The sequence below is a fragment of the Podarcis pityusensis genome (genome assembly GCF_964106645.2).
Source record: "Podarcis pityusensis genome assembly, chromosome: 7".
NCBI lineage: Eukaryota > Metazoa > Chordata > Lepidosauria > Squamata > Lacertidae > Podarcis > Podarcis pityusensis.
In genome coordinates, this window is record NC_138031.1 from 57,500,965 (window position 1) to 57,789,322 (window position 288,358).

General features: G+C 42.6%; 3 protein-coding genes across 10 annotated transcripts in view; all 3 read left to right on the forward strand.

The window, feature by feature from the left end:
* Positions 1–44,620, forward strand: part of ATP9B (ATPase phospholipid transporting 9B (putative)) — a 115,236-nt gene extending 70,616 nt beyond the window's left edge. For 5 of the 6 annotated variants that reach the window (XM_081014128.1, XM_081014130.1, XM_081014131.1 and 2 more), the window contains 19 exons: positions 3,917–4,077; positions 9,793–9,935; positions 18,173–18,285; positions 23,154–23,402; positions 29,666–29,827; positions 30,068–30,160; positions 32,714–32,797; positions 33,947–34,117; positions 35,042–35,140; positions 36,208–36,297; positions 37,694–37,838; positions 38,146–38,210; positions 38,471–38,626; positions 38,746–38,810; positions 39,388–39,496; positions 40,309–40,366; positions 40,718–40,921; positions 41,443–41,475; positions 42,107–44,620. In XM_081014128.1, coding sequence (XP_080870254.1) covers positions 3,917–4,077; positions 9,793–9,935; positions 18,173–18,285; positions 23,154–23,402; positions 29,666–29,827; positions 30,068–30,160; positions 32,714–32,797; positions 33,947–34,117; positions 35,042–35,140; positions 36,208–36,297; positions 37,694–37,838; positions 38,146–38,210; positions 38,471–38,626; positions 38,746–38,810; positions 39,388–39,496; positions 40,309–40,366; positions 40,718–40,921; positions 41,443–41,475; positions 42,107–42,243 — 2,337 coding nt within the window. In that variant the 3' untranslated portion in view covers positions 42,244–44,620. The remainder of the gene's footprint in view (positions 1–3,916; positions 4,078–9,792; positions 9,936–18,172; positions 18,286–23,153; positions 23,403–29,665; positions 29,828–30,067; positions 30,161–32,713; positions 32,798–33,946; positions 34,118–35,041; positions 35,141–36,207; positions 36,298–37,693; positions 37,839–38,145; positions 38,211–38,470; positions 38,627–38,745; positions 38,811–39,387; positions 39,497–40,308; positions 40,367–40,717; positions 40,922–41,442; positions 41,476–42,106) is intronic. The other variant, XM_081014129.1, reaches the window with a different exon arrangement.
* Positions 44,621–71,619: 26,999 nt separating this feature from the next.
* Positions 71,620–211,849, forward strand: NFATC1 (nuclear factor of activated T cells 1). 3 transcript variants are annotated; one of them, XM_081014164.1, is made up of 10 exons: positions 71,620–72,210; positions 94,597–95,698; positions 104,939–105,098; positions 141,479–141,681; positions 147,929–148,101; positions 148,445–148,585; positions 162,721–162,776; positions 163,760–163,892; positions 173,422–174,102; positions 209,228–211,849. In XM_081014164.1, exons 1-10 carry the CDS (start codon positions 72,192–72,194, stop codon positions 209,275–209,277), a joined length of 2,718 nt encoding a protein of 905 aa, XP_080870290.1. In that variant the 5' UTR covers positions 71,620–72,191; the 3' UTR covers positions 209,278–211,849. The 3 variants fall into 3 exon arrangements, with proteins under 3 accessions (XP_080870290.1, XP_080870289.1, XP_080870291.1); XM_081014163.1 differs by lacking the exon at positions 71,620–72,210 and adding an exon at positions 84,309–84,702; XM_081014165.1 differs by lacking the exon at positions 71,620–72,210 and adding an exon at positions 84,312–84,702 and having other exon boundaries at positions 173,422–173,801.
* Positions 211,850–279,227: 67,378 nt separating this feature from the next.
* The window catches only part of CTDP1 (CTD phosphatase subunit 1), a 57,475-nt gene continuing 48,344 nt past the window's right edge, over positions 279,228–288,358 (forward strand). Inside the window, exons 1-3 of the mRNA XM_081014535.1 lie at positions 279,228–279,977; positions 285,655–285,738; positions 286,016–286,034. Of these exons, the coding sequence (XP_080870661.1) occupies positions 279,658–279,977; positions 285,655–285,738; positions 286,016–286,034 (423 nt within the window). The 5' untranslated portion in view covers positions 279,228–279,657. The remainder of the gene's footprint in view (positions 279,978–285,654; positions 285,739–286,015; positions 286,035–288,358) is intronic.

Genomic DNA, 288,358 nt, shown 5'->3' on the forward strand with positions numbered 1-288,358 from the left:
TTTTTATTTTACTTTTAAACAGTTATTAGGAATATTAATAAAATTTTCTTTATAATGCTGTTTTATTGCAGTATACTTTCATTTTAAATGCTTTGCATGTTCCTCTTTATTGCACACAAAAACAAGTAATTATTTTATTTTGTGCTGTTTTTCAGTGACATATCACAATAGCACTACATTTCAGAGATTAGAACCCTTAGTCATTCAGTGATTTGAAAATTAAACAAATAAGACAACTGATATTTTCTTGTTTAAGCAGGACAATGCCATACTTACCCTTTATTGTTGGTATAAACCATTATTTGGCTGAGAACGATTAGCTATTTAAAACTTGCTACATAAATTAAAGAGAAGCTAAATGGATATGTGATTGTTGCCATTAGTAGCATTTTAGATTATACAGGCAATTATTGCGTTCATTATCCCGGAACAGCCCCTTTGCAAAACTATTGTGGTTGTCTTCAACATTATGTACAAATTTTCCCTGGGAGATTAAAATTTCTAGAGGCATATACGACTTTGTCATCACAGTTGTTTGAAACAAAACAAAATATTTTGATAAGGAAAATTGTTCTATAGGCATTGAAATTTGTAATAACTATTAAGAATACTCAGAATAAAATTTAAATCTATTTACGAATGAAGTCTTTTATGTTATTTATGGTAATTTTAAGTAGGATAACAGGTTTTTAGTCATAGAAAGATGAATTCCTTCTCTTTAGAAAGACAACACAAGACATGGAGATAAACAGCTTACAAGTTTTACATTTATTTTTCCCTTTTAACATGTATTAGAGCACAGGTTTTTTTGTGTGTACATAAAAATGATAAGGTAACGCGATAGACATATGACCATGGGAGAAAAGTTACCATGCATAGCCAACCACTTTAGCCGAAAAGACAAATTTGCTGGAGCAGTTGAAAAAGTGTTTACCTCTCAAACTTTTTGCAGTTTGTTTTAAAAGTTGTTTAAGCCTATTGAATAGACCCTAAGCTAGCATCCAAATCTGTCTTCATCAATTAGGAAAGTTTTTATCCTTTTGGTTATCTACATATGTGTATCCAGTGGGCTATGTATAATGTTTGGGCCCATAAATGCCATTTCTCAAAGGAAACTTTGTATTCATTTCTGTCAGGTTTTGTCTTGGCTTTTACAGTCTTTCAGTGCTATGATGCAGCAAGAAAAGTGTGAGGTACTGGTTATGCATATTGCAAGACAGTGATTCTTTATTTTATTACAAAAAAAAGACCAACTCTAGAAGGCCAGATTAAATCATTCCTTTCACTTTTTAATGGGATTTGGATGAATAGAGTAAAATATGCACTTTGCATTCATTGATAGCATCTTTAGGTTGAGGTAATTGAGTCTTTTTTCCCTGACTGAATGAATAATGACTTCATCTGATCCTCAGCGAGGCCTGAAACTTAGACTGCCTTTGTCAATGCAAAAAGATCTGGGCTTTGAAACATGCTCTACTTCCCTGGCTTAATTTTTCTTCATTTTAATCCAGAAACCTATTTTTCTCAATAATTCAAGCATAAACTATGTAGTAGTTGAAGCAGCGGAAATTGCAAGATATTTGTCCTCGTTGTGCTGCTTTTTAAATGCAGCTGATAAATCAGCCACTGTGGTCTTCAGCTGCCTAGTTCTCAAGGGAAGGAACAGCCCACAGACAAGCAAGAATGTTGGAATTTTCCAAAAGTATTTTAAATATAATTCTTAAACAAATTGTTTTTCCTCTTGAAGTATTGTACCGTGTTTGTCTCTCTGACGGGAGCTAAAGAGTTTTCTTATCAGGAATATTTCCCTCAGAGATAATTAGCCAGCTGTCGCCATAGTGTCATCTAGAAGAGCCAATCAAAGTATTACACTGGTCTGAAGGGCTCCTTGTACCAATATGAACCTTTGATTTTGAAATGGAGGTATTTGAAATATAAATGGTAAAGGACTGTGGAGCAATTTTTAATTACTGTAGCCTTTTTTCTTTTCATTTTTATCTTTGAATTCAGTAAGGTTTAAATTCAAATGCTTTCTAAAGCAAAGATTTAAACTAATACCGGTGTGTAGGGGGGAATTTTACCTTCATTTAGTGCTCATTTTCTTTTATTGAGTTCTATGGCCTTGGCCATATCTGAAAACAACATCAAAAAACAACTTTTTTGCCTTTTAGATTTACATCTGTCACACTTTGATGCATGCCTTTGTGATGAATAGGGGTAGCTGAAGCAAAGGCTGAGAGCTTCAGTGTGACAGTGAGTAGGGAACTATCTCCTATGATAGTTTCAGACTGCTTTCAGGGGAACAACAGCCGTAGAAGAGGAGGCCTGCCCTGTTACAAATTAAATCCAGAAACTGAGAGCCTTCCATGCTGTCTAGGTTCACCTTAGTTCTTAGGCTCTGAGTAAATATTTGTTTAAGAGATTTCTTACCTGTACTTCACCATAAGGTCCCAGGGCTGGTTGCTTGCAACCATATAATTATACAACATAACAATCTAATAAAACAGTTTTAAAACAACAATGTAACAATGCCCAAAATATATGGGTAGAAACTGCTTTATCAGAAGGCTAAAACCATAGTTGTGTAATTGTGAAAATTAAAAAATGCAGCTAAAACACAGAATTCAATTTCCTATGATTTTTTTCATTGTTCATTTAAAAAATATTAAAATACTAATAGGAATAAACATAGGGTTGCCATACGTCCAGAATTTCCCAGACATACCCTGAATACTGTAGTTGGAAGCAGTGTCCTGGCAAAATGTCTGAGAAAAATCAGGATGTATGGCAACCCATGTTGGCAGTGTTGTTTTGCCGATTACCCTTAAAAATAGTTTTAAAATGTCATTATTTTGTGTTAGCCAAAATGTTTGAAAGTGTACAAGCAAAGTTTGAAATCTCAGAAGAATTAGCGTTGAGGGAGATGGAATAAGATATCCAGTATTCAGGAACAATGCTTCAGTGCTCTGCATTTTTCTCTGTCTCCCCCCTCCTAGTACCAATAGAACCAGAATAGCAAAATCTATGTATTAAATTATGTAAGGAGCACCTCATGCAAACATGCATAATTAGAATAAATAAAGGCAATTTGGTCTTTCTGATTACAAAATTTGAATTAGTTGCCACAAAATGTTATCTTCCTAATATCATGCAGTACATACAGCACTAGCTAAAAGCAGTTGGTTTTCTTCATGAGTTGCAAATTGAAAGACTTGTCACACGGTTGGCACTTTTTCATGGTTTACAGAAGTCTTCCCTGACCTGGTACTTTCCAGATTCTTCAGCCACCGCCCTCCATGCGGGTTGATGGCCAAACCAGCTCCAGATGTCATGTGTTCTTTTCCTAGTATACTTCCATAAAAATGAACATCTGCAGGGAAGGTGCCTCAGGTTTCCTCAGGATCTGGGATCCTAACTGTCCAAGTTCTAGTTGTAGGTGGAACCTCCATGTATACAATGATGCACAAATGGCCCATCCTTACAGATATTTGTGCTGTGAACACAGACGTTAGGAGAAGTGCATGTGATGTTGCAGACAGGGGCCATCCAGCATGGTCCCAATCCTTGCACCTTCAATGACATATTCAGGAGCAAACAATGCCCAAAGAGGGCTATGGTTACACAGGATTTACTGTGGGGAGTGTAACATCTATGCCACTCTTGGGAAAACATTTCTGAAGTACCCTCAGAAGTGATAGGGTATAGGCTTCGAAGCTTGAAAATAGTATTGACTGAGTAATTGTTCTGAAACCGACTTTTCTCACCTTCACAGTCACTCACATCGAGATTGGCTCAGAAATCTCAGATTTCAAAAGGAGTGGCTGTTTTTTCTATTTTTTTATACTGTATATAAGTATAACATTGTAGAAGTATTTGTACAGCCTAATAATTTCTGAATTTATGTTGATTCCTTTAGGTTGGCCTGCTGGATCTTGAACTGAATCAACTGACCAAAGCACTGTTCTTGGCTTTAGTTGCACTTTCCATTGTTATGGTAACCTTGCAAGGATTTGTGGGACCATGGTATCGCAACCTTTTTCGATTTCTTCTTCTTTTTTCCTACATAATCCCTATCAGGTACGTATAAGAACAAGAGAGAAACACAGATGTCTAATTTCACTAATTGTAGCTTTAAAAAAACAAAAAAACCTGTACCCTCAGTTCTCATTGTGTAGGAAATTGATCTTATCAGGAAGCTGTAGTAGAAGGTACCAGCAAATCTGCAGATACTGAAGAGATCACTGTACCAAAAAACCATTCTGTTGTACTTGTTTGTATAATGTTAAATCTAGCTGAAATATTCCATGTAATAATCACATTACTTGCATTAATGCTTTTTAAAGGGTGTAATATTTGTGTATCAGAAAATACATTGTATATTTTAAAGGCTTGCTTGATTTTATTCAGGCATTCATAGTTTATCCCATTCTTCTAGTTAAAGCATTGTGCATGAAAACATTTTTTACCCTGCTATTTAGATATCTTTAGTGTTAGGTTATTGGCCCCCTCTATATTTTAAAGTTAAATATGTTGTGGGTTATGCTGGAGATCACAAGTAAATAAGATGTCTTCTGAATAGTTCAATTTATTAACTATTTAGTTATGCAAAACAAAGGAATGAACAGACATTACTGTGATCTTGTAATTTGCAAAACCAGCTTTCATTTAAAACATTTTACCTTGGTGGAATATTTCTCCGTAGAAAAAATCACTCTGGACTACTCAAAGGTAACTTTTGCTACTGGTTGATATTATTCCTTTTAGCTCTAATTGTAGACCTGGTGTGACAGGAGTGACCAGCACATTAAAAAAAATCAACACAGATTCTTGCTGTATATAACAAAGTTGCAGATAGCCAAACTGGACAGTGATCTAAGTGATGAGTCATTTTCCTCTGTCCACAGGAGTTGCAGAAACCTAGAATAAAACAGGTTTAAGACATGCATGGACCACGATCTGATTAGAATTCTTCTACCTCTGTAGCTGTTTGACAAAAGTGTTAGCAGACCCCTTGGCTTCATTGGGTCAATTCTTTAGCCAAGGTATTCCTCGCTGACGCCAACCCCATTTTCTTAGTCTTACACTATCTGATGAAAAAATTGGTCCAAGAGCTAAATGTACCCTGAAGGGCACAAATAACTGAATGCATATAAAAGTAATCTAAAGGGGGTCTAATTTGGGTGAATGAGCATATTGGATTATTACCCAGTACCTCTTTTCTGTGCCATGGTTTAGCACTGGAATTTATAAAGAAAATGCCTTTGAAATAGTGTGTCTTTCAGCGTGTATCTTTCCCTTAAACTGCTTAATAACTAGGCTTCACACAAGTGGGATTAAAAATCAGGAGCAACAAAGTAGTAGTTGTGATTTACACAAAGCTTTAACTTCCACCAGATCTCATTTTAGAAGTTCATTACTTTTAAAGTTCCAAGACTTTTTCTGGTGTGACCGGTGAAGATGGGAGGAGCAGCAGTGCTGCAAACTGGATGACTAAAGGCAGTAGCTACTCTTCAGACGTGTAACTTTGGATCTAGTTGTTCCTACTCAGAATATACCCACTGAAATTAATGGCCATAGGTCTATTAATTTCATTGGGTCTACTCTGAGTAGATCTTAGTAGGAAACTGCTGATTCACAGGAACAAGCATGGCTTGGTTAGGTTTTAGGGCTTTTTTTTTTTTTTTAAAGAAACCCAAACATATGTTTTCTTCAATAACTATTGTTCTGGAATAGGAATTTCATTTGTAAAAATAATTCACACTGGACCTATTTCGGGAAAGTAAGGCATGATATGAAATAAGGTCTGGTACCATAATGATGGCTAGAGCTTTATTTTTGTCTTAGTAAAACTTGTCTTAGTAAATTGGCTTGCTACTTTTTGCTACCTTTGGTTAATCATTACAAATAAATCTGTATATTTGTGCCTGTAATTTTGTGTGTCTAGAGATGTAGGAAGCTCTATGCTAATCATTTTAATACATCAATTCTTGGTCTGACTTCCTGTCCCTTAAAAAAAAAGTTTTATAAGCGTTAGGAGTATCCAGATAAAGAAAACAAGTTTGTGTTTGTTAAACTATCAAGTGTCTCTCTAAAGTTAAATCACATATTCTGTTATCACAAATTCAGAAATGGAGGTCATATACACGAGCAGTATTTGAAATTCTTGATTTGGCACTTCAGGGATATAGAAGAACCACAATTCACAGATCAAGAGCAGACTGCCAGACCATGGGTATCCTCCCTGCTCTACCTGAGTCTGGCATTATGCATTTGAAATGATGGGTTTTCAGTGACAATTTTCATTTTAACTCAGCTGACAATGCTCTGACCACACTTTTCAGACTGTAATTATGATGCACAGTTTCCTTTAGATTACATCTTACTAGGTAACATAGTATTGGCATTACTTTTGAGTTGCCAGTTTCTGCATCATGAAAATGTTTGCCACAAGGCTTTGTCTCTATTAGAATCTAGAAAATGCTGCTTTGGGGAGGTATTTAAGTCTTCCCAAAGATTTAATAGTTATTGCAATGCTGTTGTGATGCTTAACCACATGGTCATAATAATCACGTGAAGTTGGCAATTGCAGGTATGGAATCAAGCATCTATGAGTGTTTCATGCACCATACATCAAGTTTTGGGCATCAGTAAGCAGAATGAAATAAAGCAAACAAAGTTGGAAAGAAATAGTTTTATTTGCTTCCCTTTTAGTTCTTTTGCTACTACAGGTCAAATATTTCTATCACAGCTCCCCTAAGGAATTTTATTTGGGCTAAAGGCAGCTGGAAGTTATTGTGCATGACACTACAAAACTATTCTAAGTAAATCATCGGGTGAAAGGATACTATTAGCCCATCAGGAGATCAGCATTCTGCAAAGCTGGCAAGGTAGTGACTAACAGAATAACAGAACATTATCTTAGGGCCTTTCCAGAGGACTTTTTTAGCACAGTAATTGCACAGTTAGTTGTTGCGCGGAATCCTGACACTCTTTCTCAATGTTGCGCTTTTACAGTTATATTTGCCCAGTGCTCAGAGTGTGATATTTTGTGGCTGGGGAAATGCTGCTTCCCCTATGCAGGTAACATGTTCTCTTCAATTGTATGGGCTCTATAGAACGCCATTGCATAAATAGAGACAAGTGGCGGGGGATTTCAAAGCAAATGGTTAGAGTACACACAATTCTGCAGCTTGTTTCTGATATCAGAAAACTTGCTTCCTGCTACATCTAAGCAGTGCCAATACAGAACCAAGAATTCCAAACCTGCTCATATATATTGTGCCTAATTGACCCAATTTCAATTATTAGCTGTTGCCAGAACTATCATTAGGGACAAATTACATAACACTTCCACCCACTCCCTGATCTATATTTTTAAGGGATCTGTTTTATATTTATGTTGGTTCTTTAGAGTGAGGTGCTCCCCTGTTCTTTTAAGGAAAATGCCATCAAGATTGCCCACTCAGGAATGGGTTGCCATTTAGTGAACCCTTATTTATGTTGGTCTTTAAAAGCTGTGTACTCAGAGTTTCCAGTGTGTAAACACACATTCATTCTGTTTTTTGTTTGTTTGTTTTTAAAGCAAGCAGTGAACATTAACACAGCTTGATGCCATGATAATGCTAGCACCAAGAGGAAAAAATGTTTTTATAGACCACGAAGGGTCCCTAATGGGCACGAGTGTTGGATATCTATAAAAGCTTCTCTCATTTTATCTAAGGCTTACTGTAGGGAAGATTGGTGGGAGATGAAAATATGCATTCAGTTTTAGCTATATCCCAAAGGGTGCATGGGCCTTATATAGTGGTGGTTATATAGTTGCCCTTTTTCTGTACAGTATATGCATCTGGCATGTTAGCTTCCAATCATTCTCATCTTTTCAGCAATGAACATTCATTGCTATTCTGCTACTACTTGTCATTCATGTCAGTAGGCAGAACTTGACAGGAAGTGCTTTGGGTTTTTAATGCCTTCCCTCAGTCACTCTTCCTACCCTTTTCATCCCTGGGGAGAGCATTCCACAAGTGGGGAGCCACCACAGAAAAGGCCCGTTCACATGTTGCCTCCCTCCAGAACTCTTGTGGAGCTGGCACACGAACAAGGGCCTCAAATGATGATTGCAGGGTCTGAGTCAGTCCATATGGGAAGAGCCTGTCCTTGAGGTATTGTGGTCCTGAGCTATTTAAGGCTTTATAAGTCTAAGCCAACACTGTGAATTGGGCCCAGAAATTAACTGGCAGCCAGTGCAGTCAGGCCAGAATTGGTGTTATTTGCTCAAACCATCTTATCCTAGTGAGGAACTGGGTGCTGAATTCTGTTTAATGTCTTAATTTGTATATTAAGGTACTTTTATAGCTCTGTTTAGAGTAGGTAGTGTCTTGATAACATAAATGTTTTAAGTTTTTTGTATCAATCCAGTATATTTTCTTTTAATTGTTGAATGATTCTGTGTACATTGCGGCAGCCTTTGGCTATGTGCAATAAAACTGACTGACTGACTGACTGACTGGGTGCTGAATTCTGCACTAACTGAAGTTTCTGAACTGTCTTCAGAGACAGCCCCACCTATAACAAGTTGGAGTAATCTAATCTAGAAGTTACCAGAGGATAGACAACAGTAATTATGCTATACCTGTCCATTTTAATATATATGTTCTGCTTCTATTTAATTTAATAAACACTAGGTTCAAAGGAGAGCATTGCTTTAAGAAGATACTTGTTAATAACTTACATTTGCTACAGTATCGTGCAAGGAAAAGGCTATTTAATATGATGCCATCAGCGTGCATAGTGTTTTGCAAATCTAAAGCACCAATGTAAAATTCAGTGCAAAGGAAAGAACAGCACGAGGTGTGAATACAAATGCAAGAGTTAGAAGGGAAGAATATATGGTTTCCAATTATACAAACTAAGGTATAGTTATAGTAGATAAGGGTTTGTGACAAAAGCGTCATAGAAAACAGAGGTTTTTAGACAGTATTTGAAGGAAGTAAGGTGGTTGCATGCAAGTGTTTTAAGACACAATACCAGGCAAGAAAAGGTAGAGTTGTTTCAGGGAGCAGGAAACCTTCAGCAGGCTGAGGTTTGTGGGACTGGATGAATGAAACCACAAGAAGGGACATGAGAGGATATAAGAGGGAGTGGTAAGGGCCACAAGGCAGTGGAAGACACTGAAGGGTAAGGAGTTTGTGGTGGATCCACATGTGCACACAAAGCCAACATAGGTTTTTAAGGAGGGATGTTGTGTGGGCAGAGTGACAAGAGGCTAATTGTTTTGATGAAGTGCGCACTTGCAGCATTGTGATTGTGTGTGCAAACATGCTAAAAACTGAAAATGTGTTTATTGTGATCTCTCTCGCTCGCTCTCTATATATATAAATGCTCAGGATTTTCATCTGCCACAATGCCTTTATGAACCAGGACCTTACTACATCTTAACAAGAAAATATATCAGTGCAGTGGTCTAAGATTGAAATGTCAAGCACAAACACTAAATTGAATAATCTACTGATAAAAGGAAAGATTAGATGTGCCTAAATCCTGATTTCTGTGAGAGTCAGGAAGAAAATTTTCCTGGGTTGCATCCACAGTTAATTGAGTGATTAAAGCATAACTAGCGCTTCAAACTATTTTTAATACAATTTGAACACGCTTGCCTCTTAATATAAAGCTCCAGCTCATAGGACCATCAATTCCTTATTTAGATAAACTCAGCTATTGGTTTAACGTTTTGTTTACTGTCGTAAAGAGTGAAGTTGTTAAACACAAGAGGGACATATGTGTATTTTTCAGTTTACGTGTGAACCTAGATATGGGCAAAGCAGCCTATGGATGGATGATTATGAAAGATGACAATATACCTGGAACAGTTGTCCGAACAAGCACCATACCTGAAGAACTAGGTCGTCTGGTGTATCTACTGACTGATAAAACAGGTACAACTTTTAACTGTATTCTATGAATGAATGTTATTTATAGAATTAGTGCTGTTGATATATTTCCTGATTTGGGTGCCCCAGTCTAAACGTTGTAAGATCGGTTACCGTGATAGAACACCTGTTACTTTAAGTTAAGCTAATGTTTTAACTATGTGTTTATGACCAAAGTCCAATAAAAGAGAAAAACATCCCTTGCCTCTCTGTGGATACAGAAGGGCAATATGTAGAAAAAAGAGATACCATTTTTATACTAGAAATGCTCACAATAATTATTTGTTTGCCCTATGAGATAGATTTACTGTTCCATTTTACAGGGGATGACTGAAAATGAAAATGACTTGCCCAGAATTTCAAACAAAATCTCCCATGTTGTTGGTCATTTCTGTTTTGTATTTAAACTGATATGAATAAAGGGGGGGGGACACTCATCCCTTGGTGTGGCCATGGTTTAAGTCCTTTGCAAATATGTACTTCTGCATTTCCACAGTAGTTTAAAAGATACTTGGCTTGTGCAATAATGTGTACTGTTTCACCATTAAAATGTGGATGTTCAACTTAAAACAAATTATTGTGATTTTTTTAAAAAAGACCACCCAGGTTAATGATATTTTGATGGGGTTGTCCCACTTAACCCCATCCCAAAAGTGGGGTTCCCTGTATCGAAAATGAGAAGAGAATAATGAAAATAGCTTGCAAAACACAGTGGCTCTAGCTTCTCTTGAAATGATTAAGTATTATTTGTAGAGTCTAAGGAGCATTACATTACTAACATAATTGCAAGGTAGTCCTTTGTATGATTGTAAATTGGGTTTGTGCTTCATCAATAAGCTTTTTGACAAGAAGCGTCCATCACAGTGGCTCTCTCATTTGCCACAGCAGAATAGAAAATGAAGTATCCCAATAATTGCATTATAGTTTCCTTATTGTGGGACAAGAAAGCAATGTGGTATAATTAGGTTTGATTGGAGTGCATGTTTCCGGTAAGATCTGAAATTAATGATGTTGCTATAGTGACACATCTGCGGCCACCAGTGCGTGAAACATAAAGTAATTCATTCGACAAGAGAAGACATCTGTTAACTGCAAGGATGCAGAGCATATTGACACTGACCAGAAATACTAGACGTTATGTGATAAATGAACAAATGATGCTGAAACAGGAGGACAGATAATTTGTACTTAATCTGCTGGGAGAACTTTAATCTTCTCACTGGTTGCATTTGACACTACCATTGTTTAAAGAACAATGCTGCAGAGAACTCATAAATTTTAAAACTTAACTCAGGGTGCAGCCTATTAAAGCAATACATTAATTCCTTTGTTAGGGAGTTTTTATCTTCATGTAGAACAAAGCCATTACTAAAAACACCCACTAAAACAACAGGTTCTTTAGGACTCACATTTTAATTATAGCATCCATTACCCAAAATGCCAGGCTGTTTGGACTTGAATCACATATATGTTTGACAGAAAGGCGTCATCCATTACTTGGGGTGGGGGACTCTTTGCAGTGTGTTTTCCAAGGGCAGCTGAGCATGACATTTTAGTCTCTCGAGGGCACAAGAAGTTCCTAACAACAAAAAGAAAGAAAAAGATATTTGGCAATATGTATTGAATGTTTTTGACATCTAGAGTCTGATACTGCAACTTCCCTGCCCTTCCTGACAGCAACCACAGTATTCAATTATAACAAACACAAACCATCTTCCAAGCACAGTTATTTACTAATGCATACGCTCGCATTTGAGTGCTGTAATTAACATTTTAGCGGCTGTGTGGACCAAATGAGATACTTAGCACATGTAATAGTTGAACAGATGCAGAGAGTAATGGAATTCATAATCTTCTGGGGAAGCCCTGTATTAGGGACTAATGTGTTAACAGTGGAGGTTTGTGTTTAAAATTAATCTGGAGTTAACATATGTTAAGCTTTGCATGAAGAAAACCAGGGGTACCACTTTATGAGATTAATGCAGACCACAGGCTTATTATCCTGGGCATCCACAATAAGAGCAAGAATCCATTGGAAATGCTCATGTCACTTCCACTTCTACATGTTTTGGGAATGCTTTATAATATCCAGTCGTCCCATAACTATTAGAAACTGGAGAGCCTCCATATGTACATATATTCTCTCTGAGAGAATTTGTTCCTTATGAATCCTCCTATGTAACTCACTATTCTTTCATCACAGGAGTGATGAATGGAGACAGCTAGAACAGGAATACTCTTCCTATGAGAAAAGCACTTCTCAGTAATATCTAGATAAGTCTCTCTTTTGAGTGAAAGGCATAGCAATGTTCTTACAGATATGTTCTTAACAATATAGTTATGCCAGACTGTCATGTACCCTCTCACACCTACTTCGGGGAAGGAAAGGGTGATAATGAGCAGAGTGAACACACATCTGTGTTTTTTGTATATATGATGCCATAGTGGCACTAATTCAGATGTAAAAAATTGAGTAGGAGGACATATACACACATGATGTTTTGCTTTTTGCAGTCACAGGTTTGCTACAATGAAAGCAGTTGACTAGAAAAGACTTAAGGATAGAACGGATGTCAACTCCATCACTAGATGTCAGGGACTGTCTGGACACTGAGGAGTGGTGGCTGGATACTAATGACTGGGCACCAGGAGAAGGGGGGTTGGAGACTGACTTGGAAGAAGGGATCACTTGCAGATAGCTGAGATTCAGCTTTTGCAAGAGCTGTAAATGAGCAAGATCTATGACATACGAAAAGTAGAAGGACACAAGAGGCTTGGCATACAGTTGAATACAGGAAAGCTGATAAGTGGATTTCATTGCAACATGTTGTGCACCATCACAGTTAGGTTTAGAGGATTCTGCAGTGCCACCAAGCCAACCCCAAGGCCAAATATATATTCTTCAGGTTCTCAAGAACCCTCATAGTCTGAAAAGTAGGGAAAAAACCCTTCTTATTTAGATAGACAGTGATTTGTGCCTTCCTGTGAGGTACCCATACTAGATCCAAAAAAATAACAAACACAGATTGTAGGCAGGGAAATGGGGATGAGAAAGGCAATGAAAGGATAATGGCTAAAGCTAGAGAAGCGAGCTCCAGCAGCAGTTGATGGTATTAGAGCATCTTGAAGACGCAGAGCAGCTTTCTGGATATGTCCCAAAAAGCTGATCTGTCTGAGGATATGAGTGAAGGGGCTTATCAGTGACCTGAATTTGTGACGGGGTTTTCACTGGTGTCCAGGAATGAGCAAGGTAATATTAAATAAAATACAGAAGTTATGAGTAGTTGTCAGGGTTCACATCAATTAAATTTCCTACAACAGAGTTGTAGCAGATTCAAACAGACATCTTAACCAATCATATTGTGTACCCCTGAGCTTGTATTTCCCAGGAAATAACATAAGAGGGTGCTAACTTTTAATTAGAGTGCAGTATGCTTACTGAAGGAAAGCTATCACTTGCAAGGAATAATTAATGGCTGGATTAGTGGCATTTTCTGCATTAGATGTGGCACTGGGTTTGTGTGGTTAATTAGCTTTGCATGTACGTATCTCATTATGCATATTGTTAGTAACTTTGGGGGCATTGTTGTCAGCACAATGTTCCCCACCTTTGATTTAGATAATTAGTAAAAGTTCTTTATACTTATACCACCTACCATCTTGGTCTCCTGAAAGAACTACCTTGTTCCTATGGACTGGATAAGGAGCTACATCATTGCTGTTGCTGTAGGGCTGTCAAACATTAAGACCCAAGGGGCTTTTAAAGAGGCTCTGAGTCTCTGCAATGCTTGATCCAAACTGCTGGGCAATACTCAGATTTGGGGACCTGCTGCTCCTGCTTCTTTGCTTTTTTTAGGGCAAGCAATGGCATCTTGAAAGAAGTTTTAGATGGTAGGGAAGTGGAAACTGGAATTTTTAGAAGCAATTAATGAAAGAGTTGTGAAGTAAGTGTGGCTGGTGTTGTCTGTGGGCTATTTTTATAAGTTAGCCACTGATCTGTTACTGGCTCACCATTAAAATTGGGAAGTTTGTGTGTGACCCCTGTGCAGGGTTGAGGTTGAGAGATTTTGGTTCTCCAACCTTTTTGAGTTTGATGCCTGAGTGCTAGATGTTCTTGAAAATATCACACCAATTAAGCAACTGTTTACACAATATGAAAGGTTATGTTCTCTTGCAACTCCTAGCAAAGTTGCTTATAATTACCTAAGCAGTATTTGCTTGTTTCATTGTGGCTTTATTAGAATTTTGGTATTAGGCCAAACTAGCATCTAGTAATATTTAATCAGAGATCTCTGCATCTGCTTTAAGAAAACTTCCCTGGTATTCTGTTGTGAACTGCATCTGTTGTCACCCATGGAATGATGCCTGCAGGATTTTATCTTTAGAAATTAATTTCTTATTTGCCTGCTTTCTTCTGTGTTTAATGATACACTCATAGACAAAACTCGTTGCTTCATTAAAGAGCATTTAAAAAATCGCTATAACAATCCCACACAAACTTTTTGTTTAAGATACTTTCCTTATGTGTTAAATGAGTGTCTCTTGATCATTTGATGGCTGCTGTGCCTGCTTCCTGTCTTTGAAACCTCTGTTCAAACTAGCAAACCTCACCAATTAAAGGTTCTGCAATTTACCATTTACGATAAGCTATATGAGATTAACATTTTAGTATAACTGCTGTAAACCTAGGGTTCTATCCAATGTGTGCAAGAGAAACAGACTTATGCTTGTGCAATGGGACTTAATCTTCCTTACTCCCCCATTGCAGCATTACTTGCACTCTCAATCTCTGCTTCAGGGGATAGAGAAACCCCCCATAGTAGATTCTGGCAATGCACAGGGGGCTGCAGGGAGGAGAGGAGGAAACGAAGCCTTGTGCGAGGAGTAGTTTGCTTGTGCACCATTGGATTCTGTCCCTACTTTCAAGGGTATAAATGAAAATTAAATTGTAATTCTTTGTTCTGCTTCATGGTCTCCGTGCAGGCACACATGTGTTATCTTCCTATATAGATTGGGAATCAGGATCCTGCAAGCTAGTACTTGCAAACTGTCAGCTCTAGTGGGGTAACCCACCCGCATTGAGCATAGTTTTAACTATGGAAAGGCAGCATACAAATAAAATGATTATGCTTCAAGCAACAGAATTTTGAACCAGTGCTGACTGCCCTCAATAGTTTGGTTATCCTACCTACAGTTGCACCCTCCACCATATATAGGCCTGTACAAAGAAGAAAACTATGTTGCTTATACGTAACCAGTTACATCTGTGCAGTTACACAGTTCCATCCTCCGTCCCAGCTTCAGACATTCCATTTAGTTGCTTCTACATCAAACTAGAGAAAAAACAGAAATGAACAGCACTTGCTTTGCTTTTTGAATCATACATATTGAGGAGGACATTTCCCCACTCAAAGGCTTTGGATCACTGTTAGCATTTGCTTTTCGTGCACCGTATTGCAGTCATGAGCCATGACTACTGATTCAATAAATCTACTTTGATTTTAAAGATTAAAAAATGATGCAAAAATTGGCACCTTCTGAACTTCACCTCATCTCTAATATTAAGTAAACCTGCTAATAATTTACTATGCTTGCTTCATGGCACGACTGGAGCACTAGTTTTAAACTTGTAAAGTTTTCTACGTCCTGGGTATTGCATACCTCTTAAAATACCTCTTTGTTTACCTATATATATTAAATCAGGGGAGGAAAGCTTGCTTTGTCTATTTCCAGGTTTTACAGTGATGAAATGAACTCCATGAGCGTATCTTCTAGTGTTAAATTCTGCTGGCACATTAGGATGGTTTGTAAACACACTGCATATGCTTATAGTCATTAATTTCAGTGAGACTAAGTGCACATAATTGGATGCAGCATCACGGCACATAGTGATTGATGCTTCACTGAAGGAAACTGCAGAAATTCCATTGATTATTATGGTTCTGGACTGAACTCTAAATATGCACTTTAATTTATTATAAATACATCCGTGTGTGAAATGGAATAAAGTTACTTCTCCAAAGACACGTTACAAACTGATTTGGTGTGATAATTGTATGATCAAGAGTAAGTCATGAATATTGTACAAATCAGGGGAAGGGGGAAGTTGAATCTGTGCCATGTGCAGTTGGAAAGAAAGATCTAAATCAGACAACCATGAACATACCTCAAGAGCACAAATAGAGGTGTCCCCTTTTGGGTGCAAAAGCTGCATGTTAACTGTCTAAACAATATCCAATCTCAGAACAGTAATTATAGTGTTTCCAATGCTTTAGCATTCTTCTTTCCTATGACGCTGTGTTTAGCTGACATACTGAGAGAGAGCATGAGATCAAAGCTTAGACGTAAATTTACAGAAAAGAATATTTTCTGTTTTCCAAAGGGGTATTGAGCTGTATGTTATGTTAGTCACCGTTTCCCATACTTGTATTAAAATAATTTTCCTGAAATGGCCCTTATTATTCCATATCTTTATGGAAGCATTATGATAGAATGCTTAAAAACAGAAGAGAGGGAAGAGGTTAATTAATAATACATCCTGGGGAATTGTTAAATGACAAAAGTAACTTCAGTTTCGCCATGGCTCAAAGAGTGGGATCATTCACCCTGTACTGAGGCTTAAATAACATGGTATGCAAACTTCCTTGACTGAATTAGCACATGAACCTGTCCAGTGATGACTTCTGGCCTCTGCTTCATCATCGCACCCTGCATCACCCAACCTTCAATTAAAGCTTTCTTGGAATCAAGCATGTCACCGTTGACAGCGGTGAACATAATGTCACTCGTTGACTGACACCCTGTAGTTTCTTGCAGATCGGAAGTGATCTCTAAAAGCATACTATTTATGTCGATTCTGAAATTCAAGGCTTAGTACCGATTACAGGCTAAATTTGTTGAAATGGGAAGTGGTGATAATTCCCAGTGACCTGTTTAAGACAACATGGTATCTGGATTTTATTTTTGCCACGTGGTATTTTCCACACATTTTCCCAAGTGGTTGTCAAAATGTTCTTTTTCTGCAGTTCTTGATTAATGTTGACATTATTGTAACTGTGAGTACTGTGCAATATGAGAAACATAAGCATGCTTAAATCTCATTGGAACACATTGAATGTATACTGGCGTGCCTTACTGTTCAAATAATTTCAGACACTCACTACTTTGGATAAAATATAAATTAAAACATTGTATACTTTTTTTCTATAGCACAGATAGTTAGTGAAACTATAGAAGTGTGAAATCTGTCACAAAGGTCCAGAAAATTATACACTCAAGTAATTTAGGATTGTCGTATTTTTTAACAGTTATATGTTGTGTTAACTAATGAAGACTGTAGCCACTCAGTTAGTGCCAGTATCTTAAAATTTTTGTATATGTTCATATTTTCACATCCAAATTGGCAGTGTTTTTCATCTGGCTCCTTTTGTATCAATAAATGTAATTTACTCTTAGATTATTTACTGATGTAATTTACTTTTAGATAATTTACGGATGCATTTTTATTTTTTTAAAGCTAGAGTTCAGCAGCTGCCCATGTTAAGATTCCTATAACACATAATGTAATCCCATTTCTAGCTTTTTGATATGTGTACAACACAAGCACTCTGCCCTCACCAGGCTGAAGGTGGGTCCTGGGTGCAGTTTCCATGTCCTTTTCCATCTATTCACATTCTTTTATTAATAAAGAAGGATGGGCTGGACAGAGATATCGAGACTGTGCCAAGAACCCCTATTCCCCACAACAGCTTGACAAGTGCTTATGCATAAAGGTGTGGAGGGGAAAAGTGGACTGTATTATGCCCTCTGGGGATAACTTAGTACTGTGAACACTTAAAATAAATGGAGCAATGTTTGTTTAAATAATAGTTCAAGTGAAAATATATATACATTCCCACTATCCAGTCTGAGTGCTTTAAAACAAAACACAAAACTATGTATTCAATAGTGTTGTCAGGTCTTACTAGAGAACCAGAGTTAATTTCTAGTCTTGATAGGGGTATCTGCTGTTCAGCTCAACTACCTTGAGAATACTGGAGCTTGACAATTATATTCTAATCCTGAGCCTAATTTCACAGCCGCCTTCATGTTCTATTTATTACTCCCAGGTAAGTGGGTATAGGATTGCAGTTTTACTGAGATACATTAAAAAAAACAGTAACATGGGAGGCTCTTTAGGATGGCAGAAAGTTCCCATAAAGAAACTGATTATTTGAGCTGGATATTTGATGTTTATATTACAGGTACACTTACCCAGAATGAGATGATATTTAAACGCCTCCATCTCGGCACTGTGTCATATGGAACAGATACAATGGATGAAATTCAGAATCATATTATCAATTCCTATTCCCAGGTATTTTGTGCTTGTCACTTTCCTTACTACAACTGTAAAACAATCTCAGAGCCAAATATAGGTTTTAGAAAAATGTCTACTATGAAAAAATCCCAATGCTCTTGATGTTCATTGTGTTAGTTTTACCAATTTGGTCAGAGCTGCAAGATCTTCCTTCATGCTTGCATTGCAAAAGAAGGGTCCTGAAACACAGCAGTAATAAGAACTGCAAAGTTCACTTCCCTCACCACAGCGTATCTCCTGTAATCTCAAACCAATCTACTCTAGTATAAGACCATCAGACTGCAGTAGCGGAGGGTGGGGTGGCAGCACTTACTGACGTCCTGCCACCAGTGTCACTGCAGATACTGGGAGTGAGAAGGCAGTGGGGAGGTTGGTGCAGTGCCAAGATACGGTATCTTATTTTGCTGAAAAGTCAGATTTTTCAAAAAGTTTTTTATTAAAAAAATGTCCCATTCTTTCATCCCAGTTTATATTTTTATAAACATCTCCAGGACTTCTGTTAAAGAATTTTTCAAGCACTCAACTAATAGTCTTCACCCAGAGTGATTATTTCATATACTTTCAGCACAGAATGCTCCAGTACTTTTAACCCCATTACACAGATGTAGGAAAACAATTGAGATGGGGGTTTGCTTGAGGCACTAAGTGAGTTCATGCCTAAGGAAAGATTTAAACTGGGAACTTCTCTGGCTCAAAGTTCTCTGTGCTATACAAACTAAGCAAGCGCCAACCATTTTAATGAAACCTACCATAGACTACTGATAAGTGGTACCATCTCCCTCCTGTGACATCTTTTTCATTTTACAAGGTTTTAACTTTCAGATAATTTAAAACATCAATGTTACTTTTTTATTGGGTTTCTGTATGTGGTCTTCTTCCCCCGTTTAAGTGCAGTGGGGCTTGCACGTTCTACAGAACAGATCCATATGAGAAGGCCAAAGTATGTTTGTTAATTTGGGATACATGTTTGTGGCATTATATTCTCTTTGTAAGAAAATGCTTCCAACCTCATGTAGGTCAAAAAATATCTAACATCCATCCACACAAGTTTAATTGAAACTGAGATTTAGCTGATAGTTGTTAGTGCATGCATACATTATGCTGCTGTTACAACCACCAGGCAGAAAGATCTGTTTTATTTACCTAATACATCCTCACTCTTTTTCTAATAATAATAATAATAATAATAATAATAATAATAATAATAATTTATTATTTGTACCCCGCCCATCTGGCTGGGTTTCCCCAGCCACTCTGGGCGGCTTCCAACAAAGATGAAAAATACACTAAAATGTCACATATTAAAAACTTCCCTGAACAGGGCTGCCTTCAGATGTCTTCTGAATGTCAGGTAGTTGTTTATCGCTTTGACATCTGATGGGAGGGCGTTCCACAGGGCGGGCGCCACTACCGAGAAGGCCCTCTGCCTGGTTCCCTGTAACTTGGCTTCTCGCAGTGAGGGAACCGCCAGAAGGCCCTCGGAGCTGGACCTCAGTGTCCGGGCAGAACGATGGGGGTGGAGACGCTCCTTCAGGTATACTGGACCGAGGCCGTTTAGGGCTTTAAAGGTCAGCACCAACACTTTGAATTGTGCTCGGAAACGTACTGGGAGCCAATGTAGGTCTTTCAAGACTGGTGTTATATGGTCTCGGCGGCCGCTCCCAGTCACCAGTCTAGCTGCCGCATTCTGGATTAGTTGTAGTTTCCGGGTCACCTTCAAAGGTAGCCCCACGTAGAGCGCATTGCAGTAGTCCAAGCGGGAGATAACCAGAGCATGCACCACTCTGGCGAGACAGTCTGCAGGCAGATAGGGTCTCAGCCTACAAACCAGATGGAGCTGGTAAACAGCTGCCCTGGATACAGATTTGACCTGTGCCTCCATGGACAGCTGTGTCCAAAATGACTCCCAGGCTGCGCACCTGGTCCTTCAGGGGCACAGTTACCCCATTCAGGACCAGGGAATCCTCCACACCTGCCCGCCTCCTGTCCCCCAAAAACAGTACTTCTGTTGTCAGGATTCAACCTCAATCTGTTAGCCGCCATCCATCCTCCAAGCGCCTCCAGACACTCACACAGGACCTTCACCACCTTCACTGGTTCTGATTTAAAAGAGAGGTAGAGCTGGGTATCATCCGCATACTCATGAACACCCAGCCCAAACCTCCTGATGATCTCTCCCAGTGGCTGCATGTAAATGTTGAAAAGCATGGGGGAGAGGACAGAACCCTGAGGCACCCCACAAGTGAGAGCCCAGGGGATGAACACTCATCCCCTACCACCACTTTCTGAACACGGCCCAGGAGGAAGGAGCGGAACCACTGTATGACAGTGCCCCCAGCTCCCAGCCCCTCAAGACGGTCCAGAAGGATGTTATGGTCGAAGCCTAAACTAACTTTGAAATGAAGGGTAGAGAACAAACTGGAGGATTTTAGCATATTTAAAATCAAAAGCTTTGCAATTAAAAAAACAACACATGATAGTTTATTTTGCTTGAGAAAGAATTATTTTATTAGTAAAATTTCTCTCCTGCCCCCCAGTTATAAATATCCTAATAAACAAATTTAATTCTGCCATATTTTATTAGTATGAAAAATGGAGAAATAGCCATCATTTGGGAAATAATGGTTTAATTGTTGTTGCTTCCAAAAGTATGTATGGCATATTCTTTTATTTAAGCAATGATTATTAAAGCAGCCAGTTATACAGTAGTTCTTGCGTGGCATTGATTTTTCCCCTTGTTTGTGTTCAGTTTTATTATTAAGATGACAATAGTCAAGTAGGTCCACTCTAATGCAACACACAAATCTATTATAACCTGATTATATTTCCCCACTGGAAGCATTTTGTGATAGAGGGCATAATCTTTAATGGAATTTGTGTGAAATTAAATTATACAAGCATCAATAAACATAACATAATTCAGAAGGAGTAAATCAGCTTAATTTATTTGTGGCTATAATGGCATCAGTGTTAGCAGAATGTAAATGCAAAGGTTTAAAGCAGTAGCTGAAAAGCAGTGCCAGATGATCAGAAAGTTAAACCCTTTATTAGACTACACTGTAATTTGATGGGCAGAATATTCACGGTTCAGTGGATCAGTACATGGAGTCAAAAAGAAATGCTTGCTTGCCAAACAGGGTTTCAGTGGTGTTACCCTATAGAGAACAAAAAGTTGGTTTGAAAATACAAGTGAGGTGAGAGGAATTGTTTAGTAATACTAGCTTAAAGTATCTCTTTCCAAGAAGTATTAACATTAGCATACATTATCTTGCCTTTTTACAGACACATTTGTGACTACTACAAGAGAAAGTTCTTCCTGTACTTCAGCACATTACTGTGGCATTGAAAAATAGTAAAATCTAGCAGTCAGTAAAATCTGTGTTCTCCATGTATATAACAGTGACCATCTGTGTTCTCAAGGTGCAGTCCATTTTGGAACTCTTCCTGTGTTAACTTTCCTGATGCATACTCTTAAAGTACATATTGAAAACAGCCTGAAGCCACAAGGTTTTATAACGTGTGGATAGCCAACTCCTGAGATACAGTGTGTCCTGGCCACCTTTGACAGCTTGGAAGGTGCAAATAAACATCTTCTGGCTTTCCCAGTACCCCTCTTGGCAACACATCAGGAAAAGTAACATGAAAAATTACCCTAAAGCAGTACATCCCTGCATAATGGAAGAGTCATGTGTAATTTTCTATTCTCCATTCCACACCTTAATAAGAAAGCATGTAACTTGAAGCTCTGTTCAATTCACAATATCCCTCAATATTTTGAGGAGCAATATTTTGCAAGTCACTTTGAAGAATTTGTCTGAAATATATTCATTTCCTACTGGAATTATAAGGCCTAGGGAAGCTTAATAAAGAGGATACCATAACAAACAGGTTTTAAAACTCAGTAAGGTACCAAGCGAAGACAATATACAGACACATAACTCAGTTAGGGGACCTCTGACCCATATACCTTATTAGGGCCTTCACAAGTCTCCAATAGGCCCATGAGATCATTTCCCACAAACCATGCCTGTTCTACACCTGATGTCATATGCAACATCAGGTGTGGGGCAGGTAAGGACATGGTGCCAAAGGAACAATCCAGAGTTTAAAGTGAGCTCCAATTGTTTGTTTGCAAGTGGGTCTCACTGAAAGCTCTGATCGGTGCTGACAGAGAGCAACACTGGGATTGGTAGCACTAGGGAGTCTACTACCAGGAAGTCCCTAGTGTAGCCAAAGAGGCACAGGGTTTGCAAGGGCCAACAGATCAGATGGCTGACACTTTCAAAGTGCTGGGCTTTGCCTGCTATGGTTTGATTTCAAACGGGCAAAGGAAAATGGGTCAGTTGATAACATGGTGACATTAGGCTATGGACAGCCCCATCCGCTTGTCAAAAGTGGCTTATAAGTGGGTAGGAAAGATAAGGATCCAGCCTATCAGCTGAATCCAGTTCTCCATCCCTGCCATAACCTGTCAGGTATTCTTGGCAAGAAACTACAGGTTCAACCCATACCTGTAATGCAGGGATGGGGAAGCCTTTCATTCCCTCAGGCTTCATTCTTTTGTGATCAACTTCCAGGGGCTGTTTTCCAGTGGCCGGTGTGTTCACAGGTGAAAGTGGGCAGAGCAATGGATGTGAGTTTTGCCTTTGTAGAGTAGACTACTTATAACAGAAGCCATAAGTTTACACACACACACACACACACACACACACACACACAGATAAATATAGATATATGGCCAGCTATCCTCATTCCACAAAGAGGCCTGGAAGGCCAAGCCTGAAGTTTCTCACCCCTGCTGCAATATATATATATATATGAGCTATATTTTTATTTGATCTGGTTATTCTGTGTATATTTTAAAGGTGCACTCCCAGGCAAGTGGAAATGGTACAAGCTCAACACCTTCCAGAAAGATGCAATCTTCTGCACCAAAAGTTCGCAAAACTGTCAGCAGTCGAATACATGAAGCAGTAAAAGCTATTGCGTTGTGTCACAATGTTACACCTGTATATGAATCCCGAGCAGGAGTGACTGGAGAAACAGAATATGCTGAGGTAGATCAGGACTTCAGTGATGAAAACAGAACTTACCAAGCTTCTAGCCCTGATGAGGTAAGGCTTCCATCATAATTTTTATATTTTCAACTAAGTTGTGATATTTATATTTGTCACTTTCTACAGAAAATGTACAGGGTGAGCTCCCGTTGTTCAACCCCAGCTCCTGCCCACCTAGCAGTTCAAAACCATGTCAAGTGCAAGTAGATAAATAGGTACCGGCGGGAAGGTGAACAGTGTTTCCATGCGCTGCTCTGGTTTCACCGGAAGCGGCTTAGTCATGCTGGCCACATGACCCAGAAGCTGTCTGCGGACAAACGCTGGCTCCCTTGGCCTATAAAGCAAGATGAGCGCGGAACCCCAGAGTCGTCCACGACTGGACCTAACACTCGGGTACCTTTGCCTTTACCTTTACAGGAAATGTAGTAAATAACAACTGGGTTCTCCTTGCTATACTGTATTTGCAATGCTTAGAATAGAGCATAACAACATTTACAACTGCAGAAGCATTGATATCATTCCAACAATTAATGGCACACAAAGTGCAGATACGTAGTTTGATATGTTTAGAATACAAGAGCCTCTGAAATACTGTGATTTTAAAGGAAAATTCATCTGCCAAATCAATGTTAGAAGGTATGGCAGTCTTTACAATATATCTTCATTTGGTTAAATCCATCTGAGGAAGGTCATGTTTGGATCCAGCCCATGGTTGGAAACAAACTCATTTATTTAGTGAGGGTGAGGGGCTAGCCTCTTTATGCAAGGACCCTGGTGAGAGGCCATTTAGGGCATAGGGACCTGCTTGTGTGCCCTGATGTAACAAGAAGGGAATAGTGACGACAACGCTGAAGACTGAATGAAAGGTAGTCACTGGATTGAGTGAGACAGTGCCAGGTTAGTCATTCACCATTATATTTTGGCTGGTTCACCACCTAGGTCAGGCACTATCCAGCATTTATTTGCTGTTTTGTATTGTTTTGCTAGCCGTTATAATTATTGTATTTTTATTGTACATTTCTTCGTATTACTGTTCTGTTTACCACTTTGGGGACCAAAAATCAGCATATACATAAACCACAATATAATTGACATATAATGATTTTTCTGAATGAGCATGGGTCTATGTAACTACAGTTAAATGAGCTGGGAACTCTGGTTATAAAATTCAGTAATGATGTTTAAATAATTAGTTCTGAATTCACAAAGAAAAACCGTTTGATTTTCCTTTTTTAAAAATGGCATGTTAGCTACATATATATTGAATTGTTTATCATCTTCTGAATTTATTAAATTTGAATTTAGGGGCAGGGGTAACAGGTAGAAAACGCTCTGTAGTGGGTACCTGAAAATGAGTGTGCTCTACTTTGAGTGCCTCCAGGTCTGAGGCCTTCTCATTGGCAGTACCAGCCCCATTGAACTTTCTGCCTAGGAGAGCATGGTAAATGCTGTCTGAGCCTTTTTTTTTAGAATAGCATTTGCTGGCCTCATGAAGTCTGAGATGGTCTGGTAGCTAGTATTTTAGTGGATTACTCTTTTATCACTGAAGTGCTGCTGTTATTTTAATTGTCTTATTATATTATATTATATTATATTATATTATATTATATTATATTATTTATTATATTATAATGTTTTCTTGGTTTTAAATTTGAAAGCCATTTTGTAGATACCTTTTGTAGGATACCTGGTATCGATGTCAAGCTTACTAGTTGGTACTTACCAGTTTAGCAAGAGACAGTTCACATGCCTTGATATGCATGATCACAACATATATCCATTATCTGCCATTTCCAATATCACATGAGCGGACTCCCCTTTCTTCTTCATTCCGCAGCCACCCCTGTGCCCCCATCTGCTCCAGAGGGTGCCCCAATCCTGTAAAACAGATTTTGTGGATATGAGAGAAAGGAGAAGAAGGGAGTCCTGTTGAGAAAGCTGAAGTCCATTTGCAAGAGGGCTGGTGCTGTTGGAGGCCACCCTTTAATTCTGGTGTAGTAGAAATTAGACAAAATGAGGGGAATAATCTTATGGTGGTATCTGGCTAGGTAAAATTCAGAATAGACCCATTGGAATTAATGGACTTAAGTTATACATGACCAGCTTTACATCTGTTCATTTTAGTGTATCTGTTCTGAATACAATCTAGTCAGGTACCATCCTCAGTGAATATCAGCTTTACTTTGTGATCATTACAATTACTTTATGTCTCTTGAAATTCTTGCAAAATTTGTTTTTTTGAAGATTTTTTTTAAAAGTGTTAGTCGTAAGCAAAAATAAAGTTGTGAAAATGTTCAGATAACCTAAAAATCTTTGTATCACAAAAAGAAAGCTAGAAGTGAAAAGACCAGAAGGTCTTTATCATAATTTTTTAAAGAGCTCTATTGATGCTATCCTTGCAAATCACTGGAGCCTAAGGAAAATAATGTAAATGGTTCATTATTTAGCTTATTGAACTTTCTTGCAGTTAGGTTGACAGATGATGCAATGTTTCCCAATCACACAACTACCATTTTAAAAGCATTTTTATTGAATATACTGCTGTGAATATTGCACCCTGGAGCTTTATTTAGGGAAATGGTTCAATTGATGTTTTCTTTTTAACCTCATTTGTTGACCTATCAAAACATATTTGGTTAATAAGCAACAGTATCATTTGACAGAATGGTTTTCTGCATTCAATGTTTTTAAACAATGCAGTGTTTTCTGATAATTTATAGCTGATTGCATTTCCATATGTGACAGCATATACTAGTATTCTTTGCAGCATGCACCATATAGTCTTAAGACAGCAGAAAATGTTCGCAGCCGACAATCAAGAAAAGATATGTAAATAGTTCAAGCATATATCATTCTTTTGCTAAAACATTAAAACTTCACAGAATATATTGAAAGCATTCCACAATAAATAAATGAATGAATAGTATGCACAATATTCATGGGCATTGAAATGTCTGATAACAATTTTTGAAGGAATTAAGGCCAATGGGAAGCTTCATTATAATGCATGTAGCTACTGTAGTTTCAGATAAGTAACTTATTCTGTATTCATAGCATGAGCTCTACTTATGCCAAGCTCATTGTTTCTTATGATAAGTGATCAATATTTCATTTTCTCTGAAAGAATGGAAAGTTTCATTTGTCTACTCCTTGTGCCCTCTACAGCATACCAAGGAAAGGGAACATATTGAGAATTCTACTGATGAAACCTAACTGCTGATGCTCTGTTATCATACATGTATGCCCAGTTAAATCATAGAAAGCTGGTGATAAACTAATGAAATGAACAGTCATAAAAGGATATGAACTTAGTAAATAGAGCAATAAGTTCAAAGGTCACAAGCCCAAATAATTCAGAGACTTACTATGAACAGGAGCCTTTGAAGACCTTTGCCCCTCTTTGGTCAGTGAAGATGAATTAGTCACAATTTTAATGATGGCTAATTCTAATGAACTAGCTACTTATTTGCTACACTTTTTCTGCACATATACCAAAACATCCAACATTTGAAATATTAAACATTATTTTAATATTTTGTGAAGACATAGTGAGGGAAGAGCAATGGAAGTAAAGTAGAATAAAAAGTAATACAAAGTTTAATAAAAATGTTCACAAAAATGATAAGATATTCATATGCAAATTAGAGTGGAAAAGCTTCATTTTACATTGTGAGGTGATTGTGAAATATTTTTCCCAGAAGGAATTTTACAGCGGCCACATTTCATATGAAATATTACTTCTTAAAATTGCTGAATTGCACAATTGTTAAAATTGCTGTTGTTACATTTCTAAATTAGAGGTGGGGCAGACTCAAGGCTTGTGGCATCTACGTGTTTGTGTGTGTGTGTATAATTTCAGAAATAGCAGATCTGTGCACAAGCTCAGCATAAGAATTAGTTTCTAATACAGAACTGAACTCACTTTTCAAATCCACTCCCTGTTTCTCCTCCAAACTTTTTTTTTTTAATCAGCAACCTTATTTGGGGACAGGAAAGGCTATTTGTTTTATATATTTGAAAGATTTATATTCTGCCTTTATTGTACATAATCTCAGGGCTGGTCACCTTGAAATAACAACAATATAAAAGCATACTATATAAAATCCATCAGTAAAACCATCTCAAAACCTGCATTGCTTAATCTGCTTCCTACGAGAATGCTAGGTGCCTTAATAGCTCAGCCCCCATCTCCACCAAAAAGCTGGAAGAAGAGATGGGGTTTCAGTCAGTGTAGATAACTGAACAGTGTTGGTACCAGTTGTGCCACAGGGAGCAGAGCATCCCACAGCTGGGGGGGAGGCACCACCAAACTAGAGCACCTTGGGCTTCACTCAGTTGTGGAATGACATGAAGGGCCTCAGTTGCCAACTCTCTTTTGAGTCACGAAAAAAGGGCAAGACACCCTTAAGAGGTGGTCTTTTTCCTTTCTTATGCAAGTTGTCTTCCTGTTCCATTTCCATTTGGAGCAAGGCCAAATGATTTGCGGTAGCACAGGAGACACTGTATTCCAGGTTGTTACGGCTCTCATCCTAATTGCACTCATGGACCCTTCCATGAGCCTGACTTCATTTTATCAAAAGAAACTTCTTCCTATAAATGAAGCAGAAGATTAGGATCCAAGCCTTTGAGTACTGTTGATAGGCTAACATATTTGACTGAACTACCAGATACTGATATTTTGGGATTCTCTAATAAATGCAAAAGCCTGGTGATTCTTCTCTATTGGCTCCTTGACCTTATCTGTTAGCACAGGTATAACTATCTAAAATGTAGCTGTGCTATAAACTGCCAACTCAACTTGCATGTGAAGCCAAGCATAAACTAAATAATAAACAGATGTGAGTCACCAAATATAGAACACTCAAGTCCTCGTTGCAAAGGGACACAAATGAGATGATAGGGTATTAACGGAAAGATGCAATTTACAGGTCAGAATGTAATAGTAACCTTTCACTGTGAAAATTGAAAATTAACCTTTGGAGTATTGGATCATTTGCAGCTAATATAGTGAGCTTGTTAGACAAACTTAAAACAGCTATTGTTGTGCATCTGAAAATGACATTTTAAAGTGTATTTATTTTGGACTCTTTATTATATTCTCATATAATAATCATTTCACCATATTTTAATTTACTGATGCTTACAATAATACACATGCAGCAGCAAATCGTTCAGACTGCCCCCCCCCACCACTATACTCAAATAAACTTTGCTCATTAATTACTAGGCACTGAGTTCTTTCTTTATTTCTTACTAGTAACATCTATTTCCTGATGCATGCCTAATGAAGGCAGGTCAGTTTAGCTAGCTCTTCTTTGGGTTCTTTATAGAACAGGACAGCTCAAATTTTCATACCAAGTGGGCCACAAAAAAACGTCAACATGGAATACTGTGCTTTCGGGGGGGGGGGAATCGAGCCTAAAATTTGATGCTCCCCAGCCCTCACATTGCCTTCCCAAAGCTGGGTAAGCAAGTCAGTGGGCTTTGAGGAGAAGGCCCACTGTCCTAGAGAAGGCCCACTGGGTCCTAGAGTCTTCCTACCTCTATCCTGAAGGTAACTAAGCTTCGGGAAGGAGGTGGGTGGACTGTAGGATCCTGGCAGAGCCCTCACACCTCCTTACCAAAACCCAGAGCCTCATTAACCTGGTTTTGTGAAGGCAGCGTGAGGGCGGCGGGTCAAATGTTGTCAAGGGCCACCAAAAAAGGCCTTGAGGGCTGCATGTGGCCTTTGGGTTGCGTGTTGAACCAGCCTGTTATAGAGCAACACTCAGTGTTTCAGATTCCTTCAATTTCCAGCATAAAAAGGTATACACACCACTGGTACCAAACTGTATGGGAAACAGTTATGAGCTTTTCATTGTTTGTAATGGATTTATGAATACCTGTAGAGTCATACCTTGCATCCCGAACGCCCTGGAACTCGGACGTTTTGACTTCTGAACACCGCAAAGCCGGAAGGGATTGTTCCATTTTGCAAACGTTCTTTTGGAATCTGAACATCCAGTGGAGCTTCCACGGCTTTTGGTTGGCTGCAGGAGCTTCCTGCAGCGAATGAGAATCCGTAATTTGGTTTTTGAACGTTTTGGAAGTAAAACAGACTTCTGGAACGGATTCTGTTCGACTTCCAAGGTACGACTGTATACTGCAATCCTTAAGGGATTTTGTTGGCCTGGTATTTCATACCTTTGCTTATATATGGTACAAAAAATATTTGGCTTTTTAAGTTTTTAGATTTCTACAATTAATCATAGACAATTGTTTGTGTGCAGTTTTATTTGCACTGGATACAATTGACAATCAAAACTTACTTCTCTTTATAGGTAGCTCTGGTACAATGGACAGAAAGTGTTGGTCTTACTTTGGTGAGCAGGGATTTAACTTCAATGCAGCTGAAAACCCCCAGTGGACAGATTCTGACATACTATATTCTGCAAATTTTCCCTTTTACATCTGAAAGCAAACGAATGGGAATCATAGTGAGAGTAAGTTTTGTCAGTCTTTTTCTTCATCTGTTTTGCAGGTCATATATTTATGAAAGCTTATTGTTTTGAAAATGTATGTAAGTTTTCAAATATAAAAGTTGGCTAACTATATGAATAATATTGATTTGTCCTCCTCAAATACTTTATGTCTTTGGTAATAACTTACCAAAGGCTATGGGTATTTGCCTGTGGTAGGAGTAGACTATGCTGTTTTCTAATATATAGTATCTTCCCCTGCAGGACGAATCTACAGGTGAAATTACGTTTTACATGAAAGGTGCAGATGTTGCAATGTCCTCCATTGTTCAGTATAATGACTGGCTAGAAGAGGAGGTAAGAAATGTTAAAAACAGTTGGTTCAATTTGAAGAGAAAAAGTAACTGTTTTACTTTGTCATAAGGAAATGTAGAACTGTGAAATTAAAGAACAGAAGCAAAATAGTAATGGCTTCCAGTCCAATAACATCTGTCTGCTTCAAAGATAGAAATAATGAACCAAAGAAATAATGGATTGGGAAATGCAATTAAGTGTATCACTAATAGGTTTTAAAGAGTTGCAGTGGTTTAGAAATTTTGTATAATGCAAAAAGAAGAAGAAAGTTAACTCTCAAATTAAACAACAGATGGATGTCTTTTTTAAGTATTCAGAATTCATTCCAGAACAAATAAACATATAAAATGAGGTTGAAAGAGCTTCTTTAGATGCACCCAACTTTTTTCTTTTATTTTCTTTTTAACTACCATACATTTTTACTGTAACATTATAAATAAATTTATTTTCACAAACTAAATACGTTGCACTGTGTTGCAGTACTAGACACCAGCAATTGTCTTAATTTGACCTTACATATAGACAATATGGTAATGTGATGATCACACAATGCATGTTCATAATGGTATTGGCAATATAAATCAATACCTGCTTGAGGCAGTTTGATTTAATCAGGGGCATGAATAAATTAAACTCCCTGAAGAGCTAATAAAGTGTCATAAAAATTACTTTTGGCGATAATGATGCACAATTAATTGTAAAATACTTGCTTAATTTATTTAGCATTATGAGGTCAAATCAATAATCATTTTGCACTAGACAGAGAGCATCAAGCATTTTAAAGAATCATTAATGTTGCTGTTTTGTATTATTTTTAATTCTTGTGTTTTAATTTAACAAAATAAACTTACTGCCAGTCATGTTTATGCTATGGTAATAGTAATTCTCCTATGACACATAGATACATTAGCCTGTAAAACTAACTTAAAAATCATTTTTAATATGTGTAGCTTGGGTGGGCAGGAATGAAACTTGTTGAAATAAAGCAATGGCTTAAAAATCATGTAGAGGCCCACATAAATGTTTGGTTGAATATTCACAATTAAGCTTCCTTATTTTCAACTTTATTTGCTATTTTTATGTAGAACTTCCAGGACACTTACTTGTTTTTACTATCAATTTATGTATTTAATATAGTACTATCCCACCTTTTATGGCAAGTCATCACATTTTTTCAATAAACATGTTTAAAACAAACCTATTAAACATGTTAAATCTTTTAAACATCAAAGTAAAACATCTATGAGGGGACAGCAGTAAAATCAATACAAGGCTTGGATAAATTTAAACGAAGTATTTGGGTGCAGCTTTAAAGGACTAAGACAGGAGGGCAAAGAATTGCTGGGAGAGGGAATTCCACCTCTGAAAAGGCCCTCACCCTGGTACATGCCAACCTGATAGACCTTAGAGTTGGGCCCTAGAAAGGGGCCTCTTAGGGCCCTGCAGATTTACATGGGTGAAAGCAATCTTTCAAATAATCTGTTACCAAATGGTTTGGGGATTTAAAGGCTAACCCCAGAGTCGGTCATGACTGGACCTAATGGTCGGGGTCCCTTTACCTTTACCTTTACCTTTACCTTCACTAGCACTTCAAATTGAAACCACCAATGAATGGGTAGCAAATGCAGATGATGAAAAATCAGTATATTATATGATCAAACCACCTAGGCCCAGCAGTCATTCTTATGACTGAATTTTGCAGTTGATGAAGCTTCTAGGTTGCCTTAAAAGGAAGCACTCACTATATAGAGTAGCCTAGACCGAATGTAACCAGTGTATGTTTTGCTGAAGCCTGGTCAGTTTTCTCCAGATAGGATTACAGTTAGCTAGTTGAAAGGTATGCCTAATCACAGAGATAACCTGCAGCTTGTAGATGCTTAGATGCCCAGATGCTTAGGAAACTGAAGTAATTTCAACCTGTTTTAGTATTTTAACTTTTATATGTTTTAAAGATAACACTGAGTCTAGAACTTTGTTCAGGCATCTGTCTGAACATGTAAAAGGTTAAACTGGCGATGGGAGCAGGGTGTACAAGCAAGCCCTGCCCCCAGGCACTTCAACTATAGAGTAATCCTGTTAAAAACTGGTTGCAAACCACATTGGTGGTCTTCTCAACCAATATACTTCTATATTATTTGGATTAAGTTTATTTGCTTGCCATCCCAGAACTGCCTCCAGCCACTTCTTTCAGGTTTCCACTGCCTCTCTTGAATAGTAGATGTAAGTGAGCATTAGAAATGTGAGAGGCTGGAAGCTTGAAGCACCACAAAGGCCAATAGCTCTGGGGTGGAAAAGCCCATCCTCCAGAACCACCTTCTGAACCCACCCTTTCAGAAAGGACTGGAGCTGGTGTAACTCTCCCTTGAATAGTTGGGAGAAACTTGCAAAATGATGTTGCACCATTTCCAGCCTTAGAGGTTTTTTCACATTGATTGTGCATTTGTCATATCAAAGCCTATTAATTTGAGTTTGGTGAATGGGCCCCTATCACTTGCAAAGACATTTCTGATTCATAATTCATGACTATGCTTTATTGTTTATTATATGCAATTTTAGTGTGGTAACATGGCAAGAGAAGGACTACGCACTCTGGTTGTTGCCAAAAAATCATTAACCGAAGAACAGTATCAGGATTTTGAGGTAAAAAACCCTCATACTATACTGATGTTTTTGTATTACTCTGGGTTTAACAACATACTTAATCCAAAATACTTCAGTGTTTCAAAATAATTTAGAATGGCTAATATAGACAAATGATGAGTGAGATCTACTCTAGCTTGTTTCATCATAGGCTCAGTCTTTGTGGGCTTTTAGGAGAAAACTCTGAGAAAGCTTGGACTTTTCTCAAGAAAGCTTGAAAAGACACTGAGCCCCATGAAGCTACCTCCCAGCCATCCATCGTCACAGCTCTTGCCCTCTTCTCAAACTTATCTCTGAGTGGAGGAGAAAATCTGGCAGCAAGGAAGGCTGTCAACAGTCAAAGCCTCATCTTTAAGTTTTCAGGCTTGTTGTCTCCTAAGCATTGAGCTATGAGATGTTGTTCCTCTAAGACAGTGGTTTTCAGCCAGTGTGCTGTGGCACCCTAGGGTGCCTTGAATGATGGTCTGGGGTGCTGTGAGAACACTGGCCTCTGTCCCTCTTTCCTTCCCTGCCTCCTCTAATGCCTTCTCGTGTCTCTGCCTCCCAAAGGCTTGCACAACTGTTGCAGCATCCCAGGCTACAAGCTTCCTAGGCGAATGGTGCCTCGGGGGCTGGTCAGGGGGTGCTTCCCAGGCCCATGTGGGGCATTGTGAGGAGGCACCTCTCTTTGGCGCAAGGGGGGCAGCTCAGAGACAAGGAGTGGCAGCTGCGGCTCCCCAGAGAACTCCCAAGGGAGGGTGTTTGAAAAAGGGTGAGTGACTGCCAGCTCTGCAGGCAAGGGGGTGACATAACTGGGCTCCTGAGCTCCACAGGGTTGCCACAAAAGAATGTAGTTGGTCAAGGGAGCCGTGGACTCAAAAAGGTTGAAAATCTCTGATTTAAGATATTAATTGAGCATAAGAATATCAGTGGTTGCTAAACGTGATGCCTATGTTATGCCTCCACTGTCTTGAAGCAGTATGCTTCTGTATATCAGTTGTTGTGAATCACAAGTGGGAGGAATGCTGTTGTGTTGAGGCTGGCCCATGTGAGAACAGAGTTCTGGACTAACCCAGCAGGAGTACTCTTACATCCTTACGGTAGTGTCCCAGTTGGCAACAAGTAAAAACCTTTTATGTATATAAAGTTGGATTTTTGTCTTGTAAATAGAATCGATACAACCAAGCAAAATTAAGTATACATGACAGAACCCTCAAGGTGGCCGCCGTTGTGGAGAGTTTAGAAAGAGAAATGGAATTACTGTGTCTCACTGGAGTTGAAGATCAGCTACAGGCTGATGTCAGGCCAACTCTGGAGATGCTTCGAAACGCTGGAATAAAGGTACTAGCTTTTGTTTTGTCAGATAGTTAACTTGTTTCTTTAAATTTGTTGTCTTTGCATGGTAGATTTATTTCCACGAATAGCAAATGATTCAGTCTGCTACTATGTGAGAGGGAGCGTTTGGATACTGGATAAGCTCCTGCAGATTAGGCCGCAGAACTAAAGAGAGAGAAAGGAGAAGCCCACCTCAGTTCTCTTATACCCATGTTGTCACTTCTCATGGAAGACTTATTTAACTATTACAGCAATAGATAACGATTCAACGAAGAATGTACACAAAAGTACACATAAATATATTCTTTACCCGCGACTGTCATAAAATGTTCCTCTGTGAAATATTCCATGAATGCAGCCACAGACACATCTGTTTGTATGACAATACTGACTTACTTCACATGACCTTCGTCCTATCAACCTAAACTACCCCTTCTTCCTACACAGAGCCTCAACCAGTAGCAGATGGGGCGAGGGCAGGAGTAGTGCTGGTCACCCAATCTCTTGGCTGGTGAATCACTGCTGCTTCTTGGGAAGGTGAGTGGGAGATAGAAGATGGCGGGGAGTTCAGCACTGTGTGAACATGCTGGCAGGAGTGTTGTATTAACTCTGCCAGTGCATTTGCACAGCCCCAACCTCCCCACAAACTTGTACCTCCCACTCTTAGTATAAAGCAGCAACTCTGCTGCTAAGAGGTCAGGTGAGCACTTCTGCCCCATCACACCATCCACTACTGGCCTCAACAGCTGGACCCTGCACCATATCCTTAGCAGAGGGGACCTATACATTTTTGTTTAATGATATATAATAAGAATTTGCTTTGATAGACAGCAATTGAACACAATTCTCATGACAGAGATACAGTTGCATTTTTTGGGAACGCAATAGACAAGTAATAGTCAACTAAACTGACTCTCAATTAATTCATAGATATGGATGTTAACAGGAGATAAATTGGAGACAGCTACTTGTATTGCAAAAAGCTCTCACCTAGTATCCAGAGCACAAGATATTCATATTTTCAGACCTGTAAGTATTGCTAACAGTACTTTGTTTCTTGTCACCCATAGCAATCTCTGCTACTGTTGTGGTGTTTGCTAAATACATGATATGTGTTCATTCATTTTGTTGTGTCATTCATTTTATGAGACAGACAGATAGTATGGTAAAAGAATGAATTCCAGTGGGAATGCTATACACTCTTAGCTGCCCCAGTTTTATTTGGTTTCATGACATCTGTTGAATTATACACATATACTCATGTTCTCATGCACCTACATGCCCACATCCAGTGCTCCTGCACAGGCCATGTCAATGGGAACCATACAGAAAAAAATCTTCTGTTTCAATTTGACCCCATGTCAGGATAGCTAAAGTGCAGTAAAGCTAGTTTAGTGTCTTTCCGACTACACTGAGAACATATTGACATCTTCTTCTGATAGTCAAGGCCAGAGATGGAGAAACTCCAGTCTGTGAGCTGATCTTGGTCTGCTGGCTTGTCCAGTTTGGCTCACACGGTCATTTCCCCCAGACTATGCCCATATTCTTGGAGTACCCCTTGCAAGTTTCCCCACCCTTACTTTAGTGCATGAGGCGAGGACTTCCTCTTTTGGAATTATAATTGCATGAAAATGTCCACTTTGGAAATGATCAGTATTTGCTATCCCTTCTGCTCCACATTCCTTATATCTTATCCCTTTGGAAATCCTGGGGTAGAATACAGTTTCTCATTCCAATAGTTTTTATCTTCTTCTTCTTCTTTGAGGTATTGCCCTGGTCCGATATAGCACTAAACCATGATTTAGCATTATGACAATGTGCCACAACTTGTGCAATCTCTGCTCCTCTCCCCACTCCCCAGCTTTCCATCATTCCAAAGGGGAGTTTTAGAAAATTTCACCTACTCAGCTTCCCTTCAGCATTGCAGATATTGCTGTATCTTGATTATTTACAGTGGGAAGCAAGAGATTTATAGAGATTTAAGGGTGGAAAAAACCAGAGTAATTCCACCATAGTATAAAGCAGATGATAGATAAATAGATAGATAGATATTACTGTCACACATTAAACTGTTGAATGCTTCCTTTTTAATTAAGGTTACAAGTCGTGGAGAAGCTCATTTGGAGCTAAATGCATTCAGAAGGAAACATGACTGTGCATTGGTAATATCTGGGGACTCTCTGGAGGTAAGGCCCTGGCTTTTGTCAGTGACTGTACTGTTAAGGTAATTTAAAAATTGATTAATTCTAAGTACTTTTACCACCAGACTGCCAAAAGAGGACCTGAATAGCACCTTTGGTCTGCAGTTTGTTTTACATCAAAAACACTTAATACTGTAAGATTAAACCAAGTTGAGGAACAGTTACCCAGAATATCTGTTATCTGATACCAGCCTTGGACTCATTGAAATAAATGGATCTACTTTGAGTATAACTTTGTTATCACCCTCCTTCTGCAAAAATACTTGTTTGTCATGTCACAATATCAAAGATGATAATAACTTTCTGTGAGTTAAATTCTCCAGTTTAAATTCCAAGGGGGGGAAAGAGCCTTTCCAAGAATTGCAGTTCCCTACCCTGGCCATTCAGCAATATAATTGTGTGCTTGGAAGCTACCAGTTACAATTTACAGAGACACTGGCACAAGAATCACTAAGGAGATTTTTACTGGAAAGGTTTAAGAATCGGCATTCTCATTTGTGTGTGTGGGGGGGGGTAGTTTTTAAACTTATTTTTTCAGTTTCTAAAAACACTTAAACAATCTCCATATATCCCACCCCCTATAAACATTCATTTCATACACAATGTAGCTTATATAGTCAAACATGAAGCAGATATGTAACAATAATTACACTCTGTTAAGTGTCTTGTACTCTATACGGCTTGTCCATGAGTGAGTTGTGGGTATTCTTGATTGCATCTTTTCAGGAACAAATTATTTCCACCCTCAGCTAGTCCCCTAGCAAATCTGTGTGCTCCTCCTTTTGAGTTCTGCAGAAGAGTCAATACGTGGGCAAGTCTCTTGTTCCTGCAATAGTGTCTGTTCCTCTTGGGAAGGATGAACTTGCCCCACGATCAGTTGTGAGGAGGTCAGGAATATCTGTCATGGACATGATCATCAGAAGCTGCCTTGTGCAAACAGTTGGTCTTTTTGCTCAGTCTTGTTGACAGTGACTGGTAGCAGCACTTCAAGTTTTCATGCAGAAGCCCTTTCCACCTCTATCTAGAAATAACATGAATTCAACCTTTGCATTCAAAGCATATACTGTATTAACATGCTCTTATAGATCCTATTTTGTGTTGTATCAAAATAAAGGTTACAAGATAAATAGTATGTTCTTACACCTTCATTCACACACAACAGTGATTTCCATTGATGAAGAAATAAGCTGCCTTTTAGACTTTACAATAACAGACATTTATCTACCATTTCTTTCTTGCTTGCCCATAGCCCATGGTACATGTACTTCTGGTGCATGGGAATAGCACTGAAAAGTGATCCAACTTTCAACTAACTCTCATGTTGTTTAAGCTAAAAATACTGCTGGAGTTCTGTTAAGTGGTAATATGTTGCTTTTTGTAGGTCTGCTTGAAATACTATGAGCATGAATTTGTGGAATTAGCTTGTCAGTGTCCAGCTGTAGTATGCTGCCGATGTTCACCCACCCAAAAGGCCCACATAGTAAAATTGTTGCAACACCACACAGGGAAACGTACTTGTGCAATAGGTAAGCGTCCACTCTGGTTTTATTCCCGTTGACAAACTAATGATATGTCTGTCCTCTCAAGTACAAGGACTAAGGAACTGTCCTGGATAATTTAATAGGCAAATGTTATATTTTCATTTATTTGTTTTCGTAAAAACCAAGGGAAAGGAGAATGTTAGCCGCTTTGAGACTCCTTCGGGTAGTGATAAAGCGGGATATCAAATCCAAACTCTCTAAATTAATTCCAAGTGAAATTAAATTCAACAAGCAAATTTTAAAGATTGTGGAACTGGTCTAAAATGTGACAGGTGATTGTACTTTTTTTCAGGTGATGGAGGAAATGATGTCAATATGATCCAGGCAGCAGACTGTGGAATTGGAATTGAAGGAAAGGTATATTTATTACAGAGTTTATTAAATGTATACTTTATAATGTGTTGGAATCCACTGGTTAAAATTGTAAATACATTTGGTATATGCATATCTTACTCATAGTAGTAAAAAATCATGCTGTGTATAAATCCCCATCACTTGAATTTTCAGATTTGGAGGTGCTCATTATTAAACCTGTTAATAGATGGTACTTTTTCCAAGGTGATGTTTACAGTGTTGATCGTTTTTTTTTAAATGTGTGATTCTTATTTTCAATTTAGGAGGGGAAACAAGCTTCTTTGGCTGCTGATTTTTCAATTACACAATTTAAACACATTGGCCGGCTGCTGATGGTACATGGTCGAAATAGTTACAAAAGATCAGCAGCACTTGGTCAATTTGTCATGCACAGAGGCCTTATTATTTCAACTATGCAGGTATTTAATTCTTTTTGCTTTCATTGTGAACTGTTTACCAACATTGTTCTAGCCATTTAAATAATTTCCCCAGATTATCTGTAGGAATCCCAATATAATATACTGTGTTCTTCCTCTAGGCTGTGTTTTCGTCAGTCTTCTATTTTGCATCTGTTCCTTTATACCAAGGTTTCCTCATGGTAGGGTAAGTAAGAGATTAAGTTCTACAAAAACTTTATTTCAGAGGTGTTTTGGTTTTTTGTTTACAGTGATCATCATTATGATAATGGCTATTAGTTATAATGAACAGTAACATTCATTATGTTACCACTTTTATGGCATGTAATATGTTACCATTATAGGTAGCCACTATAATCTTTTTCTTGTGGCCTCAAAAACAGTATTAATTCTAGACCGAAACCAATGAATTGAAGCATGTGCCACTAATGGCTACTTCACACAAGTCAAATTTAGTACACAAAAGTGAGTTCTGTGTAGAAAAGTACACAAATCCCTTGTTTAGTTTATCTCATGCTCGCTAATCCACATGCAGCAGGCCTCAATTTTCAGTGAGTTCCTGTGACCCTCCCTCTTAAGTATAAATGAGATAAAAGAGATACATAATCAGATTGTGTTATTTTGATTGGTGAAGATAAAAATGTCCAAAACCAGACTAACATACGCCATAGCTTGCATGGGCACCAAGATATTATTATGGAAGTGAAAGCAAGTTTATGTAAAGGATACATTTTTAAATATTTTTCAAATAATTTCTCCCTGAGGTATGCAACCATATACACGATGTTCCCAGTTTTCTCTTTAGTGCTGGATCAGGATGTGAAACCAGAAACGGCACTCCTTTATCCAGAACTTTATAAAGACCTTACTAAGGTAAGAGTTTTCAAAACGGGTCCATTTGGGTGACATTCTTTCTTTCCTTTTTTTCTTTTCCCCCCTTGGCCCTATGTTCACTTATTTCATAAAATTTGTACACCATTTGATTGTAAAAAAAAAAAATTAAAGCAGTTTACAAAAAGAGTTGTACTTCCAGAGCAAAATATTACAGTGATAAGTTGACATTATTTACATCTTGCCTTGAACACTGGGCAGTTTCTTCATATAAGACCAGCATCAGCACCCTCGAGCAGCTGCTGGGACCCAAGTAGTAGGTGTTTTGGTCCACCCACTCTATTGACTGCAGCTGGTTCTGGGAATCATCATTCAGGGGCATTGTGGGTAATTTAGATGGTTGGTGGATTCCCAGACCCTGCCACGTGAGAGAATTCTCCACCTGTGTGCAGTGCGAAGTCATGGCCCATGGGTACCATTTGGCATATTATAGTTGCATGTGTTGATTTTAATGGAGAAAGTGAAATTATGTGTTGTTTCAGTAAGGAAAAACAAACGTCCCTTTCAAAACAGCTGAGGTTGTTTTTCCCAAAAGTGATTATAATTATTGCAAAATTGAAGCACAGCACTATGTATTCAATAGGGAAATTGAATCTTTTTTGCAAAAGTTCAAATAAATCTTTTAAGTTTAGGTACCAAATGTAATTGCTGAAATGTAGCCCATATATTCTGTTTTTAAAAACAGGTCGTTGTAGTCCCAAAATATATAATTAAAAATACATCGTTTTTTGCTAATTGAATATATTTTGCCTTGCCCAAGTTGCTTACAAACTTCTTTTCATTGTTTCTTTTAGGGAAGATCTTTGTCATTTAAGACTTTCCTCATCTGGGTTTTAATCAGTATTTACCAAGGTAAGAGATCTGTCTTGGTTTTTTTCTTGAGTAAATATTTTTTTTTGGTCTTCTAACAGTTCCATTTCAGCTTTCACAATTAAATTTCCAAAACTTAACGTTTCATCCACAGGGCTTTTAAAAATTGCTTTATGTTTATCTTGAAATATGATATTCAAGTAGTGTCAGAACTATTAATTGCCGTTCAACATTGATCTTTTTCCCCCAAGCCTGTTTGAGCCCCTTTCCCATATTCTCCCTGCAGTCCCTGAATGCCTAGAATGAGGAGTGGAAGTGCGGTAACTAACCGTGCATGAAGAAGATGAGCTCTACAGTGAATCCATTATTAAAGTTCTTGTATATCTTTCTCAGGTGGCATTCTGATGTATGGAGCTCTTTTGCTTTTCGAATCTGAATTTGTCCATGTTGTTGCCATTTCTTTCACTGCACTAATCCTGACCGAGCTTTTGATGGTTGCACTTACCATACGAACATGGCATTGGTTAATGGTGGTGGCTGAAATCTTCAGCCTTTGCTGTTATGTGGCCTCGCTTGCATTTCTAAATGAATATTTTGGTGAGTAGCTATCACTTACATAATGGGTAGTATCTATTGTTCTGTTTTAAGATGTGCTATGTTTACACAGCTGTGAGCAGTATGACAGTAGTTTTTGTCTGAATTCAATTCAGCTGTATTAATTTGATCCAGATATGTGGACTGTCGCCATAGGTAATACCAGGCAACCTACATTATGTATAAAAATCTGACCTTTATCACAAGGGATCCTTGTGTTAGGATTCCTCTTCGCCACAGCATTCAAATTAAAAACGCTGTTGGAGGTATGGAGTTACTGACCTCTGTCTTCTGTTTATCTAACATAGCTCTTAAAAATAACATTCACTTTTAGAATATACTCCAGAATGTATTTTTAACTCTGAAATGGTACGGTCTGTAGGAGAGCAGCCTTCAGATACTACTAACCACTTTCGAACCTTTCAGCTCTCTCTTAACACATTCCTTTTTTAAATATTGCATCTTCTCTTATTTCCATGTTTTTCTATAAATCTGTCCTTTCTTCTTCTACCTTATCGGAGCAGGTATAGGCAGAGTGTCTTTTGGAGCTTTCTTAGGTAGGTATAATTGCTATTTTCTTAAAGGTAAAGTGCCCCACAGAGCACTAGGACAAATTTGCCAAACAGTAACAGGCATCCCTTTTTTTGCTAGCATTGAAAAAACAGTTTTCTTTTCATATTCCACTGCATGGTAATTACTTGCAATCTTAATGGATTTGTATTGAAAAAGACTGATCAGGTTCTTAATTGTTTAATTGAATATGTATTTAAATTTACATGTGCAAATATCAGTGAAAGTGTGTCAACAATCCTGAAATCCATAAAATTCAACTTCTAAAGTTCAAAATTTGCTTTTAATTTTGTTTAAATCATGCTGGATTTTTAAAAGGTGACATATTTGAACACCTTGCCTTTGTTCTTTGACATTTGTGCAAGAGCCTGGCATTTTCAAATCTGTCATAGTGGTGTTATTCAGTCCATTTTCAGGGGAGACTGATTTAATAAAGCAATTTTAAAAGAAACATATGACAGTGTATAGCTGTGGCCTAATATTAATCGGCTCCCACCACCTCATGGTCTTATAAAATAGCCTGTGACAAGAGTTCAGTGATATTTATTGATCTTGCACATTGGACATTCCCCCAATTTCCTGCTGTTATAACTTATTTTCCCTTTTTTATGTCTATAGATCTTGCCTTTATCACAACTGTGACCTTCCTGTGGAAAGTGTCAGCCATCACTGTAGTAAGCTGTCTTCCACTTTATATTCTGAAGTACTTAAAACGTAAATTTTCTCCTTCAAGTTATTCCAAACTTACCTCGTAAAAGTGACTGCACACCTGTGTTTTTTCCACCAATGTGACTATACCTAGAAATTGCTTCAAGCATTCACACTCTACTTCAGTCTGTAATAGAGAGAAGAAAAATAATAACCAGAAAAATGGAGCAAACAGCACAAAAAAGATGGGGAACCTCTTCAAGGTGTTACAGTGAGCTTATTAGCAGAACTGTTCAGAACAAACATATTTCCTTTTGTACACAGCTTTTTTAAACTTCTGAGTTAAGAGTGCTACTGAATTATTTAACTGCTACTGTAAAGGATTTATTCCTACTGCACTATTTTTCTGCACATGAAACTGAAAACATTTTTTCCTGTAAGCTCATATTTACTGATAGACACATTCTTTCATTGGAATATTCATTCATTCCCACGTAAAAAAAAGTGTAACAAGCCTAGAAACTGTAAATGCGATTGTCTGTATTTGCTGCTCTATGTAACCGATATATGCACTATATGAATTATGTACAGCTGTCTGCGTAGCACAGTATTTGTTTGGGATCTGTGGTCCTTTTTCCTCCCCTGTACTCTCCATTGCTAGCTGCATTAAGAAATCCGTGTCATAGACAGCAGCCTTTCAATTGCAGATGGAGGCCACATTGCACAAAACGTGATGGAAATAAATTCCTGTACATATTTACATTATACCTACCGATCTGTACAGATTGACCTAGACTTTACTGTTCAGTAAATGTTTTATAAACTCCTAGCTGCTTTGTATTTGTAAAGCTATACTCCAGAAGCGTAAGCGCATTACTGAACATTTCATATATAGAAATTAACCTTGGATGAAAGAAAATCCACCAACAATGGGTTCTGTGCAGCTTTCGTCGTTTTAGTGGGGATTTTGCTCAAGCCCCATGGAAAATGGTTATGTAGCACCCATGCTTAATGGATCATTCCCAAACAGTCTGTTCTGGGTGCAGGAGTTTCTGTGTCTATGCACAACTCCTCTTCCTGGAATGTTTCCCCCATTAATTTCAGTAGATGGAACTGATCCACATACATGGTTCCTCTTTGTACATGTGGATTGACTTTCCGTTTGAAATAATGAGGGTCTCTCCACAAACTTCATTTGAACATAGACTGTACATGGAACTCTTGAGTCAGGCAAGTACATGCACATTGTAATTGTTTTCTTAAGGTTACTCAGGTAAAAAGGATAAAATGGACAACATAATAATAGTAGAAAATCCATCATCTTCCAAAACTTAATCTTTGTATTTCCGAGTTAGTTACAACAAAGAAAAGAAAAGAACACACTCTAATCTGATGTAATCTTGATGGATAGTTGTCTGAATCTTACGTACTGTATTATTATGCAGGATATTTTTTCTCCACAGTGCTGTTTCGTTTTTCAAGAAATAGATGTACCAGGTTATTTAGCTTAGTCAAGTACCAGCTGAAAGAATAAATATAATTTACCCATGCTTCTTTACTAAAAATAATAGTTTATTTGTATGTTTTAAGCAATTAATAATTGTATTTTGTATCACATTGTTCTGTTAGACTATCTCACAACTCCTTTTATAGTTACTTAGAACCATCATCTTATGCCCTTCTTATTTTATAATGATGCTAATCTTGGACATCTCCACAGACAGACTGTTGCCAAGCTAGTTGAGCTACTATCCAACTCCATTTGTTTTGAAGATGTTTTAATAGCAACTGATCCTTGCTTCTTTTTTAATAAAAAAAAACACATTTTTTTCATTATAAAAGCAATAAAACCTCATTTCTACCAAATATTATTATTGCAAGTTTGTAAAATAAACATGTTTGGTAGTGTTTCTGTTATGCTTTGCTCATTAATTTTCTTTCTGTGAACTTATGGAACAATCAGTTAATCACAGTGCCCACTAGATGTCATCAGGTTGTTGCGGGGGGGGGCGTTATGTGCTGGCACACTGCTCTGCTCATGATATGTGAAATCTGCTAAGCTTTTATATGTGCTGTGTTTTAATTATTGTAACTGAAAACAAAGCTAAAATACGTCCAGTTCTTTTGGAATACTTATAAATAAACAATTACAAATGACCATCAGCTTATGAACAGAGTAGTCAGCAATATTATATCCAATGTCCATTTTCCATTGTAATTATTTATCCATATGTTTCAAGCAGGCAAAAACCTCACCGTGTTTAAATTCAGTACATGAACAAAAGGTGCTTGGTCATCTTTTGATATAAAATAACTTTTATTGTGGGCTAAATTAATAAGAAAGAAAAACAGACCTGGTTTAACAAATGCAAGTAGTTTTACCTGAGCATATCTGTGTACAAGAACGCAAATATACATAAGTGTATTGTGTATCTCATGTATATAAATATGTACATATGTATATTAAAAATTAACTGACTATTACATGGTTAGTGTGAGAGCACTGTGTGAAAAGAACACAATTAACCAATATTTGTCACTTTCATCTTATTATACCTAATGCAAACAGGAAAGAAAAGCATTACCATTTCACTTTTGCGGTACTTCTACTGTGAGATTTGTAGGTGGAAGTGCAGTGCAGAGTACCTGTTACATAACTTTTCCTTTTCCAGCACCTACTCCTATGTGAGGGCACAGAGAGTTAAAGTGTGGGGGCTCATTCTTCCTTTGTAACAGGAGAACATTCTGAAGCAAGTGTACATGGAGTGCAAATATCTAAAACTTGTTTGCCCAAAAGCAAACAATCAGCCTATGCTACAGGAAGATTGGGGAGAAGATGGAGCAATTTGACACCTTTCCCCTTTCTTGATGCTTGTGTCAAGGAGGAGCTATGGTTTTTTCTTGCAGGTTAACTCTAGGCATATTTCAACCTGTAAGTGCCTGAGTTGCATGCACACATGTCATTTGATACATGAAATTGCATGACATGTGCAAGTGTAATTCAGGATGCTGAGGCCATTATTATGACATGTAAAATCCTTGAATGCAGCAAGGTATGGTCATCAGAAACATGACTTTCCTGTTGAAATAGCACTAATTTATCACCACCCAATTGATGGATTGATTCATGTTTATTCATCACACAATTATGTCTAGAGAGCCCGTGGACAAATTCAGAACCACTATTTGCCATGAATAGGTGATCTTCAGACTTCATTAGCCATTCAAACCAAATACGTCTGTATCAAATGTGTGGAGAGTTATATCTTAGTTCTTTAAGTGTGTGAAACTAAAGACAAAGAAGAATTCAAGTCGCTCCTGATTTCCTTTTAGTCATATTAGCCAAAACCAACTATTACAGAGGTGGAAGGAACTTACCTAGATATAAGAGTCTGTCATAAGGAAGTGAATGAAATACCGGTACATGGATCCATTTCAAGGTTAAGTGGCCCAACTTTCACAGAAAACACAGTTTTCACATTGCTTAGACTGGAGATCCTCAGTAGTGACAACACACCTGCGATATATATCTTCTATCACAATTAATGACACAGGGAAAACCTGGTCCCTACTAAATCAGGCAGTCCAGAGATATACTGAAAATAACAGGGAGCGATTGTGCTGAATATTTCAAAAGGCAAAGTCTGATCAGGTCTGAACAGTACTGGAACTAGTCATGTGCCACTTCATTTTTGAGACAGCATTGAACCAGTTAACCAAGTGTGTGTTTCAAGGCTCTGACTCTTTCATTGGGAATGGTCTGTGTATCCTGTAATTCCACCGGAGCACAGAATGTAAAAATTCAGCTTCCTGAATATTTCCATTTCAGCAGAGAAAGAGTTTTACTGTGTGATGGAATGGCTTAATTTAGGGGGACTAGCTACTGTCCTGCTTACTACCAGAATTCCTATTATTGTTTCTGAGAGGCATTATGCTCCCCACCCATTTCCTAAAATTGTCGTTACTTGTGCTGAGGCTGGAAATTGTCTCGTGATTCTACCTGCAAGGCGCCTCTTTTCCTTTTCTCAAATGCCATAGTTGATGTTTCTCCATACAGATGCTGGTGTAAGAATAGCGAGAGAATCAGGCCCCAGCTCCCTGCAACGCTCTTTGTTTTAACAGCACATTTGTACATTTAGGCTGGTATTATTATTATTATAACTCAGTTGAAATGAAAATAATAAAAAAGCCCTTCAATATGCTAGCCCCCCTGCAGGGAAGAAAATCAGCAGTAGGGAACAGAGACAACACAGTCCCAGCATTATATGTAAACAAACAGGAGGTACAATATCTTTTAACGCTGTTGAAAAGCATAGGAATTTCTCTAGTAAACAAAACACAGTCAGAGCTATATGATTCCCAAGCAGTATTAACAACCCAACAGATGCCCTCAGCAGGGTTCACAGCTGTTATTGTGTGAGTAGGTCTTTGCTCAGCCAATTGCCAGTGAAAATCTTCCCTTTCAGATACGGAACTACAGTCAAAGGCCTATTTGCCACTCCATCAGCTGAAAGCCATAGATTTGATGAGTGCATTCTGCAGCAGAGTCAGCACAGTCAGATGCCTGGAACAGAACACATTCATGAACCGTTTTGCAATCACATGTCTCTCCCTTCTGCTGTTACTTTTATTCCAAATTAGGGTTCAGACTAATATTCAGCAGCCTTCATTTGCTTATCTAGGCACACAAGCAGCAGGTTCTGGGTTTATAATTTAAGGATCTTTCAAGATCTTTCAGGTGGTGGGGGGAGGGGATTCACAGTTTCCAAAGGTTTCAGGTGGTTCTTCATTTAACTTATTACCTAGGCGACCCTTCGTTCGAACAGCCCATATCAGGAATACATTCATCTCATTCACATATAATTCTAAACTATATGTTATTAAACCATGACTTAGCAGTACATGTGCACTCTAGATGTTCTTGACTACAATTCCCATCAGCCTCAGCCAACACAGCTGTATTGGGAGACATATAGGAGCTGATGAATCTTAGAGGACAGCTGGTAGAGTTTGCAGTTGCAGGGAAATCTGATTGTTGAGAAAATGTGTAAAAAATAAGAGATTTCCAGTATCTATGAGCTGGAATGGAACTCAGATCAGGGTGCCAAGACCCTCATAAAAAGCAAGCAAACAAACTAAAGCCCTTGTCAAGAAGATTCCATAATTGAGAGGCACAGGAGAAATGTGAGTATTCAAAGCAAAGAATAGTTTGGGCAGGTGTAAAAATGGCACTCCTGTTGTGGTAGTGTGCAGAGATTGCAGGATAAGGAGTGAGGGCACCTGAGGAGGAAAATGGACCCATGGGGAACTTCAGCAATAATTAAAGGAGCAAAGATGGATGGAAAGAGAGAACAGAAGAGTGGAGACTGGTGGGGGAAATCCATCAGACTGGGAAAGACGGCTCTAAGATAAAATGAAAGGAAGGGTGGGAGAGAAAACAAGACAACAGACAGAATGAGCTAGTTAGAAAGTAAATTATTTTGGAGACAATTAGATGTCAGTACAGTTACCAACTGTACAGGCAATAAATTCATTGATTTTAAGTAATGCTGCCCAAGATCTAGGATGCACTGTACAACATGTGATGGAAATTCAGAGGGGACAGTCGGGGACAGAGCACTGCTGGCAAGATGCCTTAGCAAGTTCAGGGTTTTTATTTTTTTGCAGTCAGCACCTCTTACTTAGGTTATAATTTCACAACCTCTGTTGAGCCCTTTTGGGTAGGGAAGCCTATACATCAAAATTAATGACTACAAATTACCCTTTGATTTGTTGTTTCCACTTAAACAGCTGGAGAGTGGGGACTTGATATTCAAATTTTGTAGGTGCCCATAGTTCCACCAGCACACAAGTTGGGCCTCCATTGCTCCACATACTTTGTTTCAACTCTGGGGTCCTGCTATGCTCCCTGTTATGAACTCATCATGAAAGCTGCCTCTCAGTTCTAAGAATATGTGGTTCTGTGGATGTAGCCAGTTCCATGATGGTAGCTAAAGTCCCTTTAGAAGATCATGGATGTGTGATGTTCTCCATAGCAATACTCCACATCACACTGCCATAACGGTACAGATTTAACCTTGATGTCATGCTGTGCTGCCACAGTCTTGATAAGTGGGGTGATTAATTCACCTAGGTCAGACTTCCCCAACCAGGTGCCCTCCAGGTGTTTTAGACTACCAGCAAGTGAACTAGCTGAAGATGATGGGAGTTGTAGACCATAATATATGTAAGGCAGCAAGTTGGGGAGGGCTGACTCATCGTAGACACACAAACCCTTAAGACATTTTGGCATCACAGTGGTAGTATATCCAATCCTAAGCACTTATTTGCCAAGGCAGGAATTCAAAATTGTATTCATGGGGTGCAATTTACACGGAGTGGATACAGGGTGCGATCTTGCAGAATTGTGATCCCTCCAAAGCAGTTTTATTGCCTGTCCTTCCATGAGAACTGTGTTACTGAGGAATTATTTGCACACTGCATCTAGTGAAGAAGTTGTCACTGGGAGAATATCCAGTGCAAAATGGCTATTATGCAGCGCTGGGATGAAGGGAATGTGCAGTCCCACAATCTCCTGCACCTAGAGAGAGAGGTGATGCCTTCATCTTAACTGCCAAAAAAATATTTGTGGTCATAAGTAATAATTGAATAAATCAGGGGTTGCTAGCATGGTGCCCACATGCCCACAGAGGCCTTCCTTGTTGCCCACAAGGTTTCTGCCTCCTCCTCCTCTTCCCCTTGGGCTTTTGGCTTGAAAGAAGCTTGCAAATGTAGCTGATAGAACAGAGTGCAGTCTGTGCTTGGGCTGTGTTGTGTGCAGAGCCAGATTTAGGGGAGCATGACCGGTTCGCCCACTCTGGGCACCAAGCCGAGGGGGGGGGGGCCACAAGGAGCGCTACAACAATGGAAGGCAAAAGGCAGGCCGCCACCCAATTTTAAATCCCACAGTCTACCACTGGTGTGTGCGGTGCCCACAGTGGTTTTTTCCCTGTGTACAAATGTGCACAAGCACCCACGAAGGTTGGTGATCCCATCCTGCAATGATCAGGCTGCATTGGCAGCCTTTATAAGTATTTTGGATGAAGGGGACTTGGGTGTAGACTTGGAGAATAGCAAGTCTGATGTCTTTCACAGTGAAGTTAATTCAAGTGCTGGGGTTTTTCAGGAGAGAGAGAGAAATCGAGCTGCAGTTGTCTAGAAGTGAGTCTTTTTGTCAAGGAGTTCGGAGAAGAGGCAAGCGGTCACAGGGCCCCCCTGTTCACCTGCCATCTGTCCAAAAGCAATTACTTCCAAATGGCATAAAGGCCTGGAAAGAAGCTATACCTCGTTGGTAGCAGACTATACAAGCCATGGTCACTGACCTACTACTCAGGAGCACATGCGTCCCTCTTCTTGACACACAGCTAACTCATTCTGCCATTAAGACACATGAGCACAATAAGCTGTAGAGTTCTTGGGGGAAAGAAATAAAGGAAGGATGGTTATTTATATATATATATATATATATATATATATATATATATATATATATATGTTATGTTGAAAAGCAGCTGGTTAGATATGAGAGACGGTTAGCGCAGTTGGATAGAGTGTGCTGCAAGGTTGCAGGTTCAGTCCCTCCATATGGGATAGCTGCAAATTCCTGCATTGCAGGAGATTATTATTATTATTTATTGAATTTATTATTACTTATACCCGGAGGTCTCAGGGTGGTCTCAGGTTGGACTAGATGATCCTCAGGGTCCCTTCCAAGTCTAAATTCTATGATTCTGTGTACAGGCCTGTTAGCAGAACAATGAGGCAAAGGCAAGGGATTGACAATGCACTTGGTATATTCACAGACATGGTGCTTCCTTCTACTCAGGAAAAAACACACATTCAGAAATCAGTAGAAGAGCATTTGGGTATTTGGCTGGTAATCAGACAAAGGACTTATGAAGGGTTTCCACTGATCTGTTCCCACCTCCATTTTCATAGTGTTTCCAGAAGGTGTACAAGCATGGACCCTCAAAGAGGACTGTTTCACAAAACTAAATATTTTCACAGAGATGGGATTTCATAATTGTGTGTTGCAGCCACCTCTGTTGTTCATCTGGTACATTTTGAATTGGCCTGGCCTCCAACAAGCACATTTTTAAGAATTTGGAGGTTGTGGTGGAGGTTTAGACCACTGATTTTCATAGCTGAGCGGGAATTTGAACTTGGGTTTCACCGGACATCTAAGCCCCATGCAGCAGCCTGCCCAACACTGAATGCTATGAATGGATGGTATTGCAAAATTGCCTCCTGGATAATCATAGAGATTCTGGTGAATAAGGAGGAGGTGGTGGTCCCTAAGATACCCATTACCTGTAACAAGGCAGCCATTTGAAAACCTTTCTCTCTCTGCTCCCCTCTTCCTTTTCATTTTCTAAGGAAGGCTTTGCTTCTTCGGCCTTCAGAAAATGGGAAGGGGGTGGGCAGAACTATCAACAGTAGCTGGACAGCTTTTGGTGTGGGAGACAAAAGTTATTTCAAAAACTACCCTCCTAGACACTCCTTACAGTCTCTTAAAGTAGCTTTTCAAAACATCTCACTGTTTTACATTTGCAAATGTATGGGGAGAATGTTCAAATGCAGCAGCTGAATAACGATTAGCTTCCCTGTTGATTAGGGACACGGGTGGTGCTGTGGGTTAAACCACAGAGCCTAGGGCTTGCCGATCAGAAGGTCAGCGGTTCGAATCCCCACGATGGGGTGAGCTCGGTCCCTGCTCCTGCCAACCTAGCAGTTTGAAAGCACATAAAAGTGCAAGTAGATAAATATGAATGATTTTAGAGTGTTGTGTTGTACTGTTTTATTGTTGTTAGCCGCCCTGAGCCCGGCTTCGGCTGGGGAGGGCGGGATATAAATAAATTTTATTATTATTATTATTATTATTATTATTATTATTATTATTATTAGGTACCGCTCCGGTGGGAAGGTAAACGGCGTTTCCGTGCGCTGCTCTGGTTTGCCAGAAGGGGCTTAGTCATGCTGGCCACATGACCCGAAAGCTGTACGCCGGCTCCCTCGGCCAATAAAGCAAGATGAGTGCTGCAACCCCAGAGTCTGTCACGACTGGACCTAATGGTCAGGGGTCCCTTTACCTTTACCTCCCTGTTGATTACAGACAGAGAAACAGCTTTTCTCATCCATGTTGGCTTTGACTCTCCCATTCTATTATTTAGCCTCTTCACTTATCCCAGTTAAACTATTTGGACTGAAAATCACACCCATCTGCGCCCACCCCACCCCTCCCCCATATTCCCACAGGGAAGGGGTAACCAGAGCTGGCCTATGGGGGTGGGGTGAGGCTATAGACCAGGGGCTTCACCACCAGCCCTGGTGGTGCTTTTCCCCTCATCTAAATTGCCTCCTGGAGCTGCTGTTTACCCTTCAGAGGAAAACCTGTGGATAACATTGGATTAGTTAGGTTTTGTTGTGTTTTTTGCAAAACCTTATTCTGGCCACTTCTTCTATGTCCACTAGATGGAGCTCTAACTCCCCAGATTAGCACAGCATGTTTCACACTTAACTGTGAAACAGGCAGATGCTGCAAAAAACAAAAAACTAAAACCAGGGACAGCAGGATTTGACATTTCTATAGGGAGCTAAAGAACCATCACAACGGGCGGGAAGAACAAGGCACCCCTGGGTGGCACGCATATCTTTATGGGGGAGCGGGAGACAGTTATGTTGCAAAAGGTTCTGTGACTCAAGAGCAAGCCACCTCTTCCTCTTTCCTTTCCTTTTCTGGGCTGTGAGTCATCTGGCTGCCTGTTCTGTTCTCGACAAGGCAGCCTGCTGATCTTGTGTGCGTCTTGACTCAAGACAAGTCTCAGCCTCAGGAGGATCAGCATCAGGGACTGCAGCTTTTTTGGAAAAAGAAGGAACAGCGAGCAATTTCCGTAAGAAAGAGAGTCACGGGCATCATGGGGTGAGAGTGACTGAGCTACAGCTGGCGGAGAGCAGCAGCAGCAGCTCAATTCCTCATCAAGGCCTGGACCCCAGAGGCACTTTGCCATTTTCATATTTAAAATGCAATCCAGTGGTCTCTAGCATCTCAGAGGCCGCAGAATAGATTGGCTTTATCCCACTGACATCAGAGGAGGAGATCCAGTGTTGGAACCTACTTTTCGGACTCCATTAGCTCCTCTGAAAGCCTGACCCAAACAACATTAGATCTTTGATGGCAGAATTGCCAAAAGGGGGACATGTGGGGGTGTCATATTGTGAAGTGGCTGTGATGCAAAGGATCCTAAGCCCTCCTGGTCGCCTGTCACACACCCCAAACTGGGGTTCGGGGTTTTCCTTTGAAAATTACATGGCAAAATAAAATAGAGGCTAAAGACCTGTTCCACCCATGTCGGTCCTTTCCCCCTGAACATTTTGTGACCGGCACCAATTGGGTGGAATGGTTCCCTGTTTGAGCGTTGCCTTTGAGCTGATGTGGGGAGACATATTAAAGTTCAGTTAAAGCCATGCCGGTCCATTTGCACATGCAAGGTATCACCTGATGTTGCAGTCTTCAAGTGATTAACATGCATTCCGGGTCAGGTTTTGGTGATACTCTTCATCTAGGTACCTTCTATCCCTGTTCGGCGTTTGCTATTTCTTTTTCTTTCTTTCTTTCTTTGTAAATAATTTTTATTCATTTTACATAAATTCCTCCAATTAATGACAAATCCAATCAAATCATTCCAAATTACAATTACAATAATAATAATACTACCAATTACCGTATATACTCCAATTATAAAAAAATTCAAAAGGGGACTCCCCATGTCCCAGATGTCTTGAGATTTTTGCCCTCATTACAGTCTCTGCGTTCTTTGCTATTGTTCAGTTCATAACTCTGATAGTTTGCTATTTCAATCATTTCAGCAGTTTCCTAAATTTGGGTGACTGGAAGTAGTACTGTTACTGTGGTCCGAAGAGTGCTCAGATCAGATTTCAATTATCAATGCACTCAGGACAGTCACCTCTATGGGATTATTACATATATATAAACTGGCAAACCCATAAATATACTTGAAACTAACAGAGCTGTTGCTCCTCTATCAGCGCCAGGCCTCACTGTTTTCCTGCAATACTTTATTATTTGTGGTAGAATGCAATCTCGTCACAGACTATTTTACTTTAGTGCTGTACTGAACACTTGTTCTGTATTTTCTCCCTAACCACCCACCATCCAATAATAACAAAAGAAAGCACATTTTAAAACGATCCAGCACATCAAAAAGAATTATCAAAAACATCAACCCAAAAGCAATCAAAAATAAATCCACATGTAAAAGATGCTTGAGAACAATTCCATATATGAAAACAATTTCACATGGAAAAACACATGGGAAATCCAGTACAGATACGGACTTGGACAAATATTTCCACTTAAAGGGCTTTTTGAAAGAGGAAGGTCTTCAACAGGCGCCCAAAAGTTCACGAGACATAAATTGGATTATGGAAACCAAACATATGGAGAATGAGGCATGAGATTCCTAAACAGGATGCCCTTTATGAAGATGCTCCCCATCTTATGTGATGCAGCTCCTAGCTTGCCACGCATTATCCTTGTGTAGACCTTCCCGTCTTTCTATCAGAATTTTTCTATCCTGTTTTCCTGTTTTATCAGTGGTATGCCAGGAGGGGGAGTGGTATACCAAGAAATGAATTACATTGAGCAGTTTGGAAAAACCTACCGGATACTGAAGATACTTTTTGAAGATACTTTTTGAAATCGCACATATACCCTCCAATACAGCCAATTCCCTTAGGTTGTGTTTTGATGCACATTTAGCTAAAAAGTAGCCTGGGAGAACACATTAGGACTTCTGAGTAAATGTGCTACTCTGTTAAATGTGGAATTTTGCTCACGTTATCTCAGTCACTTGTTCAAGCAGAAACAATCCCTGGCATCATAGCTGTATCAGCTTAACTCTTGTTACTTTTTCATATTTATTTTCCAAATTAGTTTCATCAGTGCTTTGTTCTTGTAAGCAGAGGCCCACACCAGAGTGTTCTCATGAAACCTACAAAGGGGAAACTGAGCTTAACCAAGACACCAAAGCCTGGCTTGGTGGTTTCTGTTGCCCTTTGTAGCAAATGGGCTACAATCTGAGACATAGGACTCGGCTGTACAGCTTCAAATAAAACATTTTTAAGTGTGTTTTAAGTGCAATATACAATGTGACACTAGATGGCCATGGTGAGCCTTATGGAAAATTAAATTCTTTAAAATGCGTTTTTAAAAAGCATTTTCAGAACCTTTTTGGGGGGCGGGGTATGTGTGTAGATTCTACCATAGTTATGGGGAGAGAGCAATGAGTGCCTCTTTGCATCAGGCAAAAGAGTCATCAGTGGTTGCAGGCAGATTTCAGCCAGTCCAACAAAATCCCCAAATGCACCCAACTTTATCCTCTCACATGTAAGGATGGTTCATCATCATCATCATCATCATCATCATCATCACCATCACTTTTAATTTGTATAAAGGTAAAGGGACCCCTGACCATTAGGTCCAGTCGTGGCCGACTCTGGGGTTGCGGCGCTCATCTCGCTTTATTGGCCGAGGGAGCCGGCGTACAGCTTCCAGGTCATGTGGCCAGCATGACTAAGCTGCTTCTGGTGAACCAGAGCAGCACACGGAAATGCCGTTTACCTTCCCACCGGAGCAGTACCTATTTATCTACTTGCACTTTGACGTGCTTTCGGACTGCTAGGTTGGCAGGAGCAGGGACCGAGCAACAGGAGCTCACCCCATTGAGGGGATTCGAACCGCCGACCTTCTGATTGGCAAGTCCTAGGCTCTGTGGTTTAACCCACAGTGCCACCCACGTCCCTTTAATTTGTATACCATCTTTCTATTTTACAATACCCAAGGTGGTTTTCAAACTCAAGAATAAAAAATGTACACCTTATAACCAATACAAAAATCCAATACAAAAATATGATAATAAAACACACCTTTAAAATAAGCAACTTATACCAAATAAAGTAATACTCATAGAATAGTAGGTTCACTCCTGTGGGGAAATCAAAGCACTAAGGGACACTATTGTAGTGGAGATAAAAACTGTTACCCGTTCCTGGCATAGGATTATTTCACCTTCACTGACAGGGATCCCAGGGAGAGTGCAGTGTGTTATCTCACACACCATAACACAAAAAGCCACCTGCAGTGAGGAAGAGCCACAGCTCACTGGCAGAGCACCTGCGTTGCATGTCAAAGGTCTCAGGTTCAATCCCAGGCATCTCCAGGTAGGGATGGAAGAGATTCCCTTTCTGAAATCCTGGAGAGCTGCTGACAGTAGACAATACTGGCTTAAGATGGGCCAACAGTCTGGTTGAACGGAAAGCTTGTTCCTGTGCAATGCATGGGCCTTCCCCTTCTCACAATGACCGCTTTTCTGTAGTCCTTAATGAAAAAGATACGTCTGCACTACGAAATGGATAGCTGATATACTAGGGCACTTGTTCCATAATCAAAGCCTGGTGGACAAGGTGGAAAATGAGGAAGTTGTTGGGGAAAATATGTGCACTGGAGTAGTTCAGCTGGGCAGAGAGTTTAGCTTTTTACTCTAATAATAATAATAAAATAAAAATTGGTGGATGAGTCTAGCCTAAATATTGGTTTGTAAGTTAAGGTGCACACTAACCAGTTTATGGTGTTCCCCCCCCCCCTGTACAAACCTAGCAGTGCAATCCTATCCACATCTTACTCGGAAGTAAGACCTATGGAGGTCAGTGGGGCTTGGTTTCAGAGAAGTGTGCATAAAAATTGCAGCCTAAATAAGGTGTTTCCATGTATGAGGATGGATGCCCCACTCATATAAATGGAGCTTGTTCAAGAAGTGGATTGTGACTCATAGTGTGTGTGATATATATATATATATATATGGATAGAGAAGTAAAATCTGTGTCATTTCAGCACATACCCCTGACTCTCTTGTTGATCCTTACTCATTGCAGTGACCCTTTCGGCCACAGCATCACACTGCCAAAATTTTAAGACTTTTGGAATGGCTGGTGGAACAGCCTTTCTGCCAGCTTCCCAACAATCATGGATTCCTTTTTCAGATCATCCTTCTATCACCAAGGCTATTTGATACCGGGTGCTTGCCAAGGCAACTCAGCTTCTGAGTGCAGAACTTATACTGCAGATCCACAAAGCATAGGCACAGGGGGCTTGCCTTGCAAACTTTATTCAGAATCCAACTTTATTTTTTAAAAATCTCACTTAAAAAAAGAAAATAAAATACTTGTTTTTACATAGGCAACATAGCCATCAGAACCCCTGGGTGTGAACAGCAACCTGGACTCTGCTTCTTACTCTTGACTCAGATAGGAGCAGCCAATCTGAGGAGGAGGCAGAGGTGTTGAAAACTGAGCCAGGGCCTTAGCGACATGAACTGAGCCAGAGTCTGCTGGATCAGGTGACCTTGATCAATGAAGATAGTCTCCTGTGCCTCTCTCAAGAACTTTCCCGCTTCACATCAGTAGCCCACATCCGCCCTGTTAGGTTATCAGTGCAGACAATGAGCCTGGTGGAAATTGCCCAGGAAGAAGGCACAGCTCCAAATATGAGTCCAGCTGCTTTAAGGCCTTCTGCTGCTCCTGGAGACACAAAAGTCTTCAGTCCAGTCATAGACCTTGTTAGAGCAAGTTGCTGCCATTTGTTAAGGTCCGAACAACAGCCAGAGGAAAGCATTGAGAGACAGGTAGTAACAAGGGTTGCATATTTAGGGGAACAGAACTGCAGATCACAGGAATTTTATTTAGAAACCAGGTAGTCATTCAGGAAACAGAAGTACCTTCCCTTGAGCATTTTGCAGGTGCCAGGTGTGCCCCTGTTGGAGTTCTTGCACGTTAAATGCTTTTTCTACATTTCTTTCATGTCCTTGATAGTCCTTACTTAGTCTCCACCTTCCCATGAATCTCTCTCTCTCTCTCATACAGACTCTGTCTCCCAAATTCCCTGTGCCTCAGAAGTATTTGATCCTGGACCTTGGAAAGATCAGCCTCTGGCAATGGTCCTCTGTAGTCACAGGCAGCAGAGGTGCAAATGAGATGAAGCGGTGACAATGTCCGTGGGCAGCAAACTGTCAAAACCGTAGTGGCAGGCAGTTTATGGGCAAGGGGACAGAGCTGAGCCCAAAGCTGAGGAGCAGCCCTGCAGAGGCAGAAGACCTGGGCAGGCAAAGGAGGCAGGCAGGCACCTTGGAGAAAGAGAGTCTCTCCCCGAGGTGATGAGTTGAGTTGCTCAGACGAAAGAACAGTAGCAGCTGTCTTGCCAGATTATTAATTTGGCCTGCTCACAGCAGAGCGTCAAAACAGTCTGGTTTTGCTCACAACTCCCAGATGTGATTTTGGGGGTGGGGGGTGGGGAGGAGAGAACTCCTTCCTGAAACCCCACCCCCACTTTCACTCCCTCTGCTACACTTCAGCAGCACAGTGAATCATGGTGCCTAGAAAAGGTCCTTCACTGAGCACATCTGCCATATCCCACCATGATTTTCCCCCCACCCCTCCCCCATTATCACAGCAGGAAATGGTGACTCCCTGCCAGGTCTCCCTGTTGTTCATAATACCTGACTTATCTTGCAGGGGTGCAGGTTGCCCTACCCCAGTACAGTTGAGACTCTTGCAAAGAAGCAAACTGACCGAAAACACCACTCTTCCGCTTTTCCCTTTCTGCAGTGTTAGTAGCATGGCTAAAGTAAAGCAAGTTGCAATTCACCTAATGTTCCAAACTGGACTGGAAAGAAGTCCTCTTTGCTGCTTCAGAAAGGGACCCTGGTATGGCTTTGCTAGTGGGGAGAGATTCCCTTTCCAGACATCTGGTACACAGTTACAAATACTCCTAATGATGGGGGGGGGTGATCAGAAAAGGAATGCATTATAGGTTGAAAAGCTAGCAGAGAGCAGATTCTGGCATTCCCTAGCTTATGCTCTTCCTTAAGACACGTCGGCTGCATTGGGAACTTCTACCATGCCTTTTGAGTTAGTACTGAATTGTTGCAGACTAACTCATATAGAATAATTGGTCATTATTAATTTAGCTTCTGGAGCTAATAGCAGCTTTCATGTGGGGGGGGGATTTTTGGGCAGGACCACCTTGTGAGGGAATGATGAAGTCTCCCTCCCTTCAGATGCTATGGTTGCAACCCTGATCATGGATCAACCACAGTCGCTAAAGCCACATTAAATGCATTTGCACAGTGAACACTAACACCTGTTTTAGTCTAAGCAATTCTGAATCCTTGTGTATTAACATATGGTGTGGTGTGCATGCAGAGACCAACTCCCCCCCCCCAAAGCCTTGTATATCTAGCAGTCATGAGCAGCAGGTCTCAGAGGTTTTATAAAAGGAAGAGGAAATTAGTTGGCTCTCCATGGTCATAGGCAGTGGTGACTGGCACCCATTGCGATTAATAGGGCAAAAAGTAGGTGGAGCCAGAGCTAATGGCAGGCAAAGTCAACTAATTCTGGCTTTGCCCTAATCTGCCTCCCTGCTAATTTCTACAAGCAGCAACGGTGAGACGAAGGAGGAATCTGACAGCCCATGCCACTCCTGGGAGGCTCACCCCTAAGAATCTCAGTTCACAGAGTCTGGCACCAAGGCAAGACTTTGTGAGCAGAAATCCAAGGCCCCACTCAGCAGAATGAGCAGGAAAACAAAGCAAGGCTGACTTTCCACATGTGGAAGGATGTGAATTAATACACATTGTCTGTTGTAAAGCCCCATCTACCCATCTTCATTATTTCTCCCACCAGCAGTGACCACCTGATCCCTGTTCAGATAGATAGATAGATAGATAGATAGATAGATAGATAGATAGAGGAATCAATATATATACTATTGATTTTGTACCATCAGAACTTTGTATTGCAGAATCAACAATAGCAAATCGATGATCACGGGTCTCTTGTGGTTCATTTTACAGGGCATGTGGGCAAAGCAATATTCATACACACAAAAATATTCACATAGGAAGGGACAGACTATCTCATCAGGTCCTTCCATAGGTCAGCCTGTGAATTAACAACAACAACAAGATTTATATACTGCCCTTTATCAAAAGACTGCAGGTCAGATCTTTTAAACCTACAGATGAGGAGTTGGTGAACATAAGGAAAGGGAACCACATAGTAGTAAATGCATCAGGCTGGGCATGGCCTTTGTAAATGTTTCCATCAAAGCCTATGTGCCAGGACTAGTCAGCAATCGAAAAGTCAGAGGATGTTTTCCAACCACTAGCTACAGTTATTCTGGCTGCAGCAAACAAGAGGAGGATAAGGTCCTTGCAACGTAATTTGGGATTAGTAAAGAGGAAGAGCAGAGCAGAGCTGAAAAATGAGCCTTTGGAACTGCTTGTTCAGTGATTTTTAGAGATATGGTTAAACACAAGATCCTAGAAGTGAGGCACATAGGGACCCCACATGAGAGTAGCGGCTGTAACTTCTCCAGCAATTAGGAGATAGGGAGGAGCTCATATAGCTTCATTTCTCCAGAGTTAAGATGTGCACCCTTGAATGCTGCTTCTCTCTAACTGCAACAGAGATCACTTTAAAGGGAGTAGAGGTCCACACTAAGTTCCATGCGGAGTCTGAAATGCGTTCCCCAAGATCAGTTTCCCAGACTGCTCAGAGCCTTTGGAAATTTCCAAATTTCATGTCTAATAAGATGGAATAGATATCAGAAGCTTCCCCTCTCCTAAATACAGTCAGCTGCATGCATTCCTCTTCAAAAAGCCGTCAGAGATCTATGAAATTTCACAGAGCTACCTATTTTTCTGGCACATTCACTTTGCCTGATCCCTTTCTTTGCTTCTTGGCCCCCCGCCTCTCTCTCCAAGGCTTTCGTCTTGCTTCTCCCTGGTATCACTTTCACTTTTCTCCCATTTCTTAACTTAGCTTCCAATTGATACACCAGCTTGCTTCAGAACTTCTTGCATCAGTTGTACTTCTTAAACTGTTTGATGACTGGGTCCAGTCATCTCTTTAAAAGAGAGAGAGAGAGAAAGAACCCATAGTCTTGTGGTGTTATTTTTCTCTAGTATATGCCAAAATACTGAGGAATTCATCCAGCCATCCAGGCAAGCAATAAGGCTCCAGTCCTAAGCATGATCACTTGAGAGTTGCTGCAGAAAGACTATGTTTAAGATGAAAGCACTAAATGGAAATACATCGTGATTTCTCTTTCAGAAATCTAAAATGTTGGACAAAGCTGCCCCATCCCACCAGTTCACTTTTACCCCTTCTGTGCCTTCCCTTTTATTTTTTCTTGTGCTGCTTCTATACATGATAACTTGGGCCTCTCAAGATTTTGACACTGATACCCACTTTTTAAAGGCATGCTTTGAGTTAGGGAAGATGGCGTGCTTTTTTTTTTTTTAAGTCACTATGTGGTGACTTTAAATGCCAACCAAAAGAAAAAATGGGAGAAAATGTCTTTGCTTTGAGGACTGGCATGAAGCATGACTTATGTATGATGCGCCAAACCAAAGCCAACTAGAACCATAGGGATTGGGGGGGGGATGTGTAACCCACCAAGCCAAAGCCACCTAGAACTGCGATGGAGCTGAGTCACAGAGCATGCACTTTGTTTGCATGAGGTCCCAGCTTCAATTCCTGGCATCATCTCCAGGTACGGCTGGGAAGGACTCCTCTGAAATCCTGGAGAACTGCTGCACCTCAGGGCAGACAATACTAAACTAGTTGGGTCAATGGACTGACCTGGTATACAGCTGCTTCCTATGCTCCTAACTATCTGTGTTTGTGACCCACCAAGACTTCCATAAACCCCCTGGTATTGCTGTCTACAACTAATCCAGAATGCGGCAGCTAGACTGGTGACTGGGAGTGGCTGCCAAGACCATATAACATTGGTCCTGAAAGACTTACATTGGCTCCCAGTATGTTTCCGAGAACAATTCAAAGTGTTGGTGCTGACCTTTAAAGCCCTAAACGGCCTCAGCCCAGTATACCTGAAGGAGCGTCTCCACCCCCATCATTCTGCCCGGACACTGAAGTCCAGCTCCAAGGGCCTTCTGGCGGTTCCCTCACTGCGAGATGTGAGGTTACAGGGAACCAAGCAGGGGACCTTCTCGGTGGTGGTGCCCGCCCTGTGGAATGCCCTCCCACCAGATGTCAAGGAAATAAACAACTATCTGACTTTTAGAAGACATCTGAAGGCAGCCCTGTTTAGGAAAGTTTTTAATGTTTGATGTTAAATTCTGTTTTAATCTGTTGGGAGCCGCCCAGAGTGGCTGGGGAAACCCAGCCAGATGGACAGGGCATAAATAATAAACTATATCATCGTCATCATCATCATCATTACTACTACTTTTGGACTACAGAAACAGCAGGGCTGCCAAGCTGCAGAACGTGGCTGGTGGGCAATGTTCGTCTTGGAGGGTCCCAAGGTTGTGTAATACTGCTGTAGTTCAAGGCCAGATATCAGGCCCTGCAGAGTAGTTAAGAAACAGTGATATGACTCATGGTGGCAGGGGAAGGCTAACCTCCCCACACATGGAGCTGACAATTTGGGAGGGGGATCCCTCCTGACTGAATGCTGAGACGGACCTGCTCTGTTTAAGGCTTATAAACTGAATTGCTGGCCCAGACACGCCAATGACATTATAATAGGATGGGGATGGTTGATAAATTTCAGGAATGCTCCAGACTGTGAAAGGATTTGGATACACTTGGGAAATAGGCCAGTGTGCTGGAATTCGCGATTACACAATGGAAAGGTTATGTATTAAAAGAAAACCGATAGCACGTTTAAATGGAAAGTTAATGAAACCTATAGACTGATGAGGGAATAAGAGTGAGCAACGATAAAAATAGTGAAGGGGTAACTGTGATAGAATAAGGAGCTATATATGCACTGGTATAAACAAAGGAGCTAATTCTCAAGCAGGGAGAAGGCTGAGGTCATGTGGAATCTATGCTAAGCTATCGTTCAAAATAAGAGCAAATTGGAAGAGAGAGAAATCTTTCACAGAGCAATGAGTCTAGCTGAAAGATTGGCAATATTTCCTGAGGTATTTTTCTGTGGATTACTAACCCTTGCCATTAAAATAATGAGAGTACCTTTTGGGGGACGATGACGATGAAAAGATATATTTTAAGATTAAACATAAATATTTTAAGATTAAACATAAATGTTGAGTTATTGTTATTTATGCTGCTTCTGGCACTTGCGGGTTGCTGGGCCTTGTTTATCAAGGTTGTCTCTGCAATTATGAGAACTATGGGGGCATTACTGGGTCTCTACAAAACTGGACCTTTAAATGGAAGGATCCAGCTGATCTGAGATCCTGCTCTTGGGCTAGTTGAGAAAATGATAGAAACATTGGCTGAGCAACCATGGGGAAGTGCTATTCCAGGTGGGAGATTCTTTAGCTACCCAGAGAGGAAGTTCTTGAAAGAAGAGGCACTGCTGCCTAGTCTGGGGCATTTTGTCCTGAAATTTTTAATGTCCTTGTTGCTCAAATGCAGATGCAGAAAATTCTAGTCTGTCTGGCATTACCCAGCATGGGAACCTCTAGCTTAGGGATGGATAAACTTTGGCCTGCCAGCTATTGTTGGACTGCAACTCCCATCAGCCTTGACCACCGGCCATGCTGGATGGGGCTGATTGGAATTGTAGTCCAGCAGCACCTGGAGGGCCACCAGAGGGACATCCCTAGTCTACTCTTCAAGTCACTGGGTCCTGCCAAGTGTGGCTGAATACACACCATATATTTAAAGCACATTTGAAGCACACACATTACACCCTAAGAATCCTGGGAACTGTGGTTTGTTAAGAGTGCTGCAACTGTAGCTCTCTGGGGGGTAAATTACAGTTCCTCAAAATATTTGGCGGAGGGTAAAATAAATGTTTGGTGTGTACACAGCCTGTGTTTGTATCCCATATTTCGGCACACCCCTCAGAGAGCTACAGTTCCAGCACTCTTAACAAACTACTTGTCTGACCTAACCATCCTTAGTTCCTGAGGTTTAGGTCCCCATTTGCCATCTCCTTAAATTTAATATAAAGCCCTTAGGGGAAGATAACATCCGTTTCTTGAATATACTCTCAGCCAGATTAGTGATACTGTGCTAAGGTTGGACAATGCTGCACCTCCATCCAACACCCTTTTCTCACTCTTATCCACCCTCAGGAAGGTTGATTGCCTCTTGTGCTTGGCCATAAAGTAAAGGTAACCAATAGGCTTGTAGAAACCAAGGAGAATCATACAGAAATATTAAATCGGTAGCAAAACTGGTGGTGGTGGAGTGGGGGGGGGGTTGGCACTTAATATGCTAATGAAAGTCCCAAAGCCAAAATAGATGAATTAGTTAGATGGCCTGGAACTTAAACATACACCCACTCACCCTCCCCAAAAAGAGGGTGTACAGTACAGTTTTGTACAGTACTGCATTTATTGTACTGTATTATTATGACAGCAGACACATCAGAAATGTGGAGAAACAGCAAATCAGCAGCACTTCTCAAACTATCTGATTTGGACCAGCAATTCCCCCTGCCCTAATGTGCCAGGGACTAGTACCGTATTTGGCTCCTGAAGCATCCCACCCAACCTGGACTGTGGTGGAGTTGTCATGGACCTGCAACTGATGGCTTCCAGACCAGCAGCAGCCCATGGAACACCACTTTGAGTAGCACTGCTCCAAAGGTCAGAGTAGGTCATACCACAAGTAAAGGTAAAGGGACCCCTGACCATTAGATCCAGTTGCAGACGACTCTGGGGTTGCGGTGCTCATCTCGCTTTATTGGCCGAGGGAGCCGGTGTACATGTGGCCAGCATGACTAAGCCGCTTCTGGAGAACCAGAGCAGCACACGGAAACACTTCCCGCCAGAGTGGTACCTACTTATCTACTTGACTTTGACATGCTTTTGAACTGCTAGGTTGGCAGGAGCAGGGACCGAGCGATGGGAACTCACCCCATGGCGGGAATTCAAACTGCCGACCTTCTGATTGGCAAGCCCTAGGCTCTGTGATTTAACCCACAACACCACCCGCATCCTCATACTGCATGCAGTGTTGCTCTATATACTGAATAAAGCATAGAGGGCAATTATTATTTTTTGGAATCCAGAGAATCACCCCAGACAGAATTTTCTGGGTAAAAATGCATTATTATCTAATAGGGACATATCTGCTCTCAGTCAAAATGTCTTTCTGTCTGATGCCAGAGGTAATCGGGGTAACTCAGAAAGTTCGTCACTGAGTTGGGTTCAAACTTGCCATTCAGCAAAGGGAAAAGACTCCTCCTTCTACTTGCAGAAGGGCTGGAATCCAGCACCCTCTTCCCTCTGCAATGACAGTTCTGTTTCCACACTGTTTCCTCCAAGCCTCCAGGTTTTCAGGAGGCATGGGGGAGAGGTCACACCCTCCCCTGCCCTGGGAGGGAATCTCTGCTCACAGCATCTCTGGAACCTACCCAGTATGAATGGTCTGATTTGAGGAAATATAAATGATTTGAGGAAATATAAATATACATGGGGGCTGCATATTTGCTCAGAAGAAAGTCTTACAGGTAGGTGCACACACGATTGCACTGTTAAATCATGACAGAAGCAATTATTGATTCAATTCTAAACAGTGCTCAGGATCTAGTACAAGATGTAAATAGTTTAAATGGTTCGGAAGCCATGATCACAAAGCTATAAAACTAAATTTATAAGTGACTAGGACACAGCCAACCTAAATTTGAAAAGGCAATTCCCACCCCACCCCGAAATAAGAGGATTATATAAAAAGAAGGGGGGAAAGGCTCAGTTAAGAGTGTCAAATCCCTTCAGGAAGCTTGGAGAGTACCGTGGTACCTCGGGTTAGTACTTAACTAGTTCCGGAGGTCCATTCTTAATCTGAAACTGTTCTTAACCTGAGGTATCACTTTAGCTAATGGGGCCTCCTGCTGCCACTGTGCTGCTGGAGCACGATTTCTGTTCTCATCCTGAAGCAAAGTTCTTAACCCAAGGTACTATTTCTGGGTTAGTGGAGTCTGTAACCTGAAGCGTATATAAACCGAGGTACCACTGTATTTAAAACACAACGAGTGAGACTCTGATAAATTGTGCACCTCATTCTTATATCACCTGAAAAAGGTGCAAGCCACCGTAATGCAAAAGAATATCTGCATGGTTAAACAGCAAGGTTTTAAAGGGACCCCAAAAAGCACAAATCTTACCCAAATGGTGGAAAACAGGGAGGAAGCATATTTATACACCATCAGAAGCACCAGATGGACAAAAGTTTAAAATAAATTTTGAACTTTTAGTGAAAATGTGTGCAAGTCATACTGCATTTAATAAAGTAGAGTGGAAAGCAGTTAATTCACTCCTATCCATAAAACGACACTGTTGGCTACTTTGTTCTCTCAACATACCCACTGCAATAACCTCCAGAATACTGGTACATTCTACTTCAAGCACCAAATTGGCAGGAGCTTGGTCTCCTGAATCACACATCCATGTCCTTCATTCAAAACTCTCCCCAGAATAGGCATCTCATTTCAACTTCAATAAGGTATTCATTATATTATATTATATTATATTATATTATATTATATTATATTATATATTATATTTATATTGTTATGTTATTATTTTCCTTTGTATGCTGCTTCCCTCACATAAATAATTATAATACTAAGCACTTCATATTTAAAGTTCAAAGTGCTAGATATAAACGATCTCTTTAATCTTCACAGCAACCCTGTGTAGTAAAACCATCATTTATATTTCTATTATATGCATTATTTCTTTTAGCATCCCTAGACTTCTTAAAAGAGGAAGGGAAATTGTAATAATGTGATTTCTGTATAGTGATTACGACATGATGATGGCATTATTATTGTTGTTGTTATTACCATACTGTAGATTGGGAGACCACTGGGTTGAAGGACTCTAAGTTTTTTTGCACATCTAGTGTGTGCTGTGGAAATATTTGAATCTGAAACTTCCCAGCACCTAGTCTGTACACTGTACTTTTAGGTGATGCCAGGCCTTTTGCAGACACCGGGTGGGATGAGTTCCCTTTTCGCCCCTTTGAATTCTACTGATTTTCCAGGGTTGTCGTGAAGCACAGGGAGGTGTTTTTGGGAAAAGCCACTGGGCACATAGAACCAAGTTCTCCACTTCCTTAGATGTGGGCCATAATACTGCCAACTCCTGACCTGCATTAAGGCTGTGGTCACTGTGTGACCTAACGCAGCTCTCCCCACAGCAAGGCAGTGATGAGAGACCTATATGCCATATATTTCCCTGCTGTGCTTACAGGAGGCACACACCTCCTCCCACTGACTTGCAGGGCCCGGTCCTGTTGCATGCTTCCCTGCACTCCATCCGGATGAAGGGTGGCGAAGAAATGTTTTAAATAAATAGGAAGGTAAAGGAGGGGTCCTCGATGAATGCAGAGCATTATTCCCACTCCAGCATCAGGGCTCCGCTGTCCCAACACAGGGAGGTCACCGAAAGTGCACCTGACACTCTTTTGAGGGTTGCCTTTGGCCTGAAGGGAGGTGGAAAACAGCCGTGGGGCCTGTGTCCTGGAAACGCCAAATTTAATTAAAGCCGATTGTATCCAAAACAATGATGTGTGGGATTCCTCGAGTTGATTCAGGCAGGTTATTTATTTCTTAACTGCTACATGCCTTCTGGTGCAAAACTTGGAACAGGCTTCTCTCTATTTGTGCGTTGTTCTTTCAGGGCACCTCTCCGCCAGAAGTTAGCTGGCATCTGGAAGGGGCGTAGGGGTGAAATTGCTACAGTCCAGCCACTGAAACAACAGGCCCGACTAAAAATAGGCTTGTTTTTCGGTACTAAAAGCTCTCTTGTAACTTTGTTAGTCATCACCAATCCCTAAAATAAAGTCAGGTTCGCAGCCTCTCCTGGTAGCGCTTGTAAACAAACTTCAGGAGAAGGGAGGAGACGGGAGCGAGAGGGAGAGAAATGGCGGGGCAAGGGAGAGAGAAGCAGAAGGCGGGAGGAGACAGCTTCCCTCAGCTTGGTGGCGGGAACGGCGGCGGCGGCGGCGGCGTGGGGAGCCAGCGCTGGGGGCCGCCTGGGCCCAGCGAGCAAGCGGGAACATCTGGCGGTGGGGCCAGCTGCGCGCCGCAGCCCAGGCGGCCAAGGTTAGCTGGCTGCAGTTGCCGCTGCCGCCGCCGCTGCTCCCGCCGCCCTCCTCCTCCCTCGAAAACTCCCTCGGACTTGGAGCCGAGCCACGGTGGTCCAGGCAACGGCATTAAACAGGAGGCAACAGACTGGGGATTCCGTCATTTCAGCGCCGGAGAAGCGGGAGGGAGAGAGAGCGAGCGAGCGAGAGCTCACTGGAAGCAGACAGGAAAGGAGGAGGCAGGCAGGGCGAGAGCAGCTTTCATCCTCACTCAGCAGCCTGTCGGAGCTCGAGCGGGGAGCCTCCACACTCACGCGCTCAAGCGAGCGCGCGCACACAAAATTCCCGCCCGCGCGCCAGCCCTTGCCTCAGAGCCAGCGCGGGGGCTGGTGTGTGGAGGGGGGCCCTCGAGGAAGAGGGAAGGAGGCGGAGAGAGGACTTGGGTGGCTTCTGACGGGACGCCCGCGCGCGCGTGGGGGGCTGGCGGGCCGGCGTTGGCGAGGGCTGCTGCGGGGAAGACGGCTTCCTTGCGCACGTGCGCGCGTGTGTGTTGTGGTGGCGGGGAGGAAACCGAGGGAGCTGCCTTCCATCGAATCACAGCTTTTGTCCCTCTTTTTTTTGGACTCGCGGCGGCTCTCCGCCGTTTCAGTTTGGCGGCGTGTATGTGTGTGTTGCTCCTCTCACAGCCCTACCTGGGGCGGCAGGGATGGAAGCCGTGCTCTTTGCGTGTCAGCCAGGCATGTGCTGCTGTGCTGCTGAACTACGGCCCCTCCCGCAAGGGATGGTTCCCCGCTCCCCAAAACGCACCCCTGTTTCCATTCAAAGTGACGACTATAGCAGCAGGAGGCGTCCAGCACCCATGCGGTGCGGGCACCGGGCTGATGATGAACAGCACGCGCGCTCAACTTTCCCTCAACGCATACTCTTCTCTGGGGTAAATTCCCACCCCGTCGCGTGTGCGCACGCGTGCGCCACTTTCCTACAGCTGGATTGCGCGCGAACATGGAAGCACCGCTCGGGGGTATTAGACCCGTGATGGCCCCTTCGCACGTGCAAGTCATCTCTTGGTGTTCCGATCGAATGCTCTCCTGCTGGAAACATTTATACCATGTGTGGGTGCTTCTTCTGGTCAGCTGTGGGGAGAAAAACAGAGAAATAAACTCCACAAGCTCCCCCCCAACTTCCACCAAATATAGACTCCCCCCAAAAGCCTTAAACAATTCATTAACTCCTCTGCCCCCACATGTATTTCCAGCTCGGTTTTTTAAAAGTACGATTCATTTTGGGTGGTGGGATGGGGGGAAACACCTCGGTAGGCTATGGATGTCTTTCCACGCCTGCACACGATGCCTTAAGAATGTGGTATGCCCAGGGGTGATCTACTATAAAAAGAATGAAGCTTAAACTACAGGGCCCCTAATCCTCAAATTGATTATTATTATTTTGTTGTTATTGTGTATATTTCAACAATCCCAAAGTCTGAGAGTCAGTAGCTCAGATGTTGTTAAGGTGTGGTGATCTGTCATGGAACAACCCCACTGAAGAAGACAACGGTGGTTACCCAGACCTCATTGCTGGCTGCGAAGGGCCCCCCAGCAAGCTTCAGGACCCCCAAAATGTAGGTCCTCCACTGGGTATATCCAGGTCCGCAGTGCAAAGACCAGGGTGCCAACTCTTGCTTCTGCGGTGGTTGCGAATACCCGGGCAAGTGTTGCGCTTCTGTAGGCGCACGTGTCGCTGCAGTGGTCTGTGTCAAGAGGAGATGGACGTTTCCTGTTTCGCCTCTGTATATTTGAAGTCCGGCACATCCCACTGTGCTCGGAACATCCGCACGTCTATTTGGAGATGTGTGAGCGTGCGTGCCCGTGTGCCAGAGCGCGTCGTGGTTGCGGGTCCGCAGGCGCTAAGCGTCAACAAACCTCATTTTTCTGTCTCTCTCTTTTTTCCCCCTTGTCCCTTCAACTCCAGCTCTGGAAATGTCCCCCTAAGATTTAGTGGCCAAGAGGGGCGGAATAAACGCGAGATCAGATACATGCAGGTTGAGCGAACTGAAGAACCCTAACCCTTCGCCCACCAGGCACGTCCTGTTTCCTCTATATCTGGAGAAATAGCGCCGGCGGTTTCACTATGAAGGGGAACTCCCCAAACTCCGAAAACGAGTGGAAACTAAAACTCAAGGGATTGCCATTGCGCTCCGTTGCTAGAGTCCATGCCTTGCGGCCAAAGGTCCTCTGCGCTCCAGGGAGAACCCCCGCCAGAAATTTTGGAAAGTCACCACTGCCAATCAATGTGAGCGACCCTGGACTGGATGGATCAGTGTTCGGACTCACTAAAAGGAGGCTTCGTGTGTTCCTCCCACCAACATCCCTCCTTGGTTTTTCTTGCTCATTTGTCCCCAAAATTCCCTCCTACCCAACGAAGGGCGGGGGCGACCCTTCGTGCATCTGCGGACGCCATTCCCAGTTCAAGACCGGGAAGCGCCAAGCACAAAGGGGGAGCAGAAAAGCTAGGAAATGCTCCTATTGTATCGGGTCGGATTCTGTCCAGTATGTAGTAGCAGATTCGTAGCAGCGGTATGATAATTAGACCGGCTGATGGAGCGACATATTGGGCACACATCACTTGGGTGTTAAAGGACTTGTACCTGTAGCCCACTCAAGAATTTGGGGTGGAGCTGCAAAATCAGGAGAAGAAGGGCCCGTTGCAACGCTTCCGGATAGGAAGAGAGGTCATAGAAACGTAGAGTTGGAAGGGACCGCGAGGGTCATCTAGTCCAACCCCCTGCAAAACAGGAATCTTTTGCCCAGCGTGAGTCTCGCACTCACGACCCTGAGAAAGTCTAACCTCTACCAATCTTACTGAGCGCTCCTAACCTGAGAAACGTGGCATATTGACTCGGGATCAACCCTACTGATTTCTGTGAAGGGTTTGTCAGCTTCCCACTCCCAGAGAAAGTCTCAAAAAAGAGCGTCGCGACGAGCCTCTTCCATCCCAACCCATCCACAGGCCGAGCAAGCCTGCCTCGGCGCGCCCTCCCCGCGCGCACGTGCTCGCCTTCCGAACTCAACTCTGCAAAGAACTCCTGCAGGAGCGAAAAAGCTGTGCGCGCGGGGAGGGCCGTGCGGCGCCCCTTCTTTCGGAGATCTCTCTCGCTACACTAGAATTTCACTGACGTTGTGAAGCACTTAGGAGCCTCGAGCTCGTTTGGTGAGGAAACCGCCCCAGAAGTTACGCTAAGCTATGTCTGAGGTCCGTGCCAAATGTAGCACGTTTTCAGCAGTTCCCGAACACAAATAACCGGCTTCTCCTTATTCACTGAGTCGGCAGAGCTTCCTTTCCCCCAGACAAATGGAGTGTTGTGAAGTAGATTTACTGGGTGGTGGTTGTTATTTTTATTCATGCGCCCGAGATTTTAACCGCCCAGATCTTCTTTTTGTCAACTCCAACCCACCCTCCCGTTTTTTAAATTTTGGCAAATCAAGAGCAGCAGTGATATAATGCAAAACGCTCGGCGGGAAAGGATTGAATTAACAGAAGGCTTGAACGATACCAAAGCCCCGCATACTGTTTGGGGCCTTCATAAAAAGTTATCGCAGCCTATACTTTCAAGTGCCACTGTGCATTTGTGTATTTTTGTGTGCGTGCGTGTACGTTTTGCTTTAAAGAGGGAGGAGCTGTAAACGCGCCACTTCACTCCTCCCGGGTTGATTTTGCAATTTCAAAACGGCGCTGCTGAAATATTTACGGAATAAGACCCATCTTAATAAATCTCAGTTATCGAAACTAACTCTTCGGAGTCTGTTAGTAATTTAGCAGAATGGGATTTTCCTTCCTGATGCTTGCCAGTTGATGCTCTTTTCCAAATTTCCACAGCGGGGGAAGCCTGAGATTCCCCCCCCCCCCTTCTTCAGCCTAATGATTTCAGCATGCGTGGTCCCTCTCCGCTCCTCTCTCCAGCCCCTCTTCCTCCCACCTTTATTGATCTGCGGCTCACATTTCTCAGACACCAGGTCCCCCGCGCACCCAACTTCGGGGATAGATAGAATCGGTTAGGTGGGTGCTCTGGGTCGCAGCCTCGACAGTGGCGAAGATCTGCCTGCTCAGCAGAATCCGCTGGAGGAGGAGCGGAGCGAGAGTGGGGTTCTCCTCTAGGACTTTTCTTCTCCAGCTTGCAGCGCTCTTCTCCGCTGGCTTGGCTGGCTGACTCCTTCGCCAGGCAGCTGAGAGGAGCTCGCAGGACCCGTGACATCACGGGGCTCTGGGCGGGGAGAGGGGCTGGGAGGGGGAAGGAGGGAGGGGGGTGTTTTCCAGCTTTAAAAAGGCAGCAGTCACGGAGCAGCCGTGCGTCAGAGAGAGACTTAGAGACTCTGCAAACTTTCCTGATCAAAATAAACCCCGGCCCTGAATAAGACACCAGGAGAAGGGAGAGAGAGCGCGTGTGAGTAACTTCCTAAGCGCTCTCTCTCGCTCCTCTTTGGGGCAGGATCCTTTGCGCCTGCCCTTGCCACCCTTCATTCCCTTCCCTTCTTTCCCCACGTCCCACTCAACGCTCATTTCAATGACATCTGCTTAGGATCCAGCTTTATTCTGTTTAAAAACAAAAAAACAACTCCCCCCCTCCCGTGCGCGCGTTTGGCTTTGCAAATTCCGTGGCGAGAGGGAAACACCAGCTTGGAGTCTCCATTTAATAGCTTTGGAGACGCGCGCTGTGCTACGTGGGCGTGAAGACACGCGCGCGAGAGAGGATCTACCTTCTTCCCTCTGCCTCCACCTCACTTTCTCTCTTTTTGTGCTGAGCGGATGCCAAGCGGCGATCCTCTGAACCAAATCCTCTTGGCGCCTCGAGATCCAGCCCAGTGGTGAAAGGGAAACTTTCGGTGTGCGTCCGTCCCGTCGCAGCAGCATGAAATCAGCAGAAGAAGGTAAAGTACCGCTAGTGGCTCTCTTTCCCGGAGCCGCTTTCTCCCGCTTTTGCCTCTCCCGATGCAGATTCTTCTCTGCCTTTTCTGACATTTTTGCTGCTGTTGCTTCTGTGGAGAGCCGCGCCAAGGGAAACCCGGGCAGGCGCCGGGCTGTGTTTGCGCGTGTGTGCGCGCGTGCGCGTGTCTCTGTGTGTGTGTACCGGCGGGAGGGCCTGGCTGGCGGCTGCGCTTGGGAGGAGGGAAGCGGTGTCCCCCTGGTGTTTCCCCAAAGCAGCCTTCAGGTTTTTTCCCCCTTCTTTTTTTCGTTTTGCCTGCTGCGACTTCTTGCCAATAGGTGTCTCCTCTCCCTCTCTGAACTTGGCCTTGGGCGCTGCGAGATCCTTGAACTCAAGGCGGAGAGGGAAAGGCTGGGTTCCCCCCCGCCCCCTCTTTTAATTTTTATTCTAAGGGGCATCGCCGGAGTCCCTTGGGGTGGGCTGGCTGACTAGCTGCCGGCTGCTGCGTGTGGGCAGGCGCCTTGCTTACGCGGGATGTGCAACAGAGCAATGCTTATGGGAGCCGGTGGAAAGGGATCGGCGGGGTGGAGCAGCCTCCTTCTGAAACCAAAGGAATCCCAGGACACAGTGGAGTTCTCAGAGTACGCGGCTGCCTCTGTGCATTGTGCGCGCCGATATTTTACAGAGTTAACAGTGTGCAGAACCAATCCAGCCCGTCAAATTACTTCTAACCACTAAATGCTAGCATTTAATAGCGCCGGCTGGGGTAGGAGGAAGCCGAGGTCTGACAGAGCACACGCCCTGCTCTAATTAAAAAACCGTTTTACCGTTCTCGATTTCTAAAGTCTAGGAATACTTTCAAACCTTAAGAAAAGACACTAGTCTCCTCCCCTTCCCCAACTTCTTTCAAAAATGGTCTGTTTGTTTCCTTGGTTCAGCTACCTCCATCTTTCTCCCCTCGCTGTTGCCTTGTTGTGGAGATTGAAGAAACTTTCATAAAATGGCCTTTGGATAAACTGCATTGCAGAAAAGCAAAGGTGACTCGCTGTTCTAGAGTAGTTCCATGGGCTTCCTTAAGATTCCAAAGCAACTGATTTCATGGGATGTTGCCTTATAGCAATTCAGAATGTTTGGTCCATCTAGCTTAGCACTGTCTACGTACATGGACTGGCAGAGACTCTCTCAGGTGTCAGGAAAGGCCTTTTGCCAACCCTACCTGGAGATGCCAGGTATGGAACATGAGACCTCCTGCACAGAAAGCATGTGGCAGACCACTGAACTGCAACACTTCCCAGAATGTAACAGTGTTCTATTTATTTCATATAATTTATATACTGCTTGCTCAAAGCTGTAAAAGAATAAAACAACAAAACCAGTTTTAAAACTGCCATTTAAAACATCCAAATAATTAAAACCAGGAGAAAGTGATAAAACAGATCAATACACATGTAAACTTTCTACGTGTCTGGGTAGGGTTGTCTAAACAGAAACATTTTTACCAAGCACCTAAGACAGTGAAGGCGCCTACCTTATGCCAGTTGGCAGCGATTTTTTGTAACCCCACCTACAAACCAGTTAAACTACTAGAGCAATTGGATTTAAACACAATCCTATGCATATTCACTCAGAATTCATGTTCTTGGACAATAGGGCTTCTACCCAAGTAAGTATGCAAAAGATTGCACCCTTCAGTTGCACTCCACTTTTTATAACATCTCTGTTAAAGGTCAAGGAGCTACGGGTAAGGCACTACATCCTAGACCTGAAAATTTGCTACCTTAGTGACCATCATAGGATTTACTTCAAATTAATGTGGAATGCACTTTTGAACAGGGGTGCTTACAATTGTAGTCTTACTTGCAAGTGATTCCTGATGCTCCCAAGGGAAATCAGCTCAACGGAAAGCTGCAAGTCAGAGCATGCTTACTCAAAAGTCATCCCAATTGATCTCACTGGGACTTATGCCTGAGTGAATGCATTTAGGATCAAGGTCCAATGAGGCTCATTCCATGGTTAGGATTAGGGGGAAATTAGTTTAAAGTGCTTCAGTTTCCAAATAGTTTGTTGAATGACAATTAAGGGAGCAATCCAATGCACAAGAAACGGACGTAAAGCAAGACAGTGTAAGTTCAACCGACGTAAAGTTACGCCAGCTCCTACTTCATTCAGCAGCTGAGTCGCTCCCAGGTTGTTGGGTCATGTGACTGAGCTGAACAGTCTTAGGTTCCCTCCTAAATCCCACCCCCACCACTCCCCCAGCCCCTGGCTGAGCCTGGACTGAGCTGGCATGAGCAAGTTAGTACAGTCATATCTTCTGCTGAGCCAGGGAATATCATCTGAGCGTGGCTGTCCGAACCAGAGATCCACTGCATCTGAAGCTGCTCTTCTTATAGGATTGCCCCCTTAAGTGTACTTTTGCAATAGCAGTCAACTACTGTACAGTAGCCAACTATTTTAAAAGGCAGGAAGAAGCAAATGCCACCTCTAAATTGCCTTAAATAATAGATCAAGACAATTCTTTCATACCACGAACATTCAAAAAAACCGATTATCACTTGATATACTAATATGTAAACTATGAACAACTTGAACAAAATATTGGCTGGGAGAGCAAGTAACTCCTGCCCCACATAACCAATCACAAGACATGGCACACACACACACTATTTGAAAGGCAATGACCATCAACTTTGGTGGGCCCTGCCCCCCTCAAATATTTTATGTGGAGGCAAAGGGCCCTCAGCCCCTAGGAGTTGGCTCCTGTGTATTACATAGATAGCTAATGATTCTGCATAGTACTATATTGTATAGAAATAGGTGTCACTGTTCCTTTTTAAAAATGAGATCTTCCCTTGAGCTGTAACTTATTTTTATAATGCCGCCTCTACTTCAACAGGACCTGCTCCTGTGAGAAGAGGAGCAAAGCCCTCAATCTGTTTAGGCAAGTGAAATGAACTTCTCAGCTTCTTGTATGGGACTTAGCACAGCTCTGAACATCTTTATAATATTTCAAGCTTTATTTTTTTCAAAGAAGGCTTCTGGCTTGAAATAACCATTGCTTTGATATGTGTAGTGTTGTATTGCACCCCCCCCCAAATGATGCCAAGACTTAAGTCTGTGGGGTCATTTACACCAGCCTTCTACAACATGGTACCTTCCAGATGTTTGGACTCCATCTCCCATCAACCCTGACCATTGGGCAGTGATGGTTGGGGCTGATGGAAGTTGGAGTCCAACAAGACCTAAAGGCTACCAGGCTGAGGAAGGCTGAAAACACAATCATGTTAACTGACATTCATTGTGATCTAAGTTACAGATGCTTGCTTGAGATGGCTGAGTAGCTCTCTTTATTAGCTGCATACGCTCTGTTGTACACCGCTGTTTGGTATATGATCATCTGCATTCTCCTTTGGAAGGCCTGTACAGTTTTGAACCATTAAAATGATTGGAGCCAACTCATCATGTTGACCCACCAAGAGCTCAATAAAACTTCACAGTTGTCACTGTATGCTTAGGACTGCAAAACTGGGGAGGGCGGGTGCTACTGCAAAGTATTCCTTAGGTCTGATAGTCTTGCTGGTGCTCAGCTTGGCCAATCATTAGTTGTACAGGCTTGTACACATATGAAGCCATAAAATCAAGGAACACATGACAACTGGCACATATATTTGCATGTTGGCTAACAGAGGTTTAAAGGCTGCCAGGAAAGAAGAAAGACAATAGCTTCTAGTGCGGTCAAAATGGCTGAACAGAAGATAGATAGAAAGACAAACATTCAAATATTATACAAACGAGTCTATTTTCATCACACGTTGAGCACATAATTTCTGCCTGTGATGTAGCTGTTAAAAGCAAAAGCTCCTTGCTGGAAGCAGAACTATGTAACCCCCTAGTTATTGGGTATGCAATAAGTTCGATCCATTGACCTTAGGTATTTCAAGACCCACTGAAGTATTTCAAGCAATATTTGCTGCGCAAACTTTGTAAAATGATGCTACAGTGGGCTGGGATGCCCTACTAGCAAACCACACTGGGCTGCAGCTTCCAGTTTCTTTGCTAGAGTTCTCCCGATTGCTTTGTGCACCAATTCCAGCAACACGTTGCTCTCTACTAGCCCTTTATCTCTTTTTAACACAACAAAACTCTAATCTAAGAATGAACCTAAGAGGTCTTTTAAAATCACTTTGGTTCTTGATGAAGTCGTTGGCTACGTTGTCATAACTACCTCTGCATTTTAATGCTGCAACAGTTTCGTTTGTTTCCTCACAATGAGACTCTCTAGCTTACGCAGGTATATTTGCATGCTCACTGGGTTGTTGTTGTTGGCTCAGTGCTTTTAGTGCTGCTCAGCAGATCTCTTCGATTCATCCTGCAAACAGCTGCACATCTAGCCTGAACCAAATATGAAATATGCATTTCACATTTCTGTTTGAGAGATGCTAACTATTATCACCAACTCACAAAAGAAGCAAAAGCTTTGCACCTTTCTCATTAACTTACGTCTCAACTTTGGACACACTGGTACGTCTCCTATGCAAGTGGAGACGAGTGCAGAATGAAATTGCAGCAACCTCATATTTATTGCCTGCTTTGCAGGTGGTGAATTGTGGAGGGCATTTAGGCAAAATTGTCCCAAGACTGAGGGTTGCTCAACCCACTGAGGCAGCTGTTTCTCTCTTATAAATTATTTTTGATTTTGATTTTTCTTTAAAAGATTCCATGATGGTTTGCAAAATCTGGTGGGTCCGGGGAATGATCAGTGCTTCACTGGAGAATGGGAAAGTACCACCTGCCTTGAAGGAGTCAGTGGTGCATCTCCTCCTTAAAAATACTTCCTTGGACATGTTGAATAATTATTGCCTAGTGCCTAATATCCCCTTTGGGGGGTAAGGTGCTCAAGAGGACTGTAGCAGCCAGTGGGTCCCACTGCTGGGAAACCTCCTGCCTGTTGTCCTGCCTGTTCATAACACCAGGAAGGACTGGGAAAGGCTGCTGTCTGAAATCCTGGAGGGTCAGGGTTGACAATACAAGCTGCAGCAACCAATGACTCAGTATAAGACTGTTTCTCAAGTTCCCTGGGTAGACGGCCATTATTAACGCTTTGTTCCTGATATTCATTTAGTGTTCTTAGGCATCTTTGGGTTCTAAGAGCTACATTACGCAACAGTTTTCCGAAAATCGCTTCTGATATTTCATTGTCTGTTTCTGCACTCACTTGTTTCCATAGATTAATGGGTTGAATCTTGTTCACTGGAAACACAAACTCATGTTCACACGCATACGATGCGAACACAAATTATTAATGTATTTTAACCTTAACTTTCAGATATGGGTGCACTATTTGGGGGTGAGGCTCCTTCAGTTAAATGGAACAGGGGTTCCTGTGCCAGTAGCAGTGCTGTTGCGCTCATTCACTTTTAAGTATTAAAAGCGAAGACTAGAAATCAAATTAACTAAAAACAGAATGAGCAAGGGGGAGAAACCATGAGACAAAGGCGCTTATTCTCCCACCCTTTATTTATTTATTTCGGTTCCTCTCCTGCCCCCTCAAATTCCTATTAAAAATTACCATGATGATTCTGCTCTTCCGGATGGTAGTTTAAAAACTGATGCCAAAGTCCTATTAAAAAAAAATGTCCTGGTGATTCAGCCTAGCAAACTTTGAACAAACAGCTGGGAGCCAAGAAGAAATCGAAAGGCAGGGAAAGCTGGTACATTTCACAACGTAGTTTGTCTTGCCAATCGGCAGTGCAGATGTGCCTCTTAAATCAACAACAACAGCCTCTTTCATTCAAAGCCAGGTCTCACTCACTCACAAACACACCCTTGCCTAGCTAGTTCCTTGTCAAGATGCCTGGGTAGCATCTTTGCTAAGAATGTTTGAAGCAACAGTGTAAAGGGGCCAGCAGTGACTGCCACCAGTTCAGTATCAGATTCTGCAAACTGCCCGGGGCAGGGGGGACCAGGAGCAGATGTTTGCCAGAGCAGTGTAAACCATAATAGAAAATGTGTAAGGCAATATAGTACTTTGTTATGGAAAGTAGGGGGAAGGGAGAGAGAAGCATAGTGGATCTCATGGAAAAAATTTGTTTTTTTTCCTGGCACTCTTTGATGGACTTTTCAGCCATCATCCTGGAAAATGGGATTCCCAGAGTCTATAGAGGAATACCATTTCCATAACTGCTTTTAAAAACTATTCCTTTGAAATATAGCCTTGAAGATCTGGGAGCTCCGTAGTGCTGGCTTCTGGGATGGTGAGGTCATTTGCATGTTGCAGACTTTAAAACTATCTTGGCTAAAGGGAAACGCTGTATTTTTCAAGCAGGCAATTAAAGCCTTGCTTATAAAAACCTCATTTTTAAAGATTTAATTACAAGCTAAACAATGCAAATAACAGCTTCTTGTTAAAGGGGTGGGGGAAGCAACTACTTTGCATTGTGGTCCTAAAGACACTTACTGTGTGGCACTCCCACTAAATTACTGGATCAGGGTTTACCAAACCTGGGTCTCAAGCTGTTTTTAGACTACAATTCCCATCAACCCTGACCACTGGTCCTGCTATGTAGAGATGATGGGCATTGTAGTCCAGCAGCAGCTGGAGACTTAAATTTGAGAATCCCTGTACTGGATTATTCTGGAATGATTTCAGAGTGAGTGTGAGTACTGTCTGTGGGTGCTAGGAGCTAAAATTATAGATTGGAAGGAGTATAGGTCTGGTGAGCAATAGGAATATTGGTTGGAGCATATGGTCTTCATGTCTGCCCTAGACTTTTGTTTATTGTTCTGGACATTATTCTGGGCTTTAATTAATGACAGCACATTTTATAAATGTGAAGCCCCAGTGTTTTGGAACATACATTTTATTTAGTACATTGTATGCATGTCTGTTGTTATTAAAATTCTTTTTTCTCATGTGATTTATATAACAATTGGCACTAGTGGGTGCTGCAGCTAAATAATATGTGGTAATAGTGATGACTGCTATGTTATTCATGCTCCCCTCACAGAAGATTGGTGATCCTTAGCAAGTGGGGTGCGGGAAACAGCTTGAAGGGAAACGTATGTTTAGTCTGATCCACAAATCACTTGAACTCAAGCTCTCAGATCTAAGCTACATTAGTGTAATGGAAGCCAAAGACTTGAGCTGAACCGCCTTGTGGATTGCAACCTAGCAGCCCATTCCTAAAACTTGACTACTGCAAGGTTAGGCAGTGCCAAAAAACACACAAAAAAACCACCCCACCCCAAATACACCATTACACAATGTAAGGACTAGAAAAATGTACTTAAGCTTAAAATAAGACCCAGCAAGTGAAGATTTGAAACCCAGGTTCAGCTGACCTTGGTTGCAACACAACTTGCTGCTATTTCGTAGCATATGAATGCAACGCATCTGCAGACAGTTCCCCTTCCTTTCACAGAGGGTCTTGTTGGTTGGAATCAAAAGCAGGCTGCTTGCAAGCTCTCGATCAGCTATTCTCACAATTGCCAGCCCACTCAGACAAGCAGCTGCCATTCATCCTCAAGGCTTCATCATGTGTCAGTCAGCCAAGAAGATACAAGTGCCTCCTAATCAGTGTGCTCTGGGAAACTGGAAACCTTTGTCGATTAGACTGTTGTCTGCCAGCGGAATGAAATACAAACCTTATCACTTGCCAGGTTCCCTGGTGACTGTATCAGACTTTTTAGCTGAACCCCCCCATTCCTTATGCCTTCCAAAAGGATGTGTTGTTTATGACATTAAGCCTAGTTAATTTGCTATTGCTTTTTTTTACTTTGTAGGAGTTTAGGCAGAAGAGGTGAAGAAAAGCAAAGAAACAATGTGAGAGATGCAAGTCTTTCCCCCAAAAAGTGTGTGCATTGTGGGGGCGCGGGGGGGGGGGAGTAAGTAACATTCAGAAATCATCAACTGGAACAACCCCACTTCCTTGGAACTACAAACCCTACTAAGGACCCATTCACAGCACTTTTTCTAAACAGGAAGTCGAGTCAGCCATAGTTTATTTATTTTTTAGTAAATTTGCTATGTTGAACTTGCCTCGTAAACATCTTAGAATGAAGAGAAGGAAAAATCCACGGGCACAAATCATTATTTTATCAGCTGCTTCCCAATTTTCGAACAGAAATGTTATTCTCCAAGGAAAGCTGTTCAAAATAAGTTATCAAAAATACAATCCTGTCCTGCTTGCTCCAGATGGAATTCCTTGCTTCAACAGCACCACTCAGATCTACTGTTCATAGAAAAGTTGTTTTTCTTCACATTTGTGGGTACTTGATGATGGATGGCATATGTGCAGCTGGTTAAACATGACAAAATTACTGCAAAGGCCAGCTTTGGCTGACTTCAGTGCATAAAAACTGGTCATGCAATTGACCTGGAAGCCAATGTGTCCACACCGAAAGAAAGCAAAATGTCTCTTGAGCACTTAATCATCCAGGTCTGGTGACTTAGCAAAAGATAGTTCAGAGCAAAGAACAGTGGTTGAGGAAGACAGAAAAATGCATTTGCAGGTGCCAACAGCGACAACAACAACAACTGGTGTTAAGGAACAGCCCTTATGTATTTCAGGTATCTTACATTTAAATTTTAATTCCCAAAAATGCTTCTGCAAGAGATCACCATGACAAAAAATTCATCACATGAGAGGAACACAGGACAAAAGCCCAGGTGCCTGCTTAGAAGCTGCACATAGGTATGCCAGAACTCTTGGATTCTCTCTATACCCATATTTAAGTGGCAGGCAGGCATCCCCAGAAAATGACAATACACCATCCTGCCCCAAAGCAGACATTAGCACATCCAAAATTCCTGAAGCAGATTTAAAGTTCACAGGTTTGCTCTTGGAATTGTAATATGCATCTCATGGAGTGTGAGTCTATCAATGGCGACTAGTCATGATGGAGTCTGTGTCCTGCCTCCATAGTTCAGTATGCTTCTGAATACCAGTTACTGGAAAACCCAGGAGGAGAGAGTGCTCTTGTCCTACTTGCAGGTTTCCCACATGCATCTGGTTGGTGACCACTAGAACAGGATACGGGACTAGATGGACCATTGGCTTGACCAGCTGGTTCTTCTTACATTCATATATTCTTATCACATGTTTGAATGTTTTGAGACATCTGCTGTTGCCTTCAGACACAGGTTGGACACACAAATGTGTCTCTTAGGGGCATTTAATATGGACCAGTTGTTGGCTCCCAGATGTAAACCATCTTTCAAAACACAACCTTGTTCCCCTCTCACAATTTAGTTCTAACATGTGCGTTATACATACGTAACTTCTAAAGAAACCCAGATTAGATGTAATGCTGGAAGACAAGGCTGTCTGTCCCATGCAGGCTGTTTCAAGTGGTGAAATTCAAGAGGGATATATGATGAAGGCAGGAACAGATGTCTGAATGAGGCTTCTTGAAATGTCGGCTGTAGCGTGCTGGAAGGAGGCTCTTTTTGCTGCTTCCATTGGCAAAACGTTTTAGGCCAGCACTGTTGAAAGGGTTACACCCTTGTTTAACTTTGCAACGGACACAGGCATTCTCGTGACTAGTGTTAGGGAAATTTGCAGAATGTTCATCTTCTCTGAGAAAGACACACACACACGTCTGATTCTTGCATGCTTTCGGAGGCACGAGTGTGTCCACCTTTTCTGGCCACAGCGGAAGCAACACTCCGAGCCAACTCCTATGGCCTGGCTGAGACTGTAGGTTGAATGGATCAGCCTGTCCATTCAGTCGACAAGCACCGCCACCTTCACAAAGACATGTGTAGTGAAACGGTGCCCCTAACACAGTACCTGTGGGTTTGGATTTATGGTGTGAAGTAAATGCCCGACAGCTTCATTGCCCCTTGCCCCCCAAGACTGCCATTGCTAGAAACAAAATGTTAACACGTGGCTGCGGTAGCGTCTCCCCTGTAAGATGTGGCCTGCCCAATATACTTTTACCTCCAAACCTTGAGGGAGCCATTTGGATTATTATTATTTATTTATTTTCCGAAGGCAGCAAGTGCATTACTTAGCAATGAGGACGAAAGAAAAGATATGGCTGGGTTTTTTGTTTTGTTTTACTTTCACCCCCGTTGCCATATGACAAAGGGGGATTTCCCCCCCCCGCTCCTCGTTTGTTATTTTAATTGTACCTGGTTATCTAAATCAGCTTTTATTCCACCCGCTGGCTTGCCTAAGAGGGCTTCATGCTGCTCCCAGCTCCAGCGCTGCCACCCCCGCCACCTACCCTGGCTCTGGGCATCAAATACCAGACGTGAGTTTCAAGAGTTGGCAACTTTTGGCACCGACGTGTCTCAGGGTGTTGGCTGGCTTCTCGGGGCTATGATTGATAACCCTCTCTTCTTTGGAATAACTTGGTGTGTGGGTTTGGTTCACACCATTACTGCATGTTTTGTTCCGCAAGAACCTTCGCTCTCTTTTGAACAAGTTGTGATCTGGGTTGTAGGTGTGGGCTTTTTGGGCTCGAGTGATTTGTACTCCCTCACCTGCTGTCTCTTAGATGGGCCAAATGCTTCATGGATCCACTTTAGGTTGCCATCATGTTTGCCCTTCGATGAACGTGAAGAATAAAAACACAGGGACTATAGAAAAGAGGACAGGAAGAAGGGCTTAAGTGTCTCCTCCACGATTGGCTGTTGTGGGCTAATATTCTCTGGGTATTTTATTATTTGTTTTTTCAGTTTATATCTTGCCTTTTCTCCAGAAGCCCAGGAATGATCAAGCAGTAAAAATGTCCACTGTTGTAGGGCCCCTCTAGACTGGTGTTTTATTGTGGGTATATTGTGCAACATGTTAATGACCCAATACTAGTATTTATTTGTTTAATTTTTATACCACCTTTTACCCAGAGATCACAGGGCAGTTCACAGCATTAAAATACATAAAAATACAAGATGAGAAGACAAACGAGAACACACATAATAAAACAGAAAGAAACCGTGAGAAGTGAGGTTACAGGGAACCAGGCAGAGGGCCTTCTCGATAGTGGCTCCTGCCCCGTGGAACGCCCTCCCATCAGATGTCAAGGAAATAAAGAGCAATCTGACTTTTAGGAGACATCTGAAGGCAATCCTGTATCATGAAATTTTAAAAGTCTAATATTTTACAATTTTTATGTGCTGTAAGCCACACAGAGTGGCTGGGGAAACCCAGCCAGATGGGTGGGGTATAACAAAACAACACACCACCACATTTGAAAGGCCATGGATTGTTAATTAGCCAAAGGTTTGGTCATAGAGGGAAAATGTGTAACTAAGGTGCCAGTTGAGCCTCCCTGGAGAGAACATTCCACACACGGGGAGCCACCACAGAAAAGGTCCATTCTCAAGTTGTCACTCTCTGGACCTTTCATGGATGAGGCATTGGAGAAGGGCTTCATATGGAAAGAGGAGGTATATTACTAATGGCTTTATTCTGCTTTATTAGTTCTGTGCTTTCCCAGTGTTACATTATTACTGTCTGAAGGGCTATAGCACAACAAAATTGGAAAAGTTATGGGTTTTCAACAGGAAGGTTCTTAAACACACAGGGGAACATGCTGCGGGGTTTCCTGATCACCCACTAAATATCTTCAAAGAATGTACTCTTCTTTTTGGAAGGGAATATTCATTTCATAAAATTTCTACGCCTCCGCAAAGGAGTTATGCATCTGCCTTTGGATACGCATCTGCGTGAAAATGCCCGATTGCTAAGATGTGAGGCAACTTTCAGACCACATCACCAAGGCCATTGGGGTTGTGGAAGTAGGAAAGACTCACCAAGGCATGTGTACATGAAAGGGGTGATGGTGCAGAGAGAAATGGAAGCAAATAACACTGCAGCCAACTTGAAAGGGAGAAGGAGGTAGACCCCCCCTCCCCGCCCAGGAGCCTAACTCGGACAGGTGGCCGCGGCAGAGGAGACGAGAGGCCAGCGTCCCTCTCCTGGCTGCACCCCCCCTCCGGGCCTGTAACCCGAGCAGAGAGGGTTTATTTTAAAAAAAGAGGAACCAGCCAGCGAGCGAGAGCGCGAGGCGGGCAGAGCAAGTCGCTTGTTGATGTTTCCGGGTGTAGATCAACAAAGGCAGGGGGAGGATCCCGCAGACAGGCAGCGATCGGGCGATAAGCGAGCGCGCGCCCCAGGCTCGCCTTACAGCCGCCCAGGAGGGGCCGCGCCGTCCCGGGACCTGCAGCCAGCCAGCGAGCAGGCAGCTCCCGAGTAGCTTTGCCCGGCGCGGAGGTCAGCGCGACCCCCAGGCCTGTCCAGAGGCGGCGGAGGCGGAGGCTCCTCGCTCGCTGGCGCGGCAACAGGTGTCCGGGGGCTGCGCAGGGAGAAGACCGTCCGCTGCAACTTTCCCCCCGCGCCGTCGGAGAAGGAGGAGGTCGCTGCTGCCGCTGCCGCTGCCGCTGCGTCTCCCTGCCAAGCCATGACCAGCCTGGAGGAGGAAGAGCCCGAGTTCGATTTCGATTTCCTCTTCGAGTTTAACCAGAGCGATGAGGGCGCCGGCAGCAAAGGTGGGTGGCGAGGCAACAGCGTCCGGCCTCTCGGGATTTAAGGTGGTGGGGGGGGAGAGAAGAGGTTTATTTGCAGCACGTTAAATATAGCGGTTCTTCTGGGACGGAGGAAGAACGGTCTTCAGCAGAGGCGGAGCCGAGGGAGGGAAGGAGGAAGCCATCTGGAGGCGCCTCCCGTGGCTGCGATGGAAGCGCCTCTCTCGCTTCTTTCCCCTAAGGGACGGGTCGGATCAAGCGAGCAGAGTTTCCCCGCAGAGGTGGTGGTGGGCACTCTGACTCCTCCCCTTGGGAGTTTTTAAGCAGAGCACACTTGGATTAGTTGAGATTCCTGCATCGCAGGGGGTTGGACTGGATGACCTTTGGGGTCCCTTCCAGCTCTAAGGTTCTAGGAGGTTGCCTGTTCCAAATGGCTCCCGAAACAGGTGCTGCTGCTGCTGCTGTCTCAGGGTAATGTGACCTCCTTTTCCCACCTGTGTAAACTTTTTAAAAAAAAGAAAGAAAGAAAGGAAAGGGGAAAAGTAGAATTCAGTTTTCACTGATGCATGTTGAGAAGCCTTTGCAGATGTGTGCGGCTAGAAGGAGTAAGGGCAAAGCAAGTGTCTTTTTGCGGAAAGGCCCTCTCAGATGGAGCATCCAGGAGAGGCTGCTGGATCTGGCCCATGGCCCATGTAGGCCACCGTCCTGTTCCCAAATAGTTGCTGGTGAGAAACCAGCCAGCAGGCTTGGAGCGCAAGAGCGTGCTCCCCTTCTGTGGTTTCCAACAACTGGGATTGAGAAGCATTTGCCGCCTGCGTGGCTGCTGTGAGGTCAGTGGGATAAAAGTGATCAAGGCACGCTGCAGTGAGCTGCCTTCTGTGCTGGAGAGTCAAAGGGCTTGACAGGCTGGAGGGTCAAAGAGGCTGAAGAAAGAGGAAGGGGAGTGGGAGGGAAAACGCCATGGAAGGCCCAGAGCCAGGGCAGCCTGTGCTTTGGGATGGGCTATAGACCAGGTTTTATGTACTGGTTACACCAGTGCTATTTTCCTAGAAAAAGAGGTGCCATGAACTCTTCCCTTCCTCTCTTACAATGGCAATGGCGTCCACCTGAGAAGCGCTGGAGATGAGTTCTGGCTGAAAAAAAGGCCTGGGTTACTTGGCCTGGGTTTTGGCTGCCCCACTAACATCAAACCCCAGTGTCACACTATCATAGTCCTTGTCAATTATGTGTATGCCACCTTCTCATAGTCAAAACCATGGCATGCAGTGTGTGTATATTTCTCTGCGTAGTCATTTGTGTACTCTGAGCATGCTCAATAGGAACCTTTGGCTGGAAGACATGGGAGGATCTTAAAGATCTCAGCTTGGGGAAACTTGAGTTGGTCCTTGCATCAGTCTGGGAGCAGAAGGGCCTTTGAAGACAGTCCTTGATGAAAGGTTCCCAGCAATACTACTCAAGCCCAGCAGTTGCAGGAAACCTCTGGGGCCAGCCCCTTTCCTGATTGCTCAGCTCGAGAAGTTCTGTGGGGGTGGGGGGTTGTTTGCCACATGCTGCTTGAAGGAGGAGGGACTGGTGATGACTGGGTGGGGATGCAGTTCTTGCAAACAGCTTGAATGTAAGCAGCAGCCTCCCCTTCTCCCATCCTGAGAAGTTAGCCATCACTTTTCTGTGGAATTCCGCTGATGAACAGAGTTTGGATCTGGTGCAACTTTATGCCAGCTTAATTTCATCAGCTTGCTCTATGCCACTTTCTTGTGTATAAGATTGTTCCTTGAATGATAGTAAAAGTAGATGCCAGGGAAGACCTCTGAAAGCCGAGGAGCCATCACTGAAAAGGCTGTCTCTGGTTGCCACTTGTCCTGTTTCAGATGGTGGAGGCACCTGGGGAAACAGGTGCTAAACAGGGCAGGACCCTGATCGAAGCAGAACTTTGAATGGAGCTTAGTATGGGTCAAACCATTGGTGTCACCACCATCTCTTGAGAGAAGACTGACCAGTATATATAGTAGAGCCCTTAAATGTGTGGTGGCATAGACTTCTGGGTCAGTGCCATTGGTGAATGGCGGAGTTCCTCCAACTGGAGGAACGGGCTCCGTGGAAACTGGGTCTTCCCGCCGTGGCGAAGGTGGGGACCCGCTAGAAATCCCAGGCGGAGGAAGCCTGGGAACGTGGGGTTCGGCAGGGCACCAGAAGTGCCCCCCTACTCGTGGGGAATCCCATCTAGGGGCTCCGGAGCGAAGTGGGGTGAGAAGCGCGGTGCTACGAGCTGACTGCTACTTTCACGGAGTGAAGCCGCACAGCCATTGCCAGAGAGCGCTGACTTTTTCCTGTGGACAATTGGATTTAAAACAAGTACCCGTGAGTAGAAACGGAAAATTGGATCAAGAAATTGTTTAATTTGGTATCAAAGCGGGAAGGTGCAAACAGGAAGTCCGCCTTCCGCTTTTTTGTATATAGACTAAAGCAAAAATTTTGCAAGCTAAAGCCGGGAGCTGTCAAGAAAGACTAAAGTTCCTTCATTCAGAACTACTGAAACCCCCCTTGGAAGCAGGAGAAAAGGGGGGGGGGGACTCTGTTTAACCCCTGGCAGGAGAGGGAATGAAGAAGGATAAGTTTCCACCATCTCTAACCTGGGAACGGGGTGTCAGAGACAGAAACTGTTGGAGAGGTTCATTGACTGTGAAAGTAATACTTTGACAGATAGCTAATGAAGAGAAACAAGTGGATTCTAATGTTGCCTTTTGCATTTTAAAGAAACAGAATATCTGAAAAACATCTGAAATATCTGAAAAATGAAAGTAACTTTCCTTTGTCTTCAAAAAAAATAATGGATACAAATAGTTTGTCTCCTCTAGAGGGAGCTTGCTAAATTGTTGCTGTAGGATATTTGAGACCCAACATCTGTGAGATTAAGACTGTGGGAACAGTCTTTTCTGACCTTGAACAAAGATGAGCTGGGAGGGAGACTGGGTGCTTGCTCTATGCAAGACAAATGCTTTGCTGGAACAGATGCATGAGAAGATGGACTTGATGAATGAGAAAATGGATTTGACTGTTGTGGTTGATAACTGTGGACAAACAGGGAACATTGATACAGAAATCAGTCAGGAACCAACCTATGAATTTGTACTGACTGGGCAAGTGCAGATAACAATGGAGGAGGATGCGGCTGCACCTCAAATAGTACAAATGGAGAGACCCGAGGCCCTACAGGAGCATAAGCTGCTGTTATTGAAGATTGAAATTGGAGTGGGCCAAGGGGAGTCTGGAGATGAGGAGACTCCTAGCTTTGGAGAGATCTTGAAATTTGATTTTAAATACATTTTGGATTATATCGAGGACTGTGGGGAGTGGGACTGTGGGGAATGGGCGAGCTGGATGAAGGGTGATGGAGACAATTTTGGGTTGGAATCCCCCAGAGAACTACTCCTCAATGAGAAAGGAAAGAAACTAAGACAGAGACCAACAAAAGACAAGGAAAAGGGCAAGCACAAACAAGATGAAGAAGAATTGCAGAAGGGACATGGAAGAGACTTAAGGGCCTCGGACATAAGGCTTCCAGGTTGATGGACTAGATGGAATGGACAGTAAGGACTGACACGACCCGAGACCAGGAAGAAGAGACGCTGGATGATGATTGAAAGAGAATTTATAATGGAAATTTTGTATTTTAGAATCAGCTTAATGAATATTAGGGAAAATGTGGGAATGAAACTATACGACTCTAGCAGAAATGTTATCAGGAGCTATGTATATTTGAAAACTAAGATTTAAGTCTTAAGGTACCTAGGGGTAAGATAAGGTTAAATAAATTAAGATAATTTGAATAACAGAATATGGGGAAAGATGGAAAGGATTTGTTGAGTTAATTATTAGGTTAAATTGTTAAGATAAATTTTATAACAAAAATTGAGAAAGATGGAAAGAATTTGCTGAAATAATTATCAAACTAGAATCCAAAAAGGGAGATGTGAGGAGGTCAATGAAACAAGCAAATGGAAATTATGGATATGTAATTTGGGATTTGTGTTTTTTTTCTCCTTTTTTTTTCCTTCTCCTTTATTTTCTTTTGCTGTATTGTCGTATATTTTGTGCTTTTCTCTTTTTTTATTTGTTTTTCCCCTTTTTTTGTATTGTAGTGTTGTTGTTTTTTATTTTTTATTTTTCTTGTAATCCTGAAATTATCAATAAATATTATTTAAAAATAAATAAATAAATGTGTGGTGGCATAATTTAGGCACCTCACATCTTTCCAGTCCAAGAAACCAGAAAAATTCTATGTTTGAACAGGACTACCGTACCTCTTATTTTGGAGGATATTCCTATCCATATTTTCCCCTATGCAGGTTTGCTTGAGATCTTTAACATTCCCTAATGCAGTTATTCTTGAAGCATCTTGTGAATTGTGAGCATTCTTCCATATTTTCAGATCTGGCTTGCAACACAGAACCCACTTACATTTTCTGCTATATATGAGTCAGTCTTTTCTCACAGACAGGATGGCGATACCATTGGTTTGATCCAGGCTAGGTGTTGGGGTACGATCCAGTAGTGAACAACTTTATATCAGTGTGCGACGTGACCCAATACTATTACTTTCCTTGGAAGGGTGTCATATCTGTGGCCCCTGGAAAAAGTCTAGCTGCAATCCCTGAGATGACTCCCAGCCAGTGCTGGATTTACGTATAAGCTAAAGAAGCTATAGCTTAGGGCCCCACTCTCTTGCCCCCCCCAAAAAAAGAATTAAAGGAAAAAACCACTGAATGTACCTTTCCAAAATATAAGATACAAAACAAATAAAATAAAGCCGACATACAGCAACAATGTTTTGTGCTGTGTAGGCTCCTATTTGTTATCTGCAAATGGTTTTAGATACCTATTAGGTCCATAAATTACCATACAGCATATATTCGGCAACAAAAAACAGCGACAATTTGTTGTTGACAAAGGACAGCTGGACATATAAAGGGCCCCATTACCTTCAGTAGCTGAGGGCCTCATCAAACCAAATCCGGCCCTGCTTCCAGCTCTGAACATGCACAGACCAGTTCATACTAAACATTTCCTCAGGCAGTTGCATACCCACATACACTTCTGGATAGAGATATTCACCGGTGTAAATCAGCCCAGAGGCACAGAGCAAGATATTTATATGACTAAGTTCCACAGGATGTACCAGTCCTTCCTGTGTCTCCTGTGGGTATGATGAGGACAGGCACAGATGCATACATTGTCTGTGGATCTAGTTAGGGAACACAGAACAGAAAATGGCACAGGAGAAGTGCATGCCTTACTTGGAGACTGTTTTGAGGGTCTTCCTCTTCCCCTCTCAAAATTGTTCCTGGAGGAGGCCAGGAGTGGCCTTTATGTTCAACCACCACTTCCACCTCCTCAGCTCTTCTTAGTACAGGCAGATCTGAACAGCCACACCAATAAATCGCCTTGTTGTTATGTGAACACAAGAATCCCCCTCACTCTGGAAGATTAAATGCTATGGGAGATCCTGCACTTTAAAAAAGCAACCCCTTTTCAAACTAATTTGTATGTTGTGTTTTATATTATGTGGGTATATATGTTGCCTGCCCTGGGGCCTTATGGTGAAGGGCAGGTAAGCCAACAAATAATATTTTGGATAGCAATGGGATCCCATGGTGACGGAGATGTGGCCAGGGAAGGGCAAGAAAGGTTTTCACTTGATCTGACCTAGCAGGATATAAAAGTGTACAGACAGGATCATGTCTTCCCCTAGACCACTACCACCCAGTGTTAAGAACCTGATTCTGTTAATGGCTGTCATACAGCATTTTCAGTGGATTGCGTTCAGTTCAGTAGCTGCCCTTTTATGCAGCCCCAAGCACTTTTACACACAGTGCAAGGGGTGAGGAACATTTTTGAGGCAGAGAACCACATTCCTTTCTGTGCAACCTTCCAGGGGCTACAGACCAGAAGTGGGCTGGAGCAGCGAATGTATATTTTTTCCTTTATGCAGTAATTTCTGTACAGATTCACACACATTCCAGCCAGGCAAAAACTAATGAGGAGGGTGCGGAGCTGAGAGGTTGTGGTGTGGGGAGAGTCTGGAGGGCAGGATGGATAGGTTTGGAGGTCCACATTTGGCCCCTGGGTGTGAGGTTCCCCAACCCCTGAGACAGTGTATATTTTGTACGAATATAATGCAAACACCATTGATTTGAATTGCATGATGAGAGCAGTGTAGCCCTGTTTTATTTGTGCTGCTCCACCCCTCTAAGTCAATGAACATCTTTTGGTCAATATCCAGGTTTCCTAAGGCATGTGGTAAAAGGATTTGTATGGGTGTTGAATATATTAATGATGCGTGGCATGATAAAAATCAGCCGAACATATCTCTCTCTGAACTGCTTACAGAGCAGCTGGGTGTTTTGTGCCGTGTGTCAATGTCTCACTTTGAATCATTTATCAAATCCGAATACTAGGGAGATGAGGGAGCTGAGTATATTAGTAAGAAACAAAAAAGAGGGAGAGAGAACAAGAGAAGCCGCCAGGAGCTCAGAGTCTCTGCTGCACATGCAATGCTAGAGAGGACTGAGTTGTGTTGGGAATACAGCCTGATCATTAACAGCTTTTCCGGATCTCAGGTTTATAAGTAGGGAAGACTCAGCGCTTAGGGCATTTGTCTCCTGGGAAGGAAGGAAACAAACATTGTATGTGAAGGAAGTGAAGAAGCCTTGACTTGTTTGTTTCAATCAATCAGGAGTACAGGATTCTTTAAAAGCACCTGAAGCTGAAAATGACATGTTAAAACTGCAGGTAGCTTCAATTCAGAAACATACAGACAGAATAACCTGAATGGTAAATGCACGGTTTTATTTTGTAGTGGGGTTAGAGCTGCTAGTTCCTATGAGTGCAAGGATATTCTTGTACCACTGAGTCAAGTTAAATTATATATATATATATATATATATATATATATATATATATATACACACACACACACACACACACACACACGTGCACATACATTTTTAGTCATGGTTGCAGAGGGCTAGGTAGAAAATGTGACTTCAGCAGAATGTCAGAAATGCAAACATGCAAGGTCAAAAAAGTAGCCAGCTAAGGAGTGGCCAGGGGAAATCCATTAGCCTCAAAGGACTCCGCTGCTGCTCAAAGTGATGTCAAGGAGCTTTTCAGCAGATTAATACACCTCCCGAAAAGGAGAATAGAAAATTGCACATGTTCAGAGGGTGTGTCTATGGCACAGAGCTGCCCCATGTCAAGTCATCTCTGCTTCATCCTGTAGGGATGTTTAGGGATGCTTGCCCATGTGATAGTGTTAATTTCTTCACCACCAGCAGCAGCCAGGGATGTGGAAAAGCTGCGAGGAAACTCGCAACTTGAACCGGGTTAAGCGTATCATGTAGTTCCACTCCGACTGAGTTGCTAGCAGGCCCGTCTGATGAAATTTGGTGGCTACAGGAAGCTCAGATGGATGACAACTCTCTAAATATTTCCAAACAACTCCATTTCTATGTGCTTTTGTAAACTGCAGCTGCTTCTTCATGGTTAACAGGCAGCGCACACACAAACACACACACAAAATCTGGTTTGTTTTCGGTATTGGCTTTGAGAAAAGGACTTACAGTGGTACCTCGGGTTAAGAACTTGATTAGTTCTGGAGGTCCGTTCTTAACCTGAAACAGTTCTTAACCTGAAGTTCTTAACTTTAGCTAATGGGGCCTCCCGCTGCTGCTGCGCCACCGCTGCGCGATTTCTGTTCTCATCCTGAAGCAAAGTTCTTAACTCGAGGTACTATTTCTGGGTTAGCGCAGTCTGTAACCTGAAGCGTCTGTAACCCGAGGTACCACTGTACTTGTACTGATCTGATGTTGGAGAGTGAATGGAGCCATTTTGCTCCAAGTTGAGTTATTGAAGTAAGAAGACCGGGGGTGCGGTGTTGCTTGTGCTCTGGCTGATTTGTGTGGAAGCTGTGCTGGTTTGTGAGGAAGAAGAAGCTCTCTTTTCTTTTGCGCAACATGCGTCTGTGTGTCTAGTACAGTTTCATGTGTTTACTGTGCATAAGTATGCTCTCTCACACTTTATCTCAAAACATTTGTGATGAATACCAACAGTCTGAGTCAAATTGCATATACATTTTAATCTGTATGAGCTATAGTTGGAAATAAGATTTTTAAAATGGTTTTTCATATAACATTTATCTCCATCTTAGTTTTGTGTGTCCTTTTATTTATCTTCAGGCATTTTGTTCATTCACTTTTTGCTTGTTGGAGTCAGTGTTAAAAACTCCCACGAAGACTTTTGCCCCCCACAAACTTTGCTTTGAAGTGCAATCTAGGAAGAGATCATCAGGAACAGGATGCGAGTTTGAGGAGAGCTCTCTGTAAAGGTCCTTCTGGTGGATCCCCTTCTCTGTGGGTGAACTTTGGCAGGCTCACCTGGTAACAGCAGGCAGCTGCAGTGTTGATTAGTAGCAGAAAGCTACCATTCAAATTTCCCACAATGCCCTGGTGCAGTACTATGTAAGGGTCTCTGGAGGAAATTAAAATGGTGACTTTGAGACTCAACTGCCCAGTGCTGTTACAAAAGAAGTTTTTTTAAAGGTTGACCAGGGTTAAGTGGCATTTGTGGGCTCTAACAGAGTGCTGGAACCTATGCGTGCCGATGCTGAGCCTGGAAATAATATTGAGAGAAGTTATTAGGAAGGCTGGAATCTTCATTTCCTCATAGCAATGTTATTAAGCATTGAAACACAGCATTTTCAAATGCACCGTTCTCTGACAGAAAGAAAGCCACTGTAGGGAACATTGTATAAAGCATAATGCACAGTATGCAAATAACATGTGTGGCCAATCTACAGGCGCCACAATTCACACAGGTAGCAGGCATGTCTGGACAGAAGCACAGGGACCCACGGGGCCCAGGGACGTCATAGAGTCAGACCTTCCTCTCCCGTGCTGCCCTGTTCTCTGCTCTCAGGCTCAGTAGATTAGAAGCAAAGCCACACCAGAGCACAGACAGATGTATATTTGGGCATCACAGTGTCGCTGTTTCATATTTTGCACCACTCATTCCAAAAAAGATTGGCCGCTAAGGCTCCATGCATTCCACATAATGGCAGTGAAGTTTTAGGGCAGCTTTGAATGTGTATTGGAAGCACTGAGAAAAGATAAACAGCGACTGCCATTCTCTTTGTGTGATCCATCCTAACGTTCAGAGCAGTAGCTCAAACTCCTCTGTGAATTAGATGTGGGAGTTCAAGATATGCATCAGACCCTTGCTTCTTTCTGCTGGGGAGCTTTGTGAGTCACAGCAATGTCAGTTGCACCAGAAAACACACACACACACACACACACACACACACACACACACACACGAAGATGCAGAGATAGCTTGCATTTTGTTTCTTGGTAGCATCCAAATATGCCTTCAGTGTGCAATCAAATGCTCCGATTCTGTGGAATCATTTCTAGAAAGCAAGGGTGGGGAACCTGTGGCCTCCAGATGTTGCAGGACTACAACACCCATCATCCCTAACCATTGGACAGGCTGGCTGGGGCAGATGGGAGTTGGAGTCCAACAACATCTGAAGAGCCCCTGGTCTCCTTCCTCTAGGTCAGGGTTTCCCAAACTCAGGTCCCCAGCTGTTTTGGACTACAGTTCCCATCATCTCTGAGCACTGGTCCTGCTGGTTATCCCTGCTCTAGGTTATCAATGTAATTCCCACTTCAGAACAGGAGAACAAAGAGCAAAGAGCCTGCTCACTGAATAGAAATAGCTAAAATGGTATCTGAACCCTGGTGAAGCTCCCATCCTATCTACTGGATCACGTTTGGGATTCAGTTTGCTAATGAATTTCCTTTGCGTGTGCAACATCTCATGCCATTCTTTTTTGTTTTTTTATCTTTTGTTTTGTTTTTACAGAACATTATAACTATGCATCTTCAAATATAAATTCCAACTTGCCTCTAAGTGTGGCACATCCTTCATTGTCAGCTCCATGTCATGGCCTTCAGACATCCAATCCAGTCATTTCGATTGTCCCATCAGCTAATCATCCTTCTGGATACGGAGGGCATGCTGAAAGTGGCACCGCCGGATATTATCTGTCTCCCAACATCAGACCTAATGGCGTGCCAGCGCTAGAAAGCCCTAGAATCGAAATAACCTCTTACTTGGGGCTGCATCATAACAACAACCAGTTCTTCCATGATCCGGAAATTGAGGAGCCTGTCCCAAACGCCAAGAGATCGCCTACGACTGCGACGTTGAACCTGCCGAACATAGAGGCCTATCGAGACCCTTCTTGCCTGAGTCCAGCAAGCAGCCTGTCTTCCAGAAGCTGCAATTCAGAAGCATCGTCTTATGAATCCAATTACTCTTATCCCTATACTTCGCCTCAGACATCTCCTTGGCAATCGCCGTGTGTGTCGCCCAAGACCACCGACGCTGAGGAAGCGTATCAACGGAGCATGGTGACCTGCACATTACTTAATTCGCCTCGACACTCCCCATCTGCGTCTCCCAGAACGAGCATCACCGAGGAAAACTGGCTGAGCACTCGCAACTCCCGCCCATCTTCTCCCTGCAACAAAAGAAAATACAGCCTGAACGGCAGGCAGACTTCCTACTCGCCACACCCCTCTCCAACACCCTCTCCCCAGACTTCTCCAAGAGTCAGCGTGACCGATGAGACATGGCTAGGAAACACTAACCAGTACACCAGTTCGGCCATCGTCGCAGCCATCAACGCCCTCACCACTGACAGCACAATAGACATGAACGATGGGATTCCTACCAAGTCCAGGAGAACGGCGATCGATCACACCCAGTCCATGACGCTCAAGACCGAACCGAGCGGGGAAGATCATGGGACCATATCGCCGACAGCCGACTTGTCGCCAGAAGAGTTTCCGGGGTTTCAGCACATCAGGAAAGGAAGCTTCTGTGATCAGTACCTTTCGGTGCCTCAACATCCCTATCCATGGGCCAAAACTAAGCCATTGTCCCCATCATCCTACATGAGGTACAAGTTTGTGGGATTTATTTTTTGTGGGGTAAAAAGATATACATATTACTTTTCCTAATGCCCTGTCCCTGCTGACTCCCCGCTCCCCCCCCTTTTTTTGCTATTTCATCTAAAGAGTCAAAGACAAGATTTCTGGTGGCGCCTGTTAGAATCAGGCCTACAACATTGTGCTTCCGTTTTCTTTTGTGGTGTCCCCTGGTTTAATTTCACATTGACCAATAGCAAGGCAGCATCAAGCCACCATCTGTAGGTTATTGGAATTGCTATATGGCTGCTTCTGGGTTCCTGTTGTTTCTCTTTTGTTTTTCCAACCTTGAAAACAGTATAACTTTGTATAAGAGTAATATAACAAAATAGATGTTACAGAATAACATTTATAAAAAAGAAAGCACAGTGGGAAAAAGTTTAAAATGGCATGCCCTAACTTTACACACTACTGTATGGCTTTTGACTGGCTTGGCCTAGTTTTTAATGCCCAGTGGCCTGTTTGTATATTTAATGTCCTATTCCTAAGGGCACAGGTTGGCAGTTTTCAGGAGCTTCATGCAACCCCTGATCTCATGATGCTTCCTGTAGCCACCCTTCCATCTTACCAGAGTTCCTTCTTCCCTGTTCATTTCCTCCTTATTTTACATGACTTAGAATCATAGAATGGTAGGCTTGGAAGGAACTGCAAGGGCCATCTAGTCCAACCCCTTGCAATAAATGAATCTCTTCTAAAAGTGTTTCTCCTCCTATTCATACATAGCTTCAGAATAATTGGTAGGACAGTGGTGTTTTTTTAAAAAATAATAATCCTGGTTTTATGGCTGGGTTGTGTGTGTGCATATATCTGTATAGCACATCAAAATAAGGTGGTAATTACTTGCTTTCTATACTGTTAGTTAAATTGGTTAGTTGTACTAAAAAATAATAATCCTGTACATTTGAGAGTTGGAGTCCATCAACATGGGGTAGGGGATTGCCCACAGACCCCACCCTCCACCCCTAAAGTTAGCCCCCATGTAATGTGGTGATGGGTGACGGATATGTCTGCACCATGAGGAAGTGTGGAAATGTGTACCAGATACCTACAACGTCTGTTTGGGAATTAAAGTTCTAAACATCATGAATGGAAAACTCACAGGCAGATGATGTAGATGCATGCTAGCTCCTAAACTGGTTTAGTGTGGGTTGTAGCAGTGATTTCCAGAACTGCCAACTTACTTCTAAAGGAGAACAATGATTTTCAGAGCTCTCCTGCATAAGAAATTATCTGATGCTATCTCCCCAAAAGTTTACATTAGCTGAGAAAAAAATGTGGGTAGGTTAGGGCCCTGCACATGTGTGTTTAACAATCGGGGGGGGGGGGGGGGAATCAAGTGGTGATTAGACCACCATAATCTTTATCATACAGTAGCTAAGAGAGATTTGTTTTCTAAAAAGGAAATAAACATTTTATCACCTGCAGTTAAAATGAACACAGCATTCCCTAGTGTGTTAATGAAAGTAAAATCCAGCATTTTTCCACTGTTTTGTTTTTGTGTTAAAAAAAAAAATGTTTCCTAGTTTTCAGTCTGTTTCCATGTGATCTCATTAACTCGTGCTTCAGGACAGCTGGAAGCTACTGTAAAATTGTGGTTTAAGTTATTTTACCAATCAAATGCCCTGACCAAGCTTCCTTTAACCCATAAATACTTTTCATTATATGTATTATATATTAAATAACCCTGGACAACTGAATGCAGATGTCAATACAATCATGGGAGCATACAATTGAAATTGTTATTTTAAGTGCACCCCCCCAAGAAAAACACCTCCCCAGCAATAATTTGTCACGATTGAGCTGGGATTCCCACCCTCTGATATATCTGCTCTGTTTCAAAGTCTAGGTTAGGTTCCAGCAAATAATACAGATTCCAAGATCCACCCTGTTGAATGGTTTATTTGCCAAAACTATTGTATTACCTCTGTAATAAAGTGGGGGGGGGGGGAGGAATCCTAAAACAAAAGGGTGATTGGAAAATTCCTGAAGTAATAGTTGTTTTTTCACATATCTATGATCATATGGAAGACCACACCTGCCTCTATGTCAACAAGGCCCCTCTATCCTAAAAGGAAGTTCTTATTTGGATGTAAGAATTGGTGTGATTATAATTTTACATTTTGTATCCACAATAACCGGGTGAGATCATTTTTATTTCCATGTTATAGTTGGGGATTTGAAACTGTGAGATAGGGAATTGCTGAGAGCCATCCACTGTGTGCATGGCTGGTTAGTTTCACAATGGTGTTTGAGTTTCATGCAAACTCTGAATGGTGTCTCCAGGAGCCGACTTTATTAGCTTTCACAAGGAAACGTTCCTGAGTTGCTAATTCCTCAACCCCTTTTTGCAAACACTTTGGGGTTTGGAGTGGGATGGGGAGAGGCCAACCTTTTGCAGGAAAGTGGCTTCAGTGTTACAACCTTAGATTTCACTGGGGAGAATACTTGCCATGCCAACCTGTCGAAGAACTGTGGAGATCACTGGCATTTAGTTCTTTAAAATCATAATAACTGGTGGATCCTTATTGCATGCTTGGCACTGAGATTCTGATTCTGGATTAATCCCAAACATCTGGGTGCTGCTCCTGCACAAAGTCCACATTGAGAGCCTTGTGTGTGGATGTATTTGTGTGCATTTTAAGGTTCTGTTCTGTTTGCAGCCAGGTAGCCTTTAATCTTGTGTGCCAAGATTTAGCATGTAGAAAACGTTTACAGCAGAACCAGCAGTTCATAAGGGAAGTATTGATACAAGCAGATTAATAGCCATGTGAATCACGTTGCTTCCAGCAAAATGGAATAACTTATCTAAACTTCTCCATCTATGATGGAAAATGCTCTTGAGGCAAATGATTACAGCCTAGTGAGGCAGAAAGAAGGGAAGCTGAAATATTTCAATAATCCTCCTTAGCTTTTGTTTAAGTGTCTTTGACAGGGAATTGTCTAGCGATGTAATAGAAATGGCATCCTCTGCTTTTGAACGTCGTATGGTTTCTAGTTAAAGACACAGCACCTAGTTATAGCTACAATCCTGACACAATCTTGCTTTTGAGAAAGGATCACTATGAATTACCAAGGTGCTGATAGAGCTCTATGTGCTGATAACACTTGGGAGTGATCGTATTGATAGCTTGGGTCAGTCCCTCATTCCCTGTGGAGACCAGAGCCTCAATAAGACTGCTGGCTAAACCTGCAGGAAAAACTCCTGGTTACCTAAGAAAGAAAGAAAGAGGGACGCGGGTGGCCACAGAGCCTAGGACTTGCCGATCAGAAGGTCAGCAGTTCGAATCCCCGTGACAGGGTGAGCTCCCATTGCTCGATCCCTGCTCCTGACAACCTAGCAGTTTGAAAGCACGTCAAAGTGCAAGTAGATCAATAGGTACCACTCCAGCGGGAAGGTAAATGGCGTTTCCATGCGCTGCTCTGGTTCACCAGAAGCGGCTTAGTCATGCTGGCCACATGACCCAGAAGCTGTACGCCGGCTCCCTCGGCCAGTAAAGCAAGATGAGCGCCGCAACCCCAGAGTCAGCCACGACTGGACCTAATGGTCAGGGGTCCCTTTACCTTTTACCTAAGAAAACCACCCAGGTTCATCCGTATGGGGGGGCAGTCCTATTACACTCAGCCTTTGTTCTTGTAGAGGTTGCAGACAGCTGTGGGTAAATCCAGGTAATGAATGATCTGTCCATGACAATAGAATCAAATATGGCTTTCCTGCTCACAGATTATTTTAACTTAGTCCCCTACTGAAAACTCAATCAGAAGGCTGCCTTGCCCAGATATGCACAGGTCTCTGAATACCACCAAGGCCATGAAATCCTGAGTCATTCCTGATAAGGCAGACCACTTTGGCTTGAATGTTGAAGATGCCCAAGGCTAATGGTCTTTGCAGACGTCAACAGAACCCTTGAAACCACCTCAGTTAGCTCAGACAAGGAGATGTTTGGGGCACCAGCAGAATTTTTATCAGGCTACCAATGCACTCGAAGCTGGTTGACGGTTCAGCTGAGTTCATGGCTAGGGAGATGGAAGCCTAAAGATCAAAGCCTCCCTTCACAATAAGCTTAGTGTTGTGCAGAGAATTCTGGTGTACGTATTTGGGAGACGTTTGCCTTCATTCAACCAGGTTGTGTGCAACATAAGCCAGGTATTAATACATACTTCCCTCTTGGTATTGCACCACAAGATTAGATAATCAAATGTATCGGTATCTAGCATCAGTATGTACCAGCATGTACCATGCCAAAAGGAACCACCCCACTGTGAATTTTGCAAAAGTCTTCTGATACGTTACAGCTCTTGCTTTTGTAAGTACAAAAGATGTTAATAAGTATCTCAAAGTGGTTTACATAAAGCATTGGCTTTAAAAGAGGATTACACAAATTCATGGTGGCTAAGGTTATCAAAGGCTACTCACCGTGATGTCTATGTGCTTCATCCACTGTCAGAGGTAGCATACCAGTTGCTGGAAACCATTAGTGAGCAGGTTGCACCTTGGGGAAAGCCTCCCTAAACAAAAATGTCTTCAGTGGGTACCTAACTAGAAGCCTGTCTGATTTCGGCCAGTAATTGATCCCAGAGAGCTGGAGCTACAACACTAAAATCCAGGTTTCCACCCCACAGGTTAAGTTCACTTTGGGGCCATATGGCACTCTCAGCATTGCCCCATCTGAGGAGTGCAGTTGCCAGACAGGGATATAGAGGACAAGGTGGCCTCTTAGGTATCCTAGCCTCAAGTTTGTAGTAGGGCTTTGAATGCTAAAAGCAGGACCTTGAAGTGCACTTAGTAGCATATTGCAGCTCTTTCAACAGAGGTATTATATGGCATTGACAGCCAGCAATCTAGCTGCTGCACTAGGTTAAGCCCAAGGAAAATCCCTACAGGAACTAGAGACAGGGCCTTTTGGGTGGTGACTCTGTATTTATGGAACCCCTTCCCAAGGGTGATACACGCAACCGCATCAGTAGCAGTTAGTAAATGGACCTTAAAGGTATGCCTATTTCAGCTAGCTTTTAACTAAAAATGTGCTGTGAGTTGGATTTTTTTTTGCATCATGTTAAACTTTCTTAAAATATTTAATATTTAAAAATGCAGTGTATTGCATTTTCTCCTTTAATTGTTTGTGATAGCCACTTGAGTAGGGCTTTGCCCTGAAAGGTGGCATCTAAATAGCACTGATCAACAGAGCTGTCTGATTCCACAGGGTACAATATATGCGCCATCTGCCAAGAAGGCTTTGGCCGGGTGAACAACACCCATGCGCCTGAAATAACCACAGCTGTGGGCATTTTACTGCTTGACACAGCATCTGTGGGATCTTTAGTAGCTTTCATATTTCCACATGTTATGTGTAGGCTACCTAGTTAAAGTTTATTATTTTGCTGCTATTATGTTATTGATCCTTTTGGCTCACATATTTTGTCTGTTTGCTGTTTTTTTGGGGGAAAGGTAATATATTGTTTGTGCCCACCACAGTTTACATAATAAGAAAAAGTGGAATAGGTTTGCTTTAAAATGATTGCAGTGAAGTAATGTGATAGTGTGGCCTGTATACAACATGTTTGTAATGTAACCTGCATCTTTTCACAATAAGTGTTAGCTTGTGGACTGCCTTGCCAATTGACAAAATGAAAATCCAAATATTCAGCCCTCTCCCCATCATGGCTCCTTATATTGTTTATATCATAAGACATTTCATAAATTTGATTTTGGAATTCTCCTAGAAATAGGGTGTTTTTTAAAATCCTCCTTCAGCACCACTGTGAATTATTAAAGTACCATATGTAAAATTCAGCATTAGGGTCCCTAAGTATGATCACTCTTTATCCTAACTTTTTAAAATTTGTTTGAAAACAGGGATTTGTTGGAAACTTAATTTCCAGTTTCCTTCCACTGTGAACTATTTCAGTCCCTTTCTGCAAAAGGAGACAAAGATGTTTTAAAGAAAAAGATCTGGCTAGATAATGATATTTCATGTGATCACCACATATAAGATGTCACTAGGCATCACCTGTGCAGTTTGACATTCTGTTTGTTACTCTTGTTAAACCGATCAACTGCTGTTGTGAATCGTTGCCAGTTCTGTTAACTGATCTGACTCCTCTATCCTTAATTGCTCCTCGATGCATACAAATTAAGCAGTGAAGGCTTTTCAAAGCACGATAGGATTAATTTCACTCACTCAATTTGGGTGTGGCGGGTGGCTGTGAAAGGCAAGAAGAAACACCAGGAAAATTGTGACAACTTTATTTGCTGCACTGGGTCCACCCACTCTGCCTTGCTCCAAGCATTTGTGTGGCTGCAGTCACTTTCACAGCCTAGCTAGTCCTGGAAGAGTATTGAATTTTCTTACTAGAATAACAGTAGGTGAGTTTGCCAGTTGATGATCAGGCTAGCTCCAAAGAAGACTTTGGGATTTTGCTGATTAGGGGCCAGTCCACACATGAACATGGCAGGAAACCCAGATTTGTCATTGAGGGTTTAAGTCAACAGTCAGCCAATCCTGGCACATGGGTTTCGAAACACGTTTGTCTCATTCATATATTACATTAATTTTAGATTTTAGATCTACACAGAACAGCTGATGCTTATGGAATAGTACAGTTTACAGCTCTTGTCTTCACTGAGCATCTGCCCATATATTCTTCAGGATATTTTCCTGTGTGTGATGAAGTTGGGCTCTCCTGGTCCCCTCCCCCATGAAAGAACTTCTCAATCTAAATATATGTTTGATATCTCTTCCTTTTAAGTAAGTTGTGCTGCAGGAAATTAAGTGCACAATACAGATAACCTAGAATAGGAAATTGCATTGCCAAGCCACAACCCATGAAACTGTTTAAAGCATCATGCCACTTCCTCTGTCAGGAAAACTGCATTTAATTCTCAATTTATTATTATTACTTTTGTTGGTCGGCCCTTGCAGTGGGATTTTAATTATGGCGTGCCTAACTACATGGCTGCCTTATCACAGAAACAGAAACAGCAACTGCGTTCAGTCAGTGTTTCAGGTGCTCCTCTAAGATCTTAAGCAGAGAAAATAAAGTTTTGTTTGTGTGTTTTTTAATTCAGCCAGCTTCACCTTGCTTTTTTCTCCATCTCCCTTTAAAAGTTTAGAGGATCCAAACTTTGTGATGATTGATGGATTAGAGCTTTTAAGAATGAAACACCCTGAAAATGTCACAATCGGATAGATATTCGGGGGAAAGAGAGAGCGAAATCCATCGTATATGAACTGGCTTAAAGATGGAAGCATCTGTTTCATAACATGAAGTGATCTGCAACATGAGTTATGCAGCTGCTCTATATTATATAAATTATTCTTGCAGTCAAGCGGGAGCTCCAGATAATTATCCAGGAACATTTAAATGCTAGCATACATAGATGTACACAGAACAGGATGAGCCTTATGAACTTGCCAATTGTGCTTGAGTGAAAACTTTACGCTAGTCACCTCAGGCTTCTCAAGACAGTGTGGCATGGCAACACTGTAATCCTAGCAGCTTTGACTTAAAATGATGGAGAGGTGTCTGCCTCTTATAGTTGTAGATAATATTTTGGTAGTAGATTTTACCCTGGGTCCTATTCACACCAACCATGGAGTCTATAAGGGGGGATAAGTCATTCACTCAGATTTGAGTTTCAGTGGTCTGTGGCACAGAGAGCAGGACTTTATGGCATAACTGGATGGCAGCAGGAGGAGCCATGGGCCTGGCTATAACCTAGTTAAGTTGGCTTTGATCTTAAGACTTCGTAAGTGGCTTGGGACTGGAAGGACTGGAAGGACTGTTGACTCTCACATGAAACTGCCTTGTGCAGATCTTCCTCAGAGGCCCTGCTCAAAGTATCCTCACCTTCTGAGAGGAGGGGGTAGGCATGAGACAGAGGGCCTTTTCATAAAATCACAGAGTTGGAAGAGACCACGAGGGTCATCTAGTCCAATGCGGGAATCTTTTTTTGCCCAGCGTGGGGCTCCAACCCACAACCTTGAGATCAAGAGTCTCCTTCTCTACTGGCTGAGCTATCAGTTGTGTCACCTTGATTGTGGACTGCTTCTTCCCCAGTTCATTTTCTCAGTGTCCTACCTGGTGGCTTTTAGACTCATGCATGCTTTTAATGGCAATTAGGACCTTTTATCTTTCATTGTTACTTTTGAATGCACATTTAGGCTATTGCGGGATCTTTTCTGTTTCTGTTTTGGAAACTCAAGCTGCAAGGCAGGATAGAAATAATTCCAACCGATAAACTGTCAGGTATGTATTTGTACCTGCCCCTCCTGCAAGGTGACGTTGCTTAGTCCCCAACTCAACAGCCATGTGAGGCAACATACATATAGAAGAGAGGGCCACTCTGATATTTTGGACTTGACTTGTAGCATCCTTGTCAAAAAAATTGGCTACCACTGGCCTATATTACCTGCATAAACTGTAAATGGTTGCGCTTATGCAACAACTCAGGGCTCATTTTTCACCTTGGGTAGATGCGGAGACGTGTTGCCCTCTCAATGTTGTTGAGAGAGGGGAGGGGGAATCTCTGACAGACAGGTGCAACATCACCTGAGAGATCCTGTTCTGGCATCTGCCCTGCCTGTCCTAGAGGTGAACTCTCCACAATGGCAGTACAGGAAGGCACAAACTCATTGCTTGCTGAAGTCAGTCGCCATATGGTTTGCCTGTGCTGAAGAAAGCAAAGATACACCCTTAGTGCAGAGGGGACATTGCTGAGCCAATCTGTGGCTGAAGCCAACTAAATCATTTTGGTTGCTGCTGAAACAGGATCAAAAACAAAGTAGGTTGAATGTAAATTGGAGAAACTGAGGTTCTGATACTCGACCTCACTCAGAGTCTAACTCAGAATAGATTCCACCCCCCACCCTCCATGCACACATCTGACTTATCTGCATTTGTTCATTTTGATTAATAGGCTCATGCATTAAGTGTTGTTTTTTTTAACCAAGCTTAAAATGTTTTCCGTTTTTGTTTAAGCATCTGATTGCATCTGGCCTATCAAATCTGTGCCATACATAAATCTTCATAAAATAACCATTACCTATTAAATTACTTATGTCATACCATTATCTCCATTGATGAAATTTTAAGTGTAAGATGGTGAAGGATGAACTGCTAAACGTGGCCTCTAAAGTAATAGTGCCAGATTCTTGCGGTTTATGATAGTGGACTGGATGTTAATATTTAATCGCGGTTGCTTTCCATTACAGCCCATCCTTGCCTGCTCTGGATTGGCAGCTGCCGTCTCACTCAGGACCTTATGAACTTCGGATTGAAGTGCAGCCGAAGTCCCACCACCGAGCCCATTACGAGACCGAAGGGAGTCGAGGGGCTGTCAAGGCATCTGCGGGGGGACACCCAGTGGTGCAGGTAATAGCCTTTCTCATGCTCGCTAAGATGGCTTGTTTGTTTGGGCAAGGACCCCTGTGCGTATCTCTTGCAAATTCAAACAAGCTTTGATCATCTTGGTTGGTATGCTACTTCCATAAGTTAAGTCTTGGCCTCCGTTGAACCATATAAACTGTCCCCATATAAACTGTCCTGGATTCTGTGTTCATCCTCTGAGGCCTTTCTTTGTGGGCCCCCTCCACATGAGGTTCGGAGGGTGACAACACAAGAATGGGCCTTCTCTGTAGTGGCTCCCTGCTTGCGGAATGCTCTCCCCAGGGAGATTCACTTGGTGCCTTCATTATATATTTTTAGGCACTAGGTGAGAATGTTCTTCTTCAACCAGGCCTTGGGCTGATTAATATTCTAAAGCCTTTTAAATGTGTCTGTAGGAAGAGGGGAGGTTATTGTTTTGCTGTTTTGTTCCAATTATTTACCTGTTTTTATCCTGTGTTTTATCCTGTGTACCACCCTGAGATCTTATGATGAAGGGCGGTATATCAAACAAACATTACATGTTATATACTCTTTTGCACTGGGCATGAGCCTTCATTGGTTCAACAACAACAGGCCTCCAAAGACTGAATGTGTGCCCTACAGTGTGCTTCATACAGAACCACAATAATGTGGTTACTATCAAAATGCTTCTGTTTGCTGACAGTTATGTAGCACTTGACATACCACTCAGGCTGCAATTCTATGCAGTGTTAGGTGTGTTTAAAACCATTGCTTTCAGGGGCCTTAGATGAGCCCAACTCCTACGATCAGACTATGTTTGTGCATGAGCTCTGGTAGCCTGAAATAAGGTGCCCAACTGGTGCAGGGACAAGCTGGTTGGCATGGTCATCCTTGTGCATTACAGCAGCATGAATAAGCATTTTCAGCAACAGCCATGTATCACTGTTGAATATGTACTCAGGAGATGTGCATAAGAAGATACAGTGATAGGTGAGTGATAACAACTGCCTACGAATACCCAGAACAAGTTTACTTCCCAGTCTCCTTAATACTGCACATTTTCAGAATATGCAACAATATATTCCACAGTATCGGCTCCACACCCCTATGTCCAAAGATAATTGCTCAAAGTCTTTGTGTAATGCAGGATGTTTCTGGCTTGTTGATGTTGTTACATCTCCCATATTGAAATTGATGCTCGCACAAGATTTTAACAAGACTTCTTGAGAGAAAAGCGGGAAGGAGTTTTCTTTTGCTGTATTTACGAAGTCTGTTGGCTTTTCTTTCATAAATGTTTTCCGAGTGTGCTACATTTTGTTTCAGATGGGAATAAGCTTTTCTCCAGTCTGAATAATTCAAAATTGGAAAGCAAGGCTCTTTGTCTACTTTTTTCCTTCTCCCACAACCATTCGTCCCCTGAAAACTACAGGTTGAACAGTGTACCGTCAAATCTTCTGTAGCTGAATTATGGTTCTATCGGTAATAAAGGGGCAACATCATGATTTCCTTGCTTACATAAGAAATCTTACTGAAGTCTATGGCAAGATACCGTTTGTATACCATGAGAGCCTCCCATTTGGGATGTCTTAGTATTGTTGATGCTTACTAGGAGAGGGTCTGCAGCGTTTCAGACAGGAGTCTTTTCTGAAACCTACCTGGATATTCTAGGATGGAACCTGAGACCTTCTGCATGGAAAACAGAACAGACAAGACAGTCAGTGTATACCTGTGTAAAAAACAGGGTTGGCTAATGCTTGGGTGTTTATGGAAGCTCATGAAATACTCGCTTTGATGGGCCTAAAATTCCTCTCACGTGGCCTGCATTTATTTAAAAGCTTTTAGGGGGTGGAAGAATCTTTCTTGAAATTTGCTCTCTGCTCATTCTTTGAAAAAATAAAACAATAATGCAAGTTTAGGGTGGTTTTCAGCTGGGAATAATTTTAAATTTTGAATTCCAGAGAGATAGCTAAAGATTTTACTACCACCGTTTAGCTTCTTTAGCACATTTCACTGTGGAAATTTCATCACGCCTATCTCATTATTTGTGTATTTAAAGCAAAAAACAACAAGTGATGTTTAAGATTAAAATTTGTAGTGATACATTTGTTTGTATGTACCCTGCTAGCAGCCCAGTGCAAGGAAATGTAGATAGGAGGCATCAATTCACAGTGGCCAGTTTGACCTTTAAAATTTCCACCCGGGTGATGGGGGGGGGGAATGGAACACAGTGCCAACATTTAATTGGGCTAAATGTGTCCTGGCACTCCCCTGAAATCTCTTTCTACAGTGTGTGGAAATAAAACGAAGTCTGCTGCGTGTCTCTGCATAGGCAGGGTTGAAGAAAAGGAAAAGGGAAGTAGTAAAAAAAAAAAAAGTTGGAAGGAAAGCAAACCTCAGATCCATGATTGTAATGAATATGAATCTAGTTTTCAGTCCCTGGAATAAGTGGAGCTTGTTTTTCTTTGTTCTCCTTCTCCATGGGAAAAAAAAAAACAAGATTCTGGGTGGAGCAGGGGGTTCCCTAAGTATTTTTGTTTTATTCCTAGCATTCTTTTCCCCTCCCCAAAGTCTCCATTGATTAGCTATCTATCATCTATCTATCTATCATCATCTATCTATATCTATATATCATCTATCTATCTATCTGAAGGGATGTCAATATTCAGGCATCCTGACTCATGCCAGCCCAACATCTCCTGAGGGAAGGGGTCAGTCTATAGAAAGTTAAAAAGCTGGAAATCAGGAGGACAGACGGCAAAACATGGCTGGAACCTGAGCAGACAGCTAGAGCCTTGCACACCAGTGTTTGCTTACTTCTTAATTTAATTTATGGTATATCCCGCTTTAAAGCCCCAAGACGAACTCAAAGCAGCGTATAAAATATTATCATAATAATAGCCCCATTCAAGTCTGCTATCAGGATCAGAGACAACATGGTGCCAGGGTTATTCAGTTGGCATTTCCTCCCCTCTTCTTCTTTTGCTGAGAATTGCTGATTCCCACAGATGTCCTCCGATGACTCTGTTCCTGGAAGGAGCTTGCTGTATTGGCCATAGGGCTCACTGAGGAGGTAGACAAAGCAAAGAGGCTCTGGGCACAGTGTTAGCAGTGGCGTGAGCCCATCTTCACCTGGGCTTTGGGGAGAAGGGACTGTGATGTCCCGCCATGGAAGTCAGGCTGGGTCAACGCCACTTGAGGCATGAGCCCTCACACTGGGTCAGTGGTGGTTTCTCTGTATTCTTTTGAAGAGAGTCTGTAAGGAAAACTGGAAGTGTATCTGCCTGCTGCTAATTTCCTCATGAGCACAACTGTTAAATGTACAGGAGCCATGCCCTGTAGCAGTCTCTATCTGATGCACAATTTCATTTAGTTTCTGTGTTGGTTCAACATATTCTGAGCTGCATATTATTAGCCTCTCTCCTCCTTTCTCATCTCACTACAATTGCCAGTGCAAACCAGCACTCGCATGTGTATGTTGTCATTGCAGTTGGCACAGCTGGGTGGTCTGTTACAACGCAGATACGGCATTGGCTGGATGAATGTTAAATCTAGTTCTGCTGAGCTTCATTCCTCATTTTCCTCGTTCAATTCCTTCTTTAGCCTTCTCTCTTTCCCCCCAGCGCTATTCAACCAAGTGAGATAATTAGTGATAAGGGAGATGTCACCTGTTTTCAGGGAGGGACCTCAGCCTCACGCACTCAACTGTTTTGTGACTTATTATTTTCGCCACCTTCGGAATGAATATGCATAAAGTCACCTGAGCACTTAATCTCACTTCCCACACTCCTACACATTTGCTGTATACTTGTTTAGCTACCATGGCAGCCCTGAGTTATCCTGAGGATTTCTAAATGCTTGGAGAGTGAGATGAGCTTGACACACCTAGAAAGAGCTAAAAATGTTCTGAGAACACTGGCTAATCAAAGGTGCTGGTTAATTGGCCACCGTGAGGTAATGCTTGGCAAAGGGTTTCATGCCCTGTCTCATAAAACTGTGCTGCTAATCATAATGACTCTTCTATATTCAGTACTTTGCAAAGGGAGAAAAAGAGTCTTCTGTTCTGGGAATTGAAGAATCTGGATTTCAAATCCTGCCCCCCCACCAACATCCTGTGTGGCCCTAGGCAACTGATTTGATTTCTCTGATACTGAGCACATACAGCATATTTTCACTCTCAAGTGCTATGGGGTATTTCAGCACTAGAGGCCTTGTACACAGGAAACAGAAGAGGAAGTAAAGGGTAATCGAGGGTTAGAGCTGACAAACCCCTTCATTCGGCAGCAAGTGGATATAGAATCAGCATCAGCATCATAAATAATAATTTATTATTTATACCCTGCCCATCTGGCTGGATTTCCTCAGCCATTCTGGACAGCTCCCAATTGAATATTAAAAACACAGCATTAAACTGTAAAGTTTTGGACTTGCCTGCCACTTCACCTTTTATCTCTCAGCGTTTCTCAGTCCTTTATCCATATGACTTGTTGGTCGGCCTGTCCAGAAAAACGTAGAAAAGCCCCATGGCTTTGTTCATATCCAGGTTCGTTCCAAAGACATTAACCACAGTTTCCCAGTTAGGACAAAATGGGAAACCATGGTTAGCGGAAGTCTTCCCAAGTTGTTTGCTCAGTTGTATGAAGGGAGGAGTGGCGGGGCTGTTTATGTGACCAAAAGACTGGTTCATATTTTAGTTTCTGGAGCCTAGATTGTGGTGGTCTGAATGTGGTTGCTATGCCACAGCTTGTGGAAAAGGAACCCCATACTTCCTTTTGCTACTTTCTAAGGGCTTTGTTGTTGCTTTTTATACTAATTTGCTGATAGTGGGGGAAGCAGTTGTTTAGACATGTCCTGGTGTGCTCACTTTCAGTTATGTCCATTCAATTTCTTGGTTGTGCCTGTAGTGCTTTGGGATGCATGAACATCACCACAAGATGCTTAATAATAAAGATAAGATATCTTAATTTTAACTCCAGAGTGTGGTTTGTTTTTCCAGTGAGAAAAGGAGAGAGAACATGTTTTGGAAGTCTATATACTGAAGAAGTTTTAAAGCATTTACAAACATTGATAAAAGCATATACGGTGTAATAGAACATTCCATAAAACTGACAATGCCAGTGTTTCACCCAGTTTTTGAGTTCAAAACCTATTAATTGTGGGAGGGGAAAGCGGAGGAGAGGAATAAAATCTGTGGCTTCAGGAGGGCTTCTTACAGTGAGTTTACTATGTGGTTAACTCAAACCCCTTCAGGCATTGTTCCACTGTGTTCGCTGTCCTCTGGTTGCTGTTTATACCAGACTTGCCCCTAATGTATATGCATTCAGTTTTTGAAGGTGAAGCAATGTGTGTACACTCAGAATCCTCCCCTTGCATGCAGTTGTGCACAAGTGCATTTGTCTATGTGTAGGACCCTTTCACATTGCTGGTGAACATACAGTAGTGGGAGCATGACTGCCACATGAATTGTTGTGGCTATTCAGTTTGAACTCCTAGACCCCTCATACGTTTCCCAGTGTGCAAAGGGATTTGATAGAACTCCCCTGTGATGGCGTACCTCCTCTGCCACACAAATAAGAGAACAGCTCGTCTCTTTAGAAGGAACCCAGCAAGTTCTAAAGAAGTGTGACAGCCCATCCTAGTTAGTTGTCTCATTAGCTCTTTTGGAATTTGGACTCTCTGCTGAAGATGCTTCTTTGGGGAAACGTGATTCCATGCCTCTTTACTCAGAAACAACTCCTATTGCATCCAGTGCGTGTCAGACATTTGCTATTCGTTAGATGATTGAAGCTGTTACTTGTTAAAATGACAGTTTTTTTGAGGTTTTAAATTCTAGTAACTGTTCATTATGTTTTTAATCATTTTTGTGAGCCATTGAGTTAAAAAACTTTTTTAAAAAAACAATGGATTGCAAATGTTAATTTAACTGGAGTCTTGTTGGACATGGTGAAAGAGTTTAAAACAATAGCAGATGAAGGGGGTGTGTGGAAATATGTGTTTTAAATGCTCCTTCAACCAGTGTTAGAAACTCAGATATATAAGTGAGGCACCAAATGGCTTCTTAAACCAAGGTTACAGTTGCCAAAATGAAATGCCCAGTTGCCATTTTGGGACAAGACCACTCTAAAGTCTTATTTTTCAAATGAAGGACTGACTTATTGATTCTCAGTTAAACATCTGGCTAGTTCAGATGACAACCTTGAGCTAGCTTAAGAATTTTGAGAACTGAAAGAATAAAAGTCACTTTATCCAGGGACAGCATTGGAGAATATATATACATATTCTTCACAACTGTGAGCAGGGCGGGGGGGGGGGTGTGAGGTAAGTGAAGACAAGTGACAACAGTTAACTATAATGTCGTCCACTGCTCCTGCTCAGGCTGCACAGAAAAAGTGGTTCCTGAAATTCATTTTGATTGTGCAGATAAAATATAACTGATAGTATTCTACAGGATATGTTGCTAGTGTGTGAAAACAGGCAAGATCCAATGATCCCCAGGCATGCACCATCCTGGCACACAGGCATCTTCACTTGGTCGCAAGTGGCAAATAGGTAAAGGTAAAGGGACCCCTGACCATTAGGTCCAGACGTGGCCGACTCTGGGGTTGCGGCGCTCATCTCGCTTTATTGACCGAGGGAGCTGGCGTACAGCTTCCGGGTCATGTGACCAGCATGACTAAGCCGCTTCTGGCGAACCAGAGCAGCGCACGGAAATGCTGTTTACCTTCCCGCCAGAACAGTACCTATTTATCTACTTGCACTTTGACGTGCTTTTGAACTGCTAGGTTGGCAGGACCAGGGACCGAGCAACGGGAGCTCACCCTGTCATGGGGATTCGAACCGCCAACCTTCTGATCGGCAAGCCCTAGGCTCTGTGGTTTAACCCACAGCGCCACCCTAAGTTGGAAATAGTCAGGTGCAAAATGTGCCTGGCTAATTTTGAACACTGCCTTCAACATCAACAGAAAAGCTGGAGTTAGTGGTTTGGCTGAAAGTATAATTGGAGACAGGACCTCTTCTGTAAACCCCTCATAGCCCGACAAATAACTTGGGGGATAATTGAAAGTGACCCATTGGACCATCCTGTGATGTTCAAAGAGACTGTCCTGCTCACCTGCTGCTAATCACTGTTTTTCTCTGAAGTGAGGTGAAACCTGTTTTTAGACATGGAAACCCAGGTGACTAGGGAAGTATTGAGTGAACTGCAGTTTGACAAGAGGATAGACAAGACAAAAGTTTTTAATATAGAGACTTACTGGTATGCTGTGATTCAGTTTATCCCTATATGACAGGCCTCCTTTTTTTTTTGTAACGGGCCCTTGAAAGAAAATGTTACCCTTTCAACCAGAGGGAATTGTAATCCCGTCTCACACTGAGAATATACAGAAATTGGCAAGCACCTGTTAGCCAGGTTGCAGTTAATAGCATGCAGCCGCAGAGCTGTACTACAGTCCAGACAGGGAGCCTAAATTTTATAGCTCTGCTTTTAGACAGACGGTACTTTTAAAGAATAAATCTAAGCTGAATAGCTTTCACACATCTTGCCTCTGCATAGTTAAAGCTAACCACAAAGTAGCAGACAGATAATCAAAATTGAAAAGGAGAATAGCCTGGCAGATGTTTTATGCATATTATTGCTGCCATAAATCTAATAAAATGGGAGCAGGGCTGTGCATCATTAGTGAATTATCTAGGGCGGGGAAAGTTTCTTAGCTCACATACAGCTAGCTCCACAGGATTACTGTATAACCAGAGCTGCCAAGGTAGCCATCTACGCTCCCCAAAAATGCATTCTTCAGAAAATGGAAATGTTCAGGATTACTATCACAAAGGCTGCTGAGATTTGAAAGATTGGTGTGTTGTGTTGGTCTCTCCGAATGCCTTATAAGTAAAATGCTATATGTTTTAGATAGTCAATTGGATCACAAAAAGAACAATACATCTCAGAGTGAAAATAGGATGCACTGAAACAGGGTGTGCTGCTGCTTTTGATCATTTCATTGCTGGTACATGTTACACTGAACCAGGTGACTTGTTGGGCTGTGTACTCTGTAACAACGAAAAAGGGGGGTCTATCTTCTGTTTTTGGAATAATGATTTAGGATAGGGGTCCTCAAACCTTCTACACCAGGGCATACTTGAGAAGGCTGAACATTACTGAAGCCAACCAGTCATGAAATTATGGTACAGGCACAGAGCCAGTTAGAAAGGACGGCAGATAAAGGTGGAGTTTAGCATAAACCACATCAACATACTGACATCATTTTCTCTAGGGTGGATCTACACACAGGAAAAACCCCTGCTAAAAATCATTATAACAAAAGAAAAGAAAACCCTATGTAAAAGCACATAGAAAAGTTTTGTGCTCTACAGCACCTTCTGGTGTTGCATGTTTATAACACATTTAAAATGCTGGGTTGTTGTTTTTTACTAATGTAGCTGAATCCCAAATCCGTCTTTGGAAATGGCTAAATTAATTGCTGCAGCAAATGTTGTGTGTGCTCTGGAGGCATCGTCTCCCTCAAGTTTAGGCAGAATTTGCTGATTCAGAGGCTGTGAGTGGAGAGGGCTTTTTATTTTTTATTCCCGCCCCCCCCCCCAATGCCTCTCGAAATATTTTTACTCATCACCTGTCATTTCTTCTATCCTTTTGTTTACCGTGTAATATGAATTGAGCAGAGTAAAGCGCTGACAGGACTGACAGCTTCCATTGGAGCAGCCCTGCCGTCTAGACATGGCAGAAAAGTGTTCCCCAAACACACATTTGAAGTGTGCAACTGCTACTGCAGCCTTGAAAATACAGCTGGGAAGTGAAGATTGAAAATATAAAACCTAGTAGATTGAGGGGGGAAACTGGACATTAATACAGCTAAAAGTCATCTGGGAGTGGATACCTTGAGTACTTTAAATAATTGTTATAAATACAATAGGCAGACAGAGAATCAGAAGACCCTCTTTTTGGTCTTTCATTTTTGCTTGCTCTCTGTTAATTATATATAGATTTATGCTATGTTTTTTGAAGTTTTCTGTATTGGATTAATGAAGATACACACTGGAAGCTGATGGATCGAAGATCAAGGGCCCTGAGTGAGAGACAGGGTAGAGAGGCTCTCCCAGGGTAGGAGGCTGGAAGAAGAGTGGGACGCTCTCAGGTTAGAGCTGGGAGGGTTCACTCTTCTGTGTGTGGAACAAGCGTTAATATATAATTATAACAGAGGACCTTGTTCTTCTTTTTTGTTTTTGTTTTTTTTACCTCCTCTTCTTTTTCTTTTTCTTCTTTTCCTTCTCTTGCTTTTTCTTGCTTCCCTTTTATTTATCTTCTTTAGATTAGTTTGGTTTTTATTGTATTTTATGCTGAAAACTCTCATAAAATTGATTTTTTAAAAAATAAAAAAGGTCAACTGTGGTGCGTATCTTAACCTTAATGTATTTCACACCTAGCTCTGTTTTTGAAGCATCATCAATAGCTACTGTTCTACTGCATTCTCTTTACAAAAGTGACTCACTTTTTCTAAAATATAGCTGCATTATAACATGTCGGTGTTATTTTCCTCTCCTCAGGGCAACTTTAGTTGCTAGGGGCCCAGAATGGCTGCTCTGAAGGGAAAGTGGAATTAGTAGGGTGACTGTGCGTAGTTAGGATAGGTTTAGGCTTGCCAGCATTTTTGGTGGCCCGACACCTGTGCGTTTAAAAGTAAGTCTTCTTGCAGAAATTTAGCAGGTGAAACTTTTCCTGGAATGCAGATGAACTAACTGATGGGAAAGGTCTCACCGGCTTAATTTCTGCGTGAAGTGCTGCGATGAAATGCATAGGAGCAGGCCTAGTAAAAAAAAGTGTTGGCATCTCCAGAAAGGTGGAGAATTTGTCTCTATGACAGCCAAAGTTAGGATGGGGTAGGAGGTTTGGGCATGTTTTCAAACCATTTTATAATGATACAGGAACGGATGGTATTACTAGTTAGGGTTGGGCTGGTGGGGGAGGGCTGGAATGACTGAAATAAATTGAAAGCGTATGTTATTATACATAGTTAATTATATGTATCAGTGAAATCTGGATGGCATAATTAGGGTGGGGCAGTTTGGGCAGAGTGTGCCATGGGAATAGGTAGGAGGCTATGGATTCTCTGTTTTCCCGCTCCCCCCACCCCAACATAGTATTTAGAGATATTAAGGGCTGTTCCTGGAACTCCATCCTTGCGGAACTTCTCATGTGTATACTACATTAGAAAGTTAGACCGCTGTTGGCAGGGTTGAACAGAGATGTACTGGCCACCTGAAATGCAACTGATGTTGGGTTCTTCAAAGAAATATATAGGATGTGGTCTTATTAGAAAAAAACCTGACTCATGAATCAAAGTTGCAAAGAAATGTAGCCAAATTTTAGGTATATAAGGAGGCAATGATTTCTATCCCATCCTGTTCTCATTACAACCAAAGCTGTTTCTGTTCCGCTGCAGTTTGTCTTCCATGAAAACCTACTTTTGTCTTGCCATTTGCTACAGCCGAAATGAACGTAATAGATTTCAACAGAAGGGAGATGTCAAAAACAACGCAGAAAATAACTTAATTATTTACATAAAGTCTTTGACTAAAAAACAACAACCATGGTAAAATAGTGCTCATTTTCACTTGTGTGATTTCCGTTCCTGGCCTCATGCAAACATGCAAATTGTGGCAATTTCCATTTCTCATGGAATTCTCCAACAACCCTTGTTGTATGTACAGTGGTACCTCTGGTTACGAACTTAATTCATTCCAGAGGTCCGTTCCTAACCTGAAACCATTCTTAACCTTTAGCTAATGGGGCCTCCCACTGCCGCTGCACCACTGTCACGTGATTTCTGTTCTCATCCTGAGGTAAAGTTCTTAATCCAAAGTACTACTACCAGGTTAGCGGAGTCTGTAACCCAAAGTGTTTGTAACCCGAGGTACCACTGTAATGGTGTCCCTTCTGTTAATAAAAGGCTCTTTCATCTAGCAAGGGCTTTGGTGAATGGGAGGAGGGAAGTGACGTCTGGAAATGTCCCTTTCTCTTGCAACCCCTGCAGGTAAAAGCCCTCTTCTACTGCCCCTCATGTTCTGGAAGGTCTTGATGGAATGAAGAGGAGTATCAGTGAAATTTGTCTCCCTTGCTTTCTGTTCACGGGAGCTTCCACTGGGTCAAATAACTATTCGTGAACAGAAGGACACAGTTGATGACTTCTGTACAACATGGTATTACTTTATCACCCAAGTGAATGGTGATTCCTCTGTTCCTAGATGGTTGCCAGCTCAGCTGCTGTTCTGGAAGACACTGTCTGTTAAAAAGCCCATGGACTTTGATAATGCTGTGTGTGTACAGTGGTACCTCGGGTTACATACGCTTCAGGTTACAGACTCCGCTAACCCAGAAATAGTGCTTCAGGTTAAGAACTTTGCTTCAGGATAAGAACAGAAATCATGCTCTGGCGGCGTGGCGGCAGCAGGAGGCCCCATTAGCTAAAGTGGTGCTTCAGGTTAAGAACAGTTTCAGGTTAATAACGGACCTCCGGAACGAATTAAGTACTTTACCCGAGATACCACTGTATTCTTGTGTTTTATTTTAGTCATATTTTAGTTCTAAAACCTTAACGTGGGAGTCTTGTGATGCCTTAGTTAGCAGATCCACTACCACCCCGAGAAGTGTGTGGCTCTCCACATGGAGCTGTTCAAATTAAGTTGCATTATATTACAAGAAGCAGCATCACAACAAAGCACATGGGAAATTTGATTTGTGTGTGAATGATGTGCTAGACAGCCTTTGTTTTGCAAGTGGCGTAGAATGGTGCTGACCTTTAAAGCCCTAAGTGACCTTGGTCCTGTATATCTGAAGGACCTCCTTCACCCCCATCATCCAGCCCAGACACTGAGGTCCAGCTCTGAGGGCCTTCTGGCCGTTCCCTCCCTGCAAGAAGCAAAGTTACAGGGAACCAGGCAGAGGGCCTTCTCAGTAGTGGCGCCTGCCCTGTGGAATGCCCTCCCATCAGACCTCAAGGAGGTTAATAACTATATAACTTTTAGAAGACACCTGAAGGCAGCCCTGTATTGGGAAATTTTAAATGTTTGATGTTTTATTATGTTTTTGTATATGCTGGAAGCTGCCCAGAGTGGCTGGGGAAACCCAGCCGGATGGGTAGGATATAAATAACAAAAAATATTATTATTATTATGAATGTACTTATATCCTCCAAACAGTAAAACTGACACTCCAAAAGTCTTAACAGGGTGGATTCAGCTGTGACGCACCATTAATAATAGTTTCTCAGTTGTTGAAATGTTCAGATTGTTGTGGGTTGAAGAAGAAAGAAAAACAAGATGCTAGGTGTCCAATACTGGTACGGATCAGCAACAAAATGTTGCCGTGTGGAGTCATGCTCACTGGCTGGAACTGCCTTCTTCCATGATACTCCATTGTTCCCTCTCCACATTTTCCTCCTCTACTTCTCCAGGAGTCAGTCAGTATTCCATGCTCAGTCCTCACTGGGCTGATTTGTGGGGGTTCTTTCCCTCCAAGAGTCCCCCCCCCCCATTTTTTGTACTACTTGCAGAAGGGTCTAGGTTCAGCCCCCAGCGTCTCCAGGTAGGCCTGGGATAGAGCCCTGCCTGAAACCCTGAAGAGTCATTACTAAGCCAGATTAACCAATGATCTGGCTTGATAGAAAGTAGTTTCCTGTTTTGTTCCTGTGTTTGTACATTGATGGTGCTCTTTTGATTGATAAGGACCAGCACTTGAAGAAGGTGTTTTTCCCCCTTTAGGAAATAGTGAGCTTCCAAAAATCCATTTATCATGCCTGTAGAGACCACTGGAATGGGACAGGTCAGCACTTGACATACAGAAGACAGGAGGATTAAGTGGATGCAAAAATTTGCACTGTTTCCCTCTGTTTTCTCAACTGACTGGCTTAAAAATTGGCAAAATATTCTGTTTCTATCTTCTTCTTCCTTATCTTCTCATGGTGTCCTTTCTGACTGGAGGTTAAACTTGAGAGGTTTCAAAGCAAAATACCACCAAATTCATCATATGCAGCATGAGGAAGCTTCTGGCTGATTTTTGTTGCTGATAGATGAGAGACAAAGCATAGCCAACATCACTTCTATATTTTATATGTTTCACTGGAAACTTCCCAGCATAGCTGGACTGCCTGAGAGGCATTTTTATCCCTGTGAGTCCCTGGATAAATCTGCATTTGTCTTTTTTGATCGCTTGTTATGTGCATATGACCAGATTTCCCTCTCAGACTATCAGGCGGGAATGTGGTAGAGAATGAGATGTAGAAGAACCTTTTTCTCTCTTGCAAAATTTCACGCTGCAGCATTTCAGAAGCAGGGAACACTTTTTGGGACTCTCTGTGTGGAATGATGATTTATTAGCATTTTACAAGCACAGCCTATAATGTCTGCTCAGCCTAGAAAGCCAGGAGCCTTAAGGGGCCACTAAATAGAAATTTGTTGCCGTTGCCCTTGCATTACCTCTTAGCCATCTGCTCATCATTGTGAGATACCTCTTAATTCTGTCTCTGATCACAGTGGTTGGTTATGGACCAATTTCCATCTGTGCCTTGAGCAGCACTTCCTTCTTACCAACAGCTGAGGCAACACTTTGGTGGTAAGGAGAACCCATATTATTGGGCCCACTCACATGTTAACTGATCTTGAAATGTTGTAGCAGTGCCATAAGATGTCGACCAGTTCCCGTTTTCAATTTGCAGAGTTCTAGGGTTCTGTCAGCACTACTAATGATATTGACTTGGGCTGTAATTCTAAGTAAGTTTGCCTTACTTCCAAGTGACCATGCGTGGGATTGATTAATTTGTTAGATTAGCAGAGCATCAGGTTGGGGAAGCCAGCATGTCAGCAACAATGGCAATTGTGGTCCTTTATTTTATTTTCTATAATAATGCCAGTGACTTTAAACTCAACCTTTGAGCTCTGCAAAGCATACACACAAAAATATTTTTTTTGCAGAGCATACACACAAATATTAATTGTTTTCTCAGGGGGCGGGGAATAGTTGTGCTCAAGTAATGCTGATATTAATAGGATTTGCAACTGACATTGGCGGACTTCACTTCCCTCGCATGTTAACCTATTCCAAACTAGCTCTCAGTTACATCAATGGTATTTAATGTGAAATAATTATGTTCAGGATTCCTGCCTCAGATCTCTTTTGAATAACATTTTTCTCTTGTTCTTGGCATTTCCATCCTGTTGTTTTTTTACGAAGTAGTCAAGATGCCCACTGAACATAATCACTACCAGTTTTCTATGGATTGGGGCTATTATGTATTGAAGAATGAATTCTAGTCTTTCATTTGTTTTTAAGCAAGAGCAGCTCACCTGCTGTCATTCTTTATAATATACATTTTTCCGTTGGTTACGAGACTAGAAAGTTATGAAGGCATAACGATATAGCTATTAATACACCATGCATAATAACAGTGCATGTTTCCACTTTAGTGACTCATAATCCCCACCCAAAAAGGTGAGAATGGAGTATGGGGTTGCCACTAGGCTGAAACTATGTTCCCTTGCTTTTCGCTTAGACTACAAGCTCATCATTTATCTTCTCTTGAAGCAGAGAGTGAGATCTTGGTGATAAGTGGAGAGATCATTCATTGCAACATCCACCATGCAAATAAATGCAAGTCAAACTTCTCACATACTTTCACTTAACTCCCATCCTGCCTGCTAAGTGTTTAAGGCAGGAAGAGTTTTCAGACTTTTTTTTTTAACAGACTATTCGTAGTCTGATAGTGATCAGTGCCATCTGATAAAAAGATACAGTGCAGCGTAAGCTACTCTACAAGCTTATGGGTAATTCTGTTTTAAAAGCTCTTAATCAGTGCATTTTCCGGTTCCACAGCAAGACTCTGCTTTTTTTTATTTCCACGCCAGCTAGAATACTGTAGGCAGCATCCGTCTTAGATAAACATTTGAAATTGATCCCTATTCAGAGTCAAAAGCAGGGTGGGCTTTTGGGTTCTTCTTGGCAAGGCACGAGTTCCAATATATTCCCTGAAACTTCTGCATGTTCAGTGCCAAATTTTCAGGAAACGGTGTGATAAAAGGGGTGATAACGAGCTTTTCTGTGTTATTTGTAACCAACCTTGTTAAAGACGAGCCTATGTCTTTTTGAACGGCATCGTAGTTCTTGACATAGTGTTTTCTTCTTCTCCTAAGGGCTCGACTCTACATTCACATACAGCATGTAGTTCTAGGGCCAATTTATACAATACCGTACTTACTTCTGTTGGCATCCTGCACGACAGCTCTAATCTTTACAAGGCTCTGGGCTGCATGCTCTGGACTCTGCCAGCACAGTGTGGCCAGATGGCTTTTTAGAGTAATGCGCAGAAGCTGCATATTCATGGGCTAGGAACCTTTTGAACCATTATGCCTGCCGTATAAAATCAAATGCCAACATGGCCAGATGCTTTTTGGCAGCCTGTACATGGGAGCCTGTCACATTTACATCCTGTTAACTGCCCTTTTAGCAGCCATGTCAGGTGGGCAAGGAAACATTACCCACCTATTCCAGGGAGATGGAGAACCGAGAGACAATATGGGAGTAGGCCATTGAGGTCATGGCTGGCGGGGGGGGGAATGGGTAATTTCCAGACTGTAGATCATGTTCTTAACCACTAAACTAGATCACCTCTCATTTTCGTGAGAAGGGTCATAGCTGAATGAGAAAGTCCCAGGTTAAATTGCTGGCATCTCCTTTAACTGAGCCAGACTGCTGGTCCATCGAGCTTTGTATTGTCGACAGTCACTGGGTGTGGCTTTTAGCTAGGAGTCCTTGCCTGGCTTACTCCAGGTAGACAATACCAAGCTGATATAAGATAGATCTGTAGTTTGACTCAGTGGAAGGCAGACTCCTATATTCATCTAAATGTTCATTGGCTTCCATTGGCTTCAATACAGCAAAAAGAGAGGCTACCGACAGATGTTTGTACATTAATAATACCTGTTCTAGCTTACAAGAAATAAAGGCTAGAAGCAAGGTTGTCTAGAACCACAGGTGTTCATGTCCCTAATTGGCTTAAAAGCTTGGACCCAATTGGACAGGGGGTGGCAGTGACTGGCCATATAAAAGCTTGGAATGGGGCATGATGGAGGAGGCCACAGTGGCCACAGACCACCAACATGGCAGGCAGATACATCACCAGAGAAAGGTGTAGAATTGGGTGAGTTGCCTTATTTGTTCGCAGACTGAAGAAGCAATGCCTGATGTTGATCCCACATACAAAAACAGTGGCATTGCTCTTGCGATCCATGGCATTTTCTTCCTTCTCATCCATTCCACAGAGCTGTGAGGAGGAGAGATTGGGAGACCATGGAGGGGTTGAGGAGAAATGTGGATACTACCGTATGAAAAATGAAGCACATACTGCATTTTTATCTAACACAAATCCTATCTGTGATTATCCTTCCTTTCACCTTTCCCTCCCTCGTGCCTTCATTTTTTTTGCATGTAAACTGTGGACACTTCAAAAATTAAGTCCACTTGAATTAACTGATACAAAGTTGGAAGAGATGTTGGTTGCTTTCACTCCTTTTCTCTTTATTAGTTTAGGAGTGGTACAGTTAGTCTGCATATTTGCATTTTCCGGGAAGTTCAACTTATAGGAGTTCTGCAGGCTAAACAGGAAGAGCAATCCTAGACGGGCAGGGCAGGGCAGGGCGGAGAGGGGCGGAGAGGGTAGCAGATCTGTTGCCACACTCCAGGCCATGCCAGCTTGGAAAGGTGCACCATACCTTTATTGTCGCTACATTAGCTCTAGAACAGCGGTCCCCAGATGTTGTTGGACTACAACTTCCATCATCTCTGAGCTCTGGCCTTGCTAGCTTGGGGTGGTCGGAGTTGTAGTTCAACAACATGTGGGGACCCACAGGTTGAGAAAGGCTGCTCTAGAAGAATTGGGAGGCTTAGCATCCAGCAAATCAATGCTTGGCTTTCCTCCACCTCCATAACTCCCTATTTCTGGGCCCTACTCTGGTTGTCATTAGCAGGAACACTCCCAGCAGTAGCTTTCTACCTGGTCCACTTTCCATGGCTGCAGCAAGGTCTTCCAAAAAGCCAGAGTCTACAACCATTCTGCCCTGCCAACACAGGTTGGTGGAGGTCAGTGAACCGGTGTCTCAGCCATAGCCCTCAACTCCCTCAAGCAGCAAAGCTCAAGAGTACAGCTGGCCCACCCATGAGGCAAGTGAGGAGACTGCCTTGGGCATCAGGACCCACAAGGGCAGCAGATCTGGCCTCCAAGGAATGCCTCATCTGCTGCTGCATCTGCTGCCACAGTAACAGTGACAGCTGCAGCACCCTCCTTGTGGACTGCATCTGCCCCCTACTTGGCCGCCCTTCCAATGTCACCTCTGCAGCAGCCTCTTGATGAATAGGAGGTACTGCTGATCTCCTCCCACGCTTGTTCCCAATTTGGATCTTTATCCCCCCGCCCCCTTGTTCCTGATGTAGATCTTCACTCACTACTTCTTCCTTGCCATTTTGTGGTTCACCTCAGGTGCCAAAATGTCTTGGGCTGGCCCTGCTCAGAAGTTTAGGATTGGTCTCAAAGCTCACTAAACAGAGGCTGTGGCAATGGTGGCATGTAGCTGTTCCGATTACTGTGGAAATAATCCCAATGCCTTTCCATGCTTTGAAACACAATTTCTACCATGGCTTTGTTGAATGTTGCTTGACCAGTTTGTAAAAGAAGAAGAACTATCGCTAATATGAGTGTCCCTGGTACCAGTTTTGCTGCATGCTTTTAATTGAAAATGCCTGTTTGGCTTTTCAGAGCAAAATGTCCTGCTGTCAAATGGCAATTTAAAGTTTTAGGGCTGCCTTGCAAAAAAAAAACAACACACACCAAAACTTCATTGCTTCCTAGTTTTCAGTTTGTTTTGCACACTCCTCTGGCTGGAGTAGAACTCATGGACGAGAACTCAAAGAGCCAGTTACTGTATTTTCAGCATGCTTTGTGAACAGTTCTGCCAATTGCGACTGCAGTTATAGAATACACATGCATTTCACAGTATGCGGCTATGATTTCAAACCTTATATGGTATATGGGTTTGCTGAGTGTACACCAGTGATTGACACAGTGAACATTGTAGAAGGTGAAAATGGGATGTGTCTCTGTAAACATGACAGGCTAAGCACTGGGAACCTGTTTTTTTTTCCTGACAGATCCCTTCTATATATCTATTGCATATGAACAAGCACATGTCTCCACTTGGCTGACACAGTGTTCACCACGGTATGCAGTGATGTGTGTGCCGCTGTGGTGTAGAGGTTAGAGTACTGGACTCAGATCTGAGAGATCTGTGTATATGTGTGGCACTGTGTATGTGTGTGGAGATAGCAATCCAGCCATTGAAAACACTGGGTGTTATGCCATTGATTTCTGTGGAAGGTGGGTAAAAAACTTAAGAGTGCTGTTGGATCAGGCCCCGGGGCCAGGTAGTCCAGCGTTCTATTCACTGTAGCCAACCAAATGCCCACAAGCAGGGCATGAGCATGAAAGCACTCTCTCACCCCTCACTATGCAGTTCACACAAACTTCTAACCTTAATCCTTAGAATTACAATTTTGTTTTTAAGTGTTGTTGAAATACATCAACTTCAACATGCCTTAGTTCTTTCCAAATCCCCATTTGATTTGTCTGATTTTTCTCCCCATTCATTTTCAGGCATCCATTGCAAAATGTTATGGTTATGATTCAATATTTCCTCGTACTTACCCTTCTCCAAATATTTACAGAAATGAAGCTTTTAAATGGAGCTCCTTACTCTATCTCTTCAAACGACAGTCTACTGTTAAATAAACCAAGCTTCCTCTTGGCAGGAAGATGTCGGACTATTTTAGAGCATGCACACAATTAAATTTCTGTATTAAAAATAGCAGAAGTTGACTGAACGCTATCTCATTATGGCCATGGAGATATAGATATAGATATAGATAGATATAGATAAATCAAAGCTGCTACTTGCCTTTCTCCCTCCCCAACCCCTGCCCTGCTAAAGAATCAGACACTGGATGTTTCTCCCCAATCTGTCTACATGTACATAGGTATATTGTATGAATTAGTAACACCCGCGACTAGTTCCCAAAGATGAACTGCCATCTGGAAAACGAAACCTTGAACTTCATGGGTCACATAGCACATGTATGCAGAAAGGGTAATGGCACATATTAGTGGAACCACAAGCAGCCCAGAGAAGCTTCAGAATGGTGGCCTTAATCCACATCAAATTGAAGCCAATGGCAAAACTCCCATTGATTTTAATGGCTGTGAACTGTACCGTATGTCCTTCTAACTTCTTGTGTAAAATAAAAAATACACATTCTTTCCAGACACTGCAAAGCTTGCAGTGTGGGGTGTTGGTGGGGGGAGGTGTTGGGGCACTTTTTGTCATTTTGTAGGACCTGGGCCTAGACTGCATTCTTTAACCAGCTGGTGCTGCTGCCTTTATTTAAGCATTTGTTGAGCATTAAATTCCGAGACATATTTATACTTGCACAAAGGCAACGTTCCAGTTTTGATGAAATATGCTTTCATTATTTCTATGTGTGGTAATGTTAGCGCAGTAGTTGAGTTCACACCCAGGAAGCCAGCATCTGCTGCTTCAGCCGAGTTCTACAAAACTCCCGTAAATTACTCATCGGTCTTTCTCGTCACCTTCTTCATCTGGAATCATAAAAAGCACGCATGTAATTCTCCTCTTGTCTCTAGTACAAAGCTTTTCCAATTCAAAATGAGAGTTCTGACTGGAGTCCAGATGTTTTTGCAATATCTAAATGGAGAGAAATGAAACTATATGTTGACATCATGTTGGCTGTGTCTGTTATACCCCCGCCCGCTTATATCTCTCTTCCCTTCCTTTCCCCAATACCTTTGTTAAATATATCGATTGCTTACTCCTTTTCTGAGCACTTTTCGTGATCATATTGTAAAAGGTGCTCTATTTTTACTTCTCAAATGTAAGAAGGTTTTGTCAGGGATGGGGAACCAGCAGCCCTTCAGAGGCTATTGGAGTGCAGCTCCCATTACCCTCACCATTGGCTATGGTGGCTGGAACAACAACTGGAAGCGCCCCCCTCCCCGGTAAAAGTTTCCAGTGTCTGGGATTGGTCATGACTTCCAAGTTCAAATTCTTAACTAGGATCAGGAAAGAATTCCCAGGTGTACTTACAGTTTGTTCTGATTGCCTGCACAGGCTGCTTCACAACTTTGTCTGCTGGCAGTATTCGTGTGTAGGGAGATTTGGATAAGCTTTTTAGAACTCCCCCCCCAAAAAAAAAACTACCCACAGGTAAACCATGTTGACCACTTTGGCATAGTAAGGATTTGGTGTGGCTTGCTATCATCTAAGAGGCAGACTCTGCTTCGTCATTGTGTAGTAATCCAGTAATAATGGAATAAATTTAAGAAGGTGCAATGGAGTGGAAATACTGAAATGGGGAGAAAAGGATGGGAAGCAATAATCAATGAATCTAATAAGGTGCAGTGGGAGAATGTAATGGAAATTAATAGACTAGGGGTTTTTTTTTTAGCTCTTCTCTTCCCTTCTGTCCCTGACCCATCCAGCCCCCAGAAGGTTGGCCAGTATGAATCTGTGCTGGAAAAGATTCCTCATTCCTGAAGTAGTAGGTCTGCAGAGAGAGACCGTAGCAGCCTGTCTGCTCAGCCCTACTGCCTTCACCTCCTTGGGGGAAAAACACCCTTTCATCATCATCATCATCATCATCATCATCATTTATTATTTATACACCGCCCATCTGGCTGAGTTTCCCCAGCCACTCTGGGCGGCTCCCAATCAAGTGTTAAAAATAGTACAGCGTTACTGTCAGGGGTTCAGGAGCAGAGGCAAGGGCAAGGGAGGAAACAGAGAGCGAGGGAGAGGAGGCAGAAGAAAAGATGAGTGATGACGACGACCCGAGATCTCCGAGTCTTTCCAGTGAATCAGAAGATTCACAGAAAGGAGCACCAGTGGCCAGGGCAAGGGGGGAGCCTAGGGGGACACCCCAGGAAGATAGAGCCAGAGGGGACTCAGAGGGGAGCAGTTGGAAATCAGGACCAGCGTCACCGCCAGAGAGCAGGGAAGAGGAAGGGCGCCAGGGATCAAGCGCTGGCAGCTCACAACAGGGGGGAGGGCACGAGTCAGGAGTGGCCACACCTCCATCGGGGAGCGAAGAAACGGTCAGACGGAAGGTGGAAGGTTGGGCGCGCGTGCCAAGTTCAAATGCACAGGAAGGTGGCGCAGTAGGCAGCCCGGAAAGGGAGCCAGGTCCTAAAGCCCGCCGAAAGGAGGGAGAAGAGTCAGGGGGGTCAGCGTCAGCGTCAGAGGAATCCCGGAAGGAAGAGACCCCGGGGGGCAGAGGGACCCAGAGAAGAACAGTCAGGCGGAAAAGGTGGAGCAAGGCTAGGATATTAAGTTGGTGTACAAGGGGCGGAGACTCAGATGGAGCTTCGCCGATCTAACCATGAGACGTAGAGTTGCACGCAGCAGCTTGAGAATGGAAACTGTAACTCAATAAAGACTTTTATTTAATGATCGCTGGCTAGCGTGATCCTCTGTGAGCTAGGATCTGGAAGCAGCTCTGACAGTAAGCTCCATCCCTAGATTGTGGGCATCTACGTCCTCGCGGAGAGGAGAGAAAGCGGGTGCCTACTAGCGAGCTCACGAACGGCAGACAACATGACGGCCGAACAGCAGATAGTGGAACTCAGAGAAGCAGTGACACGACTGAATGCCGAGGCTCTTGCATCCAGGAAGAGAGAGGAGGACGCAGCTGCCGCCTACAGGGATCTCCAGGTCAGGTTGGAAGTGCTTACGAAGCAAGGGCAACTGACACCCAAACCGGAGGGGATTGGGTTGGGGAGACGAACAGGCGGTCTGGTCTCTCACTTCGATGGGAATTTGCAACAGTACCCCAACTTTAGAGCAGATGTAATGTGTGCACTGCAACTGCTGAACAAAGACTTTAGAGATGAGCAAGAGAAGGTGGGATTCATCATGTCCCATTTGCATGGAGATGCTAAAGCATGGCTGCGCAATTTGTGGAGAGATAAGGATCCGGCGCTCCAAAATGCGGATGCCTTTATTAAAGCGATGGATGGGTGCTTTTTATCAAGCATTGACGTGGATCTTGCTCGGCAGGAGATACATGGACTGAAGCAAGGGAGGGCCAGCGTAAGGCAGTACCATGCCCGCTTTTTCGCTTTGGTCAGTGCCCTGGAATGGGACAGAGATTCGGCTCCTGTAAGAGACCTGTTTTGGGAGGGATTGCACGGCTCGGTTAAAGATGAAATTGCGAGGGGGGAGAGACCCCGGACCACGCAGGAGATCGTTCAGAGGGCGCTGGCGGTGGGGGTGCGGCTGGAAGGACGTCCGTGGAGCAGGGACGAAGGGCGTGGAGGGCGCGAACCAGCCAGGGGCTCCTCCTTCCTTCCCAGAGAAGCAGCGCGTGTGCAATCCACGCCTCCGCCAGGAGGAGGAGCGGAACCTATGGAGGTTGGAGGTGCAAGGGCTCAGTCAGCAGCCAGAGCCCTAGCACCGGCAGCAGTGAAAGCGAAGCCTCCTAGAGGGAACAGGAAGTGTTACATCTGCGATGATCCACAGCATATGGCGAAAGAGTGTCCCCAGAGGCTCCACAAGCACACTGCAGCCTCAGCAATGGTAACTGCAGCAACGCAGCAAGGACAACCACAGCAGGGAAACGAAGGAGTCTGGTTGGAGGAAGAGGCACTGGGGCCCAGCCAGACGTGTCAGTGAAGCAGTCCCCAGAGATTTTACAGCCCATGGACCCCCTCCCGCCCAAACCGGTAGTGAGGCTCACCGCGTTGCTCCAGCTGCCCAATGGAATCACCATGGACGTGCCAATCACCATTGACTCCGGAAGCAATGCGGACTTTATAGGGCAGGACTTTGTCGACCGGCACGCTATACAGTTGCTGCCGGCCACGCTGCCCCTGCAGGTTGTCACGGTGGATGGCAGGGAGCTGCTAGGGGGGCAAGTGGTGAAGCAGACGCCACCAATGGTGATGCGACTTGGGAATCACAGGGAAATCATCAGCTTCAATGTCACTCAACTATCGGACACGCCCATTGTATTGGGCATGAGTTGGCTGGACAAGCACAGCCCGACGCTGGCTTGGTACCAGAGGCAGCTGACCTTCGGCTCTTCCTTTTGCGCTGAACACTGCATCGTGCCCAGGCAGGAAGGAGGGGAAGAGGAGTCACAGTTGCAGCTAGGCACGCTGCAAGCGGTTCCCCACAAGTACGCAGAATTTTTGGAGGTTTTCTGCGAGAAAGAGGCAGACAGGCTACCCCCCCACAGACCATATGACTGCAAAATTGACCTGCTGCCGGGGGCGGCGCTGCCCAAAGGGAAGCTGTATTCCATGTCTGAGGACGAACTGCAGGAACTCAAAGAGTTCATAGATCATAATTTGGAGCGCGGTTTCATCCGAGAGTCCAAGGCAGCGGGGGGCAGTCCGGTATTCTTTGTTAAGAAGCGGGACACGCCCCAAAAAAGACTTGTAGTGGACTTTCGCATCTTGAACAGTGTGACCAAGCCATCGGACTTCCCCATGCCCCGAATCGACGACCTCCTCGCAAAGGTACGGAAGGGCAGAGTGTTCACCAAGTTGGACCTGCGAGGGGCATACAACCTCATTCGCATGCGGGAGGGAGATGAGTGGAAGACAGCCATGTTCACGCCCCTGGGCACCTACGAATATAGAGTTATGCCTTTTGGATTGCAAAATGGCTCCCACGTTTTTCAAGCTTTCATGCATCACGTGTTGGCGGGGCTCCTCTACAAGACGTGCGTCTGTTTCTTGGATGACATCCTGATCTTTTCGGAATCGCAGCAGGAGCATGACAGACACGTCAAGGAAGTGCTGAGCAGGCTACAGCAACATAGGCTTTACGCCAAGCTGGAGAAGTGCCAATTCGACGTGACGGAGGTGGATTTCCTGGGCTACAAGTTGTCTGATAAAGGGCTCGCCATGGACAGCGCCAAGGTCCGAGCAGTGTTGGATTGGAAAAGCCCACGCAACCGGAAGGAGGTCCAACGGTTTGTCGGCTTCGCGAACTTCTATCGCAAGTTTATCAAAGGCTTTGCGATGCAGACAGCGGCCATCACGGACACGCTCAGCTCCAAGAAAAAGAAGTTCATCTGGACAGAGCAGGCGGAGCAGTCCTTTCAGGCACTCAAGCGTCTCTTCGCGTCGGAAGAGCAGCTGCTTCATGTCAACCCCAGCAGGCCGATGAGGGTGGAGACAGACGCTTCGGACAGAGCCGTGGGAGCAGTCCTGCTGCAGAAAGACCCGCAGGGGGTTTGGAGGCCGGGAGCGTTTTACTCAAGGAAGCTCAGCAAGTCCGAACAGAACTACACCATCTGGGACAGGGAGTTGCTGGCCATTCATGCAGCGTTCAAAGCGTGGAGGCACTTCCTGATCGGCGCCAAGCACACGGTGCAGGTCTGCACGGACCACAAGAATCTAGAGCACTGGCGCACGGCACAGTTCCTGAACCAGAGGCAGATACGTTGGGCTGAGTTCTTTGCGAATTTCGACTTCCGAATAGAGTATGTCCCGGGGGACACCAACATCATGGCGGATGCTCTCTCCCGTAAGCCACAGTATCTGGAGGAGGCAACGCCAGCGGCCGCCATGCACATCTTCGCACCGACAGTGTGGGCGTGCGCGGCGGCAACAGTTGACCTGGATGCGGTGCGACGAGCGTTGCAGGATGACTCCTTCGCGCAAGCAAAGATGGCAGAGGTGCACAGGGGCACGGCAGCGACCGACGAGTTCCAGCTGCGAGATGGTTTGCTCATCCGTAAAGGGGCCATCTACGTGCCGGGAGATGAACTTCGCGCCAAGGTACTGCAGCAGCTGCACGACGCGCCCACTGCCGGGCACTTTGGCAAGGAGAAGACGGTGGAATTAGTAGCCAGAGACTTCTGGTGGCCCGGAATGAGAGGGGAAGTCGCGGAACTACGTGGCTAGGTGTGACACCTGCCAGAGGGCCAAACCAGTGCACAGACCGCCGGCCGGACTGCTGGAACCGCTGCAAACTCCGTTCGAGCCATGGGAGAGAGTGGCCCTGGACTTTGTCACGGATCTGCCCAGCTCGAGGGGCAAGACGGCTGTGCTGGTGGTGGTGGATTTGTTCTCCAAGATGGCACATTTCATTCCGTGTGCGAAGGTGGCCACGGCGGAACAAACCGCCAAACTGTTCATAGACCACGTGTTCAAGGTTCACGGTCTGCCGCGGTCTATTCTGTCCGACCGAGGGCGACAGTTCATCTCAAACTTCTGGCAGAGGCTGATGGGCTTCCTGAACGTCAAGATCAACCTGGCGTCGGCTAGACACCCGCAGACCAACGGGCAAGCGGAGCGGGTCAATGCCATCATGCAGCAGTACCTGAGATGTTATGCGAATCAACAGCCTGCGACGTGGGTGGATTACCTGCCTCTCGCCGAGTTCGCCTACAACAACACGAAGCACGTGTCCACGGGGGTCACGCCGTTCTTCGCCAACAACGGGAGGCACCCTAGAACCTTCCCGGGACTGGAAAGAATGGGGGAGGGGGAGCCGCAGACAGCAGATGCGTTCGCGTCGGAGTTGCAGGAGGTCCACGATCAGCTGCGGCGGCACCTGGAGCTGGCTAAACACGCATACAAGGTACAAGCGGACAAACACAGAAGGGTTGGCGAAGAGATCCATGTGGGAGACTGGGTCTGGTTAGCAGCCCACGCAGTGCCGGCCAGGTCGTTGGCGAAGAAGAAACTAGGGCATAAACAACTGGGGCCCTACCAAGTCGACGAACAGGTCAACCCGGTGGCTTTCAGGCTGGCTCTTCCGGAGGGTTCCAGAATGCATCCGGTGTTCCACAGATCGGTGCTCACTCCCTACAAGGCACCTCACAGGTTTCAGGAACCAGGAACGGCACCGGGTCCGCTCCGAGAGAGAACCGGGCAAGGGGGAGTGGCACAGGAGGAGCGCATCAACGAAGTCACGGAGATTTTGGACTCCAGATGGGGGGAAGAGGGGGTAGAATACCTTCTCGCCAAGGAGGGCACCCCGGCCAGTGCCAACAGCTGGGTGCCGGGCTACGCTTTAGACGAACCTCTGCTCAAAGAAGAGTTTCATGCCCTCTTCCCACATAGGCCAATGCCAGCAGACTTTTTCGACGACTGGCTTTTCACGCCCACGCTTTCAGCCAGCACGTTCCGGGGGTTCGACTCTGACGAGGAACCGACACGAGACGCCCGTTCCCCAGAGGGGTCACCCTCGGGATCTGCTTCAGAACCCTCGTATTGGTGGGATGATCGACCAGAGGAGCAGTTCCGCAGAAGGTGGCCGGAGGGTCCAGGACGAGCAACGTCTCCAGAAGGCAACGAGGGAGAGACGGACATGGACGTTTTCGGGGACGACCCGGGTTTCGAGCACGGCGGCACAGAGATGGAAGCGGAGGTGACCGTCGTCAACGAGAGCAGGGAGGAAGAACCGGAAGACTTCGGATGGCGGCCCGCCACGGGAAGCGAACTGTATCCGACATTCGTCCCCCTGACACGGCAGCACCCAGATCCCGCACCGGAAGGAGGGGAGGGGGGAAGAGGGGGCTTCGAGGGGGGGATGGATGTCAGGGGTTCAGGAGCAGAGGCAAGGGCAAGGGAGGAAACAGAGAGCGAGGGAGAGGAGGCAGAAGAAAAGATGAGTGATGACGACGACCCGAGATCTCCGAGTCTTTCCAGTGAATCAGAAGATTCACAGAAAGGAGCACCAGTGGCCAGGGCAAGGGGGGAGCCTAGGGGGACACCCCAGGAAGATAGAGCCAGAGGGGACTCAGAGGGGAGCAGTTGGAAATCAGGACCAGCGTCACCGCCAGAGAGCAGGGAAGAGGAAGGGCGCCAGGGATCAAGCGCTGGCAGCTCACAACAGGGGGGAGGGCACGAGTCAGGAGTGGCCACACCTCCATCGGGGAGCGAAGAAACGGTCAGACGGAAGGTGGAAGGTTGGGCGCGCGTGCCAAGTTCAAATGCACAGGAAGGTGGCGCAGTAGGCAGCCCGGAAAGGGAGCCAGGTCCTAAAGCCCGCCGAAAGGAGGGAGAAGAGTCAGGGGGGTCAGCGTCAGCGTCAGAGGAATCCCGGAAGGAAGAGACCCCGGGGGGCAGAGGGACCCAGAGAAGAACAGTCAGGCGGAAAAGGTGGAGCAAGGCTAGGATATTAAGTTGGTGTACAAGGGGCGGAGACTCAGATGGAGCTTCGCCGATCTAACCATGAGACGTAGAGTTGCACGCAGCAGCTTGAGAATGGAAACTGTAACTCAATAAAGACTTTTATTTAATGATCGCTGGCTAGCGTGATCCTCTGTGAGCTAGGATCTGGAAGCAGCTCTGACAGTTACATATTAAAAACTTCCCTGAACAGGGCTGCCTTAAGATGTCTTCTGAATGTCAGGTAATTGTTTATCTCTTTGACATCTGATGGGAGGGCGTTCCACAGGGCGGGTGCCACCACTGAGAAGGCCCTCTGTCTGGTTCCCTGTAGCCTCACTTCTCGCAATGAAGGAACCACCAGAAGGCCCTCGGCGCTGGATCTCAAGGGGGCTGTTGATTTCCTGCCCACATGGCCACTTCCCTCTAGTTCCTCTTCCCCCCATGCCTGATGCTTATAGGGTTGCCATATTTTGAAGAGCAAAAAAAAGGACACATTTGTCGACTTCTGCTTTTAACTATGGATTGCTGTGATGAGTCTCATTTTACATACCCATGAGAAAGAGGACATGTCCTGGGAGAAAGAGGACATATGGCAACCCTACATATGAAGTCGCCAGTGTATCAACTGGATTGGTTTGTTTCCGTCCTTTAGTGACAGAGGGGACCCCTCTCATAGACAAAGGGAGATCTCAACATAATGGCCTTTTGAAAGTCTTGCGTGGTTGGATCCAAGCCAAATTAAAAACTAGTATTTCCAGAGGGATGCTCGTGACATTATGTTGCAGCAAAAGGAAGGATTCTTGTGACATTTTTAAGGCTAACAAATGTATTGTGATGTACAGTGATAATCAGATGCGCCTGTTGAAGTGGACTCTAGTCCATGAAGGCTCAGCCCACAATACTCAACCTGGACTCCTCTATAAAAAAAATCCTTCCAGTAGCACCTTTAAGACCAACTAAGTTAGTTCTTGGTATGAGCTTTCGTGTGCAAGCACACTTCTTCAGATACATCTTCAGATCGCATCTGAAGAAGTGTGCTTGCACACGAAAGCTCATACCAAGAACTAACTTAGTTGGTCTTAAAGGTGCTACTGGAAGGATTTTTTTTATTTCGACTATGGCAGACCAACACGGCTACCTATCTGTAACTGGACTCCTCTAGATTGTTTTGGAATACAACTCCCATTTCCCCCATCATTCTGACTTGCTGGTTGAGGCTGATGCGAGTTGGAGAAGGCTGCTATAATAAAGTTAGCCTTTAAGGTGTCACAGGGCTCCTGCTTGTTAAAAACTAAAGCAGATCTTCTGGTACAAACAAGTATCTAAAGTATTATTTGTGGCAGGAAATGGAGTCTGCCAAACTATCCACTAACCATTTAAAGTCCCATTCCTTAACCACTGTTCATTAATCCTTCCGTGAAGCCTGTTTCCCCCCTATTCCTTCTCACTAGTACTCTGTACTTGTGATAAAGAAAGTGCAGCATATAGAGTTTTCTGTAATGTTCAACTTGGGGTCCCCTTCCACCAGAACGCCTTGATTCAACTATGGAATCTTTTGGCCATGATCCAGAAGCCAGTTTGACGGAAGGGTTTCAGCTCAAGTGCTTCAGTCAAACTGGGTCAATCTGTCAATCAATGGATTAAGCTATCAAACTTCTCCCTGTACACCAAGCTTTTTCAGGTAGGAGTAAGTGTGGACTGCATTGCATTCCAACTCTACAATATCTCTTTCCTCTTAAGGGACTGTTTGAAGGGGGGGGGGGAATAGATATCCTAAAATAGTGCCAAAATGCCATGTTGCAGAAAGGGGGTTTCTACAGTCTGAAATTCTTGTTAGTCTTGTTCAAGAAAAATGCTTCCACAGATGACATAAGAAACACTTGAATGCCACTTCAATGGATCTAATTGTGTGTATTTGTGATGGGGTGGCTTCCTGATTCTGTCTTGTAGGGAGGGAGAAACATTTTGGAACAACAGATATGTTTCTGCTCCTGTGCTACAGCATAGACCTAAAGACAGAGAGTATGGTGCAAGACAGCAGCTGTAAATAGCATTCTGTTCTGGATAGGTGCCCAAATGCCTGGTAAGCTAGTCACTAAGTGCAAAACATCTCTGTTACTATAAATTTAATAATTCCTTACAACATAGTCATATTCTTGTACAAACTTCCAGCTAGGCACAGACAACCTTTTCCTACATGGATATATATGATATATACAGATAGACATGTTGTAAGTGTGTGAGCATGCACACATGGATGTAGACTGCCTTACCCTTTCTCACATCACAGAGAGAACTATATTAAGAAACTATATTAAATAATCTAGATTATAAAGGTAAAGGTAAAGGGACCCCTGACTGTTAGGTCCAGTTGCAGACGACTCTGGGGTTGCGGCGCTCATCTCGCTTTATTGGCCGGCGTACAGCTTCCGGGTCATGTGGCCAGCATGACTAAGCCACTTTTGGTGAACCAGAGCAGTGCATGGAAATGCCGTTTACCTTCCTGCCGGAGCGGTACTTATTTATCTGTTTGCACTTTGATGTGCTTTCGAACTGCTAGGTGGGCAAAAGCAGGGACCGAGCAACTGGAGCTCACCCCATCACGGATATTCGGACTAACACAAAGCTAGACTGTTTGGGAGACAATACACATTTGCTTTATAGCATTGCGTAAGGAAGTGGATACAAGATATGAGCCTCCTTGCTCATATATTTTTTAATGCAGACAATCTTTCATTTTTATTTAAATTTACAAACAAGCCATGTGAAACAGTATAATTTAACACGAGTCTTTGGGGGGGGGGGGTTTGTTGGCGGAAGCACTCACTTTCCGGATAGTTCAGTGGTGAGAGAATCTAATGATCCCAATTCTATCGCCTCAGTTCCTGCCATAAAAAAAACCTCCCCCAATTATATTTTTATTTCAGGATTGGTGCCTGAAGTTTTGTTGTTCAGGCCTGTGCTATTAGGAGAGCAGAGAGATAGGGTTGTGGGTTTTTTTTGGGGGGGGGTTCTTTTTAACTACCGGTTTGTCCAAAGTACACCATATTTCTCTTTCCATTGCACTGTGCTGTCATAGAGTGAATTGGGAACCTCCTAGCCAACTTTATTTTGCTCCCAGCCAACACCTGTCTGTCTGCCTGCCTTCTTACTTGCAATCCAAGCAGGAGATGGACCTGCCTGTTAGCTTCCTCCTCCTTTGTCTCTGCCTGTCAATGGCTCCCCTTACCTTCTGCTCTGTTGGTCCTCATGGACACCAGCCACCAATAAATTGTTCTTCCCTTTATAATGAAGAAAGATAGGCATGGGGTAGCAATCTGGGAAATGTTCTTCACTTTCCAGAAGTTCCTTTGACTTTTCCACAATTGTTCTTCCACACAGTGAGCACAAACCAGTGGAAATGTCTCTTGCATGTGACCCACAGGAATTGTTCAGGCTCACATTGTCTTGTGGGGTTCCTGTTAATTTCAAGGGAGGGAGGTTGTTCAGTACCTGTTCCTCTGGGCTTCAGCTCACTGTCCAACTTCATTTGAGGCTCAAGAAGATGTATGGAGAGAGGTTTGTTTTATTTTGATTTGGATGGGGTTCTGCTCCAAATCCCCAGCCTAGCATGTAGAATAGTCAGGTTTACTCTCAACCGAGAAATGATTTCGCATTCCTCTTTCCCAAGCAGGATGTGACTGAATTGAGTAAACTTGCAATTGTAATTTTTGGGGGGGTGGGGCACTTGAAGATGGTGTAACCGCCATATCCAAAGCCTCACTAGGCTGTCACTCTTTGGGTAGAAATGAGGTCAGAGGTGCACAAGTAAATGGAACATTTGGAAGGTAGAATGATTAAAAAGCACGAGTGTGCTGAGGCAACTGCAGAGAGTTGCATTGAAGAATTCACAAATAGTAGGAGTGCCCAGCAGCTGTCCAAACATTGTACACTGAAGGACTGAGGCTCAGGGTATTACCAATTTGACCTATGGATGGGCTTCCCTTATCTACAAAATACCATCATCTCTGCTTTTCATTGTAAATGATTAGATTGCATAATAAAATGAACGGCTAACCAGGCCTGTATCTAATTCTTCATTTCACTGGGATTTAAGATATTTTTGGATTAGGCATAATCATTGGAGTTGCAGAGTTTGGCCTGTGGCTTCACAGTATAGTGAGATAAGTTTCTTAAGATCCTCCATATTAGAAATACTGTTGTGCAGGAAGGATGGGTCTTTTCCAGCTCTCTTTCTAATGGAGATAAGTCATCTATGGGTGCCTTTACACTTGGAAAACTTTATTTGCAATCTGATGCACACTTACCTGCATGTACGCCCCACTGAAATTCTGTGGGACTTAGACATACAGTGTAATGCTAAATATCATCTATGGTTGAGCATAGATTGTACTGATATCCTACCTATAACAAAAAGAGCTCTGGTGAGGGAAGAAAAGCCAGATACTGGGGGTTTTTTGGCTTGATTTTTGTTTACAGTAATGTTTATCAGCACAGATTTGGCAGAGCCGTATATTGTTAGACATATATATTTGAAAAACTGCATCCACAAAAATGCATCCTTTAATTCATGTCCTGAAGTTGTCGAGAATGTTCTGTGTCAGTAGTGTTCAGTTGCAGCGGGGCTGACAGTGGCACTTTAGCCTTGGGACCATGTTACAGAAAGAAAAGGATAAAAATAGGGCCTGTGACACATGGTTCCCATGCTGCCAGCCAGGAACAGTATTCCAGAGCATGCGTGGAAAATATGCACATGTGCATGTGTGTGCGCGCACATTTTTTTCTAATAATTTGGAATGCTAATTTCCCTCTTCCTGTTTTTACGGTTAACATGCATATCTGTTTCTTTACCTGCCTGTGTCCAGCTGACAGGGGGCAGAGAGAAGCAGCTCCATTTCCTTGGTCCAAACTTTGATCTACAGCAACTCTGTAAAATACAACTTCAACTATTTAGCAAGACACAACCTGTTTTGTGTAGATGGTCCTTCCGGAGCAAAAGTTGACTCCATTCTGTCTACTTTCAAAAAGCTGGTACAGCTACATCTGTCGCATAGCTAATGGAAATAGGTGCATGATCTAAAATTAGGCAAGCGCTGAATATGTCCTTTCAAAATGTTAATCCTTGCATCATGTTTTATTGCCGTGGATGGCATAGTGAGGCTTGGGTGACATAATGTAAACAGCAAATAATGCAATTCAGTTGATGGAATTAAAAAGGAAATGACAGCTTTGGGACAGCAACACCTGTGCTTTTGTATTGGGGGCTAGACCCTACGTTTTGACCCAGGCTGTCCCCTGCACAGTGTGTGTTAGAAGGGGAAATATGGTTTGTGTTTGCAGTAAGAACTGTCCATGACAAAGAGACGCAAAATTTTGTTGTGTGTGCGTGTGTGCAGTTTTATTCAACTTGTTTATTTTCCTCTTGTCTGGACCTGACATAAGTGGGTGACTAAGTACACGATACATTTGTCAGCAAACATCTGGCTTGAATAATCACCCTGAGGAATTGCAATATCTGTTTTCAAATTCAAAACAAGCAGAATGAGAGGGAGCGTGGCAACAAACATCTGAGAAAAATGCGTCCATAAATTGCTGCAGTTTTCTTAGGTGAGAACTTAACAGTTTAACTGATCAGTATTCTCCTTCAGTGCAAGGGCAGCAGGAATCCAGGAACAGCTACTGGACTATTCTGCAGGACTTCATCACTGGTGCAAAATGCCTTTGCTTCTGTGGTGGAAGCCAGCATTGTGCCGGACATCTGCAGCCATTGGCAACACTGAATTGTTATTGGCAGGAAACGTCCCATGTAGGACTCGAGAAGGACCAAAGCTTCTTGCATTGTCAGTCATGGTGCCCTAAGGACCATGGAAAAGACTCCATTCCTTCATGCTGTCATTACATTGTGCTGGTGAAAATATGTTAGGAACTGATTGCCATGGCAGAACCAAACAGATCAGCCCCACTTGCCTTACCTGAAATTCTGATAAAGTTATTTGTACCATAGGTGTGAAAATCAGGGGCAGTATCTGCCTGCTTGTCTTTGGTGGGAGACACATATCAGTTTGGGAATTGATCGCTGCCGTACGGCAAAGTGGGTTTTCAGTTCCCTGCTGCTTTTTGTGATGTAAGTAGGCCGACTATCAATAGTAGGTGATGTAATTGTGACGTATTGGTGTTGTCTCAATTACTCTGGATTCCACCACAAGCTGCAACTTGAAGTGAAGCAAGGTGATGGTGAGACCTCCAAGTTGTGCCTCAGAGTGTAAAGCTATTTTTTTAACCTACCTGTGAATCAGTGCTATAAATCTTTATTGGAAAATGTAACTTTGCATCCTAGAACTGCTGATCACAACTCCAGGCAGCAAATCAGAAGCAAGGTGTTAATGTGCAGTAATAGTTTAGGTCCTGCTACTAGCTTTGAGTTGAGTTAGCATATATAGACCAAGACACCTGTCTAGAGCGAGGCTTTGGTGAAATCTCAGGACTCCTTTTATCCTATAAGTGTAATGCTTGGCTGGGCGCCATGTTCTATGAGGTTTGCAGAAGTTAATTAAACCAATATTGCTTTCATTTCAATCTTTCCCGTAATAAGTTGATGCCTGCTTCCAGATAAGGCGCTGCCCAGTTATGTGTTGATATGCAAATCATTTCAAGAGGAACGAAGCTACCAAGTCCCATCCATTAGCAGGGTGAAGCTGACAGAAAAATCTGGGACAGACAAAACAGTCTACTTGTAGCTTCCTTGTTTGGCTGCAGTAATGCAAATAAGCTATAAACAAGACACCAGCTCAAGCTACACACCCTCGATGGGGCATTTTGTATGTACCATCTGAGATTTCTGATGACTTCCCAACAGGGCCAGTCCTACCATTAGCAAAATGAGGTGGCCACATCAGGAGGCAGATGCTGTTGTGTACAGTGGCAGATGTTAAGGACAGAACATGCACACCCTATCCTGCACCCCCTAAACTACCCTGCTGCACTTAGGAGTAGGGGAGAGCACTGCTGCTAGTGTTGAAGTAAACGTCAGTTGACAGGCTGGTTGGCTTCTGCAGGTGGAATGGATGGGGTGCCATCTTGTCCTTTGCCTCAGGCTGCAAAATGTCTTGGGCTGGGCCTACTTCCCGACAGTTCCTCCTGTAGTTGACAAAATAGGTGCCGCTGTGCGAATGAATCCTGACCCTGTCTAGATGAGCAAAAATTCTTCATTACACACTAGTATAACTATTCCCGTCCCTTCCCTTTCCATATTTTATTCTTTTAGCCATCAGTGATAACTTTTCCTGTGAATCTTTTAACTAACAGAAACAGACATTGCCATGCCATGTTTTGGTCACAGGGAAGAGCTGAACCAGTGAGCAGCTTTTCAGTCTCCTTCCATATCCATCGGGTGTACTAAGTAAACACATTTGGCTTGCATTACTTCTGAGGTAGGGCTGAAGGCGCCTAATGTAGTGTTTCATAAAAAGGAGCCAATGATCAAATGCCCTCCCCCCGCATCCTATCAGTCCCATGACTTCCAGCACGAAAAAAGCCGGCAAATCAGTCGGGGAGCTTTTATTTGGTGATCCTTTCTCAATATCTGCAATCTCCATGCAGCAATGTCTTTTTAAAAAAATACACCATCAGTGACAAAACACTTCTTGAAAACACTTCAGTGTTTTGAGGCTGGGTCTCACACAGGTTTCAGAAGGTCCACCTAGTTCTTTCTAAAGAAGGTACATGCAAAGTCCAGAAAGGGAGAAGCTAATACACCCTTGTCTGTGCTGCTAGTCTTGCTTGCATGCTTCAGACACAGAACTGTAGTAGTGGTTTGCTTTTCAGCATCCCTCCTTTGTGCACCAGCTGTTTTGCCCTGGCTAGCAAGGACAGTCTGGTGGATTCTGTGCCAGCAGTGGGGCTTCTGAGACCCTTTCCTCTAGAGCAGTCTCAGTGCTTTCCAGCAAGGCACTCGCAGATATTACTTCTGCCCCACATACCAAGCTGTATTCCCACTGAAGGCTTGTTTAAAGGAGTTTATCAGATTGAAAGAAAAACTATCACTCCTTAACTTTCATTTAGCTTTAACAGCACATTTTGTGGACCCCCCCCCCTTTATTTTTGCTAGCTAAGGCATTTCACAAACATACACAGAAGGAATGCCAATTGTGCCAGATATAATGGGCCTTGCGTGCGGCAGAAGGGCTCCCTTTGGCGGAGTTTTAGTGGTATGCACATCAGAAGCTCTGCCTGGTTTGCAGCTTGCCAAGAGGTAGCCAGACACTAGCGCAGATTGAACTACTTAACTTGAGGTTTCCCCCCCTTCCCTGCCTCTTCCAATCCGCTGATTTGATTTGTTATATTTCAGCATCTTGTATGTCACCCCTACAGAAACTACAGTCTGAACCCCTCCTCCCCTCTCTTTCTCTGATGAATCAGGTGTGCCAGAGCAGCAGGAGATGAGCTAAAACTGCTTCTCTTGACATCACTCTGTATACGCTGCGTGCTTGTAGAATATGTCTCTTAGGCTTCAGCCTAGGCACGCTATAAAATATCATTCTACAAATATGCTCACTTATCGTAAAGGAGGCCTCAGTACCAGGGGCTGGAAAGAACTTGGTTGCTCAGGCTCCTTAAATTGTGATGCTCACACGGCCTCCTCAGCTATTTGGTTTCTCTCTCTCTCCCTTGCCCCCATTTCTGTGTGAGTACCTAGGCATATTATGTTGCCTCCTAGAGATTTGAGGGTGTCTTCTCCACGCCAACACACGATAGTGACAGCAAAAGTGATGAAACTTAATCCTCCTGGTTTTTACTCTTCTGCTACCTATTTGCTTTTCCAGAGAAACAGAGACTCTCGTCGTTGCTGTTTTCTGTCGAAAATTGTTCCATGAAGTATATGAATCTGTGCTGCTCAAAGTCTGTCTGAAGTGCCTTAGGTCATCTACAGTAATGATACATTCTCGGAGTGTACCTTTTTATTGTCCCTATATTATGTTACCACAAAAAAAGGAGTATGTGTACATGTGGGGGGAGGGGGAGGAGAGCTTAACACTTAGCACCTGTCACAAGTTTTCTCCTTAAATTAGACTCCCTTGCATATAAAAATTTAATAGATTTCTTGCAGTTTATGTGTACGGTGCTTATGCAGAGTTCTTTCTGTTCTCCTGCCAGCTACACGGTTACTTAGAAAGTGAACCGCTCACGCTACAGCTGTTCATCGGGACTGCAGACGATCGCCTGCTGAGACCCCATGCCTTCTACCAGGTTCACCGGATCACTGGGAAGACGGTCTCCACAACCAGCCACGAAACGATACTTTCCAACACCAAAGTTTTGGAAATACCACTTCTTCCCGAAAACAGCATGAGAGCAATGTAAGGCACACATCCTCCCAACACTTTTGGTGCTATGTGTTTTCCTCCTCTGCTTTTTGTCTTCTCCTTTCCTCCCTTTTTTAAAAACTGAGTGCCAACTGTATGTAACTTACCCGCCCCTGGTACAGAATCCTGTACAATATCTTTCTCATTTGGAAAATCCCCCTAGCTTTTGTATGCGTGCTTTGCTCAGCAGCATTTTAATGCCTCAGTTAAAATTCACAAATATTTATTTAGGACAACTGATTGGTTGAAACTCTAGATAGAAAGCGACAATGTGCTTCTTTGCCATTTAAAATCTGAATATCAGTTACAGTGCCTCAAATATTTCCAGCCTCGGCTCCCGCTTTTAAGTTCCTAACACACCACCACCTTATTCCTGCAGGCTATTCTGCAATAAAGGACCTATTTGAATCTTTCCTATGAAGAAGAAAATAGGAGTGTGTTTGTGTATGTATGTATTTAGGAAAAAATTAGTCCAGGTCCTTTCTGAGGTTGCAGCTAAATGAGGCAAAAGGTTGGGTAAGTTTTTTTTCAACTTCTTAATTTTAATTTTCAAAACAAAGGGAGCCACAGGAGGCTGAACTAGAGCAAAGAATGGTTGTACATAGGAGTGAAACTTGGACGAGCTCATTCACAGTTCTTGAAACAATCTGCAAACTGAAATGCAGCTATCCATCAAAATTCACACTTCTCTGAATTTTGCACTGTGGTTGTCCAACCAAAATTAGGTACTAAATGCATTGCTTAGGGGAAGATGTAAGTAACCAACCATACCAACAGATTGTGGGGGAAGAAAAATGGCTGAATATGAAATATATATATAGCCAGTTCCCCACCTCCAATAGGGATGGACAAACTTGTCAATTTCATTTTCTCATTTTTTTCAGTCTTAAATGCAGTTCGAAGTGTTTTTTAAGTCCTTATTTAAATCTGTCATCATTGTAGTGTACATCTGCCCAAAGTATTCTTATGTAGTGTTACCTAATATACACATGTTGCTAACAATTTTACCTACCACAATGTACTTTTGCATGTTGTTTTCATGAATGCTTGCATTGTTATGCACACTTTGCCTTCACAGGAAAAAAAAGGTAGTTAGCAGAGGAAATGATTTTGAGCGGGGAAAATGATAGGAGGGCAAATAATTGTGCCTCCTGCCAGTCCTTCATTGAAGATTGTAGCCTTTGCAGCTGTTTTCGGTAGTTTAAAAAAGCTGCAGAAAACATGCACACAACTTCATGGCATGTTTGATTTCAACCTGAAGCATTTGAACCAGGGATAGCCAATGTAGTGCCTTCCAGATATTTGGGTCTACAACTCCTGCAAGCTGTAGCCAGCATGGTCAGTGGTCAGGGATGATGACCTTAGTAGATAACAACAGCACTTTGTACTGCTTTTGTTGTAAAGAACTATTGTTTTGTCCCCCCAAACTGTCAGGCTTAGAGCAGCAGCAGCAGCTGACCAAAGTAGGGTTTGTATCCGGTATCATGTCATCCCAGGTTAATTTAAGTAAAGATAAAGGGACCCCTGACCATTAAGTCCAGTCGTGACCGACTCTGGGGTTGCGGCACTCATCTCGCTTTATTGGCCGAGGGAGCTAGTATACAGCTTCCGGGTCATGTGGCCAGCATGACTAAGCTGCTTCTGGCGAACCAGAGCAGCGCACGGAAACGCCGTTTACCTTCCCGCCGGAGCGGTACCTATTTATCTACTTGCACTTTGACGTTCTTTCGAACTGCTAGGTTGGCAGGAGCAGGGACTGAGCAACAGGAGCTCACCCCGTTGCGGGGATTTGAACTGCCGACCTTTTGATCGGCAAGTCCTAGGCTCTGTGGTTTAACCCACAGCACCACCCGCGTCCCTAATGGTTAATTTACACTAGCTTAATTTATTCCAGGTTCTCGTGTATAAGATTGAGCCCTAATTGACTGTGGCTACAATCCTGTGCGTGCTTACCTGGGCATGTTGGATACAATGGGACTTAGTTCTTTGTTAATATACATGGGATTGCACTTTGACAGTTTGAAGCAAAAGGCCGACTTGTATGTTCAAAGCCAAGCCTTTTCTTTGGAGAGACACACACAAGATAATATGGAATCTCTCTTCTTTTTGAGCAATCCAACTAAGCGAACATGGAGATAAAGAACTCTCTCTCTTTCTCTCTTTCTCTCTCTTCTCCCTCGCTGTGCTCCTGCAAGATATCAGACCCTATAATTACAATGATGATTTGATTACCCAGATCTCAGTTAACCTGAAACACTTAGGTCTTCCTATATCAATCTACGTAATCTAGCCCCGTGTCAGTTTAATTATGTGTAAATACCACAGCTGTTTACTTGAATGCCGAGACTAATCAAATGTTTTTGGTGTCTGCCAAGCCATTTAGATCAATGAGGCAATGCTACACATATATTTATTGTAAGATCTTTCTCAGAAATTAGATTTATTCCACCGAGACCTGCAAAGAGAGGCTTTAACTGTGAAGCGCCATGATTGGAGAGTTTAATTTGCTGGGGTTTCCCTTTATTAACCTGACCCCCCCCCCATATTATATTACATTTAGAAAGAGGGTTTCATGGATATATATATGGCAGGAAAAACCTCAATCCTATGTGGGACACTCAATAGAGTAGAATTAGCAAAAAATAAATAAATTGGTGTTCCCCTGCTGTTTGCCTTTTGCAAGCATACAGTAAAAGTTTATTACAATATATCAGAGGTATAGGATTGTTCTAATGGACTTTAGAATGGTACGTGTTTTAGGTCCCGTCCCAGTCATTTTGGGGCTTTGTAAGGGTTTTATCAATACTGTGCTGAATCCAGCAAAAGAGGGCCAATGCCAGCTTCCTTGCATGGTCTTGAGCTGTGTAACGTCTCTGGTTTGCTTGCAACACAGGAACAACATTGGGGATTATGATGTCTGGCCCTGTGTCTAATTGGACATACTTGCCTGCCACCACAGCAGCTCATCTCATAGAATTCCCCCCACCCACCCACCGAAAACCAAGACAGAGACAGCTCTGACCATTTTTGATATTTTATAGCAGGAGAGTTGTGCCAAATTCTAGTTGAAAATGTATGTGGAAACTGGCTTTCTTCCACTGAAGTCGGTGGCATGCAATCAATTTATACAAATGGAGCATATGGCCAGCCCTCTTCCCAGTTTACTGAAGTAAATTTACTCCTTTCTTGTCTTTGGCAAGCACGTAGCGTATTAGTCTTCCCCATAACTCGCGTCATAATGACAAACATAATGGCAGTTTGTTTATGCAGATTGCGTGCTCCATTTCTTGGTGCTGAAACTAAACAAAAGGAGCAAGTTTTACCTGTTGAATTTTTGTGTGCCATGTAGTAGTAGTAGTAGTAGTAGTAGTAGTAGTAGTAGTAAGGGCTGGCTGAGATATAAAGCCAAACCATTGGTTTGCATAATGAGAGCAAGCCTTCAGGAAGCCTTGGGGCCTATGCACCCCTTCTTCATTTTCTGGAGCCCGATACTTCCCTCCTTCTTTCCTAGTCTGAGGCAAACCATAGTTTGTTGCTTCATCCAAACCCTCAAAACCAGGGCTGGAATCCAAGTTCAAACTATGGTTGTCTATCTTGGATTGGAAGACAAACACCCCCAAACCAGGAAAGAAATTGTTGTAAAGGAGAGGTGGAAATGTGCAACGTGGAGCATCTACAAGACTAATTTTCATGGCATCTAACCATATTCTGTCTGAATCAGCCCAAAGCCCCAGAGATTGAAAGATAATAAAAGAGGTGAAGTTGCTCTAATTTTACAAACTTATTTTATATCCTCCATTATAATAAAGACTGGTTGAGTGGATCTCTGAGCCAGAGTCTATAAATTTTCATGACAGTATTATATCCATAGTTATAATAAATTTTAATCAAACATTCCACTCAAGGTTTGTGTGTGTGTGTGTGTTTTTGACATTTACAAGGCTTGCTTATGTCTGTGAGCTGAGAACCTCACACTTAATATGGGCTTAACAATGGGATCAGGGTGAAGAAAAGCTATTCCTGTTATTGTACTCTGCATTTAAATCCTAATTCTGCAAATCATGTTTACAGTGAGGAAGAAAAATACTAACATACTCAGTGTAAAGCAAATGTCTAACTCATGGATCCAAGTTTCAGCATTAAGTCCCATTCATTTCCCTTAGTATGTTTTGCTGAAGATGATACTCCAGAGTAAATGATGTTGGAGATTTTTCATCACCTCCCCCACGCCCAAGATTTCATTTCTTTAAGGTTTTCTTCAAAGCAAGATAGCTGTTAGCTGACTCTTCAAAAATGTAGTACATTTACTACAATAGACCCCTAGCAAGGGGTCCATTAGTACCATGTGATGCAAGTGTTGTTGGCTCTCCATTCTGATATTCCTGCTCTCCCCACCTTTCTCCTCTCCTTTTTTTCATTCTTGCCATTTTCCTTCTAGGAAAATTCCTTGGAATTACGACTTCTGTTCTTAGATTCCATGGATTTTGAAATTATACCCAGTTGGGAGCTAGTGCTTACTTGGAGCCAGGGATGGGGCAGGAGGGTGATGGTGGCTGGGGAGAGCAAGTGGAGGGCTGTGGCAAGTGGGGAAGGGGCTAATCAACTGCTGTGATCACCACCTGAGGCAATTAACCCAGTTTAACTAATGTAGCGGTCGCCAACCTTTTACAACTCATGTCTGAGAGAGTGCTGTGGGTACTAGTCACAACATGGCCGCCATGGGGGCATGGCATAACACAAAGTTAGAGTGCTGTCATGGTGAAGCTTATCCCATAATTGTATTCCATACTAGAAAAGACTTAACCTGTTGAATTGCTGCCTGCCATACAGCTACTAAAGGCTCAGTAACCCTGTTTTCCCCTAAACCAGAGCTTAGGCTGCCATCCCATACTCACTTACCTAGGAGAAAGCCCCATTAAATACAAAGAGACTTACTTCTAAGTAGACATGTATGCCACTGTACTTTAAGTTAAGTATATAGTGAATTAGTGAATTCTTAAGGGGTGCCTGAACACAGCAGAAGTCATGCCTGAGCCTCTTTGCAAAGTTTCCACATTTTGCATTTGCCATTTTTGGGAGAAGCAATGGCTGTTTATAGTGGTATGATACTGCTTTAAAGCTGTAGTGCAGATGGGGCCTTAGAAAAGGAACAGCACATTTTGCTGCATAACTTTCTACCTAGAGGCTTCATTTTTCAAAATGAGAGCTCAGAGTCTGGGGTTCCTACCTAATGGACAGCTTTTGGACTTGCTTGCTGGTACATATCTGTTTAGTGGTTTGGGAGCCTTTCCATGAAAAGGCTCTATCAGCTGCTGATTTAAACATCTTTATAATCAATAGGAGTTTCCTATTTTCACCTGAGAAATGTTGGTAGGGATAGAATAGGACATTCCTATTTTCACTGGAGAAATGTTGGAGAGGATGTAACATTTCTTTTTCAAAATGGCACCTGGTTTAAACTTTATCCATAAATCTTAATCCTGAAGCTGTTTATCTTTTCTTTTCTTTTCTTACCCAATTGCTCAAAATTCCCCTACCCTTAAATAATTTTCAACATAACGGCCTCCACGGGTGTCAGAGCAAGGAGCTACAGCATTAAGAGAACCATTCAGTAATAAATATTCGTGGAATGAAGTTTCAAAAACATCTCAGGATTCTTAACTGCAGTGCTAGGGACACTATATTCCTGTTTGTCAGAGAAATGCCAGGAAGATTAATGATGTGGGTCCAACCCTGTTAACATCGATCATAGGGTTTTTGTTAGTCCCAGGAGCTGGAGCCAAAAACCCCAGATTTCCACTGAGTTACTTCCAGAAGGTGAATGGAAGTGGGAAAAGAGCCCCATGATCCTTTCTGTGATATCCAAATGTCCCATAAAAGGGAAGGGATATCAGGTAGCAGTTGCCTAGCAACTCTGTAGGCCTCATGCTGCCATGTGGCAAATTAGCAAGCAGTGCTAAAATAAGAGTGGGGCCAATGGGCAACTCATGTTAGCTCCTTTCCAGAGGCGGCACTCTTGATAGTTTGGATAACTGATTTCTGGATTGATCCAAGGGTGGATTAAGCTATTGGGTAAGGACTTCCCGAGGGATTTTAATTCTGTGAATGGGAGCTATGTGGTACTTTTTCCTCAGTGAGACTATAATTCCCCTCCCACCCCTCAAAAAAAAAAAAATGTTGTTCTGGAAACTTATGAAGGCTGGTTTAAAAGTTTGTTTTTTATTTGTTTATATTTGGACAGCATTGACTGTGCTGGAATACTGAAACTCAGAAATTCAGATATAGAGCTGAGGAAAGGAGAAACTGACATTGGAAGGAAGAATACACGGGTTCGACTGGTCTTTCGCGTTCATATCCCACAACCTAATGGGAGAACCCTTTCTCTACAAGTGGCATCGAACCCAATTGAGTGCTGTGAGTATAATATCTCTCTCTCTCTCTCTCTCTCTCTCTCTCTCTCTCTCTCTCTGTGTGTGTGTGCGTTCATGTGCATGCTCAGCATCAATGTGTTCTGCTTTGTCTGTTCCATCCTTAAAATTCAGCCAGGACAAAGCATATTTCAGCCATTGCATCACTGAAACCAAAACTAAAATTATTTCCGGCAGAAATTGGCATATCTTGATTTAAGTAGGCTTGCTAGAAGGATTATGGTTTGAATATCAGGACAAAATCCTTCAGACCTCTGTGTATGTGTTTGTGCGTTCACAGTATTTGATTTGTACTTATAATAATGGTGCTTATTTCTCAATCTCATCAGCTCAAAGATCTGCTCAGGAGCTGCCTTTGGTAGAGAAGCAAAGTGCTGATAGCTATCATGTGATGGGTGGAAAGAAAATGATACTGAACGGACACAACTTTCTTCAAGACTCCAAAGTCATATTTGTGGAGAAAGCTCCAGGTATTTAAAACACTGGTCCTACAGATGAGTGCAGATCTGTGTTTGTGTGTTGCTAGTTGTATGTCATGAGAAGTAAAAGTTACATGGGCCCCTATCCATTATTTTTTAACATGCAGACAGTTTTAGAAGTGTGGAACTTGCAACCCTCTGGACGTGGCCTGATGCCTGGCTTCTGTCAGCTGTAGCCAGTGCTCAGGGATAATAGGAGTTCTTAGTCCAACACCTCTAGGGTCACAGGTATGACACTACTGTTTTAGAGGCTTCCATAAGCGACACTAATAGCCTGAACCTAAACAAATTTGGAAATAAGCCCCACTGACTTCAATGGGAAAGCCTAAAAATGCTATCCTTTCTTAAATGCATTTTAAAAAAACCTAGTGAAAGAAGCAAACGTGTGTTTGCCACTAATACATCAGGAAACTTTGGTCAATCTCCCCCAACAGGATGTGTTCCTACACAGAACATTTGGAGATTCATCTTCTCTGCTTCCATAATTTACATATCAGGGAAAGCACTCTGTGCTTGCATCTAAATGAACGCTTGAATCCAAAGGGGCGCTGGCAGAAGGAGATGGGCCACCTCATCCCTTGCAACTGGCTCATGGAAGGATTTGGAAATCCTTCTCTTCCATTATGGACCACCCTATTAATGAGGAGAGGCATTTTTTAGGGGAAGTGATGAGGAAGGAGGAGATGGATATGCCAGCATCTGCCCAGCCCCTTGTTCACTGTGTGAATTCCAAAGTGTTAGTTGTGTGAGTCTCTTGGAAACAAAAAAACAACTGCGTCCTCCAGGACTTTAAAGACCGCAACTGCATCCACACAGAAGTTTATTCCATTTCCTCCAACATTTCCCTTATTGTTAATTTCTGTGTATTAAATTTCAGCTTTCACACAATGTAGAAGCTACTTCCGGAACTTTAGTGAAAGGTATCTCAAGCTTAATGCTTGTCTCTGCATCATTTGAAAATGTATCCCCCCCCCCCATAAGCAAATAACGCAGGAGTGAGCACTTTGTTTAAAAACTGAAATGAATTAAACGTAATTAAATGGACATTTGGTGCTTCTGTGGAAGGTGGGTGGGATTGGGGGGGGGGAGAAAGTTGCGATTTTTGGCATCAGGTTTGTATCCATTTATTCTCTTGTGTAGAGATTGACCTGCTTGTCGTATATAAACAGACCATTGTTTCACGTAATGGCATATATGGTATTGCAGGGTGTATAGAGAAATAAGCCCCTGGCTACTCTGATTAGATCCTGTAATACTCTTCTTACCAGTGCAAGTAGGAAGTGGGGTTTGCACTATGGTTACCTGCAGAAACTAGTGATGTATGATGGAGAAATTCAGATACCATTTGTTGATCTCCCATGCTATATCTGCTTTGGCCCTTAGCCTATATTGTTAAAACAATAATAACCTTCTACTGATGAAACCTTTCTCAATGATGGGCGCCAGTGCAAATGATGTAATTGCACATAATGTTTATAACAATTGCTGGACAGAGCTCTACAATCTGTAAAGGAGCTTCTGATGGTATGTGGCTGATTTTATTATGTCCTAGTCAGAGGGAGTGTTATAGTTTCTTTCACACATGATTTATTTCAATTCCCATATTTTTTAAACCGAGGATTTGGGGTTTCTTGCCTGCTGCCTGCTGATCATTTATGTTTCTCATTTCATCCCCCCCTTCATTATTTTAATAATTAGTTGGCAAGGCGCACTACTGACAGCAAGCAAGCATTGAAAAACATTTCTCGTGGCACACTGGGGAATTACATTCTCATTGTTGTAGTAAATGTAAGGGGTGTGCGAAGCTTTGTAAATTTAAGTAGGTGCTCATCTAGGAAGACCAGCGCTGATCAAAACATGTCTGACAGCCGTGCGAAGACCAGGAACGAAATAAAACATATTACCATTGAAGAAGCCCACTTTTGTTGTCTGTCCTTTTATAACCTGAACTTCCTCTTCCTTTTCTGAGGTGCTGTAGAGTCAACTCTATATTAAGCTGCAAATGGCTGAGGGGATGAGGGAACATCTTTCTGGATCTGCCATTTTATTTCAAACCACTGGTGGGACCGGGGGTTAAGTAAATATAATTCAGAGTAAACCCGAGATCACAAGTGAGGCTAGAATAGATAGGGAGCTGAGCGCTGAAGGCAGGGTCAGTGAAGGCGAGAGCAAAGGAGGAGTAGCTTTCCCTTTTAAATGCCTTCTTGTTTTAGAAAAGGTTTCCGTGGTGCTGGCACAAACGAGACATTCCACAGCTGCTTGCTGAAACCCCCTGAACTTTAAGCTGTCTCCTGAAATTCTCCCGCACTTAACGTCTCCCAGCCGTTCAAACGGAGGCTTTGATGGTCATGGCCGTTTAACCCTCGACATTCACCGAGTTCCAAAGAGATTGCCGTTTCACTCTGCAATCTTCTGACTGTCCCTAACAGCACAATGCGCTTTTGCTGAGTAAGGCAGTCTCTGGCAACTGTCGCATCCAACTGCAGTACAGTTACCGAGATGCAAACTGACCGGGTCAGTCAAATGCATATATACATAAATACATAAAGTGGGTGCCTTCAAACTAGGAATCCAGCAGAGTGGGTTGCATGGAGAAGAGCAGAAAGGGAGAGCTTTAGGTGTGACCTATTTTAGAATTGGCCATTAAATTCTGGATTCTGTGATTTCTTTGCCATCATGCCTCTGGGAGAATGTACTCAACATGTCTTTGAGCTTCTGCAGTACATATATTTAACTTGGCCAGAATAGTTAGTGTTAACTTTTAAAACACTGACATCTTTTGGAAGATTTGTGCTACGAAGAACTGCATTATTGCTATTGAAACTCTCTCTCCACTGAAGGCTGTGAAAGAGATCTCCCGTAATAAAATAGTGAGATAAATTGTGTCCTCACTAAAAGAGGGCACATGTTGCGGTGAGACCTGGAGACTGACCTCCTGGTTGTGGGTGGGTTAATTGGATAGCCACAACACCCTATTGGTAGGTCCCTCATTGCTGGGTTTAATCTGGCCAATGGGGTGCAGTCTAAACGGATCAAGGGACCTATATATACCTATGCACGTGACTCAGAGCTTCCTCTTATGGGTCCTGCATCGGAACACCCGCCCACCTCTCCCTACTTTTAGGGCATTTTTGCGATTGACCTTGCTATGCCGTCGTGTGTCATCTGTCATTGGGACAGGGGCACGGCAGGAATTTTCCCTACTTGGCTGATTGGCTGTTGCCATTTGGGTTTTGCCTGCCACGTAGCAAAGCATCACAACTTGTAAGGTTGTGGATAGGCACTGGTTCATGTGATAGGGATGGGAGAATGGTCTCGCCATCCCTATGTGAAGGGTATTCCGTTAAAGGACTCAACTTGGTTTGGTCAACCCCTGAGAGGGGGTTGTGCCCGTGCCTGAGTCCAGGGGAGCATCTGGGGTGTGAACAGAGTCTGTTCCTGGGCTTTTTACCTACCTCAGGTGTTCACCCTTGTCTTACCTATGCTGGTGCCCTGTGTCAGCGCTGCCTGCAAGGGTGCAGGCAGCTAGTCGAACCACTCACTTTTCTGTAATCAATAAAGTTGTGGCCTAAATTCTGCCAAAAACCAAAACTAAAATTTGAGTCAAATATGTGTTTTTTTAGGGGGGAGGTCTCTGGGTCTGAACACGCAAATTGAAAAACAGTATAAAACTACACTTTCTGTGCAATCAGAAGTTGGTGGCAGTCAGAGTAAGTACTGAACTATCAGGACATTTTGAATTCAAGATTAAAGCTTTAAAATGGAGCTGGCATCCTTTCTTTTTTAAAAAATGAAAACCTGTGACTGGGTATGTTGGATACACTTTAATGTTGATTTTCATTGTGAAAAAATATAGCTGGATGGGCAAAACAGTAAACTGTTGACAAAAAAAAATACATTGGAAGCAGACCAGGAGAAAAGAATCCAGGCAGTTTTAAGAGAACACACCACAATAAAAACATGTGATCTGAAGTCCACGTATGGGGGAACTGGGACTTCCCATTCTGACCAGGAGCATATGAACTTGCTGTCAGGCAATGTAGTGGCTGGCTATAATGTTACTAGTATTGCAGTTGTATGCATGTCTACACAAGATTGGGTTTCAGTAGGACTTACTCTCTGGTAAGTGTGTATAGGATTGCAGTCTAAAGGAAGTATTAGAATTTAATGCATGCCTTTTAACATTGTAAATGGTTGACAACTCTGCATAGTGAGCAATTTCTTCTTTTACCAGTGTAGCTGATGGCATGGCTAATGGCAATGTAATATTATATTGTTGCACGCCACTCCTATCTACAAGCCGCGTATGGTGCCAGGGGGTTCCAGGTTTCCTCGGAACGAAGGACAGCAGAGATTGTGGTGTCTCTATGATATATGGTTTATTTATACACATACACAACTTGAGCCTACAATGGAGGGCCTCAGAGCATTCACACTCCAAGAGGATCTTGCTTCTTCCATAGCCACAGCCTTGGATTCCAGCAGAAATCAAGCAATGGCTCTGTCTCTCAGCTGCCGAGCCTGCAGCCAGCTTCTTGATCACATAACTCACACTCCCAACTCTGGCCTTTGTCTTTCTAACTACCAGCAAGTTGGGGGAGAGGACAGGCCCATTTGCTATCTAACACAGAACCTCTTCCTTTGTTACTTTAATGGCTCATGTTTAGAGGGCCATTATCTCACCCGGAAGCAGGGCTATTCCAGGAACTGAATCTGTGCTGGATTCAGGAATGAGAAGGGGGCTCGGGCATACAACCTACCTCTCTCAAACTCATAACACTATATCATAGAACATATCTATATATTTATATATCTGTATATTATTTTAACATTCTGCACCGAGTTACCAAAATTGTGATCCACCCCTAAGGACAAACTCAAAGGCTATAATAAGGTCTATGTTAATTAATGCGATCTATGAATATAATAGCATTTGCTTATGCAAATCATTCCAATATATTAATTCATTGAATGTTGTGAACTCTGCCTCCCTATAAGGGCTAGCTTTCAGTTGCTAGGATCTGGAGAAATAGCATTGTCCTTGCATGAGAAAGGCGGGAGAAGAGGCACTGTTGGCCTATCTTAACAATGACTCATATGAAAGGGAAGCCCTGAAGAATCATCAAGTCATTCTTGAACTTCAAGCCAGAAACAGAGCTGTGGTCTCAACTAAACTCCCTCTTCACTGAAATGAAGTATGAGAAGATGTATGAGACGTTAGCCTCACCTACAGTGCTCTGTGTCTGTGTTTCTTAATGCTGAAAGGAGAAGCTAGGTGGGAGGATATTATTAGCTGCTTAACATACTTATCTAAAAAGCTTGTTGGGGGAGAAACATTGTGCAAAGACCTCTTCTGAAAGCAGAGTTATTTTTTATGCAGTAGTGAGAGCTGGGGTTGGGATTGCTCTCCTTTCAAGAGCCATAGCATGCTGTCTTCAGAAGTGTACTGTAATTTCCTCAGGCATTTTATAAGGCTGTTTTTTAAAAAATAAAGTGTTGAAGTAAGCCCTTACTTCAGGGGCTTTTTTGTCAATAAATTATTGCTTGCACATCCAGCTATATTTTCCAGAAGTGAAAGTCAATATTAAATGTGTATCCAAGACACTCAGTCACACAGTTATTAAAAAAGAAGAAGATGCCAGCTATATTTTACAGGTTCAGCCTTCTTAAATTCAAGATTTCCTTGTAGCAGTGAGTCCAGTACTTCCTTTGGCTGCTGCAAACTCCTCTTTGTACAGAAAGGGTTGTGGTTTGGGACCGTCTTTCGATTTATCTTGCTTTTTAAATTTGGGTTAGCATTCAATAAAGAGAGTTTGAGAAGCAGTAATAAGATTCCTTTTTCGGGAGAAATCTTCAACGTCTTCAGAGAACATTAACTATACTGGCCAAGGTGTGTGTGTGGCATAAGCTCAAAGGAATGTTGACTACATTCTTCCTGAAGTATGTGACATGTGTTTAAAGAGATGGCAGAATTCATAATTCAGTACTAAAATAATTTGGTAAGATGCTTTGTCAAATATATAAACTGTAGTTTGCTTGTAGGTGACCCTGTCAATCCAATTTACGGAATCATAGTTAAGAAAAATGGCAGACATCATTTCAAAAGCCATCTCAGGGATGCCTGAGGGATGCCTTTTGAGAATCAAGCTTCCTTTGATGGCCAAGGCCTATATAGGGCTAACCTGTGTGGTATCTGTGAGCATACATGCAGCTGCAGAGTTCTTCCCTGGCACCCAATAAATCTTCCTGCTTAGACTTCCAAGAAGCGTTCTATTGTAGCCAATATAATTGGTTTGAGTGTACAATTGGTGTGTGCAGTGCCCAGGACAGTTAATCCAGTTTGCAGATGTGCCAGCAGACCCCCCAAAAAGGCTGGAGATCCCTGGCTTTATAACATCCCAGTTTAAGCACTTCCATGTTTGTTCAGGGTATCTTCAAGATGATCTGACACAATCAGTGTGCACACCATAAAACACGTGATAAGCTTGGCATTGCTTGGCTCACCTTTTGTTGCACGCAATGTGATGGGTAAAGGATGGTTCATCACAGCGGTAGAACACATTGCACTAATCAAGTGACGTCTATAATCACATGCACAATTATATTAATTTGCCCTCAGGATCGAATCATAAGTTTCTCGCAAACAGACATTTTGTTAAATAATGTTTTATTTGGAAGAAGCACCAATTGCAATTCTTCCTTGCTCTTCCATATGAGTTTTTGATGGGATATGAGTTAATTTTGTTGTTTTTTTCTTAATTTTTGGCGGGGATAGGAATGCTGCCGGGGGAAAGATCTATATTGAGAATCATATTTCTGGTAGTTTCCCATAGAGAATATGTTTCTACATTTGCTTTTAGCAAGCAGCATAGCCTGCTTTATATTTTCTGGAAGCATTTGTATTTAATCCCATGAGTTTTCATAGAAAAGCAGGGTAGTTAGGTGCAGGAAGGTTGCCACTTCTATATTATATTCCTAGAACGTGGAAGGCTTTAATGCATCTTTTAATGTACAGAATAAGAAGTCGTCACTGAGTTTGGGCAGTTTAGACTATTCACATAGCACTGTAGTTTAGCTGAATTATATCACTTGCATTTTTAAAAGGGGGAGCAGGAGAATCTTCCGGAAAAAGATTACTAGAAGTGGGGCAGGGATTGGTCCTGAAACAGACGTGTCCCTCAGATACTTGAAGGGCCTTTGGATGTGAGCTCTGCTTCTGTAGACATTTCGTTTTGCACTGCAGCATTTGAAGGCTCAAGGTTTGGCGTCTGTTCCGATGAGATGAGACGTGGAGACTAGTGAGCAGACTTTTGGCTGAACTCCATTTGGTAAAAGATCTTACATTCTCCGAGATCTTTCCATTGGTCTTTCCATTGCCAGCAGCAGTCGCAGTTTGAGGGGCAAGAGGCCAGAAAAGGGTCAAGTTTCAGATTGGTAGTCAAGCTGCAGTTCACGTAATAAACTTAAGTGGGAGAATATCCCTCGGTCACATGCCTTCTGCATAATGTTGTTTTCTGCGACTGCCTATCTCTCAGAGTCCACCACACCCATTTCACTTGCTTGCTGCATCCATTTCTGTGTCTGCTCATTTGCAAGGCACTTGGAAAGCCTCTGCCATCGAGAGGGGCTAGAAACATGAGAATTGTACAGTTTGGAGCACAAGAGTTAGTGGAAAGGTCACTTGTCCCTATTTCCGGGAGTGGTGCTGGTTTTATAAAGGGGTCCCTGGCCACTTACCAGAAAGAGATATCTTTAGCAGGGAGTTTAATCAGATGATGGAACCATTGCAGTGCGGAATCCTTTCACGAGCACACAGTAGCTGTGACGTCGCTGTTAGGAAATACATTTCAGATTTTCCTAACGCTGCAGCACAGGAAAAGGCAAAGATAGTATGGGATGCATGCCATCCACGTAAGACGGTATCACTGTTACTGAGTCTTGCCATACAGTATTTCAATGAGGGCTATTAAGGTCAATATGACCCTTAGATACTTGTGTACAGTTTCAAACGGTTTGTTCCACATAAGCATACTTAGAATCACAGCCTTGCAGCATAACCTTATGCATGGTTACTCAGAAATAAACCGCACTGGATTTAGTGGAGCTTACTCCCAAGTATGTTTAGGATTAGAGGCGTAGTTTACACCACACATTTGAAGCACTTTAAATAGACATGACTTCCCCCAATGAATACTGGGGAGTGTAGTTTGTTAAGGGTGCTGAAAGTTGTTCACAGAACCACAAATCCCCTTCTCCCACATTCCAAGAGTGGTTTGTTGGAAGCCACCCAGAGTGGCTGGGGCAACCCAGTCAGATGAGTGGCATGCAAATAATAAGATTATCACCATCATCATTATTTAACAATCCGTCCTTCTTCACTGGGAATTCTGGAAATTGTCACTCTAGGAGGGGAGTATGGGTCTCCTAACAACTCTCAGCAGCCTTAAACTGCAGCTCCTTGAATTATTTGGGGGAAGTCATGCCGGTTTAGCTTCACAACCTTACAGTGAGGTTGCTTGTGCTGAGCCTGGATCTCCTCAGATCCACTCCCCAAGCCCCGCCTCCCAGGCCACCACGGATTGGCAAAATTTGAACAAAGGGTCTGGCGGTGCCCACAATGCTCCATGGCGACCAGGGAGGCGAGCCAATGGTCACAAAACAACATGGCGAGGCTCCGTGGGCTTTTGAGGTGCTGTGGTGGGCCGCAACTGCCACTCACCGTGGAAACGGATAAGCGAACATTACTAAATAGGGTGTGTGCGCCCACACACACAATCCATTATTGGCATTTCAAACCCCAGAGTTCTACTGGAATACCAGCAGAGTTGAACCCCAAACAAATGGTGGACCATTAATGGGGAGAAAATGGGAGAATCCCCAAATCCCTAAAAAAAAATACCCAGAATCTCTTACACTCACACTCCTACACTCCTGGCAGATGTTCAGAGCCACCTCAGCCCAATTTAGCTCTGGTTGGGTTAGGAAACATGGTGCCCTACAAATTGTATTGGACTCCAGCTCACATCAGCCCCAGTTGGCATTGCCAATGGTTAGGGATAATGGGAGCTGTAGTCCAATGGGAAGTATGGGATGTTGGAGAGGGGTAGTATCATTGGTGGGGGACACATCATGCTCCTTCTGGGGTCGTTTGTTCACCTTTGTTCCCTACGCTGCACTCAGCTCTCACCTGTGAGAAGAGAGATTACTTACGCCAGATCCATATTGAAACATCCTATACTCCTCTGTAAACTGTAGGTACCACCTTGCACTTACTTTTTCAGTGAATTATAGAGTTAGAAGGGACCTTGAGGGTCATCTTATTCAACCCCCTACAATACAGGAATCTCAACTAAAGCATCCATGACAGAGGGCCATCCAACATCTGCTTAAAAACCTCCTCAAAAGGAGAATTCACCACCTTCTGAGGGAATCCGTTCCACTGCTGAACAGCTGTTGCCGTCAGAAAGTTCTTTCTGATGTTTTGCTGGAGTCTCCTTTCTTGTAACTGGAATCCATTGGTTTGAGTCCTACCCTCCAGAGCAGGAGAAAACAAGCTTGCTCCATCTTCCATGTGACAGCACTTTCGATATTTGAAGACAGCTATCATAGCTCCTCTCAATCTCCTCTTTTCCGGGATAAACACAACAAATTCCCTTAAACATTCCTCATAAGCCTTGGGTTCCAGACTCTTGATCATCTTGGTTGCCTTCCTCTGTTGCCCCTACTGAAATTCATTTTGTTAGTTTGGACCCAGTTGTCCAATCTGTTAAAGTCATCTTGAATCCCAAGGGCCATCTAGTCAACCCCTCAAAAGTTCCTCATAAGACCCTTGATTATTAGGGTATTTACCAATAATCTCAGTTTGAAGTCTGAACATGTGGTTAAAGTATTAGATCAACAGCAGCAGAATTCAAACCCCAAAATTTAATAAGAGAAACATAATTAAGCAAAATGAATTATTTAATTTGATATTTTTACTTTGTTTTCTATAGCAAATATCCACAAAGCTTCTTAAAAAACCCCCACAAAAAACATAAATAGCCATTCCTTATAGTTGAAAGAAAATAAAGCTTTAAGCTCCCCTTTGTTGTTGGAAAAACTGCACACAAATACTAAATCAAATCAAGATGCACAACAGCAGCAAGGTAAAACATGTTAAGCACTTGAAGAGGCAACAATCGCTAAGCATCAAAATCTTGCTTAAATAAATGTGTTTAAGTTCCTACCTGTACACTGGAAGGGTAGGAGCTTGACAAATCTCCTAAAGGAGGGGTTTCCACAATTTTTGGCACTACCGTAGAAAGCCCCTGGTCACATACAGATTAATTAATAATTTGGAAGCTATACATACAGATTAATTAATAATTTGGTACTATAAATTCATCACTACTCAGCCACATTGCAGGCAATTATTTTATCTAAATCTTTGAAAAATAAAGGCAGGCTGTGTTGTCTTGAAATTAGGACCTAAAAGTGCTGTGTTCATATTGCAACTAGTCGATGGTTTGTCTTGATGGGAATGAGTAGGCTTCAGGTGGATGCAATCTCCTCTCCTCTTTCAGTGTTGCTGCCTTGGCTTCTAATTTCAGGTAATCACATTACGTTGAAACCTTAATCTTTAACCTTAACTATGGTTTGTTCAAACAAGATAGTTTAATAATCCATGCTTGATGTTTCATGTTTCCAACAAATCATAGTTAATGTGATTGTACTAAGAATGGGATAAGGGTTTTGGTAAGACTATGCACACTAATAATGTTCACATTAACTGAATCACACTGCATTCATATTAAATATATTATTTCATCTTAATTGAAGCATAATCCATGGCACTCATTCATTAAGGATTTAGCCTGTTTCCTCTGAAACCTCTTTTCCCACAGACTCTAATAAATGAGAAAAATGCTAAGTAAAAGTAGCAACAATATCTCAATAGAAATAACTGAAGTGGTGAGATATACAAAATATATTTTTGCTCTTGCTGCTGCTGTGTTAGAACAAGCCCACAATGCCTTTTTTATGTGGAAATCTTCTAGATGGGTGTGGTGGGGAAGCCGTTTCTGTGACTCATGCTGCAGGGAATTCCCTAATGGTTTTGGAATATTTTTACTTTTTGACTTCTGCAGAGTTTCCTTTTTAACTCCGTAGAGAGCAGTTGATACAGAGTGAGTTACAAAGGCCCATTCAGCACTCAGCCATTCCGTTTCAGAACCCCGCTTATATTTTTAGGAATTCAAAACCAGCCTATATAGTAATGCGGTAGGTGTGCAGAATTGGCCACCACTGTTATCAATCTCCAAATGCCAGAGTTTCTGACTGAAGCTCTTGCCTTCATGCAAGAGAACTAATTTACCTCACTCCTCCTGTGGAAACTTCCCTATCTGTTGTGTCGCAAGGAAACATGGCAAGGGTTTGCCGGTGGTGTTTTAAAATTGTAAACGGTTCTCATTGTTTGGATATGGCCACCTAGTCTCCTCACGCGCAAAAAATAATAATCGTGTTTCTTCATAACGGTGTGCTGTTCTTTAGAACATGCACAAGTGCACTTTTGAAAGAGTTAATTGTGGTTATTTTTGGTATTGCGCCAACACAAAACCAGCCACAGACATGTTTTAGAAACACAAGTCCTGTTAACCCTTTCACATGTTTGCTGAAAAGAAAGCACACACACTAAAACGTGGGGACTTTGACAAAGAAGTGAATGTGTGAACGCACACCTCATCTGCATTGTTTTCTTTAGTGCCTTTTATTGAAAGCCCATTAACGTGAAGGTGGAAGCCTCAAATTATATCAGTGGCCTTTGCTTCTGCTGGGATTTCCCTCCCACTCCCCTTTCAGCTGTATAAACAGGAAAGCTTGACTGCTGTTTAGTGAGTCTGTTTCCCTTAAAGAAAAAAAGAGAGAGGGGGACTAATGATAGGCTTCACAGTGTCAGCAACAATCCCACAATGGATATAATCTTAGAATTTGTCTGTTTGCAAACAATTCAAGAATTTTGCATTCAGAGGCAAGCTATGAACTATTTCAGTTGTCTATGTGTGTCTTTTAAAATTCAGTTTTGAAAATGCTGTTTAAGCCTTTGGGCAAAAAGTTAAACTGTAAAAGAAAGAAAGAAAGAAATCAAAACAAATTTAATGCCAGGTTTTTAAAGGGTCAGATATTAGATTAATTGCTCCAGTACAGAAAGTAACAACACCTCACTGAAGAAACATTATGTGTTCCAAAAAAAGATTTCTGGGGATAGATGAGAGGAGCATATATGAGTGGTTTGCTAGGTTTCCGTCTCCCTTTCTTTTACACACACTATCAACAACAACAACAAAAACAACAACAAAGTCCATTTGGAGAGAATCACTTGAGTGAGTTAAACTTTAAAGGGAATGCCTGAAATGTGTCTGTTTCAGCTTTATGTTATGTCTGTAATTTGAATTATTTGCATTTTGGAAAGGTATAAATTGCTCTGGTGTACTTTTGTTGGACTTTGGCCAGGTAGGGAGTTGCCTTCGGCTGTGAGTCAGCCAGGCTGATGCAGATGTGGCAGCCTTACAATGGAAACTTTTGTGGTGTATCACTCCTCACTCCTCCGGCACATTCTGACTGGAGACGGCATCTAGCATACTTGGGTAGGACACTTGGCAAATGTTGTACTGACATAAGACCTTTTTCTCCAGTATAAGCAAGTCTTTTAGCATTTTGAGACCCCTAAAATTTATTCCATCCATTCCCAACTTTCCCCCCCCTTAAAAAAACAAAACAAAATTAGCTGATCCAGATAAACCTACAAAACATGTTTACTGTAAGAAGTTGACGTAGTGCTCTAAGGTTTCTCTCCTGGAGTTGATCCCAGTCCGTGGGTGTAGAGATTTCCCTCTTGGTTCACCAGACGTAACATGAGGAATTGCCTGCTTTTTTCTCTCTCTTTAATTCTTTGCTTTTTTAATTCTTTGCTTTTTGGTCTCTGCTTCATAACAGTTTCTCCTCCTTATGTTTTTGTTAAATGAAATGTCACTAACTCTTATTGAGTCATCTGTTCCCCTCAACTTTTCTGCAGCAGCTAAAGTCTGGACATTCTCAAGAGAATTTTGTACTGGAGCAACACTAACTCTTGCTATTTCTCAGATAGTCAAAGGACTCGATACAACCCCTTCCTTTAACGTAACACCTAAAAAACTTTCATGAACAGACACACATTTGTAATCAGCCTAAAAGGGGAAAAAGAAAAAGTAATATACAGCAATGGCACTGTAAAAAATAATTGAAAGATTTGATGAGTTGGCAGGATCTGTAAAACAGAATCCCAATTCAAGTAATTAATCTTTCAGAATAGATTGAACATAGAAAAAGCCTGAAGCTCTGGTAATTCATTTACAAAGCTGAAAGGACTACAAACTCTTAACCAGCTCAGATGGTTCTAGGTATAGCATTTTCATTCTATCCTATTTTCAGCTCTGATAAAACAATGAGTGGAATCTAGTCTGTGCCCTTTGCCCTTAATAGACTTCTCATGTCCAGTTTCTCCTTTTCTTTCCTATGCCCACAACAGTTCTAGGACACAGGTTATCTAGAGAGAGAGGGGGGGATAATCACGACTGGCCCAAAGTTATCTAGAAAGCTTTATGGCTGGATAAGAATTTGAAGCCAACTCTCCTAAGTCCAACACTGTAGCCTTGGGATGGGGAAACCAAAGGCACTCCAGATGTTGTTGGATTTTAACTCCCATTGGCTCCAGCCACTATGGCCCATCAGAATCATAGAGTTGGAAGAGATCCCAAGGGTCATCTAGTCCAATCCCCTGCAATGCAGGAATCTCAACATGTGGTTCCCCACTCAATTTGAAACCATACCAGATCCTGCTTAGCTTTGCAAATGTGCTAGCACTTTTATTGCTTCAATTTGTCTTTCCTGTACATCCTGCGAAATGTTTGCTAGGATCATCTTGGAAGGCTGATTGCATTGGAGAATCAAAAACTACAAAAGAAGCAACGTGCCTGTTTCAACTTCATCCTCTCTGTGTAATATTAAATTAAGGCTGTCTCAAAAAGGGAGATCCCCTTTTCATTTCTGACACCTGTGAATAGATAACGGTGTAGAATTAGACAACTTCTTTTCTTGTTCTTGTTTTTTAGATGGTCATCACGTGTGGGAAATGGAAGCCAAAACTGACAAAGAGTTGTGTAAGCCAGTAAGTATCTCCCCTTTGAGAAACATCATAATTTCTCTCTCTCGTGTGTGTGTGCATGTTCATCACTCAGCTAGCATAATATCAGTACAATGTGCACACACTGTATGTTTGTGTATGGATGTGGGAGAGACATTCTGAGTGACTGTTATGGATAGATGAGAAATTTGAGTCAATATGCATTTAAAGCCAAATCTAACAAATTTACACTTTCTGAAACAATATGCAAAGCAGAACTCAGCAATCTGTTTGAAATCTGCAGTTATCTTAATTTTGTGATGTGTAGGAGTCGACATGATCAATGTGTATACAATTATGGATAGCATGGAGAAAATGGATAGAGAATTTTTTTCCTGGTAATCCAGCAAAGCAGAATGTTGGAAGATTCAGGGCAGATGAAACATAGTACTTATACGACAGATAGATATGGAATTCACTCCCACCAAAAGTGGTTAGAGACACCAACTTGGGTGGCTTTGAAAGAGAATGAGACAAATTCATGGAGGATAAGGCTGCCAAAGGCAACTAGCTAAGATGGGTATGTTCTGCTTCCACAATTGGAGGCTGTATGCTTCTGAATACCATGTGCTGGAAGCCACAGGAGGAGACAGTGGTGTTGCATAAGGTTGGCCACTGTGAGAACAGGATGCTAGACTAGAAAGGCCATCAGCCTGATCCAGCAGGCACTTCTTATGTTCTTAAGTATATACAGCAATAAATAAATACACACATGTTCGCATCAGGTGCATTTTGTACTGAAATGCATGACTGCAAAAACAAACCAAAAACCCTCTCATTGAGTTGCTCGGATTACCCATGGCACAGGACACTGTAAGAAAATTCAAATGTGTAGGAAATACTCTTACAAAGCTCTGGAGGCATATCCTTAAAGTTTTGTATGATTGTGAGTAGCTTCATGGACCTTCTGTATAAGCCATTGTTTCATCTTTTCAAAACAAAACTATATTTTAAACATTTTCTTTTAGACTTCATTGGTGATTGAGATTCCACCGTTCCGCAATCAGAGAATTACAAGTCCCGTCCAAGTTAATTTCTATGTCTGCAATGGAAAGAGAAAGAGAAGCCAGTACCAACTTTTCACCTACCTTCCTGCTAATGGTAACAACATATTTCTAGCTCCAAGCTGCAGAGAATAAGTATTGTATTTTTTTTTTTAAAAAAAAAAGCAAGACAAAATGATTATAATAACTGTGCAGCACTCTTTTAAATAGCAAACTGATGATATGTCAATGTGTGGAATAATCTGGGGCAGACAGGGGAATGTCTTGTGCAAAATAATAATATCATTTTGTTGCTTCAGTAGACCTCTCTGTAGGACTTAATTTTGGTGCAAAATAATACCAGGAGCACAACAAAAGTTCCTCTAGCTCATTGAGATGTCTGTCCTGCTTCTCACAGTCCACTACCACTGTGAACTACTTGAGTAACATCAAATGTAGAGAATAGATCAGTGTTTCCCAAACTTGGGTCTCCAGCTGTTTTTGGACTACAACTTCTATTAACCCCAGCTACCAGGACCCGTGGTCAGGGATGATGGGAATTGTAGTCCAAAAACTGCTGGAGATCCAAATTGGGGAAACACTGGAATAGATGCTACTCATAGAACCTGGAGCTAAGAAGGAAATAGATTACCGGTATATTGACATTGTACCTCCACAGTCATTTCCCCTGCTCATCAGGCCTAAGTGGAAATAGAGAGGTCAGCCTTATCAAAGAACAAAAACACTTATGTTTGTTATTGCACCCCGAATGTAACAAAATTATGTGAGTAGCTTCATGGACCTTATTTATAAGCCATTGTTTCATCAACTGATTCACTCACCTTTTAAAAACAAAACATTATTTTAAACATTTTCTTTTAGACTTCATTGGTAAAAATAAAGCAGGCTGTTTTAAAGAGGAGATAAACTACCCATTGTGTGTGCACGTGTGTCATGTTTTTGCAGGGAAATTATTTTGCTTACCGAACAAATAAATACTATGGATTTCATGAGGGGAGAAGACATTTTGTGCTGAAACATCTGTAGCAAAACCTGAAATTCTTCAAACAAAATTACCTGCCGTTTTAATTTCACCTCATTCTACTTCAAAGGGAGTCCTTGTTTTTAACATCACATCGAAAGGAACAGCATCCTGTACCTTTCCGTGGTGTAAGAGGTATACTCTTGCAAATATGGTAAATCCATATTTCAGAATCAAAAGGCTATAATCCTTAAGCCTACATACACATACACACATACAATTCCTGAGAGAAAGACATTCCCACAGAAGTCATTGGGGCTGCTCCAGAGGAAGTGGCTTGAGGGCTGGAGCCAAAATATACTCAAGGAAAAGAGAATGTGAAAATAGCAACCATAATCATATACAGCAGTGCCCTGCTAACTGTGGGGCGTCTTTGTGATGGTTGAATGGGACCCAAATATTATTTGATATACGTATTTGTCTGTGAAGGTTGTGGATCATTATGGTGAAAATGAAATGTGTATTAACTGTGGTTGATTTAGGCAGCAGATTTCTAGTGATCCGTTTTAATCCTGCTGAGGTAATGTGACTTCCAATATATACAATGGACCATGGATCTGCAAGATAAGAGTTCATGTCCCACTTCGGCCTTCAGATCATGGGTGATATTATGCAAGTTCCTATCTCTCAACCTCTTTTTTCCAACTGCAAAATAGGAAAAGCAACTTATCTAGCAAGCATTGTTCTGAGTGGGATAAACAAAGCCTGTGAGAGCCATCTTACAACAAAGGGCTGTTTCCCACCTGCCCAAACTCTGTCTTGTCAAGGGTACCCAAGGCCTGATCCTGACACAATGGGGAGGAGAGAGAAAGGAGGATAGTTTTTTTGTTTTCCCACCATTGACCCATATCATACAGGCCATTCCTTTGTGGTCCATAGCACAAAGATCTGTGATGTTGGCAGAGTGCAGATTAAGGGTACAACAGGTCTCATTCTCTGAGTCTTCTTGCTTGCGTCACCATGGCAGCAGGGTCTTTGACGAAGGGCTGTGTGGTCTAAACATGGCAGAAGCCTGTATCTTCCCATCATTGTTTAAGTGTCAGTCCCAAGGACTGTATAGTGGGGAGGTGTGGGCATTCCTACTACCTTGCCACGCTCTGCTATTGACCCAATGGAGCCCAGTCCTTTTGGGCTGAACTGAGTGAAGGCAAGTGAGCTCTAGCACCATGTACTGGAAAAGCAAAGCAAACGACGCTACCCCCCATGATGCTTGGCGTTTGCCACCCATCATATTGACAGGAGCTTTACTACTAATAGCAATGAGTAATTTTAGATCATACTCTCTTAAAATCCACCAATGTGAAACTGAATTGGTTCCTAATTTTTTATAGTACTTTCAGTAACCAACATCTGTTTTAAAACTTAAATTTAAGGCCAAGTGAAACCATTCACTCTGCTTTAAAACCCATGCCAATGGTATGAGTGTCAGTTAAAAGACTGCCAAATATATTTTTCCAGATAACAATGCTTCTTTCTTTTTCAGTTGCTTGTAATCCCTTCTGGCAGTGTCCATTTTTATTAAATACTGAGGGCCTGGCTCAATCCATTTGATATTCTAATCTCAGTGTCACAGCACTCTCTAATTTCCTATCAATGCCCTCTCAGCGGTGGTTTTATGGCTTAAAACTTTTGTGACAGGAAGCAAGGACAATGAACTAAAAACTCAGAAAGTTTATGAAAATACTTTATTGAATAAATAAAGTTAGCATTATTAGACCTGAAAAATCACCAAAAAGGTCTGAGGAGCTGGACAAAGTGGTCAACTCTCTATCTTTCAACTGAACAGGAAGCTGCCAAGTTGTGATGGGCCTACTTAAAGTTGGATCTCGCAGCCATTTTTTCCTCATTGCAAACAGTATCAACCATGACAGACTCATGAAGAGAATCATAAAATGCTATTCAAAATAAACAGCCATGGTTGGGCCAATTCTCAGGTTGTGGCATCCTAACTTTTCTGAATGTAATCCCAGCTGTCCACAATGCTGAGTATAGGTATCAGGCCACTCTGTTTATATGGTGGCAAAAAGCCATTTTAAATGGAAGAGTGCTGCTTCGTATCATTTACTAAGGGCTCAGTACTCCCTATTTCTGCGCTATACGGTAGCTATAGGGACGGGATCAGGGAGGAACTAGTAGATAGTGATTTGTCAAAGGCAACCATGTGAGTTCATGGCTGAGTTGAGATTTCAGCCAGAAACCCTCACCCTCTTAACCACTATGCAATTCAGAATTGCTGGCGCATGCATGCAACCACACAGCTGTCCCTATCATGACATGGTCTGGGTCTGCCCTGGCCCAATTCCTACTGGGTTCAATTCAAATAGTGGTTATTGACCACTTCTGCTAGCGTTGGGCTCTGTTGCCTGTTCAGTGTCTATAATTATTCATTGACTATTTATAGTGATAGTTTTCTAGTGGTATTTAAAAGCCACGCTGCTTTTTTCTTTTTTCTTTTTTGCATCCTCCACCCACTGTTAGCTCACTTTCTAAACTGAAATATTAAGCTATTTTTACTAGGTGAAAGTAGTAAAACCAAGATGCAATATATTACAGCTTCCTTTATTGTGACACAGATCTGTGTTTTTATTGCTGCTCTCCTGAGATGTTTCTGCTTTAAACCTTCATGCTCAGTTGAGCAAACTCTTTAACCTTGCTGGGTTAGCAGAGCTGTCAGATGGCAAAGGAGGGAAAGGGCCTGAGTCTTACAAATGTCATAAATATTTCTTGATATCAAAGATGACTAAAATATAGGTAAAGGTAAAGGGACCCCTGACCATTAGGTCCAGTTGTGGCCGACTCTGGGGTTGCGCCACTCATCTCGCTTTATTGGCCGAGGGAGCCAACGTACAGCTTCTGGGTCATGTGGCCAGCATGACTAAGCCCCTTCTAGCGAACCAGAGCAGCGCACGGAAATGCCGTTTACCTTCCCGCCAGAGTGGTACCTATTTATCTACTTGCACTTTGACGGGCTTCCGAACTGCTAGGTTGGCAGGAACTGGGACCGAGCAACGGGAGCTCACCCCATCGCAGGGATTCGAACCGCTGACCTTCTGATCAGCAAGTCCTAGGCTCTGTGGTTTAACCCACAGTGCCACCCGCATCCCTATGACTAAAATATACCCATATGTTATTTCATCAATAACAACAACAACAACAATAACAACAACAATTGTATTATTTGTACCCCGCCCATCTGACTGGGTTGCCCCAGCCACTCTGGGAGCTTCCAACATATTCAAAAACATAATAAAACATTACATATTCAAAAGCTTCTCTATACAGGGCTGTTTTCAGATGTCTTCTAAATGCAGTTTCTGGAATGTAGTTAAACAATTCACAGTTAATGGACAATAGAAATATTTTAGCTTTGTAGCTAGACTCTTAACTCTGTGCAAATCCTGGCATATATTCTAGATTCCACTGTACAAGTGGAGATGTAGAGAAATCATATACACAGTTTGAACAATGCATGTTGCATAAATTTAAAATGGGAGAAAGATGTTATGAAAATAATAATGTACCGGTATATCCAATTGGAAAGTTCAGAAACCTGTTAGAGCTTCCAGATCCTGTTCATGGATCCTCTTGTCAGCATTTCTATTGCTCTGCCTTTTAAATGTAAAACCTTAACCTAATATGCATCCTGAATCATATAAGCCATAGAACAAACCCTTGCTACAAACAGCAATGTTAGCTCTCCACTCTTATCATGGGACTAAACAACATGAACCACACCATTATGGGCTTTTTCACCTGCACAGCCTCTAATATGATATATGCCATCATCTGCCAACAATGCAATCTGCCAACCATTTACGTAGATGAGACAGATCAGTTTCTATGCCAAAGGATAAATGGACAGAAATCTGATATTAAAAATGAGAGAACTCAAAGAACTCTTCAGCTGTGGGGGAGAATTTCAATTTCCCCAGCATATTATGTAGTGGAACAAAGTGTCCAACCTGAGAAGAGAGTTCTGGAATTTGGGAACCATGACTGAGAAGGCTCTCTCCATAATCCCCTCCCCCCCCACCTTACACAGGAAAACAAGGGTCACAAAGCAGGACCTCAAGTGACGACTGCAGCATGGATAGGTTCATATGAGAGAAGGCTATCTTTCAAATACCTTGCACCTCAACCATGCAGGCACCAACATTTCATATTGTGCCTAGAAACCAGATGGAAGTCCGTGCGAGACATTGAACGCAGATGTAATATGATAAAGAGGCAGGTCTGGGTTAATAATCTATCTGACATGTTCTGGACTAGCTACAGCTTCCAAAAGTGTTTCAGAGGCAGCCCCATATAAAGCATATTATAACTTGGTAGCTATAAGCAGCAATATTTTCTTTCCCCAGTTTGCAGCTGGCATACAAACTCAAATGGATTAAAAGCACTCTTGGCTGTAGATGCCACCTGGACACCCAGGAGCAGAGCTGGACCAGGAAGCCAAAATCAGCAAACACAGTCCTTAGTGGGAAATGTAGTCCTATCCAGAACAGCCCAAATATCAAACTCCAACTGCATTGGCAGGATCACAAAATCATAACTTATTTGTTATGTGATACCATGTAGTTGTCATAGTCAGCCATGATTCCCGGATTGGCTGAAATCAAACACTTTCAAATCTGGGAAACAATTGCTATGAATGCATGAAAAGGTTGACCCCTGCCCTCCATTGCAACTTTCATATTAAGAATCAAACATTTAAAAATTCTGACATATCGCTAGTCACTATACAGTTGTTGTTGATTAAATCAAATCATGCCATTAGTTTTTTTCTAAAAGCAACAGAAGCCTGTTGACAAGTTAGTCTACAAACTGCAGTGATGAGAACAGGGTAGCTCTTAAGTCGGGATATATTGCTGGCAATCCTGTCAATTTTATCATATATTTTCAGTTATGTAGTTAATCCGCAGTGGTGGAAATGTTAGTGGATTATTGGCTTGTAGCACTGATTAAAGGGTTAAAAACAATAGTAAAGTAGTTGGGGTTGTGTCCAGCTGAATCCTACAGTAGGTCCACTGAAATAACTGGACTTGCTTTAGTCATGACTAATTTAAGTTCTTTGATTTCAGTGCATCTACTCTTAAGTATAAGGGACGCAGGTGGCGCTGTGGGTTAAACCACAGAGCCTAGGACTTGCTGATCAGAAGGTCGGCGGTTTGAATCCCTGCGATGGGGTGAGCTCCCGTTTCTCGGTCCCTGCTCCTGCCAACCTAGCAGTTCGAAAGCACGTCAAAGTGCAAGTAGCTAAATAGGTACCGCTCTGGTGGGAAGGTAAACAGCGTTTCCGTGCACTGCTCTGGTTCGCCAGAAGCAGCTTAGTCATGCTGGCCACATGACCCGGAAGCTGTACGCCGGCTCCCTCGGCTTATAGAGCGAGATGAGCGCCGCAACCCCAGAGTCAGTCACAACTGGACCTAATGGTCAGGGGCCCCTTTACCTTTACCTTTACTCTTAAGTATAACTTCATTGGATACCTTCCTACATTTTGCTGCAGATGGAGAGTACATGTGTTATCTAGTGGTTTTAGCATTGATCTTGACAACCTGCTGAAGAACCCTGAATGTTCCACAGTGTGGCTTCATGAGTAAAACTGCATAGTTGAAACTGGAAGGTAGTCTGACATTTCATTTTGACTCAAGATTTTAACTACGTGAACCAAATCTCCCTAATGGATTTATGCCACTGTCTCTAACAATGGAGGATTTATGGGATTTGCTTGATAGCGTTCCAGAGGTTGCACTTATCATATCACTTCACAGTACCCTGTGGATGCATTGGAATCCTCTTTAATAACAGTATATTGGTTTAGCATTTGTAGCCTCTTCTGGCATTCACATTCATTTTGTATTTTTTACTGTTTTTCAGCATATGCACATATCCACACATGCATTCGTGGTAATATTTTGCTTCTTTGAGATCAGGCAGTAAATTGCATGCTGGATCACAGGACAGCATGCAGTTCATCCTAAGCATATAATCAGAACTAGTTAGTCTCAACAGCTGTATGGCAAGCATGGATTCAGCAGACAAAGACTTTTCTGGCATAGAGATGCAGTAATGGGAATAGCTTCACCTGCTGAAGTCCGATTTATCGTGCAGCTGTTAAAGGCATAGGAGCCCCCTCCCAGCAAAAAAGCTTGCTAACTGGAATATCCTTGTTTTCTGGATCGTAATCAGATTCATCCCTTCCACTTCCACTCTTTTCTTTATAACACTCACCCAATGGAAACTAATAACGGGTTCCCTAAAGTATAATGGGCAGTTTCTTCTCTGTGCTTCATTCAGCCTTGGCTCCATCCCATCTCAGTGTTCTCAAACCAATAAAACTAGCATTTGGTAAACCATGAAGAAGTGGTCAAAGCAACACACTTTTTTTGTTGATGCTCTGGAGGAGGGGGCTATAATGTGTTTCTTGTGTCCAAGAATCTTCTTTAGAAATAAAGACAAATTTGGACTCAGTTTACCTCTTTCAGAATTGCATGCTTAATGTATTATGGTAGAAAATGCATGTTCTAGCATCGTTAGTTCCACATCAGCAAATTGGAGGCCCCAGGGTTTTCCTCTGGAAGAACTTGAATGCCCATGGTTTGACAGTGTCCTGTCTCTTTTGGTGTTTGTTGAACAGCCAAACATTTTAATGGCAATTGTAAAGCACTGAATAACTGAATTATCTGGGAACAGAAGAGAATTGTAACATCACTGAGTAATTTGAATTACTTGGAAATATAATTATACTTAATATTGAGTTTTTAGTAGAATAACCCAACAGGATAACACTTTGTGTAGATGTGAGCCATAGAAGTACATACGTCAGAGCCAATAAAGTCTCGTTATGCATTTGCGTGGCTCTTTATAGGAAGACCAGAAAATCTGCTGTGACATCTTGCGTCTCAACTAACTGGTTTACTGCAGCATGCACAACTGATTATGTTGCCTAAAACAGCTCTGATTACAATAATCTAACTAGGCAACACAGAATCTTTGTTTGTTGTTTAACAGCAGTCACCCAATTACCGTATTTTTTGCTCTATAAGATGCACTTTTTCCCTCCTAAAAAGTAAGGGGAAATGTGTGTATGTCTTATGGAGTGAATGCAGGCTGCACAGCTTTTTCTTCTTCTTGTTTTCCTCCTCCAAAACCTAGGTGCATCTTATGGTCGGGTGTGTCTTATAGAGCGAAAAATATGGTAATTAGAAGACTGGCAGCTGAATGCCTTGTATTTTGTAGTATGTGCCATATTTCTTACTTATTATAATAGCTACAAACCAAAATAGATAAATGTTAGAAACTCTGGATTCTAATATCACAGCAAACTAACCTTTGCAAATTCATTTAAAACACACACACAACCAACCATACTTGTCCTCCCTCAGCAAGGTTTTTGAGAAGGTTTGATGTGTTAATATCTTACTCATTCAGAGCCTTCATTTCAGTTTATAAAACTTAAATGACCCTTACCACATTTGTGTCCACACAGGAGCTCATTGTGTTTATCCAACTGCTGTGATGTCACCATTTGGAGATGTCACTGATTTATAGCTAGCATTGCTGCAGAAATTAGGTTCTAATGTAATTTTGGCTGATGCTATGTCTAAAGGTGGATGAATCTGATAATTTTGGTTTTGCTCAGTTTCCTGATCACCACATTTCTGCATGTGTTTGCTTCTTTTTTTAAAAAAAAAATGCCATCACAAAATTATCTGCATTTTGGTGCAAAGTTTTCCTAAAATGAATATTTTTGTATGCATCATTTTAATAAGCCCTTCAGCCTTCTCTCCCCAGCATGTTTAGAAACTGTGACTTCTACTTGATTAGCAAGTACAGCCACAAGGTGTGGTGGTGGGAGGAGCTGTTGCCTCACTGAGCAAGTAGAAGGTAGCCCGTTTTTGCATAGTAGAATGTAGACAAGGGCTTTAAAGGATTGTTTCTATATTTCTGAATCAAGTAAGCCATGATCTGGATGCTCCTTGCATACCATATATATATTGGTGTGCTCTTCTGTGGGCTATAAAAATGATATGTAGACCCTGTTCCACTGTATTTGCTTTAAAAAAGAAAAGTCAGATTCTAGCTTGTTCAAGAAAAAATCTGTATGATTAAATGCATCATTTTTCATAAGCATGCCGTTCTTCCTGAAGTTTTGTTTTGGTGAACTCTGGAAGCCCCTTTTCTGAATCCCCATGCTTGAATTTACCCACTGTGCAGACATCTATCAAATGGGCCATCAGTAGCAGTAGACATGTGGTAGTACATCCAAGTTAAAAAATTTCCTTTGATTACTACAAATCCATAGAGCCCTTGGGTCCAGAGCTTCTACTGCAGCGCAGCTATTTGCAAATAGATTTTTATAGCACATTAGAGCTGGAGGAGAGTCCAAAGAAAATAGTCTTTTTCAATATTAGAACCAGCTGTGACTTTCTTGTGCGGATGACTCATTCATATTTTTTATGGGGTGGGAGAACCAGGCAAAGGACACACAGAGTCTTATTCAAGACGTTGTTTGTTTTTGCAAAGGGTATCCTAGCCACAAGCCAACTTGATCATACCAATGTGCAACTCCGTGTTTATTTAAAGCACTTTCTTTTTCTTTCAACAGTTCCAGTTATAAAAACAGAACCCACTGACGACTATGAGCCTGCTCAAACCTGTGGACCAAGGAACCAAGGATTAAGCCCTCTCTCCAAGCCATACTACAGCCAGCAGATCATGATGCCTCCTGATCCTGGCTCGTGCCTTGTGACTGGCTTCACTTCCTGTCAGCAGAGAAATGCTGTGATGTCATCATCTCCCAGCTCAAGTCCTAAGCTGCATGATCTTTCCTCTCCTGCTTACAAGTGCATCACCAACCCAGGCCACAGCCACCTAGGACTTCAGCAGACGGTTGGAGGTGTCCCCGCCATACAGGAAGTGCCAAGGTCTATAGTTGTGCATCCAAGCTCTCCAGATCAGTCATCTCACATCATGCTGCAGCCGCAGGTGAGTCAACATCTGAGCAGTAGCTGTTCCCTTGGTTACCAACAAACACTCTATCCCAACAGTCCCTCCTCTCCAGTTCCATCTGTAACCCAAGAGCCAACCTATTTGCAGTCCTGCAGTCCAACTCGCTCATCCGTAATGGGTCAGCAGCAGCTGCCGAATGTTCAAAGAAATGAATCTCCAGCAAATCAGCCACTGCCGTTGCCCGAGTTGCATGAGGACAGTAATCATAATTTGGCCCCTATTCCTGTAACGATCAAGCGAGAACGCGAGGAATTGGACCAGTTATACCTGGACGATGGTAAGTCTCCTGCAGATGTAGAGGTTTATGTTCAGCCATTTTGATGTGCCATTGAGTTCTTTTAACCTCCTGAAACGTTCTGATGGGGGAAGCTGCCCGTTAACAGCTTTGCGGAGTGTTGACTAATTTTGCTCGAGTGACAACTGGATGGGAAAGATTCCTTTAATGTCATCAGCAATAATGAAAGCGCATAATCTAAACGTTTAAATGCTGTTAGTCATTGCTGAAGTATCCACATGTCCAACAGCTACATTGCAATAATCTTAACCATATGGTCTTGGCTTATATCGATGCCAGTGGCTTGCAGAATGGCACTGAGAGCTGATTTGGAATTGATCCACTGCCTGTCATATCCTGCAGGTTGAAATGTGCAAGCCTGCTATCTGGAATTAAGTGATAAAACTGCTCTGTTTCAGCTAAGAAAAGTCAAAATTATAAATCAAATCGTGACTTTCCCTCTTCGACATCTGAAGTTCACCATCTCCAGTTTCCTTACTTTCTGTTGTAAATGTGTAGCTGGCTAATACACACACTGCACGCACCACTGCAGTGTTAAAATGCTACAGTGAGTTTGTCAAACTCCAAGAGATTTATTCCTTCAGAGCAATAAAGGGCAAAATCTGGAATTTTATTAACTCACTGAATTGTGATGTAGTGTTTACAGCCCTGGTAGTTCATATGAACTTGCGCCTTATTTACTGTATTTTTCGCTCCATAAGACACACTTTTTTCCTCCTAAAAAATAAGGGGAAATGTCTGCGTCTTATGGAGCGAATGTACTGGACAGCAGCAGGATCCCTCGGCTGCCACTGCAGTCGCAAGCTGAGGGATGCCTCCGCCGCCGGAGCCATGGCTCCCGTCCGTCGCTCACTGTTAAAGCAAACAAAGCGAGAGCCGCTTACACAGCTTCTGTCCCGCTTTGTGCAACTCTCGTTTTGCTTGCTTTACAGCGAGCTGGGAGGAGGGGTGGACAAGAGCCATGGCTCCCATCCGTCCCTCCTCCTGCCTTGCTCCTCCCAGCTCGCTGTAAAGCAAGCAAAGCAAGAGCCATGTACAGCATGTAAGCAAGGCAAGAGGAGGCCCACATCAGTGACACAAAACGTTATATAAATGCACCGTGGTATAGAAAGACCTTTGAACAGATCCCAATTTTAAAGTAATTGTTCCACTTAAACTATGAATATGATTGTCTTGTGGGGCAAAGCAATGACATTTTTTAAAAAATGAAGTACTTTATTAATTCTCCTCCTGAATTCTGATTAAAAGTCTGAATTTTTAAGCTTGAGCAATATTATGTTATCTGGTTGTGTAGCAACCTGTTCAGATATGTTACAGATCCGAGGGGGCGGAAATCCAAAAGTAATTGACTCAATCAAAAATATTCTATGACTAATACCAAACATCTCCACCACTGGAATTAATATGGCACTCATGCAGACAATGCAAATTTTAATCATGCAATTAATTTAATCAAAAGGAAAAATCCTAAGGAAACCCTTGGTTTTGCATGTTTTTATATCAAGGTATCTGAGGATTACCTTACACTTTTTAATGCATTCCTTCCTTCAAAAACAACATTCTCCTTTGCTAATTTTATTTTCAAATGGTGATGTTAAAAGCAGGAAAATGGCACTCTTTCTGGAATCTTCCACCAGAAGGTTGGCTCTCTGTTTTTAGATGGCATTTAATCAAATTATCAAATTGCACCAAAGTGAAACACTTTTAGATATGTGAAAATTATGCACATCCATATAGAATCCACACCACCTGTCTTCTGTAAGATATTTCTAAAATGGCTCAAAGTTTGTAGGACATTTCTCAATCAGGCAGAGTATTCCCTGTGGTTGACTTACAACCACACTTGCACTTGAAGCTGGCAGCTCTTTGGCCACTAGCAGAATGTCACCTTTCAATAAAATTTGTGCCTTGCAAAGTATGTGCAAACTCTCTAACTGTTCCTAATTTGCAAAGTCAAATTGGTCATTTTCAGTATCAAAGGAAGGTCATTTCCTACAGCAAATGCCATTCAATTGTGAAGTTATTTCCTACCATTAAAAACATCAAAGAAATTAACGGGGGTTATCAAGAAATGTTATCTTTGTGAGTGACAGTCAGCACCAACAGGAAGAAACTCCTGGAAAGTAACCGATGGGCCAACTTTTCTATGCTGAGATATTATTAGTCAGTGTTTCATTGAATGCACTGATAACAAATAATGTTTTGAAGGGAAAAACCAGCAACCAAGTTACAATAGCTTTTCAAATCAAAGGCATTTATGTGCTAAAGTTTTTTTTTAAAAAAAAGCATATTAACTTTTAACTAATGTTGGCTTATTTCCATCTAAACTTTGGATGAACAAGTCATAGGTTTGCCAAAAAACAGCCTATGAATTCAGAAAATAAATAAATAACTCAGATTATTCTGTGTGAGCTGCAATTAAATCAGGAAACCTTGAATAAGCCATAGATTCGCATCATGTCCGAACCAGGAGTTGAATCCAACAGTCTTGCACAACAGAACATCTCCTTCTCCTCCCCACTGTGTGCCCCCTACACACACCCCGAATCTGCTTCAGCACACAGATGAAGAAGGGGAAGTTATGTCACGTGAGCAGAGATTTTTCTCCTCATGCAGTTCCTTCACTGGACACAACCCCTAGAAATCATGCTTATACTTTAGATCAAGCCAGTGTATTTTAAAAAATGGTTTGAAGTTGGTGTAATATCTTGGCTTGTTTGGGAGCTGGTAACCAACTCATGCCAAAATGGGCATCTCTGCTTTAGTCAAGACTTCCTGGTATAAACATTTCACACAGCAGAGTAAGAACTAAAGAGGTTGCATGTTTATGCGAAAGGTTCATACACATCTTGGCATAACTAAGCCAAGGTACAGTGGTGCCTCACAAGACGAAATGAATCCGTTCCGTGAGTCTCTTAGTCTAGCGGTTTTTTCGTCTTGCGAAGCAACCCTATTAGCGGCTTAGCGGATTAGCGCTATTAGCGGTTTAGCGGCTATTAAAGGCTTAGCAGCTTAGCGGCTTAGCGGCTAAAAGGCTATTAGCGGCTTAGCTGCTTAGAAAAGGGGGGGGGAGCGAAAAAAATCTCAAGACTCGCAAGACATTTTCGTCTTGCGAAGCAAGCCCATAGGGAAATTCGTCCTGCGAAGCGCATTGAAAAACGGAAAACCCTTTCGTCTAGCGGGTTTTTCGTCTTGCGAGGCATTCGTCTTGCGGGGCACCACTGTATGATCATTTGAATGATATCTCTGATTCTTAATGGGAAACAATTCCCCAAAATGTTAAACAAAACCATTAAAAGGGTTACCTAAAAAGCATATACTTTAAGTAAGATCTGTGAAGCCAATGGAAGTTGCTTCTAAGAATGTGTGCTGAAAATCATTGGTTTAAGCACTGTTGATCATCTCCCCACAATATTCCTTTACCCGAGGAACATTAATTTAATTATCTAAGGGATTTATGATTGGCTTTCAGAGATGTCCTCCACAAAGCAGCTTACAACATGTTTACAATATAAATCCAACTCATAAAGCTCATTTAAAATATGCAACCGGCAACAATAATAAAGTGAAAACCAGCAAAGAGACAATAATAAAGTTTGGCCACCATCCAATAAGCAACCACTATTTATGACCCTGCATTAAAAGCTATAGAGAAGAAATGTGTCTCCAAGGCCTGCTTCAAAGAGGTAGGGTCTGCCTGATGTTAATAGGAAATAAACTCCATAATTGCATGGTCACTGCTGAGAAGGCCCTGTTGCAACAGCCCACTGGTCTGATTCCCATCAAGGACAAAAAGCATTATCTTTCCCGCCCACAGCACCTCAGTACAAACTGAGTGTCATATTTGTCTCTGAAGTCAGAGTTACCTGAAACAAATTTGGGAAATGGAATCTGGGAACTGAAATGCTTGTTGCTGTTTTTTTCATTGCACTACGTATCACCCCGCCCCTTTCTTTATAATTGAAGGCTTGATTGGATGGTCTTATCTGTAAGAGGGATGGGGAACCTATGGGCCTCCAGCTCCCAATGGCCCCAAAATTAAGGACAATGGGCAGGGATAATGGGAGTTGTCATCCAACATCAAATGGAGAGCCACAGATTCTCTGCCCATTAGGTTGTCTCTGTCTGTCTGGGTGGGTGGGTGGGTGTAGAGAAAGAGAGAGGGAGATGCTAAACCAAGAGGTGCCTGGATTTTTTATATATGGCTGACAGCAGGCATCAAAAGCACCCCATTCGCTTCCCTGCCCCAATGCCATTCAGCTTCTGCCCCTTGTAATTGTCTCTGTGCAGCTGTGAGTTTTATAGCACTTTGCCCATGAATGCATACATTTCAATTGCTTTCTTAAAAAAATAAAAGATAAATTGGGAGTATTAAACTCTCGCATAAGTATGTAAAAAAAGGTAAAACCACAGGCAAAGTGTTATTGAAAGCTGCAGCCTAACCAGCCGTTTTAAAGGTGTCTCTTAAAAATAACTTTTGCAGTAAAAGTTGTAACTTATGGAGGTAATATGAGCTATTGCTAATGTCCTTCCCATGAATTGCTTACTCTGTCGAACTGTTAGATGTCTGACGTGTCCATATTTCTCCTATGCAGCATATATTAAATTCTGTTGCCTCTACACCATATGTTCGGGAAGGGCGGGGGTGTTATATGTATTTCAAATTTATATATAAATTTGAAATGCACATGATTTGGTCATATAGTTTATTTGAACAGGAACTATACCAGACAGAATTATTCTTGCGTTGAAATGTATCCTTTTTCATGCACCTCAGCTTTGTGATTAAAGTGATTGGCTCTCGAGGCATTAAGTTTAGTCTGCTGCTGCCACAATTATGCCTTTTAAAAACTTCTGAGTGTGCTCACTGATTTCCAGTAGTCCAGATGTCATTAGAACAACATGCAGGTACTCTGCAAAGCCCAGTAATACTGTCAACACACCAGAGTGGATTTCAAGCTCCCCATAATGCCCTCCCTCTCCTCTCCTCTCCTCTCCTCTCTTCCCCTCCCTCTCTTCCTCTCTCTTGGCCTAGTCTAGCAGCTCTGGAGGGGAAAACAAAAGGCTTTCCTCGTGGAAAGTTTTAGTAAATCTGGCTGAGCGCCTGGGTTGAGGACCCCTCCTCATTTATAATGATGATTGAAAGCGTACATACTACTGTGTTGAAACATGCTGGGTCGCTAACATTGGAGATGAAGGTTAGACGCGATGGGTAGGAGAGGAAAATATAGAACTCAAATAATTCATCAGGGTCAAACCTTTCATGTATCTAAATGTCTACATTTGAGTGGTGGACCATTAAATGAAACCACAATGGGTCAGGTCACAATATTAAGATTTCCTTTTTTGCTTCAGCTACTGGCTTTGTGAAGGTTCTCCATGTCTCTCTCCCTCTCTCCCCTACACCTTGAGGTGTCCTCAAGGTGATGAAGTTACTTCCAATCTCTCAGTTTTCCTGGGTCTCCTTTGGGGGGGGGCTGTATGGTGCTATATCGATGGTATTCCAATTTTCACTAAATTTTATGGTCATATGTTATATAACATGTTTTGTATATTCATTTGGTTTAGCTGGTCAGAATATAATTTGCCCATCTTCATCCCATCCAGAGAGATGAACCAGAGTTTAACTGGAGAGAGAGAGAGAGAGCAGGAGGAGGAGTTTTTCACAATGTTATACAGAAAGAAGTTACATAAATTCATAGCATTCAGTATGGGGAGCAAAGGAGCATCTAAGATAATGCCAAGGATTTGTACCTGCTCAGTAGACTGGATAATGATGGTGTTGATGGATAGAGGAAGCACCTGAGAAGAAGGCTTAGAAATAAAAGGTGAGCATGCTAAGTTAGAAAAGGCTCTCTTTGACATCAACTCTAAGGCAATGATTTTCAAACTACGGCCTGCAAGTTCCACAATGTGAAGACTTTTGGCGATGGACAAACTGGTCCTAAGTCTTGCTTGTCTGCCATTAGTAATTGTCTCTTGCAATGTGTAACTTCAGGAGGATGCTGGGGCAGGTGTTCTTACGGGATAAGGGCTGAGTTCAGCACACCACACATGGTAATATGTTAGTAGAGAAAGATAGGAGCAAGTGCGCTGCGACTTGCAGCCCTGTAGAATCCTGTTCCTTTTGCACTAAACATTTTAATTAAGCGAATGTGCTCAACCTCATGACATTAAGTGCCAGCTCTGTTTTTTAGCCCAAATTTGTCTTGTGCAAACAAATGGAAAGACCAATGAGAGTCACTTCCACATTTCAAGCCACTCGTTTCCTTCCACGACAACATTCCAAATAGAAAGGATTTAAAAAAAAAAAAATAACTGCAATTTTGCTTGGTGGATAAGGCCCTGCTGTGCATAAGTTATAGTAACGTTTGTTTGCTTATAAGCCTGGGCTGGTGCCAAAGAAAATTTACATTGTGCAGAAGCAGAGCCTTCTGTCCCCAGAAAGCATTGTTCAGATGCTCGCATTCATCACTGGAATATGATATTAGCTCGAAATATTTCTGGGGAGCGTCACCCGAGAGCTGTGCAGTGTTGGCAGATCAATCCACAGCCACTGTGGGAGCTGCTTAAACTCTTGTTACTCTAATGACCTGGCCTGTCTTTGCAAAAAATGCTTCTGGAGAGTTTTTCTTTCTTTCAAAATTAGGCCTAAAGCCAAGGTGGGGCCAGTTGTCTCTTTCATCAGGATTTTGGCCATTCCTGACTATTGCATAAGTTTTGCAAATGTAGCGAGGGAAAGTAGTCCTAGTAGTGTACTGTTTTATGAAGAACAGATCAGGACATCCTGACTGGGCACTGCCCTGAGTGGAGGGAAAGATAGGAGACGCTCCTTCAGGTATACTGGCCCGAGGCCGTTTAGGGCTTTAAAGGTCAGGACCAACACTTTTAATTGTGCTCAGAACGTACGTTTAATTTCTCTACTGTTGTTAATTAATATGCTTAATCTTTGTGCTGTTCCATAACCTAATCTTAGACTACACTGCATGCTTGACATCGTTCTCACCTTACAGTGTCTGGACTATGTATTAAGAACTGTTGCAGACTATCAATCTTCGTAATCTTGAAAAACTATTGTAGCCAACACTCTATTGATTTGAAATGTGTTCACTTGACCTGAAGGGAGCTTGTATCATATTTCAAATGATAATGCGTATGAATCAGTTTAGTGTGTTCAATATACCATATGAAGGTTGATTATTAATAATGATATAAAAAGCATTGTTAACAACGAAATGTGTCCTGGAGACTATTAGTGCTCATTACAGTGCAAAAATCCTCTTTATTTGCATGGCATTTTAAGGATTTTTCGGCAAATCAAAATAAACATCTGCTGGAGCTTATACTAGGGACAGGGAAGAATTTTGATTCAGTTTTCATTTAAAAGCAAGCCTCCCTGATTTGCACTTTTCAAAACATTAGGACCAAAATGCAGCCAACATTTGAAAGTTGAACTTCTCTGAATTTTGTAATTCAGTTCTTCTACCTAGTAGTATATTAATATATATACAGTGGTACCTCAGGTTAAGTACTTAATTCATTCCGGAGGTCCGTTCTTAACCTGAAACTGTTCTTAACCTGAAACTCCACTTTAGCTAATGAGGCCTCCTGCTGCCGTCGCACCGCCGGAGCACGATTTCTGTTCTCATCCTGAAGCAAAGTTCTTAACCTGAAGCACTATTTCTGGGTTAGAGAAGTCTGTAACCTGAAGCGTATGTAACCTGAAGCGTATGTAACCTGAGGTATCAGTGTATGGGGAAATAGCTTGCAAAAGTGTTTGCATATATATTAGGATAAATTCAAATGAAATTTTTCATGAGGATCTTAAAAAACAAAAAAGGGCAAAACCTCAAACTCACGTGGAAATATGAAGAACTGAATTTAAGTTTGGGGAAATGAGAAACTGAGAGGAAGTGAAATTGGCAAATTCACCCACCCCTAGTCCATCCCATATTGCATCCTCTGATTTTAAGCAGTTTTCTAGGGTCCCAGGAAGACCCTATTTGATCTTTTTAAAACTTGAGATTTCAGGGGTTGAATTTGGAACCGTCAGCTTGCAAATCATGAAATTTGTAGAATGATCCCTCCCAGGGGTTGTAGAATTTGTACTGTTAAAACGGAAAGGGGTCAAACTATCGCAAGAGGTGCTGAAATTTTGGAAGTTTGGATAGTTATAATAGAATGGTCTCGGTGGTGGGGTGCACATTTTTATTCTTATTTATTTTTTAATATTACTTTGTCTAAATAAATAAATAAATAAATAAATGAGACTCCAATGTCCACCACGGACAAGATGTAGTGATGGTCACCAACTGGCACGGGTCTAAAAGTTGGTTACGCAAATTCATGGAGGATACTATTAGTCGTGATGCCTATGTTATACCTCCAGCGCTAGAGGCAGTGTGTCTTTGAATACCACTTGCTGAGGATGACAGATGGGAGAGTACTATTGCTCTCCTGTCCTGCTTGTGGGCTTCCCATAGGCATTTAGCTGGTCACTGTGAGAACATTGTACTAGATAGGCCTTTGGTCTGACCCAGCAAGGCTATTTTTATATGCCTAAGAGGTCATTGGCAGTCTGTCCTGAAAGCCCTGCCTTTTTGAGTTTCCCCAAACCTCTCCAACTCCAGATTGGTGCAGTGAATGCTAGAAAGTAGGGCTTTTTGTGGCGGCTGCAAAGTTTGTCTGAAAACAGGTATGTTTAGGCTGCATCCTCACCTCATCCAAAAATCCAGAAGAGCTGTTATTGCTTGTACAACAGCTCCCCACCTCCGCCACCAGTTTACATCAATTGAGGTTCAGGAGAAATGCAGAGATCACAGGGAATGGACTGCGAAGGATTTTCCAAGCATTATATGTAATTCAGGAAAGCTTACAAGTGTTTTCATAATAGAAGTGAGGTTTGGGAATAGCATCAGATGGCTCAGGGTTATATGAATAATAATACCAGTAGGTATTGCAACTGAATCTCAACGCAAAGTCAAAAAGACCAGATAGTCATCTTTCACAAAGTGGATAAGTCTGTAGGGATATAGTGGCGTGTGGAGCTGTTACCACTTTTATTTAAACATAAGACTGGTTACAAGCTCAACCACAGAACAGATTGTCAGCTTATTATGAGAAATGGATACAAGGAGCGGCAGTCAGTGACTCGGAGTCCGCTACATTTCTGCTTCTCCAGTTTTCCCAAATGTTCACAAGTTTCTTTACAGTTGTAATATTTGAATTTGTGTTGATCTTGACATTTTCCCCCTACAAATGAAGAGAAAGAAAAATAGCATTCGCAAAGATATAGTGTAATATAGTGGTTAGAGCTAAAAACCGGGGCCAGTGAGACTCTGGTTCATGTATGCACCCACTATATCACAGGGTTGTTCTGAGAATAAAATGAGGGTGGTTCAGCTCCAGAGAAAGCAAGAAACTCCTGCTGCATCAGGTCAATGGCCCGTTTAGTCCTGCATCCTGTTCTCACAGTGGCCAATCAGATGCAGGACATTTGCCTCACATTACAAGAAATACAGGACATTTGCCTGACTACACTGTAAACCCAGGCTCTGCTGACCCTCCTGGGCCTTGACTGATATTTTTTCACACTCCTTTCTCCTTGGCTATTCCTTCCCTGAGGCTGCAATCGGGGCAAGCTGTCAGAACTTAGAGTGGTATATATCAAACTCTATTTGAAAGGCTTGTTTTCCCTACACCAGGCTTAGCCTGGCAGTAGCCCTGCTCCCGAACCGAGTTTGGATCTGGCATACTTTACACCAGCTTATTTTAAGCCAATATAAACTACACATACTATACAGTCATACCTCGGGTTGAAGTAACTTCGGGATAAGTATTTTTGGGTTGCGCGCTGCAGCGACCCAGAAGTAACAGAGCGTGTTACTTCCAGGTTTCGCCGCACGCGCATGCGCAGATGGTCAAAATGACGTCACACGCATGTGCAGAAGTGGTGAATCGTGACCCGTGCATGCGCAGACGTGCAGACGCAGGTTTCGTTCACTTCTGGATGTGAACGGGGCTCCGGAACAGATCCCGTTCACATCCAGAGGTACCACTGTACTTAGGATTGCTTCCATAGTAGTGTGTAGGGGACGCAAGTTAGTCATTGATGGGTATATATGTCTAAGGCTGAATTGACCCAGAACATTTTATTATAATTAGATGGTAATGATAATGATAATGATAATATTTCTACCCTGCCCATCTGGCTGGGTTTTCCCAGCCACTCTGTGCAGCTTAAAGCACATTAAAAAAAACACAGCGTCAAACATTATTAACTTCCCGATACAGGGCTGCCTTCAGATGTCTTCTAAAAGTTGTGCTGTTCTTTATCTCCTTGACATCTGATGGAAGGGTGTTCCACATGGAAGGTGCCATTGCTGATAATGCTCTCTGATTGGCTCCCTGTAACATCACTTCTCTTGGTAAGGGAACTGCCAGAAGACCCTTGGAGGAGGACCTCGGTGTCCTGTTCTTTATAGGAAAGCCCATATTAAATGCCAACATGAGTTTTAAGACTAGTTAATGGAAATGATTTAAGAAGTACTAATAAACTGCTTCCAAATTCCTGGGCTAGATCCAAGAAGTGGCTCACATGAGACTTGTGGCTTGCTGAATGGATTGCTGGAAGGGACTGTTGGAGAAGATGCTTAAAGAAAAGCCTAATTAATGAATATGTGTCAAAATATTGTAGCAATGAATATTTTGCTGCATTTTGTAGATTGCTATCTGGTGTATGCCTCTAATGCTCATTTTTTTTCATAATGGGGGTGTGCGTGGAACCCAGGCTAATACAAAAGAAACTGAAAGCAGAGAACATAACCACCCGCACAAGTTTTTAAAGCTATATTTAACTTTAATTGGGGAAAACACCTGCAGCCAGGAGTTTTCAGACTACGAAGTAACTCCAGACCAAAATTACCACAGTGCTTCATTTAAAACATTTTTAATATATATTTAAAAAGAAAGCTGCCTGGCATAACTCATAACCATTCACTTTAGTGGTATATGTGAGATAAATGAGCTTATAAGACAAAGAAGCATAAAAACATATTCTAACCTTTTGTCATTCTGAGATCTATAGTTCTGCTATGTGAGAAATAATTAAGGATTGGGGAATGTCCTCCTTTGTGTGCCGTTCCTGCAAAATATGGCTCAAACCCAGAAACTGAATGAATGTGATGAACTTTTAAGTGGAAATGCAAAACAGGGTTTTTCTAGAGTGGGTTTTCATTCCATTTCCTGCTTCAGTATATTAGAGCTACAGAAATGCAACTTAGTCTCAGGATTGCATCCAACACTGTGCAGTTCTTTTCTTTTCTTCCTTTTCGCAATATACATAAATCCAGTTGAGGCCAAACCTTTGGGCAGAAATGAAAGCGGAAACTTACCATCCTGTTTCCTGCTCCAACAAGTGAAGCATGACTGCCAGCTTCCTTTGCTGCTACCTGGAGCCTTCTTTTAAAACTTGTTAGTGAGTATCAGACAACGGGCGATGATACATCAGGGATAGGCTGTGATGCAGCACTGCAAATATATATGACTTGCCCAGAGAAGCCTATTTTAATGTTCTAGTCAGTGTGCTTTTTGCTTCTCAAAGTCCAATTCTGTCCCATGCCATTTTCCCCACTGGGTCTTTGGATAGGTTGCTTTGTATGGTTCCTATTGGTGAGAGTTCATCTTGTTTAGGCCCACAGTTGTCAGAGGGTAGAGTCAGCCCCCCCAAAAGAAAACAGAGAATCAGCCAATTACTGTTCCTATCAGACTTCCAGTGCTGGTTTGAGGGGTCCTTAGTCAAGACACCCACAGTAGATCCTCTTCTCTCAGTTTTGATCCCCTCCCTAAGGAACTAAGAGCCCTGGTGGAGCATCATGGGACTTGAAGTCCAGAGGGGCTTCCAACCACAATAAGCACTCTGAACAAGCTATAGTTCCCATGATTCTTTGGTGGAAGCCCTAAATGTTAAGGTGCCATAAAAGTGCTTTAAATGTATTACCTGAACCTGGAGAACACTAGCCGACATTGATAAGATGTATCCTCTCTGAATTTGGCTCTAGTCTTCTTTTAAAGCCATTAGGCTCCTGGCAATTGCCACCTCTTCTGGCAGCTAATTCTATAAACTAGTTGTGCATTGTCTATTCTGAATCTTTCCAGCTCTTCAGCATCCTTTTTAAAAGGTGGAGACCACTGTACTGTGTGTAGTATTCCAAACGCAGCCATGCCATGTATTTGGTACAAACACATTGCAATTTGAGTCGCTTTGCATCACTGTCAGCAGCAGAGCAAGCTCCTCATCAGCCTGACAACTCATCCTCCAGGTCCTTGCCAGCAACCTCTGGTGGGCTCTTCCCCACAATCTGGAAACCAGTGGCCTAGAAAATGTCAACAATAATATTGTTTAAAAATCTTCCAATTTTTCCATGAAACTACCTGCTATTTATTTGAAATCTTTCTGAGTTCTGTAATATGTTTTTCCCAGGCAGCTGTGCCTTTTTCCTTATTGTTTTCTTATTGGAAACATGCAACCTCCCCCACACACTTTTTCCCTCCCAAACACCCACAGTCATGGTAAAGAAAGGACATGAAAGCCTTAGTGTCTGAGTCACTGCTCCTTCCTTATCTGTCCTTTGGAGACATTAGCTAATCAAAGTTTGATACTCAGTACAATAGGACCAGTGCGCAGTGGCTCCCTCTGTTATCCTAACCAGCATGGAAACTTATTATTCCCATGGTCACAGCAGAAGGCTGGGTTTGCTTCTAACTTCACTGCCCTCGGCCTAGAGGGCTATCTTCAGCAAGCACAAATCTGATGCCGTATGTATGCCTCTGTTATCAGCTTCCAGTATAAATGTCTTCTTTCACCCTTCCCCCCGCCCTTCTTCTTTCCCACCCGATTCATGAAAATTTGTGCCCTGGGATGCTTCTCTATCAGGCTCTTGCAGCTGCTGTTGTTTTAGATACGGCAGGAAGCAGGTACCGGAAAACACTTAGTGCTCGCGGCCCTCAGAAAAATCGAGAAATTCCTCTGGTTTACTCAAGGCTCTGGCTCCAACAAAAGCCAGAGAGAGAGAGAGAGGCCCTCAATCAGACAACTGTGTCTGGGCTGCAAATGTCAGAACTGAGGTTTTAGCCATCACCTTCTTGCAGGGTACTCCAGAGATATTTGATACGGCTGTGTAAATCATGAAGTACTTGGCGCTGAGAAAAAAGTTCCACTTCAGTTAACATTGCAGAAGTGGGACTGACACGTGTGCAGCCAGCGCAAGCAGAGACGTCTGCTAGCACAGTTTTCAGCCAGCTAAGGAAAGCCCCCCACCCCTTTTTCTTAAATTTCCCATGGGACAGGGCCTTCTATAAAGCCACTCCGTTTAATGCTATCGCTTTCTCGTGCCCAACGTACGCGTAAAAGTACATCGCCTCCAAGGTTTGTTCACTGCGTTTCTGTAAATGCTTTTAGCAGCACCTGGAAGGGGGGGGGAAGGGGAGGGGGAAAGTATTTGGCCAAGGAGGCCGACAGAAAATAGAGAGCAAACTCAGTGAAACTAAAAACGGCATTCTGTTATTTCTTTGTTTGAAGTCAGGAGAATAGGATGCTGCCTTATCTGTTTTCTCCAGCAGTGTTTAGGAGGGCTGAAGCACATAAAATATACAGGAAAATATAGCAATTGGCTGTACATTTTTTAAAGTTTTCTTTAAAAAAACAAAAAAACACAGACATTATACATACATATAGTATATCAATTTCAGATTCCCCTCCCCTCTCATATACTAAATAGTTGCTTATTTCAAAATAAGGTCCTAGAAGCCAGCTCAGAGCTGATAAAGAGGGGGTCAGCCCACAGCCACCAGCAGTGAAGAGCACAATTCACACACACACACACACACACACACACACACACACACGAACTAACCCCACATTGCTTGCCTAAGCTTGCCCCCAGTCTCCCAAAATTAATGGACACTGTGTGACAGAGCAGTGCTGTTTAGTGGACTGACTCCCTAGTTAACATCTGTAAATGTTTGGGGGAGAGAAATTACATATTAAGACGTTTCTTTTTTAATTATGCTCTCCAGATGAGATTGGTTAAGAGCAGAGAAATGTATCCCACAGCGACTGATGTCAATAAGCGAGCAGTCCCTAAAGCTGGCCAGCACTGGGAAAGCTGTGCTAGTTGCTGCTTTTGGCTCTGCTCCCTGCTTTATAATGTCAAAACGTAGAACTGCCTTTATATGCACTTTCATTTTTTCCTCCACAGTAGCAGTTGCCAGCAAGCTGTAAACTACCATATATCACTCAGATTTAAAGAACCTAAACTTTAAAACAAATTAAACATTTGTTGACATTGTAATAAAATCCCAAACTGAACTGAACAACTCAGTAAAACTACACTACAATTACTTTATGGATTTAAGATTGTTTTCTGGTATTCCCAGATGCCCTGTGCAGGAAAGTTATTTCCTTTTGGCAGAAGGAGAGGTCCCTGCATAGATTAAGTTCTGTGGCAAACGGGAGGTTAAAGTCTTGTGGGAGAAGGTTGGTATCATCTCTTCCGCAGTCCAGAACTACGATTTGTCCAGATTTCGGCCGGCAAAACTCCCACCCACTAGGTTTAAGGAAAAAATCAGGGCAGTGCACATTTTTAAAAGAATGATTTAAAATGTCCATCTGCCTGTTAAAAATATTTACACGGTTGGATAAGAGAAAGGCAAGCGAAAGTGACTCAGCCTCCACTCAAAAACAGGTAATTGCCTGAGTTTCTTTCTCTCTCAACTTTTCTTATCTTCCATCTCCATGCTTAGCTGTAACATTCTGTGTTCTTTTTATAAGCATTTTCCCTTTCTCACTGAAGTGGAAACCACTACTTCCCAGTTGAGTTAAATGCCAAGTTTCCATTCTTCTTAAAACTTCCTTCCAAAACAGGTTGGAATGAAAGTATTTCAGAAATGTGTGTAGACGGAAGCTACCCAAGATAATCATTTGTGCAATGCTGCTTTAGAAAAGGTGTGGTGAAGTGGGAGAGGCTCCTACTTCTACCTGTCCAAAGAGAAATCTCAGGATGCACAACGTTTACTCATAACTTTTAAACAAATCATGTTAACTGTTTTTAGGCAGGGCAAGATTAGCCATGAAATATGAAAGGGACAACTTGTCTAGGGCCCCTATCATTTTCAAGTAAGGTAAAGGTAAAGGGACCCCTGACCATTAGGTCTAGTCGTGACTGACTCTGGGGTTGTGGCGCTCATCTCACTTTATTGGTCGAGGGAGCCGGCGTACAGCTTCTGGGTCATGTGGCCAGCATGAACAAGCCGCTTCTGGAGAACCAGAGCAGCGCACGGAAACGCTGATTACCTTCCCGCCGGAGCGGTACCTATTTACCTACTTGCACTTTGATGTGCTTTCGAACTGCTAGGTTGGCAGGAGCAGGGACCGAGCAACGGGAGCTCACCCTGTCGCGGGGATTTGAACCGCCGACCTTCTGATCGGCAAGTCCTGGGCTCTGTGGTTTAACCCACAGCGCCACCTGCGTCCCATCATTTTCAAGTACTCCTGCCTTTAATCGCTTTCTTCAAGACTACAGTCCTACAAACCCGGACTCATGTGCAGGGAAGACCTGCTAGAGAGGCTGCTACAAATTGTGCTACTGGGAAGTCATTCTTTTAAAATTTAAAACAGGGCTGCCTGTTTAGCTGTTCAGTGATGCTTTGAGCTGTACACCTACTTCCCCCTCCCCCATGCATATATGGAGCTGTGAAAAGCCACAACAGGACTAGAGCCTTCATAGTTATGGAGAAGCCTTGAAAATGTGTAGCTGATGTATGCTGAAGAACCAGAAACCTAAGAAAATAGACACACACTCCAACATCTCTCAGATAAAAAACTTGGCACTTTTTGTGTTCAAAATTACAATTTTCAGTCTGCAACGAACATACTCCAAAGAATTTCCAATGAATTTTAATAAAATCTGGGCCTATTCAAGTTGAACATTCTACTCTCTTAGGGGTTCAATTTCCCTTATATTTTTCTCTGCAAATGAAAACACGCATGCATGTACGTGCACATAGTCATGGGTTTTTGTACTATGGATTTCAGCTTTTCTCTAGGGCACATTCATGCATTCATGCATATAAGACACCAGTGTAGTGCTTCCCTTCAATAGGTTTCTATAGTTAAATGTTGCTGAATGAGCTTCAGACAGTGGTCCTGCACCCATTTACCTGAAAGTAGAGAGTAACCTCCATTGAACTTCTGAGTGGACATATCCAGGGTTGTGCTGTAAATTGCAGTTGTTCAAAAAGTGCAAGCAGATTGATTGTGGTTTAAACTATCCAAAGTTTGTTTTAAATACAGTTGTACCTTGGAAGCTGAATGGAAGCCGTTCCGGAAGTCCTTTCGATTTCCAAAATGTTCGACTTCCAAGGTACAGCTTCCGTACTGGAAGCCACCAAAGCCCCGTCAGACGTTCGGGTTCCAAAGAACGTTCGCAAACCAGAACACTCACTTCTGGGTTTGCGGCATTCGGGAGCCAAAATGTTTGACTGCTAAGGTGTCCATCAGCCAAGGTACAACTATAACTGCTGTGGTCAGTTTACTAATGCCCTATGCTTCAGAAAGCCAGTGCAGGGCAAGCTTATTGCAGAATAAACAATACAACATACAGAAGGCACAGGAGAGCTTTCAGTCATGTTTAATGGGGCAAATATATCTGTGCATGCTCAAGCAATCAGTAAAATTTTGGTATCAGTTTAGAGTTGCATAAGAACTGAAAAATATGCCCATTTATATTGCTCCCTTAGAGATCCTAGACACAAAGTGCTATGCAGAATAAGGCCTCCAGTGTGTACCAATAAAGTAGACTATGTGCTGTGTAGCCAATGATACTCCTTCGCAGAGAAGACCCATTGAAAACAATGAACATAACTAACCTAGGCCCATTATTTCAGTGTCTCTGTTCTGAGTAAAACTTAGTTGGAGGCAACCCCTTGACTCCTGCATATGCAGGTTGCAAGTGATTTTGCTTTCAGATACCAAAGGAAATCAGCATTGCGGCTTTAATACAGGCGGCCTGTTTTGTCTGCTACAGGTTTTGTGTGCAAAATGTGCTGCTGAATGCTCAGGATTATTACAGTTCTTTTATTATTTAAACTGCTGAGCAATTGAACGAAGAGCACAGCTAAATTTCAGAGAATCTTTTTTTCTTATGTACTGCAGAATCACAACCCAAGCCAGGATGACACATCGTAACTTTCCAAATACCGATATGGTGAGGTGTTTTCTCAGGAAATTTAAGAGAAAACAGAAAATGATCGTACAGGCAGATTGCTATTGATTGCTTTGAAAGTACAATGCAGAATGTTCTGAGTCATTCCAGTGGGCTTTAAAAAAAGAAATAACATTCTTCCATGTTTCCCACAGTGAAAATTCTGACAATTGGGTTTGCTCATCTGCCAAGGAAGAGGAGAAAGGAATAATCTGATTGGGGCCTATTGGTTGGACCATATTAACCACTGCCCCTAGATCAGGGGTAGTTAACGTGATGCCCTGTAGATGTTCATAGAATCATAGAGTTGGAAGAGACCACAAGGGCCATCGAGTCCAACCCCCTGCCAAGCAGGAAACACCATCAGAGCACTCCTGACATATGGTTGTAAAGCCTCTGCTTAAAGACCTCCAAAGAAGGAGACTCCACCACACTCCTTGGCAGCAAATTCCACTGTCGAACAGCTCTTACTGTCAGGAAGTTCTTCCTAATGTTTAGGTGGAATCTTCTTTCTTGTAGTTTGGATCCATTGCTCCGTGTCCGCTTCTCTGGAGCAGCAGAAAACAACCTTTCTCCCTCCTCTATGTGACATCCTTTTATATATTTGAACATGGCTATCATATCACCCCTTAACCTCCTCTTCTCCAGGCTAAACATGCCCAGCTCCCTTAGCCGTTCCTCATAAGGCATCGTTTCCAGGCCTTTGACCATTTTGGTTGCCCTCCTCTGGACACGTTCCAGTTTGTCAGTGTCCTTCTTGAACTGTGGTGCCCAGAACTGGACACAGTACTCCAGGTGAGGTCTGACCAGAGCAGAATACAGTGGCACTATTACTTCTCTTGATCTAGATGCTATACTCCTATTGATGCAGCCCAGAATTGCATTGGCTTTTTTTAGGGTTGGACTACAACTCCCATCACCCCAGACCATTGGCTGTGAAGTCTGGGCCTGATGGAAGTCGTAGTCTCAGAACATCTGGAGGGTGCCACATTGACTATCCCTGCCCTAGATTCACCTAACTGCTAGTCCTGGGAGTAGCATCTCTTCTGAGAGGAGAAGCAAGTAGTACATGCAAAGTGTTTAAGTAGTTCTAGTGAAAAATGGAAGCTCTACAGCTCTCACTTTCAAGGCATTCTGCCTAGTCTTCTTCACCAGATTACTTTGAGAGCCTGGAATTGGGTATTCACATGTGGCTCTCAGGCTGGGAAGCTAATCTATAAACTCTCCACAGTTTGAACAGAAGATAGTTTCTCCCAAGAAAACAGGTATGTATTCGCAAAATTCAGAGGGTGGGGGTGCTTTCCCTTGGCCTATAGCAAGGGGTTGTACAGCAGAGCTCAGCTTTTCTGTACACTTCATGCACACGTTCCTCCTTTTCCCACCACACATTAATCTTTCCTCAGCCAAGTAGCAATGAACTCCTGTCACCATCATTATTTATAGTGCACTATATGTGGCTTTCTGTGGGGTGGAAAGTTGTGAGTCCCAGACAAAATTCATATCATTCAGCTAACTGGTTAGTTTATTTCTTGGTGGGAGATAGTAGTTATCATGGCTAGTTGTGCGAGATATCAGAATACACACCTATGTCACTGTTTCTGCTTTTCGTTATTTAAAAAAGTGCATCGATCTGTCTCTCCAGATTACAAGCAAATGTTTAATTGGGACATTTGTATTTAACAGTACCTGGGTCATCAGTGAGGCAGGATAATTCTAAGCATCAGCTGGTTGTGAACACAAATAAGACTGTATTTTGGTACTGATTAAAAAATTATTTGTCATTACAGAATATTTCTCAACATTGTACATAATGAGCAATTCATCAAAGAATATTAGATGTAATGATAGTTTCATTTGGTAGAGAGAGGTCATTGTTGTTGTTGTTTAGTCGTTTAGTCGTGTCCGATTCTTCGTGACCCCATGGACCAGAGCACGCCAGGCACTCCTGTCTTCCACTACCTCCCGCAGTTTGGTCAGACTCATGTCTGTAGCCTCGAAGACACTATCCAACCATCTCGTCCTCTGTCGTCCCCTTCTCCTTGTGCCCTCCATCTTTCCCAACATCAGGGTCTTTTCCAGGGAGTCTTCTCTTCTCATGAGGTGGCCAAAGTATTGGAGCCTCAGCTTCAGGATCTGTTCTTCCAGTGAGCACTCAGGGCTGATTTCCTTAAGAATGGATAGGTTTGATCTTCTTGCAGTCCACGGGACTCTCAAGAGTCTCCTCCAGCACCATAATTCAAAAGCATCAATTCTTCGGCGATCAGCCTTCTTTATGGTCCAGCTCTCACTTCCATACATCACTACTGGGAAAACCATAGCTTTTACTATACGGACCTTTGTTGGCAAGGTGATGTCTCTACTTTTTAAGATGCTGTCTAGGTTTGTCATTGCTTTCCTCCCAAGAAGCAGGCATCTCTTAATTTCATGGCTGCTGTCACCATCTGCAGTGATCATGGAGCCCAAGAAAGTAAAATCTCTCACTGCCTCCATTTCTTCCCCTTCTATTTGCCAGGAGGTGATGGGACCAGTGGCCATGATCTTCGTTTTTTTGATGTTGAGCTTCAGACCATATTTTGCGCTCTCCTCTTTCACCCTCAATAAAAGGTTCTTTAATTCCTCCTCACTTTCTGCCATCAAGGTTGTGTCATCTGCATATCTGAGGTTGTTGATATTTCTTCCGGCAATCTTAATTCCGGCTTCGGATTCATCCAGCCCAGCCTTTCGCATGATGAATTCTGCATATAAGTTAAATAAACAGGGAGACAATATACAGCCTTGCCGTACTCCTTTCCCAATTTTGAACCAGTCAGTTGTTCCATATCCAGTTCTAACTGTAGCTTCTTGTCCCACATAGAGATTTCTCAGGAGACAGATGAGGTGATCAGGCACTCCCATTTCTTTAAGAACTTGCCATAGTTTGCTGTGGTCGACACAGTCAAAGGCTTTTGCATAGTCAATGAAGCAGAAGTAGATGTCTTTCTGGAACTCTCTAGCTTTCTCCATGATCCAGCGCATGTTTGCAATTTGGTCTCTGGTTCCTCTGCCTCTTCTAGAGAGAGAGAGGTCATTAGGTTTCTTATAATTACACATTGCTGGAACATTAGTTACTATCAAATCAACGGACCAGACATGTACGCTCTCTAATTGATTTTATGTAATTACAAGTATGAGCAGCAGTAACTATAAGGACTGAAATAATCTGAAATCTACAGCCTTAAGTACCAGGTTAAAAGGGTTGTTTGAGTAAGTGTAGAGGCCCTAAGAAGACCATAGTAACAGCCATTAACAAAAAATAAATAAATCAAAGTTTAATGCATTTTAAAGGCTGATATTTTGTAAACTATTCATTATGAGGCATTTAGGGGAGTTTATACCTAGATAAAGCCATCTGGTTTTATTTCAACCACAACATGTTTGAATTATTTAAACATTGCACAATTCTAAGAAATGTTTATGATTTAAATTCTGCTATCACAACAGTTTATATCAGGATGAGAGTGCCTGCTGGCATATTGATTATTCAGAAGCAGACAAGAAGAGAGAATTACTCATGCCATATTCACATTGAAGCATCCTATACTCCTATGCAAACTGTAGGTGCCACCTTACACTAATTTTTTAATAAAATCATAGAATTGTAGAGTTTGAAGGACCCCTGAGGGTCATCTAGGAGTCTCAACTAGATCATACATGACAGATGGCTACTCAACCTCTAATTAAAGACCTCCAAGGAAGGCGAGTCCACCACCTCTCATCGGAGTCTGCTTCGCTGTTGAACAGCTATTACTGTCAGACAATTATTCCTGATGTTGGAATTTCTTGAAGTCATTTGTTTGGGTCCTAGACTCTGGAGCAGGAGAAGACAAGCTTGCTCCACTCTCCATGTGACAGCCCATTCAATATTTGAAGATGGCTGTGATATCTCCTCTCAGTCTCCTCTTTACCAGATAATCATACCCAGTTCTCTCAACTGTTCCTCCTAAGCAGTGTTAGAAACTGCAATGTGAAAGCTAGGAGTTAAATGGCGCCTCAAACCTAGGTTATGGGTGGAACGTCGAGGCACACTTTTTATAACAAGAATACAGACCTGGAAATGAATGAACTGCAGCTAAAATATTATGTTCGTTTTTCACATGGTCTAGTCCTTCCCCTTCCCACCCCCCCCCCAATATTCTTAAGAGGGTCTCTTCTCCAGAGGGTAGCTGGAAGTGGGGAGGCAGAAAAAGCTGCTCCTTTCCTTCCACTGCAATTTTAATCTGAAATCTTAGGCACATTACTGCTCGCACTAATGAAATTCCCTGTCACGAAATGTGCCTAGAACAATGGGAGTTTCGAACACTGCTCATAAGGCTTGGTTTCCAGACCCTTAATCATCTTGATTGCCCTCCATGTTCCATCTTGTCAGTATCCTCCTTAAATTGTGGTGCCAGATATGGTCTGACCAAGGCGGACTATTACTTCCCTTGATCAGGGCACTAAGTCATTGATGCGGTGGAATAAGCTTCCTGTTCTCATGGATGAAACTCTCAAGTGGTTTTAGTGGAAACTTCTTTACAAGCAAGAGTGTATATGTGGAGAAATTAGGGATTTGGGGAGTAGGATAGAGAAGGTTTGAGACAAAAATGACATATTCTGATATACTAAAACCCTGGGGATGCCACTTCTCCTGGAATAGCAAATGCATGTCTAGAACTCTCTTGAAGTGCGTAAAGGCAAGTTGCAAGGAGAAACTGGCAGGTGGAATAAAGTTTGTGCATCCATCCACCTATTATTTCACTCCTGAAAACTGCCCCCTCCCAAAGCTGATTTTCAGAGGAGGAAAATGAGGTTCTGTTTCCAAACACAAGTAGGATGGTAACTTACCTGAAGAAATCATGGATCAGGAAAACATTTATACAACATTTAGAAATCCTTGTGCACTTAATAGTGCATTCCTATTCATGCTTACTCAGAAGTAAGTCCTAGTGTGTTCAGTGGGGTTTGCTTCATAGGAAGTGTGTTTAGGATTGCAGCCTTAATGGTGGAAGTTGCCATTGAACTTCCATAAAATTAGACTGCATGCTGCAGTCACAGGCCTGGAGAAAATGTAATTCCTTCCTAGTAAAATCATTAGATACTGTATGTTTGTGTGGGTGGGTGGGTGGGTGGGTGGGTACAAAATGTCTGCTGACAAGTGATATGTCTTTAAGTGTCATGTGACAAGATTTGGTGTGAACTATAATTGTTGCCAGATGTTTGCAGCGAGATGACGTGTCCTTGACCATAATTTGAGCCACACTTAATTCCATCTGGTTTTGTTTTTTACCATAAAATGTCAATTATTTAAAATCCAGCAATCCTAAAAAAACAACCTGTTTTACGTTCTGCTCTCATGACAGTCCTATATCAGGACCAGTAGGTACGCTGGGGTAGCCTTCATCATTCAATTAGGACCAAGAAAATTGTTTGAGATGTTTTTATTGGGTTTATTGTTATTTGCTTCTATTATGAAAAACAGGACTAAAGATAACATTTTTAAAAAGGAACCAAGAAAACAGAGATGACTTAGGCCATGTCTATACCAGCGTGGCCCATTTTCGCAGAGAGCACTCGCGCACTGCTTTGCAGTGCTTGAAAATATAGCTTTGAAACGCAGTTTATATTTTAAGAGGATTTTAAACTGTATTTTAACGTGGCATCTTAAAGCACTGCAGGATGATGGCACAACCACACTCTAAGCAACCACACCTGCAGTGCCTCATTCTGAGGAAGGACCCCAGTGGCTGGCTAGTTGTGGGCTATAGATGGGCAAGGGCATAGTCTTCCCACCATTTGCTGCCTGAGTCACATGGCTCCATGTGCCTCATGATATGGCCAGCCATTTCTGGAGGGATGAAAGGAAGGGCTTTAGAGTTATGAAGCACATGTACTGAAAGCTAATCAGAGCATTCTTTTTTTCCTTTTCTGCTACTATGGAACTACTAGGGCATGTTGGGTCTGCAAACTGTCCGTTGGCCATCAATGACTTAGGCTATCAAATGTTGACAAAATTCTAATGAAATCTATTTATTATTAATTAATTAATTAATTAAGCCAGAACTAGAAAATAGAAGCAATAATTCAGGGGGTCCACCTCACCTCTCTTCTTCCAGCCCTTTAACAGTTCAGGTTTTTAGCAGTGTTGGAAATGTAAAGAAAAAGAAGGATCATTTTATCATATGTGGTGGGAGTGCAAGAAAGTGAAGGGTTTCTGGGAAATGATATATAATGAGTTGAAGAAGATGTTGAAATATACATTTGTAAAGAAACCAGAAGCCTTTTTGTTAGGAATAACAGGAAGAGAGATAAATAGGAGGGACTATAAACTCTTTCAATACGCAGTAACAGCAGCAAGAATATTAATGGCCCAAAAATGGAAACAGGAGGAACTACCGACTCTTGAAGAATGGAGAATGAAACTTATAGACTACGCAGAATTGGACAAACTAATTGGGAAGATTAGATATCAACGGGACCACAAGTTCATCGAGGACTGGGGAAAGTTTGTTGAATATCTGAAAAGTATATGTGATGAACAAACAACGCTAGTGGGATTTAAAGAGGTTTTGTGAAAGGCAAAGGAGTATTGTTAAACAGAAATAAGACAGTAAGGGTTATAGTGAAATGCAATACTAAATTTAGAAATTGCGTAAAAATGGAAAAATATGGATGATTGGCAGAGAAGCTGATGGAAGTCCAAAAAGTTGAAATTTGTGAAAATTGTTTGATATGGCGAATTTGTATAATGGAAAATTTAATAAAAATTATTTTTAAAAAAACAGTTCAGGTTTTTAGCACAGGCTTTTTTATTTGACATAACGGTTACAGTAGGTTGTTTTGTTTTGTTTTGTGGTATGGAAATTCTGTGTAAAACTTGAATGCATGCCTAGCTTTTGCTTCACTTGTGCTATTAGGAATGTAAATACATAATTTTGGTTAAAATGTGGCTTTCCCTCCCTTAGTCCTCCTTCTTTTTGAGTGTATATGTATATTTATGTGTGAATTGAAGGGTGAGGGGACAGTTGCAACTTGCATTATGCTGGGCAGCTATTTCCGTACCTTTAAACTCCCACTAAGATACCTGTCTCTAAGAAAAGACTATGACATCTTCAGCATTGCTTTTAGCTTCTGTATGTGTGTGTTTGTGTGTTATCATTTTTTTGTCAAATATTTATAGACCAGATCAACACAACAATTTATAGATGACACAGTGGTCAGGAGAAACTGACACCCAGCAGAAACCAGTCTGACCCCATTTGCAGCAGAACAAACCCAAATTATCGTAGCTTTTCATTTGTGCTTGGCAGAAAATATTGAACTTAATGAGATTTGCCTGGGGTGAGTGTATGAATCCAGGAATGACACTGATATGGGATGAGAACCCAGGCAAGAGTTCTAGTCAAGTGGCTTCTACACAGATGTCAAGCACTGTTGAAATTTTCCCTGGTTTACCCTCCAAAGCATATCCATAGTATAATTTTTGCAACCTTAGTTATTGATGTACAGTATTCATTCATTCGTTCGAAATATTTATACTGTACCTCATCTACAGTGTTCAAGATGGCTTCCCACAAAATAAAACAAGACAACAAAATTTCACAAGCTTGGAACACATAGTTATAGTAATACAGTGGTACCTTGGTTGTCGAACTTAATACGTTCTGAGAGTCCGTTCGACTCCTGGAACCATTCAAAAACCAAAGTGCAGCTTCCAATTGGCTGCAGGAGCTTCCTGCACTCAATTGGAAGCCGTGGAAGCCACATCGGACGTTCTGCTTCCAAAGAATGTTTGAAAACTGGAACAGTTACTTCCGGGTTTTTCGCGTTTGGGAGCCAAAACGTACACGAACCAAGGCTTTCAACAACCAAGGTATGACTAACTGGCAGTAAGTAGTCTGTGTGGTAGGGCAGAGCCACCCTCTCAGCACCAACATTGCTGCAACTTACCTGGTCTGGATAGGGCATGGTGTCTGCAAGGTCAGGTCCTCATGGGGCATGCCTGCAGGAGCACTGGATTAACTCCTCCACTGGGCTCATGCAGACCTGACCTCACTGCTCTGCTGCAGCAATGATGGTGTCAAGGAGATGGCTCCACAGCTCCACCCAAGTGTGCAGGCCAATGCTGGTAATAGCCAGGATATATATAAAAACCATAGCTAAGTTGATAAAGCATGAGACTCTTAATCTCAGGGTTGTGGTTTTGAGCCTCACGTTAGGTGAAAAGATTCCTGCAGGGAGTTGGACTAGATGATCCTCCTGGTCCAACTCTGAGTCTATGGTTCTATGGCTGGCAATGCAGCAGGTGACTATAATAATTTGCACCCTCAAAGCTGACTGAAAAAAAGAAAGGCTTTGCACTTCATCTGGAACATCATCAGCAAAGTACATTTACCAACCAAGCATTTGGTTTTGCATTTACAATTTGGATTTTTCAAGCTAGCAAACAAAAGGAAAAGGAAAGGCTATCTCAGGTAGGAAAATTATTCCCCTCTAATGGCTGTCAAACATCACTGCCAAAACCCTATTCACATATGGGAGGATCAAGTTTTGTTAAAACCTGCTACTTGTTGTCACTCGTGTGTTTCACCGGCCTATTCTCTTGCTCCAAAAATAGCATGCCCTGTGGCAGTGGCTTATTATGATGAAAGAGATAAAAATAATTTATGATTTAGACACATCCAGAATACCTGAGGTAACACAAGATCCGGTTCCTTCATGGAATGTATGGTTATATTTTCCACTGCTCTGTAAGCCTTTTTGTTGTTGTTGCTAATTGTTTTGCATTTCTATTATTCTGTGGCTGGATCTGTTGTTCGTTGCCGCAGGGAAATATTGCTAGTTTCTGAATTGCCTTTCCATCCACGACAGAGTTCCTAACAACACCCTTCTTCCTTTGTGGTTATGTAATATTCCTATTTACACCTTTCTTATGTGAAAGAAGATTGCTGTGTTTTAATCAGTAGCGAGCGGAAATCCTGTCAATATAAATCCATGCCGCAATCCATTTAGGGATTTTGTTGTAGCCACCAGGGCACAGAGGAGTTACATCAGCACCAGGGCCCTGTAGGGCGGGCAGGAGTTAATATTTTCTCTGGCCCTACCCTACCACTGAAACTACTGTTCACCCCATTAGAAGAAACTGGCATGGATATTTTATTTTTAAAAGAGAGCACATAGGAGATAGTGAAGGGAAAGTGGGGGGGTTTTTTGGGGGGGGAGGTAGATGGCACAGGGGAAGGGGGCTCAGCTGTCCTCCTCACAGCATAGCATTCCTGATTAGAATGGAGGGAGAGTTCCTTTTATTACCAAAAAAATAAAGTAAAGCATTAAGGATGTATCAAACTCAATCACAGATCTCCAACATCTCTGCTGGTTTGAGTTACCCTTAATGCCAGAGAGGGGTGTGTTTGCCATTGGTTGAGATGCTCAATTTTTAAGGAGCTCAAGGCAAGCAGAGGTGGGGTCTAAAAAGAGGGGTGAAAGAAGCAGGAGGAGTTTAGGGAAACTGAGAAAGCTACATGTCAAAGGAAGGAATAGGAGTATAGCATGTGGATGTGAGGAAGACAGAGATATATATATATATATATATATATATATATATATATATATATATATACAGTGGCCAAAACGAGAAGGCAAAGAGGAGCATCTTAAAGAGAAAATATAAATGGAGGGGGGAGCGGGGAGAGAATGGGCAGAGAAAAGCGAGGTCCAATTGATCAGGAATGAGTATCGGTGCAAAAGGATGCAGCTAGGCCAATAGATCATTTCAAATCTGAGACAAATATCCTTGTATGATAATGGTATGATACAAAGTTAATGTGACCTATTCTAGAAACTCAAAGCTTTTACTAGTTGGCTGCTGGGGGGGTGGGGAAGTCTATATAGTATACACACACATAATCTGTCTAAATTTAAATGCAAATTTATTGGGTCCCTCCTACCTTTGACATCCATCCAATCAGACTGAGATCTGCAAAGCATCATTGGGGGCCAAGGAAAGATTGAAATAATACATAGACAAATCAAAACTCTTTTGACTATAGGCAGATTTAACTCAGACCTTCTGTTATATAGCAAAGCAGTGTGCCCACTTTTTGAATAACCCTCTTTAAAGTAAAGGTGTGAGCAACAAAGACTTATTTCACCCCCACAACATCACTAGAGTATAATTCCAGTTTTATTGATGAGGACCCTGAACCAACCCGGATCTTGTGACCATCCTCTGAGGCCCTTCTTTTTTTGCCTCCTCCATGAAAGGTCAGCAGTACGAGAACGAGCCTTTTCTGTGGTGGCTCCCAGCTTGTGGAATGCTCTCCCCAGGGAGGCTCGCCTGGCACTTTCATGACATATCTTTAGGCAGCAGGCAAAAACATTCCTCTTCTCCCAGACCTTTGGCTAGTTACACAATCTATGGCATTTAAAACTAGGCAGGGGGGGGAGTGTTATTATTTTTGTTTGTTACTGTGTTGTGCATTTTTGTGTTGATGTTTTAAACTGCCCTGTGATCCTCGGATAAAGGGCAGTATGGAAATTTAATAAATAATGATGATGATGACTTCTAAGCTCGTTTTCAGAAGAACTTTCATCTGTCCCCACATTGTTCCACAGGCTGTGAGACAGCTAACAAGTCAAAAGGGGTGCTGCCTTTTGCAGACTCTCCCTCTCACACAGCACAAGGTCCCTTGGGAGGAGTTCAGAGTCACATATCCCTTACTCACTGAGGTGATTTGCATGTTTAAAATAAATCGAACACCTCAGGCGTAGACAGGGCTTGCATCATGCATCGCCTCAACCACAAGTCCTTTTCAACAGAGGCAGCTCACACCTTCGGCAGCAAGTCTTCAAATTACAGAAGAGCGGGATGACTTCTCACACATCATTAATGATGTGCTCCCACATTGAGCTGTAGCACAGGAAATAATACCAGCTTATAATAAGAGGACCTGAATAGGACTACTTAAAATAAAGTTGGGTTGCATTTTGTTGGGCTTTCCCCCTAAAGAGTCTACTGGTTGGCTACCATTATGACTCTCTTATCTGCCTTGTTTTGCATCATTATGCCTCTGTTAGAGTGCAGTCAAAGTCCCTCATATTATAATGTTACAGCTCATGTCATTTATTTGTCAGTTTTTTCCTTCATAAGACTAGGCATAATTCCTCAGGAAAAGAAAGGGAAGGAGAAAACTATAGATAGACATTGTAAAAGCGACTTGTATTAAATAAAAATATATAGCCCACTGGGCAGAATTCTTTCGCTTTATTGGCACAAATGTTCATCTGCTCCATTGCTGTGATTTTTATTATTTGTTTGAGAGTTGGCCATGTATTCAATATAGTAAAAAGCAGCGGGCATTTTATTCTCTGGGAAGGAACTTACAATTTATTCCAAATTCAATGGAAACCAAGGGCATTCATCTCTGAGAAGGATCAAACACTGTCCTACACGTATAGTCAGATGTTGTATTGACATAATTCCATACATTAAGGACCATTGTTAAGAGAGGAAGCCAAATAATTAGTTTTTCATGAAATACATTCAGGGATGACAAGTTTATCTTCCATCCCAGGATTCACAGAAATTAAGCATTTTAATGTAAGTTAGCTCCACCTGAAATGGAACCCAAGTTTTCAAAAAGTCAGGCTCAAGTAAAAGCCAACGCTGTGTTTTACGTGTTTCTGGAACACTGGGTCCCCCAAAATTATGAGCAAAATGCAGAAATGGTAGCAACTAAGCATGCTCCATTTCTATACTGTCATCTCTACATTCATGGAATGATGGGGAAATCCTGGCCCCCAATTATCTGATTGGAGGAAGCCAACATGATGCCTTTCTGATGTTGTTGTACGCCAGTTCCCGTCTTCCCTGACTATTGGCCACGCAGTCTGGGGCTGATGAGAGGTGGAATCCAGCAAAATCTGTAGGGCTCTACATTGGCTCTACATGATCTAAATGGTGAAGAAGAGTCCAGCTTCAAAGGCCCAGTGCTTTTTTTCTTTTAAAAAAATGTTTAGGGGTTACTCTCATTTTCCTCCTCATATTGAAATACTGCCCCTCAATGAGGCCAAACTTAGATTCAAAAACTTAGATTCCTATAGAGACCTGTGTAAATGCACCTCTACATAGTCCTTCATTCCTCTGTTAGCAGTATTTGGGGGGTAAGGGCCATCCTTATGTAGTCAAACTGGCAACACCCACACATAAGAGAGAGGTATCATCAGACTCGGGGGGACCCCAAGTTCTGTAGTTCAGCAAAACTGGTGGGGGGCAGACTTAGGCTGCAACCACCCAGAATAGCACAGGGACAGTTTTCATGGCGATCATGGCTAGCCCTCCTAGTGAACTGTGGTCCCAATGATCATTTTATTTTATATGTATAAAAAAATAAAAACCTGACATAGATGCTGGTGGCGCTTTTAGGATCACATCTCATTTGACCCCAACACACGGAAAGCACATGAAGTGTTTCACGTTATTTATCTCCATGCCAGTAAAAGCTTCACCTGATCAGGTATCTGTTAGAGGCCCCAAATCAAGGCCAGTAAGAAAGTGTAGCCCTGCTCAAGGGTAAGGTTTTTAACAAACCTAATTTCATAGGAACACATAACATAACCTACCTTAAGCTAAGTCAGTCCATTGGTCCACCTACCTCCACACTGTCTACACTAGCTTGCAACAGCTCTTCAGGGTTTCAGACATTGGATTGAGACAAGGAGTCACCCTGTCTACATTCCTCACAAACGCTAGAAGGGACAGAGATACACACAATTTCATTGCCACTCTCTCCCAAGGTAAGATGTCCCAAATGTTACAGTGTGAGGCTGACCTGAGGATGTTGTTCAGTTTAGCACAACTCTGCTGCAGCTGCAGAATCTGCCAACATTCTGTCTCCATTATGGGTAACTTAACAATGGCATATCTTCCTGGAATACACCACTTAGCTTTGGAGCTGGGCACATGTTCTTCTGTCAGGTGAATGTTTCTCACACCAGTTGTTCTTGTGATTCAGGTGCAAACAGAAAGTTGTAGACTCTTAAGAAGACAATCCTATACACACTTAATTGGGAGTTAGTCCCATTGAGCTCAAGAAGTTGTACTGTATATAGGATTCCACTGTAAATATATTTTCTGAATTCACTCTGCTGCACAGTGATATTCTTAGGTGGAATATGGTGCAGTGTCTTGCTAATTTAAACATTGCTTTATTCCTTTTTTTTTTTTAAAGCAGGCTCAAAAACTTACTTTTCAGTAAGAATAATCTTGGGTCATTAAACTGCAAATTCAGCATTCTGCAGCCCATGCTTTAAATTCTTATCTCCTCTGCTGTTTAACAGTCTCTGTTCTTTAACTTGCATTTGCAAATGATGTATATCGTTGTAAAGTCATAGCAGATCTGAACTTGCATTCTTCTATGCACCAAAGCATTTGTGCTGTAGTCTGTGGTCTACTCTTGTATCATCTCATTAATATAATATGACACATTTTGTACTGAAAACAAAAGACGTTTTAATTTTATTTGTATTGTTTTAACTCTTTGTATTTGCCACCCATGGCTGCTGTGGGAGGAAGGGCATAATAATAATAATAATAATAATAATAATAATTCATTATTTTCTCTTTTGCCAATTATCTCCCATTTGTTTTCATTGTCATAAGCCTTAAGAAAGCTTTGATCTCTGGCTAAAATAGTCTGTGCTTTGGCTTAATTTAAAATTAATAGATGTTTTCATAGTAGCTTTGATAGGACCAGGATTACATCTATAGATCATTATTTTATAGCAAAGGTTACTTTGTGATTCTAAGAGCACCCAATTTAATATTGGGTGGAGGGTAGAGAAACTTCAGAAGAGTTTGCCTTGTAGGCAAAAGCATTTAAACTTTGTATGTTAATGTGATGAAATATAGTTGCCTCTAAAAGAAATAAATAAAACTATTGTTATCAGTTATGCTATTTTGTTTACACTGAAGCAAACTTTTCCATGGCAAGGTCATTTTAAAGTTAAATTCAGAAGAAAAACCTCCTTATTAAACCACAGTCTTGCCACATCCTGTTGCTGCAACATCTGATGGGTTTAACGACAGAAAAAATTATTTTTCAGGTCCCTTGACAGGTAGTGTGGTCACATGACAAACCTGCCTTTCTTAAATCTATTTTGGATTCTTTTTTTAAGAGAGAGGGTGCAGGGTGCTAGTGGGAAAGTGAGGATGACATGGAAACTTTCGCTCTGACAATTTTTTTAAGCAGAGAGCATGTTGGGAAACTGTAGGTGTAATTGGCAAGCTCGCAAAAAACCTCACATATTTTTAAAATGCTGTGCGAATGGTTAGTATAGGAAGGATTCCGCTCATCTCCAAGAACAGTATAATCTTAGACTGAAGTTTATGTCTTGAATTTCAGTTTGACCACAAACTGACTTGCATGATTTTTAGCATGCCAGCTATCTGCCTGTGTCCCTAAGTTACCTCACGTGCAAAACGAGTGTTAAGATGAGAAGCCCAGTCTTAAAGAGATGTAATAACCAGATTGGTTTATATAAAAGCCACTAATGTAAGGCTTCTGTAAGGGTTCTGTGCAAGTGGAAAGAGGTGTTTGTTAAATATTTTTAAATTATGAACGGATCCCTGCATCTGTTGACATTGGGACACAATGTTCAAGCTTTCTTGAAAAATGAAAATAAAGAATAAAACAAACCATTAGTTATCCTGTTTGCTTCTAGATATATATATGTGAATGACATCACTTAGTGACTGAACCACATTTTCATTCCCGAAATACAATAGTTCATAAAAGAAAGGATTACACATTAAGCTATCTAAAATGTGTTTGCTGTAAAACAACTGAAACATCAATTGGGCTACAATTTTAAAATTGACTACATTTTCAGGCAGTTGCTAGAGAATAGACCCAAAACTGTCTGTTTACTGATTGTGCTTTCTATTTGGGCTGAAGAGTAACTTTTCATGCTCAGGGATATTTGAAATAGCTTTTCTCCAGCTCTGTTGCTGTGCCCATTGCCCTGTTGCAAGATCACAGGTTTTGCTTATTTAAAAGAAGTATTAATATGCCATGACAAACATCAAATACAACATTTAGCTGTAAACCCTAATGAAATAAACAAACTGGATTCCCTCCCCTTCTCCCCATCTGGCTTTACAGGGTTTGTTTTCAACTTCAAGTGCACTAATAAAGGGAATCCAACCCAGAAGCACATCCACTCTTCTTCTTTTTGTTTTCAAACAGATGTTGGTGGGTATTTAAAGTAACAGTAGTATATTCATGACATATTCTCAATGACAGCCAATCAGTAGGGTCCCTTGAGATCCAGAAGTCAGGCTTCTGAGAAGGAATCCTCAAGTATGGACATAGAATTAAGGGCTTCTTCTCATGTTCATGGCAATTCCTGCTCCATATGGAAGAAGTCTACCATTGCTCTAGTTTCTGGAAACAGCAAGCTGCCTTATACAAAGCTGCCTTGGTCCATATTACTCAATGTTGTCTACATGGATTGGCAGCAGCTCTCCAGTTATGCCCAACTCTATGCCCAACTCTAACAAGAGTTATGCCCAACTCTAACTGGAGATGCTGGGGATTGAACCTGAGACCTTCATGTAAAGTAGATGTTCTTCCACCAAGCTATGGTCCTCAAAACACCAGTGTATGGTAGATTTAAGCTGCATAGTCTTCCACATGCCCTGGGACTTCTGAGGTTACTTGAGGAGCAGTGACTCAAAGGAACTGTTTCCTACCCAAATGGTGCTTAAAAGTGCTGTGTCAATAGAATTTCAAAGCAAGTCCAAAATCAAATGTTCTGTCAGAATGTGCACAGGCTCAAATATTTGCTGATGACTGGCCGGCCGTGTGTGTCCCCGATTGTAGCATCTTCTCAGAAGATTTGATGTCAGGAACCACTCACGGCACTTTCCATTAATGCAGTACGACATACCACATCACTTACTTTCCATGGTTGTTCACCAAAGCATTCTTATTGGTATGAATAAGTAGTTGGATTAGGCAAGGCAGGTAGTGTTGCAAGCTGATCAGACAAGCAGGCAAGGCAAGCAGCAAGCTGATCACACTGAGAAAGCAAAGCTAGAGCAAAACTCATACAGAGCCAATCAGGCCCCTGTTGGTTGATCAGGTCACCTGACCCAGCCGGGTTGGCAAGCTGCAATACCTTCTCTGGCCATTACGTTTGTGGTGGTGCTGCACAGGAAAGATCAGTTCAGTAAGCCTTTCAGCCCATGAGCTGCCTTGGTGCCACAAATTAATAAGGTAGCTGACCTCTGGTGCTCAAGGGCCCCAATACCTTACACAGATTTTCCTAAGGAAAACTGGCATTTAGATGTACGAAGCTATCGTAGTCCAATTTCTCTTATGCCACTCTGGAACCCAATTTAAGTTGCTTTCTCTCTCTAAAAATGTGCCATAGCGAAGAAACACTTTAAAAAAAAACCCCAAACTCATCTTTTTAAATCTTTTTAAAACTTTTAAAAAATAATAATAATCTGCGCACAGCTACAGGAAGTTTTGTTTTTGATCAGCATGGTCTTTTCTTGCACCAACAAATGGAATTATCCAAGCAGAAAGGATCAACAGCCCACAAGCAAAGGGAAATGTGGGCTTTTCCAGGCTAATTCCATGACGTGGGCATGTGTTTCCCCTTCGCTGTGATGTTAGGAAAGCTCCGAAGTGGTGACAGCCTTCCTGATGACATTTTGTCTATCTTAATGTAAATCAAGCAGTGGCAGGGACCACAGGGAGGAGAGGTGGAAATAGAAGGGATGTTGTGCAGCTCACTGTTGATATGCTCTGCCAGGTTCAGTCATTTCCTGCCCATCTGCCAAAAATCACAAGCGATAAATGGACATAGCCGGAGTGTGAGAAACTGCACAGCTCAAAAGTCGAGCAGGGGGTGAAGGGAATGAAAAAATAATAACCACGAGTAACGAAAACATTGCCATACTCTCTTCATCCCGCAAGTTAATGCTTAGATTATAGACCCTGTCAACTTCTTTCTTTAAATACCTGCTATGGCTTGCTGCCTTGTCCTCAGAAGTTTTCTGAAGGCGAATAAGGGGTTGTGTGCTTTGCTTTGCTTTGCTTTGCTTTGCTTTGCTTTGCTTTGCTTTGCTTTGCTTTGCTTTGCTTTGCTTTGCTTTGCTTTGCTTTGCTTTGCTTTAAAAACACAAAACACCCACATTTGCGTGCTTTCCATTGTTGAGGAAGACATGTCGATTTATCTGTTTCACCACTATCGGCTGCAAGCAAGCAAAAACACCAATTTAGGTCCCTTATTTCTTTCATCAACTCTCTTTCCCACTGTGGAAACTTCAGCATACGGAACCCCTATCCAACTGAGTCATAGCCATTTTCAAACATTCAGGTCAGCCCCCTGCTGTTTTGTGGGTTATGCTTGCAAGCTCAGGTCAGCTTATGTGCCATGGATCAGTTCTTCTATGGACTTCCTCTTCTTTGTCACTTTCCCCTTCAAAGCCAACCCAACTGGTTATATATATATATATATATATATATATGTAACTAAATTGCAGGGGTGGAATATGAGTGATGCAATACGACAAGGCCCCAGGTGCTCCTTTCTAATGGGAGCCTGGGAGCCCTGCATGAGTTTTCTTTAGGATTATGCGATCCTTTTGCTCTTGCAGTCCCATCCTGGTTTGATTGGCTACTTACTGGCATTTTATGCTTAGCATCTGTGACCAAAGAGAAACAGGCAACACTAATTCAAGTGCCTTTAAGTGTCACTTTTGACAGAAGTGTGTATAGAGCAATAACCCTTCTCTCCTTCTGTTTTCTTCTTCCTTGCAGTAAATGAAATAATTAGGAACGACCTCTCCAGCACCAACGTCCATTCATAGCTGGCCGTCTAGATATCCTGCTTTAAGCTCCGCTGAGACATCGGCTTCAGATAAATGGAAGATCCTCCCTGGTACCGCTCTGCTCTTTCCCTTTCTGGAATGTTTGGAACAATTACCTCTTCTCTGTATATCTATACATAAAAACTAATTGGCTGGCTTCAACCAAGGAAACACCTTCTGTCAAGAATATCATCTCATGGGAAATGGAGGACACAAACTCTGAAATGGTGCATTTCGCAAGTTGAAATAGGAAATGTGACACAAGTGGTGACTGACTGAAAACTGGCTTTCTTTTCCTTTGGGCTCTACTGGAAGTGCCTTATTTTGTTAGATTCTGACATCAGGACATTGTATTGGCAGCTTTGGATATGCTGCCATCCAAAGTATTTCTAGGCACAGTAACCATCAAACATACATTGGAACTTGGGATGTGTTGGAACTGTCTGTTGGTATGGGTATAAAACCCCCTGTTGGGTTGTATCAGCTCATTCATACTCAGAGTAGATCCATTCAGATAATAGGCAAGATTTTAGTGGGTCTACCCTGAGTATGATTTAGTTAGTTACAAGCCCTGGAAAGTAAAATACGTGTCTGAATTCCTGGATTTCTTCACTTTTGAACTGTATTTTACATCTTGTTGCCTTATTCCTGATGCATTTTTTTTAAAACAAACCCGGATTGTCATCTCAGTTCTATACTTTTCAGCCTATTGCAGGTCTTTGCTCATGTATCATAGGACTGCATGTTAATACTTTGACTTAGATCAATTTCTAGACATAGCACAAGAAAATTGAACAGCACAAAATATTAAGGTTGATGGACAAAAACGTGGATATCTATCTTTTCCTCAACTGTTTTATGTGTATGCTTATACATACAAACTAGCATTATATATGCCTTGTGGAGGCTTTGAATTCAGCAATAATTTCTGCTTCTGAGAATGCAGTCCTGATCCCCTGCAAATACTCTTGCCATTACTATGTTGTGGGTTTGTTATGTTTAAGACAATTATGCATTTTCTTTCCTCAAGCTGATAAGCAAGCACTTTAGACAGTCCAGAAGGATGCATATGAAACATGTATTAATTACCAAATGACAAAAGATGAGTTAAAAGCAAATGTAAATACCATTTTCAAAGAATGTAAAATATTTGTTCAATTATAAGATAATTATTCCACTGAAGCCTTATAACTCTCTGCTTTGTGTACAACAAATATTACCAAAAAAACAAACGTTTTAATATACAATGCTGTATAGTATGTTTTCAGAGCAGCTTCAAGTTTATAGAGTACATATGAAACTTAAGCATGTAATGTAGTCTTTGACATGGTATTTCGTACAACCAATAATGTTGTTACCGTATAGCTAGTAATGGCATATTATGTCACATAGACAAAAAGAAAGCATGACTCCATTTTTAAAGCATTTAACATTAGTATTGTGCCTTAGGAAATACGAGTGAACTACTCCGCAGTTACTAAGGTGGTGACTGAGTGCAGTGTACAGTTAAAGCAAACTCAACAGGTTTCACAAAAAGGTGAAACAGTCCTAAACATTTAGAAATATTACTCTGTACAATTATGTCTTACTTACTTTTTTTAAAAAATGAAAAGCCATATTTGTAACATTTGCACATTACTGTGAAAACATAAGAATATAATATGGCTGTATGTAAATATTATAACGTTACTGGTCCTTCTAATTGGGTGACTTCCCAACTGCTTAGCAAGAGATATTTATCCTGTACTCAGCTTTGTAGCAGTTGCATGCATTTCTCCTAGACTGCCATATTATATATACATATAAATTTTGACAGTTTTCAGCTAAACTTGTAGCTAGAAAATACATCAAACAAAGCACAACTTTCCACAGAAAGCTAGACTGGTTCAACTGTTTTTGACTCCTGCGGGAGGGGGATTTTTCATAAAATGATACACTTTAAAATGTCATATGTTAGCATCTATATTGTGTATATTGCAGGCACTTCCGTTTCAGGCAACTTTCAGTCTTCCAATATCATAATTGTACCATTCATCAAGAAGTGCTTCTGTATAATTTCCATTTGTTGCAACAGAAACTTGTGCGGGAGCAGCACTCCATAGATTAAACCATATTTTTGGACGTCCCTTGCCAACAATTGCTCTTTCTTCATGTATTCTACATTTAAAACATGTAGTTGCCAAGAAAGACATGGAGTTCCAGTGTAATTCTCAGACGTCCATTTCTCTCAATTTTCCTGAAATGTCAGAAGAGTGCAAGTGGAGGAACCTTCAGGCGGGCCAAAGGATTTTTGACTCTGATACAGAAATATCTTGGGCGAGGTGCTGACCACACAAGCACCACAATGTTTGCATTTCTGCAATAACTTTAGCAAGATAATCATATGTATTGTTCCCGGTATGTCACACCCCCTATTTGTCATTGTTTGTTTGTTTCATTTCTTTTGAGCTGTCTTGGAAGTTTGTTACATTCAACCCTAGCTCTGAAAAACTATGCATCTCTTGTATATGTATCCATGAATAATAATAATAATAAACCTGGTATGAAAAACCCGTATCTGATAAGAATTTTACATTCATTTTGTGGTTTGTTTTTTGCTTATTTGTTGGCAGAAATGCTGTTGGTTCAGGGTAGATGAGCACATGCAACAGAACAGGGTGGGAACAAGGTGGGAACATCTTAAAATGTAGAATGGGTTACAGCAGTGCAAACAAAGAAGCACATTTTTTGATGCTCTCATAGGTGAAGAAAGGAGGGAGAGAGTATTCCAAGAACAAAACTAGCAGGCTGATATCTCCATGATATGCTAGTTTTTGTGTATGTGTTTTCATGGAGAGAAGCATCCCAAACTGGCATTCCTGACTTTATGTCCTGCAACTGATCATCAGCAGTCACTGCCTGATCCACAGAGTTCTTTCTGGCTCATACCCTGATAATCAATGGTTGTATGGTAAGACTGGGAATTATCTGGAATGAGTAACATCAGCTGGCACACTGCTATACTAGAACAAATTCATGTTGTCACGAAGCAAATCCACCATGGCTCTAGAACTGATGATCAAGGGATGAGAGTCCGGCATACATTTTGAACTTGAAACAACATGCTGTATTCTGCCAGAGAAAGAATTACTGAGCCCTGGTCTATCTATGCATGCCACAGAATGACATGGTATGAGTGGTGTGTAATAGCTCAGAATGCAGAGCCACTTACAGTCATGCTACAGCCCATCAGCACCCTGTCTCTGGAGGTCGGGTGACACCAGAAGGGTGCTAGAGGTCTGGCCCTCAGCCTGCCTGACTCTAGCTTCCAGGTAGCCTCCTACCCTCCAACACGAATGCCTGATATTGCATCCCATCTATGGTTTCTTGGGATTGATATTTATGGGGGTAGTTTTTACCAGGGTAATTAAGTCCCAGTTCAAGGCAGGAATGCTTCATATTTTAATGTCTGTAGTGAGAAAGCTGTGTGTACAGTTGTATGTGCACTGTCTTCTATGTTGCATTACATTAGGAACCGGGGCGAGCCTACATGCATGACATCAGGGGTGATGCTAGTCTGTGCTCACACATTGGGTTGTATCCAATGAAGTCATCTTGTTCAGGCAAGGACTTCTGCTTGCACAACAGAGCACCCCCTCTCTGTTCCCCCCTGTGCCCACTATCTGTTCTGGGAGTTCTTTCAAACCTCCAGAATATTTGGGGAGACAGAGGATGGAGAGGAAGTTCTATTATGAAAATGAAAGCCCTTGTATGAACAGGATAACTTTGTTTGAATGCAGCCCATCCCAGGTTCAATCTCCAGAAAACATTTTGGAAAGGGAAGGAGCTCAAAGATAGAATAGATATTTCCTATGCACAGTGGTCCCGTTTCAAACTCCATTTGAAAGATCTCGGTTAAAAGGGTTGGGAAAGAGCTCTGCCAAGGGCCTTGGAGAACCACACAGCACCACAGGTATATAAGTTGTCATATAATTACAGTTAGTTCAGTTTTTGTTATATATTGCTAGCTGTGACTCAGGATTATGCAAAATAAACAGTAAAACTAATAGAAAAGTCAGTATATATTTCACATATGTAGCCCTTAATACCTGCCTGTGTATCTATTTTAACTGATTTTATTTTTTTTAAGAGAAAAGGCACGTATCTTAAAAACGAAGTGAATGTCTAAACAAAACTGAACTACATGGGAAGGCTGAATTGCAGGTGTGGGGAAGTTTTGGCCTTACAGATGCTGCTGAACTACAATTCCATTCATGCTCATCAAGCATGGTCATGTAGTTCAGAAACATCTGGAGGGTCAGATTTGCAATTATTTAACAAGTCAGGCATTGTTTGGGTCTCTCTTCCTTCCCTTGCGTTTTGTAAGATATTTATTCTGGTCTGGTTTTGTGTGAGACAGCTTTAAGGAGCACAGATTTGTAAACAAAAATGCATGCAAGTCAGTGCCAAAACCTTTCCCATTCACTGCTCATGTGTATAAATTGGTGATTTTCCCCTTTAATTACAAGTGTCGTTCTTATACAGTGGTACCTCGGGTTAAGAACTTAATTTGTTCTGGAGGTCCATTCTTAACCTGAAACTATTCTTAACCTGAGGCCCCACTTTAGCTAATGGGGCCTCCTGCTGCCACTGCGCCGCCGCGGTGCGATTTCTGTTCTCATCCTGAAGCAAAGTTCTTAACCTGAGATGCTGCTTATGGGTTAGCAGAGTCTGTAACCTGAAGCATCTGTAACCTGAAGCATCTGTAACCCGAGGTACCACTGTATAGGACAACTTGCTAGATTAATACAGGATTTGTACTTGGGTGGTGGTAAGTTCATAGCAAATTATTCCCCCGCCCCCAGCAAATTGCCAGCATGTACATTGGCGCATTTAAAGCAGTGACTCCTTGAGAGTGCAAAGGCAAGATGCATGCTGCTAAATTCCATGGTGGATACCAACCAGAGAGCCATGCTTCTCTGTCCTCGTCTGCATTTGAAGCCTGGAAGAAAACAGAAAAAATACACACCCTTTCAGACAGCATGCACAAGCTGTAGGGAAAAACCCCCACAACATTAGACAAATTTGTCCAGCAGTAAGTGTTTAAAAACAGGGCATTTTTTTAATATCCTGTATTGTAGGCAGATTGTGCAAGAAGTGACAACAGCTCTGGACAGCCATTTTTTCTTAGCAGAGGAAAAAACTCAACTATTTGCCAGACGATGGATAACTCCATAATAGATATAGGAGTAGCTGTCAAGTTATTTCAGAAGGGACCTAAAGTAGAGCCCAGAATTTCAGAATTCTGCATGAGGCAGATACCATTTTACATGGTCAAGAGGTACAGAACATTGTCTAGAACACTATACAAGCTACAAAGTAAACCGGTTTCTCTTCACAGCATATGTGATATCAGGTCATAACCACGATAATTTCCTTGGTCGTAGGGTAGATGTTGAAAGGGGACTATTGAAAGCAGGGAGAAGCAATAGTGTTTGGAGAGACTGGTCTGCCAGCAGGAGCTCCTGTGGATATTGATTTAAGACCAGATGCCAAACCACACCATCTGCAAATAGCCTGCAGAATCCCCATTTCAAAAGGATACCAACAAGCACCTGTGAACTGCTAAGTGCAGAACAGCCAGCCTCAGAGCAAAGGGTTAGCATAGCTGATTCACAGGGTCCATTCCCACCCAACTGTTAGAAACCTAAACTGTTTAACTACAATAGGCTGGCACTGCAGAAGAATTATTGTTCCACATGCAACTTGAGGCCTAACCTGGCATATTGATACCTAAGGTCATGACTACTGCATAGGTATATGGATGCCATTTATTGTTCAGAATCTGCAAAAGTCCTTTACAAAGTTTGCTGTTTTGTAGGGCACTTGGTATTCCTATTTTGGCAAAGGGGAAACTATTGCCATCTTTTCAAAAGCCAAAGCATAAGTCCATGCAGTGCTTTTTTTCTTTAAAAAAATGTTTAGGGGTACTCTCATTTTGACTCAAGAAAACCACCATTTTATAGTTCAAATCGGGAAAAATAAGTACAGTAAATGGACAAAAGTACAAGGATTCACAAAATGTTTAGGGGTATGTATACCCCTGCGTCCCACCAGAAAAAAGGACTGAGTCCATGTATAACCATTTAGCCTCTGCTTCATTTAAAAATGATACCACCTGTCTCTGGGATTTGGACTTGAATTTGTAGAAATAACTTCAGTTTTCTAAAGGTTTCTGTGAGTGCAGTGCTCTCTGATTTGGGACTAGAGCTTTTGCCCATGGGAACCAAACATTCCACTTCAGAAGTGGAGTTTCTATGTGCCAATGTGAGTGAAGGAAGCATCTCCACCATCAATTGGCCCAAATTCCATCACTGTGGCCAGCAAGTGCGAGCTGTCCTGGACCTCCCATTGCAGTACTCTCTGCAATGCCTAGAATTTATTCTGCTTTTTTTCATGGTCCAGCCAAATCAATAACGCTAGGGTGAGTGGAATATTCCTAGGACACAGGCTTCTGGTCAGGAATGGTTGCATATTAAGATATATATTCATTTGATGTTTTACATGAACAAAAAATATCCAGTGTTGGGTGTAGTACTTAAAGAGTACAAATGAACAAAGGGCTCATCTGTCAGCGTGGCTACCTATAGGCCTGGTAATTGACCTAAAACCCCAACATTTCCCTTTCCCTTCCCCACACCCAGCACCATGAGATTTAGAAATAATAAACATTCCATCCATTTTCAATTGACGCACTTACACACAGGAATGAGATTGCAGCATAACCCTGCAAAATGAAATGTTCATCACTTCTGTAAGGTGACAGGGAACACAGAGAGGGTCACTATTTGCCATGTAACCCTGATTTCTATCTCAATAATGTGGCGGAACTATTTGGATCAAAATGAAAGCCACAAAATTGACTCAAACTTGGCTTTCAGTAGTTTTGTGTGTCCAGGTGGAAACTGGAGATTCCTGGACAACACCAGATTTCTGGCTGACCTCCCTGTACCTCTGTATGACACCTATAAACAGATGCTTGATTGCTATTTTTTCACTTGCAATGGAAAGGATCCCAGGGTACAACTCTCCTACATTACAATCCCAATCCCAAAATTTTCCTATACTTACTTTTCTGAACTCAATGGGATTTTCTTCTTAGCTGACAGGTATAGGATTGTGCTGAAAACTACCTTCCCTGTAGGAATTTAGTATTATGAAGTGACCCTTTGGAGGGATTCAATAACCCAAGGTAATAACATTCTCTTGCTCTCGGGATCACTAATACAGATTCAGATCTTGGAGACCCTGAGTTCCTTCCTTTTGGGCTGGAGGCAAGCTCACTGAGGTGAATGCCACACTGCAGAGTGGGAACGGGACAGAAATTCAAGTCAGTTCTTATTTACCTGGTTCACACTTTCAAAACAATATGTGAAGTAAAAAAAGCAACCCTTCAAAATTTGCACTTCTTTGAATATTGCAATTCAGTTCTCCAGCTAAGTAATAGGTGCAAAAAATAATAATAATGCATTCATATTAGGGGAAATTGCTTTGCAAAAATTATGTACAATAGGCAAAATTGCGTACAAAAAGGTGTTTAGTGGGAGAAATATGCCCTGTAAAAAGCTGGTGAATTTTCAGGAGCACTTTTTAAAAATTGCAAATTGATGTCGAAACATAGGGAACTGAATTTAAGATTGGAATAATGAGAAACTGAGAGAAACAGAAACTGCTGAATTTACCCATCCCTACTGTAGAGTTACTGTACGGAATATTATAGTCATCATGATCTCTTGTCATGGGATGAAATGCGATGGCACCTCCTGTTTCACCAAAGGCTGCAATTCTGTGCATGTGTTCTTCTGTGTAAATGTCCATAATGATTGGGTTGCAAGCATTCATTATATTAAAAATGTACTTAAGATTTAAATAAAATTGTCTGGGCGATTTTACCCTGCTTCTGAAGTCAGTTCAGGACGCTTTATTGCTGAATAAATTAATGCAGTGTACAGTAAGCAGAGACAAGCCTGCAGCAAAGCATAATGAGGCATGCAGTTCCAAGAATTTATTTGTTTGTAGCACAGTACTGTACATAGTTGTCCTTGTTGCCATCTGTGAAATCTGTTGGAAAGTATGGAAGGAGCATATATTCCATGGCACTTCCTGTCTCCAGATTGTTTTAGTCTCTATTTGCCTTTATGAATGAATAATTTCTGTCCCTGATAGAAGTTGCTAGTGAAGTGGGGATGGAGGTATGAGCTCCATTGGTGGTAATACATACTGGAAGAGTACAGACTTCACAGGAAGGAGCCACAAGTGACCTTAGGCTTGTGTGTTACCCACCCCCTTGTCCTCCAGTGCTGCTATAAAAAAGAGTTTGGTGACTATTTTAACTTGTTGTTTGGTCTGAACTTGACAAGCAGGTTGATCATAACAGGGACTTGTTTGGAAGAAACCAGCTCCTAAGCATGAGTTATGAATCTGGTTGTTTCAAGGAACTACAGTTAAGATTATCCAGTTTAGGGTTCAGATGTGGTCAACTGTGGTTGCAAAAAAATGGGAATGAAAGCTTCTGATCTCCTCTCAGCTCTGCTAGAGTACGATATGTGGAGGCACACAAGTCCAATGTTTGCTGTGACTCATTTTTGTTACACTAAACCAAGGCTGATCTTTATGTCCGAACTAGTTCACTGTTTGTCCTATAGCTTAGCAAGTCGTCAAATGATATCAGGCTATAAATTAAAGCTGTTTTATTGCAATTATTTGCATGGTTTTAGTAATTTTTATACATGTATTATTGTTTTATTATATATCAGTTACAGTGGCACCTCGGGTTAAGAACGTAATTTGTTCCGGAGGTCCGTTCTTAACCTGAAACTGTTCTTAACCTTAGGTACCCTTTAGCTAATGGGGCCTCCCATTGCCACCGCACCACCACTGCACAATTTCTGTTCTCATCCTGAAGCAAAGTTCTTAACCCGAGGTACTATTTCTGGGTTAGCAGAGTCTGTAACCTGAAGCATCTGTAACCCGAGGTACCACTGTATTGTTTTTTCTATGTTTTTAGTGGTTCTCATTCACTATGTTACATGGAGAAATGAAGAAAATGGAGTCATGGCACGCATTCCTTTCTTTCTTACAGGATATTCTGCCAAATTGCTAAATCCAAGGTTTTGAGGTTAGCCCTCCCTTGATCCTGTTCACTTTTCTTCCAGAAACATGAGCCATTCTTAACTATATCTGGTGTGTGAGGGTTTTTTTATAACATGATCTGTTTTTTGGTATGGAGAACTGTTGCTGTGTTGGACTCATGGAATAACTGATACAAAATAGGTAAGACGATCTTTTCATTGGGTAACTACCAAAAGTGACTAAAAATATCTGTGTTGGGGAGTAACTTTGGTCTCTGTTTATCTAGATGACAATTAACTGCGTCTCTGTTTTGCTTGCATGCTGTATTTCTTGAGAGATTGCTTACCCTTTGCACAAACAGGAGCTGATTCGTGAAAAGGGATCACCACGTCTACTTGGGGTTGTAACCAGTGCTAGTCCTGCTCAGAGTAGACCCATTGAAATTAATGAACCCAAGTTAGACATGCCCATAAACTTCGGTGGGTCTACTCTGAGTAGAGCTAGCATTGGCTATAATCTCCTGTATCTGCTGAAGCCAGGACAGTTTTCGGCTCATCCGCTAAGCTTGGTCAGCTATTATTTCAGTAGCAGCCAATGAGGTGGTGCAGGTGGAGCTTCCCAACACAATGAGTTGCTGCCATTTCCTAAAAGGGAGAAGTGTGGGAAATGAGGCATGGAGTCAGGTATAGCAGAGTAGACAATCTGACATACCTGCTGCCACATGCTGCACCACACCTCGCTCCGGGCATGTTACCCTCTCCCTCTCAGTAAGCGCCAGAGACCCTTGGTGTTGGGAAGCCAGAAAAGCAATGGAGGCCAACCAGCTGGTACTCCATTACTTTTATGAGGTCAGTAGGATTTGGAAGATGTAAAGGAGTACAAGGAACTTCTTCGTGCAGTGCATAGTTAAAGTATGGCACTTGCTCCCACAGGAACAGTGGTGACCATCAATTTGAATAGGTTTAAAGGAGGATGAGACTAATTCATGGATGATAAGTCTACCAACGGCTGCTAGCCATGATGGCTATGCTCACTTCCATAGTCAGAGACATTATGCTTCTGAATACCAGTTGCTAGAAACTGCAGGAGGGGAGAGGGCTCTTGTACACAGGTCCGGCTTGCAGGTTTCCCCCTGGAAGAACAGGATGCAGGGCTAGATGCAGGGCTGCAGGGCTTGTTAGAAAAGCTCAGTACTATTTTCTTCTCTAGCTCTTTGCCCAAGAAGTGAAATTTGCAACAGGTAAAGTTTGGAGTGCTGCTAATGATGCCTGCACTTCCAGGCCTCAGAGCATCATCAGCAGTTCTTCAAGACAGACTGCTATCAATACCTGAAGCCACTTTGGACCTCAGGAATGAGATGGGTTGTCAGGCTGAGTAAATGGGAGTCAAATATGTATTGAAGTCAGACTCACTAAGAACGGAATAATCAAAGTCATCAAAGCTCAGTGCATAATAGCTCAAGACAAGAGGTCTCGCAAATATTGTTCTAGTATCATCATAACCACAAGGGCTACTCGGATGTGGGTTTTAGAGACGTTTAAATTAGCAAAGAGTGCTTGTCATTAATCTTTTATAATGGCTTCTGGGAGGCACAGTTCATTTAAACATTTTACATTTTTATTACTTATGTATGCAGGGCAGCAATTAAAGCTGTCGTGGTCATATAATGAAGACTAATGAAACCAAGAGTATGGTAAGTTTTTCATTTGCTGTCAGTCTGAATAATCTTCTTTCACCCAAAGCATGAATGCTCTCCTTAGAAGCTGCAACAGGCGACAATGTCAGCATCGCCACTACTTTATGAACTTCAAGACCATTCACACAAGCACTTTAACAAGACATTTTGCTGCCTGAGGCAGAGCAGAAAACAGTGCCCTCCCCTTTGGGCGTAAAACCCTGGGGTAACTATTTTGGCACCTGAGGCAGAAAAGCCCACAAGTGCTTTCCCATTTCTGTGCCACTAAAAATCCAGCCACAATAGATTATCCCCCTTCGTGACGCTCCATTTCAGCTTCCTGAGGTGGCTGCCTCACTCTGCCTAATGCCAGGGCCAGCTCTGCATCTTGATCAAATGTAACTGCACTTGCAGCATCTTAAGCTGATTCTCAGAACTGCCTGTAGAAGACAATCTAGCATGGAATGGAGAATCTGCCAATGAAGGCAGAAACTTGACACTGGATTAACTGCATTCATTGGCAGATTTTGCTAACCAGCACAGTGAGTGAGGGTCCTAATCCTGAAACCCTAAGGAGCCATGGGTATTCAGAGTAGGCAACACCGAGCAACCACTGCTGTGGCCCTGTGCAAGGCTGTTTCCTATATTTCTTTGAAGCAAAGATATTAGACTACTTTCAAATGCAAAGGATCAGGTCAGCTGAGAGAGTTAAAGGGATTCTTCTGACTAGGAGCCCATTTTGGAATCTCTCAGTACTTCAGCCACTACAGCCACACTGTCTTCACATCCCTTATGTCTGAAGATAGTGTAAAGTATCACTTTAATAGCACTTCTTGTACAGAAAGCTTTTCTCTCACATATCCAGTAAGAATATTGGAAGCTGAGTAATGCTTATTTGACTTTATATACAAGTTTTGACACACTTAATTCAGTTGAAAGGGATGCGGGTGGCGCTGTGGTCTAAACCGCAGAGCCTAGGGGTTGCTGATCAGAAGGGCGGCTGTTCGAATCCCCGTGACGGGGTGAGTTCCTGTTGCTCGGTCCCTGCTCCTGCCAACCTAGCAGTTCGAAAGCACGTCAAAGTGCAAGTAGATAAATAGGTACCGCTCCGGCGGGAAGGTAAACGGTGTTTCCATGCGCTGCTCTGGTTCGCCAGAAGTGGCTTAGTCATGCTGGCCACATGACCCAGAAGCTGTACACCGGCTCCCTTGGCCAATAAAGCGAGATGAGCCCCACAACCCCAGAGTCGTCCACGACTGGACCTAATGGTTGGGGTCCCTTTACCTTTACCAATTCAGTTGAAAGACATCAGTTGTGGCAAGTTGATAGTGATGCAGAACTTGGGAGAAATGGAAAAAATGAGAAGCAGGGAGGAACAGCAAACTGATTTATTCAACCATCCCTATCACAAGCAGGCCACGATGGTGGCATTGCACTTTTATCACAACTATAAGAAGAAAATATCCTGCCCAGCATATAACGGCCTTGCCTTCAATTTCTTCCACTCAGTCTCTGTTCATTGAATCTGTCGTAGACTACAAGTCTTCTGAGGAGGGCTGTTGTTTTTTCTCCTCTTTTTACGCAGCGTCAGCTCAGAACTGTTTTATAAATAAATACATTCTTTTTAAAAATGGGAATGCTAGACTGACTGGCAACGCAATATTGCATATGTCTGTTTAAAAGTAAGCCCCACTGAGTTTGAGGGGGCTTTCTCCCAGATAAGTGTGTGCAGGATTGCAGCTTCTTTATTCTGAGGGCTAGAAATTATTCTGTTTGGTGCCTTGCAAAGGGGTGAGTGTTTCAATGCAAAAGCCCATGATGAGATAACAACATCTTGATGGTTGTGTTTTCTGGGCCACTATGAAATAGAGTTTTGGAGGGGAAATGGGGATTAGTCATCCCACAATTAGTCATCCTGCAGTGTAGTTTGATCCATGAGCGATTTGATCTGTGCTTCAGAAATGCCGTGCTGTGACCAAAGACCCAATTTTCAGGGTGGTGATTTTTTTATATATATTTTTCGGTGTGTTTTTTAAAAAAAAAAAACTGTCTCGTGTTATAATTAAGAAGGATTTGGACATGAAAAAGTTGACTGCTGCAATTTTGGGGCTCCGGCTAAGTAGGTCAAAGGGAACGTACACTATAAGCACAGCTATGCCTAGGCATGCATTTATTACATTTCATTTGCATCTGTACCAGTTTCACATTTCACTTTTTTCCTCTACTTCATCTTTGCTTTCTTTTCTGCCTTTTGGAGAGCTATTTTAGAAAGCCTGCCACCCACAGAATGCAGTTTACCAACGCTTTTCAGTAATTTCCTCCCCCCAAGACAACCACTTCCCTCTTCTTCTCTCAGTTGCATTCTGTACCAGCACCATGACTCTACACGTCCTCCTTGAGTTCCCTTGAGTTTTGTCAATGTGGGGTAGCATCATTAAGGGCTAGCAGCTGAACATTGTATTCTAATTGCGTTGCCGTCTGAGCAAGAAAGAAACCAATAGATGGGATTAACAAAGCCACAGTTTGATTGAAGGCACATGGCCTATTCCATCAGCTAAGACCAATGTGAAGGGGGAAGGAAAGCCCTACCATTAGATCGTCTGTGATGGCCGCCTCAGGCAGCAAAGACTAGGGTGGTGGGGGAGAGCAGGGACAAGTGATGCTGGAAAACAGGCCTGATAGTGTGCCCTGCACCCGCTAATCAAACTTGATATCTTTGGTTGCAGTGAAGTACACAGGCAGTGTTCAAGCAAGACTGCATACTCGCAATACATTTAAAGCACATCCAGATCAGAAAGATTCCTGGGAGCTATAGATTGCCCCTCACAGAGTTACAATTCCCAACATTCTTAACTAATGCCAGAATCCTGAGGGCGGAGGATGTTTGCTTTAAATGTATGTTGTCTGCCAACTCCTAGGGGCCAAGGGATCTCCAATATTTGCCCCCCTCCAGATTGATGGGCATTGCTATTCAAATGGTGTGTGTGTACCACATCATGTGATCAGTTATGTGGATGGGGCTTACCTGCCCCCCCCAAAAAAAATATTTTATTCAAGTTGGCACCCCTGTTGTCTATCCAGCCTAAGATTCAGTTTCCAGTCTGGTCATTTTCTATACAAGAAATGGGAGGTCCACCATTTTGCCTTCACCTCAAACAGCAATAGGTCTCAGGCTAGCCCTGTGGAGAAGGTAGTTCTAAGTCGTCCTTACAAGATGCCCACTGAGGCCAGCCACGATGTGCCCTGACACTACTGAGGTCAAACCTGAGCTATACCTGATGGATAACCCTCCCCTCTTGCAGGAATAGGCAGGTGTGAAGTGGTCACTCATATCTGCTGCCTATAACTCTGCTGCATATAGCTTTTCTTCACAACTCTAGGGCGGCGGCAGACCTGCTCCAAGTGTTGGTCCAAGCTGCGAATATCCTCTTAGCCCCAAGATGCTGGGAATACCAAGCACCTTCCCACTCTCAGGATATTGGTGCCATTTTCCATGTCCACACTAGTCTTGGAGCTTAAAGGTGGACCTTGACAGAGAAGGGAGCGGAGCCTCAAGGCTCATGGTGATTTTTCTGTTGAAAAATGAGAGATCTCAGTTTTATCTTTTTAGAGGAGGAGCCATAGCTCAGTAGTAGAGTATATACTTTGCACATTAGTCCGGGTAAACCATAATGGGCAAGATGGGCCCATGACTTGACTCACTAAGTGTGGATCTACACATGGGGGGAGGGGAACTATAAAGAAGTCAGAAATTAAATCATTATAACAAAAGAAACCCTATAGAAAGGTTTTGTGCTCTCTGGCACCATCCGGTGTTGCGTGTTTATAACACATTCAAATCATTGTGTGTGTTTTTTACTAATGTAGCTGAGTCCATAGTGTAAGGTAAACTTAATATATTATCTGAATACTTCTCCAGTGTAGGGTCATTGCTTTCACTCCCAAATATTTTCATAATACATGTTTTGTGCCTTTGCTGGTGGCTGCCTCTTTTTCACTCAGAGAGAGAGAGAGATGCTGGGAAAGAGTGACGTGATCTATATAGGGGAGGGGATACCTGGGGATCAGCCTTTTGGAAGAGAGCTTGCACCCTGGTTTCCACCTCTTCAGCCTGAGCTTTCTCTGGAGTCCCCAAGAAGGAGGCTAATAAAACCCTGAGACCTGGCAACCTTACTTGAACGAAACCCAAAGGAAAAGATTAATACTACAAGCCATGGGTATTTTTTGCTAGTTGGAGACCTGGCAAATGTGCTTCTTGTGCCAGCAACGCCTTCAGTTGGCAGGAGTGCTTGGAGACCAGCAGTCACAGAAGATTAAATTCTCTGCGTCCTGAGACTTTAAAATGGGAAGCATTCCCATCATGCCTTTTGTGCAGTTAGCTGTGGTGCACAGACTCATCGAATAGGTTCAGAAATGGAAATGAATTTGGCTATTACTTCTACATGCCCTCCCATGGCATGCAAAGTGCTGTCGCACTAATTTGCTGTCACTTGCAAAAGAGGCTGTTGTTTTCAGTTTGCACATGAGGAGCTGCCGCTAAGAGGCTAAGAAGGGGAATTGGATTTCAGAATAAGGTGGTCAGGTTTGGCTCAGAAGTGTCAATATAGTTCAGGCTTGCACCCTGGTCCTAACATTGTTTAATTTGCCCTTTGTTTAATTACAGTAATATCTCTAGAAGTCAAAGGTGGGGAGCCTGTGGACTTCATCTCCCATCAGCCCCATCCAACATGGTAAATACTCAGGGATTGTGGGAGCTGGAGTCCAGTGACACCTTGAGACCCACAGGTTCTGCACCCTTGATTTAAGTACAATTCTATGCAGAATACTATGCAAGGTGTTACTCTCATGTTACTACACTCTTAGCAATGCAACATTGCTGTTCTAAGTGACACGCAGTTTCTTTTTGCTGGTTTCTGAATGCTTTTAATTATGCTGGATGGACTGGGCTGTCCTGCAGGCAAGGTCTGTTTGTGTGTCAACTTTCTGGATCAGCTTCTGAAAACAATAAAACTAAAACAACATAAGCTCTCACAAGAGATGCACTGCTCCATATCAGGATGAGCAAGAACTCATTGCCATTGCAGCAAGAAATGGGGGGGAAGCACAGGCTGCAGGCAGAGGAATGCTAGATGGACATGTGTCTAGCAGCTTGGAGAATGTGTGTTGAGATGGCACACAAATAATACCAGGAACCACAGTAATGCTGAACTGCTGCACCTCACGCAAATACTTCAGTTAAAGCACGAGCTCAAATTCAAATGATTAAAGAGCCATGCGTGACAAAGGCAACACTGCAGACACATCCTGTTTTGGTTTGGTTTTTATTGGCAAGTTGTGGTACGTACCAACATGGCAAATACAATCCAAGTCTGGAGACAAGACAACAGTTTTCAAGAGAGCTGAAAGTGGCATCATTTCCTAATGTTTGTGCAAATGTTTTGTTTCTGGCATCTGGCCAAGAGTGTGCAGGGCTTCGAAACGCTACAAAACAAAACAAAAAATATCAGGATTTTATCTCATGAGGACAAAACCTTTGAATAACTCTCTTCTGCTTCCCTTTCAAAAACAACAACAACATACAATTAGCTTTTTCACTGACCCATGGATCATTTTCACACCTACAGCTTCAACACATTGCTCCCACCTGACAGCACAACATATGTTAAATACTTTTTCCTCCATTGCCCACATAGCGCACATCTCTCTCTCCAAAGGCAAATGTGTCCTGATACATCAGTGACCAGAAAACCCTCCACTATGACTCATCCAAAGCAGCAGCAAAGGCAACAGCAAGCTTCAGGCTTTTCCTGCTCTTCCCACTCTGGATATGGAGAAACCATTCAGCAAAGGAGTTTCCTCCCTTCTGTGCCAGGAGTTTTCCTCCCTTTCTCTTTTTCCTCTCTAGCGCTTCCCCTGTTCCAGGCTACAGAAGTATCTGCTGAAGCAGTTTCAAGAACTTACTGCAATTGCACATGCACTTCCAGAATTAACCAAAGGAGTGGGAATGCAAACCACAGCTGCTCCAGGAAAGCAGCATCCATGAGCTGGCTCTCCAGATCGTTGAATCACCCACCAGCTAAAGACCGTTTCCCCCCTTGAGCTAAATGGGGCGATTTGACAGCTTTTCCAGACTGGCTCGGCGGCCGCTCAGTAAGCCTAATCTCCGCCATTTTATTGCATATTCCTCTCTCACCCACACACAGCCATTCCCTAAGAAGAACGGTCTGAATGGAAGTGGGAGCGGGAAAGCACATCTAAAGAGGGAATTTCCTATTAATTGCACTTTATCAATTAATAGCTTGCTGCTAAATGGGGGGGGGGGGGGAGAGATAATCCATTGTGCCTTTCTTTGCCATATCATAGCCGATACCTAGGCATTCTCTCTAATGGGTGCATCATAAAGAAAAAAACATCAATACAATGGCACATTTCAAGCTTTCACATATCCTGTAAAAAGCTAAACTCTGACCGATTCAATCTCACACAAACAGCATTGATTCTTCTTACAGGTTTTAACAGTGAGCCCTTTTAAGATGGGATTCGGAAGTTAAGCTCCTCCACCTCCCAATGAAACAAAAAAAGGTGTTTTGTTTCAAATACTGTGAAATAGGATCCATGTCAGGATATGAAATGCTCTTCATCAACCAAACTCATGTTTGGAATAAGTGCACTGAGTGTGGAGCTGGTCGGATTCCAGATCATTTCACATAATTCAGTTCTCTTTCGGTGGCGCTTTGTGAATGTTGCAATAAATAAACCACAAAGTATGTCAAAAGCCATTGTGTGTCACGTGATATCTCAGCACAGGATCCTAATTTCACCCTGGCATGAGGGACGACAACAGAAACAGATCCTGAAGCATCTTCAGCTTAAGAGGTGGGGCTCCAGCAGTCATTTGGGGATGTATAAAACCTCATTTGAACTCTTGCTGCTGAGACGTAAGTCCTGTTGAAGTGAGTGAGAGCACATCCAAGCCATACATTTAAAAGACTCTCCTATCACTTTAAGAGTCACAGCTTCCCCTAAAGAATCCTGGGAACTGTAGTTAAGGGTCTCCTAATGGCACCTTTAACAAACTACAGCTCCCAGGATTCTTAGAAGGGAGCGACAGCTTTTAAAGGGTTATAAGACAGCTTTAAATGTATGGTGTGTGGGTGTGATCTGAGAGGCTGCTGGTTTTGTTACCTGTTTAGTAATTTAGATCCCTTGCTGCTCACCTCCTTGGAGGGTTAACCCATCAGATGCAATTAAGAGGCACCATCAGTGCATGCTCTGGTTATCTCCCGCTTAGACTACTGCAATGCGCTCTACATGGGGCTACCTTTGAAGGTGACCCAGAAACTACAACTAATCCAGAATGGGGCAGCAAGACTGGTGACTGGGAGTGGCCACCGAGACCACATAACACCAGTCTTGAAAGACCTGCATTGGCTCCCAGTACGTTTCCGAGCACAATTCAAAGTGTTGGCGCTGAACTTTAAAGCCCTAAATGGCCTCGGTCCAGTATATCTGAAGGAGTGTCTCCACCTCCATTGTTCTACCCGGACACTGAGGTCCAGCATCAAGGGCTTTCTGGCGGTTCCCTCGCTGCAAGAAGCCAAGTTACAGGGAACCAGGCAGAGGGCCTTCTCGGTAGTGGCACCCACCCTGTGGAACGCCCTCCCACCAGATGTCAAAGAGAACAACAACTACCAGACTTTTAGAAGACATCTGAAGGCAGTCCTGTTTAGGGAAGCTTTTAATGTTTGATGCATTACTGTACTTTAATATTTTGTTGGAAGCCGCTCAGAGTGGCTGGGGAGGCCCAGCCAGATGGGCCGGGTATAAATACATTATTATTATTATTATTATTATTATTATTATTATTATTATTATTACACTTCAAGAGCTTATTTCATCCAGGCAAATGCTCTTGAGGAGTGTGGGTGGCAGGACTGGTGACGGTCCAGGGGGCTTGAGAGAGAAGCCTGAAGAAATGCCATTTGCCCCAGTGCCTGGGGTTGCTGACCCCTGCTGTAAGCATAGGTTGTAAGGTATTTATGTGGGAGGAATGGATTTGGGCTGTCGATCGGAGTGTTTCAAGCTGTGCTTCCACCTATGTTCAACCTGTATATCTGTAAACAAATACAGATGCTACAAAAAGCTAAATGACCTCTTTCCAAAGGGAATCAAGCCTTGGTTAGCACTATGCAACTGCTGGGCTGGCAACAAATAGTGCCCCTGTCTACCCAACCCAGGTCAAGGTGCCCGAGGTTAGCCAGGTCACACTGGCACCTGCAGCAGAAAATCCTGCAAGCAGCTCTCCTTTCTCCAACAGTAAAAATACAGCAATAATAAAGAACAACCATTTCCTGCCCTTTCCTGATACCCCAAAGCAGCTGCTTGAGTGGGTCACCGCACTCTGCCTTGCATCCCTGAAGAATCTCACTGGAGCAGTGAGGTGCACATCGCACTTAGAATGAAAGGTGTGCATACAGTTTGTCCTTGGTAAATTTCAGTTTTCCTTCGGGGGTCTTGTGCAATGCACAAACCCCCACAGTGCAGGACTGTGATGATAACCAACCACCTAAAACTTTATTAAACAGGAGCAAAGCTACAAGTTCTATGTAAGGATAGAAAAACACAACAACAACAAAAATGCCTGTAGAAAAATTACATGCCTTACGAATTGTTTTACAAGGTGAGGCATTTTTTTTATTATTCCTCTTGGAAGCTGTGTGTGTGTGTTTTGGAAAGGCTTCTCTTTGAAATTATGCAGATGTCTATGTGTTTGGGGGTGGGCACCCCTGGGAGTGGTGGGGGGAAACAGTAACTTTCTTTTTCTTCATAATATAAAAACCTCCCCAAACACCTCTCTCTCACACACAAATAATTTATTGTGCCTCTGAGACCTCACGGAGTGATTATCTTTTTCAGCTGCAGTGGAATTTTCAAGTGCAATACATAGCAAAATAATATCTCCTCTGTGGGAGAGGAGGGTGGAAAACCGGCTGAGACAGGGGGTGGAATGGAGTATCCTGAAGAAGAGCATTCTACGTGGCAACCATTTGTTGCACGTCCTGCTTGCATCACACTATTAGTAACTTGTGTGGGTACAGTTAGGATGAATAAGGGAGCAACCCTACACACAAGAAGCTGGCGTAAAGCAAGCTGGCGCAAGTTATGTCCTCTCCAGATACTGTTTGGCTACAGCTTCCATCTCCCTTATCGTTAGCTAAGCAAACAGATTATGCTGTGTTAATTGCCTCAGTAGTCAGCAATCTTTTCAGAGAGAAGGTGGCTGGGGAAACCTACCACAGGTGGCAGAATTATGTGTTGAAGCTATATATGTGGAAGACTCTGAGGTTATCTGCAGTTTCCACTGCATGTGGTCTGGTCATGAAGCAATACTGACCACCCAGATCAGCTGACTTTATTGAGCTTGCTGGGTGGAGTGGAGACTGACTCAGGTGGTTCTCCCTCCCCTTCTGTGTCATCTGGCAACAACATGGCGGGTCCTGCTTCTATGTCATTGCTCAAGCTCCCCCCACTCCTCTTCCTCCTCCAGCAAATCTTGCCATGGCCATCCTGGTTGATACCATGGGGCTCACAACAGAACTTGCAGAAACACTGATGTATTATAAATCACTTTGACATTTGAATCAAGGAAGCGATTCATAAATGAAATTAATATTAACAACAATGGGGGGTGTTTGCAGACTCCTGCAGGCTGCAGATACCTTGCAGGATTTCTGAGGGAGCTCGATTTTGGATGTTCAGTGTGGAAGGAATCTGGAACTGGACATTCCTTTTAACTTTTTGGTTAAGTGCCATTTTAAATGATCTTGGCTTGTTTTACACATGGCTGCTTGGGACGGTGAAGGATGACTTGACTATGGAGGAAGGAGGGGGAGGGGTTGTGATTCATATGGTTTAGAGCTATTTACTCCCATTTCAACGTTTAATATTACAAAGATGCAAACGCTGATCTCCTTCGCCCAACCAGTCAGCTGCCCTTGACCTTAACGTCACTGCTTTTTAAATTTTTGTTTTCACCAGAGACTTTCTCCAGTCTTTCTTTTACGGTTTAATATAAACTCTGGGGTCCTGCTGGATGAAAGTGCTCTCTGTTTCCCAGCCGAGTTGTGGCTTTCGGATTTTACGGCCCCAAAAAATTACTTCACGATGATCCAGTGCACACATCACAGGCTGGAAACCACTCGGGAGTTGTGTTGGTAAAGGAAGCTGAGAGTTGCTGAAGTAGCCAGACTGAAATTTATAATGGTGACCTGGGCCCTGTCAGGTCTTTATGACAGTGTATAAAGTGAATTGCTGCTTAGTCACCAATTTGGTTGGCAAGATTGGTTGGATTAGGAAATACATAAAAGGTCAGACAGTAGGAGTTTGTCTAGACATCCTATTTTGGATTCTACATAGCACTACGTGTTTCTGTAGCAACTCCTGCAAAACACTCATATTTCAGTAATATTTTTAAAAGATTATACATAGGTGTGTGTTTTCATCAATAAGCTACATAGTTTTCAAAAAAGAGAGAAAGAGGAAATTAGCTTTTTTATTTACTCTGCTCAGCTTGTCACTGGCAGGCAACTCCAGAAGGGGACGTAACTCACTCCTGCTCTCTCCAGGCTTTTGGCGATTCAGTCATGGAAGGAGAGGTGCTTCCCTCAGGGAAGACTCTGTAACTTGGAGGAACTTGTGGAAATATCTGCAGCAGGGCAGGGGAAGCCAAGGAGTAGGAGCTGCGTGTTTTCTTTTGACCACTAGATTGAATTAATTTACAGTTATTCTGCTAGCGACTTGCGTAGACGGGATAGTGACCTTTCCAAAAGAGGGAGATAAAACAAACAAGTATGCCACCAGAGTCTCTCCTCGCAATTGGCAAATCAAATTATGCAATTAGAAGCGGGAGGCGTTGGGGCACAGCCCTAAACTTTACAAACAGCAACTCTGTTAGAATTTCTTTTTTAGAGGTATGAAGAGAGAGAGAGAGAACTCCAGTGAACAAAATATTACAGTGAAGGAGGAAAAGCAAGCTGCCAATGAAAATGGACTTGATGGACTGCTTTTTAACTTCTGTGACATTTTTATTATTGTTGTTGCTCCTTTCCCTGCTGCTCCTTTCTTCAAGTGAAAAGTGGGGATATTTCCAAATTCAAGCCATTCTGCTTTCCCCTCACCCTTTACATTAAACTGATAAATTTAGGAATCCCAGCAGTTTTATTGACACTAATTGGATTTGCCAAACTTTTCCAACTTGAATCACACACACATGCCAATTTACATGAAGCAGAATACAGCAACGAAACTTCTATTTTCAAAATCATCCTCAGATTTACACTGTCTACTCAAGTAAAAATTAACCTAAAAATGAACATTCTAGACAGACCTTTCAACCGTGATGAGTTAAAGTTTCAAGCGTATGCCATTATATCATGATTTATGTCATATGGTACCTAGAAAATAGGCTTTTAAAATAAAATCAGAAAGACCTGGTATGTATTTTTTTGTCACTGTTCATAATTGCAAATCTTCTGAATAAGTAAATAATCGAGCCCAAAGGATTTCACTTTGCCATCTGTTGACAGCAGCCACCTGAGGTCATGTGATGATGTCTCATCTCAGCATAATCAGTTTTAGAATAATATAATATAATGACACTCTTCATCATGGAGCTCAAATGGTACTTTGCAAAACTCGGTCATATTATCTCATTTTATTGATGAGTAACAGATGAGGGGAATTAAGCAGATATTTTTTTAAAAAAGCACCAAGTACCTGCAGCTCCTTTTATGGAATCTACAAGTATTCAGCTCCTCGCCACCCCCTGTTTTCCCCCACTGTCTGCTTTAGATTTTAATATCCTTAAGACCAGGGATTGCTCACATTTTTAACTATGAATCTCTCCATAAGGCACTATGAACACTGATGGTGCTATGTAACTAAATTATTCTTTTATATGTAAATCAAGTTAACTCACTCACTGCTAAGGTGTTGCTAGCTTAAGTTGCCAATGTGCAGCAAATGGTTCCCTATGTTCCTCATTCAGGACAAGAGGCAGATTTAGGGGAGCGCAACCGGTTCACCTGCATTTGGCACTGAGCCAAGGGGGCTCCGCAGGAAACACTGCAACTATGACAAACTGCAGAAGGCAAGAGGCGGGGGTCGCTGAATTTTGGCATCACACTAGGGCGCTGCTGAAATTTTAAAGCTCAAAGTCTGCTGCTGTCAGGATCCACACAGGGATCTCTCTCAATCAGTTGCTTTTCCCAGTTTTCCTTTCTTCTTCATGTTCACTTTTTCCTGGCAAAATGACTGTCTCAGTAGCAACTGCATAGTAGGCAAAAAAACACCAGGTAGAGATTTATTCATCATTTACCATTTGGGTGAAGACCACAACTTTATTGATTACAGAATGTGAGTGGTATTGGCTTAGGCATTGAATGAACCCGACTATATCTGACTATATCTGACTCCTGCCCGCTGTGCAGGGAGTCCGGTAAGGGTAAACCACCATAAGGGGGAGCCCCGTCGATGCAAACCAACTCGAGCTCCTCCTGGTGTTCCCGTTGGGGTCGTGTCATGGCCCTAGCCCCGCCCCGGGCTTCGGACAAGATCCACACCCCAGGATTCCTTTAATGAAATACCCTTAAGCTTGGAGGGGCAGGTGATGGCCACACCTCCCCTCCCCCATCATAAGGTCAAACAATGCCTAACCGCAACCCTAACAAAGTTGTGATGATTGCTGTGAGGTAGGCGAAAACCCAATGGCCAGTGCCAATTTGCCAAGTGGAAAAATTCCTACCAGGCCCCTCAATGGCGACCATCCAAGTCCATAGCAAGGCCAATGACTAAAACCTGCAAAATAGGGAGGGAGGGCGGGAGATTGAGGAAGCGAGCCAAAGAGGAAGCCCTCCAGCTCGCACCTCTGTTTAAATGGCCCCGGCTGCACAATCCCCAGCCAGTGGATTGGCTGGCCGGTCGCTGATGTGGCCAGGATCCCCCGGGCAATGCGGGACTACGTCCCCCGCCCCCGAAGGAGAGTGGGTGGCCACGCGGTCCACCACAACTCCTCCCCACAGGGAAGTGGAGTGGATTAAAATACAATAACTCATCAAATATTAAAAGCTTCCCTAAACAGGGCTGCCTTCAGATGTCTTCTAAAATTCAGATAGTTATTTATTTCCTTGATATCTGATGGGAGGGCGTTCCACAGGGCGGGCGCCACTACCGAGAAGGCTCTCTGCTGGTTCCCTGTAAATTCGCTTCTCGCAGTGAGGGAACCACCAGAAGGCCCTCGGAACTGGACCTCAGTGTCCGGGCTGAACGATGGGGGTGGAGACGCTCCTTCAGATATACTGGGCTGAGGCCGTTTAGGGCTTTAAAGGTCAGCACCAACACTTTGAATTGTGCCCGGAAACGTACCGTCATGAACCACACATTAAATAGTCCCAAATACTCCCACACTTTAAAAAAAAAAAGTTATAAAAAATGTTTAGCAACAGATTCAGGTCCTGGAATCTCAGACACCAGTAAAAAGCTACAAAGCGGTTATGGGGAGAACACAATTTGCAAGGGAGAAACAGCAGCAGGCAGAGGAAAGATAATAACTCTTCTTTTGCCGATGACTTCCCCTTCCAACCCCTTTCCCCAGCTGCTTCCCCTCATCTATGTTGGGGTTTGCACCTATGTACTGCCCACCTCTGTAGCATCACATGCACAAGAATCCGATCTCAATGCTTTCCCATCCATCCCTGGTTTTACTTTCAATTTCAGAGAGTGGTAGGATTTGGCTTACTGCACCGTTGGAAGTTGCAGATTATTGCCTCTTCTCATGAAGCTGCCACACAATTTCTAAAGCAGCCATTGCATGGCAAAGAACCATCTGTTTCCAATTAGTTGGCACTGGAAAGTAAGGCAGCGCTGGAAACCATGCTCCCAGATGAGGTTTCCAAAAATCCACGCTTCTCTCTGTATCACCCAGGCTTGTGGTGCGAGAATAGCCTAGAGATGAGGAACTGGTGGTTCTCCAAATATTGTTGGACTCCAACTCCCATCAGCTCCAGCCTGCATGCCAGCAGTCAGGGGGTGATGGGAGTTGTAGTCCACGAACATCTGGATGACCACAGGTTCCTCGTGTCTCTAATATTCCATTATCTAAGTACAGATCAGGGAAATTGCCCCATTTCAACCACAGTCTGCACCAGCATCGTCAGTGTCAGCTGACCACATATAGCCAATCACCCTACAATGCTTGCTAAGACTTTGCCTGCTCCTGTATCTTACAGGTTACCCACTGGGGGCTGGAGAACCTGTGCTGCTTCAGATGTTGGGCTCCAGTTCTCCTCAGCTATGGCGGCTTGGGCTGATGGGAGTCTGGAGGGCCACCACCATTTCCTATCCCTGTAGTAAAAATACTGGCTCACTGGCTTAAGTTGGGGCTCATCCCTTGCACTCCCTCTCAGCTATCTCCTTTCAGCTCCGCTTCATTTGCAGGGCCCAATCCAACAAGGAGCTGCGCCTGCCCTGCATGCCTGCCTGCCGCTCTGCTTGAGCCACTTGCCATGTACAGACGCCACAAAAGAGACAAGATCGAAAGAACAAAGTGGCGACTTCTGGTTGGCAGGTATGTGTCTATGCTCGCATATGGATGTACTTAAAATGAAATACTCTGGTCATTTGGCATCGCGATACAAAAGTAATTGCAAGCAAACAAGCCCTTCTTAGTTTGCCGGGGCTGCCAGTTGGCAGCGTTTTATTCAAGTTATTTTGAGAAAATGAAATCAAAAATTATGGAAAAGTATCCAAGTTGCACATGAGCAGGCAAACACCTTCCTGTTTCCAAATTGTTTTCAGGCATCTTGCTTCTATCATGCTCCGCTAGTATATTGCCTGTAAAACAAGAGCTTATTTTTGTTGAAAAGAAATAAAATGCACCATGAAAGCCCTTGCAGAACCACATCAAATGTCCCTAACTCTTTGCCCCAATCTGCTAGCTATTATTATTATTACTCATATATTGCTGTCTGGGGAGACAGTGCTACAGCACACTTATCAAACAACTATCAAGAGCCTGCCCTGAAGAGATGAATGTCTAAAGGCAATTTTGGCCTGATTTTCAAAGACTTTGACCAGCCACTATTTACATGGACAATAGTGAGAGTTAAGTGCTCAACACCTTTGAAAATCAAGCCAAATTGTAAATAAATGTACTTCTTTCATGAGGAGCCTGAAGGTTATTTCTACTACATAATCAAAGCCATTCCCCTCCCCCCCCCCAAAAAATGTATTTATTCATTTCCCTTGTATTCCAGTGGGCAGGTTCATTGGCTGAAAAGGGCAAAAATTAAGTTTGAAAAATATTAAACTTCAAGCTTTTAAAAAAAAATATCCCTTGCTTTATTTAACTAAACAATAATACAACACAATACAATTATCCAAATCTAATACATTTTCCTAATTTGCATCAGCTCACATGACTGGTGAGATACAGTATACTTCTCCAGTCTATGCTTTTTGCTACATATAGCAGCCGCTAAGACTGCCTGTTTGTGTAAAATTCAATGGTGACTTTGCCCATTGGGATTAGTCAGGTGGAAGATAGGGAGACCAGCAGGAGGCGGACCAGGGCCATTGACAGGCAGAGCCACCCTCTGATTGGTTGTAAGATGGCGGGCAGGTGGGGCATATTGATGTTGGTGAAACAGTGCCCTGTTCACCTTAATGGGCCAGCCTCTATTGATAAAGCATGAGATTGTGTTGCTGTGGCTTCTCCCACTTTGTTCCTTCTTCATTCTGTTTGTTGCAGTTCTTTCACTCATGCTTTTACAACAAACTTAAGTCTGCTTTGACCTTAGTGCAGGTAGAGAGTGGACAAAGGAGCCAGGCAAAGAACAGGATGGGGACAGATTGCTTTAGCTCAGGGGTCCCCAAACTAACGTCTGCGGGCCAGATAAGGCCCGAGGGACTCATTTTTCCAGCCCGCGGTGGTGGAGATGGCGGCTGCCACCGCCTGCTCTTACCAGCGTTGCGCGGCTGCCCACTTCCGGGTCAGAGGAGCACCGGAAATAGCTTGTGTGCATGCGCAAGCATTATTTGCACATGCGCAAGCATTATTTCCTGTGCACATCTGGGTCGGAGGAGGCCTGTGCACATGCGCACAAGCTATTTCCTCTGCTCCTCTGACCCAGAAGTGCGCCGGAAATAGCGTGTGCGCACGCATATGGGCACACACTCCCCCGCCCTCTGGCCCGCCGTGCGATCAGCGCTGGAGACACTGGCCCAAGGCGCAGTAAGTTTGCTGACCCCTGCTTTAGCTGCATCATCTTGAATCACAGAAATTACATATGCTTCCTTATCAGTTTATATGCAGGTTCTCGAGTTGTGTAGCCAGGCAATTCATTCAACAAGAAGAGTGAGGTCTTACAAAGTCCCATTGCCTGGAGACCGGAAATAAAACTTGAATCAGGCATTCAAACTCATGTGGCCATAGGGTGGCTTAACATAGGTCAGCCCTCTATTGGGAGGGCTAATATTACACAGTATGTACACATATATCGTAAGAATGAAGAACAGGGCCTTTGAAGTTATGTTGCTTATACACTACTTTTGGGCCCAAAGGCCCCTAAAGTGGTAAACTGAACATTAATGCAAAAAATAATGATGCAATAAAAGTACAAGAAATGCAAGAAATCAATCAACACAATCTACACTGGCAAGTCATCAGCTAGGCACCAGTCGCACTTGGATATGCAATGCCCATCAACAGTAGCAGCTTGACTGCAAACTGAACAGAAACCCAAGTCACCTGATCACAATCTTCCATACAATGGTGAGATGTTGTTTTTCTATTTAAATTATGGTAATTACTTGTAAATGTGCAGCTATGTATGCAAAAAAAAACATGCACTTTTCATGCAAATCTGCATTCTCTTTTGTCATCTTTTTTTGGGGGGTGGGGAAGACATTTCCTCTTTTTGATCCATCAGTAGCCACCTTTGTGGAATAAGAATGACTTTTCCACATGATAAAACTCTGGGCCCCTCCAGACATCCTTTTGATTTTGCATTCATGATGGTTTATGCTTGATATTGGGGCGGCTATGCTACTTTCAGTAATGTTTGAGCCTGCAAAAGTTTCGGGGCAGGCAAACTTCTCTATTAGCCTCTTGCAGAAATCATGTAACTTTTAAAACCACATATAGTGTAAGTGCTCCCCCTCCAAATGGCAGTAATGGAATAACGCTATGGAACCATTGCTGAGCAAAATGATGTGGGGGCCAGTATACATATATCTCCCCACCAATTAACTATTATTGTGTCAATGACCTGTTGCAGAATACCGTCCAGCCCCTGCCCCCACAAACCCCAAGAAATATTCAATAGGGGTGCTTAATACGATCCTTGTGTATTTCTTAAAGACAGTTATTTGATTTCCTTTCCAATGGCAAACAGGAACATCTGCAAGGTACGACACAAAGATCCTACCCAAATGCCATGCTGAGCCTAGTGGTTAGTGCATTTAAGAGGCCTGTCATACCTCCGGGGACGTGAGTGGCACTGTGGTCTAAGCCACAGAGGCTAGGGCTTGCCGATCAGAATGTCGGCGGTTCAAATCCCCGCAACAAGGTGAGCTCCCATTGCTCGGTCCCTCCTCCTGCCAACCTAGCAGTTCGAAAGCACGTCAAAGTGCAAGTAGATAAATAGGTACCGTTCTGGCGGGAAGGTAAACAGCGTTTCCGTGCGCTGCTCTGGTTCGCCAGATGACCTGGAAGCTGTCTGCGGACAAACACCGGCTCCCTCTGCCAGTAAAGCACGATGAGCGCCACAACCCTAGAGTCGTCCGCGATTGGACTTAACGGTCAGGGGTCCCTTTACCTTTACCTATCATACCTCCAGCTTCCATGGTACCAATAAAATGTTAATACAAAAGCTTAAGAAACCCCACCCTCAACAGAAGCCTTTTTGAGAGGCAATTGCCACATAGCATATTTGATATAGCAGCAAATGTGGAGCAACCACATGTTAGATCTCCAATCCAGGTTACGTTAGTCATGCTTAAATCCTTTGAAAACCAATGGGATGTCAGCAAGCCACAGGCACGCCTGTTTGTCCCATCAGTTTCGGCAGGACTTTTGCACACATAACTAACTTTGGCTCTGGACTGGAGCCAAGAAAATAAACAACTAATTTGGAATTTTAAATAAGAAGCTATTGATTAAGGATGACATGGAGTAATCAGAAGCATTTCAGAGGGTAAATCTTAAATATTGCTCTAACATTACATAAGCTATGCAGTCATTAGTTCCACATGGTATGACCAGCAGCCAAAGAAAAGAGTTTGTAAGGTTACCATATCACTTTGTAAACATACAGGCTTCTTTTTATTCCTTTCCTTTCATTTTATCATAATATTCATAAACACACCAGATCCTGGAATACACTATCAGATATCAGCAGAGCTTTTCTGCTCCGGTGGTGGTGTCAATAAAATAGTCCTTACAACAAGGGCTGAAAAACAACAATTAAGTCTCTTTAGATAGTTGGATAGTGATATCCAACTAAGTCATACTTATGGTAGACTCATTAAGAGCCATAGTTGTAAGTAACATGAATCCATTAATTTAAATAAGTCTACTCTGATTATTCTTTATTACAATTCCTGGAGTTCCTTGTGAAGAGGGGTTGATTGTTAAACCACTCTGGGAATTGTAGCTCTGGGAGGGGAGAGGTCTCCTAACAACTCTCGGCTCCCTTAGCAAACTACAGCTCCCAGAATTCTTTGGGGGAAACCATGAATCATAGTGCTTTAAGAGTTTGGTGTGAATGTGGCCTGAATCAGATCATTGGTCCAATTAGCTCAGTATCTTCTACAGAGAGCAACTCTCCAGGGTCTCAGGAGAGGCTCATTCCCAGCACTTCTACCTGGTTCTTCTTAACAGGAGATACCAAGGGCTGCATCTTGTACCTTCTGTGTGTGCTTTGCCATTGAATGAAGCCCCCTCCCAAGTGTATCAATGGATCGGCAAATTATGAAGAACAGAACAAACTGGTTTTGCCTATCTTGCATAAGGTGCAGCTTTGGCTATGATGATGTAAGATGGGGATTGGGAATCAATGGCCCTCCATATATTGTTGGGCTACAGCTCATATCAGCCCCAGCCAGGATGACCAATGCTCAGGGATGATGGGAGACATCTGAAGAAACACAGTTTCCTCTTTCCTGATGTAAGCCATGCTGTATACCACCACTATTATAAAAGATCAGGGGGCCTGTGCAAATCAGCTTTCATTCATTAGCTGATTTTTCTTTTCATATTAATCTTGGTACAGTTACTTAACAATGGGGACTTAAAAAAACAACAATCCAGTTCTGATACAGATTTCTATAAAAAAAAGTATCTGGAAAACGGTTGTCTCGCATTAAAATCATGTTGAACTTAATGTTATGGCAAAATTAGTATGACACTTAGACTATCTACTGTTTAATAGACTCTGTACTAAAGGCACAATCTGAGTCACTTCTAACACAATAACTAGTTGCTCAGGAAGAAGCAACCCCACTTGAGTGAAATATAATAAATAGTAATAATAATAATTTTATTATTTATATGCCACTAGGTTGCCCCAGCCACTCTGGGCAGCTCCAAACAAAGTATTTAAAGCACAATAAAAAATGTATGATGCTAACTCAATGGGGTCTGGTTATAATGATGCAGTTTTTGGATACACTTCAGCTGCTTTTGCAGAAACCTGCTCTTTACACATGCAGATCTTCTTTGCTGAACTGAGGCATTTGAGATGATACTTGAAGTTGATTCTATGCAGGGCTGGAAAGAGATTGGGTTTGTACAATCTACTTTGTTTTTTTACCAGACCCCAGGGTCTGCCAAGAGGAAGGATGCAAGCTGTGGGGGGGATTCGATTACCTGCTGCACCCTACACACTGGATATACTAATACAAACATACATCTGAAGTATGGTAAATCATGGATTCCAACACATAACTCTCAAAAGACCTGGTCAAATGCAATGAACTAAAAAAAAAATTATTTTTTTTTAGGATGACAAACACTGAAGTTAAGAGATAAATGACTGGCACAAGGCCAGCAACGAAGATTTAAGCAGCAACAAAAACCCTTTCCATTTGACTTGCTATTGTTAATCCATTAGGAGTCAGAAACCCTTTCAGGCTCTTGCAAATCACTCAAGCAATAGATCCCAGTCTTCCTTCTGCCCATCCCTGCAGCAAGGCATTACCTTGTTGGAAAACAAAATGCAACAACGGGCCAGTTCTATCCATGAACCTAACGGTGAGCCAAAACCTAAGGCTTCTAAAGGAGAGAACAAAAATCCCCAAGGGACACTACAATGCTTTCTTGGACTGCAGATGAAGGATTGAGGAGTCTCTCTCTTCTTTTCCCTTTTCCATGGAAGGTAATGAATAATATTTAATAACGTCCTGATGTTTCTGCTGGCAGCTTCCTGGATGTACCCTGATTGTTTGGAGTCACTAATAGGTGGCAGAAGATGTACTCAACTGTTTATGTACACCATGGCTGTTCTTCTCCATTCAGAGCACAAGGAGTTTCATTGGTCTGTGAGAGGTGCATGATTTCAGTACCCCCCCCCATATAATTTATCCCTTATCCTATAAGGAAAAGAGATAATTTAGCAGAAAAGAGACATTTCAGCAGAGGGTCCTGCATTCTCTTTATTTTAACCCCTTATTCACTTCTTGAAATCAAGGGCTTCCCAAGGTTTTGGTTTGCAACCTGGTTTTTGGGTTTTTTTTATTGTTGTAAGCCTCAGAACTTGTACTTTCCATAAACAGTCCAATGTCTGGAGGACTGTGTTGTCCAAGTCCAGTTTTGACATGATGCTGAAACATAAGAAACAGATACAAATCACTTGGATGCCACCTTTTCCCACCTCCCAACTGAGGTAATCTCCTTGTGTGCAGTACTGCCTAGTTTATCGCAGTGAACAAGATGCCAGTTTGCTAGGTATCTGTAAATCCTGGCTCTGGCAGAGCTACACTGAGACTACAATTCCATATCTGGCCAAGAGCCCCCATACTGGGAGGATGAAAGTGGGGAGCCAGCATCTCCCTCCTTGGGGCACATGCAATACATTTTGCTGCTTAATGACTAGGGATGTTAGGGGAATCTGTCAAAATGGACTATGAAGTGGATTTCCTTCAGTGTCTACCCATTCGACCCCCCATTATGGCACAGAAGCTTGCTGTGAAAGCTATTCACCTTAATTCTCTACAACGATTAAAAAGAATAAAAACCCCACACATCAGAATTGTGTGTTGGTTAGCAATTTATACAATGCATTAGATTCTCCAAAGTGATCACAGACATAATTAAAATTCAATAGCAGCATGCCACCATGTGGAGTGTCTTTGTGGATGACTAGTCTTTTCAAAATTCCCCCCTTCCTTTTTTCTATAGCATATGCAAGCAGCTGGATTTGATCACCTCCATGCATTATGAATAGAAATAAAGAAGAGTTGTAAAGCACTCTGCAAGCCAAAATTCCTGTAAACATTATTGATCACAATTAGGTATAGAAATAAGGCATGGATTCACTCGCATCATGAGTAAAAATATATAGCCTATATACACATCAGCGAGTGCCAAATAACAGCTTTTAGATTTTTGAAATGGCTTCTTACACAGCAATCAGAATACTTAGCGTTAGAGCATTCAATGCATTATCTTCGTAGGACAAATCTGTAAGTTAAGTCAGTGCTATTATCTCTATATTGCAGCAGAGATAATAATAGTTGTGTGCCTAAGGCTACCTAGTGAGTTTGTGGCAGAGGCAAAATCTGAACAGCCTTCCTACTCACAGCTGCATGTCCAAAAAGTTACCATGCGTTACCAACTGTTTGGTTGGATTTCTATCAGTGCTGCTCTGTGGGTTATGGGTGTATGTGACTGCTGATTTGCTACTAGGCCACGTTCAAGGTGAACCCTGAAAAATGGCAACAAGTCGGCTTCCCTGATCTGCAATGAGGTTCACTAAACAAAGTTTCCCTACCTTTATTTATACTAAAAGGCTACACACTAAGTAAGCACACATCTTCCCAAAGGCTATGTGAGTTGACACCAGGCCCCTCCAATAGATGGCTGGCCTTGCTGTATGGTGACCTTGAGGTTCTGCTGTATGGTGACTAGGTGATAGATACTAACTTTGAGATCTTGGACTACAGTACCTAGGTAGATTCATCAGAGAAGGTAGGTAGACACTGGCCTTGGAGGATCTGCCAAGCACAATGCAAGCAGCCACTGTCCTTGAGAATGCAGGTGACTCCTAGCCTTGAAAGACTCCTAGATAAGGAGTTGCCTGAAGCTGTCCAGAAAGCTTCCGGCTGCAGTTTTATAGCAGGGGAGAAATGGGGAAAAGAATTGGAGAACTAAGCACTGAAGAGAATAATTGCAATACACCACACTAACTCCTTGAGATCATGTTGGTCTTCTGCAATTTCCATTACAAGTACTTACATGTCAGAATCTTTGTATTAATCAGAAAAGTTGCAAGTTATCAACAGCTGCACAGGGATTACAAATCTGGTGTTCTTCACTGTAATGAGGCCAGCAGGTCTAAATCAGTGCACTCTCTTTTTCTTAATGGTGCATGATCTAATAATGCACTCCTTCACCTTAAAGTTTATTGGCATTTAGCAAGTTGAAGGTGTAACCACAATACATCCCCCCTGGTGACCATGGTCGATCCATTCCAAGCTTTTTGTCAAGTGCATGAAACCAAGAAAATAACTCCATTGGCTGCTGCGTTCTGCCATTTGCCATGAATCCCACTTGCACTGCCGGCATGATATAATGTCTCAGTAAGTGTGCATATGGAAGATTCTGTTCCAGAAATTATTTATGATGAACTCCCATTGCAATGTCTATGGAACCCATCAAGGCTGGGTTTCTCATGAGAAGACCCTTGTGATGGAAAAAGCAGAGAGGGCACTGCAGGTGTATTAAGTTTCAGTAAAAGAGCAGTATTTCCCTTGCCATTGAAAAGTGGCTATTTGAATTGAGTCTGATCCATATATTTTATGTATATTGACCTGAAAGACTAGACAAAGCAAGAGGAGGATGATATAATGAACTTAATATTGTGTTGTTGAATGGAAAACAAGATATACAGTAGCAGAGGAAGCTGCCTTATATCTGATTGGTCTTTTTGTCTGTCTAGGCTTGTCATACATCAGGAAAATTCCTAACATGTCCTGGTTTTGGGGTGTAAAAAGGGCGCCGGGGGGAATTTTGCCAAATTAGCAATTAGATGTATGGCAACACAATGGAAGAAGCAGCAGAAACAGCCCAGAAAGCCTAAAATCACAATTTTGGGGGTTGGATTTTTTGAAATATGGCAACCCTATGTCTGTCTAGATAGCCCAGCACTGTCTACTCTGAATGGGAGCAGTTCGCCAGGGTTTCAAACACAAGGTCTTTCCCACTGGCTTCTCCCCTGATCCTTTCCACTGGGGGATGCAAGAGATTCATCCTGGCCCCCTCTGCTTGCAGAGCACATGCTCTCCTACTGAGGTACAGCCTTTTCCTTAATGATATCTCTGTGATATGATGGAGCCTGCCCAAACATCATTTTGGTTGGCGTGGCTGGCTCCACGTTTTAGAGGATCTTGGGCAAGGACCCTTCCATGGGTCCCCATTTCTGAGTGAGTCCTTCTTCCCACCACCATCATCACCAGCTATTGTCACTCCTCTCCTGATCATTGCTACCACTTGGAATGGGAGACAAATTTGATTCAGTTCACATTTAAAGGTGAATCTACCTGATTTGTACTTTCCAAAACAATACACAAACCAAGACACAACCATCCTTCAAAATCTACACTTCTCCAGACGGACAGAAGAGGAAGGGACCTGTGTAGGTGACAGGATAGAGTTGTTTTTCTCAGGATGAGAGGCTGAGAAAGTTGGAAGCGATCCCAGGTGAGAGCTAAGAGGATGCATATCTCTGTGTGTGAATTGAAAATTAAGATAGAATGGTGATGGAAGCGTATATATATCTATTTTCCTTTTATTGTTTCCCCTTTTCTATTTGCATTGTTCAGATTAGATCTGTTTGGTTTAGTTTTTATTGGTTTTTATTGTATTACATGTTGAAAACCTTTAATAAAACTGATGGGTTTTTTTTTACAAAATTTACACTTCTCTGAATTTGGTGATGCAGCTCTCCTGCCAAGCAATGTTAGGGTTGCCATATTTCAAAAAAAGGTAAAAAACAAAAACAGGACACCCCGAAAGTTGTTGATCCTTTTTTAGGAAGGACCCCAAAATTGTTCAGCATTTTTTTACAAGAACGCAAAAAAATCGTGATTGACATGTGTAAGATCCAGGACAAAGTGCTGCCTTTCAGAAATTCCCTGACATCAATTCCACCTTTGAACTCCCAGTAATGTCTGGGAAAATCCAGATATATGGCAGCCCTAAGCAACGTGTACAAAAATGCATCTACTAGTATGCATTGAAAGGCATGTATTAGTAAACATAGCGTACATAAAAATGCTTTATAGTAGGAGAAAGTGCTTTGCGAAAATGTGTACATTGCAATAAGAAACATGTATATTAGGAGAAATTTGCACTAGAGCATTGGTGAATTTTCAGGAGGACCCTTAAATCATCACAAACTGATATGGAGAATTGGACTTAGTTGGCTCTTCCCTACCTCTCACCTATTTCCTTGGCAGGCAGAGAGCCCATGAACGAGCAATTCCTCCATCTCACCACCACTGGGCTAGAGCAAGAGGAAGGTGAACAAACAAGCAGGTTGCTGTGGTGAAGAGATGGAGCAGGTCCAGGGGACTCTTTAAAGTGGAGTCCTTGCTCTGGTGTGGGCCTTCAGCAGATGCCCAAACAAGCCAGCTTTAAATAACTCACCCCCATCTGATCCCCACCTACTAACAGAAATGGAGCGAAGCACCAAGCATTCAAAAAAAAATTCCAGCTACAGAATGTTAACCATTTTAATTTGTACTTTAAAAAGAAAACCTTTACAAACGGAGCCCGTTTATGCGAGCAGATCTTTCGACAAGGAGATGCAATGCAGATGACCGTGCAAGAAACATGCCCAACTACTCACTTTGCTTCATAAATGGGAACGGCTAGGGGCAGACTCTCCCCAGCGATTTCCGCCCTTATTCCCAGATCATCAGGTGAGTTAGTGCAGCTGCCTTCTATGTCAGAGTTCCAACATTATTATTTTTTGCCTTACATTTTGCCAGATTTTCAAACCTGGAATCCGCTTAGCACATGCCTGGATGTAAAAGCTAGTCGACTTCCACTGACCTACTCTAGTGTAAATGATTTGAGGCTTGCAGCCAAAGTCATCATGAGCAAGGACCCATAAAAACAAGCAGAGAAATACTGAAATTAAGAGTCCCCACCCACTGTGCTTAATACATATCTCATGAGTCATATGCAGCTAAACTGTGAGAAATTTGTGTGGGTGGGTGGTGTATAGTTTTTCTTGTTGGTTGCTCGGGTGCTTGTCTTGGTCTAGTAAGTATTGCACCGTGGGATAATAAACGCAGGAAATGAAAGCTTCAAAAGCAGTCCAGGCAGATAGGTGCAACATTTGTTGGACACAAAATGTGGTAAGAGAATGACTATGCTGGTGGAAAATATACCGGGACAACTGGGGCCTGCAACATAATGCTGCAGGATGGAGTTCCACCTAACCAACCATTCTTTCAGGATAGTCCATTTCTATTTTCTTACCTACCAGTTTTTCATCCCTCCCCAACATTCAGTCAACATTCCATGTCCACTGAATATGCTCAGTTCTCATTGGGCAGTTTTTTGGGGTCCCCCCCCCCTTCAGATTTATTTCCTAAAGCTTTTTTTTCTACTTATAAGGTATTGATTGATTTTAAATGGCAAGAAATAATATTTTTTAAAAGAATAATTTTTATTAAAGATTTTAATGAATTACAAAAGAACGTGCAATGTCTCTCTGTGTATGGACAAATATGATATTTGGGGGGAATAAAATATATAGTAGGTTATGAATAATTGTATATGCATTAGAACAATAATCATTTATATACTATTGTATTAGCTAAGTATAAAAAGAATTATTGTGTTTTGTGGGTTTTTAATCTGCTTTTTGTTTCTTTTTATTTGCTTTTCACTTTATTTTGTTTAACTGAAATATTTTCAATAAAAACTTTTTTTTAAAAAAGATTGTTTTTGTACTTCTCCGGACTTACCGTAAGTTCCGCCAGACCTTCTCCTCATGCTTAGATGGTGCCATTTTGGTTACATAAGGAAACAGACTCAGAGACCGAATGTGCTGTTAGTATTATAGGATGGCACAGAATAAATGGAAGTCTGTCCTTGGAATTCCTTGGGTTTTAATTCTTTTTCACTGCTCGAAGGGCCAGTTAATTTACTTGCCTAGAACAACTGCAGCCCTACATGGGGGTGAAGAATAGAATATCATCGCTTCAAGGTGATGGCCGGTTGTCACCTGACACACTGTGATCTCCCATAAAGCCATTGAATGAGTCACTAGGAACCTACAAAAATTCAGAGGAGAGTTGGTGATGCATAGAGGCAAGATCAGGAAGAGGAAGGGGGAGAAAGCCTGAAAGAAGGGCTGGCTATCATGAATGTGATAGAAAATGGGAGAAAGGGATGACAAAGTGGGGAAGAATGCGTGAAAGAGACTGGAGAAAGGAGGGGAAAGTTCTGAAGGAAAACTTCACACAAACCTTTGAAATAGAAAGGGCAGACCTATAATTTTCTTGTTTCTTTTACCTGTATATATCTTACAAGTTCGACACAATTGACTTTTATTAGAGGACATGGTTTTTAGTTCAAGAAGTAATGTTGCCTTGCAAGCTTGCCCTGTTGTTGCTTTTTATTTAAAAAAAAAACCGATAGTACAAGCTCTACTTGCTTGTGAGGCTAAATAAATGATGTCATCATAAATAGCTGGGTGTGAGGTGGAAGAGTAAGGTGGGGCAGATGAACTCTCCAAGCAGCTTCAGTGTTATTTGCTGCCCTCCCTGCGACCCCTTCACCACCTTGCAGGGCTTTACAATCACCTGCTTCTTTGAGTATAGCTGGCGATTTAGTCTCCGTAATAAATCCACTAGACAGACGCTACACCATGTCTCAGAACCAGAATCCGCAGTCCCAGGACTCCATTGCAGCTGGAGCAAGGCTGTGGCTAGTGAAGTGATAAGTTTAATATAGTGCCTAGGAGAAGACGACAAAAGTAAGATGGGTCTTTCCATGCTAAACGGCTTCAAAAGCAAGTCCTGTAGCAGCCGAACTGGATGTCCTCAAAGAGACATTATTGGGTGCTATTGGATTGATAGGTCAACATATTCCCTGCTCCCATAATCGAAGGCAAGCCTTCTAAAGCATCGGATCGCATTCCTAACATATGTTAGCTATACAAAGTTCAGTGGTTTCTTACGGGTCCGTTCCAAAGTTACTGGTTGCTTAAATAGTTGCAGCAGCGGATATTTCACAACAGGGCTTGGATTTGCAAATCACACTGCTAAAAAGTTCAAAAGACAAGGCAAAAGCCATCAACACAACTTGGAACTGTATGCAGTAAATCGAGCCTCTGCCTCTGCAGGTAAGGATGGCGAACAGGTTAATATGGACTTTGGAATACCTATGAGTGCAGACAAAGAATATCAACCTGATAGTACAGCAAAGGTCTTCCGCAGCTGTCAATACTAGGCATTCCTGACTGAATTGCCTTTCTGGATTAGGTCCTGCATCTGCAAATAAATATTTCTTCCAGGGATGGGTGGGCAATCCATGTCCAGCACTTGGGCCTCCAGTGAGGCATATGCCTTCATGAATATAGAATCTGATCGCTCTGTTCAGGAGAGCCCTGCTCTGGGTTATTATATACCACCTACACCAAGTAATAGCACCCAATTGTGTAATTTCCACTCCAAAAGCCACACACAGCAGCCATTATTGCCACCTACTGCCTCCTTTATCCCTTTCACTATAACCTATATTCTACCAGCATCCAACAGTTTTAGCCTTTTGGTCTCAAACTTTTTCCTAAGTAGGCCTTATTGACCCATATAAAAAGTTTTAAAGTTTAACTATGATGTTTTCCCCTCCCATGCTGTGCTAACATTCATGGAATCAATCTAAGCCATATTCAGATTCGACCCGTTGAAACAAATGGGCTTTCGTTCATCAGGGTGGCAAATTTAAGTCCAGGGAGTTGTATCCAATGATAGCGTGAAGTTGTCATTTAGCAGTATAGCTGTTCTGCTGGCGAAAGGTTTTGCGCTAGTGGAATGTTGCACAGGAGAATGCATATGCAGGTTGCTGGTAACTTTGTAGCACAAAAGATGGCATGAGCTGATATGCAACAAGTTTCTGCGGGTGCAACTGTTGGGTTGGTATCCTCGTTGCGCAACATTCCATCTGCTTGCGCAACAGCCCTTGTGCTAGCAGATGGAGAACGCTGGAAACAGTCCAGCGATTCCATTGGGTCTTCTCTAAGAATGACTGAGTCAGATACCACCCCATATATTTATCTGAGTTTGTAATCTACCTTGCTTTCTGTTCAAAGGAAGGCAGGATAAAAAGACAGGAGAGATTATGACTCTGTTCTCTAAAGAGCAGCAAGAAGAAATCAGGCTGTCTCAAGTATTCCAAACTTTTATGTTGCTTTTTTTTAGGATTTAAAGTCTGAGTTGATGCTAGGTTGCCTGGATTTGAACCAGGTACCATAAATAATCTTTAGACTGACTTTAATAGGAGTTCTATTGACCCTTTTTATAAAATGTGCTGAGGGATACAGGCAGAATGTACTCATGTGAATACGCATTTTTGAGGTTGGGAACACAGCCCATGCTTCTATATAATATAGTGAGAAAAGGTGGTTAACTAGCTCACGATATGCAGCGAAAAAATGAAACACAGAAGTGTAAATACCAGAGGCAAATAGAAAACGGCAGTTCGAAATATAAATTAAGAAAACGTCCTGGCTTGAGCAATCTCCAAGGGAAAGCTTTGAAGAGTAACTTCTTAGAGAGACTTAGAGAGGGTTCCAAAACCGATGGAACAAACAATGGCTGTGGCGACGGGTAGAGAATGCCACAATGAATGGCAGGTCTTGGCAGAGTCCTTTATATCAGTAGAATAGACCACCTACAAAGCTCCAAACACCAACGAAGAAAGTTGCCACGTCTTGGAAGTTGCATAGGTGGAACTGCAAGAGATTTCATAGATTCAAATTTCAACAAGCACAGCACACACAGACACAAATTATTCTGCTACTGCGCTAGACAAAGGTACTTCAGATATTGTGAAACAGCCATGAAACACAATGTGTGACTTTGGACCAGCTTCTCTCTCTCTCTCTCTCTCTCTCTCTCTCTCTCTCTCTCGATCTATGGATTTAAAATCGCAATACAATAAAACGTAATTTTGTATGTATCGCTCTGCTTTCCTTTGGATCACATCAGTGAAGTTGAGAGGAGGGCCTTGTCGTCTGGGCAGCCCAGGACCTCCATAAACACTGCCCAGACATGTAGCGTGGGGAGGTCATTTTGGTGCTGCTAATGAACTCCATTGTCTCTCGACATTGCCAACAACAACAAATGAATCCCACCTGAAAATAGCAAGTCTGGAAGCGCCCTCAGAGGAGGAAAAACAAGAAGAGGCCCAGGAATCCCTTGCCACATCCCCACCTCCCCCAAGCATTAAACAACCTCAGACATTTATTTCTTTATTATTTCAGGTCTTCCACAAATCTGCTTATGTGAGGAGCAAACAGAATTAGGAGGGGGTGGCAATAGGTGCCACATACGCCCACGAAGAGCTTCCACACCAGCAGGGACTGCAGATGTACAACAGGTTATTTTTACCTCAGATTTTCTGTGGTAAGGGGAAATCTGGCTTAAACAAAGAAAAAGTACAGGTTTGCATATTGATGACAATGACGTCATGCAGATGCTGTGAAGCATGAGCCACAATAAGTTGACAACAAAAAGCCACAAGGAAGCACCCTCTGTCACACTTTGGTTGAATTTTTCACGTGTTTCAGCTGAATTTGGAGTTATCCTTTGCAATTGTATACTTGCTGTATCTCTTAACTCTCTTGGTTTCCCTTCTCTCTTCCTCCTGCTCCCTCCTCCCCCCTCGCAATCCAGTTCATTCTTTAAAAATCACATACCAAAGCACTGAGCTATGAAAAGATTCTCTATCATTCATTATTAATTTGTGAAATAGTTGGAAATTGGTCTCCAGTGAGAGAGCGCAACTGCATTAAATGTTTGATTTTTATTTTATTTTTTGTCTGCCTTCTCATTTGTGGGGAAATCAAATCTTCATTGTATCAAAAATGGAAAATTAATTTCTGGGCAAGGAAGGCTGGAGATCTCTGGAGGCCATTACTTTCCATTTCTCTACCTGCGGTTTGCCTTCTGACAGGTTGTGTTGTTGTTGTTTCTCTTCCTGCCTGTCAGGAGTCAGAGCCGCCTTATCAAAGCTAAGCTCCAAACCGGAATAGGAGTTAGTTATTGACAGAAATAGATGCAGTGCTCTATCTCTCTCATGTCCCCACCAGTTTTAGCGGAGAGCCTCTGTCCTGCCTCTTTGAAATTAACACAACGAGCCATTCAATTGCTGTATATAAAACTTTATGCTGCTGATAAACTCTCCTTCCCCAGCCTGCTTTCTTGATCCACAAGTCAAAAATGGATACCCTATGGTTTGCACAGCATTCTTTCCCTTTTCAAAAAAGGGTATCGCTCTCTCGCTCTCTCTTTTAATGAACTTTTTATTTCTAAAGAATTTAAAACAATATTTTCACCTACTCTTCCCCATGCGTAACATAACATAGACGTATACAGCAACAAAAATAAAATAGAGTATATATGAACAGCTTTATAAAATAGAGGGTTGAAGCCACCTGAGTTGTACTCAGAGTAGACCCATTGAAATTAACAGGGTTATTGATTGATTGATTGATTGATTGATTGATTGATTGCATTTATATGCCATCTTTCCCTCCAAGGAGCTCAAGGTGGCAGACATAGTTTCCCTGCCCCCCTCCTCATCTGACTTGCAGAACAACCCTGTGAGGTGGGAAAGGCTGAGAGGCAGTGACTCTCCCAAGGTTACCCAGTGAGCTTCATAGCCGAAGGTGGATTTTAACCCTAGTCAACTCTGAATGAGACTAGATACATCCCAAAGTCTGTCCGTCTGTCTGTCTGTCTCTGTGTGTGTGTGTGTGTGTGCGTGTAGTATAACATATATGGTATGTCTCCCCTTGCCTAGAACCACTGTGATTGGGGTCACCCCTGCTCTCCCCAGCTGCTGTCTTTCAGGGCACATCTTACAGCCCTAATTTGAAATCGACCAAAAAAAACCACCACTTTACAAACACACAAGTTAAAAGTGGTTAGAAAGCATTTAGAACATTTTAAGCAGGGCAATTAAAACAGCAACAAAACCCCTCAACAAAAACCCCTAAACTGTAGACAGCTTGACATACTACATTCCTTCAATAGAGACACACCTTATTTAATCCCAGTTCTGGGAGAGCGTCTGGCACTTGTTGGGTCTGTGGACCTGCATCCATGGGTTGTGTGTCATTGCCCAATAGGGCTGCCTTTGTTGATACAAAAGGTGGCATGGTTAAGGGGTTAGAGTCCAGGATTCAGGATAGGCCCACAATGTCCTTTTACTTGGAGCTGCATATGCATGAGAAGTCTGACTTTTATTACTGCTACACGAGAACAGTGCTAAGTTAGATTGTCATCTTTGCTCAATGTCCAGCAAATAAGAGGTTATAAACCAATAATCTGAAAAGGCTCCCCGTGTTCCTGTAGGAGTTACCCAGTGCAAATCTTCCCTGCGTGTGTCATGTGCCCTGGGCACATGCATTTTAAAAAAGGAGTGGAAGAATATTTGTGCTACTCTAAAGCTCCACTTCTCATGTGAACTGAATCAGATGTGAAGCAAGTTAAAACGTACAATCCTGCCATATTTTGCATGAAAGTTTGTCATTTCTGTGCTAAGTCAAGAGAAAATGCTGCTGCTTTACATCTCCTGTGAAATGATATATCAAAGCAGTGGAGCAGGAGGAAGAATTCTTCTCATTTTCAGCATAGGAAGAGTATGGACTAGGTTAATGAGGATTTCTTTTATTTTAAAATATGGAGCTGCATTGATGCCTCAAGGCGTTTATGCTAAAGTGCTGGTAGGGCCCCTAGTGGTCATTTAATGCCAGCGCAAATGTTTTGGTGTAGATTGAACACGATAAAGTAGCTGCACTTGGTCTTTAAGCGGCTCCTTGCATAAAAGCATGAAACTACATGCCTCACCTTCCTTTCACTTCTTCCAAATTTGCACAGATTTGTTGTACAAGTAAGCATAAATATGGTCAAAATGCATCTTTGCAGGTCTGCTCTACGTGGGGCTGCCCTTGAGACTGACCCAGAATCTCCAGCGGGTGCAGAATGCTGCAGCGAGACTCCTTACGGGGTCTTCGCTGCGAGATCACATTCACCCGGTGCTATATCAGCTGCACTGGCTCACGGTGGAGTACAGGATCAGGTTTAAGGTGCTGGTTTTAACCTTTAAAGCCCTATACGGCCTAGGACCCTCGTACCTACGGGACCGCTTCTCCTGGTATGCCCCACAGAGGAACCTACGGTCTGCAAATAAAAACATCCTGAAGGTCCCAGGCCACAGAGAAGTTAGGCTGGCCTCAACTAGAGCCAGGGCTTTTTCGGCCGTGGCTCCGATCTGGTGGAACACTCTGTCACAAGAGACCAGGGCCCTGCGGGACTTGACATCTTTCCGCAGGGCCTGCAAGACAGAGCTGTTCCACCAGGCCTTTGGCCAGGGCACAGCCTGACTCCCTCCCTCGGCAATCTTCGCGGAGCTCTGGCCCAATGGTTGCCAGTGGCTTGAATTAATTAATTTTATAATGAATGATTTTAGAGTGTTGTTTGTGCTGTAATTTTGTACTGTTTTATTGTTGTTAGCCGCCCTGAGCCCGGCTTCGGCTGGGGAGGGCGGGATATAAATAAAATTTATTATTATTATTATTATTATTATTATTATTATTATTAAACTAAACTATATGAGGAGAGATACAGGCAAGTTTGCGGCTCTGAAATTAGCCTTGCTTGTTGGTGGTGCAGCCAATATTAAAGTCTGTAAGAGTAGTGAATAGAACAGACACAATAGTTCTAAAAGTGATATACAGTGGTACCTCGGGATACATACGGTTCAGGTTACATACGCTTCAGGTTACAGACTCCGCTAACCCAGAAATAGTACCTCGGGTTAAGAACTTTGCTTCAGGATGAGAACAGAAATCGTGCTCTGGCGGTGCGGCGGCAGCAGGAGGCCCCATTAGCTACAGTGATGCTTCAAGTTAAGAACGGTTTCAGGTTAAGAACGGACCTTCGGAACGAATTAAGTACGTAACCAGAGGTACCACTGTATATATGATAGCAACTGTAACATTCTTGTCGATCTGTTTGCTTGTTTACGGCCTGTTGCATGGCAATATCACTGCTCTGCAATAACATTGCTTTATTCGGTTAAAAAATACTTTGTTTTCTAACTGCCTTTGCCACATCTACAGACAGATCTCCAAAGAACTTCAGCTCAGGAGCTGCTACACAATAGAAATCTCAGAAAGAATTTGTTGTGCGTTGTTCTTGTCGTCTTCTTTTTTACCTGAATCAGTAGAAAAATACATCTTAAATGTGGTATAATAAACACAGTCTCATGGAATATATGTGTTTCATCTCCATCCCTTTTTTTTTTAATGAGCTGCTGATATATTGCAATAAAAACTACTTATATCAGCAGATGAGAAGTTATTGAAGGATATGGGAAGCAATGCATTCAAATGTAGTTTTAGCAAGCAAACGAACAGCACCATAGGAAGCTGCCTTATACAAACTCAAAACATTTGTCTAACTAGCTCACTGTTGTCTACACTGGACTAGCATCTCCAGAGTTTCAAGACAGGAGTTTTTCTCAGACCTTTGTAGAAATTACAGGGATTGGACCAGGGGGCCTTTGGTGCAGAGCATGTTTTCTGCCACTGACCTATGGTCACAGGAGAATATGCATGGCTAGCAGACACAAACGGCATCTCAGAACAGAACTACTTAAAATCCAAAAGCATCAGTTTCACAGCAGTGTCCACCAGACTTGTTTGAGCCCAAAACTGGGCTCTAGTAGGAAGAATCTATTTTGGAGGATGGAAAATCCAGCAATAGAGGCTTTTTAAAAGTCTCTGAAGTATCATACAAATCCCCATTTATAAGAAGACAATGTTTCCCCGTAGACTTTTCTATAAGTAGAATTGTATTGTAAAAGCCATCTGATGTAAAAAGAGAAGCCATATTTCACTTTTTAATAAATAGAGGTAGTGTTTATATGAATAAAAGAGGCCAGGGAGCTTTTTCCCCCTGGATGCATTTAAATAGTTCAAAGTCTCAGCCAAAGTTAATGCAGCCCAACATGCCCAGGAAAACCTCGAGATGTGGGACTACTGTGCGAAAACTTCATGGTGCCAGCCGATATAATGAGAAATTTTCTATTTTGGTGGTTTTATAATATAGCCAAGTAATTTCTGCCCTTTCCTCTAAGTCTTGGCTCCTTTCTACAGAATGCTGTGGGGGTGGGAAGACCTGGTTTCAAAAGCAAATAATATCTTGCTAGGAAATGAGAGAAAGAGAACGGTGCCTGTACATTTTCCCGTCCGTGGCTAATAGTAATTCCCTGTGTCTTTGTGCTATTTGGGCTGAGGATGTGCTGTGGGGAGGAAGGTTCTTCCATGATGCCCCCCAGACGAAGCTGGAGTTCAGCTTCCATACTTCCTCATCAATATGGTCAGAGAGGATGGTAGTTTTAGCTAGGTGTGGGGGAGAAAAATGATTCAGTTCGCACTGAAACATGACTCTACCTAATTCACACTTTTTGAAACCACCTGAGAACCGAAATGCACTTCTCTGAATTTTGCCATGCTTTGTAACGTGTACAAAAAGACCTATAACGGGGTGCATAAAAAGGCACTTATATATTAATGAAAATAGCATCAAAGTGCATTGAATTACAGAAAATTGCTTTGCATAAAATGTGTATACAGTGGTACCTCTGGTTAAGAACTTAATTCATTCTGGAGGTCTGTTCTTAACCTGAAACTGTTCTTAACCTGAAGCACCACTTTAGCTAATGGGGCCTGCTACCGCCGCCGTGCCACCAGAGCACGATTTCTGTTCTCATCCTGAAGCAAAGTTCTTAACCTGAGGTACTATTTCTGGTTAGCGGAGTCTGTAACCTGAAGTGTCTGTAACCTGAAGTGTCTGTAACCTGAGGTACCACTGTATTAGACAAAATTGCATGCAACTGCGTATGTGAAAAGAAATTTGCATTAAACGGCTTTGAATTTATATAATGATTTTTTTAAAAAAAATGCAAACTGATGTGGAAATATGGATAACTGAACCTTAGGGTGCAATCCTATATACAATAAGTTGCCGTAACGCAAGCCCCTTGTAAGTTATGCCAGCGTGAAGTATACCAGATCCAGATCCATTCAGGAGCAGAGCCACTGCTGCCCATACTGCCCTGAGCTTGGCAGGGAGGAAACATGCCTTTTATGGGAGCAATCCTATAGCAAGAGGAGTGGGTGAGGATGCAGTGAATCTCTGGCTGAGCCAGGCGGTACCTCATCTTCAGCTCAGTGGGAGATACATCAGCTTGTCTTCCCCAACCTGGCTTAGCTGGACCCAGTCAGCTGAGCCAAGCTTGGTGGATTTTAAGTTGGTGTTAACCCTGGGAAAAGGGTGTGTAGGGAGCCTGGAGGGGTGGAGTCAGAGGCGGGGTGTTTGTGCAGGTTCCTAAGCCCAATCATGTGACCTCGCGAACTGACATAAGTTAAGCTCGCAAGAAGAGTGATGTGACTCAAGGCTTGTTTTCCCTGTGTGAGGTTTAGGCTCAGCCAATAGCAGTCCCACTGCTGAATGGAGTTTGGATCTGGTGTAACTTTATACTGGCTTAACTTCCCAGGACACTGGTCCTGAAAGACCTACATTGGCTCCCACTATGTTTCCGAGCACAATTCAAAGTGTTGGTGCTGACCTTTAAAGCCCTAAACAGCCTCAGCCCAGTATACCTGAAGGAGTGTCTCCACCCCCATCGTTCAGCCCAGACACTGAGGTCCAGCGCTGAGGTTCCCTCACTGCGTGAAGTGAGGTTGCAGGGAACCAGGCAGAGGGTCTTCTCGGTAGTCACGCCCGCCCTGTGGCATGCCCTCCCATCAGATGTTAAGGAAATAAACAACTACAGTGGTACCTCAGGTTACAGATGCTTCAGGTTACATACGCTTCAGGTTACAGACTCCACTAACTCAGAAATAGTACCTCAGGTAAGAACTTTACTTCAGGATGAGAACAGAAATCATGCAGCAGCAGCAGGACCCATTAGCTAAAGTGGTGTCTCAGGTTAAGAACAGTTTCAGGTTAAGAACAGACCTCCAGAACGAATTAAGTTCTTAACCCGAGGTACCACTATATCTGACTTTTAGAAGACATCTGAAGACAGCCGTGTTTAGGGAAGTTTTTAATGTTTGATGTTTTATCGTGTTTTTAATATCCTGTTGGGAGCCACCCAGAGTGGCTGGAGGAACCCAGCCAGATGGGCGGGGTATAAATAAATTATTATTATTATTATTATTATTATTATTATTATTATTATTATTTGCTTTTCACTAGCATTTTGTGTATAGGGTTGCTCCCCAAAACAGTGTTTGAGTTACAGCATTCTTCTCCCCAGCTTAGTTTACAGCGGGCTGCCAGATCATATGACCGAGAACAGGCTTAAAATCCAACCTAAGTGTTCCCTTTCTGATCCTGCCCCGATGTTCCTAGAACACCCCTTTTTCAGATCATGTGCCAAACCCTCCGACATGATGCGGCCCAAAACTGGGCCGCACTGCCGCGCAAGTCACATGACATGTGTGAGATTGCAGCTCCGACAAAGCTCTTTTGAAGGCATGGCGCCCTAAAATGCTCATTTTGGGCCACTGCATGAGATCGCTGCCCAAAAAAAATCATTTGGGGAGGGGGCAAAATCATGGCCCGAGATCACGGTGCCCCAAACAGCTGCCGTGCTCTCACAAGAAAAGAAATGGGATGCCCTGGTTTTACCTGGACAGCTGAGGGGTATTACATGCCAGCTTAAGATCCACTGAGCTCAGCTCCACCAGATGGGTCTTGGCTGAGCCAAGAATGAGGGAGTTAAGCTGCCACAGCTCAGCTGTGCCAAGAACTTCCCAGAGATCTGCCGGATCCTAACCCGCTCATCCTAGCACACCTTGCCCCCCATTTAGTGTGTGCTGTGAGCTCTGAATGCAGTGTCTCCCCTGGGTAGTCTTTTAAGACTCATTATATGTAATGTGGAAAATCTGAAACTGATCAATACCTGAAGAACACAGGGAATACAGAAGGAGGCTCCTGTAAGCTGGACTCGTCATATTTATGGTGATCCGGCTGTCTGTTGGAGGGACATGCTGATGGGGAGGCATTGAGTGTTGTTGCCAGCTCTTAAATTGCATGCCCTGTGTTTTTAAAGAGGGAGAGGGGTAATGTCGGGCAGGCAGAAGGAACACACAGTTTTTATAGATAATTGCAAGTTTTATTAAAAAGAACATAAAATTGCAAATAAACTTCCTTTGTACTAGTGTGAATATAATTTTCTCAAATGCAAACAATCTGCACAATAATAGCACAGGGCCTTTTAAGTTTAGCAAACAGTCTGTTTCCCTAATGTTTTGAGAACTGCCGATTTGTAAACTTAAGCAAATCCTTTCAGGGTTTTCTTGGGGGGGGGGGAGGGTAGCAAGGGTGAGAGAAAATAGGGTTGTTAGAGAAATATGTTCCACTTCCATTTCAAGGTAAACACAACTAACTCCCACTTCAGTCTTCTTTGAATTGTTGCAATACAGGTATCCAACCTCCCCCCCCAAAAAAAAACCCCTACAAAAATGAATATATTAGGGGAAGTGTACACATAAATCTGTATACCAGGGAGAACAATTGGGGGGGGGTGCATTATCCTGGCCAAAAAAAATCCAAAATGTGAATATTAGGCAGAATTAACATCTTAGGAACAGTTTGCTTGCAAGAATGCCCTACTTCATATATGCCCACTCGACTACATCAGTCTGTGGAACTGGCACTGTTACAGGTGCCACATAGTACTCATTCTGCACATGTAGGAAGTTGATATTTTTGTGTGGCAGAACCTACACTTTGGAACTCCCTGCGGATTGACATCAGACAGACACATTCATTAAACTCTTTTTGGCACCTGCTAAAGACATTTTTGTTTAGGTACCCAGACATGTAGAAGCTGTTGTGTGTTTCAATCTGGTTTTAGCTTATTGCCAATTTGTATATTATTTTTTTTTAAATGTTTTTAATACTTGTCTTTAACTGCTTTTAGTGATCATTTTATTGTTTTATTCTTTTTTGCAAACCACTTTGAGGTTTATTGCAGTCAAGTGGAAGATAAATGTTGCGAAATAAATAAAATTGTGTGGAAATATTTGTGTGCATTTTTGTACAGGTGTTTTAAAAACCAAATAAATCACGAACTGATACATGAACGTGGCAAACCGATATTGGAAAGCTGAGTAACTGAGAGAAACTTAAATGGATGGATTCAACTTCGCCCCATCACCTGAAAAAAACCCCAAGAGATCCTGTCCAAGATAGGCATTCACAATTCTCAAGATGAGCTGAAGAAACTCAGAAGAACTGTAGCTTGGATTAATTACAACAAGTTACTATTTTAATTTTCTTCACTGCAATGGGAATTTCTGTCATTTTATTCTCATCACCTTTCTTGGTACATATAGCATAATCCATCTTTTTTCAAAATAAATAATTTTGTTCTGTGAAGGGGCTATAGCTCACTAGTAGAGCAGTGATTGACAGCGCTGAACTAGATGGATTAATGGTCTGATTGCATAAGGCAACTTCATATGCTCATATTTCTGCTGTTGAAGAACTGTCTTCTTTCTGTATGCCAAATAAAGTCAGGTGTCTTTAGCCCAGAAAGACGCTGCCTCAAGTCTACTCACTACTGTACAGCAATCTTGTGAGCCCCTTATTCCTTTGTTAAGGAGCTTTGGGACTCATCATAAGGTTCCTGTGAGGCTTAGTTCCAGCCTCCTGATGTTGTCAGACTCCAACGCCCATCATCCCATGACCAATGGTCAAGGATGATGGGAGTTGGAGACCACAATGTCCGTTGGACACCAGGTTGGGAGAATACTGACTTAGCTCACTGGATGCAATGTCAACAGCGGAACTGGTCTGTGACCGTAATAATAAAATTCAATTCAACAGCCTAGTGACCCCACTTAGCAGATTGAGAACTACCATTCCTTGATTCAGCCACTTGCTCCTCTGTCCATTATTTGTACCCACACAGAATCTGTAAATTATTTACTGGGTCTGTATGTTCCCCAAGCACTAGGTTCTATTTTTCCATGCATCAAATGCAGGGATAAACATTCAGTGATTGTCTCTAAGGACAAATGTACTTTAATGAGAACATTTCTCACTGAGCAACATTGATTAGATTTGTTCTTTAGTGCTCTCCATGTTGAACCAGACACCATTCTGATACTTCAGCCACCCAATGCTCTAAGTGAGGTGAGATGGCATTGAATTGTATGGTGAGGTGAGATGGATTGAATTGTATGGTTATGTTGTATGAATTGATTTTATTCACCTTTTTGTACTTGTTCCTGGAATCTGTTGTGGAAAGGCAATTAGGGAATGTTTTAAAATAATAATGAAATTAAATAAATGTTTTAGTTGTCCCTTAACAAAAGTTTTCTGGGGACCAAACAATTAAAATAATTTAGTATCATGAAAATCCAATAGAACACAGAGGGCAAATCTACACTAGTCGGTTATAACATTTAAAAAGCGTTATAAAAATATGGCACCAGAGGGCACTGCAGAGCAGCAATCTGTTGGCAATGACAAATTCCATTGAGAACGTTTTTATAGCCTTTAATAGCATTTTTACAGTGTAGATCCAAGCTAGAGTCGAATATCTGCACACTATGTGCAATATTCAACTAAGTCTTACTCAAAGTAGACCCTCTGAAAGTGATGAACATGGTTAAGTTAAATCCATTAATTTCTATAGTTTTACTATGAGTAAAACCGAGTTGACTACCGCCATAGAAAATAACAGCCACACTGTAAAGCACAGCAACACTTTATAGAACAGAAATTAAAAGAGATCTGGTCATAACCAAAAAAAACACAATGAAAAGAGCCACAAAATCTGCTTCATAGAACTAAAACATATAACGAATGAAAGCAATGATTTGAATGCTCAAATTCTGAAGTGATTTGCAGGCAGATTTGAAGACCTGTTTGTTTTTGTTTTTTGCCTGCTGCCCAAAACACAATCGGTCAGGTAAGCCTCTCTAGGTAAGGCATTCCAAAACCATGGAGTAACTTCCAAAAAGGCCTCTACCTGTGGCCTCCCTCCCTAGCTTGGACTGAGGGAAAACTCCAAGGAAGTCCTCGGCTGATGATGTCAGGGCCTGGGAAGAATCTATTCGCCTGATAACAAGGTTCTAAACCATGCAAGGCTCACTGGGATTTGGAACTGAGCCTGGAAATTGGCCAGAATCCATTCAATAACCAGGATTTGTTTTTTATTTTATTTTATTGCAATTGAAATTGAAATTTACTGCAAAATGTTTCTGCCTAGCTCCTTTTTATTGATGCCTCAACTGCAGGTTTTGAAATAGTTTAGTGTAATTTCCAAGCCACAAGCAGGGGCTTTCCTTGGCTGAGTGTGTTCTTCACCTCTTTACAAATACATGTATCAGACGATGCTTTTAAGGAGGAAATGGTACGTTTCAAAAGGGGCGAAAAGAAGCACAGCTGAACCAAACTTCCCCTTTTTAAATTTAGAAAGCCCTTTCCTTCCCATATTTTTAAGGATAACATGCGTGAATGCGGAATACATCCTGCCATATGTTCTTTCAGAAGGAAGACTCATGGACAGAAAGCAAGGGCTCAAGGACCATGACCAACCACTCCCATTAGTCACTTGAGACAGACTTCTTGTTCTGATCAAGTGCATCACACTCGTGCTGACAAAGCAGTATTTCCAGAATACAAGGTGTATGACTAGTTTCTCTGCTTAATTTAGCTCCCAATATTTACAGGCTAGAAATGCGGAGAGAGAGAGAGAGAGAGAGAGAGAGAGAGAGAGAGAGAAACTCCTCCACTGAGATTATAATTTGTGGTAAAATTTCTGGTATATAGTGAAAGATGAATAGGAAACCCTCAAATTCCATGCATTAAGGTTGCTCAGGTATAGGTGGGATTATGTCTCACTTTCTCTCCCAAGGCTGCTTTTCCTTGGGAAGAGAGTGGAAATCACCTCAGTTAAACACAGTTTGTTCTTTGGCTGCATATTCTGAATTTCTAGTACAAATAGATATCACCCTCTGATGCTGGTTAGTCTCACAAGAACCTCAGCTTTCTGTTTTTTACAGTGCAACCCTCTACATATCAATTCAAGAAAGCCTGGCTGAGGGGTTTTTTCCTAATTAATTTGTATTAATTTTGGAAAGTTCAAGACTATACATTCTCAGTTCTGATTCTAATTATGCTAGCAGATGCAGGAATTGTTCCAGTGGCCGCAAACATGGGTAAATAGAACATACAGTAGTCCCCCCAAAGCCATGCAACCCAGAGTTCCAGTATGGGTTGGAGATGTCATACATCTGTAATAAAATTATAGCCAAACACTACCAGTTCAAATAATCTGTCCAGTCCATAAATCCATGAGTTGGCCAACACTAATAGTAAGCTTTCCATTTGCTTCAATGTTCTGTGGGTGCATTTCCACAGACAGTTCTATGTGTGCAGAGAGAGCCAGCCCTACTGTTAGACATCCACCTCAGTCAGCTGCTTTTGGGTGTTATGAAAAGGCTGCAACTTGTTAGTTGTTTAACTGTTGTATTTTTAATATCAAAAGAAAGGGGATTAGAGGGTTGGACTAGATGAACCTCGTGGTCCCTTCCGACTCTACAGTTTTATGATTCTAAGTACCATGGGGATTACGTTTTCACTATCATCATGTGCTGGTTTGGGATTTTTTTATTTAGATAGAATTTTCTGAAAGGAACATTATTGACAGCCCATAATAAATATTGTCATGAAGATATAGATTCAATAAACAGGTTGGCTTTGCTGACATATTAGGAACATACGATCGGGAAATATGCACAATGTGCTGTATCCAGAATCAGTTAAGCATGCTTGAATCCAGTGGTGTAATGTGGGTTGCTGGTACCCGGGGCACAGCAAGTATTGCACCCCCTGTCAGGACCAAGCAGTGGTGATGGTGGTGTGGAAGGGTCTTCCCAGCAGAGGGAAGCTGGGGATTGGACAGCGGCAGCGGCCATATATTTTACTACTATTTATTTCATGAAATTTTTACACTGCTTGATTGTTATTAAAAAAAACCTCTCAAAGCGGTTTTTCTTTTGAAAGTTTGTGGTGCCCCCCCCCAAAAAAATGCACCAGGGGCAACATCTCCTCTGCCCCCCCCCTCCATGCTACGCCACTGCTTGAATCCCATTGATTTCAATGTAATCACTTCTAAGTTCTGGCCTTGTGTTCACCAGCTGCAACCATGTGTCTCCTTGGTCATACTTAAGTTCCCTGGCTTTTGAAGAGTCATTAACAACATGTTACAGGGTACAGGAATTGAGCTGTTGCAATTTACTTGATATATAAGTCCTGATTCTGTACCTGTCCTTGTAAATAATCTCTCCTTTGTTAGTAAATGTGGAATTACCCATTGGAGTAAAGAGTTGAGTAAACCAGGCATGATTGGGCATTTAATCTTGGTTGCTTATAAAACCTGCTGCCTGTTTACTAGATCTAGCACAGAACTCACGACAGTGTTTCTCATCCAGACATTTGTAAGACAGCAGAAATTTCCTCATTCATTCACTTAATGTGAATATATGCATCTTACGCCACACAGGAAACATTTTATGGTTGACTGGTTCTTGGCTATGCTGATGCAGGCAGTATCAGAATATAATGATGGCCCAAAGAGACAAAGGTTTTAAACACATTCTGCTAAATGGAAAAAACACGGCCTTCTTACCTTAAACTGTGCAATTTGACATTTTGATTGCTCGGGTATTTTTTGGAATGAATACTATTGGAGTCTAGAAATGCCTATATTTATGGGTTAAATATCTGTGAGCACAGATATCTCCTGGAGAATTTGGTAGCTTCATCAGAAATCTGAGTAGCTCACATTTTCTCTTCTTACTTTTTTTTTTCTTTTTAAATACTTTCCACTCCTTATTATTAGGTATTATAAAGGGGATGTGTCGTTTGCAAACCTAATTTTTGCCTCTTTACTCTGACCTGGAGTTTCAAGATGCAGTTTTCAAGCCAGAATTAGCAAGAAGGAAGAATCTGCTTAATTCTTTCTGCACCGAACAAATTCACCTTGCATGCATCTCCCCTAAGCAATTTTAAACACATTTTCCCCCAACTGGAATCCAAAACCAGAAACAAGCCTGTCTGGAAGGAGGAAAGCAGGAGGGAGGATTTGCAGGGCGGGGAATCACCTGCCTTAGGTAGGGTTGCCTTATTTTGAAACGTGAAAATCCGGACACCTGTTGAGCTTTTTGGGTGGGGGGGAGTGGCAAAATTGTTAAGCTTTTCTTGCAAAAACTCCTCCCAAAATGAAGAGGTTTCTTATGGGGGGGGTTAGCCAGAAAAATCAACACTTCTGATATAGGTTTTCCCAGACATTTTAACCGATTTCCGAAGATTCCGCCCAGACACCAATTTTGATGAACGAATCCCAGCTATTCTGGATGTATGACAGCCCTTGCTTAGGAGAGGTTAGGCATGCTTCCATCCTGTACATATGTGAGGCAAAAGGAGGAAGAGGCTGTAACCCTCTGACTTTGCATCACTTCCCTGAACCTAATCCCGCTTTTAGTTGCTTAAAAATATAGCATAAAATGTAGCATAAAATGTAGCATAAAAATATAGAAGTTTCAGTCACAGGTGGTTTGTCCCTGAAGCACACTCTTCTCTATAAAGTAGTACCTCGGGTTACATACGCTTCAGGTTGCAGACTCCGCAACCCAGAAATAGTACCTCGGGTTAAGAACTTTGCTTCAGGATGAGAACAGAAATCGTGCTCCGGCGGCGCGGCGGCAGCAGGAGGCCCCATTAGCTAAGGTGGTGCTTCAGGTTAAGAACAGTTTCAGGTTAAGAACGGACTTCTGGAACGAATTAAGCACTTAACCCGAGTTACCGCTGTACACTGATACAGAGCACTACTTCTGCTTCTACTGAGTGTTTGTTTGATATCAGGGGTTTGGGGAGGCATGTGTCACCAAATACATCAATGTGGGACCCAGTGGTAGCTGTAATGTAGTGCAAGGAAGGCAGCAGCAGATTAGCAAGGAGAAAACATGACAATGCAGAGCAATACTGGCCTCCCATGAAGGGTCTTCATGTAGAACAAGGACGGATAAACTGAACTTTCAGGTGGTATTGAACTACAGTTCCCTCCATTCCTGACCGTTGACAATGCTGTCTGAGGCTGCTGGGAGTTGGAGTCCAACACATCTGGATGTTACCTGGTTCCTTATTCCTGACGTACGGAACAGCGATGGGGAGCACGTGGTCCTCCAGATGTTGTAAGTCTACATGGACAATGTTCATGGCTGATGGGAGCTGAAATCCAGCAACATCTGGAAGGTTCCCCACGGCTGATATAGAGTAAGCATGACTGAGCTGAAGGTTCACATGTAGGACCACAATAAATACAAGAAACTACTGGATCCTTCCCAACACATGAGGATTTTTGTAAGTAGGTCAACAATAGTATGCAATGTATAACTGCTGCCATGACATTGGACACCTGGTTAGTTACTTTGAAAGGAACCACACTTGACATAAACAATAGATTTCAGCTGCAATCCAGCCCAGTAACTATGGTATTAAACTTTCAGGCATTTATTGTGGAAGGTCTATTCACTAGCCAATATATGCAGTGCCAAGTACAGTTAGGCATTCATTTATAACACAAATGAAACTAAACTATAAAAATCTATACAGGGATGTAATGGATTTCCAGTTAGCTTCTAAACCTAGAACAAATGACAACTAAACGATCATTTACTTTTCTCCACAGGTATGTTTGAAAGTTAATGGTGATGTTAAAAAAAAAAAATCAGATCTTGGGGGAAGACAAGGAAGATATGCACATTGGTGCTGACTTATACCTGTACGTAGGAAGAAAGATGAGCCAATGATAGGGGAAGGGAATGAAGCTATTAGTGGATTGTCAAGGGAAAAGAAATACAGGATAATAGGTCAGGGGAACAGGCGACTGATGACCAAAGGTAAAAGTTAGATTGTGAAGAAATCAAAGCATTTCCTTGCTTTCCAAACAATCCTGAAGAAGAAAAACTAAAAGTTCAAAAAGTTCACAATAAACCAGACGAACAATATACATTTTTTAAAATCTATGTTGAAGATTATTTAAGACACTTTAGACAACTTTTTCAGTTCCAATGAACTTTAGTCAACAGTTTTTCACTTATAACATTTGGGGCTTTTTCATTTACGTAAAAGGTGAGTAAGCAGAGACATGATAGAGGTGTAAAAAAAAGTGCTACATGGCTGTGGAGAAAGGATTGAGATATTTTCCCCTCCTCCAATAATACTAGAGATTGTGGATATCTAATGAAACTGAATGTTGAAAGATTCGGGACAGGCAAAAGGAAGTACCTCACCCAGTGTATGGAATTTGATCTCCTAAGAAGCAGTGATGGTCACCAACTTGGGGCTTATCCACACTTACCTTTCCAAGCACAGGTCCGCACTTAAAAGTTCTGCGTCCACCCATGGTTTTGTTTCCCCCCCAAAAAAAGTTTTCCCCATGAAAACCTGCTCTTTAGCACTCAATCAGAGCAAATGTCAATTTGAGTTTCAAGTGAATTGCCATACGCTGTATGTTTTAAAGAGTGGGTTTTTGTGGAGAAAGCTCCTGAGGGAAACAAGGGTGTTGGACATGGAGCTTTATAGCACAGGCCGTGCCTGGAAAGAGCAAAGGAAATGTAAGTGTGGATCAGCCCTTGTATGGTTTAAAAGAGGATTTGTGTATCAATGCTAAGGCTGCTTCCACACTAGGCATTTATGGTGCAACAGTTGTGCTTTGTTTACTCGCTTTTTACAGTGAGTTGATCCTTGCTGGTTTTAACTAACTGTGATTAGAACAAAACAAAGTGCCCCGAGTTTGTACATAACAAGAAACCATGGTGTATTCTGGAGTGAAAGCAAAGGTTTTCTCCCCTCTCCTCTCATGAGCAAAGGAGGCAAAGTTGTGTGTGTGAACACAGGGCTTATGCAGGTTTGTTCTCAGTCATAAATCATTCCAGATGACCATTTGAACTTGGACACTGTCTCAGTAAGGAACTGGTGGTTGCTAATGCACTGTAAGAAACTCTATACAGTGGCACCTCTACTTACGAACGCAATCCGTTTCTGGGTGCTATTTGAAAAGTCCATAAGTAGAGCGCCACTACTGCGCATGTGGGAAGCTCACAGATCGCTTCTGCATGTGTGCACGTGGCGAACCCAGAAGTAAACACTTCTGGGTTTGCCGTGTTCATAAGCTGAAAGCTGCAACGTGGAGCAAACGTAACACGAGGTATGACCGTAATGCAAAACAGAATTCCAAGTCAATCAGAATTTTGCAAAATTTCATAAAATCAGATTTAAATTAAGAGCATATTTTTAAATGGTGAAATTCTCCCCTCCCTTGTTAACTTTGCAGGTACATTTACAAGCTTTTGCACTGCAGCTATGAAGTTTAGTTTGTTCATTTTATTCATCAAAACATGTTAGGGAACCTAATATCAAGATCCTAAACATTTTCAGTGCTGGAGTAACTTCATTGGTTAGTGACATCAGGCTAGCAATTGGTTTAGTATATCCCAATCTTAGCACTTATTGGCTGCACCAGCAAGGTTGAGTTTAAGTATGTAAAAAAACTACAATCATCCTAACTAACCCTGTACATGAGAGCAACCACTAGTGAAAATCCAGCAAAGAGCTATGCATGTTACAGTTGGCAATTAAATGTTTCCTCAGAAGGAAGTTTAAAGTTTAAAAGGGGGTTGTCTTATACACAGAATGTTGAAAATATTTATTTCTTAATTTTGGGCTCAAAAAATAAGAGTCGTCTTATACATGGGGGGCGTCTTATACACAGAAAAATACGGTAATTTTCATGGGACTTAGCATTTCACTGGTTAGACTATGGCATGAGTTGGACGATGGCACACAACTGTGCCTGCTTAGGTTCTCCTGAAGTCAAAGCATGTATAACCAGGCTCTGGATCAGAGCTGATATAGCCTGGTGGTTGCAGCTGCACATGGGAGCATCACTAGCATCGCACTCATCCCTTCTGACCTACCCATGGACCCCACAAACACCTGGATATTGCAGCATTATTCCATTCATTGCATGCTCTTTCCCCACCACCCAGAAGCTTGTAGGAAGCACAAAACTACCATTCTAAAAGCTGCTAAAGTGTATTTTAAGTTTCCCGACTTTGCCGGTAATGGAAGAGCTGCCCTCCCATTTTAACATGGCTATCAGGAGTTGGGATGGTGATTTCGCTGTTGACCTTTAATTGTATACTCCATTGTTTTCACTGTGCGTAGCTCCGGGTGGAAACTGCTGGGAGACTTGTGTCTGCCATGAAAGGGCTCCACATACAAGCAACATGTGCCGCCTGAGACAATTAGAAATGACTTTGCGGATGGTGCTGGTGATGAGAAGGTGACAAAGTGGGAAGCTGTTTCTGTAATTTCTTACTCAGCTTGTCTGGAAAGTCATCTTGTCTTGATATCCACACTGCCACCTGCATGTTAATCTCTCATTAGCTTGCTTTTCCTTCACTGTGATGAATCGAGCCAATCTTCCTTGGGATTCATATGATAACCACACATTTCTCTCTTCTGCAATAAATGTCCCCAGGCTGCCTGAGTGTACTTTGCTATAAGGTGCCGGAGAACTCTTGATTGCCTTCATTGTGAAAGGCATGGAAGTTAACAGCTGAATCGCTACTCTTTCTCTTGGTAAGGAGCAATAGCTTCTCACACAGAAGATTGTAGAATATTATTAATATGCTTTTTATTAGCTTATTATTACAACACACACAATGAACAGACTTTAAAAAAATACAGATACAGATACAAAGCAAATAATAAATGTATATCCATATTTCAATTCTTATTCTTTTCTAATTGACTTCCTTCGTCCTCAACGCGGGCCTAATTTCATATTTGGTAAACTGTTTCTTTCTCATTTCCTTTTTCCTACTTTTCTCTATATTTTATACTTTTACACCATATTTTGTTTTGCAAAAATTACTCAATTAAGATTCTCGCTGCCGATGTTGCATACATCACTTTAAGAGGTTTTTTTAATAACAATCAAGCCGTGTAAAAATTTCATGAAATAAATAGTAGTAAAATATATGGCTACCGCCGCTGTCCAATCCCCAGCTTCCCTCTGCTGGGAAGACCCTTCCACACCACCATTGCCACTGCTTGGTCCTGACAGGGGGTGCAATACTTGCTGAGCCCTGGGTACTGGCAACCCACATTACACCACTGGATTCAAGCACGCTTAACTGATTCTGGATACAGCACATTGTGCATATTTCCCGATTGTATGTTCATAATATGTCGGCAAAGCCAACCTGTTTATTGAATCTACAGTGGTACCTTGGGTTACATATGCTTCAGGTTACAGACTCCGCTAACCCAGAAATATTGCTTCAGGTTAAGAACTTTGCTTCAGGATGAGAACAGAAATCGTGCTCCGGCGGTGCGGTGGCAGCGGGAGGCCCCATTAGCTAAAGTGGTGCTTCAGGTTAAGAACTGTTTCAGGTTAAGAACGGACCTCCGGAACAAATTAAGTTTTTAACCCGAGGTACCACTGTATTCTATAGTACCTTCAGGATGTAGCATCAGCTGAAAAACACAAATTGGTGGGGAACTTACACTGCAATCCTACACCCCCTTAGGAGCAAGCCCCATTGAGCTCAAAGGGACTTAATTATGGGTAGACATTATAGGGTTGCACTTTTAATGATTACATTTCAAACTTAGGTAGCAAATAAATGAGAAATTGTACAATGTCTAGAGTATGAAATAAAGCGTAAATGATAGTGTTTATGCATTCAGTTCTAATTAAAGTAGGTAAGGAAAGGGCCACTATTATAAGAGTTTGATTTTAAATTAGATCTTCTCAATGTTTGGAATGAACGTTATCTATAGCTTCAGGTATTTAAAATTAGGAAAATGAAAAGGTGCTGCTGTTGTCATTTGTTTCTCTTTCTTTGTAAGGGTGTTTGTAATTGAGAATTTTGCAATCAAACAATATCCAAAGTAATGTGAGAACTGACCCTCAGCAGAATGTAGCCTCACCTCCTTTTATATCTGATTTTTACGCAGATTACTCGCCTAAATATTAAAGAAAATGCAGACTCTTCATATTTAGGAATGAGTTTTGAGACAGCACTGTTCCCTTTCATGCCAGGGAACACTGTAGCCATAACCTATTTGAAACCAAGCTCCTGAGTCTATATTTTTCAATGCTGCTTTTAATTTTTGGACTAACTACATGAAAACATGAACACAGACAGCAATGTGTACTCCAGCACTAAGGCAGAAAACTTAAATCTTGCAGTGCCATCATGTGGTGAAAGACAGAAAAACCTGGTTTCTAGAAATGTGGCTGTGTTAGTCTATAGCACCAAAGGGTCTTGGGCTGTATACACACAATGTTTTATTCTAGATTCAGCGGAGACTGAATAGTTCTTTTTTCTACATAGCCCTACACAATCCAGATGTGTTGCATAGTTTTTGTTCCTGAAAACACTGTTTGAGAAAATGGTTTCATTCTGAAAATGAAGCTCATCGCAGACTGAGTCTGTGCTACTCTACAGTGTGTCCATTTGAAAACTGACCAAAATAGATCTAGGTGGCCCCAGCAATGAAAATGTACCCATGCTCACAATGACATTGTGAGTGGGTTTATACCAAGATTGCAATTACATCTTCCTTCTTCATTCATCAGGGGATCGCTTAGAGAGGAAAAGGTGTGGATAACCTAATAAAAGGGAAAGTTTTCAAACCCATATCAAGTAATCGCACCGCCCTTCTGGATGGAAGCGTCTAGAATCAATCTGGATTGAAAGCAGCATCTTGAGGATAAGCAGGGAAAAATTCAGACTGAGTAAAACTACACTTTTGTGCGACAAACAGGTTAGTGCTCCGTCTTAAGGCTAGACTAGACAGTACATGGTTGCATTTCATGTATATGTTAGTTGCCAACAGTGGTGATGTTTTTGAGATAACGAGAGAATAAACCAAATGAACAAGGCGTAAAAATAACAGAAATGCAAAGAACAGTCCAATAGTGTGATATGAAACATTAACCCCAATGTATGATGGTGTCACACTTTATCTACTAACCTTCTGCCATTGAGATAATTTGAATTCTTGGATATTTCTGATTACAGTGGTACCTCTGGTTACAAACACTTTGGATTACAGACTCCACTAACCCAGAAGTAGTACCTTGGGTTGAGAACTTTACCTCAGGATGAGAACAGAAATTGCACACCAGCAGCACGGAAGCAACAGGAGGCCCCATTAGCTAAAGTGGTGCTTCAGGTTAAGAACAGTTTCAGGTTAAGAACAGACCTCCAGAACGAATTAAGTTCGTAACCCGAGGTACCACTGTACTAGGTATATTGCAGGAAGCTGCTAACAAAGAAGACCTGGCCATTCTTTACTGAATGGGAATTACTGCCTATATGCCTGTAACTGTGTATTAGTAATGCAGTCATATGTGAGGTCCTGCCAAGCAGAGGGAAGAATTTACCACTCCCTGACTTCCTCAGATTTCTGACTGGTTGCAGATGTGTGGAAAACCTCTCCTTGCCATTCGTCAGTGCCTTATAGATGAGTTGCGTGCATGCGGTGGTAATTTATTCTCTGGTAAATGGCCATCTGTACTCACCCTAGGTTGCATGCAGGCTTGAGTTTCATTAGTGTGTTCTGTTATGCACATAAACGTGTACATTTACTTCTGCTATTTATATCATAACATAAACATGTGTTTAACAGAGCAGAGTTTTACAGTTACAGGGGTTTTTTCTGTTCGGAGGCAGACTTTGCTATATATGAGCTTGTCTGGGAGAAGGAGTGAGCTCTCAGACTGAGTCTCTCCCTCCCACTGTTACTCTCACACAGCGGTGGAACTGGAAAGGCATAAAGGCAGGAGGTTAACAGGAGGTGGAGCTAGAGCCAATGATAAGTGGAGCCAACTAATTCTGGTTTTGGTCCCCCTTGGCTGCATCTACACAGCTATTTAAAAAAACGCTCTGAAAATGCACTGGGGGGAGACATTTTAAAGCTCATAATGGAGTAGAGTTCCAATTTCAGCTCTACAGCACCATCTGGTGTCACAGTGTTACAACACATTTATAAAGTTTTATTTTTACTAATGTAGCTGAGTCCTGTCTCTCCCTGATGAGTTTTAGAAGAGCAGCATTGAGACTAAGGAGGAAGAAGCTGCCTACTTGAATAAAATATTGGAGGGCCAGGTAAGCCCCACCCTGCATAATTGATCACATGACACGGTGCACGCACACCATTTGCATGGCAATGCCCATCAACTTCGGGGAACCACAGCCTCATCAAGTATTTTATTGGGGGGCAAAGGAGTTGGCTCCTATGCTCTGGGTGGTTGTGAGCAGGAAGGCAGACAGCTAACATCTGACTGAGGTCAGACTGAAGTTAGTGGGACTGTGCCCTGTTCACTTAAGGACCAGTTTTGATGGTTGTTGCGCTGGCTGACTGTGGTAGGGATGCCTCATTTAAAATAAAATAAAAATCTTCCTCTTCTCTGAAGCAGCATATATGAGAAGGCTCCCCCACCCTTTGACTAAGAGAAGGCAAAACCGCACCGGTTTCCACATGAGCAAACAGGTCAGCCAAGCAAATACTATGCACACAACCACTGCTCAAACACTTCAGCTATAATCCAGCACACCTGAGTCCTATCTGTTGACATCAGTGGCGCTTGTAGTGAAATCCTGTGCTTTCTTAGAGGCAAATCCTGATCTGTGCTGCTAGCAAAGGGGCATTGCCCTGCTTCCGGGTTCTTTTGGCAGGGAGGAGCGGGTGGGTGCCTGTTGTCACAGAGGCCCTCTCCGCACCTGCAGAAAGCGTGGCAGAATGCACCCTTCTGCCAGTGGTATTCCTGTTGCTGAATAGTTGGCATGAGGTCCCAAAAGCAGGGAGTTGTGGGTGGAGCAGAGCCAAACCAGTGATGAATATGGGAGAGCCAAAGCCAGCCCATTTCCTGGTGGGGAAAACCTCCCACCCTGGCCAGCAGGAGCCAGGAGGTCTGTGGATGCAGTGGAGAATCTGCCACTCCATGCCCTCCTCCCACCCCACTTAGGACTGCTCTGTTAGTTTTTATGGCTTACAGTAGGTAAGCATCCACAGAGCGGCTGACTTGGGCATATAATGAACTGCAACCTCACCTTTTGAACCATTGGCAAGGTTGCCACAAGGAGTAAAGAAGTTGGGCTAAACATAAATATCCCTGCATTACAGGGGTTGGACTAGATGAACCTAGGGGTCCCTTCGAACTCTACCATTCTATGATTCTATGCTTTACCTTTCTGAGGCTGCAGTCCTATGCAGCCTTACCTGAGGGTAAGGTCCACTGCTGAACATAATAAGACTTGCTTCTGAGTAAACATGCATGGGCTTGTGTGCTGTGGGTTTTTATTTCCAAACGAAGATTCACTGTGGCCAAACTCCGAGAAACTTTCTCCTAGCTTTGGAATCGTTTCATTTGAGAATGCTCAGATCTCAGACAACTGAGGTTGCTTCCAGATGGAAGCTTTTTGATGCCTTGTACTTAAGAGCAGGGATGACAAATTTCCATGCCTACACATTTGGCTTGCTTTGTGGAGTGATTGAGGCGGCTGTTAACACCCCAGACGTGGGGCAGCAGAATGGAAACAGCAGTGGCAATTCTGTGTCTGGACCTCAGGCACACCGTTCTTATCTAGCTTAGTGACCTGTTAGGAAGAGTCGTTCCTGACCTTGCTAATAGGGGTATTGCCCGCATTTATTCTTTTCAGATTTAAAAAAATATTTACACTAAGAAAGGTGATATGAAGTCTTGCAGTCCGGGATATCAGGCTTTCTCTAGTTAACGAAAAGGAAGGCTATAGATCTTATCCTCTATAGCCAGAACCGTAAGGGAAGAATCTAGGTCAGTGCTTCCCAGTTAGCTAAGAACTGTGGATCCTGTGTTTTTCAAAAGCCAAACCATGGACCCCCTACTTTTGGCAGTCTTGATCCTCTATGGTAGTTTTTGTTGTGTGAATGGTGCCAGGGGCCCCTTGGATTGGTTGCATGGACATCCTAGGGTCCACCGATTGGAAACCACTAATCTAGGCCATGCTATGGATTTTGTAACATTATTTTCTTGCGATGTTGCTGCATACACACAATATGTTTAAAGTGCATTTAAAACGCGCGCGCACACACACACATACCCAAAAAAAATTCCTGGGAACTGTAGTTCACTAAGGGTGCTGGGGATTGTAGCTCTCTGTGTGTGCAAGCTACAGTTCCCATGGATCTTGGGGGGGCGGTGGTTGCTTTCAATGTACAGTGTGCATGCAGCCTGAGGTTCTTTGGTGACTGTTAAACCAATAAGCATCCTCTCCAGCCCCTTAACATTGCTGCAGAACAGCATCAGTGTACTGCCTGCCTCCCAATGAACTATAATTTTTAACATCATGTCTGCTAAATGTGCGTCTTTCCTCTTGAAAAACGAAACTCTTGTTTATCTTCCCTTCAGTTCCTAATGAACATCCTGTCATCAGCTTCGTTTCCTCTTGGGTTAAGAACAGATGCACTTCAATATCATCTTCTGTTCTTTCTCTCTCCAGTTGCCTTGATCAGAGTTGGCCTGGTTTTCTTCATGTGTTTCGGAGGACTGCGACTTCTTCATGATTAAAGGCCCATTCGGAGTTCCAGACCACAAATCATTCTCTTTTCATCCCTTTAATTTCTTTTTCTTTTTCAAACTTTCCATTCCTCCCACCCCCACCCCACTCAAACTCCCCGCTCAGGGCATCTTGAACAGAATCCCAAGATCTTCTCTTCCCTTTGATATTGCTTTTAATCTTGTGCACCTTTTGACAAACTTGCTGCAGCACAATAGAATACGTCAGTCTTAGTTATTCAAACCTGCAGATCCAGTTCATTGTGTGCCTTTTGTTCCTCCCCTCCCATATGTGTACAACACTCCTTTAATGTCTGAAGACATCTGATTATGTCGACTTCTTTTATGTTCCACATACCATTAAGAAAAACAACAACAGCTGTACTATATAGAATGTCTTAAGGTTCTGCCCTATCCTTTTGTTGTGATTTGCTCATTCGTTTAGATTAACAGCCAACCTTATACCAAGGGATCTTGCTGTTTTGTCTCCATCTTTCATCTTGTTCCATAGGGTTGCCAAAGGAAATGAAGAATATCATATGACACACAACTGCTCACACACACACTCAATAGACACAACACACACCCCTCAGTCAGTACACGCAAAAGAAGTTCTTGGGGGCACAACATATGCAAACTTGAGAGTGGTGCCATCTTGTGGGGAAAGGTAGTACACATGCCATTGTCGCTTTGCTGTGTTACTGATAGCACAAATGAGCCAGGGTTCTTGGGTCAGTTTCTGGGGTTGTAATAGTTGAAGGATAAGGATAGAATTTGCGGTATCAGTGAAGAATGAATTTGAGGACCAGAAGGTGAATCTGGTGACTCAATGAAATGACAAAATATATTCACCCAGGTTTCATGTCAGAAACCGCAGCACATTTTTCTGAAAACAAAAATCCACAAATTGATCAAATGGGTGCTTCTGGTCAAGCAGAACAGCCTCTCGGGCCAGGAAAAAGATTACATTTTCTCCAACAACCTCAGCATTGTTAAATATTTCACTTGGGCATCTTTTATGGCACTAATTACAGAGGGCCATCAGTGCAGCCAAGGATCTAATTGCAAACAGCTTTGGTTTCCAGGAATTTATTTGCTTTATTACTGAACAACTTTAGCAAAAGCTAGTAAGGTTGCTTTTTGCTGCTTTAATAGAGAGCTTTGCTTTGTTAGGTTCCATTCTTTTCAATGCTATTTCTCTCATTTAATCTTACGTAGGCTTCCATCATAATGCCCCACTCCTTGTTTATATGAGCCATTGTCAATTCCCCTCCCTGAAACCACAGTCATGATATTATGGTTGTAGCTACTAAGTTTATTTGAGCTCCCTAATGAGACTATGCCAGGATAATATACTGTCAGCGTTGCACACGATAAAAGCATGGATCACCATCTAGGGAGCTGTTTATTGTCAACCAGAATAATTATTGACAACCAGAAGATAGCTTGCACAGGCAATTAATTCTATCATTATATTTATTTAGCCATATCTTTTCATAGATAGAGTGAGGCATGGCACTGTTTAGAATGATCAGTTTGTGTAACAGAGTTAAAACATATGTCTAAGTATGTGTGTTTGGCGTATGGTTAATAAATAATAATAAACAATAGTTTTGATAGGTCAAGGGTTTTATATGGAATAAACAATTTTTCATATAATCAATTCTGATAAGAAAGGATCAGGGAAATCAATGGATAAGAAGTGAGTAGGCTAAAGAAAAGCATGGGGACAGAATCCAGACCAAGTAAGTTGTATTTGGAATCTTTCATATCAATGTGAAAAATTATGGTAGTAACAACTACCAAAACCATGTTGATTTCAGTGAGACCTAAATGTGACTCCTGGCTGTAATTATAACCTCAATTATTAAGACTCATTGAAGTCAATAGAACTTCCTTCTTAGTAGACATGGTTAGGATTATTCTGTAACTTGGCCAGGATCCAGCCCATGGTGACTTGAAGCAGTGAAGTGCAATTAAGGAAGTGCAAATAAAATGGGTTGGCTTTGGTTCAACTTTAACCTTTCTTTTGTTTACATTCTAAATTTGGGTGGAGAGATTTTGGGATAGGGAAATGTTACCTTTTCATATTATACAACACTGTTACATCCTGAGATCTCAAGATAAGATGGATCTGAAATTATTTTTGATGACTGAGTCTTGTACATTTGCAATCTCATATACGTTTTCTCAGAAGTCCCACTGATTTTAAACCATCTTACTTTTAAGTATGTATAGGACTGCAGCTTTAGGTGACAACAGGTAGAGGCTGTTGCTTATTAGTTTGTGTTTTTGCACTGGCCCAAATTGCAGAAGATAATGCCTGTAGAACAATACATCTTTCAGCTTTGTTTTGCCATTTGACACTTTGAATTACTGAGTAGTTTTTCAGTGATCACAAAACACCATAGTCTGCAAAACCACTGCCAAGGAGATTGCCAAGTAGATTACCTATTAAATATGACTGTTATTCCAGTGCTTTGCAAGTTCTAGCTTAGCTGCTAGCACCAATTGAAGTAAAAGCTCCTGGGGATTGACTATTTTATGCAAAATCTCATAATCACATGAAACATAAAGCTTTATGTGTCCAAATGTAGCTATTTTGTGCTAGTTTTCATTTTCATGAATTTGAATTTTGTTTTGTTTTGCACGGCTCAGTCATTTCACTGAAAAGGCATGCACCTCTTGCAAAAATAGTTATTTTGTGTGTTGAAGAATGGCAATATACCTGCTCTCATCAATGTACCTTTCACCTTCCAAACTCATCACCTACACCCACCAATAAATCTTCCTTCACACAAACCTTCATAAATCCAATGAGCTTACTATGTTGTGGGAACAGGTACATAGTGTGAGGGTATAATGAACCCGGGCTAGAGTGAGTCTGGTTACAGTGTCCCTGGTCTGGTAATCTATCTTTTGGATTATTGTAATATGTTCTATATAGGGCTGTTCTTAAAGACAACTACAATTAGTACATAACATTACCGAGGCAGTCTGCAGGGATCATATAACACTAATCCTGAAGGATCTTCACTGGCTCTCTATTTGTTTCCAGGATAAACTTCATACGCTCGTGTTGACCTGTATAGACCTAGGCAACTTGGTGCCCAGGATAACTGAAGAAACGTATATCCTTGTATCATAAACTATAGACTAAAGGAGGGCAGGGAAAACACATTTCTCATCTCACCACTGGTTATTATACTTTTGTTACATCATCCTCAGCACTAAGAGAATATTAATGCAGTACAAAGCCATTGTTGCCCTCTCAAAAGAGCCCACCACAGACCAGGATCAAATACATTTAGTATGAATACAGTACATACTGAGTGAAGCAAAAAATATATAGTTACTGTATAAACTCTTAAAATTATATATTCATACCATTTTAGCTTGTGAGTTGCTTCACACCCTTTTTCAGAGCAACATTAAACCCCTAGTTTCTACTCAATAGGTTTTAGCTTTAGGCTCACTAAACCACTTCAATCAGTGTAATTTGCACTATCACCTTGCTGACAAAGGTCCATATAGTTAAAGCTGTGGTTTTCCCAGTAGTGATGTATGGAAGTGAAAGCTGGACCATACAGAAGGCTGATCACTGAAGAATTGATGCTTTTGAATTATGTTGCTGGAGGAGACTCTTGAGAGTCCCATGGACTGCAAGAAGATCAGACCTATCCATTCTTAAGGAAATCAGCCCTGAGTGCTCACTGGAAGGACAGATCCTGAAGCTGAGGCTCTAATACTTTGGCCACCTCATGAGAAGAGAAGACTCCCTGGAAAAGACCCTGATGTTGGGAAAGATTGAGGGCACAAGGAGAAGGGGACGACAGAGGACGAGATGGTTGGACAGTATTCTCGAAGCTACAAACATGAGTTTGACCAAACTGCAGGAGGCAGTGGAAGACAGGAGTGCCTGGCGTGCTCTGGTCCATGGGGCCATGAAGAGTCGGACACGACTAAACAACAACAACAGGTTACACATAATACCTATTCTACCTTTGTAAGAAATCTATTGATTAGTGTGGCAGCACTTTGCAACTCCCTTCCTATTGATATCAAGCCATCACTATATTCTTTTCTGCGCCTGTTAGAAACATTTTCGTTTAGACAAGCCTTCCGAAATGCTTAGAAATGCTGATGTGAATTTTAATGTTTTATTAATTTGCTGTATGTTTTAATGTACCGTACTGCATCCCCACCCCACCCCATTGTATGGTTTTATCTTTTGATCAACCACTTTGAGGGTTCTTTTACAATCCAACAGTGTATGAATCTTATGAAGTAAATAAACTCTTTATTAGAAAGTTACTGAAAACCAAAGCACACACAGAAGATGTGTGTTTTTCAGGGTGGTTTAAACATCCTCCCCACACATTCATCTACAGTGTGGGGAAATTTAACAAGTACAGGATAGAACTGTCATAAGCATCACTCATCATACTGGAGTACATTAAGTACTGTTAACATCTCTGTTAGCTGGTTTTTCGCTTCTTAACACTTGTTAGGATGCACATGGCAATTTTCTTAAAACCTTTAAAATCCATAATTCTCCATCCCCACACCTGAAGTTTGATAAAGGATGGATTTGTTATTTGGAATGCTTTTTGTTTTTCGTTAGCTGACACACAAAAAATTCCTGAATTTCTGTAGGGTCCCTGGTAGTCAACTACCACTTTAAACAACTACTAGGAAACCAGGTCAGCAAGCAAGTAAGCAAACAACTGCCGCTGCCGTCCTGTTTGCTATAGCCGGCTTCACATGCCCCAAACAGCCAGAGAAATGCATGCTGGGACTTGTAGTTAGCGTTAGAAGAGCTTTGCAAGCCGGCATCTATATCCCACAATCCCCTTCGACGGGGCAGAAAAACACGGGGCAGTGTTATGTAGCGCACGCGGAGGGGCGTGTAAGCGAACGCGCGCTTGCGTCTCCAGTAAGGCAGGAGCGCGCGATGCCGGAAGGAACCGGGAGGCGGGGGCTGAAACTTGCCCCGCCCAGGAGCTGGAAGAGCGCGTTGAGAGGCTCCAGTACTATACTATCGGATTGCCTTCGCTGTCTCCAAAGGCGGGCCGGATTTAACGCGGCGGCCCCTTTAAGCTGGCCCGGGCGCCAGAAAAAAAAAGGTTGTCCCGCGCCTGCGCAACGGAGCCTTGACCTCGCGCTCAGTTGGCGCTGCTCGTAACTACTTCTTGTTGTTTTTTTTTTTTTTTAAAAAAGGTGGTAGTTGGTGGGTGGGGGAGGGGGAAGCGCAACGTTTCGCGTTCGATTCTCCTCATTTAACCGGCAGCGGCCCCCCCGTCGCCATAGCGACCTGTCCCTAGCCGAGTCGGGCCCGGCCTGGGAGGGAGCCCCAGCGGCCGAGGCCATGGAGGAACCGGGAGCGGCCGCCTCGTCCTCCTCAGGAGGGGACGCCGCCGCCGCCGCCGCCGCCGCGTCCGAAGTGACGGAGATCCGCGTCTCCGGCCCGCAGCCGCTGCGGCTCTTGGAATGGAAAGTGTCGGCCGGGGCGGCCGTGAAGATCGGCTCGGTGCTAGCGGTTTGCGTGCCTATCGTGGGCCCGGCCCGGCCTGGAGCCTCGGCCGCCGAGACCGGCCCGCAGCGGACAGCCGAGCGAAAGGTCAAAGCGGAGCGGCCGGGAGTGGTGCGGGAGCTGTGCGCGCAGCGCGGGCAAGTCATCCCGCCCGGGTAAGAGGGGTCGGCCGGGGCTTGGGGAGGGCGGTGGGCCGGGCCCCGGGAAAGCGCCGCCTCCGGTGGCTTCTGCCTCTCGGCTTCTCCGCCTGGACTTGGGAAGCGCCTCCAGGATCCGCTCTGCTCTTCCCTCTCCTGCGAAGATCCGGGCAGGGTGAGGAGAGGCGGGAAAGCGCGGGAGGAGCAGCCGGTGCCTTCCCCGCCCTCTTCCACGGCGGCGCCTGTGACAGCCCAGGCCCCGCTCCTCCTCTGGCTCAGATGCGGCCCCAGATTTAAAAAGGCGCCGCAGCCAGGTGGGGCTCGGCCGGCGCTTCAGGCTGCCCGCCCGCCCGCCTTCCTTGGGTCTCGGTTGAAGCGCCTTAGGAAACCGATCTTTGCTCCCCGTCTCCATGGAGGAAGTAGGAGGAGTGACTAGCGAAGGGCGAAACACAACCCCTTTTGCAGCCTGCTGGGCCAGTTGCAATAATGTAGGTTCCCACATGGCTTTAACACTTCTGAAATGAAGTTTTCGAAGATGTGCAGACAAGCCACAGGCAGCTTACCTTGGAAACTAAGGGGCAAAAATGGAGTGGAACAGCTTTCTTTTATTTATAGCCCACAGAGCATAACAAGGAATTGGAATTCAAAACGAGCTTTTAAAAGCCCCAAAGAACACAATCCAGTTTAAAGAAACTATTCCACCTGACTACATTACTGAACTATAGGAAGAGGGCGAAAGATGGACAGTATACTGTATATCAGGGATGAGAGTTTTCCACAGCCTTAGCCATTGCCCAGAAGGTTTTCTAGGCTAGTCATAGGATCCCAAATTTCAGTGTATGGTGGTATTGCACGAAGGGCCTCCTCAGCAAATCTCAAAGCTCTCGTAAGACCCTTCTTACTCAATTCTTTCTATGTCATTTGGTGATTTGTTGTGACATCATAGTAGAGCTTGACTAGCTACTTACTGTTTCGTGCATGCTTTGCCTGAACTAATTGCTGTAATATAGGGCTGGGGAACCTGTAGCCCACCAATTGTTGTTGTATTTCAAGGTTTCTCCATTGAGGACCTTATAGTAAAACTTTGACAGCAGAAGAGATGATAAAAGGCGAGGAGGAGGAAAGGAGGACAAATTATGGGGAGTCCCATAAAATACAGTGACTTGAGCTATATATTTATGGCAAAACAATGTGGTGCCATGGTTAGAGCATTTGGCATAGTTTGGAAAAAACTGAGTACAAATTGCAAAGCATACTGAGTGACTTTGTGCCAGTTGCTGTCTCAGGATAACCTACTTCACAGGATTGTTGTGAGAATAGAATGTCCTGAATTCCTTGAAGGAAGGGTGGGATGTAAACCTGATGTGTTTGTTTGTGTTTAAATTTGTAGTACACCCTAGCCCAAGGGCTCAAAGTGAGTAACAGCAAGATAAACAGCCTGTGATTAGAGACACCTTAATTAACCTGAATAAGTCAGAGCTGCAGTCATGAGTGTAGACTGTGTGGAGGAAGCAGGCCTTGGTAAAATGTAGAAGAAATGTTAAAATTAAATATGTTGGACTTTATCACTTAAATTTATGTCTGTTTATACAAATGAAACACTTGTTCTAATACCCAATATTACTCTAATTACACAAGTCTGATCCAGTGCAGAACAGTTTTTCATCTTGGTTACTTTTTTCTTTAATTCCTAATTTGCAGTGATGATTTCTTGACCTATGTTGTACCTGAACACAAAAAATGTAGGAAATGCTATTGTAAAATTAATTAGACATTCAATTTCAATTTCGGGTGGGGAATCACACCCCAGAAGTTGATGGACCTTAACTCTTGTCATCCCTGAACATAGCTATCTATTAAAGAAGATTTCAGAGTAGCTACACTCTCTAACTTCATTCCAGAGATATATGTATGCAAAAAAGATGCTGTTATGTAGTTTGGGATGTGCATTTAGATACTGAGATACATAGTACCTAGGGATAGCAAACTACATGTGATATTGACCTGCTCTGTGGATGCACTATCAAGAATACAGATGGAGGAAGGACAGGTGGATCTTTCCTTTCTCCAAGTGCCTGCTTGGTTTCCATGCTGGCTGAGGAAGAAGGGGCTGTTTTCCTTCTGTGGTTAGTACAGAAATCAAGTAGCTCAAATCTGCCCCATCTTCTCCTTTGCCTTTATGATATGTCTCGTTTCCTAGGTGTACTAGACATATACACACAAGAATGTGCATGCCTCTGGATTAGCCTTTTTTCTTCCCATGCAGCAAGGATCCTATGTTGCTCTGAACAAGTAGTTTAGCTGTTACCTGCCTGCAGATGTCCTTCTGCAAATGGCCTTATCAGTATTCAGTGCCTGTTTTTGTTTGAGCTCAGTTTTGGAGTGGATAAAGGTATCTACCATGTCTTTCTTATTTATTTATTTATTTATTTATTTAAAATGTATATCCTTACTTATTGTTTGTAATGAATATCCTGTTTAAGTGTGTGTATGTGTAAAAGTAAAGCCAATTCAAAGCATCAACCAAAGCATGATTATCAAAAGTACACTGTAGACAAGGCTTTTGAGAATTGAATGGTTCTTACTTCATGCCTAAGGGCACGGTCCTAACCCTAGATCCATCAGGATGAGCAAGTTAGGATGTGGCAGATCTCAAGGTCAGCCAGCCAGTTCCCAGCTCAGCTAGGCTATACAGGAACAAGTCCCCAAGCCTGACTCAGCCAGAGATTCGCAGGTGTAAATAACTCCCGCATCCCTGCTCAACCAGGGCTAAGCAGACTGAGCCAAGTTTGACGAAACTTACACTACTGTGACCCCTGAAAAATAAGTTCTCCAGGCAAATGGTGGGGATGGGAAACTATTTTAAAGGCTTGTTTTCCCTCTGTCAGGCTGCTCCTGAATGGAGTTTGGAAATGGTGTACTTTATGCTACTTAACTTAGGTCTGCATAAATCATACTGGTTTTCCATACTTAGGATTGCTCCCTAAAACATATTGTGAGAGATGCCTGCTGAACCTCCTTGGGAAGAGCATTCCACAATCAGGGTGTTATAAAGTGAAAAGTTATTAAAAGGAGGAAACACCCAGAAGATGACCTTAACAAAAGAGTTCATATGGGATAATACTATCCTTCAGATACCTCACTTCCAGGCAGTTTGGGGCTTTAAAAATCAAAATCTTGAAGGTATACCTGGTAACAAACTGGAAGCCAATTTAAATACAACATTTTATCAATACAGGCAAAATATGCTTAGCATGCTGAGTACCTATTAATAACTTGAACTGTCATGTTGCAGGAGTATAATACTTTTCACAGAAAGCCCATGGATAACAATGGGAATATTGCATTTGTTCTGGAAGGACACAATTTGCACCAACTAATCTAAGTTGGTAAAGAGTGCTTTAAGCAAAGATATCACTTAAGCACCCATAAACAAAAGAGTTGAGAGCAGGCCTAAGCATCCTAACAAGTGGTACAAGGACAAGCCAAATACAGTGTTTCACCTTATTAGCCCTCACCCATCGTATTACTGAGTCAAAGCAGTAGCTTAGAACAGGAGTGGTCAGCATGATATCCTGATGACCTTGCTGCCTAGAATTGAGCCAAGTTGGAGTCCTACAACAGCTGAAAGGCACCACCTTGGCTAAAATGCCACCATTTCACCTGGATGGGACTGTACATACTGATGACACTTTACTCCAGAGCATGTATGCTCTTCCGCAACAGTTTCATGTAGATGTCTCAACCAGATATAACGCTGTGGCACCCCGTAGCATATATGTAATGGATTGTACCAGTGGTAATGGCTCTCCCTTATAAGTAAGTGGAATCACCAAGGTGCTGTGCCCTCATCTCACATTTTGAAGAGGCAGATAAGAAGTACATAATGTGAGAGAGTACCAAGAAACCTTGAGGGCACACAGGATTATTAGCAGGGTTACACTCCACAGTCCTTTTCACAGTGAAGGTCATCCACTGAGCAACCAAACCAATTTGAATTCTAAAACTGGCAAATCAGATTGAAATGTGTCTTGAAAATGTGCTATTTGGGATTTTCTAGAGGTGTATGCCTTTTAGTGAAACTAAATGCACAGAACTTCACATCATCTCAAAACGTTAGGTTGCAGTATTGTGCATACTTTTTACAAGCCCATTCTAGGATGGTAAGAGAGCCATGCTGTTAAACCATTTAAAATAGTACTTGGTCTACATTTTTATCTCCTTAAAAACAAAAAACAAAAAAACCATTCAAGACAAGAACTTTATTCCTATGAGGTGGAACTAAAATGACCTATCAAACAGTACTTCAGATAGCTATGAGCCCTCTCCCAACCGTAAGCCATTTCCCTGATCTTAATCAAGCATTCATTTCAAACAATCCATTCATTTCATTGACATTGTTCAGGAGAACTCACCAATGAATTAACATTCGGAAGCTTCCCTATGTTGAGTCAGACCATTGGTCCATCTATTTCAGTATTGTGTATGCTGACTGGGATTGGCTCTCCAGGATTTCAGACAGGGTTCTTTTCCAACCCTACCTGGAGATACATTGTCCTACCTTCTGCATGCAAAGCAGGTGTTCTACCACTGCACTACGGCACAGTCCTTGTGCTATGGATTGTGCCCAGATAGAATATCTCTGTAAAATGTATGCTTTCTGGGATCGGTTAAATCCTTTTAAAGAGGGCTTTTTAAATAACTAAAGTGAACAGTAATAAATTCAGCTGTTATAAAAAATAAATAGAAATAAGCATAAAGAAAACTATTAAGCAAACACATTCTGTATTGTGTGAATCAACATAAGAAAGTGTGAAATATCATGGATAGTTTTTATGTTTGTGTCCACCAAGCAACTATTGCCAAGATTTTCAGACTGTGATCTATGGATCACTGGTTCTCCATGACCACCACACAGATGGCGTATTAAAAAGTTAACAGCTACCATACTTCCACATGCAGTAGCAAAATGAACACTGAACCTGATCAGAGGCTAACAAACATTACATTTAGCTTCATAGGACTTCATTCACCAAACAGGCATATCCATCCCATTAGAAAAGCAAGAATACTAATATTAAAATGTGCATTAGGTAAAGGTAAAGGGACCCCTGACCATTAGGTCCAGTCATGGCCGACTCTGGGGTTGCGGCGCTCATCTCGCTTTATTGGCCGAGGGAGCCGGCGTACAGCTTCCGGGTCATGTGGCTAGCATGACTAAGCCACTTCTGGCGAACCAGAGCAGCGCACAGAAACACCGTTTACCTTCCCGCCGGAGCGGTACCTATTTATCTACTTGCACTTTGACATGCTTTTGAACTGCTAGGTTGGCAGCAGCAGGGACTGAGCAACAGGAGCTCACCCCGTCATGGGGATTCAAACCGCCGACTTCTGATCGGCAAGTCCTAGGCTCTGTGGTTTAACCCGCAGCACCACCCGTGTCCCTTAAAATGTGCATTATATGTGCTTTTAATATGCAGAACAATTTTGAGTGGTCTACCGAGATACCCCCATGCACACACATACCCCAGCAATTTTCAGGTGGTCTGGAGGGAGGAGGGAGGTTGGCAACTGCTGCTCCCGTATTCAGTGTGACAGTCAGCGTAAACCCTGATTTCCCTACTTCTAATCTGATACGGAATATAATATAATGAAATCAGTTTTTCCTTAAGTAAGATTTTTCTTTGCTTTCCAGAGGTGTCCTGGTGCAGCTGGAAGGATGCAGCCATCCAGTTGTTATGAAAGGCTTATGTGCAGAGTGTGGCCAGGATTTGACACAGTGAGTATTGTTGTATGGACTTTGACTTCTACTGATGGTGCTGCATTAAACTGAGGATTGTCACCTTTGAGGAATTTAAACTGAAATCAATAGCATTGCACTGGAATAATGCTCTTCATACTTGGAAAGAACAATTTGTGTTTATTGTATGCCCAGCAGTGCCAGAAATAAGTGTGAATATGGAGCATGCGAACTTGCACTAGCATAATATTACAAAATAGAAATAAACATCAGTTTGATGATAATAAATATGGCATTCTTCATAAAATGTATGCAGCGGACTAAAACACTGGAAGGTATGAGCACAGGTTTATTGATGGATAAACCAAAGAATCATTCTTTCAAAAGGAATGTAAAACATACTTGCTGAACTATTGGGCATGAATGTAACAATAAAGAACCAAATGGGTGACAATGTTTGTCAGGGGTTCAGGAGCAGAGGCAAGGGCAAGGGAGGAAACAGAGAGCGAGGGAGAGGAGGCAGAAGAAAAGATGAGTGATGACGACGACCCGAGATCTCCGAGTCTTTCCAGTGAATCAGAAGATTCACAGAAAGGAGCACCAGTGGCCAGGGCAAGGGGGGAGCCTAGGGGGACACCCCAGGAAGATAGAGCCAGAGGGGACTCAGAGGGGAGCAGTTGGAAATCAGGACCAGCGTCACCGCCAGAGAGCAGGGAAGAGGAAGGGCGCCAGGGATCAAGCGCTGGCAGCTCACAACAGGGGGGAGGGCACGAGTCAGGAGTGGCCACACCTCCATCGGGGAGCGAAGAAACGGTCAGACGGAAGGTGGAAGGTTGGGCGCGCGTGCCAAGTTCAAATGCACAGGAAGGTGGCGCAGTAGGCAGCCCGGAAAGGGAGCCAGGTCCTAAAGCCCGCCGAAAGGAGGGAGAAGAGTCAGGGGGGTCAGCGTCAGAGGAATCCCGGAAGGAAGAGACCCAGGGGGGCAGAGGGACCCAGAGAAGAACAGTCAGGCGGAAAAGGTGGAGCAAGGCTAGGATATTAAGTTGGTGTACAAGGGGCGGAGACTCAGATGGAGCTTCGCCGATCTAACCATGAGACGTAGAGTTGCACGCAGCAGCTTGAGAATGGAAACTGTAACTCAATAAAGACTTTTATTTAATGATCGCTGGCTAGCGTGATCCTCTGTGAGCTAGGATCTGGAAGCAGCTCTGACAGTAAGCTCCATCCCACGATTGTGGGCATCTACGTCCTCGCGGAGAGGAGAGAAAGCGGGTGCCTACTAGCGAGCTCACGAACGGCAGACAACATGACGGCCGAACAGCAGATAGTGGAACTCAGAGAAGCAGTGACACGACTGAATGCCGAGGCTCTTGCATCCAGGAAGAGAGAGGAGGACGCAGCTGCCGCCTACAGGGATCTCCAGGTCAGGTTGGAAGTGCTTACGAAGCAAGGGCAACTGACACCCAAACCGGAGGGGATTGGGTTGGGGAGACGAACAGGCGGTCTGGTCTCTCACTTCGATGGGAATTTGCAACAGTACCCCAACTTTAGAGCAGATGTAATGTGTGCACTGCAACTGCTGAACAAAGACTTTAGAGATGAGCAAGAGAAGGTGGGATTCATCATGTCCCATTTGCATGGAGATGCTAAAGCATGGCTGCGCAATTTGTGGAGAGATAATGATCCGGCGCTCCAAAGTGCGGATGCCTTTATTAAAGCGATGGATGGGTGCTTTTTATCAAGCATTGACGTGGATCTTGCTCGGCAGGAGATACATGGACTGAAGCAAGGGGGGGCCAGCGTAAGGCAGTACCATGCCCGCTTTTTCGCTTTGGTCAGTGCCCTGGAATGGGAAAGAGATTCGGCTCCTGTAAGAGACCTGTTTTGGGAGGGATTGCACGGCTCGGTTAAAGATGAAATTGCGAGGGGGGAGAGACCCCGGACCACGCAGGAGATCGTTCAGAGGGCGCTGGCGGTGGGGGTGCGGCTGGAAGGACGTCCGTGGAGCAGGGACGAAGGGCGTGGAGGGCGCGAACCAGCCAGGGGCTCCTCCTTCCTTCCCAGAGAAGCAGCGCGTGCGCAATCCACGCCTCCGCCAGGAGGAGGAGCGGAACCTATGGAGGTTGGAGGTGCAAGGGCTCAGTCAGCAGCCAGAGCCCTAGCACCGGCAGCAGTGAAAGCGAAGCCTCCTAGAGGGAACAGGAAGTGTTACATCTGCGATGATCCACAGCATATGGCGAAAGAGTGTCCCCACAGGCTCCACAAGCACACTGCAGCCTCAGCAATGGTAACTGCAGCAACGCAGCAAGGACAACCACAGCAGGGAAACGAAGGAGTCTGGTTGGAGGAAGAGGCACTGGGGCCCAACCAGACGTGTCAGTGAAGCAGTCCCCAGAGATTTTACAGCCCATGGACCCCCTCCCGCCCAAACCGGTAGTGAAGCTCACCGCGTCGCTCCAGCTGCCCAATGGAATCACCATGGACGTGCCAATCACCATTGACTCCGGAAGCAATGCGGACTTTATAGGGCAGGACTTTGTCGACCGGCACGCTATACAGTTGCTGCCTGCCACGCTGCCCCTGCAGGTTGTCACGGTGGATGGCAGGGAGCTGCTAGGGGGGCAAGTGGTGAAGCAGACGCCACCAATGGTGATGCGAC

What these genes read in the sequence shown, in the direction of transcription:
- NFATC1 (XM_081014163.1), top strand. Translation starts at nt 84,615, where the DNA reads ATGACCAGCCTGGAGGAGGAAGAGCCCGAGTTCGATTTCGATTTCCTC. An exon ending in ATTTGTGGAGAAAGCTCCAG is followed by an intron (nt 148,586 to 162,720) that starts GTATTTAAAACA and finishes CTTGTTTTTTAG; the next exon opens with ATGGTCATCACGTGTGGGAA. An exon ending in CCAGTTATACCTGGACGATG is followed by an intron (nt 174,103 to 209,227) that starts GTAAGTCTCCTG and finishes TCTTCCTTGCAG; the next exon opens with TAAATGAAATAATTAGGAAC.